At 39.7% G+C, this 243,793-nt stretch overlaps 1 protein-coding gene and 1 pseudogene across 4 annotated transcripts; both read left to right on the forward strand.

Annotated features, from left to right (window-relative positions):
* Positions 1 to 49,039: 49,039 nt before the first annotated feature.
* On the forward strand, positions 49,040 to 238,665 carry ARHGAP28 (Rho GTPase activating protein 28). 4 transcript variants are annotated; one of them, XM_003924830.4, is made up of 18 exons: positions 49,041 to 49,302; positions 147,641 to 147,843; positions 157,583 to 157,800; positions 171,438 to 171,530; positions 180,805 to 180,894; positions 188,419 to 188,503; positions 191,095 to 191,237; positions 193,567 to 193,732; positions 193,841 to 193,932; positions 196,555 to 196,632; positions 202,059 to 202,221; positions 207,061 to 207,143; positions 209,873 to 210,070; positions 210,417 to 210,530; positions 217,115 to 217,171; positions 219,038 to 219,162; positions 232,316 to 232,380; positions 234,962 to 238,665. In XM_003924830.4, the coding sequence occupies exons 1-18, from the start codon at positions 49,127 to 49,129 to the stop codon at positions 235,054 to 235,056; spliced, it is 2,244 nt and encodes a 747-aa protein (XP_003924879.2). In that variant the 5' UTR covers positions 49,041 to 49,126; the 3' UTR covers positions 235,057 to 238,665. The 4 variants fall into 4 exon arrangements, with proteins under 4 accessions (XP_010333863.2, XP_003924879.2, XP_010333864.2 ...); XM_010335562.3 differs by lacking the exon at positions 49,041 to 49,302 and adding an exon at positions 87,672 to 94,495; XM_074383755.1 differs by lacking the exon at positions 49,041 to 49,302 and adding an exon at positions 94,511 to 105,866.
* On the forward strand, positions 210,537 to 217,106 carry LOC141580825 (alpha-aminoadipic semialdehyde dehydrogenase pseudogene; annotated as a pseudogene).
* Positions 238,666 to 243,793: the final 5,128 nt, after the last annotated feature.

The following is a 243,793-nucleotide window of genomic DNA, read 5'->3' on the forward strand; positions in this document are numbered from 1 at the left end:
TGGCTGCCCAGAGCCCAGGTGCTGCCCAAGACCACATCCCTGACTCTTCCAGGTACGTCCAGAAGACCTTGCTACAGGTGGTGGAGTTGTGGCTCATGTGGAACTCATAACTGTGTGTCAGTATCCAAGTTGAAATTTGCTTTAAATCAAACTAATCTTTGGAAAATCACTTCTATTTAAATCTACTGTTAAGTTAGTATAGTACCATTAATCAGTCAGTCCAGCATTTGAACAGATTGTTGTTTCTTAGTTGAACAGCAAGTAAATTATTTGGCTTCTGTTTATCGGCTATGCTATATTAAAACAGTAACAATAATGACACAGCTGTCTTTAAACTCTAGGATGACATTCAGCATGGTGAGGATCTTGCACTAAAGATAGTCTACAAATTCATACCTCTGATCTAGTACTCACCCTGTAGCATATGCTCAGTAATGGTAGTCTGATTTAATTCTTTCCATTTCAGTTAAAATAACCCAAATAAGTGTATAGTATAGTGTGCTGTATCTGTGGAAAAGGGATGAGAAGAAAATACATTGGGTGTTTTGTTGTTGTTGCTGCTGTTTTTTAATGGCTGCTACTTCTGGAGGATGATATAATGGGTAATTTTACCTTTTTTTTTTATTACACTTTGTTCTAGTTTATTTTGTATTGCAGTAATGGAATACTCGAGGCTGGGTAATTTTAAAGAAAATAGGTTTATTTGGCTTACTATTCTGCTGGCTGCCAGGTTCAAGATTGAGCATCTGGTGAGGGCCTCAGGCTGCTTCCACTCATGGCAGAAGGCCATGGAGAGCTGAGTGTGCAGAGATCACATGGTAGAGAGGAAGCAAGAGAAAGAAAGGGGAGATACCAGGTTCCTTCTAACAACCAGCTCTTGTGGGAACTAATAGAGTCACAACTCACTCCCGCAAAGGGCATTAATCTATTCATGAAGGAAGTGCCCCCATGACCTAACCACTGCCCACTGGGCACTTCCTCAAACATTAGGATCGAATTTCAACATGAAGTTCAATGTGGAGGACAAACATCCAAATGTTTTAAAACTTTTTTCTTAGTAATAAAAGCAACATATGACCATTGTAGATAAATTGGGAAAAGGAAATAAGTTTATGAAAGAAGATAAAGATTATCCTAGCATCCCTATCGCCTAGAGAAAGAAACTGTTAACATTTTGTTATATTTCCTTTCCATTTTTTCCATATACCCAGATATGAACATATATGTGTTAGACCTGAGTTGATACTGGGTGCTAAGTCATGTATTTTCATTCTGTATTTTTTTTTTTTTTTGAGATGGGGTTTCGCTCTTGATACCCAGGCTGGAATGCAATGGCGCGATCTCGGCTCACCACAACCTCCGCCTCCTGGGCTCAGGCAATTCTCCTGCCTCAGCCTCCTGAGTAGCTGGGATTACAGGCACGCGCCACCATGCCCAGCTAGTTTTTTGTATTTTTAGTAGAGACGGGGTTTCACCATGTTGACCAGGATGGTCTCGATCTCTCGACCTCGTGATCCACCTGCCTCGGCCTCCCAAAGTGCTGGGATTACAGGCTTGAGCCACCACTCCCGGCCTATTTCACTTAACATTGTATGGGGAGTTTTTTGCTCATCTGTGACTTGCAAAACATCACTTTTAACAAAGGCTAAATATTACAGTGCACTACCCTATGGCTAGACATGAATATTATATCCAGTTTCTTGATATAAATAATGATGCAATGAATAAAGTTATAAATATTCAACCACATATCAAATTCTTTCCCTGGGGTAGATGGAAACAGGTAGGATATGGATTGCTTTCATAATTAGAAAAAATATGTAAGTTGCATTGAAAAGTATCAAGCATGATATGGATAAACAGACCTTGGGCTGCAAAGTCTTGGGCTAGTAGCAGCAGGTTTGGTGGAAATAAGCCACCTTTCTCTCATGCCAGGTGGTACGCGCCGGAAACAAGTCTGCCTGTGTTCTATTAAGGAAACCAATGTTTGATACAGGTGGGTGGTCTAAGCCATCTTCCTTTTCCTAGGAGCAGGAAGACTAAGAAGATATTTCTTGGTAGCATGGAAGAGAAATATATGCAATCGTTATTTCTAACATGAGATCTGAGGCAATACTGCTTCTGCCCTTCTGCTGAAGGATGTACTCCACTCTCCTTAGAGGGATATGATGGCACAGCAGATAAAGCATCCCTGAAAAGAGGTTATTTCATAGATGTGGCCTCAAAACAAAGCAGCAGCAAGAAGGATGAGTGTGGCTGGGCTGTCCCAGTCACTGGCTGAGCCTAGAGAGAAGAACCCCTGAGCACCCACAGAGGGAGTTCACCATCCCACCCTCATCACAGGATATACTATGCATGAGAAGAAATCTCTTTCAGACTACGATCCATGCTGAGCTTTGCATCATTCATGCCAGTTTTCTAATCATATGCAGAGAAAATGATTGGTTCAAGTCGACAGAGAGCATTGCAGGGAGAAACAAGAGCCTAACTTCTCCCTGGAAGTAGCTTGATATTCATCTCAACTTCATTTCATCCCCCATATCTCGATGTGCTTCTCGTTTGAGAAAACAGTTCAAACCACATACAAACAAATCTGAGAAAGAAATAGTGGAGTTTCCTTATTTGAAATGTTTTAAAATCTAAACAATTCTAAGAAATGATTTGGAAAGATTTTGAGATAAACTTTGAACTTTTTGTCTGCAGTAAGACTGAAAGCTACATGAAAGTATATTCACTAACAAAGGGGGAAATAACATAAGTATGTTTCAAAACCCTTAAAATCAAACAGTATTTAATCTCTACGGAGTACAACATCCAATAAATGACATGAATGTATGTGTGTAATTCTATTTTAATACATAGTTGCAAATATACACATATATACATATATATAATATATGCTTTCTATTCTAGGCAAACTTCTCTCCCTGTAAAAACAGGGACAGTAAACCTTAGTAGGCTACATAATAAATTATAATAATGGACATGATAGCTCTTGTGAATAATAGCTTTTCTCTGAAGACAGTGACAGACAACCAAGTCATTGCAATCTCTCTCTGCACAACTAAATTAAGAGACTCCATCATTGATCATGTTGAGTTTGTTAAAATGCTTTTTATGTCAGTTTGGTATAGCACTAGCCTATTATAGTTACTGTCATGCTCCTCATTTTGTTAAAAAAAAACAGATGTTCTTAGAAAAAAGCAAAGTTGTGTTTGATGTGAAAGAAATGAATTTGTCAGGCTGATGGTGAGAAAGAAATTACAATGAAAGATATAAGAGTCGTTAGAGGGTAAAACTTAAAATATCTCCAGGGGGAGGAAAATGAATGCCAAATAAGGAACAACAAAAAAAGAACAATTATTCACATTAATATACTATTAATATAAATTACCAGCATCTGCATTTTTAGAGAGCATCATAAACTGTTCAATCATTTATATTTTATTTTCTTTTTTTTTTTGAGACGGAGTTTCGCTCTTGTTACTCAGGCTGGAGTGCAATGGCGCAATCTCGGCTCACCGCAACCTCCGCCTCCTGGGTTCAGGCAATTCTCCTGCCTCAGCCTCCTGAGTAGCTGGGATTACAGGCATGCCCCACCATGCCCAGCTAATTTTTTGTATTTTTAGTAGAGAGGGGGTTTCACCATGTTGACCAGGATGGTCTCAATCTCTTGACCTCATGATCCACCTGCCTCGGCCTCCCAAAGCGCTGGGATTATAGGCATGAGCCACTGCACTCGGCCTTATATTTGATTTTCAAAATAACACCATGAGTTAAGAATTTATTACCTGTGTTCCTCAGCTGACAAAACTAAGAAGGAAAAGAGTTAACTAACTTGTTTAAAGTCTCCAAGCTAGGCTGGGCACTGTGGCTCATGCCTGTAATCCCAGTACTTTGGGAAGCTGAGGAAGGCTGATCACTTGAGGTCAGGAGTTCAAGACCGCCTGGCCAACAGGGTGAAACCCGTCTCTACTAAAAATACAAAAATTAGCCAGGCAGGGTGACAGGCACCTGTAATCCCAGCTACTCAGGAGGCTTAGGAAAGAGAATCACTTGAACCTGGGAGGCAGAAGTTGCAGTGAGCCGAGATTGCGCCACCACACTCAGGCCTGATCAACAGAGAGAAATTCCAGCTCAAAAAAATAAAATAATAAAATAAAGTAAAATGAAGTCACCAAGCTAGTCAGTGTCAGCACTGGAACCCAGGCATCTGTATAGCTTCTCAATCTAGTTCTGGTTGAATAAATAGATCTCCACCTTCTTCTCATATTTAAGTTTATGTGTATCTATAAATTGATATCAACAATAAGTTCAATTGAAAGAATATTTATTGACATCTTGATAAACTTTACAATTATGGTTTTGATTCTATATCTCCTAAACTCATTTGCCCCAGAATACTTTAATATCATTATTTCTGCATTCTTGGCAAAAAGTATTAAACAAGTGGTCAAAATTCTATTATCTTCATTTTTTGGCTGAAGAAGTGGAAGGGTTAAATGACATTCCTAAAATCAAATGAGCTAAAAGATGGCACAGAGCTGTGGAGAGTTTAGATTTCTTGACACCATCCTAGGTTCTAAACAATTTGTCACAAGTTTGTGGGTAAGGCTGAGAAAATCATATTATCACCAACATATTTTTCCTCATGGAGTCCAAATAATATATGACAATCTGTCACTTGGTCTTATGCTAAAGTCTGTGTTTTAGTGAATCCACCATTAGTTTCTGATGCTCATCTCTTTGTGATCATGTCACTTCTACTTCCATTATAACAGCAGTCTGGCCCATTGTGTAACTGACATGAGCACAGTTTAATGCTTGCACATGGGCTAAGTCTAGAACTTCCCTCCTGGTGGCATTGTCCTGCCACTCCATGCTAACTACCTTTTATGCATGTACTGAGTGCCAGGCACTATGCTAACTGCATTATATGCATCTCTGTATTTAATCCTCGTGATACTATCATTATGATCCTACCAAATAGGTTGACATTCATTTGCCCAATTATAAGTCGGGAAGTGAGAAGACCAGGATCCAGACCCAGGCAGTTTGTCTTCCAAATCCTGATACTTAACCATCATGCCACTTGCCTTAAGTCCCTTCCTTGGAGCCATGTCAATCTCCAAGTCCTAAGAATACTGCTTTCTGTTCTGGTGCACTTTTCTCACCTTTCTCACTCCTTCTCAATTCAGTTTTCTCCCTCTGCATCAATCATTACTTAATAATGTTTAATCTAAGAGGCAGAACCCAATGACAGTTGTCATTTTCTAAAAAACCTCATGGACTTAGTAGAATATTTCTCTTGTGTAAACCGGTATTTGATCTCAAGCTTTTCAAAGCTCGTCGTTAGTCCCAGATGCTGTGCTGACTCTGCAAAGCCGGGTGTGATAAATTGCCTGCTCCCTCAACTTCTGTGCTTTAAGAACACAGTCATCTGTCTACATTTGACAATTTCTGTGTCATTGTCAATGATGTCTGAAACATTTGTAAGATGATAAGGTAAAAGAGTTCCCCAGATTTCAAAATATGTATTGTGACACAGCTTTCTAAATTCCTTACTGCATTCTCATACACAATTGCACAGAAAAAGTTGAACAGGACTGAATGTAACACGTAGTCAGACATCACTCAATTCTCGGTGGGCATGGAGTATTGGTAAACTTTTGAGAGTCTCCAAACATGCTGAAAAGTTGCCAAAAGCTTTTTATGAGATTCTGGAATGCACTTTAGAGATTCTCCTGCTATTCCCTTCACATTTCCTGTTCCTTAAAACTAGGTACATTGTACTGTGCCTTGATATTAAACACAAACATATGCTTTTGATTAGCTGACCCCGGAATTTCTAACTAGGATTTGCTTTTTCGATGTGAAGGTTATTGTTTGATATAGTTAATATTTTGTTTAATGTGAGATACTTCGCACTGATTAGCACTACAAATGGCCATGAGTACATAAAAAGGTGAATTTCAACAAATGTAAATGTCAGTCTGGGGAATAAGTAGTTGCACATATTTAAATAGACAGATGATCCCCGACTTAACGATGGGTCAACTTACAATTTTTCAACTTTACAACGGTGCAAAAGCAATACACATTCAGTACACTTCTCTACTTAGGATGCAGCAACGTCTGCAGTTTTCAACTTACGATATTTCTCATTTGTGATGAGTTTATCTGGCTGTAACTCCATCGTAAGTTGCAGGACACTTGTATATACATCTTTCAAATAGCCCTGTTTACCCAAAATCATCAGACTTAACAATAGAAGGATCAAAACTATAATTTGTTAATTTCCTAATCACTCGGAAATAGTGTGGTTTCCTGAGGCCCTACTTTGCCATCACAAGTTATATAAAAAAATCTTAACAGGCAATCTAGGTTGGACATTGGAAAGCCAAGTTGCAAGACAGGCTTATTTTTAAATTAGATGGTACGGAGATATATAGATAACATTAGAAAACATCTACCTCCTCGTGGAGGTGGAAATGTTGACATCGCCGAGTTATCTGGAATTTGTGACACAGTACTTTTGTTCTGAGAGTTATTAAAGGTTTCCATCGCCTTTTCAAGTCAAGTTCCCAGAGCCTACTGGCCAGCTCCACCCTGACTAGCTCCTTTGAATTTAAAGGCCTTTCCTTGGCCTGTCATCAAATCCTCGTGGGCTGGATCCTCTGGGATCAGGCCCCTTTCCCTGTAATGAAGGGAGGTTTGCCAGTGTTCTAACTTGGGCCTGGGATAGAAATGATGTATAAATCTTGAGCTGGGCCCTTTAATTCCCTCCCATGTCCAGGTTGTAGGAGCTTTCTGTTTCACATCACCACTGTGACTAGAGTGTCCAGGGAGCTGTGCAAAGGGCACTGTCCTATCCACACTGAGAAAAGTCCCTAAGTGCAAACAGGACTCTTTCCTGCGGGGCCACAGACTGCTGCGTCTGAGATGCTGACAAACAGTGGGCACTGGCTGGCTTCAAGCTATTCCCAGAGCTTCTTGGAAGAAGCTGAACTCAGTACAGTGTTAACGTTCGGCTCCTCCGCACGTGATTCTTATCTAACCCAGCAAAGACTCGCAGGTCTCCCTCATCCCAATCCCAGCCCCACAGGTGGGAAGTTGGGCTCAATTCTCTTTCATACTACGGTTTATAGATGGTTGTATAAACATGCTCTGTTCCTTAGAGTATTTGCTTCTCATCTTAAAACACATTTTCACCCTCTAAAAGCAGAAACAAAACAAAAGCGTCCTCCCAGTTGTTATCAATCCATTCTTATCAGTACTAAACAGAACCTGACTTCTGGAATCCACTCCAGTCAAGGTTGCCCCTCCCCTGCCTGAAGATGCCCCACCCCTGCCAGAAGATGCCCCGCCCCTGCCGGAAGATGCCTCGCCCCTGCCGGAAGATGCCCCGCCCCTGGCTTCTGCGCAGCTGCACTTGCTGCCACCCAGGGCAGGCGGTGGAAGGTGGGGCCACGCTGCCTCTACTGCGCAGACGCAGAGGCCGCCATTGACCACCCACTCAGCTTGACTAGAAGTTAAAGCCTCTGCCTGACCGTGAGTCCCTGCCTCACCACGTTGACCCAGACAGTGTGGCTCTGAAGAACCTTCCGACGTAGTTACCCGTCCAGTCAGATGAGGAGAGGTAACAGTCTGAGAGAACCACAAAATTGCCAAACCCAGTGGGTCGGAATATTCCTTCAAGATGTCAAGAAAGCCGACCCTTGAGGACGGCCACGGGGCCAACTGCAGTATGGACGAGTCGTTCCTGTGCTTGCACAGATGGCCATGGACAAAAACAGCCCTGCTCGAGTGACTCCTGAGCCCTGAGACCTGAATGCCCGTGATCAACCGGCGCTGGGCCTGGATCCCGCGGTGGGTGTGTCCTGAGTAGCCCGGGGAGACGGAGGTGAGCCCCGGGGTGACGGAGGCGAGCCCCGGGGTGATGGAGGTGAGCCCCAGGCTGACGGTCACTCCAGGGCACCAGGGCGGCACCGGGCCTCCTTGCCCCTGCCAGCCGTACCAGACGTCCACTGCATTTTCTCCCCAGTTTGTACCATTTTTTCCAAGAGAGTTAACAGAGTCCCAAGTCCCTCTTGTAAAAACGACTGGGAATCGTGTCAAGAGATGTAGGCTGGACGGAGGCTGGAGACCCTGGGTATAAGTGAGGCTGAGGATAAGATGCAGACCGGGCACGAGGCCACCGAGGTTTTCCAGCAAGATCAGCGTCAGTGCAGCTGTCTCCGTTTGGAGATTGGGGAGACAATCCCAAAGTTTTAGTACAAAGGGAGCTTCCTGTCCATAAGGTGGAATGGCTAGATACTAGGGAAGAAGAATCGAATCCGCTGTTTATTGTCCCAGTTTTCAGAACCCTGGTTATGACCCTTTAGGGCAGTGCAATGCAAACTTTGGTTTCCTGACTTCTTTATATCCTTAAAAATGACAGGGACCCCAAAGAACTTCTGTTCATATGGGTTCTATATATCAGCTTTTACTGTATTAGAAATTAAAACAGAGAAACCTGGAACTATCAATTTCTTTTTTTTTTTTTTTTTTTTTGAGATGGAGTTTCGCTCTTGTTACCCAGGCTGGAGTGCAATGGCGCGATCTCAGCTCACCGCAACCTCCGCCTCCTGGGTTCAGGCAATTCTCCTGCCTCAGCCTCCTGAATAGCTGGGATTACAGGCACACGCCACCATGCCCAGCTAATTTTTTGTAGTTTTAGTAGAGACGGGGTTTCACCAAGTTGGCCAGGATGGTCTCGATCTCTTGACCTTGTGATCCACCCGCCTCGGCCTCCCAAAGTGCTGGGATTACAGGCTTGAGCCACCGCGCCCGGCCAATTTCTTTAAATCAGTAATGAACTCCTTAAACGTTAACCTATTTTATGAAAAATAACTTTTCCAGAACAGAAGAGTAGCATTATATTACATTTTTGCAAATTTCTTCAATATAGTCTCTTATCTCGACATTCAATCCATTCAGTCTATAGCCTCTGGAAAACTTCACCATCCACCCCAGAGTGAATGAGAGTGAAAAAGCTAATGACATCTTGGCATTATTACGTAAATAGTTTTGGTTTGGCAGACTGCCTGACAGGTTCCCAACTCTAAGAACCTCTGGATTAGGAGGTTCAGAGGAGTGAGCCAACCACCACAACAAAGCAAGTCAAGGTACTTGAATTTGGCTCCTGCCTTGCAGCACATACTCGAGGAGACGGTTTTCTGAGAAAGCATTCTTTTGAAAATATTTGTGTAGGAAAACTTGAGGCAGTTTCATCAAGAATTATGTTTCCTTGATATACATGCTCCCTAAATCTTCTCCCAGTGTAAGAATTTAGGATGAGAGAGGCTAGTATTCAGTCTTTGGCTTCATAATGTTCTGATAAGGAAGGAGTCATTTATCCCACAAAAGTCACTGTTTCTTTTTCTATTTTGGGGGGCATTACAAACTGGATGAAGTGAAATTCTCCTCAACCTCCTTGACTGTTCTTTTTCAGTCTTCTTTTAAGTTGCTCAGACTATAATTCTGGAAGTAATTCTTGAGATCACTCCATCTTGACCTCTTATACTCTAGTCTGTAATCTAGTTCTGTTGATTTTAATTTCAAGTTATATCTCTAGTACATTAGCTTTTTTCATTACTTTTTCATTACCTCAGTCCAACTTTACCATCATCTTGTGCCTGGACTACCACCATCATCCTTCCTAAGTATTCTCCTTACATCCACATATACCATTTCCCCCCTCCAATCTGCCTTCAACAAATTTTTTGAAAGAAAAAATACAAGTACATCACTCTCCTTTCTATAGTTTTTCCATGGCCTATCAATGTTCTTAGGATAAAGTTCAAAGTTCTTCGCATAGATAAAAGATACTAGTCCCTGTCTACTGCTCCAGCCTCTTCTTACACCTCTCTCCCCATCACTCTCTGTGCTCCACCCACAGGGGTTTCATTCATTCAGTGGCCAACATTTATGTATTGAACATGCACATTGTGCCAGGCACTGAGGATACATACAGGGGTGAACAAGGCCCAAGATGCTATTCTCATGAAAATTATATTCTAGAGTAGGGACAAGCAACGATAGGTGACCAGCAACGATATCCATAAATGTCCAAGATAATTTCATATGGTTAAAGTGATATGAAGAAAATAAAACAATGTGATAGAGAGCAGTGGTAGGCTATTTTAAATTGAGTGGTCAGAGAAGATCACACTATGAAGCTGAGGTCAGAATGACAGGAAGGAGCCAGGTCAGCCACGTTAATGGGAACACAGCATTCCAAGGTAGTGGTGACAACGAAGGCTGATACTGATTCATGAAATAGACCATTGGGGCTTGTCTTAGTATTAGTTTTCTATTACTGTTGTAATAAATTACCATAACATTTGTGACTTAAAACAACACAGATTTACTGTCTTCCTTTCTGGGTCAGAAGTCTGAAATGGTCTCACTGGGCTAAAACCAAGGTTTTCCTTTCTGAGACTTCAGGAGAGAATCTGTTTCCTTGCCCTTTCTGGCTTCTAGAGGCTGCTCCCACTCATTGGCTCATGGCCCTATATCTCCATGTTCAAAGCAAGCCAGGTGGGTTGATGATCACCCCACATCGCTTTGATGGCCTTGCTTCTCTGACCCCGACTCTTCTGCCTCCCTCTTCAATGTTCTTTTTCTTTTTTTTCTTTTCTTTTCTTTTTTTCTTTTTTTCTTTTTTTTTTTTTTTTTTGTGAGATGGAGTCTCGCTCTTTCACCAGACTGGAGTGCAGTGGGGCAATTGCGGCTCACCGCAACTTCTGCCTCCCAGGTTCATGAGGTCCTCCTGCCTCAGCCTCCTGAATAGCTGGGACTACAGGCACATGCCACCACGCCCAGCTAATTTTATGTACTTTTAGTAGAGACAGGGATTCACCATGTTGGCCAGATGGTCTCGATCTCTTGACCTTGTGATCTGCCTGCCTCAGCCTCCCAAAGTGCTGGGATTATGGGCATGAGCCACAGTGCCCAGCCAATTTTAAGAACCCTTTTGATTACATTGGACTGCCCAGATAGTCCAGAATAATCCCCCCATTTTAAGGTCAGTGATTACTAACCTTGATTTCATCTGCAACCTCAATTCTTCTTAGCCATGTAAGATAACGTATTCACAGTTTCCAGGGATTAGGATGTGTATATTTTGGTGGGGGAGGAGGAAAAGAGGCATTATTCTGCCTACAACAGGTAGAAAGGTATGAAAGGAGATGATGTCAAAGAGGTGAGCTTGGACCAAGGTATGAAAGGCTTGTAGACCAAATTAAGGAGTTTGAATTTTATTTCATCTAAAAGAAAAAGCCATTGAAGGGTTTTAAGCAGGGCAGTTAAGTGATCTGAATGGCATTTTAAAGGGAACATTCTGTTTTCCACATGAAATTGGATTTAAGAGGGAAAAAGTGGCAACAGGGAGACTAGGAAATGTGTGAACTTGTCTGGGCTTGATTAGTTGGTTTAGGGTGGTAGCAATAGAGGTGGAGAGAAGGGAATGATTATAGGATATAGTTTGGAGATAGACACTTGCTAATATCTTCATATGGATGTATGATAAAGGGAAGGTAAAAGTGAGGGATGAGTCCTTCATTTGTTGAAATGGAGAACCTGGAAGATGACCAAATTTGAAGTGATAGAAATCAAATTTTTTCTCACATTAACTGTGAAAGGCACTTTTGGTATCCAAATGCAGATGTCAAGATGGCAATTATATGCATGAGTCTGAATCTCAGAATTGGTTTGGTCTTGCTATTTTATTTTTTCTGTAGTTCATTGTTTACATATGATACTTGGCAACCATTCATGAAATAATACAAAGTTCTATCAGGAGCAGCTTGAACAGCTATTAAACATTTTGTCGTGAAAAATTATTCAGAATGATGCTAGAACAACTGGACATCCACATGCAAGAAGATGAATATAGACCTTACACCCAACACAAAAGTTAACTGAAAACTGATCACAGACCTAAATGTAAGACACAAAACTGCAAAACATAGGAGAAATTCTAGGTGACCTCATATTCTGCATTGACTTTTTACATCCAACACCAAAGTCCCAATTCCTGAAAGAAAGAATTAGTCAGCTGTACTTCATTAAAATTAAAAATTCTGGGCTGGTTTCAGTGGCTCATACCTGTAATCCCAGCACTTTGGGAGGCCAAGGAGGGTGGATCATTTGAGGTCAGGGGTTCAAGACCAGCCTGGACAACATTGTGAAATCCCATCTCTACTAAAAATGCAAAAATTAGCCAGATGTGATGGTGCGCACCTGTAGTCCCAGCTACTCAGGATGACAAAGCAGGACAATCGCTTTAACCCAGGAGGCAGAGGTTACAGTGAGCCAAGGTTGATTGCATCACGGCACTCCAGCCTGGGTGACAGTGTGAGACTCTGTCTCAGGATGGGATGGGATGGGATGGGATAGAAATTCTGCTTTGTGAAAGACACTGTCAGAATAAAGACAAGCCACAGACAGACAAGGAAGAAATATTTGCAAAAGACATAGCTGATAAAGAACTGTTACCAAAATCCAAAACAGGTGAACAAGTTTTAAAATTCAGTAATGAGAAAACGACCAGATTTAAAAATGGGCCAAAGACCTTAACAGACACCTAGTCAAAAAAGATATACAGATGGCAAATAAACATATGAAAAGAACTTCCACATACTCTATCAGGGAAACACAAATTAAAACAACGGGATGCCCTACGTACCTATTAGAATGGGAAAAATTCACAGCACCAAATGCTGATGAGCATGTGGAGTCACAGGAGCGCTCATTCATTGTTGATGGCAATGCAAAATGGTATAGCCGCTGTGGAAGACACTTTGGCAGTTTCTTACAAAAGTGAACATATTGTAACTCTATGATGCAGCATCCAGGCTCCTTGGTATTTATCCAGAGGAGGTGAAAACTTATGTCTCTGGAAAACCCCACACATGGATGTTTATAGCAGCTTTATTAATAATTGCCAAAACTTGGAAGCAACTGAGATGTCCTTAAGTAATGAAATGTATACACTATGGTACATCCAGACGATAGAATATTATTTAGTGATAAAAAGAACTGTCAAGCCATGAAAAGATATGTAGGAAACTTAAATGTATATTACTGAGTGAAAGAAGTCAATCTGAAAAGGCTACATACTATAGAATTCCAACTATAGGACATTCTCAGGCAAAACTATGAAAACAGTTAAAAAAAAAAAAATCAGTATTTGCCAGGGGATACGGAGGAAAGGGATGAATAAGCAGGGCACAGAGGACTTTTAGGGCAGCAAAACTACTCTGAATGATACTGTAATGATGGACACATGTTATCAAACATTTGTTCAGACCCATTGAGTGTACAATAAGAAGAATGGACCCTAAATGTAAACTGTGACCTCTGGGTGATAGTGATGTATCAATGTAAATTTATCAGTTGTAACAAATGTACTCCTGTGGCAGGGGATGCTAGTAATTAGGAAGGCTATTGCAGGCATAAGGGCAGAAAATATATAGGATATTTCTGTATCTTCCTCTAAATTTTGCTATGAACCTAAAACTGCTCTTAAAAATGAAGTCTTCAAAAAAACAAAACAATTCACAACAAAATTCCCAATGGAATATTTTTGCAACAAATTTTCAGGTTAAAAGTTTCCTAAGTCAGTTCAGTTTTGACACTGCAATGCTACATGGTGTTTTCAAAAGCTAGCATTCCCAAAGGTGAATAAAAAGCTGTGCTGAAGATGCAGACTACAGTATTTGTGTTTCTTGTTATTTATTAGTTGGATGATGTTGGGAGACAACTTAACCTCTGTGGGCCTCAGTGTCCTTATTGAAAACTGGGGGTCATTACACATACTTTGCCCAACAAACAGGATTGTTATAGTCAAATGAAATAAAATATGTGAGAGCACTTAAAAAATTCCAAAGCACTGTGAAAATCAAAACTATTATTGTCATTATGATTCCTTCTTAGTACAACTCCCATTACCTTGATGGAAACATGAAAGTACCCTCATTTGCTTTCATCTTTTTTAAACTTGGTATCCTCTTAAGGGTACTTACAGTAAGAGTAGATGCCATTAAATCTTATCACTTGTTTAGGAGCCAACCTCTCTAATGTTTTTATCTGGATTCTATTTGCACCAAAATGTATTATCTGTTCCCATTGTTCCTTTACCTCTCATGGGAAGAAAACAAGTTGTTTGTGGACTTGGAATCCCTAGATATAAAATGTGCCCTTCTTTTGATTCAGAAATAGAGAATCTAAGAAACATAAAACTTGAGGTGTTTCTTTAAGATGCTGTGGGATTTGAGGTGAAGAATTTGAGTATAACCAATATTTTACCTAACAAAAAGCTGTAAATGTAAAAGTGCCTTTGTGCTACATTTATCTACGTAATATACAGTAAATAAGCCGGGCACAGTGGCTCATGCCTGTAATCCCAGCACTTTGGGAGGCTGAGGGGGGCAGATCACGAGGTCAGGGGTTTGAGACCAGCCTGACTAACATGGTGAAACCCTGTCTCTACTTAAAAATACAATAATTAGCCAGGCATGGTGGCACGCACCTGTAATCCCAGCTACTTGGGAGGATGAGGCAGGATAAATGATTGAACCCAGGAGGCAGAGGTTGTGGTGAGCTAAGAGTTCACCATTGCACCCCAGCCTGGGTGACAGAGTGAGACTCTGTCTCAAAACAAACAAAGAAACAAACAGTAAATATAGAAAGATTTTCATAAAGCTACAGAGAAGAATCCATTTCATTACAGCTATCCATTTGTAACTGCACAGGTACATTAATGCCATACTTAGTGTAGTTATTAGAGTACATGGTACTCTAATGGAATAATCTTGGTACACCTTGCCATCTGCAACTATATAATGAATGTGCAAGTTCTGGACCTAACTTTCTTATAGAATGTTGTGAGAAGAAAATACGATGAAAAAAATAACCTGCAGTAAATGGTCAGTAAAGACTATTATCATTATGTCTATATTATATATTTTCTTTATGATTATTATTTAGTACTAATATAACTATATTGGTCATGTGATTTAATCGATTGCCATATCAGTATGTTATAATTTAGTGTTAATTATTATGCTTACATATTATTATATATTTTTAGTACATTTCTGCTATGGGCTGACTTATGTACCCCCTGCCCACTACCACCACCAAATGTATAGGTTGAAGTCCTAAGGCTCAGTACCTCAGAATTTGATCTTATTTGGAGAAATGGACCTTATAGAGGTCATCATGTGACAACTAGGTCATTAGGACAGGCCTGGGCTGGGCGCGGTGGCTCACACCTGTAATCCCAGCACTTTGGGAGGCCGAGGCGGGTGGATCACGAGGTCAAGAGATTGAGAGCATCCTGGTCAACATGGTGAAACCCCATCTCTATCAAAAATACAAAAAATTAGCTGGGCATGGTGGTGCATGCCTGTAATCCCAGCTACTCAGGAGGCTGAGGCAGGAGAATTGCCTGAACCCAGGAGGCGGAGGTTGCGGTGAGCCGAGATCACGCCATTGCACTCCAGCCTGGGTAACGAGCGAAACTCCGTCTCAAAAAAAAAAAAAAAAGAAAGAAAGAAAGGACAGGCCTAATCCACTAGCACTGGTATGTTTATGAAAGAGAAAAAATTGGAAAATGACATGCACACAGGGAGAATGCCATGTGAAGATCAAGACGGTGATTAGGACAATGCTTCCACAAGCCAAGGTATAGCAAAGATTGTCAGCAAACTACCAGGAGTTAGGTGAGAGGCATGAACTGACTCCCTTATAGCCTGCAAAAGCTCCCAACCCTGCTAACACCTTGATCTCAGGCTTCTATCCTCCAAATTAGACAATAAGTTTCTGTCATCACAGCTGCTCAGTTTGTGGTACTTTGTTATGGAAAGTACCACATGTCCTAGAAAATTAATGTACTTCCCCACTGGAAAATAGACAACAGTGGCCAGATAGATTTTGGGTTTTTTTTTGAGACGGAGTCTTGCACTGTCACCCCAGCTGGAGTGCAGTGGTGCAATCTCAGCTCACTGCAACCTCTGCCTCCTGGGTTCAAGTGATTCTTCTGCCCCAGCCTCCTGAATAGCTGCGGTAACAGGCATGTGCCACCGTGCCCAGTTAATTTTTTGTATTTTCAGTAGAGACAGGGTTTCACCATGTTGGCTAGGCTGGTCTCAAACTCCTGACCTCATGATCCACCTGCCTCAGCCTCCCAAAGTGCTGGGATTACAGGGGTCAGTCACCACGCCTGACCTGGCCAGATAAATTTTGTGGCACAGCAACATAGGCAAGGATGACAAGAGTATTCTCTGGTACTCCTTTTTATTTTCCACTACTGAAATCCTACTTGTGCCACCAGGTCTGGTCCAAAATCCATTTCCACAACAAAACTTTCCCAGTCTTCTGGTCAGAAGCACTTGCTTCCTCTTTTGTGCTCACCACGTACAGAGACAAGCTATTTTCCTAGCTCATTCTTTCCCCCTGCAATCCATTTTTTTTATTGAAGCCAGATTAATCTTGCTTCAAAATTGCCCTTATATCTGAGATAATTTTTCACCCCGTTCCCCACCCATTCAATTCTAAGCATCTTGAGAGCAAGAAACTTCTTGTTTATTTGTGGTATGTCTATTCCATCCCCCCACCAGCAAGTACAGTGTAGTTCTTGCATGGAACATATAGTAGATGCTCATGAATGTTAGACAAATTAATCTGATTTTCATAACAGTATTTTCTCATCTTCATTGTACTGAAAGAAAACCTTTCAGAGAACGAGGAACTAAAATTAGTTGGATGACCAGAGGTTAAGTACCAAAGAAATGATTTTTGATTGAGTTTTGTAAAAGGAGAACTTGTGGGCCAAAAAGCTGGAGATACTAGGGAGTCCAGGGCACAGAGCCAAGCACACTAACTATATCCAGTGGAGGTAGAATGGAATTGGATTTACAGTCTTGAGAGCAATTCAAAGCCAGATTGAGAATCTTGGCTACCATAGAGGGAAGGAAGGTAAGGTTACAATGCCAGAACAGATTCGGGCTGGAGGCTGGTTGAGTGTAGGGGAGGAGAAGAGGGGAATGATAAATGTGGGAAGCAAAGGTTTGCTTTTGTCTAGCTAATGATCAGGCAGGAGGAACTGGGACTACAGCAGGAGTGAGCTTGAGGTCAGGGTAGAAGTATGTTAGTTCACAGCAAGTTTCCCAGCTAGGAGTTAGAACATGTGGATAAATGCAAATGAATGTATCTGAACAACAGTAGAGACTGTTCAAGAAAATGTACCATATGTGATTGCTATCATTGTAGAAATTATCATTGGGGTAGGCCTGAGGTAATGGTCTTTTCTTTCTCCTAATTTCTATCATCTTTTCCCCTTGTCTAGCTTAAATATTGAACTGAAATACCTTTTTAATAAGGTTTTTTCTTAAGAGCAGGTGAATTGATTTTATATTTCATGTTCTTAAAAAGTCAAATCATTGATTTTCTGTAGCCTTCAATGGATTTTTTTCACACTTAAAGTTTCCACCTTTGCTCTAAGGCTCTCCCCATAAGACCAATTAAATTTCCTTTTATTAAGATAAAGAGAATTTCTACTTTGCTTGAGAACACCCTATATCTGTCTTAATGGCCTAAGGAATCTTACTCACTTCTTCTATTGCTCTTATAATGTTTAAATGAACAGGACTCTTGAAGACTGTTTTTTTTTTTTTCCATTGAATACTTCCATCTAGCACAAGAATAGCCCTATGGCTAATCCCTGAAATTCAAATAAACTTTAAAATATTTTTATTTTTAGGCATCACTAGTCTTTAGGGGTAGGAAAGTAATTGATAATAGAAAAAGTGTGGGTCAGCTACAAAGAAGTACAAGGTACTGTCCCTGTCATTGAGCCATTTTTCTCAAACTGATTGTAATGCAGGTTAACAATAAATGTGAATTACATAGCAATATAACTTTGTCTTTAACATAATCTGTCTTCAAGTGTACAAACTATGGTCATGTTACACTTGATAAAATTTCTGCTGTGGCATATTCACTGGCTTTCACATGTGTTTCTTATGGGCGTGAACTGGAAGTGTGGCCTGTGTTTCCTATATGTGCTTCTAAAAGTCAGTCTGGGAGTAGTATTCCTTTGGTCTTCCAGGAACCAGTTCGCATGTTGTATTGAGTATAGGTAAGCTTTTGGCAAATACAATGAAACACGATCACCTTAATGAAAGAAAAAACCCAATAAACCTATAACTTATTATTTTAGCTGATAAGTTTTTGCCATGTAATAAGTAGCAGATGGAAAAAAACTTCTGCTTTTCCCCCTTGTGTGTGTGTGTGTTTTTTTTTAAGTAAATAAACAGTGAGGGACCCAACTGTTCACCATTGGAAAAGAGCTGTATATTTAATTTAATCAAGTTATTATTATTAACTTTCCATTAACCCTTGCTCTGAAGAATGTCTTTTACATGGATTTTAAGAACATGTTCAAAGATATTTTTAAAACTGGCATATTCTTAGGTCGATAGGTATTTTTGAAATACAGCATTTGACTCTGGAGAGAAAGGGAGCCTGTGTTGTGCAGTGTAGTACAGTAGAAGTCCCAGAGGAATTTCATGGAGAGGCATCAGAGTACAGCAGTTTATTATATAAACTTTGGTCAAACCCAAACCTGAGTTCAAATTCTTCTCTGCCACTTACTAGCTATGTGACTTTGGACAAAGTATTTAATCTATTTGTGCCTCAATTTCTTCTTCAGAGAAATTGTTGCAATGGTAGCTACCTGACAGATTTATGAGATTAAGTTAATTAATGTTTGTAAAGTACTGGGAACAATGCCTACCTCACAGTAGGTACAAAATAAGTGTTAAGTAAAAGTCTTCCCACAATTAGCAACAAAAATACCATTGATGAAATTTCAGTTTTGTATTTCTTTGGGTGAATATTAAATGACTAAATTAACATTTGGGTCTTTATTACAGAAACTCTAAATCTTGTTTGGAGGCCTGATTGATTGGCGATTATGAAAATAACTAAACCCGTTAGTCTCAAAATCCCTTAACATCTACCGTGCCAGGCCCTTGTTGCCTGAGATGTTTCTGAGTAAAACTGGGAAAACTGAATGAAGGACAGGAGGATGAGAGCATTTCATTTCTGTTTCTGTGACTCGAGGCACACATTGAACTTCCCTCAAAGTCATGTGCTGTTGTTGGCATGTGGGCATTTGTGGTATGGGAGTGGGTACAAGAAAAACAACTATTTCTGAAAAATAGACAATAGAATATAGTTCTACATGTTCAGTTACAAGGAAATCAATCAACAGGTTTGGGAAGCAAACTATTAATGCTAGTTTTGATGTTAAATTGTTGGTTCTAATCTGGTATAATTTTAGCAAAATCCCCCTATTCTGCTCAATTTAATGGAGCAGAGGAGCTGAATGTTTGGAATATAAAGAACCAGAAACCACGATAACTACAAAGGCTGAAGATTGCACCCGTTACCCACATCAGTCAAATATCACTGATTCCATAGGTGGGGTTTCAGCTACCTACGTAAATTCACTTCAGGTTACTATCCTTAGCAAAGCTCAACTTAATGTACTCACTGTAGAACATATTCTTTGTTCTTCAATGGTGAGTCTCAGCTTTAATGTTTTGCCTCACTTACACTGCAACCTGATAAGTGCTTTCTTCTCTACCGCATTGTAAGAAAATAAGTATTATTTTGGGACTACCCAGATTAGTAACTGGCTTTATAAAAAGCTATTTGGTACCTGTCTGGGTTCTTGATATTTCTATTTCCAAATTAAAAACATAATTTCATTTTGTGTGCCATCTTAGCTTCACAGACAATTCTGATTCTGTAATTTAAAACGTACTCTAAAAATATCTGAATCTGAGAGAATAATTTGCTAGGTGGTGGCACAACTGAAAAGATTCATTCGATAAATCCCAAGTATGAGATGGCTTCCAGAAAGCATTTGAAAATTATTCTCAGTTACACTTCTTTAGGTTAAATCAGTGTCGTATAATTTTATGACAGCAAATGTCTTTTAGCTTTTATCATTATTTAAAATCTCAAAGGCCAGGCACAATGGCTCAAACCTGTAATTCCAGCACTTCAGGAGGCCAAGGCAGGTGGACTGCTTGAGGTCAGGAGTTCGAGACCAGCTGGGCCAACATGGTGAAACCCTGTCTCTACTAAAAATACAAAAATTAGCCAGGCGTAGTGGTGGGGGCCTGTAATCTCTGCTACTTGAGAGGCTGAGACAGGAAAATTGCTTGAACCCAGGAGGCAGAGGTTGCAGTAAACCAAGATCACCCCACTGTACTCCAGCCTGGGCAACAGAGTGAGACTCAGTTTCAAAGTAAACAAATTAAATTAAATTAAAATCTCAAGTATATACTGAGTAGAGGAAATAGTACAATGAAGAATTTCATTTACCTGTCAACAATGATCAACTCATAGCTATTTTTGTTTTCTCAGCTATATCCCCTTCACCTCCATATTATTTTAGTGCAAATCCAAGATACTATATCATTTGATCTATAAATATTTCTATATGTATTGCTAAGCTAGACACTACTCGTTTTAAGTGTTATTCCAATACCATCATTAGACTCTTTCAATTCAATAGTCATTCCTTATATAGTAGTCTCCCCTTATCCTCAGGGGGATATGTTCCATGACTCCCCAGTGGATGCTTGAAACTTAGGATAGAACCAAACTCTATACATACTATGTTTTTTCTTATACATAACATAGCTATGATAAAATTTAATTTAAAAATTATGTTCAGTAAGAGATTAACAATAGTATCTAATAAAATAGAACAATTATGATAATATTCTATAATAAAAGTTAGATAATTGTAGTTTCTCTCTCTCTTTTCTCAAAAAAATGCTGGCCCAGGCACTTTGGGAAGCCAAGGTGGGTGGATCACTTGAGGTCAGGAGTTTGAGACAAGCATGGCCAACATGGTGAAACCTTGTCTCTACTAAAAATACAAATATTAGCTGGGTGTAGTGGCGTGTGCCTGTAGTCCCAGCTACTAGGGAGGCTGAGGCAGGAGAATTGCTTGAACCTGTGAGGCAGAGGTTGCAGTAAGCTCAGATCATGCCACTGTACCCCAGCCTAGGTGACAGAGTGATACTCCATCTCAAACAAATAACAACAACAAAAAAAACCCAGCAGGTCTTTGTTCTAAAGCATTTTCCTTTGTCTGGGTACCACTGATTGCATCCCCATTGTGTCATTTATCATGTTCTTCTGTCCATTGCATTGGGAGTGAAATCTAGATTGAACTGATTTAGGTTAGGAATTATATTTCCCATAGTTCCCATGTGTCATGGGAGGGACCAAGTGGGAGATAATTAAATCATGGGGGATGGTCACCCCGTGTTGCTGTTCTCGTGATAGTGAATGAGTTCTCATGAGATTTGATAGGTATTCCCTCTTTGCTCAGCACTTCTCCTCCTGCTGCCATGTGAAGGAAGTGTTTGCTTCCCCTTCCACCATGATTGTAAGTTTCCTGGGGTCTCCCCAGCCATGTGGAACTGTGAGTCCCTTAAACATTTTTCGTTTATAAATTACTCAGTCTCAGGCAGTTCTTTATAGCGGCATGAGACCAGACTAATGCAGATAGTATTATTTACCTTTAACAGGAAATACCTAATGTCTAGTTTCTCTCTTTTGGGGTGTTAGCAGCCACGGATGATTATTGTCTTAGATTCATTGTTTCATTAGAAGTCATAAAGAGGTAAAAATTTAATTCTGTTAATTTTTTTTCTTTGACTAGTTGGAATACTTCTATAAGAAAAGATTGCCTCATCAATTCTTTTATTATCCTGAAGTACAATTTGTATGATATAGGCAGAATAAATATTAAATTATTTTCCTTCATTTACTACTCTTCACAATAAAGAATTGTTTTTTAAATAATTCATTGATTTAAAGATACTTGATGTGTTTCAGTGTATTGAAGTTACTATCTTTATAGATATAATATTGTTTCATCTTTGATAAGTGGGGGATTATTCAGATTTTCTCCTGAGTATATTTTTGATAAAATTTAGTAGTTATTGTGAGCTGCTAGTGTAATAACATGGACATCAACAACATGATTACTAAAATGGGCTTGGAGTGGTGGCTCATGCCTGTAATCCCATCACTTTGGGAGGCCACAGTGGGCAGTTCACCTGAGGTCGGGAGTTCAAGATCAGCCTGGCCAACATGGTGAAACCCCATCTCTACTAAAAATACAAAAATTAGCCAAGCCTTATGGCACATGCCTGTAGTCCCAGCTACTAGGGAGGCTGAGGCAAGGAGAATTACTTGAACTAGGGATGTGAAGGTTGCAGTGAGCTGAGATCATGCTACTACACTCCAGCCTGGGTGCAATAGAGTGAGACTCCATCTCAAAAAAAAAATTACTAAAATTAATTTTTTTGTTTTATTAGTATGCCCCACTAGGAATGTATAATAAAATCAACCCAGTGTGATGTGGAGTATAAAATAGTTCCCTAAGGAGAGTTATGTCTTCAGGCAAATACAGACTTAGGTTAAGTTGTGTTATTGTACATCACATTTCTAGGAACTATTTTTAAATTTTTTTTATAATTATGTAAAAATATGTACATACACCAAATAAGGTATATTCAGATATCTCAAACTTCTATTTCTGTTCCTTCCATTTATTTTCTCTCATATATATAACTAAATAGTAAAATTATTTTCTTCCATTAAAAAATCAGCTTTGGTGATATAAAATGTACAAACAATATAACTAACCAGTTTTATAGGTATGACTTGATGAGTTTTGAAAAATGTGATATCACTACATGTTACACCATATGTAAACAGCATTGTGCCCATGACAGAATATTTTCCTCACCCTAAAAAGTTACTTTGTGTCTTTTCATGGCCATTCTTCTAATCCTGGTCCATGACAACTACTGTTGTGGTTTCTTATAGTTTGCCTTTATAGGATTTTATATAAATATAATCATACAGTATGTAGTATTTTATGTCTGACTTCTTTCACTTAGCACAATCACGTAGTGTAAGTCCTTCAACCTCTTTCTTTTTCAAAAAATTTTGGCTAGTCTAGGTCCTTAGCATTTCTATATAAATTGTAAAATCAGCATGTCTATTTCTACCAAAAAAAAAAGCTTACTTGAATTTTGATCAGAATTGCATTAATTCTATAAAGCAATTCTAGAAGAATTGACATTTTACATGATTCTTTGAATCCATGAACATAATATGTTTCTCCATTTATATAGGTATTCTTTCATTTCTTTTGTCAGTATTTTATAATTTTCAGTTTACATGACATATATTTTAAAAAATTTATCACTAAGTATTTCATAATTTTGATGCTATTGTAAAAGATAATGCTTTTTAAAATTTATATTCCAAATTTTACTAGTGTGTGTGTATATATGTATATACACACAATAGATTTTAATATATTAATGTTGTATTTTATGACCTTGCTATATGCACTTATTAATTCTAATAGCTTTTTTTCTCTATATTCATTAGAATTTTTATTTTTATTATTGATACATAATAGAAGTACATATACTAGGGGTACATATGAAAATTTGACACATTCACATAAATCAGGGTAATTGGGATATCTATCACTTTAAATATTTATCTTTTCTTTCTTCTAGGAACATTTGAATTATTCTTTTCTAGCGACTTTGAAATGTACCATAGATTAATGATAGCTACAGTCCCCTTACTGATTTAACAAACACCAAGTGTTGACAATCATCTATGAATAAAGATACTTTGATATCTTTCTTTTCAGTCTCTGCTTTTTATCTCTTTTTTTTCTCTCATATGCCACTGACTAGGACCTCCAGCACAATGTTGAATAGAAGTGATGAGAGCAGGAGTCCCTGTCTTATTCCTGATCTTAGGTGTAAAGCAATCAGTCTTTCACTATTAACGATGGTGGTGCCTGTAGGTGTTTCATAATTGCCCTTTAATGAGGTTGAGGGGTTCTCCCTCTATTCTTATTTTACCGAAAGTCTTTGTCATGAATGGGATTGAATATCGGATGTGGCCAGGTGTGGTGGCTCACACCTGTAATCCCAGCACTTTGGGAGGCTAAGTCGAGCAGATCACTTGAGGTCAGGAATTCAAGACCAGCCTGGGCAACATGGTGAAACCCTATCTCTACTAAAAATACAAAATTTAGCTGGGCATGGTGACACACACCTATAGTCTCCACTACTTGGGAGGCTGGGGCACGGGAATTGCTTGAACCCAAGAGGTGGAGGCTACAGTGAGCTTTTGCACCACTGCACTCCAGCTTGGGCAACAGAGTGAGACCATGTCTCAAAAAAAAAAAAATAAATAAAAGAAAAGGAAAAAAACTATTGCATATGAAATTCAATATGAATCCAATTATTAAATTGAATTGTAAAATTTAACTGTCAGATTTTGTCAAATACTTTAAATGAACCTACTAAGATGCTCATATGGCTTCCCTTTTTAACATTTTAATATGATGAGTTAAACTAATTTTTTAATGTTAAATTAACCTTAAATCCCCTGGGATGAAATCCATGTGGTAGTGATGTATTATTCCTTTTATATATTACTGGACTTGATAAAATTTTGTTAAAGATTTTTGTGTCTGTGTTCATAGGAGAATCATCATATAATTTCCTTTTCTTGTATGTTTTTTTCTGGTTTTGCTTTCTGGTAAAGAAGATATCACAAAAAATATTGAAAAGTTTTACATATCCTGTTTTCTGGTGTTTGTTTTGAGTTGGCAATATTTTTTAATGTTTGATAGAATTCACTTATGAAACTATCTGGACCTAGTGGTTTCTATGTTGGAAGGATTTTACCTATCAACATAATGTCTTTAATAAATATAGGGCTAATTAGGTTAGTGATTGCTTCCTTAGTGAGCTAGTTTTTGTCTGACAAGGAATTCAATTTCATCTAAGCTATCAAACCTGTTACGTGAAATTATTCCTGATATTCTTTTTTTTTTTTTAATTGAGATGGAGTTTTCTCTTGTCACTGAGGCCTGGAGTGCAATGGCGTGATCCTGGCTCATTGCACCTTCGCCTTCTATGTCCAAGTGATTATCCTGCCTCATCCTCCTAAGTAGCTGGGATTACAGGCACCCGCCACCAGGCCCAGCTAATGTTTGTATTTTTAGTAGAGACAGGGTTTCACCATGTTGGCCAAGGTGGTCTTGAACTCCTGACCTCAGGGGACCTGCCCACCTCAGCCTCCCACAGTCTTGGGATTATAGGCATGAACTGCCACACCTGGCCTATTCCTGATATATTTTTATTATGACTTAAATGTTTGTATGATCTGTAGTGATATCCTATTTCCTCTTTCATTCCTTATATTGGTATTTATATCTTCTCTCTTTTATTCTTATGATCTGCAAAATGGTCAGTTTTATTGATTTTCACAAAATAACTAAAGTTTGGTTTTATTTATTTGTCACTCTTTGTTTGTTATTATAGAGGCAGAGTCACATTATGTTGCCCAGGCTGGTCCTGAACTGGCCTCAGGTGAGCCGCCCAGGCTGGTCCTGAACTGGCCTCAGGTGAGCCTCCCATCCTGTCCTCCCAAAGTGTTGGATTACAGAAATGAGCCAACATTGCCTGGCCCAGTCTTGCTTTTCTAGTTTTAATTTATTTCTGTTCATTGTTATTTTCATTCTTCTGCTTATTTTTTATTTAATTTCTCTTCTTTTTCTAGTTTTGTAAAGTGAAAGTTTAGATCATTGATTTGAGACTTTTCTTTTTATCAATTATAAGCATTTAATGCTCTAAATTTTCTTATAAGTGCATCTGTATACCACAAATTGATAAGTTGTATTTTCCATTTCATTTGGTTAACTATTTTTAACTTTCCATTGATATTTCTTCTTAGAAGAAACACTTCTTAGAAGTGTTTTGTTCAATTTACAAATATGTGGTAGTTTGCCAAGTTGTGTTTTGTTATTGATTTGTAATTTAATTCAGCTGTAGTTAGAGAACATGTTTTGTATGATTTCAAACCTTTTAAATACATTGCTTGCTTGCTTTTTGTTGTATTTTGTTTTGTTTTTTTTTTGACGGGGTTTCACCATGTTAGCCAGGATGATCTTGATCTCCTGACCTCATGATCTGCCTGCCTTGGCCTCCCAAAGTGCTGGGATTACAGGCATGAGCCACCACGCCCAGCGTGTTTGCTTGTTTTATAGCTCAGAATATGTTCTATCTTGGTGACTGCTCCATGCACGCTTTCCAAAAATGTGTGTCCTGCTGTTTTTGAAAGCAGTATTCTCCAAAGTCAGTTAGGTCAGATCGGTTAATTTTGTTGTTTAAGTGTTTTATATCCTTACTAATTTTGGTCTTGTTCAGTAAATTACTGAAAGACAAGTGTTTAAATCTACAACTATAATTGTGGACTTACATATTTCTCCTTTAAGTTCTATGCATTTTGGTTTTGTGTATTTTGAAGCTTGATTATTTGATGCATATACATTTAGGATAATGTTCTCTTAACTGATTTTTTATATATATAATTATATATATAAAACTATATTATATATTATTATATATTAAATATAATCAGTTTATATATTAAAAACTAAAAACTGATTATATTATATATAATTATATATATTTATTATATATTATGTATAATATATAATTATATTATATTACATTATATATTTATATATTATATACAATAGCATATAAACATATTTATATATTGTATATTATGTATATCATATATAATTATATATCTAATTATAATTATGTCTATTTAGTCAATATATGATATAATATAATTAGATATAATTATATAATATGCATAATATAAAATATATATTAGTTATACAATTTAATATAGCTTATAATTAATTAATTAATTATAGAGTAATTTATTAAAGATGATGCAAAAGAGTAGTATTCATGAGACAGTCAAAGACTCTCAAGTGAGAGTCTATAGCTGGATTTTAAAGGATGAGTAGGAACAAAGTGCAAGTGAAGAAGGAAGGTAATTCTAGCAAAGGGCAGCATTTGCATGGCATGAAAGTACTTGTCATGTTCTTGAAAAAGTGGAAGAATTCCTTTGTCTGGATCATCCGCCCCAGGTGTGTTTCAGGGAGGAAAGGATGGGAAGACTCAGAGATACGCCTAGAACAAGGATCAGGAAACTTGCAGACCATATAATTTCAGTCACAATGATGCAGTTTTGCTATTGTACCATGAAAGCAGTCACAGATAATATGTAAACAAATGATTGTGGCTGTGTTCCAATAAAACTTTATTTACAAAAGCAGGTGGCAGTCTGAATTTGGCCCATGTGCCATGGCTTACCAATGCCTGGTTTAAAGGATTGGGGTGGGAGAGCAAGCGGGGATATAAGGTGTCTTCTAGAAGCACAACAAAATCTACAAAGTAAAGGCAAAAGTCAGAGTAACACTTTTGTCTCTATTTTAGCACCCTCAAAGAGCTAAGACTATTAGTATGGCTGTTACCATTTATATAATTTTATAGAAATAACATGTAAATTTTGACCTTTTTCATTGAAAAACATAAGTTGTGGGAATCAGAGAAAAATGATCTGATTTTTGCCTCGGCCAAGTGGGAGCAGTAAATGCTAAACCTTCCAGAAATCTGGATAATCTGTATCCAGTTATAGTTAAGTCCTACCCTGTGCCAGAACTTTCTCAAAGTGGGGAATTTTGACTTTGAAAATCATCCTCTTAGGCAGGTTAGTCAGTAGTGTCACATTGTTGGTTAAACTTACAGGAAGTGTAAGGGCTATGCAAGCATTAGATGAAAGTCGGGTATATTAGATCTGAGAACAAAAGGGAAAAATCTCTTGATGAATTGATTGAAATGGCTAAATTGAGTCTGAAGGCAGATTAGATAGGTTATTTTCTCTTTTTCTGAAATGGAGTTTCACCCCTATTGCCCAGGCTGGAGTGCAATGGCACCATCTCTGCTCACTGCAACCTCTGCCTCCTGGGTTCAAGTGATTCTTTTGCCTCAGTCTCCCAAGTAGCTGGGCTTACAGGCACCTGCCATCACACCCGGCTAATTTTTTTTTTTTTTTTTTTTTTTGTATTTAATAGAGACGGGATTTCACCATGTTGGTCAGGCTGGTCTCGAATTCCTGACCTCAGGTGATCCACCTCCCTTGGCCTCCCAAAGTGCTGGGATTACAGGTGCGAGCCACTGCTCCCAGCCTGATGGGTTCTAAATATTCTTCAGACTTCCAGATTGCATAAATATTGATGGCTTATTAAACAATATATCAGAATGTTTGTTTTTGACTGTCACAGAATGGAGAAATTCAGTTTTGTAAATGAATCTTAATTTTGGTAATAGTACAAATAATTATTAATGATCTGTTTCAAATGATCCATCCGACTGAGTACAAATCTTAGGTCATAAGGATGACAATTGTTAAAAAATTTCTTTTAATCATAAAGATAAAAAATTTCAACTCTTCACCCCTGAAGGAAAACAGGAATTATTCAAGTGAACGTGGCAATTTTCATCAAAGAGCCAATGATGTTTTCATAATTACTGGTTTTTAAATAAATGTTTAAGTCAGTCAATATATAATTACACTTAAATTTCTAGAATTCACTAACGAGAGTAAAGTTAGTTTTTGAGCAGGATAGTTATTGAAAATATTAGCCAGGCCGGGCGCGGTGGCTCAAGCCTGTAATCCCAGCACTTTGGGAGGCCGAGGCGGGTGGATCACGAGGTCAAGAGATCGAGACCATCCTGGTCAACATGGTGAAACCCCGTCTCTACTAAAAATACAAAAAATTAGCTGGGCATGGTGGCACGTGCCTGTAATCCCAGCTACTCAGGAGGCTGAGGCAGGAGAATTGCCTGAACCCAGGAGGCGGAGGTTGCGGTGAGCCGAGATGGCGCCATTGCACTCCAGCCTGGGTAACAAGAGTGAAACTCCATCTCAAAAAAAAAAAAAAAAAAAAGAAAATATTAGCCAGAAAAAAAATTACCTTTCAACGAGATGAAATTTTCATGTCAATAACTGAAATCCTCCAATATGTCCCCTAACATTGTGATACATAATTTTTGAAATATAGAGATAAATAATGGCCATCACATGGTTTCTTCTTTCTTATTTGTTTAATTTGTCAGGAAGGCAGACATAAAGTGTTTTTCCTTTTTTCCTAATTATTGTTCACTTTACCTCCTTGGCTGTTTTCTGTCTGCATTATTCTCAACAAATAAGGTTTTTCCATGCAATAACATTTATTTAAGCTCCACAGTAATCAGCAGTCTGTGATCTGGATAAAGGCTTTGCAAGTGATCTCTTGCTTAAACTATCCATTATTTTTTAAAGTTTCACCGCCCAGGCTGCCACCTAAAGATCTTTGATGATGGAGATGGGGTTAGTGAAAGTGAGGTGTGAGCCAAAAGCTAGAAAGTGATGTTAAAATAGTTAATTGTCAGGCCATTTCACTGAGGCGGCTCCACTGCTCTAGGGTATTGTCTAAACAAAGTGAAACCCAACACACTGTACACTGAAAAAGGAAACTTAGGCTTACCCATTAGTCAGAAACCACCAACCAACCTCTAACAGGAAATTTCCAATGGAATGATCCAAGGAAGACTACTGCTTTACTTTAACCAATTAAGTATTTTATTAGCCTTTGCTTCTGAGTTCACCCTATCAAAAAAAGCCTTCCCTATGGAGTCCTGAACTACTTGTGGTTTGGAGTCATCTATGTCACGCATTGCTATTTGCTCAAACTCTTTAATATTTTAATGTGCTGCAGTTTATTTTTAACAGTAATTATGAATTAAATGTATACTATATCCCAGGCACTATGTTAAACTCTTTTTATATATGATTTCATTTACTGGTCATAGCAACTTGATAACTTAGATATAATTTTCCTGTTCTATAGGTCTAGGAGGCCATGGTTCTGAGGATATTAGAGGAGCTATAGTAAGATGTGTCTGATATAAGCATAATAAATCATGTCTACCTTTGTTTTAATGCATTGGCCAGGACATCCAGTTAGATGTTGAATCTGTGTTTAATTCAAAAAAATTAAGGCTGGGCATGGTGGCTCACACATGTAATCCCAACACTTTGGGAGGCCAAGGTGAGTGGATCACAAGGTCAGGAATTCAAGACCAGCCTGGCCAACATGGTGAAACCCTGACTCTACTAAAGCTACAAAAATTAGCCGGGGGTGGGTGCCTGTAATCCCAGCTACTTGGGAAGCTGAGGCAGGAGAATCACTTGAACCTGGGAGGCAAAGCCTGCAGTGAGCCAAGAATGAGCCAGTGCACTCTAGCCAGGATGACAGAGTGAGAGTCTGTCTAAAAAAAAACAAACAAACCCAAATTGCTAATGAGTTAGCACATATACTAAGTGATCATTTCATGCCATTGTTCGGATCTTCCTCTTCATTCTGTTATTCGCCAACCCCCATTGCAGCCCAGCACCCAATAAAATATGCAAACTTAAGAATTTCTTAAGGGCAGGGCGCTGTGGCTCACGCCTGTAATCCCAGCACTTTGGGAGGCCGAGGCGGGTGGATCACAAGGTCGAGAGATCGAGACCATCCTGGTCAACATGGTGAAACCCCGTCTCTACTAAAAATACAAAAAATTAGCTGGGCATGGTGGCACGTGCCTGTAATCCCAGCTACTCAGGAGGCTGACGCAGGAGAATTGCCTGAACGCAGGAGGCGGAGGTTGCGGTGAGCCGAGATTGTGCCATTGCACTCCAGCCTGGGTAACAAGAGCGAAACTCCGTCTCAAAAAATAAAAAGAATTTCTTTATATCACTTCAAGAGACAGTGTATAAAAGGAGATGAGAGGGAGCTGATAAGTAATCACTGTCCAAGCTGGGGAGCCGGGAGGCTGGTGTGTTATACTAGTGAACTTGGTAATAGGGACCAATGGAAGGGCTTTTCCTGGTGGAGTGGCATGATCTGACTTGTGTTTTAGATATATTACTCTAGCAGAAATGTAGGGCTAGGATTTGGGGGAGCCAGTACTGGTACCTAAGAAGACTGGTGTGAAGACTTTTGTCCTATCTGCATCTGAACGATGAGGCCTGCACTGGTAGAAGAGATGGAGACAGACAGATTTGAAAATGAGTCAACTATTATTGAGTGGGGAATACAGGAAGAGGAAAAGTCAGTAACACCTTTCAGGTTTTTGGCTTGGAAGACTAGGTGGATGATTGTGCCCCTAACTGAGGCAAAGAACACCTCTGGACTCATTAAATGGACCGATGTTTTCAGCTTTCAAAGTTGGACATGAAGGTTTGTCTTGTATAAAGCAGCTCTGTCCAATAGAAATATAATGCAATCCACATATATAATTTTAAGTTTTCTAGAAACATTAAAATAAGTAAAAAGAAAGTGGTGAAATTAACTTTAATATTTTATTCAACTCAATATATCTAAAATGTTATAATTTAAACTTTTAACCAATGGAAAATTATTAATGGGGCATTTTATGTTTTATTTTCAAATGCAATCTTTCACATCTGGCATGTGTTTTGACACTTACAGCATATCTCAATATGCACTAGTTACACGTCAAATGCTCAATAAACACGTGGCTGTGCCTGCCATGTTGTATGTTGGACAATATACCTGTAGTAGGAGAAAATATTCTTTCTTCTTCTTTTTTTTGTTCTTTCTTAGAGAGAGAGACAAGGACTCTGTCACCCAGGCTGGAGTGTACTGGCACGATCATAGCTCACTGTGGCCTCAAACTCCTGGGCTCAAGCCATCCTCTTGCCTTGGCCTCCCAAGTAGCTGCAACTACAGGTATGTACCACCAGGCCTGGCTGACTGTTTTACAGACAGGGTCTCATTATGTTACCCAGGCTGGTCTTGAACTGGCCTCAAGCAATCCTCCTGCCTTGGCTTCCCACAGCACTGCGATTACAGGCCACTGTGCTCTTGTGAAAAGTGCTTTCTTTTATAAAAAAGCATTCTTTTTTCATAAAGAACCATATAGCTTCTGGAAATTGATTGACTAATTAACTAAGATATGTATTCAAGTATAATTCAAGGTCAGAAAGAAACCATTTAACTTAACAATAGAATATATCACAGGAAATGTAACGTCTGCTTTGAATTTTAACAGGGAAGTTGTGTGATCTCTGGTAAGTTAATTTTTTCTGCAACAGAGTGAATGACTCTGAGGTGAGGATTCTTTTCGCAGTTTACTTTTACTAACTCTAGGTCAATGAATTCACTACTGTATGCAGGTGCAGCAGCAGCAGCAATTGTAGTGGTGGCGGCAGTGGTGGTAGTATAGAAGTCATGAAAATGGCAAACCTTACACAGCACTCACCATGTGCCAAGCACTGTTTTAAATGCTTTACATATATTAACCAGTCTAATTATCACAACAACTCAATGCGATAGATTCAGTTATGATGCCGATTTCACAGATGAGGAAACTAAGTGCAGCAAGGTTATCTAAACAACTAACAGAGCTGGTAGGTTGCAGTTTGCAGTTTTAAATGCATGTACTCTGATTCTCCCATCTGTGCCCTTAACCACTGAGCTATGTTGTTCTCTTAAAAAGTAAAAAAAAAAAAAAAAAAAAAAAAAAGGTATTATTGTAAACATCACAAACTTAAATCCTTTTGAAATGTGTGAAAATAATTTTAAACTTACCGGTAGTAAGTTTTGGATCAGCACACTGATTTTCTTGATTAGCACAGATAATGCAATATGTGCATATTCAGCCTTAAAAACACTTTCAATTGTAAAAAACTAAAGTGATTATTACTGCTTTCTCTTTCCCGTAGCAGTCTTTAAGCTAAGTTCTCTTTAAACTATGAAAAGCAACAAAGGGCCGATAGGCAGAGTCATGAAAGTACATATTTCTTCAACAAAGAGATAAATGTCCTCTTTAAGAGTGAAAACAAACAGCCCAGCTTCAGCACAGCACTGGCATAACTATGGGGAGCTTCTCACAGGAGCAGTACGTGGAGGAAGCCACATACCCCAGCCTAGATACATAGGAGATTCAGGACCACCATGAGATCGCACACTTGGAAAAATTATAGGGAACGGGAGCGTTAGAGGCATAAATATAGCCCATTTAGTGTACTCATCAAAAAGAGAAGAATCCTGCAAGTGCTTCCTTACCAGACACTTGATTTTAACAACCAGTTAGAATACATGCAGAGAGGGATATTTAACTTGGATTTTTATGGAAGCATCAAAAGCATTTATTGAGAATGACTAAACTCACACTCTATAATAAGCTCTCCATATGATTTAGTACATGGAAAATTAACTATAAAGGAGGCAGAGAATGTTTTATGCAGGTGTCTGTTTCTTCTTCACTGAGGATCTCATGACAATGCTTTATCCAATGTGATTTATTGCTGCCTCCAGCCACTTTTTTCGCTGCATGTCCCACATTGCTGCCATAACTCAGAATCTGCTCTGTCCTGAGATGTCCACTTCTTGGTTCAAAGTCCCTGGTACAAAGTTAATCCATTTCTTGAACATTCACCCAAAGCCTCCTCTGAGTCCTGAGCCTCGTTCTGTCCAAGTTTGTGCCAGTTTGTAGCTCTTTGAGTCTTTTCTATGAAAGCTCCACGTGGACAGTTTCCCAATACTGTGGTTTCACTGGGGAATGAATATTCTTCTACCACTGCATCCGGGTTCTCTCAGTATCTTGTTTTAAAATGTTTTGAAGGAAAACCTCATCTTGACTGATGTCTGTTCTGAAAACAGATGCCCTATTGCTGGGACATTTCTTAGGTAACACCAGTAAACAAAAACCCTGCCCACCCCCTAGCACGTACAATACATACAGATACCTGGAATTGTGCCACTTCTGAAATCATGTGGGGCTTATTGGGTCAAAAAAAAAAAAAAGTTGGCACAATGAATCAAACCTCTGAGTCATCCAACTCACTTTTTAATTTTTTTAAAGTGAGATTGAATAATGGCTGATGACTCTTTTAATATATATTTTAACTGATAGAGTTCAATCTGTAGCCTGTTAAAATTTGCGTTTCTCAATTGATTTATCGTCTTAATATTTCTTTTCATAAAGCCTCATTCTCCACTTAATTAGATTGCCCTTTATTGGGCTTTCATCCAACTCTATTCTGTTTTTCTCAATTGGCATCACATTTCTGAAGTAGGACATTAGCACCTCTGGCCCTAGGCTTCATCTATTTTCATTTCAGCCCCATAAGCTCAATTTACAAGCAGAAAATGTATTTATTCATTAAAATGTCAATAGCAATCATATGCAAAATTGTAATATAGAAAACTGGCTTCCATGGCCCCCCTTGTAACACACTGCTACATCTTATCCTTTTTAAAAATCTGTCTCTTATTTTATGTATCTTATTCATCTTCACCCAACAGGTTTTACCTTTCTAATAGAGTCACAAATCAGATGTATAAAAAATATAGCTTTATTCATGTATCCTCGAACTCAGCTTAGCTCTATGACTATCACTTCAAGGATGCTCAGTCTCTCCCGATTTAAAGCAGGCTTTTTCAGGAAGTCATTCAGTGCACATTTAAGCTCATTAAACTTCCAAGTTCCTATCATAGTTGTTCTCCCCTGTGATGGGTTCTTGTCTTCTACTCTATCTCATGAGATTGTACCTCAGCACAGGGGACATTACGTGACATTGTAAAGACGATGATGCTGTCCTCCAAACTTTGCACATCTCCTTTAGCTTTTGGTGGGGTAGGGGGCTCTGTACACTGCCCCCAGTGCTGGTGGACCTCCTGTTCCCTCTATTAGTGTACACAATGCTCCTTAGGAACTCCAACATTTCCCACTGCTCATTAGTCCCCACTAGGGATCTCCCGTTGGCCTGGCTAGAACTACTCTTTGACTCCTGGCTTGGGCAATGAAACCCTGAGACCCTTGGCTACAAGGTCATTTCATCTTGGACAATGGTGATTCCTCAAAGAGTTTGTCAGTCAGTTCTTGCTGGCAATCATGGGAAATTCTGTATCCTGTCTGAATGTTTATAAAGCATTCCAGGAGGTTTAGGCCATCTTAAGGTCTCTGCAGGGTTGCCTCATCCCAGAGTTTCACGTGGGGATGACACATAAGCTTCTCTTAGCCTCAGGCCCTCAAATCTATTGCTCATATTACCCTGTAACCCAGGAAGGGGCAGATGCCACAGCTCCTCTTCCTCTAAGACAGACACCCACAGTATCCTTTACTCTTCTCTTTGCCACCTCTCCCAGACTTCCTCTGTGTGGAGGCAACGCTGTCCTTCTCTTTACATCACGTCCGTTTTGGTTTTTGTTTGTTTTTTGTTTTTGTTTTTAAGATGGAATCTCATTCTGTCACCCAGTCTAGAGTGCAATGATGTGATCTTGACATCACTGTCTGAAGCCTTTCTCATGGTGGATAAAAAGCTTCCACATTCAGTCTTCTGAACTTTGGCTCTAGATGTTAACGGGAAGATTTTTTTGTTTCGTTTTGTTTTCTTTTTGCTTTTTTTTTTTTTTGAGATGGGGTCTGCATATGTTACCCAGGTTGGCCTCAAACTACGGGGCTCAAAAGATCCTCCCACCTAGCTTCCTGAGTAGCTGTGACTACAAGTGCCTGCCATGGTGCCTGGCTTAATGGGAAGTTTTTAGAATTTAGAAAATCTCAAGTGCTGAGCTCTGGTCAATGAAAGCCTGATTTTCTTGACTAATGTTTCTGGAATGTTCTTCAAGAACTAATCTCAGAAGTCAAAATCTGAACATCAAAGGTTTAGTCATTTCTCCATTCTACCTGTGACAGCTCTATCAATTTCTATACCTGTAAATGTAAAATGTAACTACAGTCCTGTAGTTACTAGAAAATGAAACTACAGGACTGATACCTTACTATGGCTTTCTCAAAAAGTGTGAGGACTCAAAAGTCTTAGGAGAGCAGTGCCAGTGGGCTTCAAAACTAGAGAATGTGATGCTGTGTAAATTGTGCCCATGGATTTGTATAGCGCAGCCTGGTGAGAATGACTTTGAAGTCACGAGTGTAAGGCTAAAGTGGCCTGTGGCTGTAGTAATACAACTTCTGTTGGAAGAAAAGGACAATTCCGATTTGTGCTCTGTTACCTGATAGCCATGAGACCACATATATGTTTGGTCTTTATTTGATCTCTCCTTTTGAGGCATCACCCTGAGAGCCTTTATACAAGCACTGTCCTCAGGCCATGTGGTTTGGATTGGGCAAACCCAACCCTTCTGTCTCAGAACTTATCACATGACCCAGACCTGGCCTGACTTATAGCCTAGGTTTAGGAATGGGTAAGAGACCAAAGCTGGGCCACTTACTTGGGACCTCTGCCATATCTTCATAACAAGAATTTTTTTTTCTCTGTAAATACAATGCATTCCTGGGGCTGCAGTTGGCCACCTTGTGACCACACAGCCTATCTGATATATCTGGAAGCCAAGGGGAAATAAGGCTGGGGAGGTTCCTAAGAACATCATTGGAATCTCTGTTGTAAAGCATGTCTGAAGCAAATACTGCTGCCACCTCTTCTTTTGCTGTTTAAACTAGTGTGAGTTGCATTCTCATTACTTGTAACCACAAGAATAATACCAATAGCTAGCACTGATGTGGCATTTTTAGGTGCCACTGTATTGTTCTAAGCATTTGACTGACCCAGTCCTCACAATAGCCTTATAAGTATGTCCCATTATTACTGTCTTCTTACCATCCTCTCCACTTTGCACAGGGGAAATGGAAGCCCAGAGATGTTAGATTACCCAAGGTCACAGTCCCAGAAAGAGCTAGAGTGGGATTCAGCCCAGGTCGTCTGGCAGCAGAATCTAGGGACTTAACTACTCCAGGCTGCCTCTTAATCCTCTCGACTAATACTGTGAACCTGGACATGTAACTTAACATCTCTGAGCCTCCAATGTAAGGAATAAATGATATAATACTTATCATAGTGGATTCTCGGTAAATAGTTGTGATTGCAATATTTGTAATTATTACACAAATTCATCCCATCAGAATTCCTTCTGAGTGTTGCTTGGTAGGTGGGAATAAATGAGTTTATGTTCACAAACAGCTCTGAGGATTTGGAATGAAAGTTAGATACTAAGAATCATGATAGTTTGTTCCCTAAAAACAAGTAACACTTTGTTTCTTCACACAAAGAAATAATGAATCATTGTTTGGATCTGATGACTTGATTGTGTCTCTCTCATTCTCAATCATATATAGGATTAAATGGTCATTTCAGGCTTGGCTGTTTCTAAAAAATTCTCTCAAAGTGACTGAAAAGAGGCTTAAGATGATGAGATACTTGAGAAAGAATTATTATACCCTTTACCACAGTACTTCGAATAACATAAAACCTCTTTGTTCTGAATTTATTTCAATAGCCAATGGTAGAAAGGGTACATTTCCTAAATTATATGAATACCTGTTATCTACAGATCACAAATCTGATCCAAATGAAATATAAGTCAAAAAGTAATTTGATTGGTAGCAATTTACCTAGGGAACTTCAGACATTTAGAGTCTACTTCTTTCATGATTTTTTATTTCTGCACCTGCCCCATTCTTTTGACTCTATTATCCTCTACAGACATGGGACAAACAAGTCAATTCCCCCTCCTTTTCTGGTTTTCACCTCCAGGTCCCCTGGCAAAAAGGACCGTGCTAAGTGCTGGGGCCTTCCTGAGAAGAGTCATTTGGTTGCAGCCATTGAATGGAAAACTCACCCTAATTACTTCCCTAACTATGAAGCTACAGTATTCGGGGTGGGGAGGATACTATATGCAGCTCTTTACTCACTGATTGGTTGATACATATTAAACATAAGTTTATACATGATACATTTCTTGAGAGCACATATATCAGACACTATTACGGGTTCTTGGGATACAAATACAGTGAAATAACATTACCAAGTTTACTCATGTGCTTTCCTTTTTGTATTTCTCAATATTATATTATTCCTACTCACTCAGAGGTTAAATTGCTTTAGTGTGGATTCCCCAAAGGAAGGGATTACGAACAGACAAAAGTAGTATATGATCTCTCAGCTAGCAGGTGCCATAGCAGTGATCAGACTTGTCCTCTCCCTTCAACAGAAGTTTTATTACTACACCAACTGTCTAATTTCGCCTTACACTCCTGTCTTCAAAGCCATTCCAACTGGCTGCATTGCACAACTCCAGGGGGCACAATTTACACATCATCACATTCTCTAGTGTTGAGACCCATTGGCAGGCTCTCCTATGATTTTTGAGTTCTCATACATTTTGAGAAAGCCACAGTAAGGTATCAGCCCTGTACTTCCATTTTCTAGTATCAGTCCTGTAGTTTCATTTTCTAGTACCTACAGTACTGTAGCTGCGTTTTACATTTACAGAGGTAGAAATCGAGGATGGAGTCAGAGAGGGCTCCTTCATTCATGAAGTGGTTATTTAAGCCTACTGTGTACCATATGCTATACTGAGTGTGCCTGTAGCCTGCTCAGATCCCACCCAGAAATGCCTCATCTGGAATGCCAGTGTGGTGAGAGGAGACGTCCTCTTCAGGGCTGTGCCAATGTCCTAGTGACATCGAGACATTCAGGCTTTCCAGGACTTTTTTGAGTCGAATGGTAATCAGTAATAACTAGGTACATCACTGAATAATGTTTCAACTGACAAACAAACATCCTTTTCTGATACCTGATTCTGCTCAGTTTCAAAATAATGACTTATGTTAACACAGTCATGACCTTTTCCATAGAACTATTTATAGTCTTTGGAGTGTACTAAAAAATATTTACTGGCTGACCAATGGTGGCTAGAATTTCTTGAACTCTGGACTCTTTCCCAATAGGTATTGCTAACAAAGTAGAAGATAAAATAATAATTTCTTGAATGCATAGCATAATAAAAAGAACTTATGCTTGTTTAGCATTATATACACAGCAGTTTTACAACTTAGCCTTTTCAAATCGTGGCCAACAACTCTGTGTGATAGGTATTACCATCTCATTTTACAGATGAGAAAAATCAGGTCCCAGAGAGATTAAATAACCGCTCACAGTCACACGACACAACTCCTACATCTGTCTTGCTCCAAACCCTGCCTTTCACCATTTTAACCACCCCTTGTATAAGCTTACTTTAAAATTATACTTACGACATCTTCAGATCCAGGTGACTCAGTTCAGGTCACGTAAGTCTTATTGAAAGATGCAGTCTGAGCCATATTTGAGGCTGGAGTTAGCTGATGTGGATTTGAACCTTCCTGTTTTCATCATGAAATCCCAGGTCTGTTTGATTTATCAACTTTGTCAGGCAGTTACCCTGCCTTATTCAGGGTCATGTGGAGGCAAAACTGCAAATTAGGCACATGTATTATCTCCTTGTGCATCACTTCATCGCATCTTCTAAGTACGGCTTCCCTTTCCAGATCTTGGAAATCTTTACCATCTATGTCCTGATTATGCCTTTTTTCAGTGCTTCAAGGTGAGCCCTGCTTCCCTGAGGCTTCACCAAATCCTGCTCTAATAAATACTGTTAATTTGCTGTCATCCATTCCTACTATCTGAAATCTCCAAGGTGTCAACTTAGGGACTTTATCCCTCATAGTATGTGATCCTGGGGCCCGTCTTATCGTTACAGCGGGCAAGACAGTCCCTGAAGACCACATCTCTTAAAGATTCAGTGACTGCCAAGTGGAGGCCTAACCATAGCCAATCTGATGCAATTCTGAAACCCTGTTTCCTCAGAAGAGGGAAGCAAGGATAGAAGAAAAAGTTAAAATTTGTTAATTTTTTAGGAAGCACCCTGGCAAGACTGTGTTCTCATTCCTGCTCCAAGAGTGGTCTTTCAGCTTTCATCTTTAATCCTGTGCTATTCCTCAGGTCTTTCTAAAACATTCTTCTTTGTTTTGGTTAATCAGAAATGTTTCTTTGGTTTACAACCCAAGAATTACCATTAATAAACCTTCCCTCTGTGTTGGTAGACCTGCATACTGCATGTCCCCAAGCCTCTCACTGTCCTCTTCTTCCTTCACTGTCTCCTACTGTGTTCACCCCATCACTTGCCAGGTCAGGTGGTCTGTCCCTCCCCGGGTGATCCACAACAAAACAGGCAGCTGCTATGAGATAGTGAGCTAGTGATACAGAGAGGGGGTTGCCAGGGTCCTTTCCCCAGCTTCCCCTCTGAGAGACTTGTGTGATTCTTTAAGCTTCATGTATTTTCAACAACTATTTAAATTTTATTTATCCCATCTTGGACTTTGACTTAGGGTTCAATTTGGGACTTAGCATGTGGCCATTCATAGTCAGTTTTCTTCTGTCTCAGATTCTAGTGTATGCTCTTCTCCCAAAAAGGTTAGGAAGCCTAGGAGATGTAGGTCAGAAATGCTGAGTGAAGATCAGGTGGTGCAGAGCCAGAAGGATACCTAAAAGCGTTAAGTCGATTCTAGCGCTACCTTGTTTGACACCTTCAGTGCGTTCCCCATCTGAACTCTCGACAAAGTTTAAACTTCTTCAAGGCATTCAGATACACCAAGGCCTGGCCTCTGCCTGTCTCCAGCTTTGTCTCCAGAGTTTTCTCCCTTACACTTTACTCTTCAGCAAAGCTACACTGAAAAGGCTTCCCTGTACCTGCTTCATTTCCTTTCCTTCTCTGTGCCTTTTTTTGGTCTGTTACCTGCCTCTGGAATGCCCTTTCTCACATAGCCTCAACCACCCAGACCTACTTAGGAGCTAGCCAACTGTCATTCATCTTTTAAGAGCATCTCTAACATAACCTCCTAGGGAAGTGTGTTCTTTGGTGACCTTCTACACCAACCCCTTCCCCGCTTGCAGAGACCCAGTTAGTCTGTGCTTTCATATTCCTATTCATCTTCATATTCCTGATACTCAGCACTGTGGATACGAGTAACAATTATAAATTATTGGGGTAGGTGGGTGTGTGGATGGATGGATGGATACATGGAAGAGTGAATGAATGAAGCCCTTATATAATTGCAAAACATCACATTGCAGGAAATATTCCACAATGTAAGTTTTATTTTTTAGAATAAAACTTTATGCTATGGCTGGTCTGTTCCTTTCCTCTACCCTGCTTGAGTCTATTAGTAGTGATTCATTTCCAATCAATAATGATTCAATTTATTTGGATAAGTCACTTAAGTAACTCAGTTATGTCTACCACATAAATAACACAAGTCTTGACCTGGCTGGCTGGCTCTCGTGGTGACATAATCTACTTAACACAATTACCAAATTGAACAAAGATCTGAAAACAGTTAATGAAGAAAAATAAGCACTAATTTCTCTTTAAAAATAGATGCTAAGAAAGCAAGAGGAAAATCAAAGTAGTCTAGAAATTCTGTGTCATCATCAGAGCACCCAGAAAATAAATTTGTTTAACTCAAGTAGTGTCAATACATTGAAAAATATTTCAGGATAGCAGATCAAGATTTACCAACTGACCTGAAGATGAAAGATTTACACACTACCTTCTAAAATGTTTGTCTCATTAAAGTATTTTCTCTTTATATCAAATAAATGCAACTTTATATTCATTCCCTCTAATTCAAACCAGTCTTTCCATTTGAGGGCACTGACAATGTATGTAAGATGGAGGGTTTTTGTTTGTTTTGTTTGTTTGTTTTTTCTTTGAGACAGGATCTTGCTCTCTCTCAAAAAGTGAGAGCTGGAGTGCAGTGTGCGATCATGGCTCACTGCAGCCTCAACCTCCTGGGTTCAAGCTGTCTCCCCACTTCAGCCCCCTGTGTGGCTAGGACTCAGGGTACACACCACCATGCCCAGCTAATTTTTGCATTTTTTTGTAGAGATGGGGGTCTCCATACGTTGCCCAGGCTGGTCTTGAACTCCTGGGCTCAAGCGATCCTCCTGCCACTGCCTCCCAAAGTGCTGGGATTACAGACGTGAGTCACCCCACCCCGGCAGGTGGAGTTCTAAAAGCAGAATTACCGTGTTCTCTTTGGTGGGTAAGAATTGTGCCTTCATTTCCTGCAAGATAGGGCCAGTGACTATGTTCCCTCAACTCCTTTTGCTAAGAGAATATCAGTCAGCGGCTGCAAGGACTCATGAGGCTGCAGCTGTTTTCCTGTTCTGGTATGAAATGATTATCCTAGCAGCAATTTTGCCAGATAAGCAGCCAAGGCCACAAGAGGCACTTTTCTTTTGTCCATATTAAAGTTTTGCATAAATGTTTTGTTTTCTTGCCTTTCCTGATGGGGTTAAATATGTTGGGATATCTCCAGATTTCGTAACCCATACAGCTGGTGGCACTTGGGGGCCAGTGTTTGTGAGGCCTCCCCAGGTAGGTTTCCTCATGTAAATTGAGTCTGACTCATCTCTCAGCAAAGGTTGTGAAATACCTTTGCAATTCCTGGGTCCAAATTCTTTACTCTTGAGGGTTGAACTCAAATCATACTTTCAGAAGGGCTGAGACAGAGGATAGGTGACAGGGAAGACAGAGAGAAGGGAACCAACATCTACTGAGCATCTAGGGTACGCTTCGTTCTGGGATAGGTGTCTTCAAGACGTCATTTCATTTTAACTTCCCATCAACTCTTTGAGAGATATTATTGGTCTCTATTTTTCAAATTACGAAGTGGAAACAGAGAAATCAAGGTGATACAGCCAGTAAATGGTAAATCATAATCAAGCTCAAACTCAACCTTGCCTTACTCTCTTTTGGCTACCACTCTGCTTCCTGTCCATTTAGAAAGTGCAGTCTTTGTGCACTTGTGGTTACATATTTCACTACTCTCTAACGCTTTATTTATGTGTATCCACGGGCACATTTACAAGGCAGAATGAAAAACTGAATTATCCTTCAACACATTCTAAGAGTAGTTAATGACAATAATTATACACACATATATAAAGAAATAATAATTTTGGAACTGCCTTAGTAATTTTGAACTACCTTAGTATTGCGCCTTGAAAATACATGTGACTCCCTTCCCTATTATTGTCACCATCGTCATTACATGCTAGTGATAGTTACCCTCCAATATGCCAAACAGGTTTATGAAAAGCTACCATCAAGAAACATAAATCAAATCCTGCCCATTTCATTACATTTTACAAGGGGGAATATATTTTGAACCTCATCTAACCTTTCATAAAAGACAAATATAATTCTTAAGGCCCTAAATTCAGGAGCTAGATTCCCTGGTTTGAAGCCCAGCTTTGTCACATCCTAGCCTGGGTAACCTTGGGAAGTGACTACAGCCAGTTTCTTCAACTATAGCTTGGAGCTGCCAGCAGTGATACTTGTCTCACACCAAACGCTGCTGCGAGCCTCTCATGAGTTGTTGTTCTGATGTCTTAAACAGGACTAGGCACATGATCGGTATTCAATGCATGTAGGCTCTTTTATTTCTTATACATGTGAAAAAAACAGGTCTACAGTTCGGCTACTTTCTTGGGGTGTCATGTTGGTGGCAGGGTTGGTACTGTCATCCAAGTCTCTTGAGTCTCAGTCCAGTGCTGGGCACTGTATGGCATCCAAAGGTGGGCAGCACCGTAAGTTTCCCTCTACCTTTGCCCTTACTCCAAACAAACTGAAAATGCTATTTCTGTGCCCTGCATGTCCACTGTCCAGTGTTGGGAAGCTTAGCTTCCCCAGGGCCACCACTGACTCCACTGCCTGGCCAGCTGTCACAGCCCTGTGCTGTCATCCCCTAACACAGTGGATCCCAGCATTGTTTGGAATGCTAAGAATGTTAACAGACTCTATTAAGTCTGAATGTTGAAATTCAGAAACTCTCAAATTTGATTCCTTTTTTTCATAACTCATTTGACTACAAATTCTGTTCAGACCTGAACTTTTTCTGTGACAAAACATCTGAACTGACATGAGGCTATTTATGGTTTGCATTTGACCCTCATAGTGTGAGGGACACTGCCCTACATCCTGGGGCAGCAGGGTGCCTATCCGTCAGGGTCTTGGCAGAAAGAGATGGGGCATTCAGCCCAGGTGAATAAAGAGAGTTTATTAAAGGGACTGTTCATAAAGGCATGGCTGGAGTGAAGGAATCCTTCATAAGGGATGCTGGAGGACAGCAGAAGGAATGAGTACTACATGCACCAGGAGCTGTTACCACCCCTAGGTCAGGAGGGCCAGGTAGAGGCAGGAGTTACCTTAATTTGGAGAAAGCAGCATAGCAGAGGGTTGCAGTCAGGAGTAGCGGGTAGAAGGATCTCACCTGCAGCAAAATAGGAAAGAAACCTGGGAAGTCAGAACCTAACCTTACTTCCCCCTCCGTCTAGTGCCTCTCATCTGCTGGTGCCTCTCTTTAGCGAACCCTCACTGAAGCCAGAGGCAAGGGAGTTCACAGATGTAGACCACACGGTGAGCCACCCAGGGTACAAGCAGCATAGTGATGTTGGCCAGTAGATCTGGAGGGCTAATGGAAATAGCTTGCACAGCATATTCTATAACATCCAATATGTGAACTCTACCGTCTTTCTAAAAGCCAAAACTCAAGAATGCTTAAAAGAGTTGCATTTTATTAAGTCAACAGCATAAAGATTCATTGGAAAAACATTAATATATACATGTCAACTTTCTTTTGGTTTGCAGTCTTAGTGCCATAGAGACTTATGAGTCATTTATAATAATGCTTTGATATTAGAGCTCAGAAAACAGTAGCCCAAAATGAGGGTCTTAGGAGTAGTCTTAGAAGTGAAAGGTTTTTTTCTGACCTTTTTAGCTCCCAGTCTCTCAGTCTCATCTTCTAGCCATAGAAACTAGAATCTCTCTTTTGAAGGTGGGTTGTAGAAACCAGAACCTCTTTTCCCTAAAGACAGCCATAAACTGTGAAAACATTACCCCACATTTTCCTCCAATGTTCTGTGTAAAAACTGGCCATAAAGAAGTTATCTGGCCAGGCGCGGTGGCTCAAGCCTGTAATCCCAGCACTTTGGGAGGCCAAGGCGGGTGGATCACGAGGTTAAGAGTTCGAGACCATCCTGGTCAACATGGTGAAACCCCGTCTCTACTAAAAATACAAAAAATTAGCTGGGCATGGTGGTGTGTGCCTGTAATCCCAGCTACTCAGGAGGCTGAGGCAGGAGAATTGCCTGAACCCAGGAGGCGGAGGTTGCGGTGAGCCGGGATCGCGCCATTGCACTCCAGCCTGGGTAACAAGAGTGAAACTCTGTCTCAAAAAAATAATTTAAAAAAAAAAAAGAAGAAGAAGAAGTTATCTGACATACTTGGTTTGACTGTAGACGCCCCCCCCCCCCATTCCAGAGAGATTCCTGTCCCATACCCTAAAGGAAAAAATGCATGCTCAGAGAGGCCAAGAATCAAGACAGACAGGCTTTGCTGGGTTTCTCCACTTAGTCTTTGGCATTAGATAATACTCTTTTTGTCCAATCACACTTCTGCATGGCTGTCCATATTGTGTTCAAACTAAGCATAGTTTCAGCAATTTCCCCTATACTTTTGGGTCCTCATTCTGAAGGCTCCTGAGTTTACACACTAAATACATTTTTATGCCTTTTCTCCAATTACTCTGCCTTTCATGAGTTAATTTTTCAGTGAAACTTCAGAGGGCAAAGAGGTTTCCCTTTGACCCCTACACTTGGCTACTCTGCGAGGTTGAAACTACCACACTAAAGAGTATTGTCTCATTCATTGATTCACTCATTCATTCATATGTTCATTCTTTCAAAAAATAATCCTTATTGAATGTCTGTTCTGCAAAACACTACAGGCTCTGGGCTATAAACATAAAAACATGACACTAGCCTTCCACTAGCTTACAATTTAGTAAAAGACACTAATTTGTTGGAAAATAGTAATACAATCTTGGGTTAGCAGGTAGTTTCATCTCAAAGCTATCTTGCTCGTTTGGGCTTCTATTTTGAGGTGGGTTTCGTGGCCATATCTGGGTTCAGTGGAAAAAAGTATTAAGATCTGTTAGCAATATCTGACATGGGTACAGTCAGGGAAAATGCACACAGCACAGTGTTTGGCTGATTGTGCTTTAATTACATGGCAGAAATTATTAAACGAAATTGTTTATTATAATGAAAGTAAGAGCAATTTCCACAGAAGGGCAGAAGGAGGGATTACTTTGAATTAGGAACACCTGAGAGGCTTTATAGCGGCATATAGAGGGCTTTTCAGCATTTCCAGACAAGAAATAATAGGTAGGGGCAAAGACAAAGTAAGATCACAGGACAGGCTGGTGTAAGTGGGCCACAAGGCCTTGGGAGTGATGAAATATTAGGTGATCAAAATAGATTAAGGAGAGGCCATACTAAGGAGTTTGGACTTCAATTTGTAGCAAGTGGGTTACAGTCGAGGGCTTTTGAGAAGAGGATGTTCTGCATTTTAGGAAAACCACCCTACTAGAATTTTGAAAGAGGGAGGGGCTTAAGAGGAAGCTAATGGAAAGTAATCTTTGTGAAGGAAGGATTGCAGTCACCTAGAAAGGAGATGGTGACGAGAGGACAAAGACATTAGCAGTAGGAATTCACAGAATGGTGGGCAGACATTTTGAGGAAGAAATGACAGATTTGATCATCGAGTGGAGGGAGGAGTCCCAAGTGAAGCCAGGGATGTCCACAAGGTGAATTCACAAGAGGAGGAGGACTCTAACTGGCAGGACGGGGCACTACTGCAATGCGGGGCATCTAGAGTCCCTGTTCTGGTCAAAATGTTTACAAGCAAAGATCCTGCAGGTATTTCATATTGTGAGTCTGTAGTTCAGAAAAATAAAAGAAGAATGTTCCACGCCCAGAAAAAGTTCCGCTACTATAATTCCTTATGGTAATTCTAAAATTCTATAAGATAAAAATTAACAAGGTTTTATGAAGTTTGGTGCCCAAACTTTTTAGGTGATAAACTTGACCTGAACAAATGTGAAGCTATCTATAGACTTTATCCTACTCAAGGTCAATATTCATTTATCTTTGCTGCAGAAATAATACATTTAAATATACAATACCATCCCAAATTTACTGGGCTGAGGTTTTTTTTATTAAATGGGGCATGCATCAAATTATCATTTAAAAATAAAAAGCAGATATAATTTTTGAAATGTATCTGTTCCCAAGGTTTTAGATGAAGAAGTGTGGATATATATATCAATATCTACAGTGATTTTTAAATTTCACATTTTAAGAAGGTATTATCTTAGTTTTATGCATTGGCATAAAGCACAGTAAGTAAACAGATACCTCTTTTTATCTGAAAATTTTGGAGAATAAAGCATTCTTTGTATGTGTCTTTTCCCTACGCTCATGCTTGGTAAGTTTCTTTATCCATAAAATTGGGATGATAATACTACCTACCTCATAGAGTTGTTTAAAGAGCTAATGTACACCATCTAACACGTAGTATGTTAGCAAATTTAGTCATTATTATCTCACCCCTTTAATCAGCAAAACATTTTTTAAAAAGCATTTGGGATGAAAAACTTATGTTTTCCCAACCTCTCAAAGTGCAATGAAAATAAACATGTCCCCTCTTGAATGTAAAGAGCAAAGAGTACCCCCACTCCTTGAGAACCTAACATATACTTGGTCCTTTCGTCCCAGGAGATGAATGTTATTTTCCCCGTTTCACAGATGCAGAAACAGATTCTGAGATGTTAAGCAGCATGATCAAGTCGCCCTCCAGTAAGGGATTAGATTCACTCGTCTTTCCACCCACCCCACCTAGTTCCCAGAGATGTATATGGAAGAGACAGTAGATAAAACACATTGTCGGTGTGAGTAAAACATTCATGCGGGCCTCTTCCTAGGCATACTCCTGGTTACTTTTTAATCAGCTGTAAGAACGTTGTTTTTCCATTTGTGTTATTAGTCCTATGTGGATAAGGACATACTTCAGACTCAAGATTGCTAAGCATGCCCCTTTTTATCTACTTTGCACCAGTACCTACATCCTCCCCTACCAGAAATAACTTCTGGAAATAACAGCCATTTGGCCTATAATAATAAAGTCTAATTTTCAGACAAGCTGCAGACGGTATCTGTTAATTTGATCATGATTGAGAGGAGGAAAGGGATGTGAGAGTGAGGTAAGAGTCTGGTAGTGGCGTATTGAGGGTGTGGGAGGGAAGTGTTCCTTTGCTGTAAGAGGGAATTACCTGATCCGAAAGGAAATCAAGTTTACTGGAACTTGACTAAGTAAACAGCAATGTAATCCAGTTCTTCAATTTTTAATGTAGATGCTTTAAATGGGAAAGTGCCACATTTTCTTCTTTTCTTCCCCAGAGCACACATTTCAAACTCGGCTTCTCTCCTCAGCCTGAGGCATGGTTTCTCAGTTTCACTCCTTGCAGCCAGGCAGGAAATGTTCCCAGCCACAGGATAAGCCTCCTGTTGGAAGCGGGCTGGGAGGGGGAGTGAGAAAAGGAAAAAAAGTAACAAAGAAAAACAAACTTTACTAGGCCACTAGCAGGAGCCCCGAAGGATCCCGGCCGGTTTCCAGCTTCTTAGAAACAGGGATCCTGCCTCCCCACCGCACTCCCGACACTGGCACGCACACGCACACACAGGAGCACATACACAGGCGCTCACACGGACACAAGCACACACATACACAGGCACCCAGGCACCCACAAGCACACCCAGATACAGGCACACACGCACAGACGCGCGCGCGCGCACACACACAGGAACTCACACACAGGCACACACGCGCACACACACACAGGAACTCACACAGGCACACACGCGCACACACAGGCACACACGCGCACACACTCACAGGAACACACACAGGCACACGCGTACACACACAGGAACTCACACACTGGCACACACGCGCACACAGAGGCACACACGCATACAGACGCGCGCGCACACAAGCACTCACCTACACGCACACCCAGATACAGGCACACGCACAGGCGCGCGCGCGCGTACACACACACGCAGGAACTCACACGCACACACGCGCACTTACACACGCACACAACTCCGCCCCGACTCCAGCCGGTGGGCGTGGTTCCCTGCGTCTGCGAATTCGCTGGCCCGGGGCGGGGCGGGGCGGGGCGGGGCTGCCTGCCCTGGGGCCCTGACAGCCGCGGGAGAGAGCGGCTGGGCGCACCTCGGGCCCCGCAGCTCCGCTGCTGACAGCCTCCCGGCGCGCCGGTCCATGCTGGTCCCGGTCTTTGTTCTGGGGCCGGCGCCGAGACATGCGTGGCTGACGATGGAGGTGGAGGACTCGGGCGGCGTGGTGCTGACCGCCTACCACTCATACGCCCGCGCCCAGCCCCCCAGCGCCGAGTCGCGCTGCGCGCCCCGGGCCGCCGCCAGCCACCCGCTCAGCAGGTACCCCGAGCCGCTCCTGCGAGGGCGGCGCAGTCGCGCTGGGCTTGGGGGGGTTAGCCGTGCAGCTGCGCCTTCTGCCGGGGCGCACGACCGCCGTCACTTGATTGTTGCAAGTTTTGGTGGACTAGATGAGTGAGCCTGGGGTTCTTTGCATTGTCTTTGACTGGAGGTGGAAAACGCTCGAAGGCTCCCCCAGCCGGAGCTGAAGTCGTTGGCTAGCAGAGATTAGCAGCGGGATTGCATTCTTGATATGACTTGAGGATAGACATATATATGGCCCTCATTTCGGCCAAAGTTGCCTATAAAATATCTGGAAATTAAAAAATATTCCAAATGAAACACAAGCAGCACATTAAAAGAAAACATTGAAATACACAACCCTAAATCCTCAGAATACTCGTTTTGAGAGCCTGTTCAGTAACTGCATGCCTGAGTTAAAGTGTAGTTTGAGAAATTCTCTAAAAAGTACACTTCAGTAGACTTTTAAAGACACTTATTTCTACATGTTAATCAATTGTATAGATGCATTGGTGTCATTTGATTACTGCTAATGTCAACTCCATGCTGTCAATGCAAATATATTCCTTTTTGTCAAAAGAAGTCTATAAGCATCTCATCTTGTACATTTCAGATTTACTCAGGGATCTGTGTTAAATTACTCTATCTGATCATCCATTTGATGCAAGATCAAGGCCAAGGAAACTTTCATTAACTAAAAAATGTTTTCGTGCGTAGACAAAAGTATTATAAAAGTGTTATAATATCAAATATTATTAAAATATTTGGTACATATTTGGGGAAGTTTCATTTGTGTAAATGTGACTGATCCATCGATGAGTGCTTTTCTTTACAAGTGGGCAGTTTGAGTGGTGTATTTTCATCACGTTTATTTTTAATCATTTCTTTTTTTCATACTTTTAACTTTAGTTGTGTGATAATGATTTCTTCTGTTTTCTAATTAATTGATTTGTGAGGCTTTCAACAGACTGTGACTTTATTTCAGGGAATATCTTTTTGGCTAGTATCCATGAGAAGAACAAACTACATTGGCAAGAGATCTATGTTGGGCTTGGCTAACAAAGAAAATATTGTTTCTTTCAAAAATAGCAGGTTGAATGAAATCTCATTTTTATATAAAGACAATGAGAAAACAACATTGTTTCCAGCTTTAGGAGTTGTGCATATTATTTTAAAGGCTTCTTGAAGATATAAACTGGCATTTATCTTTGGGGTTATTTTCTGAACATAATTATTGGCTGTAAGTACTCAGATTATGACTAACTAAATATATACGTGTGTGTGTTTTGATCAAAAGCATGGGCCAAGTTTGTTCATTTTTTAAACGGTTCTAGTGTAGCTGTCCTGTCTATAATTTCCAGCAGCTGTCTCAGAGCGCCAGCCAGATTGTGCCATTTGGGCAATTTGAAACTACATCCGTTTCCAAAGCAAACTAGAAGCAGAAGTTCTATTAACTCAGCATGTGGTCTTGTGGAATGATAATACATAAGAGCAAGCGTTACATGTCAGAGCTAGTATTTTACCTTACAGTTGCCAATTAGATTCCTGTTCCAAGTTTGCATTTTTGGTAACTGCCCTGCACTCTTGTCTATGGGAGCCTTGGTACCATTTTCCCTCTGTTGCAGGACCCCCAGCCCCTTGCAACCCAGTCACAAGAGAATAGCTTAATCCCTTGGTTCCCAGTAAAAAGCAATCAAAAAGAGGTTCCTGTATTTACAAAGAGCCAGAGGACACCATTAATCATGAGTCTGGTAACAGAAATAATCAGGCCCAAGTTATTAACCTTTGACTCACTAATGATCAATACTTCCTTTCAAGCCAAGAAGCAAGATGGTGTTGTTCTACTTCTCAAGAAAGCACTCTCTCTTTCAAGAATACCCTTTCCTTTAAATTGCTTACACGTTTGTAACATATTTGTGGAGCAGTGACCAGTATGGCACTAGAAAACATGGACTTTTGTATCTAACTATCATATTTTTTAGCTCTTGGAGGCATTGGTTCAATTCAAAGCAATCTATTCTTTTTTATTTTCCAGACCTCTACACCTGAGTTTATATGTTTTTAAGGGTTTTTGTTTTCTTCTGGCGTTTTCCCAGTAAAAAGGAATATAATTTTTCCGTATTTTGTTCATTTTTTCCACAATTGTATCCCTTGAGCAGTAACTGTTACATCGTAGTAGCCCAATAAATATTTGTTGAATAAATTAATGAATTCCTGCCAGGATTACAAAATAGCCAAGATTAAATGGTGGAATTTTTAACTGCCAACCTCAACCTGTTTGTACCTACTATGTGCCAGCACCATGCTGGGCATTTGGGTTACAAAGGTAAATGAGACACAGTCCCTGCCCCGAGAATGTGGCCCTTCACCTTTCAAACCATCAAGACTGCAAAAAAAGATGAAATAAGTGACAATAATTGTACATCAAGAGGCTTCAGATGTAAATCTGGACTTTTAGCCAACCATTAAAAAGAAACTGTGAAGGCCCCAGCAGCTCAGGCCTGCCCTGCTGCCTGCCATCCCACTGAGCCAAGGCTGCTCCATCATGGGGACCACTATGCTACTGTGCCACACTCTCCCTGTTTCCCTTCAACACGGAAGCAATTTCTTATAGGGCCTGCTCATTTTATTTTACTAAATTTATTTTGCTTTTCCAAATTAAGTAGCCAGTGAAATGTACTTGTCAGTTTCTCAGGTTTGAGGTCAGACTGGCAGACCTGACTCTACACCAATTACTACAATGTAGCCTTGGGCAATTTACTTCCACTGCTTGGGATACTGACTAACACAAAGGAAGCACTAGATCCATAGGCTGTATTCATACTGTTACCACTTTTAATCAGCTGCTTTTGATGTACAGGGGAGAGTCAAACATTTTTGGTACTTGGATCACTATCAGAAGTAGACAAAACAAGGTCAAGAAAGCCTTGTTTTTCAAGAAAAAAAAGGGGGAACCATTTACAACTCCAGTATCTGAGTGTTACAGCGCTGATATTGCAATTCAGAAGAATTAAAGTGATCACTCATTCTTACCTCATTTTATAAATTAGTTAAAACTACGTATGGAACATAATAAATGAAACCACCTGAAGTCATATGATGCACTGGCCTTTTTTTTTTTTTTTTTTTTTTTTTTTGGAGACGGAGTTTCGCTCTTGTTACCCAGCCTGGAGTGCAATGGCGCGATCTCGGCTTACCGCAACCTCCGCCTCCTGGGTTCAAGCAATTCTCCTGCCTCAGCCTCCTGAGTAGCTGGGATTCCAGGCACACACCACCATGCCCAGCTAATTTTTTGTATTTTTAGTAGAGACGGGGTTTCACCTTGTTGACCAGGATGGTCTCGATCTCTCGACCTTGTGATCCACCCGCCTCAGCCTCCCAAAGTGCTGGGATTACAGGCTTGAGCCACTGCGCCCGGCCCTGCACTGGCCTTTAGAGAGAGTTACATGTACCTAAAAGATTCTAGGCTGGGATATATTGACAGTAAGTCATCCTCAGATTTAAGTTCTCTTTTTAAAATCGATATTCAGAATATATAAATTAGTATGTTGATCTTTAATATACATATTATCCTTTGTCCATCTTGTCCTGTTCTGTTTTTGCTCTTTGAATTTGCATGGGGAAATCTGCTGTGGCATTTAAAATACTGTTAGACATATTTCCTTTAGAGCCTTTGGGATTCCTTTCCACACCCCCTGTGTCTTTAAGAATTATTTCTTATTTTTCATACAGTTTTTATCACCATATTCCTTGACTCTAATAGATTATGGGGATGGATAATCTTGGTTGTTAATTCTCATAGTTAATTCTGTTTTCTCAGGTTACTTTTGTCTCTTAAAGTTTTCTTAGGAATTAATTTCAAGGACTCCACAAAGTCTTTGGCTATGACTTTTCTGTAGCATGACATACTTGTAACATGAATTTCAATTTGTTTCTTTGAAGCTAAAAGGCTAGAAAATCATCAAGGTACAACATGCTCATGTCTCCAGTAGGCACACAAACTTTTCAGTAGTTTAAAGCAAGAGCATAATTCCCTCAGAGGAAGTTTTAGTAAATGTATTTCAGTCTCACTTATTTTCCATTTCGGTCAGCTGATTTGATATTACAACAAAAAGACATTCTCAGTTTGCATTTCTGGACAGTTTCGGCTTATTCCTGAAGAGGAACACCTGTTACCTTCTGTGCTGACCACTTGTATATGCTCAACAGTGGCAGGGAGTCCTAGTTGGTGTCTACAGTGCGTTTTGAGATCGTGGGGAATTCAAACCACTGCAGAATTTATTCACGCAGCAAAGAGACTCACAAGTCATAAGTATTTGTTGGGAGGAAGAGATGTAATTATTTATTTCACAAAATTGTATATCCACATCCTATTGTAAAGGAAAAAAGAATAAAATAACTATAAATTATCAGGCCTGTTAAATGGTTGAAATTATCTTTAGAATCATGATTTTTACAGAGGCTAAGCTTCTATTCAAAATCCAGAGTGAGATTATTGACAAACATACAAAATAATGTCACTGATAAAATGAAAGATACTGAGGATAAAGCTAGATATTTTGTTTTTCAAGGATATTCTAAGTATATACAAATAATGAAGTAAAATTTTTTTAGTGAAGGTATAGTATAAAATGGTCATGATAATTTCTGATATTTATCTAATTAGTCCATAAACTTCCTAAGAGAGGACAAAAACAGAGGAGGGAAACAGCCAATTCTTCCTCAATAACAAACGCAAAAGCTAACCAAGGCTATTCTAGCAATTCTAATTCAACTAATGTTTAAACTTTTGTGAGGGGGCTATTGTTTCTTAACTATTCTTTATAACAAGAATAATTTGATTAAAATGGAATTGATGATTAGAAAGAAAGTATTTTATATTGAGGAAAAACCACATTTAGGAACTTTTAGTGATGGACTTATTGGTACCTTTCTGGACTGAAATTAATTCATTAGGAAGACATTTCTTTCCAGATGCTAACTCACAGTAAGCATTTACGTAGGTCTGTATGAGCTTATGTACAGATGCACAGGGACACCAAATTCTGGGGGATACTAGGTATACCTTCTTGAAAGGATTCAAAAATAGTAATGGAAATAAGACTCTTAGCAGGCAGTATGTATTTATAGGCCATTCTTTATGTTATGGTTGAAAGCAGAGTTGGTGTCTCTGGTTTCCTTTTACAGTGGGATCCCTGCTGAGCGTAGGTGCCTCCATATGCAGAGCTGTTGGAAAACATCTGGTACATTTCCTTTGATGGTGTCATGTGGCTAAACATTTGGCCAGTTGCTCTATCCATTTTTAAGCTGCTCACTTCTCCTGATCATTAATCTCTAATGTATGCGCAAAAAATTAGTGAATTTAGGGTATTATAGAATCACCTTCATGTGATGACTAAAAAGTCATAACTTTTCACTTTTTATTTTGATGTAATTTTGGGCTTAAGAAACTTGCGAAAGTAGTCCAGAAAGTTTCTGTGTAAACTTTATGCAGATTCCCCAAATGTTAACATCTTGCAAAACCAGAATACTATTGTGAAAACTAAAAAAAGTAATACTGGTACAATACTGTAAACGAAACTGCAATCTGTGTTCTGATTTCACCAGTTTTTCCACGAGAATTGGAATTTTCCTGCTGTAGAATTGAACGTAGGAGTCCACACTGAATTTAGTTGTGTCTCCTGAGTCTCCTCCAATCGGACAGTCTGCCCTTGTCTTTCATGACACTTTTTGAGAACTAGTTGGTGATTTATAGGAAGTCCTTCAAATTGGGTTGATGTTTTCTAATGATTATATTAAGCTTATGTATGGTATGGTGTTTTCGTTTGTTTGAGTCAAGGTCTTACACTGTCACCCAGGCTGGAGTGTAGTAGTCTGATTATGTCTTACCGTAACCTCGACCTTCTGGACCTAAGCAATCCTCCCATCTCAGCCTCCTGAGTCGCTGAGGCTACAGGCACATGCTACCATGCCTGGCTAATTTTTGTATTTTTTGTAGAGATGGAGTTTTGCCATGTTGCCCAAGCTGGTCTCGAACTTCTGGGCTCAAATGATCTAGCCACCTCGACCTCCCAAAGTGCTGGGATTACCGATGTGAGCCTTCACGCCTGATCAAGGTTATACATTTTTGGTGAGAAATCTGTGGAAGTAATGTTGGGTCCCTCTGAGGGTATCATACCGTGGGTATGCGATGTTGACGTCTTACTAATGTTGGTGTTAGTTTTGATCACCTAGATAAGGTAGTGTCTGCCAGATTTCTGTACAATGAATTATTTTCCTGTTTATAATTAATAGCTACATTTGGAGAGATACTTTGAGACTATGCAAATATCCTGTTTCTCTTTAAACTTTCCTTTTGGCATTAACTGTGGATCTTGCCAGTAAAATTCACTACTGCAGTATTCTAAAGGTGACTTTTCTATTTCTCTCATTTCTTCTACATTTAACTTATTTTACGTAGTATGAAATAGACATTTAGTATTCTTGTGATTTTGTTTTTACCTCATTCCCTTTTAAAAAGTCAACCAAGTACAAATATGCATCAACAGTCATTTAATCTACCGGTTTTACTTTTTATCATTGTGACACAAAGTATAAAAAATGGTTTAATTTTACCTGGTCTGAGTTTATGAAATCTCTTAAGATATATTTTCTACTTTTTAAATTTCCATAATTTTTTGGGAAACAAATGTTTATTATAGGCTTAAAGGGAAAAAAAATTGGCCAGGCGCCGTGGCTCACGCCTGTAATTTCAGCATCCTGGGAGGCTGAGGCAGACAGATCACCTGAGGTCGAGAGTTCGAGACCAGCCCAACCAACATGGTGAAACCCCCGTCTCTTCTTAAAAATAAAATACAAAATTAGTTGGGTGTTGTGGCAGACGCCTATAATCCCAGCTACTCAGGAGGCTGAGGCAGGAGAATCATTTGAACCCAGGAGGCGGAGTTTGTGGTGAGCAGAGATTGAGCCATTGCACTCCAGCCTTGGCAACAAGAGGGAAACTCCTCAAAAAAAAAGAAAAAAAAAAAAAAAAAGAAAAGAAAAAAAAAATCAGAAAGTTGCTAAATCAAATGCTGTGTTAAGAGAGTGTAGTTGTTCTTAAATCCCACTTTGCCTAGAGAGTATTACTGAGACTATCTTTTATTCTTTTAGAATTATCTTTGTACCTGATAGGAAACATTTTCCTCTTACCAGCATTCCAGAGATGTTATGTGAACATCTGCAAATGTATTTTAACTAAAGTAAACATTCTAATTTGCATGTAATCAGAATTTTTCTCATTCTGTCCTCAAACTAAACAATTTCATTTCCAAGGTAATTACCATATTCCTATTTCTCAACCATATGGTCTCTAGATAACAGTTCTAGCCAAGCATAAAAGTAGGATATTATATAGCAAAGTAAAAGAGGTAAATGCTGTGTTATTCAGGAGAAAATTTTGGAAATAAATTCCATCTATTTAAGCAATACACTTTGCTTTGTTTTTAAGCTTCTTTGGATGAAAATAAAAAGTCAGGCATACCCTTAAATAGTGTTAGCAATTAACCTTTTCTTAATGACTGTTGTCATTAAGACAGCATAATTGAATGTGTTTGCTAAAGAAAAGGTACTTACTGAGATGTGTAAGTTTGCTTGCTTTAATAATAAATAGTCTTTATTGGTATATTGTTTTATTTACTATAAATTGAAATTATTACTTACTATTTCTTTAGACAGCTCTGAAAGTCTCCAGCGGTACTTTTATTTCTAATATTGTTACTTTTAACATGCTTTGTAATTACTTTTGATTAGATAATCAAGATAAGCAGCTTGTTACAACTATGTAAAGGAAAGGCTGTGCAAAAGACTAAAGTGTATACCCTTTCATTAAAGAATTTGATAGCATTTATTTTGGTTTCTTCGAAAGATTTTTTTTTTTTTAGCTTGTTTGCTTTTTGTTTCTTGCTGTGCTTTGGTTGAGTTAGTGAGTTTTTCATAACGTATCATTCTTTATCATGTGAAATTTCAGACATCATTTCTTTGTGATTACTGTAGGCTGTACATCAAAAAAAAAAAGTGTACAAAAATTTCAAGTTGCTTTAGTCTCTAAAGTGGGAAGTAAAGAAAGGAGATCGTTTTGCTATATATCCATCTTCTCAAATGTAGATCGTTTTGCTATATATCCATCTTCTCAAATATCTGGGGTTTATGACACATTCTTTGAGTTAACTATGTGTTATGTCACTCTTCAATAAACGAATAACATAGACAAACTGTCCATCTGACAGTTAGTACATGTAATTCCAAGGGTGGGAGAACATATACAAAGTATCTCTCAGAGAACCAGCTTCCTGTCTCATGTTACTCTTAAAAACGAATTAAATCTATTCATTCCTTTTCTGATCCCTCAGATGAATAGATGATGACTGCATACAAACACACAATACAAAGGACAGGAAAGAGAAACTGGAAACCAAGGACAAAAGTAGTGGGTAGTATTTCTAAAACTGTCAAACACTTGAGATTTATTTGTGCTATTTTAGCAATGGTAGGTTTGGGTACTGATTATCTCTTATGTACCAGAGATAAATCTTTGTATCTTTGTTAAACTTTGTGGTTAGCCACAACATTTACTTATATACATTTATAATGCACAGGGAAAAGAGTCCCTTTGAAATTTGCTATTGAGTATTCTTTTATGAAAATCAATTTAGAAAATACTGATTATGCATTTGCCTTTAAAAAACCATTTATTGGCCAGGCACAATGGCTCACGCCTGTAATCCTGACACTTTGGGAGGCTGAGGTGGGTGGATCACCTGAGGTCAGGAGTTCAAGACCAGCCTGGCCATCATGGTGAAACCCCATCTTGAAGAAAAAAAAAAGAAAGAAAAGAAAAAACCATTTATTAGTGTATTTATTTTTATATAAAGGTCCATTTTATGCTTTTGAAGATCAGTGGAGAAATCTGACAGTGGCTAGAAAAAAATTTCAACTTCCTAAAATGGCATTACAACTCATACTATATTTGATTTTTTCCTTTTCTCTACACTTTTCCTCTCACTCTCACTACAACACAAAAATTTAGTAGTAGCCAAAGTTATATGTAAGTGGTTGGGATGAAATCTATATTTAAGCGGCGAGAGATAAAAAGCAGAAAAGAGAGAGAGAAAATAAATAAACACAGTCAAAGAAGTGAGGACTAAAGTTCTCTGAAGGTTTCCTTGACAACTGTAGCCAGAAGAGTTCTGATCTACCATAACAAGCTGCCATCTACCACCGTAATACTCACTTGGTAATCAATCATGCACTAATCCTCCACTATGGTTCTGCGATGTTGATTCTTATTAAAAATAAGTCCTAGCTTTAATCAGAGCTTACAAATGAGGCAAGCACTATGCTAAAAGCTTGACATGTATCATCCAGCTATTCTTCACAGCTGTTCTATGACACAGGAAGAAACAGAAGCATAGAGAAGTAACCCAAAATCACACAGCAAGGAGAGCCAGGATTCCAACCCAGTCTCTTCTAGAACTGGTACTTTTAACCTGTTATTTCAATCTTGTAACATTATTAATATATTACGGATTTATTGTTTCTCTGCCTTAATACGATTATTGAGAGCAGGGACAGCACTGGTATAGCCCTCTTAGCAACCTACAAGAGCAACTTCCAAATAGTAGAGGTTGTAAATATTAAGTTTTGATTTAGTCTTTCATTTTGCAAACATTTCTGTTCTGTTTTCATGGAATAAGCATAGAAGTGGGTATGAATGGATATATTAAATTGATTTAAATATAATGTATTTGAGAACTCTTGTTATCACTTGAAGGAAGTTCAATAATAGGATTTTTTTTTCATGTATAATCTTACCCTTCACCTAGTTTTATTTAAGACTGTATATAACAGTATTTGCAACTAGACAAAATGTTCTAGAGAAGACATTCAAATTGACTAAGAAGATAAGATCTAGGCAATCAGTAACAGGAAATCTTCCTATGGGTCTTTTCTTTCTGTCTTGCTCTCATTTTTTTTCTTTCTTTTTGAGGAAGGAAGGAGGGCAGGTTTTAATCCTTTAATCTTTAGGTTTATGTTCTTAGAAACTAGATCTTAAAATTTTTCACTTTAGTTTTATTAATTCCTTTTTAACTACTAAAATAGATTTCTATGGTTCAAAATATTTTTTGCTTAATTCCTGGCAGTATGATTTATATCATAAAAGTTCTTAATGAACATGGAGAAACAACACTCCATGATAATAAATAGGTTCTTCCTCTATTCGCTCCCAATTTCCAGTCAAGTTTTCACCTTGTCTTGAGTTGAAGGCAACCAAGGGACTAAGTCAGGTCCTAGACTGTGACATTGTAGAGCTCAGTTCTGTTCTAAGTCTTGCTCAAAAAATTTAGGATCAGGTAAGATAGACTGTGGAAATTCAGACCCCTAAGCCATCCCAAGTCTCCTGTAAGCCTGAACAGCCCTTGTCCATCAGTGATCTTGGAGCCATGGATGATGCCAATCTCAGATGGGCCTCAGATATTTCCATTTAGAAAGTGAATGCTAGGCCCATCTGAGTCTGGACCTGAATCCGCCACAGAGGTCAGAATCAGAATGGCCCTCAGGCTCTATGCCCTTGTGTTTATTTTTCAAGCTATTCATTTTAATAAACTTTTGTTCTTAGGACACCAGAACTACAGAGATAGAACAATCATTTTCATTATACACAAACAGTAGTCTGGGCTTTTCTGCTAACTGCCATGCCTTTAAGAGTGTCTTCTCATTATTTTTAACCAGCTAGGGAGTTCAGAGTCTGTTGCTAATGAGAACTGTTTCACGAGGCCAGTCATGAGTAAGAACAGCCAGGAACAATGTCTGTGTTACAGCTGGAAAGCAAAATAAGGAAACACATCTTCCCTAGAGCCTCAGAGGGAATTACCAACCTGTTGAGCCAGGTTAGATCACCTGCTTCCCATCACCACAACATTCGCTCAGGCCCACAACGTGGTCTCCTGGGTTCAAGGAAGCAGGCAGGCCAACAGCAAGGAAAACACGGAGGAGGGGAGAACGTGCTCCCTGACTGGGTACGGAGCTAGAGACAAGGTGGTGTTGATTATAAGAATGGCATTTCCTTAGCTTCCTTTCAAACTCTATTGCAACCACCCGTGCACATTGTCTTAGTGAGTGTAACTTGGAGAGTTTTGAAAACATGTTGCTGTGACTTTTCATTTGCATCTTAAAAAAGAAAAATTTACTGGTCTCAATAGAGTAAGCAATTAATGAGGAAAAGAGCTGACTATAAGTTTCCACAGATTCTGCTTTGAAAAACAGAGGATGCTTGGCCCTGTGATTTTTAACATACCACAACTTGACTCCTCTCCCTCCTCATTTATAAGGCTCCGTGATTACAAGGTCAACTTGGCAACTGTTTTCATAAAATCTGAATTGTGCTTAGTTGCAGAAAGCTGCGGGCTAGAGGACTCCCACCTCTTCCAGCTGCTGGAGGCATGGAATTGGAAAAAGCAGGCCACGCTCTGCGTGTTTAAAGCTGTGTCATCCTTCATGAGGCAATGATCCCACACCAGCTAAAACAACATGAGTCATTGCTTATGAGAAGCCCAAGTGAAGCTGATGTCGATTATACCAACCCTAAACAAACATGATGCTCCTCTTATCCAGATGATAAAAAAAGTTCTTATTGTGGGAGCTAAGAAAAAATTAGCACCAATTCTCTTTAGAGTTCACGGAAGTGCTTTGCCATTTAGCGGGCTTTTAAAGTGTCTCTTAAATGGGAATTCTTCATTTAGCCAAATCTTACTCTAGGTTATTCTTGCTTTTGTGTCTTTCACTCCCCTGTCCCCAACCCCACCCACATCCAGTTGGCTCATTAGTATTTTAATCTGGTTTGAAAGCTACTGGATCAAAATTCATAAAATCAAAACTGTAGTCTTGTAGCTCTTTACTTTTACTCTTTTCTAAGATCCCCCAATCGCTTTTTTCCTCTAGACTCTGAAAGATGATTTTAAAGTAGATACGAAGAGCTGTAGAAAGTGTTTCAAAGGGTAACGAACTGGCTCAAGTGAAGCTGATGAAGGCCTAGGCTGGAGCTGTGGGAATGTGGATGAAAGGGACTGAAGGATTCCATGGGGAAAACACAGAAGTTGGTATGATTTGGAGATGAAATGCATGCTGAGAACTAGGAACACATGACTTGGTTTTCTTTCTTTCAGATGGCGTTTTGCTCTGGTTTCCCAGGCTGGAGTGCAGTGGCATGATCTTGGCTCACTGCAACCTCTACTTCCTGGTTTCAAATGATTCTTCTGCCGCAGCCTCCTGAGTAACTGGGATTACAGGCACCCACTACCATGCCTAGCTAATTTTTTTTTGTTTTTTGTACTTTTACATAAAATGCATCATGTTGGCCAGGCTGGTCTCGAACTCTTGTCCTTAGATGATCTACCTGCTTCGGCCTCCCAAAGTGCAGGGATTACAAGCATGAGCCACTGCATCCAACCACAACTTGGTTTTCTGTCTAGGAGTGTTAGGAACTGAAGTTGGGAATTGTGGTGGAGGAGCAGATTGTGGGTGGGGAGACAGTGAGTTTCACATGTGAAATTTCAACCTTTAGGTTCTTGTGGGATAAGTATATACACTCAGCAGACAGGTGGCTATATAAGCCAGAAGCCTAGGAGGGAGATCAAGGTGGAAAGTTCTGAGCTATTTATTCATGGGAGTCTTCAGCATTTCAGGGATAGTTAAAACTGAGCTTGGATGAGATCTGGCAGGAGAGAGTAAAGTCTCTACAGAGACAGCAGTGGAAGAAGGATGGAAACTTGAGTAATGCCAACTAGGGAAGGGCATTCCAGAAACAGAGATATCAGGCTCAGAATGATCAGACAGCCACATCAAGAGTAGCTAAATGACCAATAAAGTAAAGAAAATCATCCACCAGATTAAGTAGTCTGGGTATCAGTGATGATCTTTGCTATTGTGGGTTTAACAGAGATGTAGAGGTGGAAGCCAGTTTGCTGCAGTTTGAAGAGCAATTATGAGATAAGGAAATACAAGCAGAACGTAGATATGATTCCTTTTAGAAGCGTAGCTTATAAGAGGGAAGGGAGAGAGAGAAGAGGGAGACTGAAGAGGGGAGCTTTAAAAAAATTTATCCAAAAGAACTAAAATTCTGATAAAAGTCAAGAAGAAAACTAGCATTTCTAAAATTCAGGACTTAAAAACACATTTCTTGTCTTACTTAAAATCCTTTGATAACACATTTTTCTTATAGGATAAAACTTTAGTCTTAGCCTCAAAATAATATGGAAGCATTTCTAGAGCAAGAGGGTCGTCTATTTTCTTCATTACTGGATCCTTAACTACCTTCTCCTCTCCCTCATCAGAGGGCCTGACACTTAGTAGAGACTTAACAAATGGTTAACAGTGGAGGCTGAAATGTGGCAATGTGACTTCTCCTTTGTTGGAAGCTACCAGGGAGATCTTCCAAAATCTGAGCATCTCTTCCTTTACAAAATCTTCCCTGAGAGAGAAAATACACCAAATTAACTTTATTCATAGGATGATACATGCTATTGATAATATGCTATAGAAATAACAATAATGAATAAAAACCAAACTGGCAACAATTGTAAATAATCATAGCTTCATACATAAAACTGAGTGCGGCATAGTTAGATAATTCATAGAAAGTAAATATATCCCCCATTGTTTTAGAAGATTAAATTTTACTTGAGTCATTTCACTCATTAAAACAAGAAGAATTTAAGCTCTGATTTTTACAATATAAAGTGAAATTGAACAACTATTTTTTGAATCTCTCTATGCCATATGTGATATTGAATGCTGGGGCTACAAAAATGGTTAATAGCCAGTCCTTAAGTGAGAAATGTGTTAATGATCAGTTTCAGCTTTAACCAAAGTTCCACTGCTTGAGGACAGAAACTGTCTCTTATCTCTATATCCTTAGCATTTTAGCCTACTGGCCAGAATTGACACTCAATATGTGAATGGTTCAATGAATGAATGACTGAAAAAAAAATGCATAAGATACGCTGGGAGAGCAGAGAAGACGTAACTCTTAGGGCTCACTTGTATTGGTGAGAGCGGGGTTCAGGAAGACTTCTTGGAGGAGTTGATAACTCAGTGAAGTCTAAAGAATGAGCATGAGTTAGTAGGGGGAATTTTAAGAGTTGGAAGAGTGTTTTTGGCCAAAGAACCAGTGTAAGGAAGAGGCATTGCAGCATGTAACCACAGATGCTGGTATTGCTGAGACCATGAAATATGAGATAAGGGAGGGAGAGTAGAGACCATTTAATGTACACTTTGAATGAAATGATTAGGGTCAGACTGTACTCAGTGACATACTCAGTTTCTTCATTTGGATTATGAAGGGATTCCATTAGTTGACCTCGAGGGTCTATTTTTCTCTGTTATTAAGTTGGAAGTGAGGGTAATTGGATAATCCTAGATTTTTAACTAAAACGTGCTAATTTTATAACACCTTTCTCTCCTCTTGTTGAACTTTATTTAATTGATCTCTCAGGTACTTTTGCTGTCTATACAGTCACATGAATTGTTACCTAATTTTAGTACATTCAATTACTCAAAGTAGAGCTTGGTTTATTTCAACTAAGCCACCTTAGCCCAGATAATATATTAGTAAGATGCTTGTGTTTAAGATTTTCTTTGAAAAATATAGCTTATCCAATAAGCAGAACAGATTTTTGTTTTTCAGATGGTTGTAAATTGACAACTCAATTACTATGAATGCTAGGTACTGTTTAAGAATGCTATGGCACTTTATTTTATTTATTTTTTGTTCAAAGTTAAGAGTATTCACTAATAACTTCTTTTTTGAAGGATATATTTTATTAATATTTTATGTGCTACATTTAATACTTTGATTTATACTTTTTAATTTAATTTAACTATGTTTGTATTTCATTTAATTAAAATATTTTAGTTTATACTTTTTTTGGTAAAAAATTAGAAACATTTAATGGAATTTAAATTAAAATAGAGACTTCGAGAAACATGGGAGCATATTGTTGAATATTTTCCCTGTGTTTTTAATAATTCAATAAAACACACGCACATACAATTTTAGAGGAAAAATCTATTTTTTCCTCCACTTCCACCCAACCCCCGGTTTAAAAGGAAAAAAACCCAAAAAACTTTTTTCCTCATTTTCCACTTTTGAGTGTCCTCTTCCGTGCTAGGTCCTAAAACTGATATCTGATGACATATTGCAAGAATGTACCTGGGAAGGAAATGGGCTTAGAGGCATGACAGGAATTTCCCTTCACTAAGGAACCCTTCTTCACCTTTCTGTCTTCACTTCATCTTCTTGTCCATTACCATAGAGGGAAAATTATATAACGGTCATGAATCTGAAGACCTCCAGGATTCCTGACACCATACCCACAAACAAATAAAAATAAATCCTTTACTTAGTGAAAATAGTCAGTTTAAAAATCGAGGTATACTTTCTCTACAGTTAAGTGCACTCTTTTCATGATTTTCAGTTTCATGATTTTTGACCCATGTAACTACCATCCAAAACGAGATATATAAATCTCCCTCACGCCAGACATTTTCTTTAAGCACTTTTTTTCCTTCAGTTACTCCTTGCTGCCAGGCAACCTGTTTCTGACTTCTGTCACCACAGGTTAGCATTGTCTGTTCGTGGAAGCCATCTATACAGAGCATCACAGAATTATGCTTTGTGTCTGGCTCCTCCGCTCATTGCAATGGTTTCTGAGGTTCAGACACATCATTTCATTGGTACCTGAAAGTGCTAGTAATATATACAGACCACTTAGTGGTTTTATTCTGTTATTGTACCCACTGTCATTGAGCTGTCTGGCAGCTATGGGCTGTTGGGTTAAGAGGGCCTGAGTAAGGAAGCAGGTATAGAGTAATACTCATCATCACACTGTGAGAACACAGAACTCAAGACTCTGTTCTCAGGACACTGCATCTGGAGACTCATTCTTCCTTTATAGACCCAGCCAACATTGGGATATAAGCACGTTATTTTTGTGCCCAATCAATTTACTTTGGCTTCCTGGAGCCCTTCTATTTTCCCTGTAGTGCTCTGTGAGGGGATCATTTTGTTTGTACTAAGGAACAGGCTTCTTAGCATTTAAGGTGTTTTATCTTCCCAAAGCTTATATACATTTTCCAGACCTCTGGTAGTGAGACTCCACATGTCATTCAGGGAACGGAATGTTCTTTAGGCAGGAAGTCATACACCTCAATGCCATAATTTAGACTAGGGGTTGGCATAGTTTTTCTGCAAAGGGTCAATATTTTAGACTTTGCTCATTTTGTTTTCTCTCTGGGAACTCTACTGTTGTTTATCATGAAAGGAACCATAAACATTACATGAACCAATAGATTCGATTGTGTTCTAATAAAACTTTATTTAGAGAAACAGATAGTAGCCTGGATTTGGCCTTGGGCCATAGTTTCCGACTCCTGGATTAGACAGCTTTCTGCTCTGCCTACTCTTGAGGCTTAAATAGCAAGCCTGTCCTAGCATAATGCAGAGAATTAGTTTTCCAGAATACAGAAAGCTGAAAGGAACCTGAGGTTGCACCTGTTACAATCTCACATTTTTAAGTGAGGACGCTGAATCTCAAAGTAGTAACTTTTCAAGGTCACAAGGAGTCAGTGAAGAGTCCAGACAATTCAGTCTCCTAAGTTTTTAACTGTTTGTGATGGCTATATGAGTCACATTACTTCAAATATAATATCATGTTGATGTTTGGAGAAACTTTCTTAAAATGTAGTTTAAAGGAATAAAAGAGAGAGAAGATAATATAGGAATTCAGGTGGTAGGGTTCTGAAAACTTAGCCAGGGGTCAGCCAAGAAAGGATAAGAGTTATACATTTAGCAAGCAGATTGATTAATGAAACAAAAAACAGCACTGTATATTGAGCACTTTGTCCAAACCAGTCTTAAAATTATATCTGTATGATGAATGACTAGTAAATACCTTTAATTGAGAAAATAGAGACCTCTAGATTCACTGATATTCAGTTCATTCATCAATTTATTCTTTCTTTGGATTTTTTTTTTTTTTTTTTTTTTTTTTGAGACAGAGTCTCGTTCTGTTGCCCAGGCGGGGGTGCAGTGGCATGATCTCGGCTCACTGCAACCTCCACCTCCCAGGTTCAACTGATTCTCCTGCCTCAGCCTCCCGAGTAACTGGGACTACAAGTGTGTCTCACCATGCCCGGCTAATTTTTTGTATTTTTAGTAGACATGGGTTTCACCGTGTTAGCCAGGATGGTCTCGATCTCTTGACCTCGTGACCCACCCACCTCTGCCTCCCAGAGTGCTGGGGTTATAGGCATGAGCCACTGCCCCTGGCCTCTTGGGATTTTTTTTTAGCAAACACTCACCAAATATCTTCTCTTGAAGGCACCATGAAAGAGCAAAGCTAATCAAGATGGAGTTCCTGTGCTTGAGGAGCTTATACTGGAGCCCAGGAGAATTGGGAACCATTTCTTGTTTAGTACTGTAGCCTCTAAAGAGGAAACAGGGTTTGCTTCATGGAGGACATGATATTTGAGTTGGGCATGTGGATATGGTGTGATGTGTGTATATTGGTGTATAGATGAAGGTAGAGGGTAGGGAGAGGGAGTCAATAATTCAGTTTGGATGTGTTTAGGGATTGGCAAGGGAAGTAGTGATAGTTTTTGTAGATATGTTTGGCAGGGTTTAATTTGTGGGGTGGGGTTGGCTCAACCGACCAGTCGTCAAAGAGATGTCAGTTGTTTCAGCCAAAGCAATTAAAATAAGTTAATAAAATTGCCTCACTTTGGGAGGATGTCTTCAACTCTGTGGATGCCGTATAGTCTGTTGAAGTAATTAAAACATTGAATTTAATATTAAAACATTAAATTTGAAAGAATCAGACTCAAGCAGAAAATTCTTCTAGAGCTCTTGAAGAGTTCATGCTTCCCCACACAAAAAATTACCCAAATGACTGGTAGAAACTACACATTGGAAGTAGTAATAGCTGCTAATCATAAACATATGCTGGAATCGTAGTGGTTCAGCCAGAGTGCCAGTATTCAGACTTCACATTTGGTGGAGACATACATAGCTCTTACCCCCAGTGACTCACGCTTTCTGTGTTTACCTTGGCTGTGGCTGAATGACCCAGCTGAGTATCCAGTGTTGCGCACCAAAGGCACATGGGGCAAGCAGAGGGGGAAGGCTTTAACTCAACACTGATGAAACGCCGGCCTGCCTTAGGCAGTTTGGTAATTATGTGAATACAAAAATATTACTAATAACAGAGCATATTTTGGAGGCCATCTGAAACCCGGTCCGCTGCAGTTAAGCCCGTGGCCACTGGTGCTGTGGAATGCACCCCCATTTGCTTTGAAAGTGGTGAAGGAGATCCAGTTAGAGATTTTCTGCCTTCCTGGAATGACACCACCCCTGGAATAGAATCTCCACATTCCCTAACAAGATTCAACCTAAATCAGCAAATACTCAATTCAGTGAACCAGTTACTGCATCAATACCTATTTTGGGAAATTTTTACATCCAGGATATCTTTACATTTATAGATACCATGACTGTTATATACCTGGAGAGAGCTTTCACAGTATTAAGAGTGTTTCTCTAGTACCGGGAGATTAGCTTTGAACAAGTGTAGGGCAAGATCAATATAAAAACAGCACATGGCTAAAATAGGGCCCGCTCTAGTGACTGCTGTGTTGGAAGCTGCCATCTGTGTTGTCTCCTTTAATCAGGACACTTCTGGGCAGCATTGCCGTGATGGGCAACTTCTGTGACTTGGATGTTCCTGGCTGAGGTGAGAAAGCTGATCGAGCAGAAGCTGGGAGGACTCTGGGCATAGCAGAAAATACCATATGAATAGGGTGTTTTTGTTTTCAGAACTGGAAAATGTTGGCAATCAACATTTAACAAGGTCAAGGCCCAAGAAGGTAATGTGTTCTAGTAATTTCTCAAGGAAGGTATAGAGGAAACAGAAGCCTTTCAGTATTTCCCACATGTTTACTGGAAATTATACAAATTGTTACCTAATAAGAAACAAGGGACATTAATCCTTTTTTTTTTTTTTTTGACCTTCAAAACCAGAGTTTGTGGCCCATTTCCTAATTGGGAATTTGCTCTGTGTTTCTAGTGCTGTTCCTGCATTCCCATGTGGGTGAGTGATCTGTACAGGAGACCATCAGTTCCTAGTCTTGTGAGCCAAGACAGAGGCAAAACATATTTGTTTATGTAAATATTTATGCATGCAATTTGTTTATCCTCATTCTGAGGTTGGGGATAAAGCTTCTAGCGCATCGCTGACAATATAATCATAACAACATTAGACAAAAAAGTTTGAGCTAAAAGTCAAAATCGTAGCATTACACAAAAATATTTGAGCTAAAAGTCAATCAGTGCAAACAAGTAATATCTGTTTGTATATTATCCATTCAGTAGGCCATAGTATACTAAAATAGAAATTCAAGAAAGGCCAGCTAAAGTTATAGGTGGCAAAGTAGTAGCATATATTTAAAGGAAAGTTAGAAATGTAAAAGGCAGATATTACTCTCTCTCCTACAAATATCCTTGGTAGTATTGTCTGACAAAATGCTGAACTGGAGAGATGTTTTTCTTTACCTAGGATTTTATAGTCTGCTTTGATTGCATATAGCCTGTCTAGCAATCAGTTAGTCTATAGGACATGGGAGTCCCAAGGATCCTTAGAAAACATCTAACCTTATTTTTCAAATCAAGAAGCTGAGATGTTAATCCGCTTAAGTCTCCAATGTTCTAACGTTTCTGTACCATTTTTTTTAGATGGAAGAACTCATCATCATACTTTTTCATATTGTCTTCCTGTCATTCCTTCCTATATAATATGTGGCATCAGAGTATAGCATTACTCTGTCCACAGAGTGAAAGACAGCTTATCTATAACCAAAAACAGATTTTGGGACTGTACTCTTTCTTAGGCGTTGGTATAGATGACATATTTAGAGTGCTAATATAATCAGTCTGCCCTTTGAAAAGGAGTTTTTAAATGAAAATGAGTGTTTTATTTTAAAATTAAAAATTAAGACATAATTAACTTTCACTGACAGGTTTTTCTCAAGCAATAAAGTATAGGTAGCTTCAAAAATATACCCTCAGTGCACACTGAAAGTTCAGTGAAGATTCCAGGAAGGAAAAACAGCTATCTTCAAAATGGCATTTGTGATTTTCTCCAACTCAATTTGCTTTTCTGCTTTCCTTCCTTCTGTCCGTTGGACTTTTCCTTTTGGAGAAGGTAACTTAAACTCCCATGCCTTACTGGTGCCTGGTCTCACATGTCTCTGGGTCTGTGTGCATGGTATTAGTTGCTAACATCTACTGAGTGCTTCCTAAAAAGCAAGCACTATTCCAAATGCTTTACAGGTATTAAGGCCCCTAAGGTTTACTCCTATGAGGTGGGTATTTTTTTGCTTCTTATTTTACAGATTTAGAAACGGAGATAACAGGGTAACTAATTGGCCCAAGTATGGTAATGTCAGCCTAAAACCCATGCTGCTGCTGTTTTTAAAAGTTGTAGTAAAATATACGTTCCACAATACAGCTCATGCCTCTTAGCCATCACACTCTGTTCCCTTTTCATACATTCTACTTCCTTTGCCTGAAGATTCTTTTCCCTAGTCTTCATATGATAAGCACTATAGTCCTTGGAGATTGGATCATATGTTACTGTCTTAGTTTTCTGTTTCTATAAATTAATATCAAAGACTGGATACTGTATAAAGAAAATAAGTTTGCTCAGCTCATGGTTCTAGAGGCTGGGAAATCCAAGAACTTGGTGCCACATATGGCCAGGGCCTTTGTGCTGTGTCACAGCATTGTAGAGGACATCACAGGGTGAGAGGGAAAGAGTGTGCCAGCACAGGTCTGTTTCCTTCTTATAAAGCCACCAGTCCCATCGTGGAGGCCCTACCCTGATTACCTTACCTAATCCTAGTTACCTTTCAAAGGCTCTATCTCCAAATATCCTCAACATATGAACTTGGAGATTAACTTTTCAACATATAAAATTTGAGGGACATATTTAAAGCATAGTACTTACATTATCTAGAAAGCCTTCCTTAATACCTTTTCCTATTTTCTTCCAACTCGGGTATAGATTATTTCCTTTATGATTCCAGTGAACCCCAGGCCAACTGCAGCCATAAATTTATTATTTCCAAAGATAATTATGATGTTACTTCTCTGTAGCTGACCCTTACTCCTGCACTGGACTACAGCCTTCCTGAGAGCAGAAGTCAGGATTTATCTTTCTGATCTCAGTATCTAGCAACATGTCCTAGAAATATTTATGGATTGGAGCGAGGGAGGCAATGTATGATTTTTTTTTAATTGAAAAAATAATTGAGTGGTTAAAATTTGGCAGAGAAGACAATTTTTTTAAAATTTTGCAATGAGAAATAGAAAATGATAGACCAAAGAAACACACAGAAATGTTCATCTAGGTCAGGTTCCACATAGCCAGCTGCTTATATTTTCACTTTGTCAGATTTTATCTCATGCAAAGAAAAAAAAAAAAAAATCCCAGGAGGTGAAAGAGAAAGGAAATGCTTTTGTTTTTCAATTGTGAAACTGGAGTTTCCATGACCTCATTGTGAGGCCATCACTCTTCTTGGAGGTATTAATAATTTGTCTCTTGTTAAAGTGCAGCATTCTAATTTAGGGCTCAGTGACTTAGGGTGATTCAGAATGGATCAGAAAACAATTTTAAAGACTGGAAAATGATGGCCGTGAGGAATATACATGAAATTTGAGATTGTTGGGGCTGGAGTATAGAAAGGCAAAAATTTCCATGCCAACTGTGTCAACAAGAAGAAAATGTTGTCCCACTGGTGGGCACACGCAAACTGGTTCTCTACTGGGGTGTCTACCCATAGAGAGAACTGGCAGCCCCAGCAACAGCAGTTATGGCCCCTCGCAGCATCATAGATTACAAAGTAAAAAAGTGCTGTCTCTTTGTAATTGTGTAAGCCATACCATTTGCTATGTAATTTTCTTTTCTGATTTTAGCTTGATTTTCTGTCCTTGAAATTTCCTAGGGTTATACACATAATTGGCAATTGCCAAGACAAAAAGCCAATTTTTCTATTGTAAGAAAAAGCAAAGTACCTTCCGTTTTTGAAGGCTTGCTTACAAACTTACAAACAAAATTCCAGGCATCTGGGAAATTCAACATCATAAAATAAGGTTTAATTAGAAAGAAAAGGAAGCCACATTTGTAGAACAGAGTAATTTGATTTTATCTTAACTTTTGAATAGATTAAGTTTCAAGGTGGTCATTCTTTATTCTATGAACTTAATTGACATTAGATTACGTTAAGAATTTAATTTTAGCTCTCTTTACAAATTGGCTAATGCCCAAGCACCCTTGGTAGACTAATAAGGTTTCTACTGAGCCCTGGGGTTTTTTGTTTGTTTGTTTGTTTTGTTTTGTTTTGTTAATCATCATTACTACTCTCAGAGAAAAGACACCAGTAAAACCAAATGGAATTCTTTCCCCTATTGAATTCAATAAACACAGTTTCTGGAGCTGTTTAAACAGAATGTGAGCACTATCATAAATTATTGGGAACTCAGACCCAAATCAAAACAATGAAGCAAAACAGACCTGCCTGCCTGTTCGGATTGCATCATTGGCGTCACAAGTCAATAAATGTCTAGTGCTCGACTTTAAAATTTCTTATGAGCACTTTCTTGGTCCTCTTTCTCTAACTTGGTCTCTCACAATCTTTTCGTGTCTACAGTGTAAACCTCATGCGGAATAACAAAGATTCCAGGCTCAGCAAAACCACCAAGTGCTAAATCCACCCCAGCCTCTGTGTGAGAAAGACCATGTCTAGGGACTGCTGTGAAATGGGCTCTGGAAGCTTCTCGTGGGCTCAAAATCAGTTCTTAGCCTGGGAGGGCTGTGTGGTGACACAGCAGGTTTTTCCTTCTCTCAGCTTAAGAGCATGGACTGGTGACAGTGAGGCCCTTTGTTCCTCTCAGCACTCCCTGACCGTCCCTGGTCACAGTTCAGGAATGCAGAATTTGGACTTCTAAGAAATGAAGCTAGTATCATTGCACCAAGTCATTGGTTTATGTTTTTGCTTTCTATGTTCATAAGCATTATATTTGCTTTAGTTTTTGACCCACTAATTGGCAATACTTTTTTTCTTCTGTTGTTGCTATAAATACTATGTAGGGGTTTTAATGAAGTATTAATAGACCCACAAGCTTTTCCTCATAAATCACTAGCTTTTGTGTCTTACAGAAATGTTGCTTAGTTGAGTGATTCTGGGTTTAGACTGTATGTAATTTGGGAGGAGAGCGAGAATAAAGAAAGGGATTTGTAATACTTAGGGGCCCAGTTTGAAATGGTACCAATAGATTTGTTCTTTTTTTTTTTTGAGATGGAGTTTTGCTCTTGTTACCCAGGCTGGAGTGCAATGGCGCGATCTCGGCTCACCGCAACCTCCGCCTCCTGGGTTCAGGCAATTCTCCTGCCTCAGCCTCCTGAGTAGCTGGGATTATAGGCACGCACCACCATGCCCAGCTAATTTTTTGTATTTTTAGTAGAGACGGGGTTTCAACATGTTGACCAGGTTGGTCTCGATCTCTTGACCTTGTGATCCACCCGCCTCGGCCTCCCAAAGTGCTGGGATTACAGGCTTGAGCCACCGCGCCCAGCCTGTCTTTAAAGTTTGAGTTCTGATGGTCTTCCAGAGGCAGAGCTATGGCATGTTTGGATTCTCTAGTAGCGTTTCATCTTCAAACATTTTACCCCTAGCATACCAATTTTTGTCTTAGTAAATATTGTCTCTACCCATAAGAGATGGAAGAAGTTGCTGAAATTCTTAAGGAATCTAATTGTAAAGCTGACATAGAGCCATGCTCACTTTTTGTGACTAGGATTTGGTCAAATTCTGGTCTACACTAGCACATCTGTTCTTCAGTATTACATCAGTAGCTCTAAAATATACAGTTGATCTCTGCAATGATTTCATTTGTTCTGGATATCTGCTTATCTCAAATACAACTATTTGCATGAAAGAACAGGGTAGCAGGTAATTAGGGAGAATGACCGTTGAAAACATTATCATAGAGTAGAATATATAATATATTGTTGGCCATGTGACTCTGACACTGTAATTACTTTCCTTAAATCTTTAATGATATTTACTTCTTTCTATTAAGTGTGATCTTTAGTCCTTATTGCAGTTTCTTCCAAAAGATACAACATATCCAACAACTTTTATAGCAAACCCACTAATGATATATCATTATCATCATGAGAGTAAACGATATTTGGGTAAGTAGGGCCATTTAATGTTGGTAAATCACACTAGGAGAAGGGAAGTGAGTACAGTTCTGTACTGTGTGTCATAAGCAGGATAAATTTAATTACTAAGATTTTAAGACTGCTTGCTGGCTAAGAAAGGGAGAGCATTGTCAAAATCCTCAAAGCACTGAGTGGGGTTAGAGTTGGCAGTTGGCTCCCTGATACTAATTCACCGATGGCATGGAACAGCTTTCCAGGACTAGTGATCAACTGTGCCCTCCAACATCTGTAATTTGGAGGACTGTGATAAGGATAAAGGAATGAGACTTAAATGTTTCAGGGCATATGTAAACTCTTCTTCTGCAGAGGTAGAACAGGAATTTTTCTCTCTTCTTTCTGCAGGTCAGTTTCCCAAAGATCTTTATAAGTAATATTGTGAAATGAAGCCCTGGAGCTGGGAACCTTAATTTGCCAGCTAAGTTTCCCAGGCAGACTGCATGTCTGAATGAATACATGAATTTGATTCAAGGGTAAGGAGGTCAGGGGGTTTGTGTAAGGGGACTAAAAGAAAGTAAATTGGCTGTGCATAGTGGCTCACACCTGTAATCCCAGCACTTTGGGAGGCCAAGGTGGGTGGATCACCTGAGGTCAGAAGTTCAAGACCAGCCTGGCCAACATGGTGAAATCTGGTCTCTACCAAAAAGACAAGAAAATTAGCCAAGCATGGTGGTGCACGTCTGTAATCCCAGCTACTTGGGAAACTGAGCCACTAGAATCACTTGAACCCAGGAGGCAGAGGCTGCCATGAGCCAAGATTGCACCACTGCACTCCAGCCTGGGTGACAGAGTGAGACTCCATCTCAAAGGAATACAAGAAAATAAATTTTTGGAAGAATTTTTAGAGATATGGCTAAAACCTAGATCTCTTAAGGCAAGTGATGAGTCAAAGACAATATGGGAAACATAATGTGAGAGAGTGAAGTTGAGTAGTGGCGCTTTTCCAAAAAGTGATAATGGAATCCTTAAGGATAAAAATGCCATTAGGGGGTTATAATAGACTAGAAGGCACCGAAGTAGGAGAGGCAGTGATTTGGCAAAAGAACTAGAGGGAAATGAAGTGTTTAAAGGCAGGAAGAGGCAGAAAAAAGAGAAACGAGGAAAAGCATTGTCGAGCTTGCAATGGTAAGAGCAATTGATTTTAGGATGATGAAATGAAAGCATCAGAATTATTAAAAGCAAATGCAGCACTTGTCAGCTTTTATGCAGGTATTGATTCTAAGAGGATGAATAAAGATCATTTAAAATTCGTGTGGTGATGTACCAAATCCTGTAAAATGCTTGAAAAGAAAAGGTCAGTAGATACTCCCTTTTTGTGAGCATATCTGATTGTAAACTGACATTTGTGGAGGTAAGTTTATATAGGCTTGGGTGCACTGAAAGTTTTTCATTATTTACTTTTTAGGGTGGGGAGGGTAGGTGTTTGTTTTATTTTGATTTTTGCCTTTTAGAAGTATTAGAGCTAATTAGTAGTCATAAGGAATTTTATAGATGGAAAAAACAAAGTAAAAGGAAGGAAGTAGGAAGACTGGAGATGGGACCACCAAGAAAAATGCATGTGAATATAAGAATAAATGCTGAATAGACATTGATGGTTGTTGGCATAGACCAATGAATGGCTTCTGGAATGGCTATGAAAAATGACCTGAAAAAGAGATTGGATCTCAAATCTTAGGCAATTTGACTTGTGCCAGTGGCACAGACAGGTTGTGCCTAATTAAGATAACTATATATTTTATTATTCAAAATGAGACAGTTTTGAGAGTGAACTTAACAATTACGTCTGGACAGCAGGTATAACCCGGGGTTTTCTGAGCAAACCAGAACATGTGGTTATCTTATGCCTGAGTCCAAATACCATAAAATGTAGTATTCCATGTTTCCTAATGAGTATTGTTGCTGACCAGCACTTGAGCGATTTCTCTTATACCAATCCACACCAAAAATACAAGTTAAATCTATATGTAGGTGTTAAATATTTTGGTTCATATATAGAATCACGAAATAATCAGGGCATTTTGGTTATAAGTCAGTGTTAATTTCACTTTCAGTCTCATCGATATTGAAATAATCAACTCTGTTAGCTTTGGAAGAAGCAAATCTATGGGGAGGGGTAGGAATCCTTAGAGCCAGACTGTTCGATTGGGATCCTGGTTCTTCTACTGACTGTGGGAACTTGGGTAGGTTTTTAGCCTCAGTAGTTCAGTTTCCTCCCTGTGGATAGTAGTAGTATTAATCTCACAGATTTATCGTGAGAATTAAAAACATTAAGTAAAGACCTTAGAACGATGAGTGCAACGTAGATCTATGGAAGAACTAATTATTCTTTTATTATATTCTCAGGGTGTAGTGTTCTTTTTTTGCCACAGTCCTTTGAATAATCATTTCCTTTCCTTGTTCTCTTCCCTCTCCTTCCTGCTCTGTCTCCATTACTTTAAGGTGTTAAAAATCCAAATTGAATAAGTAAAATAACTCTCACAGAAATAATGTATCAGAAAATATCCTTTCTACTTCAGCTCGTTAGAAGGATAAGAACCACATAGAAGGAGATCTTCCAAACCTAATAAATGTGGAGGTTGATTTCTTAATATACACATTATTGATCATGATGATTTAATCAAAACCGAAGGATAAATTTAAACTGAAAAATGTTCCTTACTTGGTGTATTAGTCAGGGTTGTCTAGAAGGACAGAACTAATAGGATATATGTATATGTGAAAGGGAGTTTATTAAGGAGAATTGACTCACACAATCACAAGGTGAAGTACCATGAGGATTAAGGAAGCCAGCAGTGGCTCAGTCTGAGCCCAAAATCTCAAAAGTAGGAAAGCCCACAGTGCAGCCTTCAGTCTGTGACCAAAGGCTGGGAGCCACTGGTATAAGTCCAAGAGTTCAAAAGCCAAAGAACATGGAGTCTAACATTTGAGGGTAGCATCCAGCATGGGAGAAAGACGAAGACCACAAGACTCTGCGAGTCCACTGTTCCCACCTTCTGCCCACTTTATTCTAGCTGAGCTGGCAGTTGATTGGATGGCACCCACCCACGTTGAGGGTGGGTCTGCCTCTCCCAGTCCACTGACTCAAATGTTAATTTTCTTTGGCAACACCCTCACAGACACACCAGGAAAAATACTTTGCATCCTTCAATCCAATCAAGTTGACATTTAATATTAACCATCACACTGGGTCTTGACAATAAAAAGCATTACTTAAAAAATCAAGAAAATATCCTTTCTAACCCTTCACAACAAATATGACCTGCTTAATGGTTACCACAATGGCAAATGGCAGTATTTTTTAGAAACATGGAAACTGATTAGTGGAATAAGCCATTCTTTCACATGGTGAAGTTCAGAAAACAGGAGAAACCCCAATTACACATTCGTAGACATCTGTAGGAAAATGGGGGGCAGGGCAGTGTTTTAAAAGAAGGGAAATAAATGAAATAAAGCAAAAGAAGCAAAATGTCTCTAGAAAGATGGGTCAAAGGCAGAAACAAATGAGAACAGAAGCTTGATCAACTTTACATATTGGGAGGGCTGTATAGGAAGTAGGAATTATAGGAACATGCTGATGATTAATACAAAGCCAGGATTTTATGGTCATTATGATGTTACTTTCTTAGGGAAATAAAATCCATACAGATTTGGTAAAAGGAGCATTTGAAGTCGTGGTCAATGTTCTGTTTTACCTATCCTACTGAATTAAGAATTAAGCAATGACAAGTGTATATATGTTTCCAAAATTTTGTGATCTCCTTCTCCCTATGTCCTCCTCTTCGTCATTGCAAAGTTAATGAGACCTGTGACATCAAAGACACAGAAACAGACCAAATGCCCAATGTTCTCAGCAACTTTGGTAAATTCTTTAAGAATTGGTGAAGCCAAGGGTCTTTCCAGCATCCGGTAGAATAAAGCATTGAACACAGAATTGGTTGTTCAAGCCACACAAGAAGGAGTATGGATCAAGCTCAAGCTCACAGAGCACTGCCCCAGAAAATAAATGAGCTCTGCCCTTAGATTATCCGCCAAGTCGCAAGACTTATTATGGGTTCCTTGGGACCTGACCTCAGCATTCCTAAGTCAAGGTATAAATTTTTGACTCTGAGAGGCATTTTCCAAGTACCACTAAGTCCTTTTTTTGTGCTGTATGAAATAGCTGTTTCCCAAGTTTATTGGGGAAGGGTCTGGGAAACAAACTGATGCCTGAGGAATTCTTCTTTTGATCTATGTCTCTGCATGGAGTTGTAGGTTTGCTAGCAACATTATTTAGGATAATCAGAGTGAGAAATTCCTGTGGTGGACATACTATACTAAAACCATCAAATGAGCAATGGTTGAGGGGCTGGAGAACTTATTAAGAGCCATAAAGCATAACTAAAGATTGTCCTTTTTTGCTTTGGTTTAGGGCATAGATTCTGCTTTGGAGTCTGGTGCTTGCTTTTTTTTTTTTTTTTTTTTGAGTCAAAGTTTTACTTTGTTGTCCAGGCTGGAGTGCAGTGGCACATGGCTCACTGCAACCTCCGCCTCCTGAATTCAAGTGATTCTCCTCTCTCAGCCTCGCAAGTAGCTGGGATTACAGGCATACACCACCACACTCGGCTAATTTTTGTATTTTGAGTAGAGATGGGGTTTCACCATGTTGGCCAGGCTGCTCTCAAACTCCTGACCTCAGGTGACCCACCCACCTTGGCCTCCCAAAGTACTGGGATTACAGATGTGAGCCATCAAGTTCAGCTGATTGCTTGTCTTTTAACATTGCACCAGAAAGCCGGAAGGGAAAGGATGAGCAACACAAATTGCCCAGTTTTACTTCTAGCTGGTTGGTCTAGTTAAACATTTGTAGGTAAACAGTCCTGAAAGTAAGCTTTTATGGTATTTATTATTTTTTTCCTCTCTATTCACTTATTATCTCAGATAAATAAGAATTATGGTCTTCAATTAGGGAAGATCAAAGGGAAATCAGGAAATAGCGATTTATTTATTGTAAGAGTCAGGAGAGGGGTGGGGGTGGGGAAAAAAAGTAAGAGTCAGGTAAGGACCTAGTACTGCTTTAGATGTGTTCTGAGACAATATGGAACTCTAGTAAATAAATTTTTATGAATGAGCTTTAGAAGTCATACTTAATTCACATACGATACAGTAAAATTAAGTTTGAATAGAATAGTTGGTTGAAATCATATTTAATATATGTATGGAGTGGGCTTTTCCTTTTAGATGCTTACTGTTTTTGCTTGTAGTCATCATTTCACCGATGATACCTTACATATAATTTGAAAGGAGGCAAATTCAGATATACTGGCAGATGGGGATTTAGTTCTTAATTTCAAATCATTTTAGACACAGTTACTCAAATTTCAGAATGTTTTATTGAAGAGTTGGTAGGAAATTTTTGGAAAAAAAATGGTGCTTTTCAAAAAGTAAAGTTTAAAAGTAAAGTCTCCTTTTCAGGTAGAACATTCTATTAATGATCAATAAAAGCCTATGTTTAAATATAGTTTGTATTATTTTATATCTTTTCTGTAGTATACAAAGTTACAGGGACTTGCCTTAATTTCGGTGATTCTCTAATTTGTTTTTAAATGCTACTAATTTCTTCAGAATTATGCTGCATAAAATATAGTTGGGTTGTTTTCAGATGTATATTTAGAGCTTGAGCCCTGCACCTAATAGGTTTAAAAATTTAAAATATGCTGGATATACTTATGGAACATCAGTATTAAATGAGTGAAGAAATTGAAATCTACTGCACATCTATATGGAAATTACAATAGCAAAAACAAAAAGTAAATAGTAGCTAAAATTGGAACACGTTCAGATTCTTATCTTATCTTGAAAAAATATGAAAGAATAACAGAGAAACTAGTATCCTGTACCCAGCTGCAGCGTTCCCCTGCTAAAGAACAACCTGACTTTAAATTTTACCCACAAGTTGCCACTTCCCACTGTGTTTAGAAACTGTGGTCACAGGTGGTTGATTCCTTTTTCAGAAAGCAATTCATTTAGATTGGTATCAGAATCTTGTTTGGTTCAACCAGAAGGCTATGCTAATTGTTGGCTATTTTCTTGGAGAGGGACATCAAACCGTCATCAGGAATGGCAGGAGTTTAAGAGAAACGTGTGATCAAAACATTTCCAGTAGGAGTTCAAAGGAAGAATTCAATGTGCTAAAATAATGAAGTGAATCTTCTCTCTCATGGAAGGTTCTCTCTAACTATGCCTGCCTATGTAAGTTCAAACACACACACACACACAAACTACCTGCACATGTTTTGGAGAATTGCAGTGAACAGATTTTCTTTTTCCTTTTAGAAACATTGGGCCACTGTAAAAGTTTGGTGACAGTAAATTTGCAAATATGATTATTTTCATTTTCCAAGTAAAAAAAGAAAGTAAGTTTTTAATGCTGTGATTTAAAGCAAAGTAAGTGTAATTTGTAAGAGAACTCTCAAAGTCAAGATCCTGTTAGCCTAAAAATAAGACCACAATCCCCATCATACCAAGAATTCTTAGGTCCAGGTAAGAAACAAACTCAGAATTCAGCAAGTACACTGTGAAATTATACAGTATAGTATAATGAACATACAGTAAAATAATGAAATTTAAATGCATGACTTCTGTGAAATTATTTTAAAAGAATTTTTAAACTAGTAGAAAAGTTTATTTTTTGCTGACAGTTCTGTTTTTGTACAACACATTCACAACACTTTCTACCGAAGCTTTTAGTTCCTTAGCAGTGTAAAAGATTTCTCACTAAGAAAATGGATTGCTTTGATAAAGTAAAAATTAGCATCGATATCAAATTTATTATTATCCAAAGCTTATCTCAATTTAGCTATTGCAATAGAGCTTCCCCTTTAAAACCTGCATCACCGTTACTATTATTTTACATTCTGATCTTTAATTCATATGAAAGGATTTGTTACAGTTAGTCTGGGTCAGTGACTCAATCTCTCCAAGAGGACACAACACAGAAATGGGCCTTGTACTTTCTTGGATTCATTTCATGTTACTGATTTTACCTGGGTGTAATTCAGAATACAAATGTAGAAGTTGTATATATCCATATCAGGGGTCCTTCAAATATGGGAAGATGAGATAGTGGGCTTATACTTAGGTCTCTGTATACAACAACCTTTTTTATTTTCCCAAGTTAAATTAAAATACACATAAACATACACAAAACAGCATATATGTAGTATGATTTCATTTATATAGTGTACATAATAAGCAACACTAATTGGTGGTATCAGAAGTAAGGTTAGTAATGTCCTAGAGATGGGGGTGGGGTAAAGGCAGGGACAGGTAGTAAGTGCAAGGGACATGGGGCGAGCTTCTGAGTTACTACTCTTTTCTTGATTTCAATGACGTTTCATAGGCGTATTCTGTCTGTGAAAACTCATCAGGCGATCTCCTTATGGTTTGTTCTGTTTCCTGCATGTATATTACATTAAAATGTTTCTAAAGGCATGCACATTAGTAAACACGGAATTTTGGTTCCCCAGCTTGGGTCTTGGTTATTACCCAAATACAAGTTGGAGAGGCTGCTTATGTGCACATGTTTCTCACAGATCTTGGAGTCTAACCCACAGTATAAAATGAAACAGTATTGATGGAGACAGGTATTACCATTGCTTAACCCACAGCATGAATCTGAGCTCCTAGGCCCTACACTTGAACCATCAGCCACCCAGCCATATTATAATCTGTTAACATATGTGGATGAGGACCAAGGATCAGAATCAGGAAGGGCCAGTGGTCAGTGAGGGAACTGGGAAGTAAAGCCAGCAAGCTAAGCATTCTTTATGATCGACTGACCTCTAAATATGTACCTCCACCCAGCCTCCTTCCTGAATAGTGGTTTTCAGCTTGGGCTCTGCAATTAGGAAGAGTCAATTCCTCTTTTAGCTTTGCCATTCTGTAGCTGTGAGCCTTTGGCCAAGTTATGTTATCTCATTAAGGCTGAGCTTCCTCATTTGTAAGAAGACGTATGATAATACAGAGTTGTTGGCACTCTGTGGTATATAGGAAAGGTTTAAGAAGGGTAGTTACCATCAATAACCAGTGGTCTATGGGCAGTTCCACAGGTTTCTCAATTTCAAGGCATCCAATTTTTACTTTGTCATCTCTGCTCACCGTTACCTGCCCATTTGTGGGTAGCCTAGGAATCATTCTCCTTTTCTCCTGCCCTCTACCAGTCACCCCATTGATTAGCTTTCCAGGGCATCAGTTTCTTTCAACTCCATGGCATGACTCAAGCTGTCAGCCTTTCTAGCTTGTCTTACTTCAAATGCCTTCCAGGTGCACATCCCACTCCAAAAGTTTCTTATAATGCAGACAGTGATTTTTCTAAAATGCAGGTTCAGCCATGCCACACACACACACCCTGCTTAAAATTCTATAATGGTTTTCATTTCCCTCAGGGTAACCTGAACTGCTTAATATTTTATACCACCTTATAAGGCCTTACATGGCCTGATTTGCTGCCACTTTCCTCTCTACCTTCAAATCTTATTTCTCTTTTTCAGTCTATACTGCAAAAGGATGTAATTTCATTCAGTTTCTCCTCTTTCAATTTATTTCAATTCCTTCGATTAGAATAGCCTGCTGTGCCTCCCCCATTGTTATGAAATGAACTGTGTGCCCCCAGAATCCATATGTTGAAGTCGAATCCACAGTACCTCAGAATGTGACCATATTTAGAGATAGGGCCTTTACAGAGCTAATTAAGTGAAAATAGGGCCTAATCTAGAATCCCATACTGGTGTCCTTATATGAAGAGGACATTGAGACAGAGGGAAGACTGGGTGAGAATGTGGGGAGAAGACAGCCATCTGTGCAACGAGAGAGGCCTCAGGAGAAACCAGTGCCATCAAGACCTTGATCTTAGACTTTTTATTTCCAGAAATGTGAGGGAAACAAATCTGCTTAAGCTATCCAGTCTGTGACATTTTGGTATGGCAGCTCGAGCAGGGTTAATATACCCACAATGAATTCACTTCCCTGCTTCAGGATTGAGTGTAGAAGTAATGTTTTCTAGGGTACTCTCTGGGTTAGGCCAGGTACCCTCTGATTGGCATATCAACACCAAAACCATATTGACCATGCACCATGCCTTGTGTCATCCCCTTTAATTTTCACAATAACTTTATGAGAGAGATGGTTGTTTGTATGTTTTGAGGCAGAGTCTTGCTCTGTCTCCCAGGCTGGAGTGCAGTGGTGTGATCTCGGCTCACTGCAACCTCTGCCTCAAGCGATTCTCCTGCTTCAGCCACCCAAGTAGCTGGGACTTTCAGGCATATGCCACCACACCCACCTAATGTTTGTATTTTTAGCAAAGATGAGGTTTCACCACATTGGACAGGCTGGTCTCGAACTCCTGATCTCAAGTGATCAGCCTGCCTTGGCCTCCCAAAGTCCTGGGATTACAGCCATGAGCCACCTCTCCTCGCCAAGAGAGATGATTTTATCATCCTAAATTTACCCATTAGAAAACGGGAAAAGAGGAGTTGCCAGACACGCACAGGTGACCCAATCTCTTTCTGTAGTTCTTATTTGTCAGGGAAGACTTCCTGCACACATTTTAGAGTTTGACTCCAGACTAGCCTTATTACTGTGTCATAGCAGTCATCCTACTTTACTGCAAACACTTGTTTAATTTTCCTCTCTGCTAGTCTTGAAGCTCCAGGAGCACAAAGCCTACGTCTGGACTTTTTTTTCGCTGACCTGTCAGCCAGTGTCCAGTGCAGTGTGTCTCACAAATACGTGCTGGGTGCTTCCACCTCCAGTGCTGAGACACGCGAGCCGCCAGGAGCAGTCTCGTCTGGCCCTTGGCTGGGGAAAGAGACACAGTGTTCTGAACTTCTCCCTCTTCTCTCTCCATTGTTTTTGCAGTTCTTTTTATTTGGGGTTAGAAAAAGAAAGTATTAAAGTGGAGAAATAATGATCAAGAATATGCTGTATTCAATCTTTATTCGTACAATCTAGTTGGCTGTTTTCTTCTTTCAAACTAAAGACAAACAGCTTTCTTTAGAAATTTGGAATATGGATGATAAAATCTAATTCCACACACTTTAAGTTGTACATGGAAGGAGTCCTCATAGACATGAAAGAATAACATAGTAATTTCAGTGAAATGAAGGGCAAATAGTTCAATTATTGAATTGCTTGATATTCGAAAAAGGAACATGAATTGGTACTTTTCTAGAATTTCACAGGCACTTCCTGCAATCCAGGGTTCATGGATACTGGTGTACAAGCCCACATCCAAAAAGATCAAAGGAAATATTAGCATATCAGCACTGTTTATACTACCTGCCCATGAGTCACTTTAGTAGCTCCCTTGATGATCAGATTGAAAAACCGTAGTGTATTTAGGGTTTGGCATTATCGAGGTTTCAGGCATCCCCTAGGGGTCTTGGAATGTGTCCCCTGAGGAAAAGGAGGGATCACCCTCTGTCATAAGGGAGGCTTAAAGTGTGAGAGTTCAGAGGAAGATGGCTCCTCCCTAGAATCAGGGAAGGCATCAGCCAGAGACTAAGTTGACCCTGACATTATTATAGTAACTCCTCTTCAGGAGCTGCAAACCTGCGAGCCTCCTCCCTGCGGCAGCCGTCAGTTCTCTGATTGGACCTGACCATGTTAGGCCAGTGAACTAGCTAAGACAGATTCCAGTTTTAAGCCTGCCTTAGAATTCAAATCAATCAAAACTCTTGTAAGGTTATTTTGCGTCTTATCCCTATGATTAATCAATTCAAGCCTGAAAACAATGACTGGACTTTCTGCATGTTATACTCTGACCTTGGTGCTAAAAATGCTAATGTTAGAAATTGTGGGCAGTTGCTGTGGACCAGCCATTTTATTGCATTACTTTACAATGTGCTTAACCAAAAAGGCCGATACAAAATGACCGATACAATTTAAGTGTTTATCTCTAACAGAGGACTTAGAGTAGAAAAAAAAAAAAAAGACTCAACAGTAATTATTGCTACAGACTTTATAGCAGTTGGACACAAAATGTTACCAGCTAGTACTAGATTTGATTTGCTAAGGTTTTGCTGAGGATTTCCGTGTCTATGTTTGTAAACGATGTTGGTCTGTGGGTTTTTGTTCTGGCAATGTCTTTGTACGATGGTTTTGGTATCATAATCCTGACTTCTTACAATGGATTGAGAAGAGTTCCTTTTACCTCTGTTTTCTGTGCAAGTCTGGTATTTCTTCCTTAATGTTTAATAGCATGTCAGTGAAGCCACCTGGGCTTGGAGTTTTCTTTGTGAGAAGGTTTTAAATTATGAATTCAATTTCTTTAATAAATATGGATAGATCACATTTCTTCTTCTGTCAGTTCTAATAAATTATCTTTCAAGGCATCTGTCCATTTCATATAAGCTGTTGAATTTCTTGGCATAGGATTCTTCATAATAGTCCCTTATTTTCTGTTTGCGATCTGTAGGATTTTTGGGCACAATATTCTTTTTTTCCTTTCCAGCACTGCTGAGTTTTGACTTTTCCCCTCTAGCTATATATTTATTAATATAAATTTATTCATTTTACTTATCTTTTCCAAACCTTGCTTTTTTAAACATTTATTTTATTCTATTGTTTGCCTGCTTACTATTTGCTTGATTTTTGCTCTTGTCTTAATTATTTCTTTGCTTCTGTTTATTTTTGACTTAATTTAATCCTCTTCTTTTAACAGCTTCCCTAAGGTGGAAGCTTAGATAATTGATTTTTTATCGTTCTTCTATTTTAATGTAACCATTTGTTGCTATAAAATTCCCTCTGAGGATTGCTTTAGCTGCGTCCCACATATATTGGTTTGTTGTGGTTTTCTTACTATTCAGTTCAAAATATTTTCTAATTTCTCTTGGGATTTCTTCTTTGACTTTTCAGGTTATTTAAAAGTGTGCTGAAGGCCAGGCGCGGTGGCTCAAGCCTGTAATCCCAGCACTTTGGGAGGCCGAGGCAGGTGGATCACGAGGTCAAGAGATCGAGACCATCCTGGTCAACGTGGTGAAACCCCGTCTCTACTAAAAATGCAAAAAATTAGCTGGGCATGGTGGCGTGTGCCTGTAATCCCAGCTACTCAGGAGGCTGAGGCAGGAGAATTGCTTGAACCCAGGAGGGGAAGGTTGCGGTGAGCTGAGATCGCGCCATTGCACTCCAGCCTGGGTAACAAGAGCGAAACTCCATCTCAAAAAAAAAAAGTGTGCTGATTGACCGGGCGCGGTGGCTCAAGCCTGTAATCCCAGCACTTTGGGAGGCTGAGGTGGGTGGATCACGAGGTCAAGAGATCGAGACCATCCTGGTCAACAAGGTGAAACCCCGTCTCTACTAAAAATACAAAAAATTAGCTGGGCATGGTGGCACGTGCCTGTAATCCCAGCTACTCAGGAGGCTGAGGCAGGAGAATTGCCTGAACCCAGGAGGTGGAGGTTGCGGTGAGCCGAGATCGTGTCATTGCACTCCAGCCTGGGTAACGAGAGTAAAAAAAAAAAAAACTCCGTCTCAAAAAAAAAAAAAAAAAAAAAAGTGTGCTGATTAATTTCCAATCTTTGGGGATTTTCTAGGTATTAAAAAATCAATTTCTAATTTAATTCCATTGTGGTCAAAGAACATACTGTGCATATGAAGTAGGTCCTTTAACATTTCTTGGGACTTGTTTTATGGTTTGGCATATGCTTTACCCTGGGAATGTTCCCTGTGAATCTAAAAAGAATGTGTAGTCCACTCTTCAGGATGAAAGTTGTCTATAAAGCTCCATTACGTTAATTTGGCTGATACTATTGGTTCTTTTCTTTATTTTTCCTGATTTTCTGTCTACTTCTTCTATCTCTTCCTGAGAGGAGAGTGTTGAAATCTCTAACTATAATTGTGCATGTGTCTCTCTTTTCAGTTCTGAAAGGTTTTTACCTCAAATATTTTGAAGCTCTGTGTTTCAGGGCATACCCATTTAGGGTTGTTAGGTTTTCTTTACGAATGCAGTCATTTATCATCAATAAATATCCCTCCTTGTCCTTAATCCGAGTTCTTGTTCTGAAGTTGTACCAGCCTTTGAGTTGTGCTGCTGGATCTCGTTTCCGAAGAGTGGAATACTTAGCCCACAGCCTCAGTTTTCACACTTCAGGACCTGCCAGTCTTCCTGTTGTGGCTCTGCTCTCCCCAAGATGCCACTGGCCCATGACGGAGCACAGCATGGTACTAGACTGGGCTGATTCAGCCCAATGCCAACTCCTCTGTTGGCAGTTTCTGCTGCGGGATCTCTGTAGGCCTGACTGAGACTTTTGGGGACCTACACCTCAGTCCCAGACTCTTCCTACTCAAGTCTTTTTCCCCTTCTCTGATCAAGGGTTTCAGATCTTCATTCATGTTTGAAGGCTTTTCTGTGCTCAGTCTGGCTCTCATTTACCTTAATCTTTCATGGCTGTTTCTCCCAGTAAATCTCCTGAGCCTCTGACTCAGTATTGACATCTGCTTTGTGAAGGACCCACGCTGCCGTACAAGTCTACCTGTCTAAGTGACGTGGCCATCCCAGCTTTCTTATGATTAGCATTTGCATGGCATAGCTTGGTCCGCCCCATGCTTTTCCTACGCCTCTGTCTTTATGAAGTGTGTAGACAGCATACATGCTCAGGTTCTGCTCTGTGTTTACTATTCATTCCATCCGCTTTCTTCCCTTCTTCTCACTCATTTCTGCCCCTCGTTTAGATTACTTGAGTTTTGCTTTTTTTTTAAAGAATTTTATCTCTACTCTTTTAGCTCTTTGTTCATTATTTTTAGTGATTGCTGCAGAGTTTATAACGACACTTTATCTTATCACATTCTACCTCTGAGTAATGTTATCATTTCATGTATAAGAGTCTTAAGATTTTTGCTTTCTTTTTTTCTCCTTTTTGCTGGTATTATTGTATATTTTATTACATATTTCATAAACCTTAAAATACATTATTAGTCTTGTTTTACACAATTTTATCTTAAGGAAATCAAAATAAGAAAATCGTTTCTTTTACATGTATCCACATATTTACAGTTTCCCACACTTTTATTCTTTTGTAGAGGTCCAAGTTTCCATCTGGTATTATTTTCTTTCTGCTTGAAAAACTTGTTCTAGTATTTTTTTCTAGTGCAGATTGGCTTGCTCTGTGCTTTTGTTTGTCTAAAAAAGTATTTATCTAATCTTCCTTTATGAAGGATAACGTCACTGGATATGGAATTCTAGGTTGATCATGATCTTCTTTTTATGCTTTAAAGATGTTGCTCTACTGCTTTTAGCTTGTTTTGTTTCTGACAAGAAGTTTGCAGTTATTCTTATCTTTGTTCTTCTGTATGTAATATGTCTGGTTTTTTCTACTCTGCTGCTGTCAATATTTTCTTTATCTCTGTTTTTCAGCAATTACATCATTGTGTGCCTGTTTGTGGTTTTGTGTTACCTTTCTTGGAGTTCATTGAGTTTCTTGAATCTGTGATCTATAGTTTTCAACAACCTTGGAAAATTTTCAGCCACTATTTCTTTAAATCAGTTCCTCCTCCCAGTCCCCATCCTAGCACTCCAGTAGCACATATGTTGGGCTACTCAGTATCATCACACAGGTCACTCAGGCTCTATTCAATTTTTCCAGACTTTTGTTCCTTGTGTGTTTCAGTTTAAGTATTTTCCATATTTCCTCTCCAAATTTATTGGTCTCTTACTCTGCAGTTGATTAATGTGCTGATAATTCTATCTGGTATGTTTTTCATTTCAGATATTTTGTTCATTTCCAGAAAGTTTTATTTTCTTATCTTCCATGTCTCCCCTCTTATTTTTCTTTTTAATTCCTAAAATTATTGAGCATAGTCATGATTTCTCTTTGATGTCCTTGTGTGCTAATTCCTCCACTCTCAACTCTGTAATTTCTGAGTCTGTTTTTGCGTCTCATTTTCTGCTTCTTTGCAGATACGTAGTTTTGTAGTGAATGCCGGACTTCTATTTTGTTGTTATTCGGTGCAAGGTTTTATTGTCTTTCTTTATAAGTTTCATTAAGGTAGGTCTAGAGTGGCCTTTACTTGGGCTGATTTAGTTTCACTGAAGTGAGAAACTTCTGGGGTTTTGACTAAAACCCCAGGTTCTCAACAAAGACTTTCTGTTCTGATTGGTCCAGAGTCAAATGCCTCCCAGCCCTTTGGGAGCTCTGGGAATTACTTAACTTATTGAAGATATTTTTTTTGGAGGATGGGGGGCTGCTCTATGAAGTTGACCCTGCACATGAATGACTAAATATTTAGCAAAAAACTCAAGGAGACCCCATATGGATTAATTGAGCTCTTTGTCTCTATCACTTCTTTCTGTCAGATACTTTTTCTACCAAATTCCATTTGCCGTAGCCTCCTTGAGCTCTGTTCTATGTCCTTGTAAGTCGGTGAGGCCCCCGTGTTCCTGGCTTACCCTTGCTGTACTGCTGTTCTGCGCGGTTCATCCAGGCGGAAAGCTGGGACGCCCGTGGGACCCACTCATTGTTCCTTTTCTCTCAGGCATCACATGTTCTTTTATGCTTCCCCTTATCTGATGTCTTACAAACAGTTTTTTATGTAGTTTATGCACTATCCTAGTTGTTGATGGTGGCAAGGCTAATCTAATATCACTTAATCCTTTGTGGCCAGAAACCATTTCAGCTTTTATAAATATTCTGTGTGTTTCCTCTTAGACATTAAGGTAGCCTTTTAGAGCCTCCTTAGAGTTGAGAAAGAAGCAACTTTTTGGTAGGAGGAGAAGAGACCCCAGGGCCATTGATTGTGCCCTGGACTGGCACAAGCTGATATTAGACACAGGACCATAGTTGGGCATCCCAGAAAGAAAGGGAGTGTGACAACTGGGAGACGAGGGGGTGCTGTGGCTCCGGCTCTTCCCAGGCACGGTTTCCCAGTCACCTTTCACACATAAGAAATGTAGGTAAGGGACAGCCTGTACATCTAAACTATTCCAAGAAAGTGATTTCTTCACTGGGGCTTCATATCTATCGTTTATGGATGTGAATTTTCCTTCTTCTTTGAATGTCCATGGCAATTTAAATATTTCTTTAATCGTTTTCTTCTGCATCAGTGCTATTTATTGAGGACTTCCAAAAGCCAGGAACTCTGTTGAGGGATTTGCATTCATAAACTCACTTAATTTTTCACTGTGACCCAATGAGGTAGGTACTGGTATGGTCTCTATTTTATTCAAGAGGAAAGCGAGACTTGGAAAGATTAAGAAATTTGCTGAAGCTCATGCACCTGCAATGTGTCAAAGCCAGGATTTGCGCCCATGTCCATTTCATTTCATGCTCTGCATTCGTGATGTTAGGCTATCTTTCTCTCTATACTGCACACTACCTTTCTACTATAGTGGTTTCTGTGTCTGTCTTTGTAGTTTATAAATTGATTGAGAATAGGAACCCTGTACTTACATGTCTTGTGTTCTCATAGTATCTAGCAGGGCCCTTCCCCACAGCAGTTGGAAGAGAGAAAAGGAGAAAGGAACATTTCCTTTATTATTTACTTGGAAAGCAAATAGTTCTAAACTCTTAGAATTAACTTGCCTTCAAAATATTTCCTTATCAAGAATATTTTCCTCTCAAGGTAACTTTGTCTTATTTATTTTATTCCTAACAAATCATAGTTACTGGAGTCAGCTGATAGGAAATTAGCTATCCTTCTATAAACAACAAATGGCAACAAGGAAAGACGCATTTTTATTCTGTTGCAAAGTGTACTAAGCAGTAATTGCAGGCTTTGGGATAATGTGTTCTATGATATTTGTTCCTTTTAGTTGGGGACGTAAATGATCTCTTACAAGATTGTTTTTTGTGTTTTCTGTAGCATTAGATAAATATTTATTAAAATGTGGGCTCAAATAAGGATAGAAATAGTACAATCAGTAATTTGAAGTTATCTTTTTATTTGTGAACCAAATATGTAGTGCTGTCTTGATTAAATCTGTCAGTAATCTGGGCAATAAAGCTATTCTACAGGAAAAAGCTGGCCCGAGCATTGACATCTCCAGGGTAGGATTTCAGACCTTCTGGGTGCTTCCAAAGTGTTGATGCGTTTGATGAAGAAAAAAGACTTGAATATTGGATGGCAGTTTCCACATTTCACCCCACCTTCCCCTGGGGTCAAACATGCTTGTCACAGGCAGCATTTAAGCCACAAGTGATAACCTTCTATAGTTGAACTCTCTTGTTCCACGTAGACTGGTATTTGTCAGGCCAGAGGCTACTCGTAATTGAGAAAGCCTGGCTGCTAGAAGCTGTTAAAAAATCAATACCAAACTTCTTTAGAATCTTTCGTTATTCAATTAAAAGATGCCTCTAGCCCTTGAGTGAGTGAGGGGTGAGAGAGGCGGAGGGAAGTGGGGAGCCACATTGCCCTAGTACCTGAAACCTTAAATTCAGAAAACCATAAAGAGAGTGGAGACTTGTGAAAGGCAGTCAATTTTGTTTTTATTTGACCACACTCTGTTCTTAGAGATTCTTTTTCATTGGCCCAAACCTATAACTTTTAGATTCAATAATCATGAAATTCTTCTGTATATTTTGGAACTACAATGACTTCATTCAGAGTGAGCAACTTTAAATTTTTTTTTTTTTTTTTGGTGAGACAGGGTTTTGCTCTGTTGCCCAGGCTAGAGTGCAGTGGTGCGATCATGGCTCACTACAGCCTTTTTCTCCTGGGCTCAAGGAATCCTTCTGTCCCAGCCTGCTGGATAGCTGGGACTATGGGTGTGCACCACCATCACATCTGGTGAATTTTTAGATTTTTTGTAGAGATGAGGTGGATATCTCACTACATTGTCCAGACTGGTCTCAAACTCCTGAGTTCAAGCTATCTCCCTGCCTCAGCCTCCTAAAGTGCTGGGAATACAGGTATAAGCCACTGTGCCCAGCCTAAGTCTTTATTTTCAATTACTAATGCTCACGAAAAGATCTGTAGTAAGATAGTTCTTGTCCTCTCTAAAGAGTGGGAGCCAAGAGACAGTAGAGAGGAAAAGAAGAGAGATGGGGAGGTTTGTATTTCACAAGCAAAGCAAGAGAGCTCCTTAGAAGTGAGAGGGAATTATGTTTCACATGATCTTGAGATTCAGGATCTTTCATCTCTTGGTAATTTTATAAAATAGACAGCCACTAAAGTCACTTTCTTCCTTAGACATAATCGATTCATGAACATTCATCAAGGAATTGATTTGTGGTCCCTGGTGAACTGAACCAGATTCAAGCAAGAATGTGAAGGCCCATCACTAAATGCCATATGTTGTTTCCGATCCTTGAGACTCTCCAGTTGCCCAGTACGATGTTATGTTAAACATTAGTAGTTGGATCATAAGAACCACAAGGGAACACACGTCATTTTCCTTGTCTGGATCAGGTTCTTTATGTAGTTAGATAAAAGATTAGGACTGTGAGGTAACAGCATGTTAGGATGACTAGCTGGAAGAGAGGAAACATAGACATGATCAAATTCAAAGTAGTAGATACCTCAGATGCCCTGACCTGATCATTACACATTCTATGCATGTAACCACATGTACCCCATAAATATGTAAAATATTATATATCAATACAAAATCCTCTCAAATCCGAAAAACCGCACAGTACAATTAAATGAATCCCACTGCAACCAAGCTAGGACTTAAAGGGTGTTGGGGAGTTTTCATTTTTAAGAGAAACAAGCCCAAGAAAGGACTTTAAGTATACTCTCAACTAAGCTAAAATTTTTTCAGTGAATTAATTCATATTAAATATTGTAGCTAATAGTCACACTCCATGAAGTTCATTTGTACATTAACCATCTTAATAGTATGTTTCAACTGGGTGCTCTAACAGGATATAAGGTCAGATTTATTACACTTGTTTTCAGGAGTTACAAGTTTACTACATTGCATTTTCCTTGCTATGTTTCTCTATAGAAAAACGGTACAGACGGTCCCTGGCTTAGGGTGGTTCAACTTAAAACGATATTTTGACTCACAATAGTGCAAAAGTGTATGTGTTCAGTAGATCGTACTCTGAGGACCCATTCAAGCATTCTGTTTTTCACTTTCAGTACAGTATCCAATACAGTTTCAGTACAGTATCTGTACATTACATGAGATATTCAACATGTCTTATAAAATAAGTTTGTGTTAGAGGATTTTACCCAACTGTATGCTAATGTAAGTGTTCTGAGCACATTTATGGTAGACTAGGCTGAGCTGTGATGGTTGGTAGGTTGGGTGTATTAATTGCATTTTTGACTTATTTGACTTATTTCAGCAGTATTTTCAAATTGTGATGGTTTTTTGTTTGTTTGTTTGTTCTGTTTTTTTTAGACAGAGTCTTGCTCTGTTGCCCAAGCTGGAGTGCAATGGCATGATCTTGGCTGACCGCAAACTCTGCCTCCCAGGGCCAAGTGATTCTCTTGCCTCAGCCTCCTGAGTAGCTAGGATTATAGGTGTGTGCCACCACACTCGGCTAAATTTTGTATTATTAGTAGAGATGGGGTTTCATCATGCTGGCGAGGCTGATCTCAAACTCCTGTCGTCAGGTGATCCAACCACCTTGGCCTCCCAAAGTGCTGGGATTGTGATGGTTTTATCTGGACATAGCTCCATCATAAGTCGAGAAGCATCTGTATTCATTGACTAATTAAATACATATTTGTTTGAGGTTTACTGTGTGTAGAATGCTGTACTTGACTTTGTCTGAAATTATGCATTTATCCGTTTATTCATTTAGCAAATATTTATTGTATGTTAATATATTCCAGGAACAGCTCTAGGCACTGGAAATGTTAAATCAGAATAGCAAATGAAGTTTCTGTTCCACCTGCGACCTAGGGGCCAATGAGGAAGTCGGACAGTACACAGGCAACAGATGCCTACATAATGTAATTTTGGAAAGAAGAGAAGAATTATATTAGCTCCTTTTCGTAATGTCTGATATTGTGTGACAGCAGCTGGGAAATCAAATACTGCGATATAATGATAGCATGCTCTGACTTTTATAGAGAGCCAAGGATAGGGTCTTTCACAGATATTTTATGTAGCTCTCATAATAGCTTTGTAAAGTACATATTATTAATGCCATTTATTCAGATGGAAAAACTGAAGCTCAAAGAGAATCTGTGAATTTCTGAAGGGCTCAAAGCTAGTAAATGGCAAAGTTTTTTTAATCGGACCCTTGCCTTCGGACCGTAAATTGCGTGATTTTTCTCTGTATTGCTGCTTGATATATATTGAATTAATCATCCGTGAATTCTTTCCTTTCTACATTTCAGCTTAAAAAAAATCTTTCAGGAGTAGGAAAACTTTTTGCGATCATAGCAGTTATGGTTTTTGCTTTTGACTTTTGCATAAAGCTCCATGTTTGTTAAGTAGAGGAAAGAAGGAAGGAAAAACTGTAAAAATTGTCTTCACACACTGTGTGGGTTTCTGTTAATCTCAGCCTTCTCGAGGCTGATTACACTTCACAGTCTTCCTTAGGAAATGGATGGAAGTCTGAGCTGAGACACAAACAGGAAGGCTCCAGGCAGCATTTGTCCCACAGGCACCACCTCCTTAAATAGCTACTGTGTGATGGAAATAGTTCTCCACTTAGAGAAGAAACTCCATTGCCCTTTGTTTCTGGCCCTGCGGGGCTGGAGGTGGTCAGCACTGTCCTGCCCTTGTTGAAGCAACTTTAATGGGTGTGAAGTGCTGAATGTGGACTGGGGATGGCTTCCCTGCCTTTGGGCCATGGAGAGACATCCTTGCAGAGGAGTTTTGTGGGTTTTCCGTAAGAAGATCATCGTCGAGACTTTTAACCTGCTGAAAGGTAAGGTTTTAAGCACTTCTTAATAACTTTGGCCACAGACTTCTTTCTGCAGACTGGTTCTTTCTTTGATTTAAAAGAGAAAGGAAGGCACAGATAGTTGTGATAGCCTTTTTAAAAAAAATCTATTTTTAGGGGCTTATAGTTTGATTAGTAATTTATAAGTGCGTCAAATTGATAGTAAATTGCCATTTTTTAGCCTTTCAAAGCAGATTTTTGTTGTGGTATGGATATGTGTTTTTAAAACTCAAATATAGAAGGGAAGTCCTATTGCTAATTTGAGAGGACTAGTTAAAATGTGTTCTTTATAGATGTGTAAAAACGAATGGCTTAGAAGTCTTTTCATTCCTATTTCTGTTTGTGTGCTGGAGACTTCAAACTATCTAACCCAGTCTTTCCAGTTAATTACTTAATTTTAGAAAAATCTACTGAGGTAGATAGAGTTCGTTAGCCAAGCAAGCTAGTCTGTTCTTTAATGGAATTAATACATGTCTGTGGTCAGGCTTATCAAGCCTTTCCTCTTGCTCTCAGCACTGGGACAGAGGGCACCCACCAGAAGTGGCTGTGTGTTGCGGTGGTCCTACAGGAGAGAGGTGGGTGGGGAAAGAGTTCTACAGCAAAGAGGTTTGCTGATGGATTTTTGTGACCTGCATCTGTCCATTTCTTCTGATCTTTCTGTGGCCTCTGTCTACTCCTCCCTTAAGCACCTTCTTAGAGATTAATTCCTACCTGTGTTAGTGCAGTCTCAAAGCCAAGGACCTAATTAGTCTGATCAATAGCACGCAGAGGCTCTCCTTCCAGAAACACAAATGCGTGCTCTTCCCAGAAAGGCTTCCGTGATATCGATTAACCTCTTTTCATGTTTAATTTGTAAAACATTGTCATGCATCCAACTGCCTTGTCAAAGACGCCTTGTTTGTCTTTTATTTTGTTTTTGTTCTTGTTCTCCTTTGTTTTGGGTTTGGTTGGGGAGGAGGAGCATTAAGAGAGGTGGTCTTGCTGTTTATTTGAGTTTCCTTTTATTTAAAATTAGATTCCAGTCATCTGCATCAGAGCATTATGGATTCGTTTTACTTGAGCAGTGTCATCTTTACATTTGGAAAGCTGTGTTTATAGTTTCCTTATTGTTCTTAAGTGTTTTTACCAGAGCATTTTGTAATGAAAAAGTCAAGTCTTCTTTGACCCTATTGAGCTTGAGTTTTAGATTGGTTTAGAGTGTGTTAAGGAAAACTTCGATGAAATATTGTTTGTTTTTATAGTGTGCGGAGGAAGGAGTACGAGTTTTTTGTTTGTTTGTTTTACCTTCGATTATAGGTAGTGTAAGCAAAACCAAGGACAATGATACTAAATAGGAAGACTTTCCTTAACTTTAAATCTAAGTAATAATGAATTTGCATTATATTTAAAAATGGTTTCTGTTTCACATTCTGTGGTTTCTTTCTAAGAGCCCCTGTGTATGATTACCGTTCTCCTCCCCTGCCCACTTTGTACATGTGCCTGTCTTTTATCAGCAAATTTTGTGAGGCCCCTGTTAAACTCTGAAGGGATTAATTGTATATCAGTGGCACTAATTAAAGACAAGTTTAAGAAGATAGGACTTATGTTTAGATTTGAAAATCTCAACAAAAGATTTCATTTTTATGATCTTAAAGCCGAAGTAGAGAAAACAGTGGGAAAATCAACAACACTTAGCTACCCAAGCTAGTAGAATCCTTTTGCAGATAAGGAATCCTGAAAACAATGGGCACAGTAATAAAAGGTTCTAAGGACAAGTTTCTGGCTGAAATTTTAGGAAAAAAATAAGAATATAGCCCCTGAGATGAGCTAAAAGGAAATCTGTGCCCTTCTACGATAAGTAGAATGACCAAGTAAAAAGATTTACTGGAAGGCCTCCTCCTGACTCCAGATGAGCTGAGTGCAGGAATGTGTTTTAATAATGCCCTTTTCAAACCCCAGCAGTGGTGTTTTGCCTCAGTGTTGCTGATGTAAACACAGACCGAATGTGGAAATTTCCCAAAAGTAGAGAGTGGAAACAGTGCAGCCACGTTGTACAGTATTAATACGGTAAAGGCTTGGAGCAGCAGCTGGCCACCGCCTTGAGTATCACAGCCATTCAACTCTCTCTGAAGGTTCAGTGCTGCTGGCATTAAGACCATTCTTAGATAGAAGATTGCACCGAGATGATTGCAGCAATCACCCCAGGCACTCACCTAAACAGATGAAAGAAGAGACTGAGAATAAGGGAATTGTTTCTTAGTGATGTAGAAGCCTGTGGATTAAGAGAAGAAAAAGGGGCTGGGTGCAATGGCTCGTGCCTGTAATCCCAGCACTTTGTGAGGCTGAGATGGGTGGATCACCTGAGGTCAGGAGTTCGAGACCAGCCTGGCCAACATGGTGAAACCCCATCTCTGCTAAAACTACAAAAATTAGCTGGGGGTAGTGGTGCACACCTGCAATCCCAGCTACTCAGGAGGCTGAGGCAGGAGAATAGCTTGAACCCAGGAGGTAGAGTTTGCAGTGAGCTGAGATCATGCCACTGTACTCTAGCCTGGGTGACAGAATGAGGCTCCATCCCAAAAAACAAAAAAAGAAGAAAAAGGGTATTGAGGGGGGTGTTTGGGCAAGGTAAATGCTGATTAGATGGGCATTCATTGTTGGGAGACTTTAGTGACAAACAAATGATAGGGTTACAAAGCTCATTTACCAAACAAACTCAGGGAAGTAAGCAGAGATAACATAGGTGTCTCCGTTATCTATGAAGATTAGCTTAAGCCATTCTCTACTTATCAGATCTATTTAAAAAGATGAACATAAAGGTGTAAACGTTTTTTCTTTTTTTTTAAATGACAATACATGGTAAAATTGAGGCCAGACATCGAAAGGATATTTCTTGCCCAGCTACAAATCATGCTAGCTTAGGCCTCCCGAGAGTCCAGCTGAGCGCTGCACAAAAATCACCATTGGGATATGAACAGTCTTTTTTTTTTCCCCCTGCTTAAAAAGATGTCTAGAGGGCATACTATTTCAGTTATGTATACACTAAAGTGGTATTTAGCTATCTGAAACTTCCAGAGTAAGAAGGTGGTGATCAAGGTTTTTTTGCCTTGTTTTTCTTGCTGCTCCACAGTTTGCAGAGCTCATTACAAATAGTGCATCCATAAACTTGGAAAGGAATGCTGAAGATGAGGAGGCAGTAACCATATGGCAGTTTGCAGGAGAGCCCAAGAGCTGACCAGTGTCTGCAGCGCTTAGTAGAACATCTGCAGTAACTTAGAAATATTCAAGGCAGGTGCTATAGAGCAAATGTCCCTAAAATAGAGGCCCATAAATGTGTTCATGTCAAACAACTCTTTTAAAATATTAGCAAATTATACATTGTCTTCCAGTTCATGCTTTGCCAGTTATTCAAAAGGTATGAATCTTCTAGTATCTTTTTGTTAAAAAAATACTACAAGATTTATCATTTGTTCCGTCTCTCATAGCTGCTGTTAGCTTTTTTTTTTTTTAACAAAGCACCATAAAGCCTATCTCGTTTTTAATTGGATGAGTCCGTGGATATCGCTTACCATTAAGAAGTTTCAGTCGCTTCACGCTGCTTTGTAATCTATAATACAGAAGTAAGCAGAAATCAATATTATACAAAGGCGGCCAGGAGTGGTGGCTAATGCCTCTAATCCCAGCACTCTGGGAGGCTGAAGTGGGTGGATGGTGTGAGCCCAGGAGTTCAAAACCAGCCTGACAACATGGTGAAACCCCATCTCTACAAAAAAATACAAAAATTGGCAATGCATGACTGTGTGCCACTGTGGTCCCAGCTACTCAGGAGGCTGAGGGGGGAAGATTACTTGAGCCTGGGAGGTCGAGGATGCAGTGAGCCATTATCACACCACTGCACTCCACCCTGGGTGACAGCGTAAGACCCTGTCTCAAAAAGAGAGAGAGAGAGAGAGAGAGAGAGAGAGAGAGAGAGAGAGAAAAGAACAGCCACGATACAATTTTTAAAAATAGTATACAAACCCATCTTAACACTTTTCAAGAAGTGATGTAATTTTCAAAGCATCAGAGGTGCCTGAGGTTTCAAGGCATCGATGACTGGAAAGCTATAGGTTTTTGTGGCAATGGTAGAAGTGGAATTATAGAATGCTGGAGGTAAGACAGGACCTTCAGGATAAAACGCTTGGGATGGGAGTTTTCTCACTTGGCTCAGGGAAGCACAGGAGGTGGGGATGAGGGTTCTGGGGTAGAATGTGGAGGAGAATCCAAGTAGCCTCTGGATCTCCATCCATGATTCAACCAGAGCTGCTCTGCATTTATCCCTCTGAAATCCTGGTCTTCTATCCACATTTTTCTTTGAACAAATATCATAATTCAACCAAGTTTGAAACTGCTGAACAAATCCATTTGCTTGTACCTTGCTGGCTGTGCCTGAGACCTGAAATCTTGGTCCCCTCCAATGAAAGGAGGCCAGGCGCAGTGACTCACACCTGTAATCCCAGCACTTTGGGAGGCCAAGGCGGGTGGATCACTGGAGGTCAGGAGTTCGAGACCAGCTGACCAATGCTTGATGACATTCATTTAGAGTCAGCTCCTGCCTTACTCACAAGGCAGGACATGCATTTTGGGGCCCATTTCCAAAGAAAGCATTCCTCTAGATATGCACCCTAAGTGCTACTATTTATTCAACACCCTTCAGCGTGCAGGCATTTTACAAATATATCTTCATTCATCTTCAAAAAACTCCATGCGGAAGTGATTATCCGTAACATACAGATATGGAAACCGACTCACAGTGAGGTTAAGTGTTTCGCCCAAGTTTATACAGCTAAACCTCAGGGCAAGAATGAGAACTAGAGTTTGTTTGACTCCAGGACCTGGGCACTTTCCCAGACAGTACGAAATGAATGACAAAATGTGTTGCCTGTTTTTCAGTCAAGAGGTAGTAGAAAAACTCGGAGGTTTTGGTAGAAGTAGCTGCAGAACTTGGCACAGTCTAGGGAGGCTGTTTCTCCTCACTGATGGGGCTCTTGCGTGCTCTATTCTCAAAGGATATTTACCTCTTTTCAGACTTCTCTCTCGAAGGCTAAGATGGTACTTATTCTTCTCTTCTACTAATATGTAAATATTGTGGGGGGGATGTGTGTATGTGTGTGTGTGTGTGGTGCTGGATGTGTGCTGGGTGTACTGTAGTGATTAAAGAAAGGAAAGAAGACCAGGTATGGTGGCTCACATCTGAAATCCCAGCACTTTGGGAGGCCAAGGCGGGTGGATCATCTGAGGTCAGGAGTTTGAGACCAGCCTGACCAATATGATGAAACACTGTCTCTACTAAAATTACAAAAATTAGCCAGGCATGGTGGCATGCACCTGTAATCCCAGCTACTCAGGAGGATGAGACAGGAGAATAGCTTGAACCTGGGAGGGAGAGGTTGCAGTGAGCCGAGATCAAGCCATTGCACTCTAGTCTGGGGAACAAGAGCAAAACTCCCATCTCAAAAAGAAAAAGGAAAAAAAAAAACAAAAAAACAAGGAAAGGAATCACACACATTACTTCTTATGAACTGCAAAAATTTGAGAAAGAATGTATTATAGAGAATTATTGTATGTTCTTAAGCCCTAAGTGGATTCCCAGTAATCTTTGCTTTGGCTTTTTGGCTGTTACATGACCACTTTGGATTTGTAAACTGATACATCTGTCAAGGTCCAGCTCAATTTCCACACCCCACTCCTTCCCTTAAAGCACCCTCACCGCCCCTCACCCTGAAGACTACGTTAGCAATATGCTTCCTTTAGTATTTGCACACTCCCATACGCAGCAAGGTGAGGATTTTTTTTAGATGCATTCTTCTGTCTCCTTGGCTAGCCTGTAGGCCCTATTCAATAGCATACCTCTAATAGAGAGCTGGCCTTTAGTATTAGTTGATTCATTCATTATGTTATCCTCTCATTGGTTCTATTTCTGAATCTTGAGCCTATACATATTTTTCTTCCCCAAGATAGTTCTTGAAATATTTGAAGATAGTGATCATGCATCCCTGGAGCCTTCTAAATTTCTCCAGTGCTTTCAACATTTTCCCACATAACACGGCTTCTTGACAGTCTGACTTTGACCATGCGCTCTGAAGTCATTCCTATTAACATTCTCCTTTACATGTAGTGCCTAGAGCTGAATTCCGGTTTTGCTGGATTTAGGACAATCGTCTCCCCTTTTTGTGTCATATACTTGTATACTTCTATGCCACTTAAGATCCAATTAGTTTTATTGGCATTTACGTAATGCTATTGACTTGCACTGACCTAGTTGGCCCTAATCTCTATTTTTTTTCAAATGACCTGTACTCAGGCCAGGAAAAAAATCATCCTCAACATATACTGAAGTTTCTGCACTTCATACTTCTTCCTATTAAATTTCATCCAGCTAGTTTTAGTCCATTAGTTCTCCCAATTGAGAATTTCTTGATTTTTAGATTTGTATTCATAGTAGTCTATTTGAATAGTAAGGAAAATGATCAGAGAAAAAAAAATGTCTAAGGTTGTAGAAAAAAATTATCATTTCCAAAGAATGTACTCATAGTATCGTGTTGAGAAACTTCAGGGGCATTTTACAACTTAGTGGTTAAGGTCCAAAAGCATTTCCCATGGCATCTGCAGAATCTATAACTATGTCTTCTCCTGCATCACTGGTTACATGAAACTCCTCATCTATTTCACCCCATTCCCTGACCTTCCCTGGCTGTGTAGCTTTGCTCGCCAAGAGCTTCTTCCTAGAATGCATGTCGTGCCTGTACCATCTCTGCCATTCAGAGTCCTGCCCACTGTTCTCCTTGAGATCTTTCCTGAACCTTTAATAGAAAAATACTCTCTCCTTCCTTTGCTTTCTCAAAGCATTGTCTAAAACTCTTAGCATGAACTGTATCCATAAGTGCTAAGCCTGTATAGTATCATGGTTGAGAGCCGAGATTCTGGAAATGGACAGCATCTGTGAAATTCTAGCTGTATCCCTTCATTATGGTACAATTGGGAGCAAGTGAATTTTTCTCTCCAAACCTCAGTTGTCATGTTGTAAAATGGAATAGTAGCATCTACCTTATGGGCTCACTGTAAGGATTAAAAGAGTTAGTATGTATAAGTGCTTAGAATTGTGGATGGCATGAGTAACTGCTAATGGTTGTTAGCTATATTTACAGGCACTCAGTAAATGTTTGTGAATTTTACTGGAGAAGCTGAGTAACTTTGGGCCATAATTTCTTAAATCCTCAAAGCTTGGCTTTCAGAGGAAACACTTTCAAATTTATAGATACAGGATATTGGATGGAAACAATATTTTCCCAAAGAGGCATTGTGAGACGTTCTCCAACTAGAGGTTATACTCACAGACTTTTTCACTTGCAGTCAGCTGGGAAGGTAAATATTAGTCACATTTTTATAAGCACGGTGCATATCCATTGGTATTGAGTAATGCAGGTAGTTTGGAGAAATAAGGCCTCCATGTTGTGAACTGTGATTATTAACATTATAATTTAAATGCTTAATTGTTCTAAGCCCAATTTTAACTTGTGTGACCATGGTCTCATACTAATTTGCCTTTTGTTTTGTGTAGCATGAGAAAAGAAATTGTAAAATAATTTTCCTTTTATAAAGTATAATCCTTATTCTTTAAAAAAAAAAAAAGCATCACAATTAAAGAGCATCACAAACGCATCCCTCTATCATTTGGCATTTATCTTGGGGATTAGCTGTCTTTAGGCTATTGACTGACTCTGACCTCAATATTTATTGAAGATCTACCAAGAATCTTATGTTGGGCTAGGTAATATAGAGATGTTAAGAAGGATAAGGTTAAATTTCTATACTCAAAAGCTTATTTGGAGATACAACACGTAACTAAAATAATAAAAGATATGTTATAAGAAAGTTCTGTAGTCCATTAATTACTAAGTCACCGGTATGTAATTGGGTACCATGAAAGCCTAGAAAACACATTTCTTAATCGCTATATACCTATTTCAATTGTATTCCTAAACTGTCATTTCAAGAAGTCCAGAGAGTAATGGATACAAGATTTGAGGATATTACCAAAACTAACAGTAACAGATTTCTGTAAAACGTTTCTTTGTTGTTTTTTTTTTTTTTTTTTCAGACAGGGTGTGGCTCTGTATCCCAGGATGGAGTGCAGCAATGTGATCTCAACCCACTGCAACCTCTGCCTCCTGGGCCCAAGCCATCCTCCCACCTCTGCCTCCTCAGTAGCTAGGACTACCGGCACACATCACCAGGCCCAGTTAATTTTTTTTTTTTGTATTTTTTGTAGAGATGGGGTTTCACCATGTTGCCTAGGCTGATCTCGAGCTCAAGTTATCTGCCTGCCTCTGCCTTGGCCTCCCAAAGTGCTGGGATTGTAGGGGTGAACCACCATGCCTGGCCCAAAAGTGTTTTTTTGACAATTTGCTCTATATTAAGTAGTGAATATAAGTACACCTGATGAGGAGGATAATTATAATAGCTAACACATTTTATTTAGTTGATGGTGACCTTTTGGAGACAAGGAGAAATTGGGTTTCAGAAAGGTACATAGGTGACTCCATCAGTAAGTAGTAGATCGGGGATTCAGTTCACATTGGTTTGACTGCAAAGCCTTCTTTCTTAACCGCTGTAGTATCTTGTTCCCATTGACTCCTATTCAGCAGCCCCACTTAAAAGTTCCATGATTAGATCATTATGGATGAATTTTAGCATATATGATTGGAGCGGGGGATTGTGGTGAGTTTGAAAAGGTAAGCTAAGGCAGGTTATGAAGAAATTTTTATACAACCTAACAAGTTTGGAACATCCTCTCAACAATTGGTGACTATTCATCCAATGATTGTTAATAAGAGAATGACATATACAATTTTTGTTTTATCAACATGACTCTTGCAAGGATATTTAAAGAGTATTAAAATGAAAGGTGTTGGGATACCAGTGAGGTGGTGCAATAGCCTAGACATTATAAACTTGAATACTGGATGTACAACAGAAGAGAAAAAGATGTATTTGAGAGAGAATGTTCAAGGGAGACTCACCTGGATTTGTGAATCTATCCAGTAGGGAGGGCAAAGAAGAGGGAGTAGTAAAAAATGACAAGTATGGCCAGGTGCGGTGGCTCACACCTGTAATCCCAGCACTTTGGGAGGCTGAGACTGGCGGATCACGAGGTCAAGAGATCCAGACGATCCTGGCCAACATAGTGAAACCCCGTCTCTACTAAAAATACAAAAAAATTACCTGGGTGTGGTGGCGCACGCCTGTAGTTCCAGCTACTCGGGAGGCCGAGGCAGGTGAATTGCTTGAACACAGGAGGTGGAGGTTGCAGTGAGCCAAGACTGCGCCACTGCACTCCAGCCTGGTGCCTGTCGGCAGAGCAAGACTCTATCTCCAAAAAAAAAAAAAAAAAAGGACAAGTATGTAATGATGCCATTACTAAGATTGGGAAAAGGGATTACAGTTAGGAGTGGGGTGAGCTTTGGACAAGATGGATTTCAAGTGAAGGAGAACATGCAAAACACAATTTGACATCCTGAGGAGTCAGAGCTCAAGAGCAATTAGCCCAAAGATTTGCAAGGCTGGGCACAGTGGCTCATGCCTGTAATCCCATCACTTTGGGAGACTGAGGTGGGAGGATCACTTGAGATCAGGAGTTCAAGATTAGCCTGGGTAAACACAGTGAGGCTGCATGTCAACAAAATTTTTTAAAAATTAGCAGGTCTTTGTAGCGTTCACCTGTAGTTACAGTTGCTTAGAAAGCTGAGATGGGAGAATCACTTGAGCCCAGGAGGTCAGGGCTACAGTGAACTATGATTGCACAACTGCATTCCATCCTGGGCAACAGAGCAAGACCCTGTCTAAAGAAATAAAAGCCCTCAGCCTGTAAGTGAAGAGAATGGACAAGGTTGTGGCAACAGAGCCAAGATCCTATCTAAATACATAAATAAATAAATAAGTTGTGAACCTTTAGCCCGTAAGTAAAGAGAAGAAGAAAATGGATAAGGTTGTGGCAACAGAGCCAAGACCCTGTCTAAAGAAAGAAAGAAAGAAAGAAAGAAAGAAAGAAAGAAAGAAGTTGTGAACCCTTAGCCTGTAAGTAAAGAGAAGAAGAGAATGGACAAGGTTGTGGGGAGAAGCTAGGGCTGCTGCAAGTAGAAAGATATTGACAGAATATGAAGGACAGTACCCAAGAAAGCCATCGGTTTTGAATCTCTGACCCTCCTTAGCATTTTTCCAATCTGGTGGCTACACTAGGGACTCTTATTGGGCATAGGTATTTCCCAAGCCTTTGTCAATATGATTACCAGCCATTCTTTAGGGTGGTTCCCTTAGCTAAACCATTAGCTCTCAGTTTTTTCAAATATTCTCAGAAGATTAACTCCAAACTTGGGAAAGTTTTGCCTTTTAGAAATCGGCTAAGGATTGGTATAGTCTGGAAATGTGTATAATTCATTCATAATCATTTGTTTGATTAGATGTATCAACCTTTCTCTAGGATTTTTTTCCATGAAGTTGGCATGTTACATTTCTCGTTTTGAAATAAATTAGTACAGTGATGAGTCCACACGAAATGACTGACAATTTCTTAATGAGCTGCAAGTTTCATGTAAAATCCCCTGGAAACTTTACTGGCAGCCTCCTATGTACTAAAAAATGTATGAGTTTCTTCATTCTCTTGTGGTGCCCTCTTTCAGTAATGAAGAGAAGAAATTGGTCATGTCTATTCATAAGCAGCTTTTTAGCAGTGGTCACTGCATCGGAAATAATACTGCATCAGAAACAACACTGCAAGTAGCTTATGGGAAAATGCCCAAGGCACAGGGCAGAGTCCTGGCTCTGAGATCTGACTGCCTGAGTCAGAATCCCAGCTCTTCCTCTTAATCAGCAATCTGTCTTCAGACCAGTGGCAAATGCTCTTAAAGCCTTTGTTTCCTTATCTATAAATAATACCTATAGGATTTTTCATGGAATTGCTGAGGATTTCCAACAGGTATTTTACTTAATATTGGCCGCTAGGGAGTGTTACATGTAACTAATGAGCACTAGTGCATCTTGATTAGAGGTGATTTTCCTCTTTTATTGTTCTTTAAATACCTTTAGGAGTGACTGTCTGGAAATGTTTTTATCTGACTTTCCTGAATACCTAGGTGGTACTGTGAATAATAGATTATCTGATATTAGCAATTATTGGACTACCACAGCAGTTCATTCTATTGGATTTGGAAGACTATACTTTTTCAGGGTATTCCTCCCTTCCTCTTACAGGATCACCACTTCACATCTGTAAGCAGAGCACTGGCTAACTCTGTGGCTTAAGCAGGGGTCAGAACATAAGTGATCTGCAGATATTCTGGTATGTTCATATTCTTTGTTCTCCAGACCAGGTCACAAGAATGCTTGCCTGAGTGAGAATTGTAGAAGTGTTTCCTTTAATGTCCGTTACGTAGACTTATGCAGAGCCTAGGCCTTTTTGTAGACCATTATACATATCAAAAGTAGTTTGGATCCAGATATCATTGAAGGGTGCACTGTGTACTGCATATGAAAATAATCCTGGATCATGTTATCTGGAAAATTACCCCAAATTGCAGTACTAAGATAGATACTGAAGCTCTGCAAAGTAAGCAGTGAAATCTTACATCTGCTGATTAGGGTTGTGGAATTTACCTGGTAGAGAAAGGAATAATAAGCGGGGCAAAATAGACATTATCGGGAACTGCATATATTTATCACATTTCCTTGGGTGCGACAAAATTGCAGGAGGCTTTATCATTGCGCCTACTTGGTTTTCACAAACAGAATGTGCGAACACTGTTTATATTATAGGCTTTCCATTTTGTTTTCATCAGAATTCTACAAAGTTTCAATATATAGCTTCCAAGGTACAGGTATACCATGATCTCCTAAACAGCCATTGTATGACCACTGTCTGCCCGAGTTCTAGGGTGGAGGTCACATTCAAGTGCTTGTCCATCCTTATAGACAGTAGAAACATCTGCCTGTTTTTGTATAGCATTTTAAACATCTTACTCATTATCAGAGAAGCCATATTAGGTAATGGTGCAAATTCATTTGTCAAGACTCATGCAGTCATCTGACTATTCCTTACTGCTTTAAAATTACTCTGACCTGCGTGCATCATTCTCACAAGCTGCTGGCAGAAATTCAACCATCTTGCCACAAAAGTAAATCAACGACAATGCAAAACGTCACTAACGTTGAACCTGAGAGTCCCTAGCTTATATAAGACTGATCCCTATGAACTAGAACAGTTAGGAGAACTTCATGGGAAATATGAGGCTTGCAGCAGGACGTTGGAAAGGAGAGGAGAGCAGAAGAGATCCAGGTGCTTCCAGGCAGGGCTGCCGCTTGTTGAGCATGAGCTGGACCTACAAGGCCACCCCAGCTCGGTGACTAAGCCATATGGCTGCCCAGAATCAGCTGGTCGTATGCAGAAGCCAGACTGCTGAGCTGCTGCTTCTGGATAGAATAGGATCTTAACCAAGCATTCCCATAAAGTCAGCCCTTGGTATCTGCAGGTTCTGCATGGGCAGATTCAACCAACCTTGGATCAGAAATATTTGGGATAAAAAAATACAATAATATGACAAAAATACAAATTAAAAAACCAATACAGTCTAACAACTCTTTACATAGTATTTATGTTGTGTTAGGTATTACAAGTGATCTAGAGATGACTTAAGGTGTTGGGAGGATGTGCTTAAGTTCTATGCAAACACTACACCATTTTATATAACGAACTTGAGCACTGGTGGAATTTGGTGTTAGTTGGGAGACGGGGGTATAGAACCAATCCCTCTCAGACGCTGAGGGATGCTGTGTAACATTTAAGCAATGGAAGCTGAGAAAAAGAAATCAGTCAGTCTTGTAATGCCCATGAATTTCACAGTCACCGAATGTACTTTTCTTTATCTCTGGTAATAAAATTTATATTCTAACTCTGAGCCCCTACTTCTGACAGCAGAAAAACTCCATCTAGTCATAGCCACAGCCAGTCGACTTGATCCAATTTAGCACTTTTGAAGTTGCTTCTGGTTAAAATTCAGGAATATTCAGAGTATTTCCCCCTTGAACCCCTCCTTTCCTTGCATTGCTGCTGGAAGCCATTGCATCTGGAGAGGCAGTCAGGACAGTCAGGGGCACCTGTGTTCTTGACTCAGCCTTCCTCTGCTGTGTGAGCTTTGACCCCACAGGACTGGACACAGTGCTGCTGGGATGGAAACGTGCGTCTGTGTGGCGCTCCTACTTGTCTCTCTGATATGAGCTGAGCCTTCAGCCTGTTTCAGTTTCTGGAAGGAAGTGTTCACTCCGCAGCCCCTGCCATGGGGACCCTTATTTCCAGCCAGGCATGTCTGTCAGACTCTGAGAGTCAATCCATCTCTGTCTGCTTCTTTTTCTCTCTCAGATAAAGTGGGCACCCCTGAGGCTGTGCAGGGAACTCCTGACCCCATCACTCCCGACCCCATCACTCCCTAGCAGGAGCGGGAGCTGCTGTCTCTGCCCATTCTTCTTGCCCTAGTGACATGGGATGTGTCTCTGAGGCTGCTTCCTTAATCATAAAAGAAGGGAAGCCAGAAGCAAGTGTCTTTCTAGATCCTCCAAGACTTGGTGAGGAAACCTGTGAGGGCCCCATTTCCACAGCTGACACACTGTGGCCTTGTTCTGGGGGCGGGCCACAGAACACATGGCCTCTGATTGCTCATAATGACTTTTTCCTTTCCAAATCCTTTCCTTCTCTCTAGTTTGGATGGAGTGGTGAAAAAAAGTTGTTTTGCCAGTTGATATCTCGTTTCAAAACTGTTTTTGTTTCTCATTTGAACTAGAGCCAAGATTCTGGAATCTGTTTGCTGTTTTTATTTTTCTTACTGACAATTCTCCCTGGGGCTAGTGGTAAACTGGCCAGCCCGTATCTCTTGGAATATGGCTTTAGGGATGGGGGCAGGGCGCATATCAATCAACAAGCTATCGTTTTATCCTGGCAGAGAGCACCCAGATCTGACTCATCAGTCAAGGCGCAAGCCAAGTTCTCACTTCCTGGAGATTCCAGCTGTTTTTTTTTAGCTGCCTCCCCAGCCTTGGGAAGGTCTGTTGTGCTTAGCCACTGCAGCTGATGAGGAGAGGAGCATGTCCTTGGTTGTGAGGGTGGGGGTCGTGGGGGTGAGATAACCTTGTTTTTTAGGGCAAATGGGTAAAAGAGTGTTCACTGTTTTTAGCACATTGAAAATCCAAATAGGAGGATATTACTCTGTTAATGTTATTCCTAACAGTCTCGGTTAGAGTATTAATGAGGAATCCCTTGAAATATACATATATATCACTATCTGAGATTATATATCATATTGTATATACAATTATACGTTTGTATATAATGTGTGCCCATATAAATTGCTCAAACTTCTGATTTGATCTTTATTAGAGTTGGCTATTTGGTCTTGGTGCTTACTGTTTCTTATTTTCTTTGGGTCTACCTTTTTTCCCACATCTTGGAAATCCACCAGTAACATTGTATCTAAATTCTAAAAAGGAGCAGTAGGGTTTCAGGCTAGGTGCTCCTGAGACCAGTGTGAAAGCTGGTCTTCCCACAACTGCTGCAGCCAGCCCCAACCCGCCAGTCCTGTTTCTTCAAGAGAACCTGTTGAGGCCGCCCTATTCCTCACTCCTGAGCTGGGCTTTGGATGGCTTCCCAGCACTTTGCCTCAGGCATTCAGCTTTTTTATTTTTAAATCTTTAATGCTGCCCCTACTTACCTCCTTGGGGTTCTTTTCTTACTAAAGATTATCTATAGAAATAAACAGGGACCCTCTGCAGTTTTGTTCATGTCGTCCTCCTCAAGAAGTCCTTAAAGGGCATTTACTTTTAACCACAGGACATAATACATTGCTGAATTCATCGCAAGTTCACTGTGACTCTCCTCTACCTCTGTGCTCTGAGAGGCTCTGGGGGAGCTTATCCACGAGTGCTCTTGCCCACTAGTTCCCAGCTGGGTTTGGCCAATGGGAGGCGTTAAGAGGCAGTGAGAGACTGGGAAGAGAGTGAGACTGGGGTGCTTATTCTCCTTTCCCAGCCCTAGGGAAGGCCTGCGTTCCTCTATTCTGTATCCAAGACCATAGCTCTTTTCGTGACCCTGGCCTGCTGCTCCTGTTCCAGCTTTAAAGCTCTTAGGTTCTGGCAACCACTCCCTCCCTTTGGGCTTCCATTCTAGGGCTGGTGATGCCTCATCCTCCTGGTTACTGACTGTTAAGTTCTTTAATCTTTTTTTCCCCTCATGCTGCCCAATTTTGCAAATAGCCAAGCAGACTCTTATTAAAGCCTCCCGAGTTAGTTACCTCTTTGAGTTTACTATTTCCTCCCGGGACCCCAGTCAAATCCATGCAGTTGAAGATCCCTGGAGCATAGGTCCCTGGGGTGGCTTGCTCCTGGAGGTGTGTCAAAACTGTAGCCCAGCGGTATTTGTAACTGGGAGCTTTATTGGAAATGCAGAATGTTAGATTCTGCCCCAGGCTTCTTGAGTCGGAGTCTGCATTGTAAACAGACTGCCAGGTGATTTATATGCCCCTAGATTAAGAAGAACTGCTTTAAGGAGCAAGTAGCCAGGAGCCTGGTTGAGTTTATGTGTTCTGAATGTTATCTCTTTCATTTCTGGGGAAAGCCCTCAACTATTCTTGCTTCTCCGGCCCTGCCTCCCAACTGCTTTCCTACCTTCTCACACACACACGGAGCAAAGCTCATGCTCCTCTTAACCTCTTTTCTTATTTATTCCACAAAGTGTTATTGAATCCACTCAAAACTCCAGGCAAGGTGGTAGATGTTAGGGATACAAAGAATAAGAAAACACGTTCCTGCCCTCAATTTGATTTAGTGACGGAAAGAAGACATGATCGTAGTCAGTTTCAGCTCAGTAGGAAGTACATAACAGAGATGGGAACAAAATGATGTGGAAACAAAGGTCAACGTTATCTAAAGTTACTTTGCCTGATGAATGTTAAGTCCCTCTGTAAAATCCTTTGGAATGTGTTTTCTAATTTTAGTTACATGTGAAAATATTGAGTAAAGATATCTGGTTATAATCTCCTGTCCTCAAGCTTTATTCAAATGTCACATTGGACAAATAGCAGTGTCTCTCCCAGGAACAGCTAGTAGTAGTCCATGGAGTCAGAGCTGTTTGTACCGAGGCAGCTGCTGAGCAGCAAATGTCTGTGGGCAGCCAGAGCCTGAAAAAATTAAGGAGCTGATGTTTTTTATCCAAAAGGAAATCTGTGGAGAAAACACCAAATGATTCCCTCATAAGCTGTCTTTGGAATTAATTTCATTTCTGGTTAAAACACCTAAATCCCTCTTTCAGAAGGGTTCTCCCGTGACTTCTTAATTGGATCCTCTTCTTTTATCGCCTATAAGGAACATTCCCCATTCAAGGCCCTGCATAGTTCACATAAGTGAAATAACACAGATTCCAGATTACCTAAGCAAGAGTGGTGGAACGCTTTTTCATATCATTATAACTTTTAAAAAAGAAATATTGGCTTAGGGCTTTGAATACTGATTTAACCCATTCATTCATTCATTGAAGGGGACCAGGTGTGTCACCCAAAACTTAACTCTTTCCTCACCGCTTCCTGGCCCTATAACTCAGTGGTAAAGATAGGTCCATCACTGTGGGTTCCTGAGCCATCTTTCTACCTCCAGTGCTTCCTTCTTTGGCCCAGCGATCTCTTAGACCAGCATAGTTGCTTCCTACTCTTTGCTGCCTTAATTTGTAAGCACCTGAAACGTGGATTGGCATCTGTGCATACTTGCAGGAATTGATGCCCTGACTGTGGTCCTGCGCCCCTGGTATGTTGTAACTCTTATTGTATGATAAATGACTAAACCAACCAGCAGGTTTTGAGAATTCCAAGGAAGTGGGTACAGTTGAGAAACTGAGAAAGGGATTACTGTGCCTGTGATGTGTAAAGGAGCTTCCATGTAGATGTGAGTATTAGACTGAGATGGACCTTTTGAGGCTTGGTTTTCCAGTGACAAATACCACCCAGTAATAGTGCATGAAATCAGTTTAATTTGTCAGTATCTCCATTTGAAAAAATAAAAGAGAAAAGGAAATAGGTCAGAGTATGTCACACATAGTGAGACTCTTTCATGAAATTTTAGTTACATATAGGAGGTACGTGTATGTACTGGATAGAGATCTAAATTGTGTTTTTTTAATATGGATTGACGTTAAACATTTTTTGAAAAACACTCCCTGAGGAGATGTCTGTTTGAAATTAGGAGAAGTTTCACTGGGAGGAGTAAATGGGAGGGATCTTTACGTCTTTAAATGGGAGAAGAAATGTCATTTGAACAAAACAGTATTTTGACACAGAGTGGCTAAGGTCGTGATTCCCAGAGTTATTAATTTGTGTAAACTAAACTGCAACTAGACATTAGTCCTATTGGGTCATAAGCTTATATGTTACACTTTTTCATTTTTTTGCTATTTTATTCCCCCACCCCTTTTTTTCAGTTTTTAGTAAAGAATTTTTTGACCCTGTCATATCTACCTTAAAAAAATTTTAAGAGAATTTTCCTAACTATGCCGGTCTAAAAGGGATATAGGTGTATACCCAGATCAAGACAAGTTGGTGTCAATGAGGATTAAAATGTGATAATCCGATGGAGAAGAGCAGTTCTCAGGAAGGAAAAGTTGGTGCCCACTTTCTCTCACCACTAACTTCTCCCACCACTGGGGGTCCCCACCATTGTCCCATTGTAACCTTCCAACCACACACCACCCAGCATGCATTTTTGGGGTATACTGACCACTTCATTCTTTGAAACTATTATTCCAATGTCCTTGTTATTTTGATAGGTGAATCCCTGAAAAAATGATATAAGATTGTACCATTTAAAATTTGATTAAAAGGATCAAAACAAATATCCTCTCAACAAGAACTGCCATTCAAAGCGTTTAAAGCTATTTGCTATAGCTATTGATATATAAATATTAAAAACTATAGAAGCTATTTGCTGTGGGTAAAACATCCCTAAAATAGCAAGTTTTCTTTTCAAAGCTCAGCTTCTTACCATCAAAGTTTTTTATTCTCTAGGCTTTTTCCTATGACCTAAAAATACTGAAATGTTCTCATGTGGTCATTTATTAAGAATTGAAGTTGGGGTTGTGCGTGGTGGCTCGTGCTTGTAATCCCAGCACTTTGGGAGGCCAACACGGGCGGATCACCTGAGGTCAGGAGTTGGATACCAGCTTGGCCAACATGATGAAACCTGTCCCTCGTAAAAACACAAAAATTTGCTGGGCATGGTGGTGGATGCCTGTAATTTCAGCTACTGGGAAGGCTGAGGCAGGAGAATCGCTTGAACCCGGGAGGCAGAGGTTGCAGTGAACCGAGATCACACCACTGCACCCCAGCCTGGGTGACGAGCAAAATTTCATATCAAAAAGGAAAAAAAAGAATTGAAGTTGACCTTGTAAATCTATTTTGAGGATGGGAAAAAAAAAACAACTAAAATAAGAATCAGCATCTCTTGAGTGAAGAAAGTTCTTTAAGCTACGTTGTTATTATTTACTTTTCCTTTATACTAATAATATATCATATGCTTTCATGTTTCAGGTAGAGATCATTAGTGAGAATGGTTAAAGATATTCATTTTTTTTTTAAGGGATGTAGTCTATAACTGGGGAAAACTTCTTTCATGTAGTTTGGTGGTTTCAACAATGGAAGGAACTTTAAAAAGTTACTTCTACCTGGGCCCCACCCCTTGAGGATTCTGATTCTTTTTATCTAAGACAATATAGCGTAATGTCTGTGCACAGAGAGTAAGACTTTATAGAGTTGTGAAGTGCAGGCAAAGTAATGGCACTTTGAATTTTAATCTAATGGGTTAGCTTTCCATAGGTGTCCCCGTGGGTGTTTTTTTCACTGTTCAAAAACACAGTTTTAACCAATGTTATCATTCCTTATTAAAAGTGTTAGACACAAATCTCAAAGACAACTGTATTTTAAATATACAAGCACAAGAGATTTCTTGATGTAAAAGCATAATTCCAACTTTTTAAATAATCTAACTGCTCTCTGTAATGGTTGGACTGACAGTTGATTACTCCGTTATTTCCTGTTTAACTAATTTGAGTAGTTCTGCTTTGTTCTGCATATTCTAGTTCATTGTGCCTTTTGTCTAGTCAGAAGCTACAGCTTGGCTTCAGTTTCTCCTGGTGTTGAGGCATCTGCGTGTCCATAGTTGATAAGGTCTGGATCTGTGTCCCTGCCCAGTTCTCATGTTGAATCGTAACGCAGTGCTGGTGGTGGGACCTGGTGGGAGGTGATTGGATCTCGGAGGTAGAGGGCTCTTGAGTAGTTTAGCACCACCCTCCATGGTACTGTATACTGAGTGAGCTCTCGAGAGATCTGGTTGTTCAGATGTGGGCAGCACCTCCCTCAGCCCCTTCCTCCTGGTCCGGGCAGGTGAAGTGCTAGCTCCCCCTTTGCCTTCTGCCATGATTGTTAAGTTTCCTGAGGCTTCCCCAGAAGCCAAGCAGATGGTGGCATCGTGCTTCCTGTACAGCCTGTGCCACTGTGAGCAATTAAACCGCTTTATGTAATAAATTACCCAGTCTCAGGCATTTCTTCAGAGCAGTGCCAGAATGGTGTGGCAAACGATCAGAGACAAGCGATGCAAAGATGACCAAGATACAGTAGTTGCCCAGGAAGAATTCCTGTGGCCACCTCTGTCTTATATCAAGAGATAAGTGTGAAACACAGTATCCACAACAGTGTTTGGGAAGACATTGTGAGTGGTTCCCAGCTCTACCAGCAAAAGCTTCAAAGGAGTAATGACATTGGAATTGAGTCTTAAAGGATAAATGTATTGCGTGGCCTGACAACACGGGGGAAAGGGCATTCTTGTCAAAGAAATCACCTTGTAAAAATGCCACGGTTCATGACTTGCACCAGCAAAGGTAGCAAGGTCTGTGTGTGGGTGAGGAATTTGAAGGGGTTGAGGCTGAAGAAACAGACTTGGGAGAGATGGCGTGAGACCTTTTTACGACATGCATAGAGTTGGTACCTCAGCCTTTGCATGGTAGGGAGCCAGCCGAAGGCTACCTCCATGAACAGATCTGTGCTTTGAAAAGATGGGCCAGGTGCAGTGGCTCTCTCCTGTAATCCCAGCACTTTGGGAGGCTGAGGAGGGCAGATCACTTGAGGTCAGGAGTTCGAGACCAGCCTGGCCAACACAGCGAAACTGCGTCTCTACCAAAAACCAAAAAAAATTAGCCAGGCATGGTGGCACATAACTGTAATCCCAGCTACTCGGGAGGCTGAGGCAGGAAAATTGCTTGAACCCGGGAGGTGGAGGTTGCAGTGAGCTGAGATTACACCACTGCACTCCAGTCTGGGTCAGAGAGCAAGACTTTATCTCAAAATAAAAAGGAAGATACAACTGCTGTATAGTCCTCTCACCAGACATCACCGCCCGTAACAATTCATTGCCGTCATTTTTCCCTGCATGTTTTATATATGTAGGAAAATTTTACATCCTGATTTTTAATTTAACACTATGAAAAGTATTTCTTATTATAATAAAAACACGCTATTAGTATACTTTTGATGACTTCAAAATTACTTTCGCATAGATGCAAAATTAATATATCAAATGGTTTTTTTTTTTTTTTTTTATTTGAGAGGAAGTCTCATGCTGTCGCCCAGGCTAAAGTGCAGTAGCACGATCTTGGCTCACTGCAACCTCTTCCTCCCTGGTTAGAGTGATTCTTGTGCCTCAGCCTCCCAAATAGCTGGGACTATAGGTGCGTGCCACCACACCTGGCTAATTTTTTTGTATTTTTAGTAGAGATGGGGTTTCACCATGTTGGCCAGGCTGGTCTTGAACTCCTGACTTCATCCCTCCTCGACCTCCTAAAGTGCTGGGATTACAGGTGTGAGCCACCATTCCTGCTCTCAGATTGTTTAATGGTTGCTTCCAAATTTTCATAAATAACTTTTTATGTAACATTTTTGGGCATAAAGTTGTCTAAAATTATTATTTTTTTAGGCTAGATACCTTAAGTAGACTTAATGAGTTAAATCATACTTAACATTAAGACTTTAATGTTGGCCGGGCGCGGTGGCTCAAGCCTGTAATCCCAGCACTTTGGGAGGCCGAGGCGGGTGGATCACGAGGTCGACAAATCGAGACCATCCTGGTCAACATGGTGAAACCCCGTCTCTACTAAAAATACAAAAATTAGCTGGGCCTGGTGGCGCGTGCCTGTAATCCCAGCTACTCAGGAGGCTGAGGCAGGAGAATTGCCTGAACCCAGGAGGCGGAGGTTGCAGTGAGCCGAGATCGCGCCATTGCACTCCAGCCTGGGTAACAAGAGCGAAACTCCGTCTCAAAAAAAAAAAAAAAAAAAAAGACTTTAATGTTACAAAACTTGTGCTTTAGAGTTTAGAAATATTCTGGATATAGGATAGTCCTGTTGGATTTGGTGAAAACTTGCCTCAGGAGAATAAAAAATGATGAGTTGGTCCAAACATTCCAGTTTTCTAATTGAAACTGCAGACTTGGTAAATGGTATCATCACCAACCAAGAAAAACAAGATACAGGGAGAGCAGATTTTTGCAGAGAAGATAAGGAGTTCTATTTGTGACTTGCTGCCTTTGATATACTGCACTGGGAGAAAATCCAAGTAGAACAGAGTGGACAAGTGAAAATGTGCTATGGAATCAACCAAAGGGGTAGAGAGTCTACCTACCTAGACTTGAGAGCAATTTGGCAAATGTTAGTAAATGTCATAGAAATTCATGGGAGAGAGAAGTTGATAAGAACAGAGGAGTAGAGGATACAACAGAGGAACACTGCCGCTTCTCAGCGTTGGGTACAAGAGGAGCCAGGAAAACAGACTAAGAAAGAGTGATCAGGGAAACCGGGAGATAGTGTTATCTCAGAAGCCTGGAGTGTGAGATTTTCCAGAAAAGAAAGAATGAACGGTCTGTACATCCATTACTCAACACTATCAGACACTGTTCCCTTTTGCCATCCCATAATGAAATTTATAGATAATATAATCTGCTTGTGCACACAATTTTAGAAATGAATATAATGCCCCAACTATAATATAGAGTGAATTGGGGTTCTCTAGAGGGACAGAACTAATAGGAGATATATAGAGAGATATATCTATCTGTATATCTATCTATATCTATCTAGCTAGCTAGCTATCTGGGAGTTTATTAAGTATTAACTAACAGGATTACATGGTCCCACAATAGGCTGCCTGCAAGCTGAGGAGCAAGGAAAGCCATCTGAGTCTCAACACTGAAGAACTTGGAGTCTGATGTTCGAGGGCAGGAAAAATCCAGCACAGGAGAAAGATGTAGGCTGAGAGGCTAGGCCAGTCTCTCCTTTTCACATTTTTCTTCCTGCTTTATATTCCCTGGCAGCTGATTAGATTGTGCCCAACTGATGACGGGTGGATCTGCCTTCCCCAGCCCACTGACTCAAATATTAATCTCTTTTGGCAACACCCTCACAGACACACCCAGGATCAATACTTTGTATCCCCAGTCCAATCCAGTTGACCCTCAATATTAACCATCACATAAAGGAAAAAGTAAGAGAAAAATATATTTTATATGATAAGTATTTAAATATGTAAACATTGGGACATGACTAAAACTGACTGAACACATTGAAAAAGTCAAGTGATTGGTTGACCTGGTGTGTAGAATTACCGTTCGTACTACAAATGGAGAGGGGTCTGTATGAGCTGTATTGCTGTGATGCTGCAGATGACTTGAATTTCCAAAATGGGGAGTGCGCAAACGAAACAAAGTATAGTTTTCCCTCAAATTACACTATGGTTGTACTGCTGGAAAACTCTGTGTATAAAAACATATTTTATGAGTACTTACTGTATGATTCCATTTATTTGGAATTCTATAAAGCGCAAGGGTTTTTTTTTTTTTCTTCTTTGAGATGGAAGTCTCACTCTGTCCCCCAGGCTGAATTCTCCTGCCTCAGTCTCTGGAGTAGCTGGGATTACAGGCATCCACCACCACACCCAGCTAACTTTTGTATTTTTAGTAGAGACGAGATTTCGCCATGTTGGCCAGACTGGTCTTGAACTCCTGACCTCAGATGATCTGCCCGCCTCTGCCTCCCAAAGTACTGGGATTATAGGTGTGAGCCACTTCACCTGGCCTAAAGTATAAGTTAATTTGTAGTTTCAGAAAACAAATTATGGTTACCTGGAGATGGACGTAGAGGAAGGGATGGAATTACAAGTGGGCGTGAGAAGACTTGGGGCTGATAGAAGTGTATTTGTCCTCGACTGTCATGATGGTTTCTTGAGTGCATACAAACATCAAAACTCATCAGATTGTACATTTAATACATGTGCAGTTTATTGTTCATCAGCTATGTTCAATAATTTTTTTCAATAATGTTTAATAAAACTGAGCAAAAAAAAAAAAGAAAACATCATATATCTGTCTAAAACTGAAATAAGCTCTGATGGTTGTAAACAGGTTTTTCTCCTATTGTGAATGTCCAGCAGGGACTTGAAAGTCCTATGTGACACAGGACTTTCTTATGCAGGACTGTCCATGCATTTTAGGACTCCTAGCATTCCTGGCCTTGCCAGTTAAATGCTACTCATTGCAACAATCAGAAAGCTCTCCCACAGCATTCCAGAACACTCCCTATGGAGTGATACAGTCCAAGGGGGGAAGCAAGGGTTCACAGCATCAAGTGCCCCTCCTTCACTCTTAGAGTTCTGGTTAAGCAAGAAATTGGGGAAAATAACATAATGGTGTGGTAATCATAACCTCTGTAGAACTCTGCAGTTCTCCCTGCTGTCGGCTGATACAGTTGTTCCACTGTGTCTACATAAATTGCTCATCCAGCTGGTTTTCAACCCACTTACAAATGAAATCTGTTTCCTAAAGCTACTTCCAGCCTGAGTCTCACATTTACCTGGTTCAAACTGTGTTTGAAACATTAAGCAAAACAGTGAAATCCTTGAAAGAAACACTTTTATTGCTCTGCATGATTTGTTGTGGTTTTTATACCAAAATTACATTGAGTCCAAAAGTTTTCTACATTTCTTCCCAAAAGACTATTTTATTTTAAGTCAGGACTTGGGCAAGTGATTTGACATCTACAGCTTCTATTTCTATTATGAAATTAACACACTTATGAGACACGATAAATACAGAACCCTAAAATGCCGTACAAGTATAAGGTCCATCATTGCAATGGGGCTTAATTGACTACAAGAGGCCTTGGTATGTAACAGGAAGTAAAGTTTTTTTATGCTCGAAATAAGGACAGATGAGAAACATTACTCCTCTAATAATGCTCTGACCTGTTGGTTAAGGATTCAGGCCATGGATGCTCCTCTTATATGTACCTCATACCTCTATTTTGTTTCATGTTTATTCTTTCTTCTGCATTCTGTCTTCCCACAGCCAAAGGGAGTGGACAGCTTTGAGGTGGACAGAGAAAGGGTGGAAGAAGAGAGTTAAATTTAGGGCTCTAAAGTTCTAAGTGGAAGAGAACTAAATAATTACAATTGATTTTCAGGAAACTGTTTGAATGTCTTTCCCTATTCACCCTATTCCCTCCACCTTTATACATAGGTAAAGACATAATGCGAATTAAAAAGTGTTTCTTGATAGTGACATTTAAAAGATTGTTGGTTACTCTCTGCGTTCATCAGTAATAGATGCATATTGGCTTCCAATATGCTGAGGACTTGATTTAGATTTGTTATTCATTCAGAGCTACCCGGGAAGGCTAAGGGTAGTCAAAAGGGATACTAGATGATTTGCAATGTAAATGGAAAATATTCTACTCAAACTCATTTATCAGTATGGGAGTATACTAGATTACTTGCTAAAGGCTCTGTTAGATCATTCATGCAATAGATATGAAGAGGAGAGAGAGGTTATACTTTGTAAATTCTATATGTTAATCAAATGAGTGCTTTATTCATTTTCAGTCAGAAAAAAATTAAAATGTTAGATAACAAACACCGTTAAACATTTTTCCAGTTTAAAACAAATATTTCTCATGAAGAAAAAGTGTATGATGTGCAGTTCTAGACTTAAGGTGTTGCAAAATAGATGCACAGAAAATAGCTTGTGCTTAAAATAACTGCCAGATTTGTTCTGTTTTCTACCACGTATCTCTCTAAACATGATAAATACTTCTTTCCCAACCCCTTCCGATCCTCCCCACAAGTTAAGTTTCATATTTTTTTACCTTCATAAAACAGTAAGTAAATTGCAGTGGCTTTGATTTGTGTTTTTGCCTGACTTCAAAAAGAGAAACTGTCAGTTCTAAAAATTGGGCTTACGGATCTTGAGCATGTAACAGGAAAATGGGGCGACAGTCCTGTAAATGGCAGAGGAACTTTGGGAACTGCCCGTCCTCACCAGGAGGAACTGGGTCTCCGCTGGCAGGTAACCATGCACATTGCTGCTCTGCCCCTCGCAGAACACTGCATTGTCTCCCTCGATTTGCGCTTTTAAAAACTCCCAGTGGTTTTCAGTTTTTCTTATAAATTCTTTTAGATTTGCTTTTAGGGTCTAAACCATTTATTTCTGGTCTTGCCTTTTGTTTGCTCAACAGAACTTGAGCTTCTGAATTCTAAACTCACATGATCACTTTAATTTTTTTATATGTTTGAGACAGGGTCTTGCTTGTTGTCCAGGCTGCAGTGCAGTGGCACAGATCATAGCTCACTGCAACCTCAAGTTCCTGGGCTCAAGCAATCCTCCCACCTCAGCCTCCAAAATAGCTGGAATGACAGGCGCAAGCCACTAATCCTGGCTAATTTTTAAATTTTTTGTAGAGCCGGGCGCGGTGGCTCACGCCTGTAATCCCAGCGCTTTGGGAGGCCGAGGTGGGTGGATCACGAGGTCAAGAGATCGAGACCATCCTGGTGAACATGGTGAAACCCCGTCTCTACTAAAAAATACAAAAATAAATAAATAAATAAATAAATTTTTTGTAGAGACAGAGTTTCACGGTGTTGCTCGTCTCAAACCCTGGGCTCAAGTGATACTCGTGCCTTGGCCTCCCAAAGTATTGAGATTACAGTTGTAAGCCACCATGCCTAGCCCAAATTTTCAATTGCAATTTTTCTTAGATGCATGAAGAAAAATTAAACAGATTTAAACAGAGTTTCTGGAGCACTGAAATCAACTGAAGCACTGAAGTGTTATTTTCACAGATTATCATTAGAGTATTTTCCTGGGTATTCATTTTATTCAACAGTAAATTTCTAAATCCAGGAGTGGATCTTAGAGCACTTTCTCTCTGAGGGAGTGGATCTTTACACAAAGATTCAGAATCAGAGTATGAAAACCCACGTTTTCATTGATTCTCCTATTCTGCCTGAGATCCAGCAAGGAAGAGAATGGAAGGGCTCCCCACGAGAAAGAAGAGTGCTCCAGGAGGGCACAGCCTGTGTTGGTGGTGACAAGATGGGAGGGTGTTCTCATAGTCACCTGTCCTGGGGGAATAGAGTATTCTATTCCCTAGGCTGGGGGAGGGAGAGGATTTCTCTGTGTGTCCCAGGCAGGCACACAGTTGCAGCTTGAGTCCCACACACCTTCTTTTGCTCTAAGCCAGGGATTGGCAAACTTTCTGTAAAAGGCCAGATGTAGCTATTTTCTGTTTTGCAGGCCATATCATCTCTGTTGTAACTACTAACTCTACACCAGCAGCAGGCATGCAGCCATGGACTATACATAAGCAAGTAGGAGGAGCTCTCTGTCGAGAGCCCACAGCACTCCACATTTATCTATGAGTTGTAGTTCACTGATCCCTGCTCTGACTTATGCTTGACATTGTCACTGGGCTAGCTGGGTATAGCCCCTATGTAAATGGCCAAGTTCCCATTCACAGAAAGAGTCACCAGATATTTAGAGGCTGGCCTTCCGTAAGTGCCTCTGTTATCTAGGATATGGCCTGGGACGTCCCAATTAAGTTTTAAAACATACAGCCAGGTAGGAGGTAGATCCTTGCATTTCATATGTAGCCTTGGAGCCTAAATTCAAACTACAGCATAAGACAAAAGCCAGACCATCATATCTAAAGCCTACAAGGCTGCTTCTGCATTTAAGGCGAGTCTGGCCAATGGATGAACGAACGTGCTTAACAAAATGTATAGCAACGTACAGGGGTAATATTCCAAACATTTAATAACTCTTAAGAAGGCCCAGGTACCTACTAAGAGAAACAGGCCTTAGCAGTAGACAACCAGCATGATTTCTGTACTGGTGAGCGCTCGCTGAAAAGAGGTTTTCAATAAATGGTAGCAGAGCACGTGCACACACACATTCGTGTATTTATAAAAATATATACACATACATATAAATTCATTTTTTTCAGAGCATATTGAGACCACTTGAGCTCCTCAACATGCATTTCTGCATTACAGATCTTCAACTTCTCTCCCCTGCCTCCCCCAGCAGCCTTGCTAGACTCCCCCTCCTTTCCACACATCAACTTCTCCATTTCTACAAGCTTCCTTACCCCTGGCTTCAAAGATGCCCAGATCTTCTTTATTCTATATCAATAGCCATTTTATTGAATACACTATTTTCTATTTGATGTGTAGGTCATTTTCTTTAGAAAAGATGGATTGTCATGCAGGCTATCAGATTCGGTAACCAATAAACTGCAGTCATTCTAAAGTTAATCTCGCTCTCTTCTTTTTCCTCTGAATTGTAAGTTCAGCTTTGTTGTTACTTTCCAAAAATGCATTATTGCAACGTCCTATAAGTCTTATAACTAATGAGATTGGCAAGTGAACCTATCTGGCAAATTCCCATAGAACCTTTGGTGATTTAAAAGAGCAAGATTTCCTATTAGTCTAAAATGACCTACTTGTTTTTCTCTCTCCTCTTTTGTGTGTATGCACACACACACACGCATGCACTTATGTGGTTTTATATTTTATTCAAAAATAATTGAAAAATTTTAAATGATTCTTAAATTAAGAAATAACAAGTGGAAAATTAGAAGCAGACATTAGCCATGTGTCTGGTAGGAGGAGGGGTCTGTAGACTGGGGATGGCAATGAAATTAGGATACTATAGACAAGCTTCGGAACTCACTAGAGGGAGAAATTTATATGTATATGAGAAATAAATATTTATTGAAAGTCAATAGACTTTGGGGCCCTATTTGTTTCCTACCTGTTCTTGTCATCAGTTGTTATATAAGGTTAACTTTCTGGGGTCAGGTATATCCACTTACAAAACCTGCCCTGGCTTGTGGAAGAGTGGTGTGTGTGTGTGTGTGTGTGTGTGTGTGTGTGTGTGTGTGTGTGTGGTATCAGTAACTCCCCACCTGAAGTAAGACTTCAGAAATGAAAAAACCCTGGATCACTTTGTTGCTTTTGGAGTTTTTTCCTCTGTCACTTGGAGACTGAAAAAGACTAGATGGCTGCCAACTCAAGGGTTTCTGCCTTCGGGAGGCCACGTAACCGGACATCTGTCTTGGCTTCAGAACATTGTCTGAGACTAGAATTGTCCTGGCAGTTGTCTCTTGGACAATACTTACAACTTAAGGACTCTAGATTTTCATGAAACTCTATATGATGTTTCTCTTCCACCTCCATCTGCCCAGTCTTATGTTTCCTTTTCTCTTCTGTAATAGCAGAGCTTTGTTATCTTCTTAAGAATTGGCAGAGCCTGGAACAGGTTTCTACAATTTGGAAGCCTATGAGAAGGGAAACTAGAGAACAGTGATTAACTTTAGTTGAAGGTTTTAGAAACATATTTTTTAAAACATTAAGTTTAAAGGAAAAGCATACATTAAAAAGATTTATTTTAGTAAAATTCAATTTTTTAGAATGCTAATGATAAAAATAGGAAATAAAAAGGAAAATATTCTTTTCATTAAATAGTGTGGAACAATTGGAGATTCATATGCACACACAAGAAAGCCATCCATCCACATGTAATCAGAAAAGGAAACAAATTATAAAAGACAGAGAGAGAGTGAGAGAGAGAGAGAGAGAGAGAGAGAGTGTGTGTGTGTGTGTGTGTGTGTGTGTGTTTGACATGGAATTTTGTTCTTATTGCTCATGCCATAGTGCAATGTCGCAGTCTCGGCTCACTGCAACCTCTGCCTCCCAGGTTCAAGTGATTCTCCCTGCCTCAGCCTCCCGAGTAGCTCGGATTATAAGTACCTGCCATCATGCCTGGCTAATTTTTGTATCTGTAGTAGAGATGGGGTTTCTCCATGTTGGCCAGGCTGGTCTCGAACTCCTGACCTCAGGCGATCCACCCACCTGGGCCTCCCAAAGTGCTGGAATTACAGGTTTGAGCCACCGCACCTGGCTTATAAATTATTAAACTTATAAAATAACTTTCTGAAATATGTTTCTTCAATACAGCATTCACTTTAAAGAGCTCATTATTCTAAGTGAAGTAACTTAGGAATGGAAAACCAAATACTGTACTTTCTCACTGGGAGCTAAGCAATGAGGACGCAAAGACAGACAGAGTAATATAATAGACTTTGGGGATTCCGAGGGAGGGTAAGGAATAAAAGACTAGATATTGGGTACAGTGCTCACTGCTTAGTTGACCAGTACACTGAAATCTCAGAATTCACCACTATGGAATTCAGCCATGTAACCAAAACCACTCGTACCCCCAAAACAATTGAAATAAAAATAAAAAATAAAAAACATTTCCATATATACCTACACTTCTTCTTCAGTGTTTGTGCATTTAATATTTATTCATGTGAAGCATGCATCATGCTGGATCCTGTGACAGACTGAGGGATGTCAGAGTTAATCTAATGTCATTTCTAATTCCAAGTATTTTAAAACTGAATAGTTGCGATGAGTCATGTCCAGTGAACTACAAGGTGACAAGTGGTATGTGTTGGCAGATTCTTTTTATCTGGTAGGTTCAGGGACGATATCCTAGAGAAAGTACTACTGACTTCAGTTCTTGATTTATAGCAGTGCTTCATTTTTCTCTTAACAATGTATTTACTTCTTTGGTGACTTGTCTGTTCAAATCGTTAACCCATTTAAAAATAGTGATTTTATTATTACAGAGTTTTGAAAGTTCTTTATGTATTCTGGATACAAGTACTTTATCAGATATATGATTTGCCAATATTTTCTTGAAGTGTGTGGCTTATCTTTTCATTCTTTTATCGATATCTTTCTAAGAGCAGAAGAATTGCAAGTCATGGATGGTGCTTTTCATGTCCTATCTTTGAAATATGCCTAAGCCAAGGTCACAAAGGTTTTTAGTTTCTTTTATGTTTTTTTTCTAGAAGTTTTAAGAAGTTTTAGATTTTACATTTAGGCCCATGATCCATTTTGTGTTAATTTTTGTATATGTTGTAGTATGAGGTATGGATGGAAGGCCTTTACATTTTTTTTTTGCGTGTGAATCTCTAGTTGTTCCAGTACTATTTATTGAAAAGATGATCTTTTTCCCAGTGAGCTGCCCTTGCACCTTTGTTGAAAATTAATTAACCAGGAGGCTGAGGCAGGAGAATTGCCTGAACCCGGGAGGCGGAGGTTGCGGTGAGCCGAGATCGCGCCATTGCACTCCAGCCTGGGTAACAAGAGTGAAACTCCGTCTCAAAAAAAAAAAAAAAGAAAGAAAATTAATTAACAACGTATGTGTTAGTGTATTTTTGGACTTTATTCTGTTCCAATCTGAGTCTATTTGATGGTAACACTACATTGCTTTTTTACTGTAGTTTTATAGTAAGTCTTGATGCAGATAGTGTAAGTGTGCTGACTTTCTTCTTTTTCACGGTAGTTTTGGCTATTTCAGGTTCTTTGCATTTCCATATGAGCTTTAGAAAGCTCATCAACTTCTGTGAAGAAACCCTGCTGGGATTTTGGTTGGGATTGCATTTGAATCATTGAATATATTAATCAATTTGGGGAAAATTGACTTTTTTTTTAATGTGAGTTTTTTAAAAGTGCAACGTAATAGCTGTACATATTTTAGGAGTACATAAAATAATTTAATACATTCATGTAATTTGTAAAGATCAAATCAGTGTAATTGAGATATCCATAACCTTAAATATTTTTTTCTTTATTCCAGAAACATTCAAATTATTCCCTTCTTAGTTATATTGAAATGTATGATAAATTATTATAAATAGACCACTGGTCACCTTACTGATCTATCAATAAACACGAGGTCTTATTTCCTCTAACTGTAAATTTGTACCCATTAATTAACCTCTGTCCATCCTCTACCTTTTCTAGCCTCTGGTAACTACCGAATCTACCCTTTATCATAATGAAATTCATGGTTTTAGTTCCCACATCTAAGTGAAAACATGAGACATTTATCTTTCTGTGCGTGGCTTATTTTATTTAATATGACCTCCAGTTCCATCCATGTTGCTGCAAATGACCAGCTTTCATTCTTTTTTTATGGCTGAGTAATATTCCGTTGCATAGGTATGCCACATTTTTTTATCCATTGATGGGCATTTAGGTTGATTTCCGTATTTTGGCTATTGTGCTACAATTAACATGAGAGAATTACAATAAACATGAGAGTGCAGATATCTCTTTGATATATTGATTTTGTCATCTTATGTGCAGTAGCGGAATTGCTGGATCATATGGCAGTTCTTTTTTTTTTTTTTTTGAGACAGAGTCTCGCTCTGTCACCAAGGCTGGAGTCCAGCAGCGTGATCTCAGCTCACTGCAACCTCTCCCTCCTGGATTCAAGCAATTCTCCTGTCTCGGCCTCCTGAGTAGCTGGGATTACAAGCGCCTGCCGCTCTGTCTAGCTAATTTTTGTATTTTTATTAGAGATGGGATTTCACCATGTTGGCCAAGCTGCTTTCAAACTCCTGACCTCAAGTGATCCACCCATCTTGGCCTCCCAAAGTGCTAGAATTACAGGCTATGGCAACTGCACCTGGCCTATTTTTTGTTTTTTTTGAGGAACTTCATGTATTTTTTCATAGTTGCTGTACTAATTTATATCACATTTTAAAATACTAAATCTTCTAATCTATGAACAAGTTATATCTCTTCAATAATTTAGATCTTTCTTAATTTCTTAGCAAAGATTGCAGTGTTCAATGTACAGATCTTGCACATCTTTTGTTAAGAATATTTTATGCTATTATAAATGGAATTGTTTGTAAAGTTTTCTAATTGCTCACTGCTAATATACAGAAATACAGTTGTTCTTTGTATATTACTAATGTATCATAACTTTGCTAAATTCGCTTATTAATTTCAGTTGCTTTTAATGTATTCTGTAAGATTTTCTAAATATGAATTTTTCATGATATCTACATATAAAGACAGTTTCTTTCTTTCTTTCTTTCCAATCTGGATACCTTTTCTATCATTTTCTTGCCTGATTGCATTGGTTAGAACTTTCAGTACAATGTCGAATAGAAGTGGTGAGAGCAATTATGCAGGTGTTATTTTTGACCCTAGGAAGAAAACATTTAGTCTTTCATCATTAAATATTACTATTTTTTCTAGAATTCTTTTACAGGTTGAGGTAGTGCCCTTTTATTCCTAATTTGCTAAGAATTTTTTTACAGGAATGGATGCTAGATTTTATCAAGTACTTTTTTCCCATATATTGCAATGGATCGTGTGGCTTTTACTTTTTCATCTGTTGATATGATGAATTCCATTGATTATTTTTCAAATGTTAAATCATCCTGTAGTCTCAGGATGAACTTCATTTGGTTATGATTTATTATCATTTTTTATATATCGTTAGATTCTTTTGCTAAAATTTTGTTAATAATATTTGTGTCTATGTACATAGGGGACATTGGCTGATGGCTTCCTTTTCATGTTACGTCTGTCTTGTTTGGTATTTGGATGATGCTGGCCTCATAGAATGAGTTAGTGAGTGTTCCCTCCTTTTCAATTATCTGAAAGAGTTTGTAAAGAACTTATTTTTTTAGAAGAAAAGTAATAAATTATTTTTTTCTTAAATGTTTGTTGGAATTTTCTGATGAAGCCATCTGGACTGGGAGTTTTCTTGGTAGAAAAGTTTTAAATTACAAATTCAATTTATTTATAGATAAAGGGGTATTGAGGTTATCTGTTTCTTCTCAAGTGAGCTTTGATAGATTGTGTTTTACAAGGAATTTATCTTTTACACTAAGTTGGTGAGCTTACTGGCATAAAGTTATTTGTAATATTCCAATATTTTACATTTAATATCAGTAAAATTTGTAGTGATGTCACCTCTCTCATTCCTGAGTTTGCTAATTTGTGTCTTCTCTTTTTCCTGATCCATCTGGATAAAGGTTTATTAATTTTATTGATATTTTCTAAAAACAAGCATTTGGTCTCATTGATTTATTCTTTTTTTTTTTTTCTGTTTTCTGCTTCATTGTTTTTGGTCTGGTATTTGTTATTTCCTATTTTTTCTGCTTATTTGGGGTTTAATTTGCTGTTTTTCTCTTTAAAATCAAAACTGAAGTCATTGCTTGGACATTATAGTTGTTCAATGTTACAAATTTCCCTCCAACTTTAGCTGTGTACCACAAATTTTGTTATACTACATTTTTAATACTTTTATGCTTTCTGGTATTTTTATTTCTCTTTTGACCCATTGGGTAATTAGAATTATGTTATTTAGTTTCAAAATATTCCAGGATTTTCCAGATCTTTCTATTATAGATTTGTAATTTAATCTGATTGTAGTTAAAGAACTTTTTTTTTTTGAGACAGAGTTTCACTCTTGTTGCCCAAGCTGGAGTGCAGTGGCACAATCTTGGCTCACCACAACCTCCACCTCCCAGGTTCACGCAATTCTCCTGTCTCAGCCTCCTGAGAAACTGGGATTACAGGCATGTGCCACCATGCCCGGCTAATTTTGTATTTTTAGCGTAGATGGGGTTTCTCCATGTTGGTGAGGCTGGTCTCAAACTCCCAACCTCAGGTGGCCCACCTGGCTTGGCCTCCCAAAGTGCTGGGATTACAGGCATAAGCCACCATGCCTGACCCAAAGTACATATTTCTATGCTATGGATCCTTTTAAATTTATTGACACTTTTTATATAGACTAAATAGTATCTATATTGGTAAATGTTCTATGTATACTTGAAAATAATGTGTATTCTGCTATTAATGGGTGAAATGTTTTATAATATCAAATAAGTTGTCTTTTATGTACTTATTGATTTAGTATCTACTTGTTCTATACATTATTGAAAGAGGGTTTTTTAGAAAAAGTTATTTATGTATTTATTTATTTAGAGACATGGTCTTGCTATGTTGCCCAGGCTGGCCTCGAACCTCTGGGCTAACACGGTCTTCCTGTCTCAGACTCCTGAATAGCCAGAACTACATGCCAACATGCCCAGCTGAAAGAGGGATTTGGAAATCTTTTACAGTAAAAGATTTTTGTGGTTTTTATCTATTTTTCCTTGCTGTTCTTGGAGTTATTTGCCATATTTGTCTTGCAGCTCTCGTTAGTTGGTATGTAAACTTTGAAGATTGTTATTTCTTCTTCTTTGATCATATTGATTATTATAAAATGATTGGCTTAATCTACCTTAATCCTTTTGCTCTGTAACAAAATTTGTCTTCTATGAATATAGCCACTACAACTTTCATATGATTTGTTTTAGCGTGGTATCTTCTTAACCTTTAATTTTAGGCTATTTGTGTCTTTACATTTAAAGTGGGTTTCTTGTCAGCAGCACATAGTTGTGTCTTGCTTTTTTATCTTTTCTTATAACTATTACCTTTTTTGTTTGTTTGTTTTGAGATGGAGTTTTACTCTTGTTGTCCAGGCTGGAGTGCAATGGCACGATCTTGGCTCACTGCAACCTCCGCCTCCGGGGTTCAAGTGATTCTTCTTCCTGAGCCTCCTCAGTATCTGAGACTACAGGTGCCCACCACCATGTTTGGCTAATTTTTTATTTTTAGTAGAGATAGGGTATCCCCATGTGGGCCAGGCTGGTCTTGAACTCCTGACCTTAGGTGATCCATCCACCTTGGCCTCGCAAAGTGCTAGGCTTACAGGCATGAGCCACCACACCTGGCCACCTTTTCTTTTTAATTGAGAAATGTAAACCATTTATACTTTAATGTGATTACTGATATGGTTATGTTTAGATATTATTTGTGTTTGCTTTATATTTTTCCTTTTTTCATTCTTTGTTTTCTTTTTTTGGCTTCTTTTGGTTTAATTGAGTATTATTTGCTTAACATCTCTTTGTTGTGAGAACACAAACTATTCCCAGCCCTCAGTGATTACTGGGATCCTGTTATCTGATTCTTCCAGTGACTTTTCCCTGACTGTGTGTGGTTTCTATATATGAATTTGCTGATTTTACTCAGCTGAAGACTAGAAAGGGCCCCTCTGAGGAGCTCCGGAGTTCTCTATCTTTGGAGATCTCTCTTCACCAATATATCCTGTTCTGTGAGCTCCAGGGCTTCCTTGATTCCCAGCTCCATTTCCTAAACTCAGACCATGAGGCTCAGCTGGGTTCCCTGCTTCTGCACCATGGCCTGGAAGCTCTCCCTAAGCAATAAACTGGGGTTATTGTAGGGCTCAACTTGTTTATTCCCTCTCCTTCCAGGATCACTGTTATTAGCTTCCTGACATTCAATATCTTGAGAATCATATATTTTGTGTATGTATGTGTGTGGTTTTTTTTTTTCTTTTTCAAGTAGGAAGTAAGTCTGGTTCCTGTTACTCAATCTTGGCTGGAAGCTGACACATTTATGAGGCCATCTGACATCCTCTTATTGGTCACAGAGGCTCTGTTTATTTATTTTTTCACTCTTTTTTTTTCTCTGTGTCTTTCTGTTTATGTTACTTCGAATGCTTTTTCACCAGTTATCTAATCTATTGTTAATTCCATTCATTGGAGGTTTTACTTCACATACTGTATTTTTAATGTTTAGAAATTTCATCATTTATGTATTCTTTTACCCTATTATATTCGTGTTGTATTTTAAAGCTTTAAATGTTTTGCATATTTTTATTACAGCTGTTCTAACATTTTTTCTGCTAACTCCATCATCTCTGTGTCTATTAACTGGTTCTTCTTCTCATTATTTGTTGCTTTTCCTTTCTTCTTCATTTATTAAGTAATTTTCATTGAATTTTGGAAGTTGTCAATTTCAAGTGGTTGAGTATTGGATTTTGTTCTATTTCCTTAAAGAGTGTACAGGTGTATTTTGGCAGCTAGCTCAGTTTCTTGTGGATATTTTTTTCAGGATTTACATTCTAGAGCAACCTCTAGCTAGGACAAATTTAGCCTTCTTGGTAAGGCATGAAACTTCTAAGGTTTCCCCTGTATATCTTGTGTATTTGACCATGTCTCTTTACTCTGGCAGGTGTGAAGTCAGGTGTGAAGTCTGTTACTCTGTCATGGTTGAAAACAAAAGTCCACTTCTTATATATATATTTTTTAGTATACACACCAATGTACTTACATTTTCCAACTCTGTGTGAGCACTGGGAACTTTGTGTAGAAGTTAATTTTTGCCTATCTTGAGAAGGTTCAACTAATGCAGCACAGATGGGCATTCATCCAGAGTCAAGGGGTCCCCCACACCAGTTCCTGAAGCAATGTCTTTTCATTGATTGTACTTTTCTGGTGCTCCAACCAGCAGATTCTAGCTGACTCAGCCTTCCTGAGCTTCCATCTCTGCTCCTTCACCCTAGTGAGACTGCTGGGCTCTACGCAGGAACTCCTTCCCTGTGCTCTATTTTGGAAATCCCTCCAAGTGGAAAACCATGTTGATTGGAAGGCTCACTTAATTTGTTTCCTTTCTCCCTGGCATCATAGTCTTGTCTTGCCTCTTGTCAAATATTAAAACAGTTGCATCCTCTATTCGTCCAGTTTCTTAGTTGTTTACAGTGGGAGAGTAATTTCGATCCCCATTGCTCTGTCATGGTTAGAAATGGATGTTCACTTGATATATTTTTAACCTACTACCTGCACAAATGACCATGTAAAGTATTTGTTTTGGCTCTCTTTGCCTTTACTAGAATGAAAGCTTAATGAGGGTGTATTAGTCTGTTCTCTCATTGCTATAAAGACATATCTGAGACTGAGTAATTTATAAAGGAAAAAAGTTTAACCACCCCATGCTTCTGTGGGCTGTACAGGCTTCTGCTTCTGGGGAGGCCCCATGAAACCACAATCATGGCAGAAGGTGATTGGGAAACAGGCACATATTTACGTGGCCAGCAGGAGAGAGAGAAAGAGAAAACAAGCAAGCAAAAGTGGGAGGTGCTACATACTTTTAACCAGCAGATCTTATGAGAACTCTTATCATGAAACAGCACTAGGGGGACAATGCTGAGCCAATAAAAACAACCCCATGATCCAATCACCTTCCACCAGGCCCCACCTCCAGTATTGGGGATTACAATTCAACATGAGATTTGAGTGGGGACACAGAGCCAAACCATGTAAGAGGGCTAGGCCTTTTTCTTCATTGCTAGATTTGCAGTACCTAGAACAGTGTCTGGCATCTTGTACCTAATATTTTTAGATAGTAAGTATTTGTTAAACTAATCACTGTCATTATTATATTATAGTCAGTAAATTTCTTCAGAAATAAATTTTTAGTCTTCACACGTGTTTCCTAACTCACCTTCACCTCCAAATTAGTGGATACTTTGCAGAACTCTAATTTTTTCTTTTTTGCTACCAAGCCAAAATTTTAGCTGATTCTTGAGAAAATTTGATCAAGGTTTCTGCATTTATCTCTATATGAATTCCAGAGCATCTACATACATATTGTTTTTTTTTTTTTTCATGAGATACCAGTAATGGTATTAATAGAAAGTATGTTTAGAATTTCATCAGCCCATGTATAAAGGAATGCAGGATGGATTTGAGAAGTTCTTTCCTTCAGGAGAGGGCACCTAAAATGAAACTGAAATTAAGTCAGATAGCAGTGGGAGGAAAGATTCCAAGCCCAGGGAAAACATGAACAAAGACACGCAGTCATCAGTCTGTAGGATGTGTGGTTGAGTAACTACATGCCATTGTCTTCAGCCGTCTCATTGCTACATCAGATAAAGATGTCCAGGGGGCTTTTTTTTTTTTTTCTTTTTGTAGAGACAGGGTTTCACCGTGTTGCACAGGTTGGTCTCCAACTCTGGTACTCAAGAAATCAGCCCACCTTGACCTCCCAAAATATTGGGATTACAGGCATGGGCCCAGAGCAGTGGGTTGTTAGGTGTGCGTCTGAGGGAGTAGTTAAGAATGGGTGGGGTTAAAGACTGGAAAGGTATCAGCGTGTAGGTTAAAGCTAAACTCTAAGGTAGGAAAAGCTTTGGGGAGAGGGTTTTATACAGAGTATGAAGAGCTGTGTTCCAGAGGTAGAACTTTATGAGGCACCAATAGATAAAGATTGGTAGATAAAGAGCTTTTGGAAAGTAGACAGTGAGGCTGGGCACTGTGGCTCATGCGTGTAATCCCAGCACTTTGAGAGGCCAAGGTGGGTGGATCACCTGAGGTTGGGAGTTCGAGACCAGCCTGACCAACATGGAGAAACCTCATCTCTACTAAAAATACAAAAAATTAGCCAGGTGTGGTGGCACATGCTTTTGTAATCCCAGCTACTTAAGAGGCTGAGGCAGAAGAATTGCTTGAACCTGGGAGGTGGCAGTTGCAATGAGCCAAGAATGTGCCATTGCACTCCAGGCGGGGCAATAAGAGAAAAACTCCATCTCAAAAACATAAAGAAAGAAAGTAGAAAGAGGAGCACTATTCAGAGAGTTTTAGAGAATCGGGAGAGAGTGTTCTCCTGCTAGGAGACAGGTTTGTGCATCTCAAAGTCTGACTCACAGATAAGTGGCCCTAGCATTTACATAGTGGTCGTGGGGGTAGAGTGCTAATAAAAATACATTGATTTTGGCCTCTGCCCACATCTTCTGAATTGAAATTTCTGTGTGATTAGGGCCCAAAGATCTGTGTTTTACAAAGTTCTATGAGAAAATTTTAGCAAAATAAATACTCTGCACCACCGTACCAGAGTTTAAAGAAGGAAGGCCTATCAGCTGAGTCAAATATAGAATAGAGTTCTAATCCAATTGACTGTAAAAGCATCTACAGTATCTGGCCATTCGGAGGATATTCCTGGATTCTTAATCTTGCTGCTGCAACTGGGGTCACCATTGCCAAGTTTATACAAACTTATTGATATGTTAATATAATAAATGTTCATTGACTAAAATTATTGATGTGAACATTATTAATAACTAATTTGGTAGAGTAGACAGAAGAAAAGGCTGAAGAAGGACAAGAATTGTCATTGAACCAGCACTGAATTTGCTGATCGTCATGCATTCACTTTTCAAAGTTGGAAATGGACCTAGCCACTCTTCCTTTTCAAAGTCTCTTCACTTCTTTCAGTAAACAGTTTGAGGGTTTGCTATGTATAAGTTACCTATTATGCGTCTATTAAGTACATTCAAACATACTTCCAAATACAATGGCCCTTACCTAGTTGTGTTCACTATGTACAGAAGTGCAGAGGGCTGAGGGAGGGCTCTAGAACTTTTGCTTACCTTCTTCCTGGGGTTTTTAACAGTGCACATCTATTTTTTTTTAATATTACAATGTATTTATTTTTGTGCCTCCTTTAGAGAAATACATAGTGCTGCTTTTTCTTTTCTTTTATTCTTCTTGGGATAATAAAACAAAAAATTGTTTGTAAAAGAACATATTTCTCAAAAGGTGACTCAAATAGCCATAACTAATATTCACAATCTTTCCCATTAATTATTAATTTTCATCAGTGAATTAATATCAATCCACATTTATTATTCATTTAATAAAACTTTTTTTCTGAACCATATGATTCTAAAAGTTTGGCTAGAGACAGATATTTTTCCAGAAGAATTCTATAATGGAAATAAATGGGAAACTGTGAGTCACTGAGCAGAATTCAGGGCGAATGAATTGTTTCCCAGATTGTTTTCTGACTGAGAATGCAGCCTTGCTCCAATAGCCAGACCATATTTTCCCACAGAGTCCAGTCTTTATTTGATTCATACAGAGAAGCTGTTAAGACTAGCAGGAGCCTTGGTAGAATTTTATTTTACAACTCTACTGAAATATGGATATTCTATTAAGCAGCATATGGGTAGTTTTTGTTTTGAAGAAGGAGCTTTAGAATGGCACATGGAAGCAAAAAGGGAAACCCTTTTCAAACATCACTTGGCTATCCATCAAAACCAAAATATTACAAGGCAGCTTCTTGCTTTAAATAATTGGAAGTAAATAGAGTGAAATGCAAGACCTTACTTATCTATGTCATTAATGTTTTTTAAAAATTAGATGGGCCAGGCCCGGTGGCTCATGCCTGTAATCCCAGTACTTTGGGAGGCCAAGGCCGGTGGATCACCTGAGGTCCAGAGAAACCCCGTATCTACTAAAAATACAAAATTAGCTGAGCATGGTGGCCCATGCCTGTAATCCCAGCTACATAGGAAGTTGAAGCAGGAGAATCACTTGAACCCCGGAGGCGAAGGTTGTGCTGAGTGAGGTCACGCCACTGCACTCCAGCCTGGGCAACAAGAGCAAAACTCCATCTCAAAGAAAAAGAAAGAGCTTCACCTGACTAAGATGACAGAAAATAAATTACTCTCCATTCCCGTGGCATCAACTATTGATCCAGGGATTTACAGTTTTCTGTCTGCTGTCAGGGATTAGATACTGAGCTCCTTAAGACTATGGAAGAGCTTCAGAGATATTGATGACAGAACCCCCACCGCGCTAAGTGTCAGCCAGCATACAATTATTTGTTTGATTCTCTTTTGATGGAAATTACAGCTCTTGCCTTTGTAATGTTCATGTTGACCATGGGCATTCAGGTGACTGATCTGCGCCTTCTTTGTCATGCAGTGAGAGGGATTTTGAGGGCCCCAATTCTGACTGCTGTTTTCATGGCATTTCTAGAGAGCATGAGGTGCTCTGACTGCTGGCTTTGCGGTTTTCTCAAGGAATTTATATGATGATGAACAGTGTTTTGAGTAAACTAGAGAGGGGGAGGTAGAGAACTCATGTCAGATGCTTTCAGTTGGATGACAATGATTATTATCAATGATATCAATAATCAGAATGTGGATTTAGAATTTATTATATTTTAACCTGGTATGTGACTTTGGCAATATCTCTACCTACCACAGGGAAAGCCGAGTAAAATGGAAGTCTTAGCTTCTTCTTTCTTGCATGATTTTAAAATAGAAGACATGAATTATTGACACTGTTTCAAGAATCTTCCATGCATTCTCATAGGTCAACCAATGGGTAAATTTAAAATGGTATTAATGTTTAATAGTGAATAGTGCCGATACATTCCTTGTAGAGCATATATACAGCAGTTGCTTTTAACGTGTACTATTTCTCTGTATACAACTTACATATCCGGTGTATTTGGTCTGCTACACCTGCCAATTTTATTGGTTCACTTTCAGATTTTTAGAGAGCTTTACATATTTTTTTAAATAGCTGTATCTTTTATGATACTTTGCCTATAGCTCTCTTTGATCTTTAGTAAAACTTTTGACTGGTGATATATTTCTTAACATATTTTTTGGTAAAAAAAATACTCAATTTGATAACTTATTTTGTCATATGCTTTTCAGAAATACATTAAGGGAACAGAGAGGGTAATCTCTAATATAAAAGTGTGAAGCCTCAAGTTTTTTAAGTGCGTGAAGGATATAAAACATAAATAGGCAGGAGATGGGTGATGGGGGAAGAGCATGGAATTAGGCACCAGGAGACCAAATCTGTAGTTCCATTTCTCAATAATTAGTTGAGAACCACCCCTCTGTGCTTCATTTTTCATATCTATAAAATGTGGTGGTTTATTCAGACATTTCTGAAATTCCCTCTCAATCAGAGAATCTCCCTCTCGAACAGAGCTAGGATCCTCTGTTTCTTCGGAAGCCCTCCTTATGGCTTTCCCATTCAGAGCTGTCTACGGGGAACTTAGGAAGCAGCCTTCTCAAAGTCAGCCAGTGACAACTGATGGAGCACAGATGGTTATCCTCAAGGGGACTCTACAGAGTTAAAACCAGCATGGAGTAAGTCTGTGTGTGTGAAAAAAGCATATTGTGAAAGAGGAAAAATAAGGAAATTTGATATACCTTTATTCAAATTGTCAACTCACCCCTCATAGAATTTAATAAGTTATATTTGTGTTTCACCGTGGACTTTGTACAGAATAGTTGGAAGCTGAGCTGAAGTGAGTGCCCATCAGGAGGAAAGCCAGTCCCACTCAGGGAAAGCCTCGAGAAGGTGGACCAAGCTCTGTAAAACCCATCCACCCAAGAATACCCACATGGGACCCCAAGCAGGTAGAGAGGTTGCCGGATAATACCCTTGACCTTGTGATTCTGTTCTGCTATTATTCAACTTTGGAGCTGAAGAAAGAAAGCAGATAAAAGAGACTGAAAAGCAATAGAAGGATACAATCAAGCAGAGTTCACACATTTTCTGACAGAACGTTAATGACTAGGTAACAGTGGCACTAAATGGAAACCAGAGATTTAGAAGAAACAGAGATTAAATGGCTGCATTCTAGCAAATGTATACAGCGTCAGAGAGGCAGAGGGGGAGCTAGAAAGTCAAGGTAAATTCTTAGATGACGCTGTAACAGGGGACTCATCTTTTAATTGTTCTGAAAGCCATACATAGTAGTGCTAGCTGCAGCAGCCCCTTAAAACTACATAATCAAAATACATACTGCAATTTGGCATTATCAATAGAGAGAATATGTAACTTCCTTTTGAAATTAAAAGACAATTTTTAAAAAGATGTTTATCCAGATTTCTTGGTGATGTATAATGTCAGAAGCACAAAACATATAATTCACCAAGACTCTTACAGTGACATGTCACTGAATGGACCACAGGTGGAATGTTAGTAAAGAGCCACAGAAAGCTTCTTTGTGCTCATACTCTGTTTTATGGATTCTTTCCTGAGCAGCCCCTAATTGGATTAAAAATACGAGCCTCTGAGCAATGATTAGATGGCACCAAACTAGTTCTGTACTCATAACCTCAATTTATCTTTGAGGATAATGTGTTAAGAGTCACTCGTGGGATTGACTGAGCGTTACCAAAATCAATATATATGTCAAGCTTATAAATTGCATATTACTTTTAACACAGAAATAAAACATTCACATTTAGTGATTTACTTTGCCTGCAAAGCAGACATTTCAGCCTGTCTGTATGTAGATGATTATTAACTCAGCCATTTCCTACCTGTGACTGTTATCCTTTGCTAAAGGCAACTTGTAAGTAACCTTTCACAGAAGTGTCTTTAAATCTTTCTCAACCCATGTCCTTTTTTGAATATTTTGATTCTTTTTGCCTTTTCTTAAAAATATTTGAAATCTCAAAGCACTTTTAATGATCAAAATGAAAAAAATTAAAGCAGGGGTAATTCTCATACATTTTAAAATTGAGATACTCATGTTTTATAACATAAAATCTGCCCATTTAAAGTGTACAATTCAGTGGTTTTTAGTATATTCCCAAAGTTGGGATATTACCACTGACTAATATTAGAACATAGTTATCACCCTTCTAGCTATTAGCAGTCATTCTCCATCTCTCCCTCCCTCCCTGGGGAAATGTAAGAAACAGATTATATTTCATTTTTTCATATCACACACACACACACACACACACACACACACACACACACACACAATTTGTGTACAGGCATACCTCAATGTATTGGGTTTGGTTTCAGACCTCTGCAATAAAGCTACTGTCACAATAAAGTATATCATGTGAATTTTTGATTTGAAGTTGTTCATTCTTCATTGCCACCATTCCCATTCCTAATGTAGTGCTGTAGCCAGAGGTGATACATGAATGCCTAACAACTTAATTACTGGTGTGTATGTCATTGGTTTAAAAAAAAATCCAACCCTTCATATTCCCTGCTGTGTAAGTAAAGATTTGTTTGCTGTTTTAAGCCTTCCCAATCTACAAACACATTTTTCTGTATCCTTTGCTGTCGACAGACAGGTTCAGGCAGACCCGTTTACCAGCTGATCAATAGCTTTGTTGGCTTTCTCCTTTTTCTCCTAAGAGGAATGAGGCCAGCCAGGCAAGTAACAGACAGACAAAACTGATGGGATGGTAGAATGATAGAAAAAGAGCGTTGGGGAGCCTGAGAAAGAAGGCAGAAACCTCCTCTGTGTTCTTGGTCCTGTTAGTCTGAAACTGTGGCTTCTTTTGATCATCATTGCCTTTCAAATGCTTTTGCGCAGGACATCCAAGTTAAGTTGTTTATAAACATGTTAGAATCCAAAGATTACTGAGAAGCCAGAACATAAGAAACAAGGGATTTGGCCTCTTACTCTATCTGAATGGCCTCCTGAGGGCAGACAGCTATGGAACTGGACTATGCCAGGGTCTATTCCAGAGAGTCAGTGGTTTCTTTTGCAAGAGCCCTGTTGCCAAGGCTCACTGCAGTCAGTATCCACGGGGATTTCTCTAGATGTCCACACTGTGCTGCCACCAGCATTCTTCAACAGCAGTGACAAATAATGGAGAACTCAGTCCTCCTCTACTAGGGATGAGGCAGAATCTTAGGTTTTAGTATATTCTTCCTGAACTCTTGGAATCTGTTCAGTTTGAGAGCAATGTAAGATATTCCCTGTACATGTGGGTGGGGGTATTTTCAGCAGGAAGTTTAACTCCACCATGTAGTGATCAAAGCCAAACCAAGACATGGGGTTAGGCTAATAATTTGATAGCTCTTACAATTGACAATCGTTGTGTGAAGGCCAGGTGTGGTGGCTCACACCTGTAATCCCAACACTTTGGGAGGGCAAGGCAGGAGAATTGCTTGAGCTTGGAAGTTCAAGATTAGTCTGGGTAACATAACAAGACCTCATCTGTACTAAAAACAAAAAAAAATAGCCAGGTGTGGTAGTGCACATCTGTAGTCCCAGCTACTTGGGAGGCCAAGGTGGGAAGATCTCTTGAGTCTGGAAGATTGAGGCTGCAGGGAGCTATGATTATATCACTGTACTCCAGCCTGGGCAGCAGAGACCCTGCCTCCAGGAAAAAACAAGCAAACAAACAAACAAACAAACAAACAAACAGAAACAAAACAAGAGAGAGAACTGTTGTTAGATGCCACCCACCTTCCTTAGGAAGCAGGTTGTGTTGGCTGTAAATTGTAACTTGAATATTCCCCTTAGTGGGGTACAGAGAGTGCCTCACCTCACCCCACCCAAATGACTTGTTAGAGGATTCCTTCTAATTATCCGTTTAAAGTTATTTTGGCTGCAAATAGCAAACACAACAAAGTCAAGAGTCATTTTTAAAAATAGGCATTTCTATTTCTCACATTTCTGGAAGTCCAGAGATAGGCAGCATCTGGTGTTATTTCCAAAACTCAGAAGTATCAAGGCCAACTGCTACCATTTCTTGGCTTTTCTCTCATAATGGGCAAGGTGGCTGCTGCAGCTCTAGTCATCTTGTCCACATTCCAAGGAGGGAGAAAGAGAAAGGGGTGGAACCTATATCAGGAAAACAAAGGATTTCACTGAAACCCTGGATAAGACTTTTACTTATGTGACTTTGGCCAGAATTGTGCCAGATGCCACTTCTGGACCAAGGGAGTTGAGACAACAGGGTTGGAATGGAATTGGGACAGAGAGCAATTCTGATAAATATAGGTTTATTTGTCTCATAATATTCCTAGGGATATTTTTGTGTAACTGTTGTATTTTAGCGCCCATCATAGCCAGACCCTAAATCTAGCTCTAAACACGGTATCAAATTAATTGAATTGCAGCAGTCACTAACACATGGGTTGACTATGTGCCAGGGATTTTACATATATTAACTCACTCCTCATAACAGCCCCTTGAAGTCCATATGATTAATACCCCCCTTTTGTGATTAGGAAACAGAGGCACAGAGGTTCAGTAGTTTGTTGAAGATTATAGAGCTGTAGCCTCCATTCGAACCTGTGCTAGCTGGCTTGAGCATTTTTGTCTAAATCACCACACTCTATCACTTCTCTGCTATAAAAATATTTACAGCTATAAGCAGTTACACAAATACCTGAGAGGGCTTTTGAAATTAAGAACAATTACAGGAGGGAGAGCATTTGGACAGGATGGGGAAAGGTTGAATTTCTGTCCTGGCTCCACTGATGCTCGTCATTCATTCGGCAAACATTTCTATGTTATTTCCCTTTGCCACACACTGTGTTAATAAGACAAACATGGTTCCTCTATACTGTAGTGAAGAACATAACCCCCACCCCCAAAACAGAGTGAGCCAATGAATACATGAAGTGTTGATTATTGATGAATAAGAAACAGAGAACACCAAGCGCTGAGAACGTGAATAATAACTGGAGGAACGCTACATTAGAGTGTCCTGGAAAGGGATCCCCCAAGAGGTGGCATTTATGTCGAGAGCTGAATTATGAGAAGCATCTTTTTTTTTTTTTTTTTGGAGACGGCCTTTCGATCCTACCCAGGCTGGAGTGCAATGGCGCGATCTCGGCTCACTGCAAACTCCGCCTCCTGTGTTCAGGCAATTCTCCTGTCTCAGCCTCCCGAGTAGCTGGGATTACAGGCACGCACAATCATGCCCAGCTAATTTTTTGTATTTTTAGTAGAGACGGGGTTTCACCTTGTTGACCAGGATGGTCTCGATCTCTTGACCTCGTGATCCACCCGCCTCGGCCTCCCAAAGTGCTGGGATTACAGGCTTGAGCCACCGCACGCGGCTGAGAAGCATCTTGCTGCAGAAGTCGCTTCGGGTGGAAGAAGGTTCCAGGAAGAAAGAGCAGAAAGGAAATTTCCTAAGGGAAGAAAGAATTTGGCTTTTTAGAGAAACTGAGGAAAGATGAGCATGCCCAGTGCTTATGCCATGGGAGAGTGATGTAAGGTGAGACTAGCAACAAAGTCTGAGGACGGACGGTACTGAGCCTTGAAGTCATAGAACAGAATTTAACTTTACTTATAACTGCAAAAGGAAGCTATGTGTTCCCACTTCACTCTCAGTAACTCTTTCCATTGCTGTGCAATGAGACATACAATAGGGGCTCCAGCTACTTCGTGGGGTACATATAAAGATCAAATGATGTAATGTGTGTGATAGTAACTCATTAGGTATAAACCTCTCCATAAAATAACAGATAATAAAGGCCCATAGAGGATTTCATAGTAAGAAGTATGTCTTTTGAAAATATTCTTTTTGAAATATGCTCAGCAACGAAACTTGTGGTTACACAAAGCAAGTTGTGCATAAACAAATGCCACTTCTAAAAATGTCTGTTAATGTTTACAGTGTTTTGTGGGAGTTCCACTACTAGTTAGGGTGTGAACTAGTTTGTGACAGACTATCATTCCCACTGTAGCTAAAGAAAAAAATATATATATATATATAAATCTATATTTTAAAAACTATATTGAAGAGCTGTGGATACAAAGAAGTCTAAAGGAGCCAGGTTCCAGGGAAGAAGAACTTTTGTGACATGAGCAGAGCCCAGTGGTCATTACTGCCCTGGGCATGTCTGCTCCCTGAAATTTTGCACTTCTGGGCCGAAGGTCACACCTGTCTAGGTGGAGGGACTCTGCTGGGGTGAGGACAACTATGGAACTGTTAATGGCTGCCTGCACTAGCACAAGAAATTGGAATTTGTGGAAGCTCCAAATGCGGAGCTAGTTCTCTCGCCACTCAGCAACTCTCCCCCTTGGCATTTTTGCTGGGAGCCCTGGCAATACAGGATCCCAGCAACACGGGGGCCAGGCTGTAAAGCAGAGAGAGATCTCTGTAGTCCCATGGTGTTTCTCCCAAAACCCTTTTAGCAGGAAGAACCCATAGTACACACAGGACAGATTTCCCCCTTAAAGCATTTGAAACCAGAGGTAAATGAAAACTAATATAAGTTGCAACCAAGCCCAGACCCAGCTCACCTCCTGATTGGATTGACGTGATCTGCCCCTCACTCCATCTACTAGATAGAGGAAAAGCCTTGCCCTTTCTGGGGAAACCTTTACTTACTTCAGTTTTCTAGAGTTCTTTTAAAAACAACAGCTGCTATATAATAAAAAGTTATGAAATATGTGAAGAAAAAGGAAAATGTGACCTATAAGCAATTGGTTGTTTTAAAATCAGTTAACACATTATGTTAATTGATTAAGGTATTAAGTGATTGATTGATTGATTGATTAATGTGTTAAACACATTAATAGCACAGATACTGGCCTTAAGAGATCTTTCAAATAACAATTATAATATGTTATAGAAATTAGAGGACAAATGGATAAAAATGGATAAAAACATGGATAATGTCAACAGAGAAATTGAATCTCTAAAAAGAATACTTGGATATTTTGATATAAAAAAATACAGTATTGGAATTGAAGCATTCATTGGAAGACTTAGCACACCGAACACAGTAGAAGTAAAGAAAAATGAAGACAGGGCAGTAGAAATTTTTTAAGTGAAGCACAGAGAGAGTTGGGGAGGGATGCAAAGCAGATTGTGAAGGACATTTGGGGCAACATCAAACAGCCTGACAGTATGTTATTGGAGTTCCAGGAGAGGAGAGAGGAAATGTAACAGAAGAAATATTGGAAGAGAAAATGGATACGGATATTCCAAAATTGATGAAAGACATTAGCCCACAGATTGAAGCTCAGTAAACCTCAATCAGAATTGAGAACTACACTCAAATCGCTAAAAGCAAAAGATAAGCATATAATCTATTATGAGCAGATAGAGAAAACAGATACTATATTTAAAAGAACATCAATAAGAATTGTAACTGACTCTCATCAGAATCAGTAGACTCAATAAGACAATGGAATGACCTCTTTGAAAGAATTTAAACAAAAACTGCCATCCTAGAGTTCTACGCCCAGTAAAAAATATTTGTCAAAAATGAAAATAAATTAAAAACATTCAGAAATAAAGCCGAGGAAAGTTTTTGTTAGCAGATCCACAGTACAAGAAATCTAAGGAACGAGAGAGAAGTGCTCAAGGAAGTGCTCAAAACTGAAGAGAAGGGACCTGTTGTGGAAACACAGATTTGTAGGGAGGAATGAAAAACTCTAGAAAAGATAAATCTAAAAGACCATGTATTTAGTTTTTTTAAAATCTTACTATTTTAAAGCAACAACAATAACTTTTGGGGGATGTGAACATGTGAGGAAGCAGCATAGATGACAACAGAAACATAAAGGGTAGAGGGAGAATTATATTCTGTAAGATATGTACACTGTTGTGAAGTTGTAAAATACTAATTTCATCTCAGTAGTAATAAAGATCTCTCGTATCTACTAAAACACAGTATAAGTTATGGCTAAGAAGACAATAGAAGAAAGAATGATAAAATCTTTTCTTATTGCCACTTTGAATTTATGGTAATTATCATACACTTAAAATTTAATTTTAAACCTAGTGGTGCTTCGACAACAAAAGTTTCTATGTGACACAATTGCATTCAATTTGTCATGTAGTATTTTCCTGGTATTGTTTGGGAATAAAAAAACACAAACAGCTGATGAAGCCTAAACTCCATTTTCTCCTAATATGGTGAGGTATGAAGCTGCCCATTAAGGCTCATCAAACTGTTGGATGGGCCTGAGGATCAAGAATTACATAATGTTTTAAGAGTGGAAGTTCATGGTTTCTACTCCACCCTGGGGTGAAGGAGAAATATTTGTATATCTACCAAAAATGTGAGAGCTCTTCCAAGTGCTCTTATCCCCAAAAATGCTGTCTAACTTCTTTGCCAAAAAAAAGTTGATCATTGCGATTAAAGGATTCTTGGGTGAATTGTTTCAGAGGGAACCAGTGTGTTACTCAGCTGCTCATGACCAATAATATTTCACATCTGTTCTCCCTGCCCCCAGCAGAGTTTTATGAATGTCTCTTCCCTGAGATTCCATTAGTATATCCTTTGCATGAATAAGAAACTATGTCCCATAATTGAAATATTATTAGCCCTAAATATATCTTCCCCTTGTCTTCTGTGACTTACCTATTATTTCCCAAATTTCTTACTTCTTCATATATTTTCAGTGTTTGGGCATATCTGTTCGTTTGCTTAATTTCTAAGAACAGTTATAATATACAGGTGCAGCCATCGAGGTGGTATTACCATATTGGCATGAAAAAAAAGTCTATGCATGTTTTTGAGTCAGGAAAACAAAGCAGTTTATAGAACAATATTGGTATGATTCAGATGGGAGGAAAAGACTTTCCATTTTTGCTTTATGCAATTTTATATTAAACATATACATTTATACTGCATTATAATTTTTTAAAATATGGTCCATATCTACTGTTAAGACTGTCATATTTTTACAAGTCAAGCATATTTATTTTTTAAAGGAATTAATGTAAAAAATCTAGAACTCAAAAAAGTCTTAGATAGCCATACACTCTGAGTCCTGTACATGGAGGGCAGGAGGCTGTGTGAGCAGTGGTAACTGATTTCAGTTTTAAAAGAAGTAGGTGTTGGCTGGACGCAGTGGCTCACACTTGTAATCTCAGCACTTTGTGAAGCTGAGGCAGGTAGATCACCTGAGGTCAGGAGCTCAAGACCAGCCTGGCCAACCTGGCAAAATCCCGCTTCTGCTATAAATTAGCCGGATGTGGTGGCTCATGCCTAGTAATCCCAGCTACTCTGGCAGCTGAGACAGGAGAATTGCTGAGATTGCACAATTACACTTAAGCCTGGGCAACAAGAGAGAAACTCCATCCCAAAAACAAAAAGTAGGTGTTTATATACTAGTACTCTAAGAATTTGTTCGTGGTTTTCAATATTAGTCTTATTGCAAAAGAAAAAAAAAGCCTTAAAAGCCTAAAAATAATAAAATTAGTAATAACTGTCTTAATATCTTGTCAATTTCATAGGCATTTCAACTGATAGAATGTGTCTGACTTGTTGAACTATAAAGAATCCAGTGAGAATTATCACCCGGTTATCAAACAAAACTGCCTAAAATTCTTATCACACAACACATACAAATAAAGTAGATACTTCATATTTTCCTGAAATGTTTTTGGTTTAAAAAAATAAATTGGCTATCTTGCTGTCAGTTAATGTTCAAAACTAGAACTACATACAGTCAGATACTATGAAAAGATCAAATTCCAGAAATCTCTGCTAAAATTAGATGCGATTTAGAAATCCAGGACGATTCCTAGGTGAGCAAATGGAAATTTTTTGATCTTGTTGTGGGACCATTATTTTGCCTCTCTTTACGTATTCTCATGAATATAATGTGCTTTACACTAGCCATGGCAACAATCTGCTGCTGCTCTACATGTTAAGATGAAATTGTCCCAAGTCGTTATAAAACCCATAGTGGACATTACTGTGCCGTTGGTCCGGTTACGTTTTTCCACCTGGGAGCTCTTGTTTGAGCGAAACAGCTCAGGCCATACATGCTGAAGAGTTAGTCTCAGTCTTTTTGTCCAGTTCCACCTGAACCAAAGGAGAGGAAGGCAAGCTTAGAGGACGTTCTTCGAAGGGAGTTCAAACCCATACCAACACGAACTCCTCATTCCTCCCCACTCCATCCCACTCCTATCCCTTGGAAATAGCCATTCCACTTTGTCTATGAATTTGACTACTCAGCACCACAAATAAATGGAATCATATAGTATTTGTCATTTTGTGAGTGGCTTTTTCACTTAGCACAATGTCCTCAAGTTTCGTCCATATTGATTCTTGTGTCAGAATTTCCTTCCTTTCTAAGGATGGATACTATTTCATTGCGTAAAGATAGCACATTTTGCTTGTCCATTCATCCTTTGATAGCACTTAAGTTGCTTCTAACTTTTGGCTCCTGTAAATAGCCAGTAGCCAACAGCTATTGCATGGATGCTGTTAGCATGGATGTACAAACATTACTTTGAGTCCCTGCTCTCAGTTCTTTTTTTTTCTTGAGACAGAGTTTCGCTCTTGTTACCCAGGCTGGAGTGCAATGGCGCCATCTCCGCTCACCGCAACCTCCACCTCCTGGGTTCAAGCAATTCTCCTGCCTCAGCCTCCCGAGTAGCTGGGATTACAGGCACGCGCCACCATGCCCAGCTGATTTTTTGTATTTTTAGTAGAGACGGGGTTTCACCTTGTTGACCAGGATGGTCTCGATCTCTTGACCTCGTGATCCACCCGCCTCGGCCTCCCAAAGTGCTGGGATCAAAGGCTTGAGCCACCGCGCCCGGCCTGCTCTCAATTCTTTTGAGTATATACTCAGAAGTGGAATTGCTGGGTCTTATGGTGGTTCTATTTTTTAATTTTTTGAGGAACTGCCATACTGTTTTCCATAGAACTGTCCCATTTTGCATTTCTGCCAGCAGTGCACAAGGGTTGCAGTTTCTCTACATGCTCACCAACACTTGTTATTTTTTTTTATTCGTTTGCTTAATAGTAACCACCCTAATGGGTGTGAGCAGCAACTCTTATGCCCTTCTCTGCTGTCACCATAGATAGTTTACAGAAACAGACTTTTGCTATGCATATTTTGACTACTATAAGAAACTGCATTTTATAACTTTGTGAAAATTATTAATAACATTTTCATGTGAATTCCTGTGTGTCCACAGAATCATTAAGTACAGGTAATTTTTTAGCCAGGCATGGTGGCTCACACCTGTAATCCCAGCACTTTGGGAAGCTGAAGAGGGTGGATCACAAGGTCAGGAGTTCAAGACCAGTCTGGCCAACATGGTGAAATCTCGTCTCTACTAAAAATTTAAAAATTAGCTGGGCGTGCTGGTGGGCACCTGTAATCCCAGCTACTCAGGATGTGGAGGCAGGAGACTCTCTTGAACCAGGAGTTCGAGGTTGCAGTGAGTGGAGATAGCACAACCGCACTCCAGCCTGGGCAACAGAGCAAGACTCTGTCTCAAAAAAATAAATTAAAAAATAAATAAAGTACAGATAATTTTTTTAAAAGGGCCACCACTGAGTGGGGATTATTCCCTCAAACCCATCTCTGCCATGATAACTTGACTTCTCCATTTGATTTAAACTTAATTAAATTCAATTTTGTGACTTTATAACATAAAAACATAACCAGTGTTTATTCATAGATACTATTCTTTTCTCAGAAAATCCATTCCTCACTGCCGAAGAATTAACAGGATGCTCTCCAATGAATCCCTCCACCCTCCTGCCTTCAGCCGCTCCAATTCAGAAGCCTCCATAGACAGCGCCTCCATGGAGGATTTCTGGCGGGAAATAGAAAGTATTAAAGAAAGCAGCATGGGAGGGCAAGAAGAGCCACTGCCACCTGAGGTCACACCTGTGGATGGTAAGATGCTGGATTTGTCTTGTGTGCTAACTGGCTTTCTTTCTCTGCCCCCTCTTATTCTGTTCATAGGCAGAAATCATCCCACCACTAGTGAATCAGTAGAATCTGACATATTGATGACCTACTCCCACTGATTGATTTATATCTACTGGCTCAGGGTGGCTTTTATCCAAGGTGACATGACCTGCGGAGGGCTGGACCTCAACAAAAATCCAAATTGATGCCTTATATACTGCTACTTAGGATGCTGTGCCTATCTATTGGTTTGATTCATTATCATCAAGCAGATTGAGTATTGTAATTCTGATAGCTTTTATATTTGTCTACTTATTTATTATTAATTAGAGTAATTAATACTTAACTATTCCTTACTACGAGAGAGAAATTTTAGCAGTGTAGTTGTGATGAAGAAAAATTTGAATTTAAAGCATTTACTGGTATTACTATATTACATTCTCTTGTATTCCACCAAATAAAAGCCGTGTTGCTGTTGTTTTTTCCGACTTTTATTTTAGATGTACAAGGGGTCATGTGCAGGTTTCTTTTTTTTTTTTTTTTTTTTTTTTTTTCTTTGAGACGGAGTTTCACTCTTGTTACCCAGGCTGGAGTGCAATGGCACGATCTCGGCTCACCGCAACCTCCGCCTCCTGGGTTCAGGCCATTCTCCTGCCTCAGCCTCCTGAGTAGCTGGGATTACAGGCGTGCCCCACCATGCCTAGCTAATTTTTTGTATTTTTAGTAGAGACAGGGTTTCACCATGTTGACCAGGATGGTCTCGATCTCTTAACCTCACGATCTATCCGCCTCGGCCTCCCAAAGTGCTAGGGTTACAGGCGTGAGCCACCGTGCCTGGCCCATGTGCAGCTTTCTTACATGGGTCTAGTGCACTCGGGTAGTGAGCTCAGTACCTTGTAGGTAGTTTTTGACCCATTCCCCTCTCCATACTTCCCCGCTCTGGTAGTCCGCAGTGTGTGTTGTTCCCATGTTTGTGTTCGTGGATGCTTAGTGTTTAGCTCCCACTTGTAAGTGAGAACACGCAGTATTTGATTTTCTCTTCCTGTGTTAATTTGTTTAGAATTATGGCCTCTAGCTGCATTCTCATGGCTGCAAAGGACCTCATTTTATTCTTTTTTATGGCTGCATAGTATCCCATCTTATATATGTACCCCGTTTTCTTTATCTAGTCCTCCAATGATGGGCAGCTAGGTTGATTCCATGTCTTTGCAGTTGTGAATAGCATGGCAATAAACATACAAGTGCATGTGTCTTTTTAGTATAGTGACTTATTTTGCTTTGGGTTTATACCCAGTAATGGGATTGCTGGGTTAAACGGTAGCTCTGCTTTAAGTTCTTTGAGACACCTCCAAACTGCTTTCCACAGTGGCTGAACTAATTTACACTCCCACCAACAAAAGTACCTAAGCATTCTCTTTTCTCTGCGGCATTTCTAGTGTCTAGTTGTTTGTTGTTGTTGTTGTTTTGTTTTGCTTTTTGACTTTTTGATAGTAGTCATTCTGACTGGTGTGAGACGATATCTCATTATGGTTTTGATTTGCATTTCTCTGATAATTAGTGATGATGAACATTTTTCATACATTTGTTGTCTGTTTGTATGTCTTTTTGTTGAAAAGTATATGTACATAATCCTTTGCCCATTTTTTAATGGAGTTATTTGCTTTTTGCTTGTTGATTTGTTTAAATTTCTTATAGATTCTGAATATTAGACCTTTGTTAGATGCATAGTTTCTGAGTATTTTCTCCCATTTCTAGGTTGTCTATTTACTCTGTTAATGGTTTCTTTTGCTGTGTAGAAGCTCTTTAGTTTAATTAGGTCCCACTTATCAATTTTTGTTTTTGTTTTCATAGAAATGGCTTTTGGGCACGTGACCAAAAAATGTGCCAAGACTTATGTCAGGAAGGATATTTTCTAGGTTTTCTTCTAGGGTTTTTATAGTTTGAGGTCTTACATTTAAATTTTTAATCCATCCTGAGTTAACTTTTGTATATGGTGAAAGGTGAGGGTCCTGTTTCATTCTTCTGCATATGGTTAGTCAGTCATCCCAGCACCATTTATTGAATAGGGAGTCCTTTACCCATTGCTTGTGAAACTAAACAGAAAAAGATGGAATAGTGGGGGAAAAGCACCAATCAAAAGTATAATTGTCCTTAGTTCTCAAAAAGAGCAAAACTACTCACAGTGAATTAAAAGCATAGGTCAGTCATCTCGTCCAGGCCCTAACTGTCTGTCAGCAAGCAAATACGCAAGACATCCAAGAAAGACTAAAGGTAGTTTAGTAAAGTATACAGCTAGAGTGTGTTCATTAGCCAGTGATTAACCTCAAGACAACTGCCAGGATGAACTGAAATTTTGGAAAGTATTTTCATTCTTCATTCCCATTTCTATGAGTCTGTTTCTCAGAACTGATAAATCATTAAGATGTACCACCACTAACATACATCTGATATTACTTGAAATAAAAAGCCCTGCCACACATTTAATGAGAATTCATTCGAGGGAACCATCCTCCACAGTGAAATGTATTCTTACTCTTATTACTCGCTTGCTTAGATTTTGCCTTTTCAGATCCAGAAAAACAGGAAGACACATAAAGGAAAAATGCCTATTATCCCCTACCCCTTTTTCTTTGTATCTACCCAGCTAGTTAGCTATTCATGTTAAACACCAAGTTCACAGTGGTAACCTCGTTTCAATCCAGCACCACGAGGCTTGTTGCTATCTTCTCTTTTTCTGTATTTTTAACTCTCTTCTCCAGTAATAAACCTGGCTCCCACTCTGTATTATATATTTACTCATTTGCTCAAACCTAGAATACAGGAAATATTTTCAGGTTTGCTAACCTAACTGCTACAAAAGCAGACCTACTAACTACAGTTTGTTATTTATTTGCAGATTTTCTTCCTTGAAGCATTTGCACAGATCTTAAATGTACAATTCAGTGAGCTTTGACAAAGGCATGTACTCGTAATCTCATGCCGATCAAGACATAACATTTCAATCAACCCAGAAAATTTCCTCATGCTTTTTCCCAGTCAGTCTCATGCCTCCCAATGACTTGCCATCCCTGGCCAGAGGCAACCATGGTTCCGATGTTTTTGCATCATAGATGCCTTTGGGGTTTGGCTTCTTTCACTGAACAACTTTTTGAGATTCATCTAGGATATCAATAGTTTTTCTTTTTACTAGGGCTGCTGTAATAAAGTACCACGAAACTCGCGGCTTAAAACAGCAGGACTAGCAGCCAAGGTGTCAAGCTGGCTCATGCTCTCTTGGAAAGTTCTAGGAGAGAATGTGTTCCATGTCTTTCTCTTAGCTTCTGGTGTTGCTGGCAATCCTGGCTGTTCCTTGGCTGTTGATACCACCTTGTGCCACTCTCTGTCTCCGCAGTCCATAGCATACTCCCTATTTTTGTCTGTTTCTTCTCCTCTTCTTACAAAGCTACCAGTTACGTTGGATTAAGGGCCTACCCTACTCTAGTGTGATGTCATCTCAATTTACATCTTAATCCCATCTGCAAAAGCTTTGTTTCCACATAAGGTTATATTTATAGATACCAGCATTTAAGACTTCAACATATCTTTTTGGGAGATATAATTCAATCCATAACAGTAATATTCCATTGTATAAATGTGCCACAATTTGTTTATCCATCTACTTTTAAATTTGAGCATTGTTTACAATTTTGCTTATGATGAATAATGCTGTTATGGGCAATCTTGTGAAAGACTTTTGGGTAGATATGTTTTTATTTCTCCTGGATATATGCAGTTTTCAGAGAATGTTCAACCACGTAAGAAACTGCCAGCATTTTTCCAGAGTAGCTGTACTATTTTACGCCCCTTCCAGCAATATGTGACAGACAGTTCAATTTCACATCATTGCAACACGTGATGCTTTCAGTCTCCGTTGTATGAGTGATTCTAGTGGATGTGTGGAGTATCTCATTATGGTTGTAATTACGTTTCGCTGGTGACTAACAATGTTGAACATTTTCTCCTGTGCTTGTTGTCTTTTCATATATCTTGTTTTGTGAAAACCTTTGACTGATTTTTAAAACCTTTTATTACTTTTTATTAAAACCTTTTATTACTATATATTCTTGATACAAGTCCCTTGTTAAATATATGTATTATAAATATTTTCTCACTGCCTGTGACTTGTCTATTCATATTCTTAATGGGGTCTTTTAATTGGGTTTGTAAAATCGGTCTTTTCAGTTGTTTGTTGCCGGCATATAGAAATACAGTTGATTTTTGTATCTTGATGCTATATATCATTACCTTCCTAAATTCATTTTCTACTAGTTGTCTACTAGATTTCTTAGGATTATGTATGGAAGCAAAGAGGTCATCTATGAGTAGTGACAATTTTCCTTTCTGATTTTTGTACTTTTATTTTTGAGCTTGCCTTATCATACTGGCTAGGGCCTCTGGTACCACACATACGTATCCTTGTTATGTTCCCAGTCTTCCATTCTGACTTTCTTAGGTTTATAAGGTTATTCTTTGCAAGATATATCTTTTTTCATCCTCTTATTCTCTACCTGTCTGTTGTTTTGTTTTGTTTTTTTCGCTGTTTCTTCATATTTTCTATGCTTGCATTTCAGCTATATCACTTTAATTGGTTTAGTTGCTGTTCAGGCATTTTAGTCTTCATCCCTAACTTATCATAGTCTACTTAGATAAGTACCATGCTTCACTCTATCAAATAGAAGAACCTTGCAGCGCTTTAATTCCATACTTCTTCCTGCCCGGTGCTTTGTGCCGTTGTCTTACGTATAGCATCTGCATACATTGTACGTACATCAATGCAGTATCGTCATTTTTGCTTTAAGTTGTCACATGCACCCATATATTTTTTATTTTGAAATAATTCCAAACATATAGAGAAGCCACAAGTGCAATTTTAAAGACCGTTTGTTTTTCAGGGACCATTTGAGAGCAATTGCCAACCTCATGTTCTATCACTCCCAAGTACTTTAGGTGTTGTATGTATTTGTACATAGACATCTATAGAGAGAGAAAGCCATTCCCTGTATAATCACAGCATACTAGGGAAATGAACACGTTATTTTTAATATATTACTATCATCTAGTCCTCAGACTGCTATCATTTCTATATTACCTTTTATGGCAAAAGAAAAAGACTCCAGTTTAGAATCACTTATGTTTAATTGAAAAATGTGTTTCTCTTTCTTCTCTCTTTCTCTCCCCACGCCCCCCCTTTTTTTTTTTACAGTCTTGAAGAGTTTCTTAGCCTTTCTCTGATTTTTATGACCTTGACACTTGAAAATTATAGGTAATTTTTATGGAATGTTTCTCTACATCAGGCAATTTGGGATTGTCTGATGTTTCCCAATGACTTAGATTCAGGTTATACATCGTGCGCAAATTGTGATGTTGTCTTCTTCTCATGGCCTCCTGTCAGGTGGCTCACAATTTTAATTTGTTTCTGTCACTGATGATGTCCACTTCAATCATTTACTTAAGGGGGTAAATGCAAGGTTTCTCCACTCTGAAGTTAGTCATTTCATTTTTCTAATTACTGTTCTTGGGAGGTACCGTCAAACTATATAAACATCCCACAGTACACCAAATTATTTATTTATATCAGAATAGACTCCTGGTTTATTTAGTGGGTTTATCTTTTACTATCATTTATTTTGATGCTCAGATTGCCCCACATTTCATTTGGCAGTCAGTTAAGGAATATATATATGGCGACCCCAAGCATCCTATTTGAAAACGACCACTCAAGGCTATTTTTAACCAACCAAGATTACAGATGTTGCATAGAGTGGGGCAAACAGTGGAGGGTATGAGTCCAGTCAAGGTAGTGACTGCGGGAACTAAAATGAACTCCCTTAAGAGCAGGATAAGGAATACAGTGTCTCTAATAGAATGCTCTAGCAGGTGTTGGTGTTAGTTATTAAAAAAAAAAAAAAAAAAAAAAAAGCAGAAATGTTTCTTTCTCTTCCACTAGAGTTGATAATTTAGTGGAAGAGAAGGTAATTAATGAAATCATATAAATAGATACATTTGGAGGAGAGAATTATTTGAAGGAAGAAGAAACAGCAGGGTTAGGATTCATAGCAGTAGGACAAGACCTTATGTGATGGGTTCAGGGAAAAAGAGACTTTCCTAAGAAAGGGATGTAGAAACTGAGACCTGAAAGATGGGTGGTCAGTAATTATGAGGTCATGCAGAAGGACTGGCATGTCCAAAGACCTTGTGACAAAATAGAATGTTGGGTTTTTGAGGAATCCAAAGTAGGCCAGTATTGCCCGAAAACAGGAGAGGAGGAGAGCATGGTATAAGTGTGTCCAGAAATGTAAGCAGTTGCTGACTTACATTTAACATCTGGTTGGCTATGGTAAGGGTTTTCTTAATCATAAGAGCAAAGACAAACTGTAGAATTATTTTTGTTTTCATTTGAAAGGGCTTATTTAGTTATAATATGGATAATAGGTAAGAAGGGGATCAAGAATGGCCTAGGAAGAACTGTCGGGAGTCTATCACAGCAGTCCACGTGAGAGGATGTAGCTGGGACCAGGGTCATGGCAGGAGACATAAAGGAAAGTGGACATTTTGAGCAATAATAAGGAGGTAACATGGAAAGGCCTTGGGGAAGTGTCGGAGTTGATGTGTGAAAGAGAGGGAGAGGTCAAGAATGCCTCCTGGGTTACTCTCTTGCCTAATTACATGGGAGGGTGTCTTTCATTTGTTGAAATATGGAATCCTGAAAGAGGCCTAGAGTTGGGAGTGAGAAATAATGAGTTTAGGTTTGAACGCAGTGAATATGACATAAGAATGACAGAACCAAGTAGATACTGAATAGGCAGTCAGATATATGGAACTGAAATTCAAAGGAGTGCTCTGTTGAAGTTACACATTTGGCAGCTGGAGTGAACAGCCAATAGGAAGAGTAACCCTGATATCTGCCCCGGACATTTCTTACCCATGGAAAACGTATATCCTACTTACGCTGCAGGTTAAGGACTTAGATCGTCCTCACCCTTGATTTATGTCAACTCCAGTCCTACCAAGTACTCTTTCCTCCACTCTTTAATTATTCCCTACATAGGCGGAGGGGGAAAATTCAACTTTTAAAATTTAAAAAAGTTATTTATGTATTTATTTTGAGATGGAGTCTCACTCTGTCACCAGGCTAGAATGCAGAGGCGAGATCTCGGCTTACAGCAACCTCTGCTTCCAGGGTTCAAGCGATTCTCCTGCCTCAGCCTCCCAAGTAGCTGGAACTACAGACATGTGCCACGATGCTCAGCTAATTTTTGTAGTTTTAGGAGAGACAGGGTTTCACCATGTTGGCCAGGATGGTCTTGATCCGCCCAACTCGGCCTCCCAAAGTGCTGGGATTATAAATGTGAGCTACCATGCCCGGCCTAAAATTTTAATATTAAAATATTACATTGTAAATTGTAAATTTTGTCTTCAGAAATTAAAATCTTATCCATAACTTAAGGAAGAGTTCCACATCGTAACTCACTAACTTAAAAGGCTTATTATTTAGGTTAAGCCTGCCAATCATAAATTCGCCTTTCATTGTTTGTTAAAGGGACAGTTTACAAAGCACATAAACAATTAAAATAAGATAACAAATTAAATATTCACTTAGCTAAGAAACTAGGCCTGTAACAAGACACATCAAAGGCTTTGTTTGTACACCAGTGACGCAATAATGTAAGCAGAATCCAGGACTCCAAGACTAATGCTTTGACATGCTAATCTGCGATTTAAACAATGCTCATTTGGGTAATGCCTCTTTAGCATAGTTCCCAGAAACATACGTTTAATAGATTTTCTGTTACAGGACACTGTTATTCTGATTTCCTTATATTTCTATATACTGAGGAATTACAGGTTTTTGAATTTGCTTCTGAGAAAAGAGGTTAGTGTTCAGAATAAGGAGAAAGGTAGGAGAATAAACATCAATTGAATACTGACTTTGTTCCAGATTGTTTGCTACCTGTCACAAATACATTGATTTAAAAAAAAAAAAATCCTCACAGGCATCTAATCCTTTGTGGTTACTTCTCTCCCTGTTATATTTTTCTCTAATTTGGTCTTGAGGTCTCTCTCGGGTGAGTGGCTATAAACCGACCCCGCTCTGATGGAGCTACAGGGGATTCGGTCACTGAGGTTTGCCTTGCACAGGATACCTCCTTATCCTGGTGGGTGGCCTAATACCTTCTCGTTCAACCCATGACCTGGTGTCCCTCTCACAGGAAACTCATTTGTACTGGCAGAGAGCGTAGAAGAGCCCTGACTGGAAATAAACTAGATTCAGGTGTGTGGGCCAGGTGAGACACAGAGCAGGCAACTCGGCAAAACAGAAGACATGAGAGAACGGACAGATCCCAGGGAGAAGACAGCAGCTCCTCTCCCAGGGCCCGTGGGAAGAGGCAGCCATCTGGGACACTTACAATCAACAGGCAGGCAGGGAACAGGAAAGAGAGAGTGACTGAGGGACCTGGGGACCACAGCCTCCATTAGGATCCAAGCATTGCCCAACAGATTTCTTACCCTGAGTCCTAAGAGCAGGCGGACATGAGTTCCAGAGAGTCACATTGTGACTGGGAGGTGGTCACTGCACTGTATCTGCACAGTTCATGTAGGGGGTGTGGGTTGGTGGGATGAGTATGGCAGGTTGTATCCAGCTGTCTCGTCGGAAGTCATCACCAAGAGGTGATTGTATAAGGCAGATATCAGGATCCATCACATTGAGGAATTGGGAGGAGGCAGACGCCCAGAAACCGCATGAAGAGTGACTAAGCCCTGCCTCTGGTGTGAGAAAGTTAAACCCATATTCAAAAGGGATGCCGAGACAACATAAAATTATTCTTATAATAATCCGTAATCCCAGCCCATTCTTATAATTCTTTCCCGTAATTACTGTAGAAAAAAATACATGTACTCATTTCACCATACTCATTTTGCCAAGAGGACACTGAGGCCTCGAAGTATCTTAAGACTTAGGAATCGGGCAGCTGGTGAATGGTGGCCCTGGCATTTGAACCTCCACGTGACTGCTTGAAAAACCGATTTGTATTTCATTAAATCATGGCTTTTTCTGTTATAGTTTTAATTTAAATAGTCATATTTTATCACTTTCTGAAATCAGTAGGCCAGATATGGCTCATATCTAACTCTTTATCAGGCAAATTTACTTTTAAGTCTGCCAATTACCTTACTTTATTAGAAAATACTTTAAATTTTGACTTATTTTAAAAATACAATGCAGACTTTCATTCATTCTTATAGTTTTTTTTTTTTTTTTTGAGAGCGAGTCTTGCTCTGTCACCCGTCTTGAGAGCAGTAGCATGATCTCAGCTCACTATAACCTCTGCCTCCCAGGTTCAAGCGATTCTCCTGCCTCACTCTCCCTAGTAGCTAGGACTGCAGGCGTGTACCACTACGCTCAGCTAATTTTTGTATTTTTAGTAGAAACGGGGTTTCACCATGTTGGCCAGGATGGTCTCAATCTCTTGACCTCATGATCTGCCCACCTCAGCCTCCCAAAGTGCTATGATTACGGGCGAGAGCCACCACACCCAGCCCATTCTTATAATTCTTTCCCATAATTGCTGTAGAAAAAAATACAAATATTATAGTATTTACTGATACTTCCTCTCTGATAGTCACATGGCATCCAATCACCCAGAAAAAGTTCTAACCTTCTCTTGGTAATGTTCTTTTACAGAAGGAGAACTTGAAGCAGAATGGCTGCAAGATGTGGGTTTATCGACTCTGATCTCAGGTGATGAAGAGGAAGATGGTAAAGCCTTGCTCTCTACATTGACTCGAACCCAAGCAGCTGCAGTGAAAAAAAGATATAATACCTACACCCAAACCATGAGGAAAAAGAATAAGCAGTCTGTCAGGGATGTCAGAGACATTTTTGGAGTCAGTGAATCTCCTGTAAGTAATAGCTCAAACATGGCTCAAAAGGTGCTTGGTTTGATTGGGGATGGGGGTAGGGTGGGGCTGGGGTAGAAAAAATAGCAGAAATGTTGGTTGAATGGTTCCTTTATAACTTCTTGAGAAAACTAAAGCAGACAACACAGTGCAAATTTTTACAGGTTTGAACTTAAGTGATCGTTTCTCGTCTCCTGTACTGCAATCTCCCTCAATAGTAAATTTATTCCCTTCTTTGTTGAAATCAGAAAGTGACTTCTTCAGCAGTGGAGCTAGTCTTTGTGGGTAGGATACACAGGCCCTTTACTTAAATTTAAGCACTGATTAGAAACTCTGTGGTCGGGCAAAGGAGTCCCAGGGAAGTGGCCTTCAGTGTTTGTAAGCAAGACTAGGTGGTTTGGTTTCAATAGGGGTTGGTGATGAGAGATTCAGTAGGGTGCCCTTTATGTTCTAATAAATTAAAATGGTCAAAAAATAAAAGATACTAGCGTTAAGTGGGTGAGAAAATGCTTCAGAAAACCATAAGGGAAGCACCACATGTTTTATGAGAAATGGCTGATTGAAGTTCTAGCTCACCCTTAGCAATTTTATGTCCACAATTTTACATCTAAGGCTGTTACTCATGTTCTCCTATGTATACATGTGTTTTACAGCCAGCTCTGTCTTATAGCTTACTTGTTAATTGATTCACTGCACAAGCACGATGTTACATTGCAATAATTGCATCACAGATGTGACAAATGCTTATTGAATACATTATCTGTGCAAGATTCTAGGTTAGCTTTTATGCAGATGGGATTCTTGAAACATTTAGGATAATTAGTATATAGAAAAAAGGAAATTTGATACTCAGCTGCAGTTAGAAACAAGTTGCCTGGGCAAGTTAATCACTCTGATTTAGGTTTCTTCTCCAATTAATTACAGTATCAATAATGGCATACATTAAAACTTCAGGGGTATTGAGTAGAAATCATGGTTTAAGACAGTCTCCAACTTGAATTACTTAAGGTTGTCTGTAAGTCATATCTTCTCTTAAAGTAATCACGTTGAATAGTTGCCAAGACAGCTCATACAGGCCCAGTTAACCTTTGTATCTGTGTTAACAGTGTCCTAGAATAGCACTATCCTTTAGAAGTTTCTGTAGTGATGGAAATGGTCTACTTCTGTCCAGTATGGTAGCTCTAGTTATATGACTGCCAACACTTTAAAAGTGGCTAGTGTGAATAAGAAATTCAATTTTTAATTTTTTTAATTTTAATTGATTTAAATATGAACAGTCACATGTAGCTTGTAGCTTATGTATTGAATAACATAGTTCTAGAATCTCCTGCCATATATAATGATATAACTTATGGTAAGTGCATTTTGAGTTCTGAGCTATTTGGATTTTCAACCTAGTGTAAACCTGTGTCATTCTGGATGGCAGGATTTTCTACAGCTGTGACTGAGTAAAGGTGAATTCCACCATGTGAGGCAAGGACATTAGCTATAGGTGCCCTGACCAAGATGCCTACTGCAGTAAAGGTTTGCCTTGCTGGCTTTAATTCCTTGGGCTTGACATTTTGGTATTTTTTATCTGACTATACATATCAGATGTCTGTCTTCAGACATCACCCAACAGCATCTTGGTTTATGATCAGAAACTGTGAACCTTAATGTCTAGTGGCACTTAGAGTCCTTTATGCTATGATACTGCAGCAGTACCAGGGGACTATTTATTTTTATTTATTTTTATTTTTGAACAATAGAGATGGGGTGTCACCATGTTGGCCAGGCTGGTGTTGAACTCCTGACCTCAGGTGATCCACCCATCTCAGCCTCCCAAAGTGCTGGGATTACAGGCGTGAGCCACTGCTCCCGGCCTTTTTAAAAAAATTTAATTTAATTTAATTGTTTTTAGAGATGGGGTTTCACCATGTTGCCCAGCTGGTCTTGAACTCTTGACCTCAGGTGATCCACCCACCTCAGCCTCCCAAAATACTAGGTGAGCCACCATGCCAAGCCTCCAAGTGATGATTTTGTGGGAAATTGGGATAGACTCCATAACAACAACCTAATAAATAAAGGACAAGTAACCTGTCTTGTGGGATTTGAAAAGGTTATTATACTTCTTAACAATCTTTTTTTTCCAAGGACTTTCTACTTGAGAAGCAGTATTCGAATGCTTTGTTTTAGTTAGTTCATATTAACCAACATAATTTTTTTAGATTAAGAGTTATTGTAAGTTTCTAAGTCAGTCTCACCCATAACTTGCAATCTATTTGGTGTTTGAAGAAAGGAAAGAGGAAAGCAATTGTGAATTGTACTATTTGTACTAAATCTTCGGGATTTATTGGCAAATTTATTTCAGGTAGTGTATTAGAAAAAGGAAAACTTTGTTTCCTAGGCTAAAGGTCTAATTGATTAATACATTTGATTTATGATGGCTGTTCATGTTTATTTGACTTACGATGTTACATTGGACTTACGACCATTCATGTTCATTTGAAATTCAAATTCTTTCAAATGAATTTTCTTTTAAAATAAATGAAGAGCAGCTCTCCTTCTTTCCTCTTTTGAGCATTGAGGTATGGTAATCTCAGATGTTCTGCTGGGTTCCAGCTGGAGCAGGGGGATGCCCTTCGGTTCTGGTGGTTTCTTTCTTCCTTTCTTGTATCCACCAAAGTAGATCCCAAAGAAATACAGTACCTAGTTGATTCCAGCTGACAAGAGACTAGGAGAGTTGCAGTTGGGTGATTTGCTATTACTGTAAATAAAAAGAGGGCCTGAGCCTGGGAATTCTTCTTAAAAAAAAAAAATTTCCTGGGCCATTTTTCAGTTGTCTCCAGGATCATCTTGAGAGGGTCTTAAAATCTTTGCATCCATGCTGCCTTTCTCACTTCTATTTCCAGATACTCCAGGCTTTGAATTTTGCTTTTCCCTAGGAAACTGCGAAATTAAAAAGGCTTTCTAGGCTTTTCGAAGATCCTCCATTTACTCAAATATCTAGAGTATGCATAACTATTCTCTTCGGATTTCCATAACTATTCTTTTCAGATTTCCTAAGACTAGAGAATGCATAACTATTCTCTTCAGATTTCCATAACTATTCTCTTCAGATTTCCTAAGACTTTGGACTTCTAGTAATGTAAAAACAGCAAGATAAAGGGTATTTTTTGTGTTTGCTTCTTTTTTCTTTAGACCCGGAAAGGAAAGATAAAGTGCTCACTTCCCCAAAATAAAATGTCTTTTTTTTTTCACTGAGACAGGCAAATGGTCTCAGTGAGTAATAAACTGGTGTCTAACTCCTGGAAAGACCAAAAAAGGGCCTATGAGGGTCGCATTTGCGGTGGGGAGCGAGGAATGGCCCAGAGCTCTTCCTTCTGTCTGCCTTCCTTTTTCTCTCCTGCCAGTCCTGCTGCGGAAGCCTCAGTTCTAGAGAGAATTGAGAATGGGAACTAAGGAAGGGGGTGGGCACAGGAGAAATAAGACCATATATTCTAGGGAGTCAAAAGGTCTTGTGCTATCTTGGGAAATAGGCCAGTCAATGAAATGAAATCAGTATAAGCTTGGCATTGTATGAGCTATTTAAAAAATTCAGATCGTTCCTTGTCAGAGATATAAAAAGCTGTATAAACCTAGCCTTTTAAAAAAATATTCATAATATATATGGCCTAAGAAATATCGTGACAGATCTTTTTCTTCTAAAAAATTCAGCATCTGTTTCTGCAAGAAATTTGGAAGCTTCTAGAAAATGTACCTGAACTTTTTCAGTTTTCTATTTGAATGTGACAACATAAACACCAATTCCTCTGTTCCTTCTTCTCCTGTTGTATGTCTGTGGGGTTCTCTTTCTCTCTCTCTCTCTCTCTCTCTCTCTCTCTCCCTCTCTCTCCCTCCTCCCCTTTTCCCCTCCACCCTGTCTCTCCCCTCCCCCCCGCTGTCTGTCTCCCTCCCTGTCACTTACTCTCTCTTTGGCATCATTTACCTACATTAATTGAATAATTAACTAAGATTCTTTATTTTACTTTCTTAGTGAAGTCTTATAATCAGTTTCATAAGGAGATTTTGCATTCATCTTAAATGTATAAATTTGACCCAGTATGCTTATCTAGTAAGGATATAAGTAAAATAGATAAGTATAAGATAAATACTTTTATCTTTATATTGTACAAAATACTTGATATAAGTATTTATCTTATACTTATCTATAAATTCAATAATTTAGAAAATAAATATATAGGTTATACTGGTTCTTCTCTAATTTTTTTTTTTTTTTTTTTTTTTTTGGCTCATAGAATTCCATGCTCATAATTACTCGACTTCAGAGTTTGGAAGATATGTGTCCATTATCTTTTCTCATATTCTGTTCCTATGGGGAAGTACAATGTCTGCGTCAATCCCATTCCTTTACATAACAGATGGGGAAGCTTTTGAAATTTATTTTTATTGCTGGAAACTTGAAATTTCACCAGTTTTATCTTTTTAAAAAATTCATCCTGGTCAGTACTAAGTGAGCCCTTACAATCTGAGAACTAGTTCATTCTTCAGGTTCTACATATTTTCATCTAACATTTCAAAGAAGTCTTTGTTCATTTTATTTTCTCAATTATCTCCTTCTGAAACTCCAGTTAGATGATTGTGGCACTGTGTGGATTGAACCTCTGTGTCTCTTAAATGTTCTTATTTTTTCCAAGCTTATTTTGGCCATGGTGGTTTTAACACTTATGCCTTTCATTATACTTTTTCAAAATTTGGTTTAAAATTTAAACCAGGCATGGTGGCTGACACCTGTAATTCCAGCACTTTGGGAGGCCAAGGCAAGAGGATGCCTTGAGCCCAGAAGTTTGAGACCAGCCTGTGCAGCATACCGAGACCATGTCTCTACAAAAAAAAAAATTTTTTTTAATTAGCCAGTTGTGATGGCACACACCTGCTGTCCCATGCCTGTTGTTTCAGCTACTCAGCAGGCTGAGGTGGGAGAATCACTTGAGCCTGGGGGTCAAGGCTGCAGTGAGCCATGATTGGGCCACTTAACTCCAGCCTGGAAGACAGAGTGATAGATCCTGTCTCAAAAAGAAAAAAAAAATTTAATGGTCATATTGCTAATTTACTGAAGCCCCTCCCCTTGCCCTGAGTTCTCTTTCATTATAGCATCTGTTCTTGTTTCTTGACTGCAGTAGCCTCTCAGCACTCTGCAAGTAATAATCGAATTAAACCTTAAATTTCAGAATTCTCTTCTTCTCCTTGAATTTTCTGCTTCCTTCAGAGTCATGTGCTTATTTTAGCATCGTTGTTTTTCTCTTCCATTGTTGTTGCTCAGTTGGCTTTGATCCTTGGGTGTTGATTTGTGTTTACTAAGAAAAGACTAGATTGATGGCTTAATTCGTATAGGTAATGGGAGCTGTATGGTCCTCTTTTTCTCCCAGAACTCTCCTGTGAATAGGAATCTGGGCCTTTGTGAATGGTGACGTGTGTTGATTGTCATCCTTCATTTAAGACACATACATATGGGATTATTATACCTCGTATGTCTGAATCAAAATATCCTATATACCCCATAAATACATATACCTATGTACCCCCAAAAATTAGAAGTTAAAAAATAACAATACATAACATTTGACATGTGCTCATTTTACATTTATATGAATCGTATTTTTAAGTTTAAAAATTCTATGGTGACAATATAAAAATTTTAAATATGTAAAATATTTTTTTAAAAGACACATACATAATGGCATCAGTGCCAAAGTCATGAGAGTCCTAAAGAACTGTAATTTATTTCCTTTTCAGGAAACTGAACTTCTCTTTTTATACTCCTGTTCATATTCTTTTCAAAGGCTCCAAGTGAAATGCAATTCAGCCTTGTGTCTGTAATCACCACACCCTCACTGGGACTGCCACTGAGGCAGGTGCCACTTGTCACTGAGAGTTAGCTACTGCCTGCTCTTCAGTGTCTGGGAGGGAAGGGTCTGCCTGGCCTCTTTGTTCAGAAAACTAATTTGCAGTGACTTTGGTCCTTCTGAGTTGGGGGTGCTTCCCTGATCTTTTAATTTTGGTTCTGGAAATGAGCTTTTTCTGAATCAGCCTTTACCTTCTACGCATTTCTCTCTTGTGCCCTTTTACAGGCTGAGGTTTTTCCTCTACCCCTATCAAACCCTATCAAACCATTCCTGTCTGATTTTTATCTGCCAGGAACTTCCAACAATTTCTGTTCTGATAATGGAAATGTTCAGTAGTTTTTAGAACTACAGGTTTAAAAAGACTATCTTTGACACTTGGAGTAATTTGCAGGGACAGGAGAAAGTAGCTTGTGCGTTTTACTATCTTGATTGAATTTTCTTGTGCTGATTTTTCGGTAGTATTTATTCCTTTCAAAAAATAATTTTTTTTTCTTACTATGAAAGTAATACATAATTGTTATGGGAAACTTAGAAAATATGAACAGGCAAGGTGAAGAATTACAATTTCTATGAGTCCAAAGAAATTTCATTATTTCACCAATTATCTATCAAATTTAGTTTTTCAATGGAGTTTTTATAATAAAGGAATAGACATTTAACCCTTGTTTTAGTAAAGCCATTGTATAGTAAATCAAAATGTTAAATCAGTCTCCAGATACATCATGCATTGTTTACAGTCCTGTTCATCATGAGCAGAATTCCAGTACCTAAATACATTTTCCAACATTCAGAAGATCTGAATTAAATATTCCTTTCAGTAACACATTTAAATGGGCAAAGTAGTCAATCTAATTTATCTCCAACTTTATAATTGATAAGCAACTAGCTAAAAAGTGGAATTGATTTACAATTGACTATGTAAATATACAGTATACTGTAACAAATGATTATATAACTTATGTATGTATATTTGGCTGCATGTAACAGAAAACGCAAGAAATCATGTGTTATACAAATATGAGTTTGTTTTTCTCTGAAGAAAACAGCGTAGGTGATGTTTTTCCCTACCATGAATCCATTTTCTTTCTGACTTTCTTTTTCGTGTTTCATGAAAACAATCAGGAAACTTAAGGAAGACAGCAGACTGGATTTGGGGTGTATAGTTGATGGAGTCTTCCACAGAGAATAGTGTCTATTAATGTGCCTGGCATTGAGTGGGCACTTAGTATGGGTTGATAAATTGCTAAATGCAGTGACTGTTGCATAGGTAATCATAGATATGGTTATCACCACAAATTTGTGTGAAGCTACACATATTATACATAACAAGTGATTTATTACACAATTAAATTTGGGAAACTATAAATAAAATGCACTTTAATTTTTCTCAATAGAGGATTTTTTGTATCCCAACTCCTCTTTTGTATGTGACTCTGGTTAAAGAAGAGGTATTATCAATTCCATGTAGAAATAGTCAACTGGTAAGATAAAGCAAGGGAAACTGAATGTAAGAAGGTTAGAAAAAATAATTATTTCAAGACAGAAAAACTCATGGGAAAAAATGCCCACTTACATTGAAACCATGAAGAAAGAAAGGAGACTCTTGAAAATAAACTCAGGAATAAATAATTAAATAGCTAAATTCACAAATAACTGTATACCCTACCTATAATAATGAAAATACCAACACCCGCAGCAATTGCTGCAGCCAGAAGTCAAAATGTGGGGGAAGTTGTCAGATCAGCTTGTGCTGTTTTGGATGAGCTCATAATGGAAAATCTTGATCTACCTCCATGTATCCTCTAGTATTAATTTAATTCCCACCATAAGAAATATTTTGACATTTCACTTATTTTCTTTTCAAGACAGAGTCCTGCTGCAGTGCAGTTGCACAGTGATAGCTCACTGTAACCTGGAACTCACTGGCTCAAGCAATCTTCCCACCTCAACCACCCTGGTAGCTGGGACCACAGCTGCACATCACCATGCCCAGCTAATTTTTAAATTTTTTATAGAGATGAGATCTCATTATGTTGCCCAGGCTGGTCTCAGACTCCTAGCCTCTTCCCTACCAAAGAGCTGGGATTACAGACATGAGCCACTGTGCCCAGGTCAGTTATTTTATAAAGGTAAATATCTTTTTTTGTTGGAATTAGAATTGCATTTTTTTCTTCAACTTTTAAGTTCTGGGGTACATGTGCAGGAGGTGCAGGTTTGTTACATAGGTAAACATGTGCCATGGTACTTTGCTGCACAGATCAACCCATCATGTTGGTATTAAACTCCGCATCCATTAGCTATTCTTACTGATGCTCTTCCTCCCCCGACCCTGGACAGGCCCCAGTGTGTGCTGTTCCCCACGTGCGTCCACAATGTGTTCTCATCATTCAGCTCCCACTTACAAGTGAGAACTTTGTGTTCGGTTTTCTGTTCCTGTGTTGGTTTGCTGAGGATAATGGCTTCCAGCTCCATCCATGTTCCTGCAAAGGACATGATCTCATTCCTTTTTATGGCTGCATAGTATTCCACGGTATATATGTACCACTCCAAATGTAAATATCTTATGGAAAGCAGCACTATATCATCTTAAATGTGTAGCAGTAAGTGGAAAAAGTACACTGTCTAGCACAGGAAGTGAACACATTTCATCAGAGCTCATCTTGTCCATTTTAGTAAAAGATTTCAAAGAATGCTAATCTGAGTTCATGACTGCGAATGAATCTGTCTCAGTAGAAGGCTTTATTTCTACGAGATGAACCCCATGCATGATCTATACCACGTGTCATGAATCTTGGGTTCCCCTTTTGAAATGGTGCACCATGCATAGGAGTCATAGAAGGACACGGGTTTGCTGACATGTGCCTCAACCTGATTCATGGTGGCAGACCATTTACAGTGAAAGACTTTCCTCTGCTATACTTCAGTATGTTTTCTTCTCTTTAGTTTTAGGTTTTTTTTTTTTTTTTTTCCTTCCTGTTAGAGGAAGGATTCTTTGCTGTTCCAAGAATAATTTCTTTTCCCACCCTTGACCTAATGAAGGTGATGATGATGATGATGATGATGATGTATTGTTTCTGTGCAGTTTATTTTTCTCTCACATAGATTTCATGTGGGGCACTCTATCTGGAAGCAAGTTCTTGGTCTCTCCTAAGATTCTGCTGAGTGGTTTGGATGTGGCCAGTTTGTGTTCGGGCCGCTCTTCTGTTGCGTGAGGGTGGACTGAGGTCTGGACATGGAGTGCAGTCAGCGGGTGCTGTGAGCAATCCCGTTTTGAAGACTTTTGTATCTATTTTTTTATAATTTAATCTCTTTTCTAATTTTATTATATTTTTCTGAAGTGTGCATTTCATGCCTTCCAGCCATCCCTTTCTTCCCACCAGGATGCTTAGCCCCAGGTTCCATCCTCTCTGCTGTCCCCATTCCCCTTGCAGCTACCACTGTCTCACCCCTCAGCCAGAGGAGGGCAAGTCAGAGCAGACAAGGAATCCTTTCCAAAAATGGGTTTCTGTGAGCCTGTGCCCCCTGCACCGGCTCTACCTTCTGTTTTGGTTGTCTTCTCTTTACCCCGTTGGCAAGGGAAAGATCTCCATCCTTGGATTACGAGAGTGGCTGAAGATACAGCACCCAACACTGGACAGGTGAAATCGACAGCATTTATTAGTCACGTGTCCTCACAGTCCGGAGAGAAAGACACTGCATGCCACACAGGGCCACATGTAGGCTGCTCTTGGGAACAGGGTAAGCAAGCAGGGTCTGCAGGCTTTGTAGTATTAAGAGGGTGAGCTGTCCCCCAACTCCCACAGGAGTAGGTGATTGGGGTTTTGAATAATTCCATGGGCTGGCAGGGAACTGAAATACTACTCAGAGATACACAAGAACTGTCCTCTGGATGAGGAGGGTTGTTTGGCCTCTGCAGGAGCGTGGCGGGGAGAACTGGCTGTTAGGCCATCTGATTTCACCGGATTTCCAGGCAGCTTATCATATTGAGCCCTAATTTCCATCTCATACCACATAAACACCGCCCCCCAACTAGGAATTCTCATTATTCTGGACTTATTTTATTTATTTTATTTATTTTCTCTTGTATGTTTTTTATCCTTATGTTCCATCGTTTACCTTCTCCCAAACTAGAGGAAAAATATGGTGAGTTTTCACAGACCTTCTTCTCTCTCAGTATATTACAGAGGGACTTCTATTTTGGAAAGGTTTGCTGCGTCCTCTATGAGTAGATTTTTAAATTGGACTGCAGACATTGCATCAGGCAAGCAGAGGCCGATAAGGTTTGAAAAATATATTTCATACCTTTTCCAAATCTAACCATGTGAAGCAGAGGATAGCAGTGTAGATAACCATGAAAGGATGAGTGTGTGTGTGTGTGTGTGTGTGTGTGTGTGTGTGTGTGTAGGTTACACAAGTGCTAGTCTTCAAACACCTATATATGGCATTGTGAAATATATTGGCTTAAATATCAAAATATATATTCTGGTTTGTTCCTGGGTGAGGGATTCCCAAGACCATGCCCAGGGTCAGTGATTTAGAAGGACTCACAGGATGCAGCAAATAGTCCTTCCCATGGCTGGAATTGTTACTGCAAAGGAGTAGAGAGCAAAATCTCCAAAGGGAAAGGTACATGAAGCGAAGTCCAGGGAATCTATGCAAGCTTCCAAGAGTCCTGTCTTAGGGGAGTGACATAGGACAAGATTAATTCCTCCCCCAACAAACTGTTGTCTGCCAGGAAAGTTCATTTACACCAACGAGCCCCAGTTTTTTACTGGAAGTTGATCACATAAGCACCCTCTACCTAGTATACAGCAGAATTCGAGACTCCCAGAAGGAAAGCAGGTATTCAGTATAAGCCATATTGTTCGCACAAAGAGTTTAGGATCCATGAGCCAGTCCTAACATTTAGGAAACAGTGGGAACCTCCTGAAACGTAGGTTCTCAATTGCCAGCCAAGGGGCCTGCCTTGCAAAACAGGCCTTTCTAGTGTGTCAGGCCTGCTATGGTGACTCTTTTCTCAAGAGCTCTCAATATAATATATTTCTAGGTGTATGGGGAGTAAAACTTGTTTCATTTCCCTTTATCATCTCTTCTTCCCTTAAAAAGTGATCATCAGAGTGAGGTTTATAGGGTAATCACAATGAAGCAATAGTAGGTACCTAGAGAACACTCACTAAGTGCCTACCACTCCAGACAACAGAAGTAAGATAAGGAGACATGGTCCCTGCACACAGGATTTTTATATGTTAGCCTAAAAATGAATGTAGAGTACAAACAAAAGCAGTGGTGAGGGTTAGAAATGAGACACGGTAATTCACAGTTACCAGGTAGGATAGCAGTTGGCCTTTGGATGGAATCTTTATGAAATGATTTACATCGGCCAGAGGGGAACATGAACCCATCCTGCGTTTGTCTCTCCTTGGCTGCCACCTCCCCAACCCAACCAAGCTATGCCAACCCCACTGGCTGTCACTTTGGGGTAAATGAAACAGTTCTGTCTTGAGCTCCATGTGAAAGAGTGAATAATCAAAAGTGCCAAAAGGAGCTCAGGCTTCCTTGGGATGTACAGACAGAAGCAGAATTACAGCGGCCTCCTCTGTCCCTCTCCTTCCCAGTCTCCCCACGGCCAAAACAGCCTCTCACCTGGCTTTCTCTATGCCTTTCGTTTCAAATCATTGAAGGTCTTAGCACCTTTGAAAGGTTAATCAGGGCCAGGTATGGTGGCTTACACCTGTAATCCTAGCATTTAGGGAGGCCAAGGCAGGAAGATCTCTTGATCCCAGGAGTTTGAGACCAGCCTGGACAACAAAGCCAGACCCTGTCTCTACAAAAATAAAATAAAATAAAAAATTAGCCAGATCCAATGGCATGTTCCTATAGTCCCAGCTATTGAGGAGGATCCCTTGAGCCCAGATGTTCAAGGTTGCAGTGAGCTATGATCTCACTAATACATTCCAGACTGGATGACAGAGCAAGACCCTGTGTCAAAAAAAAAGAAAGAAAAGTTAACCAGGGTAAGCATGGTGCCAAACACATGAAGAAACTTCTCACTGAGATGGAAGAGAAGGTTGAAGTTATTCTAGCCATACCCATGAGCTGCTGGGCAGTTTACGGAATGAGGTGGCAGGCATTGTCCCCGTCCTGCAGGGGGATGATGGGGGAGAGCATAATGAAATGACTACGTAGAACAGTAAAAATACCAACTTACATAATCACATATATTACAGAACGTTACATCTTCTTAGCAGATTGTGCCTTTTACTCTTTGAGCAAATCTGGCAAGAAATGCCTCTGGATACTAAATTTTTATAATCCAAAAAACTTAAATCCTAAATTGGTGAGTATCAAGATGCTAGGCCCTAAATCGGTTTCCTGCCGTAATGTATCGCTATTGGCCCATCTGCTTTTTCATACTGTGTTATTGTTGAGAAGTCTGATGCCTCTCTAAAACTTATTCCTTTATTTATATCCTGCTTTCATTTGTATATTTCTGGAAACTTTGTAGGTGTGTTTTTATTGTTGGAGAACTGAATATCGTTGGGATATGGACTCTTTTTTTTTTCATCATCAGCACTGAGCTTTTTGCTTCTCATAACTCTTCCTGTCCTTTGAATTCTAAACATTCTCTTCCCAGTATTTCTGTAGTTATTTCTTTCTCATCACTTTTTCTCTTCTTCCTTTCACTGCTTGAATTAAACTCACATACATTAAATTGTCACTTATTTTCCATATCTTTTATCTATTTACTCTGTATGCTGGTATTTTTTGTCTGCATTATTCTTGTAGAGACTTAATTTTAATTTTTGCCATGAGTAATTGAAACTTGGCCCCTGTTGAACTTATAATTCAACAAATATACTGTTAATTTATAGCAATCTCTTTTTACTTATTTCCTCTTTATTGTTATACTTAGCTTCTGACTTATTGTTGCAACTACCTCTCAAATCTAAAATTATTAAATAATTATAAATGTTCTTCGCTTATCTGCTTTTTGTAAAATGTCTATCACTGTATTTCTTTTTTCTGTTGTTGATTTTCTCTTGGTATTGGTTTACAAACCATTGCCAAATACAATCACAAAGTCTGGCTTTAAAATAGCATGGTTTTATTAGTAAGTATCAGACTTAGATAATTAAGAGGTTTACTTTTCTTACAACAAGAAGCTTAAGGAGGAAGGCCAAGGCTGGTATGGCTACCCTGGCATGGATCTATGCATTTTTTCATCTTTCCATTCTGCTTCCCTTAGTGTGGGGGCCAATCGTTAATACTTACAGGATGTCCGGACATCACAGGCACCATGTCCTTGCTTCTGAAAGAAGCACTGGTCGGCTGACTTCATCCACTTTCACAAGAAAACTTTAGCTTTCCTGGACACTCCACCAAGTAGAATTACATTTATATCTTACTGGATGTAACCATCACATGATCACAGTCTTTTTAGTTAGACACACAGCATCTTGAAGCAAAATCATGATATTTATAAGTTAGGAAAGAAAAGAAAGTGGGTTTTGGCAGGAAGCTATCAGAGTCTGCTTCTGAGACCAATTCTGTTACAGTGCATGGCATTTATGAGGATCAATATAATTATGAATGAATTGGTAAGTGCTGCCATCAATGCCCCATTAGTCACTAATTGTATAAGTCTCCAGGCAGTGGTATATGTCTGTAAAAACTCTAGTGTAATGCATATGTGAATACGCAATGATATCTGGAAAGATATGCCTAGATAAACATGGCTTTCATTTCTTTTATTAGCCACGTGAGACCTGTGACAACCACACTAATCAGCTGGATGGCACCCAGGAAGAAAGAGAGCTTCCAAGAGTTACCAAGACAAGTGGTTCCATGGTAAGCTATAGTTGTGGGGGGATGGTGGTAGGCATGAAACAAGCTGTTTCTTCAAGATGGTTGAGCAAAACTTGAAAAAAGTGCAGTATAATTAAGACAGTTGGACAACCACAGATTTCAACATACTTACCTACCTTTAAATAATTTTTAAGAAAAATATTCAGCAGTAAATGAGCTCAAGTTGAATAGGTAAGGTCATTAAAAGGTGCTCAATATTGTTAATGAATATGGAAATGCAAAGAAAGCCACGATAAGATATTTCTAGATACCCTGTAGATGGCTAAAAGTAAAACGACTGACCATACTAACCAGTGCCAAAGATTCACAGCAATTAGAACTTTCACATGTTGTTGTTAGGAGTGTAAAATATTTTATCCACTTAGCGGCATCTTAAAATATTAAAGATACACCTACTATAAGACCCAGCCACTCTACTCATTAGTAATATATATACACACAAACACTTATCCACAATGTTTATAGCAGCTTTATTTGTAATAGCCATAAACTGAAAATATCCAGATTTTCAGGTAGACAGGTAAAAAAAATTGTGGCATACCCACAAAGTGGAATATCACTCAGCAATAAAAAGCAATAAGCTGTTCATACACATAACACAGTTCGATCTCAAAATAATTATACTGTGTGAAAGAAGCCAGACTTAAAAATACGTGATTCATACAAAATGATAGAAAATGTAAACTAACCTATAGTGGGGGAGAGATGATCAGTGATTTCCTTCTGGGGACAAGAGGGAGGGCAAGGAAGGGAGGAGGAAAGGAGAGATTCAAAAGAGGCATGAGGCCATTTTGGGGGGTTGCTTGTTTTGTTCATTATCTTGACTGTGGTGATGGTTTCAAAGTCTATACAGTTGTCAAAACTCATCAAATTGTATGTTGTGTATACTTTATTTACAGTTAATTACATCTATGCTGTATCTCAATAAACCTGTTTTTAAACATCCATTGAATGTTTTATAATCGAATTAATAGCCAACATACTTATTTTTCAGTAAGCTACTTACAATAAACAGTCTATTCATGTATTACATATGAATGACCCTTGACTCTACACATGCCACTAAACCCAAGTGCTTACAAAATGTTTGCAATCCAATCTACAATAATCGGAAACCTACCTTACAAATCAATTCCTATATAAAAAGACATTTTCCTTATGTGCAGTTAACATAAATGAAACAATCTGTCAAGATTATTGTTAGTTTATTGAAAACGTAAAGTAATCCTTCTAATTTATTTCTAGTATCTTAAATGATAACCAAATAGCTATACTTGCTATTGATTCATAATTTACTGTAAAATACAATCATACCATTTGTTAAAAATCATGAGTTATGTCTGTTTTCTTCATGTAAAAGAAAATGAAAGGAACTTAAATTTAAGCAAGTAGAAGGGTTGTTTTTTTGAGATGGAGTCTTGCTCTGTCACCCAGGCTGGCGTGCAGTGGCGCCGTCTCGGCTCACTGCAACCTCCACCTCCTGGGTTCAAGGGATTCCCCTACCTCAGCCTCTGGAGTAGCTGGGAATACAGGCACACGCCACAATGTCTGGCTAGTTTTTCGTATTTTAGTAGAGACGGGGTTTCACCATGTTGGCCAGGATGGTCTCGATCTCCTGACCTCGGGTTTTTTAAATCACAAAACTAAGAAATTAATAGGGAGTTAACCAAGGCTGGAACAACTACAAAACAATGTAGTAGTAACCTTAGCATGGACTAACAACTTTTTCCTTTCGTGTTGCTGCCTTAGCACATGCAGTTAATCCTCATACTTACAGGACGCTTAGGAGGCTCTGATAACCTTGTTGATACCCATTAGTGTCATCAAACCAAACTGGGTCAGTTTGCCCATGCAAAACGAAAAGTCAAACACTGAAGCACCAAGTTTTGTAGTAGAAAGGTTTATTTCAATCTGAATGGCAAGGAGACAGGAGGAAATGCTCAAATCTGTCTCCCTGAGTTGGGAGTTGGAGCAAGTTTTGTAGTCAGAGGGTAATGAGGCGTGATCTGATTGGATCTTGTAATAGGTGATGCCAGGAGGCCTGCTCTGACTGCATCCTGCCAGGAGGTGATGCCAGGGCTCAATCTGATTGGATGCTAGATCCTGCCATATGATGTCTGCTTCTTACTTCAGTCCCTGTTCCTCAGTCTGAGCACTTAGGTTCCACCTGGGGTTGCATGCTTGGTTCATCAGGTCATGCTCAGGTTGTGTGACCTTCAACCTGAGGTCAAGGGTCCATGGTGTAAACCAAAAATAAAACTCTAAGGTCTCCAGCTATCTGAATGAACCCCTTCTTTTGGCCACGGGTATTCCAGAGTAATCTGAAAATCTAGTTGAGTCCATGATGGAAGAGGGAGTTGGGCATGCCTCATTTTACCTGATAACATTAACAACAACACAGACCTGAAATCTGATAAACATTTACATTCTATTAAAGCCTGCTACTCAGAGGCTTCGTCTGCTTGACCCAAACTAGGTCTCCACAACCTCATTTTAACTCGGACATTTCTTTCTACCAATAAATCAACCAATTGCCAATCAAAAAAAATTTTTTTGGTGGGGGGGATGAACTTTCACTCTTGTTACCCAGGCTGGAGTGCAATGGCACGATCTCGGCTCACTGCACCCTCTGCCTCCCAGGTTTAAGCGATTCTCCTGAATCAGCTTCCCAAGCAGCTACCATTACAGGCATGTGCCACCATTCCTGGCTAATTTTTTTTGTATTTTTAGTAGAGACAGGCTTTCACTATGTTGGTCAGGCTGGTCTCAAACTACTGACCTCAGGTGATCTGCCCACCTCAGCCTCCCAAAACACCAGAATTATAAGCATGAGCCGCCGCGCCCACCCCAATCAGAAAATTTTTAAATCTACCCATGACCTGAAAGCCCCTGCTTCAAGTTGTTCCACATTTCTGGATCGAACCAATGTAAACTTTACATGTATTGATTGATGTGTTATGTCTCTCTAAAATGTATAAAAGCAGGCTATATCCTGACCACCTTGGGCACATGTTGCCAGGTCCCCCTGAGGCTGTATCATGGGCAGGTCCTTACCCTTGGCAAAATAAGCTTTCTAAACTGACTGAGACCTGTCTCAGATACTTTGCGTTCACAGTGACAACTAAAAAACAATTCACCACTTGGTTAACAGGAAAGCTGAGCCAGATTGGTCTGGGTGTGGGGGGGTTACATTAGAAACACATTACAACTGACTATTTTTAACAGCAAACTTTCACTCTCCTGGAAAATCTGTACAGTAGAATCTCTCTCTCTCTCTCTCTCTCTCTCTCTCTCTCTCTCTCTCTCTCTTTTATTTACTTATTTGACAAACTGTTAAACCCTTAGTGTCACAGTATTTTTTATTTTTTCTTCTTTTAGTTTCATGGACCCTCATTCCTTTATAAATAAACTTCTCTAGGTTTTTGTGTTTGTTCTCTCTTCAACTTTTTAAATTTAAAAAATTTTGAATTTATTTTGAACTTATTGCTGGAATTCTGAACTTTCACAAAGATCTTCTTTCTATTTTATTGATCCTGGTCAGCACTTAGTGACTCTTTTCTAAGAACAGTTTTCTTTCTTCAGTTGCTGGACATTTTCTTCTGTTATGCCTTAAATTCTTTTTCTCCCCATTCCCACCTTCCAAGAGCACATATTAGATGCTTTGCTTCAATTGAATTTGCATAGCTCCTAAATTTTGTTTAAGGCAGTGGTGACTCCTCTGGAGCTGCTGCTGTAAAGATGCCAGCTGCAGCAAGGGAGGTGCAGCCAGGGTTGTGCCATCCGCGGGGCCAGCAGGAGCCAGGAGCAGGCAGGAACCTTGCCCTCTACTGACTTGGGAGGGCTGGAACCCTATGCTCCCATGCACAGCTGCAGTCACCCACTCACAGCTCAGCACCCAGGCATCCCTGCACTCTCAGGGGCCTGAGAAAACCCTCCTCCCACAGACTTGGAAGTGCCTGCCCATGCTTCCTGGCCTCTCTTCACTCCTGGTGCCTGCTCAGTGTGGAGCAAAGTTGTGGCCCAGCCCGGGCACTGTTGAAACTCCACCAGGTGTTCAGGTGCTCAGGGCAGTGCTTACACTCCAGCGCCTCTGCCGCCTTGGCCCCCTCTGTACTTTAGGCACCCACAAGCATGGGAGGGAGGCCAAGATGCCGAGGGCAGCTCGGCACAGGCCTGCAGGTGTCCCTCAGCAGCAACAGCCTGGGCACTGTGGATGGCATGTTGCTGGTGGGAGGCAGTCAGGTGATTGAGCAGAAAGGGGCAGGTACCCAGTAAAGCCCCTCCTTCAAACCAGGAACAGCCTGAAGCCTGGGGACTGGGCTGTCATTTCTGGGTGAAGTCTGCTGACTGGAGTGGGGACTTGATTGAAGACCATTTGGCCAATTGGATGGTGCTTTTTCCAGGCCCATTCATGGCCACCCATGGACAAATCAGCATGCACTTCCTCCCTTCTGGGCCCATAAAAGCCCCTGGACTCAGCCAGACACACAGAAATCAGGGGGTACCAACTGGAGGAAAGAGCTACCCATTTCATTTCAGGTCTCTTCAGGATGACCTGCCTGCAAAAGGAGCTACCCACACTGCAGGTCTCCTGAGAGCTGTCCGTCACTCAGTGAAGGACCACTCTGCCTTGCTCATCCTCCAGTTGTCCATGTACCTCATTCTTCCTGGACGTGGGACTAGAACTTGGGACCCACTGAATGGTGGGACTGAAAGAGCTGTAACACAAACGGGGCTGAAACACACTTCCCACTTGCCACATTGTGGGGGATGAGAAGGGGAGAAGAGCTGTGGCCCTTTGCAGAGCTCAGACCTGGGGGATCTCTGAGCCATGACTGTGACACCCACTTTTGGGCTCTGCAGTTCCTGGCATCGCCAAGCTTCTAGGCACCACCACATTCACTGGTGTCCACAGTGGAAGCCCATGGAAGCCACCTTTCGTACACCTGGTCCAGCCATAGCCTCACACGGTGCTAGTGCCTGTACTGGCACCTGGAGCTGCCTGTCCCACTGCAGCTGGCATGCCTGGCCGTGTGCAGTGGCTGGACCCTGTGCTGGCTCACACACCCCTTGCCATTCCACACCTGGCTTACCCTTGGCAGGGGTGGGACCTGGGCCAGTAGCATGAGTGGAATGCAGCCTGCTGGGTCAAGTGGGTGGAATGAACCCAGTGGGCCCGAGCAAAGCTCAGACAAAGGCACCACCAGGCACACACGTTTCCAGCTAGAAAAGGAACACCCTAATGCTTCTGTGGAATTATCTCATATTACTTTGTTTGCTCTGTTTTCTAGGTTTCTTCAACTTTATGCTCCAGATTTGAAAATTTTTTCTTGGTCATTTTTGTGTTTTTATTTAGCTTGTCTGACTCTTTTTATAAATTTTGGGAAACACGTTCTTATTTCCCAAAGCAATTTTTTAATCTCTAATATGCCCATTATTACAGCAATATAATCTCAATTCAAAGCAGCAGTGGCCCTTTTAAGTTTCTCAGAAGGTAAGAATCACATTATTTTTAGGGAATCAAATAATTTTTATGTTTTCTTAAATTGAGGCATAACTTACAAACTATAATTGCTTTCATTTTAGGTGTATAATTCAATAGTTTGGGTTGTGTGTTTGGTCTTGGATTTCTAGAGACAGGGTCTCAGTCTGTTGCCCAGCCTGGAGAGCACTGGCACAATCCTAGCTGACTGCAGCCTTGAACTCCTGGGCTCCAGTGATCCTCCCTCCTCAGCCTCTCAAGTAGCTGGGACTACAGGTGTGTACCACCAGGCCCAGCTTCAGTTATTTCTAACAAATGTTATCACCCATGTAAGCACAGCTAACCAAAATGTAGAACATCTCCATCACCCAGAAGTTTGTCCTGTGCCCTTTCAATCAGCAGTCCCTCCTCCTAGAGAAGCAAGACTAGCTGTGATTTCTCACACCTTAGCTTGGTTTCCTACTTCACAGAGGTCTAATTATAGTATGCTCTTTTATGTCTGGCTTCTTTAATTTATAACAAATTTTGAGATTCATTCATTTGTTGCATGTTTTAGGAATCTGATCCATTACTAGATAATATTCCATTGTGTAAATATAGCACTACTGATATTCACCTAATGATGGACATTTGGATTATGTACAGTTTGGAGTTATGAATAATGCTGCCCAGAACATTTATGAGTACAAATGTAGAATAAAGGATATGGATTCTCATTTCCCTTAGGTAAAGATGCTACATAATTCAGACTGTCAGCAAACACAGCCACACGTCCCCGTCACCCATAGCTCTTAAACTTAGTAAGGAATAATTTAATAGGTAAATCTAAAATAACTAAATTCTATCATTAAAAAAGACCTACAGGCAGAAACAGCAATAAAAAATCATATTCTATTACATATTCTGTGTGGAGGATGTTGTCAACGAAAGCTAGGACTTCATGGGTGAACTCACACAGAAAAAATAACAGACTGCTGTATAAATATTTTTTTCAATATCAACATAGATATAAACGCTTAGTTTTTTCCAGTTATTTTGGAAATGTAAACATCGCGTGTAGAGAACGCGTTAGCTTTGGGACTATGTGGCCATCCGTGACGCGCAGTGAAGTGTCTCCCCTGAGTGCGAGTACCATCTGGTCAGGGAACTGCACGCCTCCCGCTGGACAGCAGCCAGTGTTTTCAGGTTTTAGGTTGTGCCTCCAGTGGAGGGAGAGCTTTCCACCATGGCTATCAATCCAAGGTGTTTTTTCCTGTCCTCCTCACCAGCCACTCCCCCAGCCCTGTCTATCAGAATCGATTACAACAGGAGGACGATAGGATACACTCTATGCCTTCACCTAAGGACACATAGTGTGAAAGGTGTTCTGCAAGGCAGAAGCTATCGGCACATTGCAGACAGAAGGAACTACAGCTCTCTGGGCCTCTAAAGTGTTCCGCAGAGGCATAGAGCTGGACGTTATTGATTTTCCAATTGATTTGTTTAGGAAATTGGTGTATATTTCCTTTGCAGTTGAGTAGATCTATCTTCCAGAAAGGCCAAAGTTGTTGACTGTGTGTTCGTGTGAGTATGGCATGCTTAACTTTAACGTGTGTAAAGGGGATAGGTTGGTTAGTATGCGTGCTCCCCAAATGCAAAACCAAACCAATGAAGGAGATAAAGAACTTTATTATTTCCAGACAAAGCTGATTTCATTTCTTGTTCTCCCCTCCATGTCTTCTGTTGTGGCATCTGAAGTTCCTTCTCCCTTAGACTTCTATATTTAGACTAGAAACTCATCCCCAAGGCAATAAGTTCATTTAGTTTAGGTTGCATTTTTTGGTGTTTTTTGTGGGGTTATATTTAGAAACCGTCTACTTATGTAAAAGAGGTCTACTTGGCTCCTATTTTTCTAAACATGTCTTAATTATTTGTCTGCAATTTTCTTACTCTTTGTTCATTCCACATTATTTGTTTTTCTCTTCCCTTCCTAGAAACTTTATTTTATGTTGCTTTTAGGAAGAGATTTTTATCTTACCAAACCAGTCCCACTGGCTTTACACCTACAAATTTCTCATTTGGCCTGTTGTGGAATTCTTTGCTGGTTTCCAGTGCTATTCAAAATCTGTTCCTTTAAAAAATATGTTTCTCTGCCATTTGTAGTTATTTGGGTGGCAAGGGAAGTAGATGATTAGTTCACCATCTTGCCTTCAATTTCCTTTTTCTTTCTTTTTTTTTTTTTTTTGAGACACCCTTTAGCTCTTGTCACCCAGTCTGGTGTGCAATGGCACGATCTCGGCTCACTGCAACCTCCAATTCTCCTGCCTCAGCTTCCGGAGTAGCTAGGATTATAGGCGCACAGCACCATGCCCGACTAACTTTTGTATTTTTAGTAGAGATGGAGTTTTGCCATGTTGGCCAAGTTGATCTTGTATTTCTGATCTCAGGTGATCCTCCGCTTCAGCCTCCCAAAGTGCTGGGATTACAGGCGTGAGCCACCATGCCTGGCCAACTTAAATTTCTTGTACTGGTTCTTGTTTTTTATTTGCTTCTTTTTAAAAAAAAAAAAATCTTGGCCGGGCACGGTGGCTCACGCCTGTAATCCCAGTACTTTGGGAGGCCGAGGTGGGTGGATCAGGAGGTCAAGAGATCAAGACCATCCTGGTCAACATGGTGAAACCCCGTCTCTACTAAAAATACAAAAAATTAGCTGGGCATGGTGGCACATGCCTGTAATCAGAGCTACTCAAGTGGCTGGGGCAGGAGAATTGCCTGAACCCAGGAGGTGGAGATTGTGGTGAGCCGAGATTGCGCCATTGCACTCCAGCCTGGGTAACAAGAGCGAAACTCTGTCTCAAAAAAAAAAAAAAAAAAAAATCTTTGCTCATTTTGTAAAGCAATGTATACTGTCTCTAGAAAATTGAGAAAATAAGTCAAGCAAAATAAAGAATGGCATTTCATCAAATGCATTAAATTTTGCAATAAGTTTCCTTTGCCAAAGAAAATAATCACATCTTAATTTCAGTGGCATCGTGTTACACTACAGCAAAAATCTCTTAGTTTCATCTTTATGAATAAAAAATAAAAACTTCATACTGTTGCTACTAAATTCTATTCACTACAAAAAACAGTCATTGGATCTGCTAAAAAACAATTATGAGATTAGTTCAGTTGAGTTTGTGTTTGGATGCATGTAATCAAAAAGTTGGAGTTGTTTGCTTCACATGGAGACCCTTCAGATGGAGGGCCCAAGTCTGATAGGGCAGCTGCATGGACACAGCCAGCCTCGCTCTTCTGTCCCTGACTTCTTCCTGGTGCCCATTGTCCTCATTTGTACTAGACACCTGGCAGCTCCACGCTGTCATCTACGGCCCTGTCATGAGCATGTATCGGCTGAACCTATTCTTTTTCTTAGTAAATACACTTGTTAAAGTTTCACGAACACCTTGTTGGCCACACTTGTCACATGACCTGTCTACCTTACAAATGAGCCTGCAAATCAGGTTTTTTGATTTACTCTAATTCCCTGCAAGAAAACCAACATGCTGTTAAGGCAAATGGAGTTTGTAGCAGTCACATCAGTGTCTGCCACAGAGGCCTGTGTCCTGAGAGGGCTGGGCACTTAAGTGGCTCTTAGTAATGCTGCACCACCAGTTGGATGCAATTGTCCATGCACAGGAAGTCATAATTGCATAGATTGCCACACATATCTCAGTATGAACACAGAGCAGAATACACAAGCCCACTGGAAGGTGCTTCCCCGAATAAGAATGGTACTTTTATTTCTCCATTTAGCCAGATGATGCTTCTCCCAACAGTACTACCCTGTCTGACGCATCCCAGGATAAAGAAGGGAGTTTTGCAGTTCCCAGGAGTGACTCTGTGGTAAGTCATCACATGTCAGCACAGTTACATGTCAAGGTACAGTTGCAAGTCAAAGCAACTAATATAGGAAAGTAAGAAGAAGCAATTCTTTAAACGTTAAAAAAAAAATACTTGAACTAAGATTGCAAGGAAGCCACTGCTGGTAGAAGTAGCTGCTGGTGGAACTACTAACTTTGTAAAAATGAGGAAGTAAGAGGCTCAAAATAAAAGAGGACTCCATGAATTCATATCACTGCAGCCGGAAATCAAAGGATGTTTTTTATGTCTATCAATTTGGAGGCATTTCTTAACTTTGGTCTTCTGAGCTGAGTTCACTCAGACAAATCGTGGCTTAATTGTCATCTTAACCCAGAAGTTCCTTTTACCCACAGGATAAATTTGAAACCTGCATCTTGATATTGAAGGCTCTCTAATGTACCTACATTTCCAGACTGAATTCTCAGGACTTACTCATGCAAACTCGGCCTTCAGATGAATTTATCACTTGGTCTTAAGTAACAGAACTTGTACTTTTGTTTTGTCAAAAATTTTGGTCATTCCCCCTCTTGTCACCCCAACTGCGACTCCCCACTCGGTGTCTGAGCAGGTGCTCCGCAGGGAGTGATATGATGGACCCTCCAAGAAGACAGAGACCCCATTAGATGAGGCAGTGGTTTTCCAGTGGCAGGTTGATGGGAGGCAGCAGTTAGCACAACAGCCTCTCAGATGGAGCTGGCACGTTCAAAGATTGTGCTGGGCGGTTGTTTCTCAGTCTCCGTCCATTTCCAGAAGCAAGTTAGCTGGTGACATCTGCATGCATGACACATTCCTAGAAATCCCTACTGTTTAGGAAGACAATGCTGTTAGCCCCGTATAAATTAGCTTTGCTGTTGTGTTTTTAGATTTTTGTTTATAGTATCATTTTGTTTTGTTGCTCAGTGATCATGTAAGAGGAATAAAATAATGTGAATGACTTTTCTCATCGATTAACTTACTGACAGCTCTGTAGGTTATGGCATAAATAGGCCGAGGGATATCCACAATATCTGACCCACTGACTGTAAATCAGCTGTTACTTTCCTATTCAAGACCAGGCACTGGAGTGCGAATGAGTGAGAGGGTCTCTGTTTTAGACATCATCTCAAATTCACTCCACTTCATAATGAAAACAAAGTCTGGTCACTGTTGGAATAAGGAGTGACCTGCAGTAGATCTTACACAGTTGTGCTGTTCCCTTGTGACTGGGGACTCCTGCTCTGAGGACTTGCCCAGGATCCTTTATCTTCCATCGCAGTTTGTGGCACCCATGTCCCCTAGAGTCGCGCCTGCGTGGCACTCTCAACTCTAACTTCTCCCCTCTTCATGCCCATCTCTGAGACCTGTGAATTTCATCATGTAAATGCTTGTAAAATCCTTCTGCTCTTCTGTCTTAGTACAGAAACTCATCGTCATCTTCTGTACTGCCGAAGTAGCCTCCTAAGTGATCTCCAGACTTCAGCTTTATTCCCTTCAAATCCATCCCTCCCACAAGTCATTGACTTAAAATACAAGTTGCTTAAACCCTGCGGTGGTTCTCCCAACACTTTCTAGTTAACACGGAAGCTCCTGACACGATCAGATCCCAAGTCAGCCTCTCTAGCCGGCTTTAACAGCCCCCGCATTTTGTACAAGCAGCGACACAGGACTGCGTGTGGTTCCACGCACATACCAGCAGAACGAGAAGGAGGATGATTGTGTGATTGAGTTGCCAAGAAAGAGGATGGCAGGCATGCCTTCCTTTCTAGGTGTTCCCATGGCAGTTCCATGGCCACAGTTCTATTTCTGATAAGACTGCTGGTCATGTTTTTCTATTTCTTTATTCTTCGCTGCTAACTTCTTCACATCATTGGTTCATTCAGTCATTTACTCAGCAAATTCTTATTGAGCACATGTTGTCTACAAATAGGCTTCTTGCAAGTTTGAGGGCATAAGAGAAAGAAAATGTTCCCGTGTGGCAGTTATAGAGCTGTCCAGGGTAAGTTAATCACTCAGATTTTGTTTTCATTTTCATTTTGTTTTTTTCTGAAGGCAAATTGAATGCCAGTAAATGACATAAATAAGAGTTTCAGCAGTATTGGGTCTAAAAAATATCTCACTGGTACTGGCCTTCAACTTATGTTGGATTGTTTGTTACTCAGAGTATCTTTATTTAAAAAATTTAAACAACATGGTTGTTTGCTAGAGTGACTCACAGATCCGGAGCGAGTGCTTTGGTAACTACATTTTGAGACCTGTGCTTTTTGGTTATAAGGAAACACAGGCAATCAGTTTGGTTTCCCAGTCTCTTCTAGGTGGAGGGATATCCACCAATCAAGTGAAGCAGGGGCCAGGGACTCAGGGGTCCTGTCTGTGATACCTGTGAAAATAAACCTATCCAGCCAGGCTAACTTCCCAGAGGGCAATTTACTGTCATCCCCAAGACTTCGGGGGACCCAACAACTTGGCCTACTGGAATGTATGTTGTAAAATGGTATAAAGAAGGCAACCTAAATGTATCTTTTCCAAAAGATAGCCATGACCAAGCTGTACCTTTCCCCAGTCTTCCATCTTTTCTGCATGTTTGAAATGCCAACTTTGTGATAAGTAAAACTGCCAGGCTTGCAGATGCTTGTCTCTATGCTTTGTTTTTGAAATCTGATAGGGTAAGTTCCCTCTCATCAAAGTTTGCATTAAAATTTCCTTTTGCCCTTCTTAGAAATTTTTTCTTCCAGGTGAACATACAGAAAGGCTATGACTACCCCACCAAAAACCTTGTTATGGCTTTATTAAGAATTTCATTAAATTTAAAGATTAATGGAGAGAGAATTCACATCTTAAAACATTGAGTCTTTCCATTGAGGAATAATAATTGTGTCTTTCCATTTTTTTATCCTTCAGTGAGGTTTTATAATTTATTCCTTTAAGTCTCACATGCATTTTCACACATGCTAGTTTGCACTGGTATTTTAAATTGTGTAATTTTTGATGATATTTTCTAACTTGTTTTGCAGCTATATCAGGAAAGGTTTTTGTTTCTTACAACAGTATCTCCCTTAACTTCCTTCCTGAAGCTTTTTTACTTCTAAAAATTTTTCATTTAATGTTATAATTTTCCTCAGAAATCATCTGCATATGCTGAACATTTTATTGACTCAATATGTAAAATAATTATTCGTCTCATTTTTTTCCCCGTGTTAGAGGACTGACCACCATCACTTCTAACACTGATTAATAATTATGGGAATCCTTTGATAAGCTCTTGATTTTTCTTATGAATTCTTCTAATGTTTCATCATTAAGGAGAATATTTATTCTAGGGTTCTGAGCTTCATAATTGCTTTAATCAGGAATGGAGTTTGAATTACATCAAATGATTGTCCAACATCTCTTAAGATTAATGTATTGTTTTCCTTCTTTAATCAATTACTTTAAGAAATTACACTGATAGGTTTTTCTTATATTGAACTATAATTATATTTCATTTCTTGTATGAACCCAAGTTACCATATTGTTATTCTTTATTAAACTGTAGAATTTGATTCACTACTATTTTAGCATTTTCACCTCTATTCTCGTAAATGGGATTAGTCCACATACATAATTTATTAAAATTTGTTTACCAGGGTTATGCTAATCTTTGTACAAATATGTTGAAAACTCTGGATATTTTTTAGTGTCTTGGAGCCACTTATTGAACTATGATGTAAGCATATAATATATAAATCTACACATATTTATAATTTATATATATTTTTGATATATTTAATAATTTGTTTATGAAGCCTCCAAAGCCTGGCATCATTATAGGTGTGAAGCTTTGTTTAATTTTTTAATGGATATAATTTAAGGGTTAGATTATTTTCTATCCCAATTTGTATGAATTTTGTCTTAGCAAGGTATACAATTTATTTTGAATTTCAAGATACGTTGTTATAAATTTATTTTGTGTGTGTGTGTATATATATATATGTACACACACTGACATTTATTAACATTATAATTTTAAAATTATCTGTGATGGTAAATACTATTCACTTTTTGTTTCTAAAATTTGTGTCTTATATCTTAATCAGACTGTAAATAGTTGCCCATATCAGCAATATATTTTAAATTCATAAACTTTATTATTGATTTATTTATTCATGGATTTACTTATTTTTGAGAGAACGTCTTGCTCTGTCACCCAGGCTAGAGTGCAATGGCGTGATCATGGCTCACTGCAGCCTTGAACAAGTGGGCTCAAGCTGTCTGCCTACTTCAGCCTCCAGAGTAACTCCGGGATTACAGGTGTTGCACCACCATGCCCAGCTATTTTTTTTCTTTTTTTTGCTAGAGATGAGGTCTTTCTGTGTTGCCCAGGCTGAGCTTTGTTTTTAAGAGCAGTTTTAGGTTCACAGCAAAATTGAGTGGAAAAGTACAGCGATTTCCTACATACCCCCATTCCCATGCAGGCCTAATCTTTCCAGCAACAATATTTTTAAAGAAACAACTAACTTTATTTAATTGTGCCTGTTTTTTCGTATTGCAGTAATTTATTCAAACCTTATTTTTTTTACATTCTTTCTTAGCTCTACTTCAATAATTTTTTTCTCGTCTCTTAGAGTATGAAGATATTTCACTTAACTTTAGTCATTTGCATTAAAGTTAAGAATCTCTGAATAATACTCTGGCTATTCTCATGGATATTTGGTATTTAATATTCTCATTGTCTTGATATTTAGGTTATAATTTCAGATGTGAATTATATTTTAATTCAAGATATCATCAGAATACCTTTCAATTCATGTTGAATAGATTTTGCCAGCGTTATATCTTCTACTTTAAAATGGTAGTGCATATTTGTCAGTGAATGAGGCTTCATTAAGTAGGTCTCTGGAGAATTTGACACAGTGTTTTCAAGTACATTTGTCCGTTCTGGCCTTGGTTGCAGAACAGAAGTCGAGGAGCCTTACTGTCTTTATTTAATCAAGCTCAGGTGGCTTTAGTACATGGAGTCATATAGCACAGAAACTCCAACCATGGGCAGGAATCAAACAGCCTGTCAGAGAGATCAGAAACATCTTCTGAGTCAATGAATTTTAAGTAGTGAACAGAGCATTGAGAATGTTTTATATGGTGTTTATTGAATATGGAGGACATACCAGATAATGTTAGTCAAAGCCTAGTTTTCAGATAAAACTATAGCAGATAGCACCAGGCTCCTACAATTTAAAATGTAACAACATAACCCCTCATACTCTACTTTCTAATCTTAGATTGTTGTAACTAGGGCAGCAGAGCAACCTTCAGCAGAGGGAAAGCACCTGTCATGATTGTGACCCGTTGTGATTCTGTCACTTCCCTTTGCAGTAAAAGCCCTGATGAGAAACACGTGTGCTGGGCACATTAGGGAAATGGTGTGCTCAGTTATGAACAAGCCAGGGAAGGTTGCTTTAAATGGGTGTTGCCTTTGTATTTAAAATACGTTAAAATCACTAGACAAATAAAAAATGATGCTAGTCATAATATGATCCTTAATGAGGAATCGATGTTTTAAAATGATATATGTCAAGCATCTCATCTTCCTGCTAAACCTACATCCCAACTCAGGTACCATATATTGGCTGCCACTGTTCCCTCATCTCCCCCATGAATCATTCTCTTGCTGTAACACAAAGATGAGCATTTGTTTGTCTTGCTCTGTTCTGTTTCTAACCCCATAGAATTCTAAGTCTCAACTCCTTGACCTGGCTTTCAAAATCTTCCATAATTTGTACTGATTCTCCTGATGAATTTATTTCTTATGATTCTGTAATACCATGACATGACTCTTCATGGTCCCTGGTGCTGAAATGCCTCAGATACTTCCATGCCTGAAATTTCTGCTTCCATCTCTGTCTGGCCTGAATGCTTCGCCTCTGCCTTTGGAAGTCCTGTTCGTTATTCCTTAAGTTCCAGCTCAAGCCCAACCACCTCATCAGTGAGAACCTTCTGGATGGCACCTCTTCCCTCTAGATTGCTCTCCAATAACACTTGCAGTTAGTGTTACAGAAATTAGCTCTTGACAGTGGCTTGTCTTTTCATAATGCTTCATAAGTGCTATTCTTTTCTCTTCATTGTAAGTAGCTCAAGAGCAGGAATTATGACTCAAATTTCTGCTTCCCCTAAGAAAGTCCCACAATTATTTACATTACAAAGAGCAGGCACTCTTTCAGTAAAATTAACAGGCTCCAGGCCAGTTTAACCGGCAGAGAAAATTAAGAAAATGACATTCAGTAAGTTTAAGTATCCTAAACCATCAGTTTCAAGCCCTAAATAAATCAAAAAGTGTTATCAGTTTTCAAGAGTCTTCTCTCCCATGGGTAAGTTATTTTAAAGTCTGAGAAAACATTTCTTTGTTGGAAGACTTAAGGAAAGGGAAAGTTGTCCATATCTCTTTAAGGATTTGAGTGTGTGGGTAATCTTTATTCTATAGTGTTACTTGGGGAGCCACCAAAGATCTGCTGGACAATGAACCTACATGAACCTAGACATTTTTTCATTTGTCATTCTTCCACCAATTACAGTAATTGGGCATCTATGTTTAATAATTGGACATCTATTCATATGCCATTTACACAATTATAATTGTATCAACTTTTTTGAAATAAATGGGAATAAAGGGAGATCATGAGGCTCAAAATTCCAGACTCCTTTGTGCAACTTGTAGTACATGATAAAAGTTCTTTCATGAAGCAAGTGTTCAGTTATTGCTAAATAAATACAAGAATTAAAAAAAACATAAGGCTCTGGGGGAAAACATTTTATGTGTGAATAGCATATAAAAGATTCTTGATGGCGTAGCAGATTTCACTATCACACATATTCACAGATAACTCTCATATTAAAATTTGTAGGATCTGCTTGTAAATGTTTTTGATAGGATTTGTGTGTCAATTTTTACTGATACTCATCCAGACCTAGGCAGTAGCTTGCTTCACAGGCCTTTATAAGAATAGATTCCAACTTCTGATAGTACTGCAGGGGAGTTCAGTGCTCTGGCAGGATTTCAATTTTAAAAGTACCAAATTAATTAAGAAGGGAAATTGAATTAGAAAAGATACTTAATATTTTGTTAGTTACTATCACTGTGTATTTTGCTGTGAGGGGAATTGATATGTTAATGTTATATTAACATAATATAATTAATATAAATAAGGCCAAAATGCATGAAGATTAATTAACAAATGATATTATAATTATCAAATTACGTGACATCAGGCATCATAATTTCTACCTCTTAGCAAAGGTAGAAGCAGCAAATATTTGAGAGCTAAGAAAGCAGTTATGTGGCCCTTACATTGTACACTTTTGTGAAACCAGTGTAAGCTGCACACATCCGAACAGAATGCAGAAACAGGCGATCAGATGCAGGGCCTTTGCCAAATCAAGAATGGCTTTTTTTGTGAAAATAACTCTTGTATACTGCAGAACATAAGTTAGACTGAAATGTGGGGTGGACTGTATTTATAGTAAAATGTTTTGTGTTCATCTTCCTTGGCTTGGCAGGCTCTACTCGAGACCATTCCGGACCTACCAGTTCATTCCAATGGATCACCGGAGCCTGGACAGCCAGTTCAGAATTCGATGAATGGTGAGCGGCATGCCTCCCATTGAACTTCAGCTGTGTCTTCTCGCTTTTGTTCTGGCACTCAGTACAGTTAGCAGTGAATTTCTAAGAGCAAAATAGAAGTGCGCTTTTCTCCCCATTGTGATTCTGTCACTTCCAACACTCACTCCTCCCACCCACCTCCAAACACTCCATTCTGTCATACGAGACAAAATTAATTGAGCCAGATTGGAAGCAGAATCTTTTCCTCCTTCACGACCACCTCATCCTTTAGAAACTCCTCACGTGGGTAGTGTCTTTGCTTTAAAGGCTGTTTCGCAAGTGATGTGGTCTGCTCCACCGTTTCAGGTAGGCCAGGAAGTAGGCACTTCTGAGGATCCCTAATTACTGCTCAGGCCTAGGCAGCTCCAGAGCGGGTTGCCGGGGAGGCCTTTACCTGGACCTCTTCCATCTGAGACGTGAGCTCCCTTGAGGGGCGCAGTATGGAATCTTGGTTCCTCCTGGTAGGAAATAGGCCCCCGTTTGGACATACTTCTGTGATTTCCCAGTTTTTCCCAAAATATGTGCATTCTTTTTGTAAATAATGGAGCCTGTGCTTTTTTCAGCATTGGCTTCAAAAATCAAAGATGTTGAGGTGACGAAAATGTTCTAAAATTGATCATTACGATGGTTGTACCACTCTGAACGTGCTAAAAACCATTGGCAGGTATACTTTAAATGGGTGAATCGAATGACGTGTGAAGTGTATCTCAATAAAGCTGATAAGAAAAAAATAAAAATAAAAATGAAGGGACTTGCTATTGGTTGCCATACTGTGACTTAGTTGAAGTCACGCCACTAAATGCTAGCCATCGATGAGGAGTGGTCCTGTGGTTTGGAGCATTGGCCTGTTTAATCGCTGCTCTCCAAAGATTCTCTTCATAGATCCTTAGGAAGTTATATTTGCGTCTTCCTATTTTGAATGCAAGCCCCTGTGTAACAATTGAGCATCATAGCTCTCCCTTTGCCATTTTCTTTTTTGAGTCAGTTTCACTCTCATCACTCAGGCTGGAGTGCAGTGGTGCGATCTCAGCTCACTGCAACCTCTGCCTCCCAGGTTCAAGTGATTCTCCTGCCTGAGCCTCTCAAGTAGCTGGAATTACAGGTGCCTGCTCCCATGCCAGGCTAATTTTTGTATTTTTAGTAGAGATAGGGTTTCTGCATGTTGGCCAGGCTGGTCTCGAACTCCCGACCTCAGGTGACCTACCTTCCTCAGCCTCCTAAAGTGCCGGGATTCCAGGCGTGAGCCCCAGCACCTGGCGTCCCTTTGCCATTTTCTAAGTTCTTGCTGCACTCATTTATTACTGTGTTTTCAATTAGCATCACTACTCGGAATTTTTATATCTATTGACTTATAAATTTCCCCACCTAATTTTAATGTAAAATTAACTAAGTTTTCTTTATTCTGCCTTTTGTTCCTTTTGTTCCACTTGGTAGTCCTCTAGTCAGTGCCTACCACAGAGGGCAAAAGAGAATGAGTTCATTTCATAATAAAATAATTATTCACCTTGCATATGAACAGTTTTGCCAGGCAGTGAAAGCAGATGACAAGCTGAAATCTTAATCAGAAATCAGGTTAGGATTGCTAAAGTGATTTATGGATTCACTTGTTTTTGCTCAATAAATCTTTTGTCTTAAGTTTCAAATTAGCTTGAGAAAAGCATTTTTTTTTTTTTTTTGAGATGGAGTTTCGCTCTTGTTACCCAGGCTGGAGTACAATGGCGCGATCTCAGCTCACCGCAACCTCTGCCTCCTGGGTTCAGGCAATTCTCCTGCCTCAGCTTCCTGAGTAGCTGGGATTACAGGCACGTGCCACCATGCCCAGCTAATTTTTTTGTATTTTTAGTAGAGACGGGGTTTCACCATGTTGACCAGGATGGTCTCGATCTCTCGACCTCGTGATCCACCCGCCTCGGCCTCCCAAAGTGCTGGGATTACAGGCTTGAGCCACCGCGCCCGGCCTGAGAAAAGCATTTTTAAGGGGTACTACTTATAACGCATTCAGCCTTTTTCTTAATGTATGTCACACAAAGTCGGGTATCCAATAATAAATAACAGAAATTCTAATTAATTTGCCTAAACACATTTAGCTGTGAAAGACAAACTGAATTTGAACAAACCTCAATAGATATTCCACAGGTGAGGGGAGAAACAAGGAGTAAACGTAGAGAAGAATTCCAGCACATTCCACCCTTTCTTCCTCTCCTTCAAGCTTCTGGTTACCTGTAATAGTGACATTAGTTCTAGATGAGCTTAATTTTAATATCATAAGAATATGTATAAATACTCTATTTTGGACTTCTTAAAATAATCCTCAGCAACTTTCATGAGATGTACAAATCAACTCAGGTTAAATTGTTTGTTTGGACAATGTTGATAGACATATGACCATATGGAGGTCTGTGATGCTACATCATTATTTCACTGAACTCCTCGGGGTGAGTCTGCTGCTTTTTCTTGCATATAAACACTCTAACATGCTTATGGGTTTACTTGTAAATATTTTGAATGTATTTCATAGCAAATAGTATTGATTGATTAAATGGCACATTAAATAGTCTCCATTTTATCTTCAGATGATGATTATCTGGTAAAGAACATTCCACCAGAGGCTGAAGAGCTGTCATTTGAAGTGTCTTATTCAGAAATGGTTACGGAGGCTCTAAAAAGAAATAAACTCAAGAAATCAGAGATTAAGAAAGAAGACTATGTTTTAACTGTAAGCAAAACCTCTCATGATTATTCCAGGAATTTTCTGTGACTTCTTCATGGAACAAAACTAAGATTTCTCTTTTTAAATATCTCTCTATGTGCACAGGGGGTTTCGGGAGGCCAGGCATCAGTGTTCACACCGCCATTTGGGGTGTCATTTGGGCACCGTTTGTTGGGCAGTGCACAGCCTGCTTGGCTGTCCCTGGCGCTCCTGTGTTGAGGAAAAGTTGTGAGGCTGTGTGCTGGAATACTGCTTTACAAATGAAATAGGGTTCTACCTGTGAGTTTTCTTGCACTTGATATTCTTTGTTTACTTATGCATCAATCCAGACCTTAACTTTACACACTTCTGCCTCTATAAGCCACATATCAGAAAAGGGTACTGCAAAAAGTCACAGTCATAAGAAGTGAAAACTCATGGGACAGACAACAAAAACATATCAAAACCAATTCAAGACTTCTATTATTACACGACGGGCAAAGATGGCTGCATACTTTGTTACCCTCAAAGTCTCTTTATTTACATCCAGAATGTTATGTCTAGGAAGCCTGATAGAGAACTATATTACGTTGGCCTATTTGCCATTCAACTACTGCATGTGGAAAAGTTTATCATGTGGAGTCCTGAATACTCTGTGCTGATCAGGGTCAGAGGCACGATGAGCAGGGCCCAGGCAGTTTTCAGAGCTGGGGGAATGAGTCATCTAGAAACAGACTTTTTGTACCAGGTGACTTGGAACATTCCCAAACAGCCATCCCATGACAGAGGAGAGGAAGAGGAAGGGAAGAACCCTAGGACTCACTGAGTGCCTTCTACGGGCCTGACACTGTACTAGGTATTTTATTAATAATGTAAGGTAGACCCTTGTGATTTTACAGCTGAGGAAAGAGACCCAGGGAAGCTAAGTAACATATCCAAAGCCCACAGCTAGTGGGAAGCAGAAATAGGATTTGAAAGTAAATGTGTCCAACTTCACAACCTTTCCTGGTCTCCAAGCAGTCTCCAGGTTAGAGAGCAATTGTAGTGATCTAGGGAAAAGAGAAGCCTACAGGACTCTGCTTTCACAGGGAACCTTTCCTTATATTAAAGAGAGGCCGCCAAGAGAGGATTCTGGCTCAGCATCTCCTCATCGAGGCCAGCTCCTTCTGAGGTTTGGCCCTTCCCATGACGAACTTTGCATAGGATTTAGCACATAGTAGTTGCTCAATACGTAATTGCAACTTTTGTTTATATTGTTGTTATGTGTTACTGTTACATGAGGACTTAGCCTCAGAAAGAAGGTAAACTAGCTAAGCATTTAATAGCACAAGGCATTCCTCAAACCACATCCTACATTTTATTTTTAAATATTTGGGGTTCCAAGGAGCAATTATTGAATGAATAATGAATAAAGAGTAGATTGTTTGAATACCCCAAAGAAGCTTCAATTTAGGCAATTCTTACGGAAAATGTGAACATAAAGCTTTATGATTTAAATTTAAGTGTTTGTAATTGAACCTATGGGATTTTTAAATTTACTTTGGCACTTTTTCAATACTACTCTTTCTGAGGGCAAAGTGAACCTGTGTATATTATATAAGAACTATCTTTTGCTTCTAAAAGGTCTTGCCGCCTACATTCTTCACGGTATTTCCAGATTGTTAAGTATTTGCTGCTGTTGTTGTTTTAGTGTCGTTTGTTTCTTAGTGTGAAAATAGAGAATGTGTCATTATCTCTGTTCAAAATGATAGAAGAATTATTTGTACATTCTCTGGATTTTGCTTTAAGAATTTGGAATCATTTAAATTTGATTTTTATGGTAGAATAACTGTTGTCTCAGCAAGCAGGTGTAATCATTTAAACTGGGAGATTACTAAGAGTCTCTTAATTGTGCAGTATGGGATAGATAAACCCCGATTTAAAGACTGACTTTCCAAGAAGAGAAAAAAAACACATATGTTTAGAGCTCTCCTGGGATATACCTAAGTGTATTGCCTGGTATGTGTGTGTCACATGTAATTCCAATTAAGAGCCATGGTGTATGCATTCCTGTTGCCTGACATGTATGTTGCTTGACACTGTCAGGTGTTCCTTATAAAGAAGGCAGTTTCCACAGTTGCAATAGCAATGTTATCATATGCTTTAGACTGCTGTTTTGCTTCTAATTAGCACAGTAGTGATCTGCAAATGTTCTGAATCACATATTCATATTTCCAGGATGCAGCATGCTCCTTAGAGATGTTTTGCAAATAGCATGTTCTGCTGCATAGATTTAGAGTGTCTGGGTGGCATTTGAGTGAATGTATAATAATTTTCCTTTGCCATAAAAAATAAATATCTTCACCGTGTGTTTTAGAAATTCATTGTTCAGAAAACCAGATTTGGCTTAACTGAAGCAGGAGATCTGTCTGCTGAAGACATGAAGAAAATCCGCCATCTCTCTCTAATTGAATTGACAGCCTTTTTTGATGCCTTTGGAATTCAACTGAAAAGAAACAAAACAGAGAAAGTAAAAGGACGAGGTAACTAACAAGACTGATTGCTTCTGGCCTTAACACTTTGACACAGTGGAATAAGATAGTGCTTTGCTGATTCTTTTTTATTTCCCCCTTTACTGTCTCACCATGAAGACAATGGGATTTTTGGAGTTCCGCTTGCAGTCCTCCTGGACAGTGACCGAAAGAAAGACCCCGGAGTGAAAGTTCCCCTGGTGTTACAAAAAGTGAGTAGCAGGCAAATGAAAGGAGGATTCACAGAGCTCGTGCTTATGGTTTGGTACTTTTTAAATACACAGATAAATTTTCTTTTAGATTTAAAGACACTAATGCCTTATTAGGACTCAGGCCGCTGGTGATTTCAGCTTTATTCCATATACCGCACAATGGCCCACGGTGCCCAGACTGTGGTGATGGACACAGATACTCTGACCCAGAGCACAAACGGTTACATTTTTTCCAATATATTTTCAAATGCTATTTGTGCATATGAATGTATTTGTGTGTGTATTTATTTGATTATTCTGTCTAGATAAAGTTGAACATTAATTATTAATGATGCATATATAAATATAAAAGTATTTTCTGAAATATAGGCTGGGTTTTTTTTTTTAATAGGCTAGGTTTTAAACATATGTATATGTGTAATCATTTTATCAATTTTCCAAACAGAGTTTAATAAAGTATAAAAACCAGCATGTTCTGGTCACTTTCCATTGTGACTGGGCAGATAGGATACATTTAGACAAAAAGCATTAATTTTGTGGAAGGGGTTTTGGAAATGATATTATCTGAACTATAAAATGCTGATATCTCTGTGACTATTGTTGCTGAATACCTGATTTGTTTTTTTTTTTTTTTTGAGACGGAGTTTCGCTCTTGTTACCCAGGCTGGAGTGCAATGGCGCGATCTCGGCCCACCGCAACCTCCACCTCCTGGGTTCAGGCAATTCTCCTGCCTCAGCCTCCTGAGTGGCTGGGATTACAGGCACGTGCCACCATGCCCAGCTCATTTTTTGTATTTTTAGTAGAGACGGGGTTTCACCATGTTGACCAGGTTGGTCTCGATCTCTCGACCTCGTGATCCACCCGCCTCGGCCTCCCAAAGTGCTGGGATTACAGGCTTGAGCCACCGCACCTGGCCTTGATTTGCTTTTAAGTAGTGTTGTTTCATAGCCAACAATTTATACCAGTTTTTACCTGAGTGTGCGTTTATTCAACAATGACATCCAGTGGCACAATTAAAATTCCTAGTCCCTAACACAAATCTTGTTGAATTTTAACTCAAGTTTTTAAATGGTATTTTAAAGGAAACACATACCTACCTGACACTGACATTTGTACGTCATTTGTTGAGCTTCCTATATTTTACTATCAGTGTCTCAAATTGAGATACTTCTCCAGTCAGGTGACTGGCTGGGAGGATGGCACCCAGATGGCCAGAGGACACAGGCAGCACCTTTGTCCACAGGAGCCCTCTGTGGGCGACTTCCCTCGGCAGGGCTGTGCCGATGCTGTTCACGACATATCACGTCCAGTCAGCACGGAGCAGCCCAAGGAGGCTGGTGTTACCATTGCCCTTTTACTGATGAGGCAGCTGATGAATAGGAGAGTGAGATAACTTACCCAAGACACACAGTGAGTGAGAGGTGGGATGGGAAAAGGAGCTCAGCAAATAGCAAAGTCCAGAGTCTATGGTGACTCTGAGATGTTCTTTCCTTCATTGAGTTAAAACCAGAATTTTCTTTGCCCTGTATATAAAAGATAGAGTTTGAAATATTCATCAAAATCAAAGACAGACATTTCGGCACAGAAGTTTATAATACTGTGTAAGTACAAAAATTTAGCATAGAACTTAGCACGTAGAAAGTACTCAATAAATGCTAGTTAAACTAGATCTGGATTTCTATCATGTTAGCAGCATGTTAGCTGTAGTAGTGCTGGATGTTTAAGTGTTCCTCGTTATGACACCTCAAGATACTGTTTTCCCACTCCTGCAAGAGAGGCTTTTCTTACAGACATGTTTCTTCTTCCTAAATCTATTTATCTTCATACCTAAGAGAATTACCTTAGTTCCAGGCACCATCCACCATCATTTCTTGAAAGGAAAATAGCAGAGATGCTGGATCCCCTTCTTACTGGGCAAACTTGGCCAAGTTATTTTCCTTGCCAGAGATACACTATGAGCTGTGTTCTTACAGTGAACTGAACTGTTTCAGTTAGTCTCCTCAGCAGTAGAACAGGGGTAATGATCCTACCTACTTCATAGGGTTATTGTGATGATTAAATGAGTTAATGTAGGTAAAGAACTGAGAATAAGATTTTACACATAATAAATGCACAATAAATGGTAGTGTTTATTACTTTTTTTAACACCCATCCCCATCGCAAGAACTCATAAAATCGTTACCTCATCTAAACTCTTTGGTCAGACATCTAGAATTCCTGCAGTTTCTTAGTCAGAGTGATTACAACCAATGACAATAGATTTAGAATCTTTTATTACTGATCAATCTGCAGAAAGAGTTGGAGGAATCAGATCTTAAAAATGGGTAAGAGGCATATATCATTTTAGAGCAGTTAACAGCATGAACTTGGGTTGTTGCCATTACTTAAACGAGGCTGATCTTAGGAGAGCTGTGTAACTACTATAAATCTGTATTTTCTCATTTGCATATTGGAGAATAACGTGACATCATAGGATGGCTGTGAACATTTAACAAAGCATTCAAGTGCCAGGCACATATGTATGCTTGGTAACTTATCGATTCATGTCATCGCTGTTATTATTTTAGATGTTTGTAATCACATAGAGGTACTTACTCTTGTACTGTATCATTGCTTTCTAGTTTTTTGAGAAAGTCGAGGAATCGGGTCTGGAATCTGAAGGAATTTTTCGACTTTCGGGATGTACTGCTAAAGTCAAGGTATTGAACATGTGGCCTCTTCCTAGGTAGTGTTCTAAGCTGGCTAGATCCAGTTCACACAAGCACTGGGTATACAGCGCTTTGTGGTTTATTCAGTATTATCGCCTGGTTCTTCCTAGTATTCCTTGGTACCTGTGGTAAAATGTTTGTTCCAGAGTTTTTTCATGATCCAGAAATTTAAAAATCCAAACAGCAACATTAAAAAAACAAAAACAGCAGTGAAGCTGCACATCAATTCACCTTCAGAAACTGCCGCTTGTCTTTAGTTTGGAAAAGTTGAACCGTCTCCTCACTGTTTTGGAGGCTAAACACCTTAGTGTCTTGTGTCCTCTCCGTCCTGGAATTCACTAAGCCAATGTTATCTGAGCCTTTATTTCCATCATTCGTTGCCTTAAACATTGTTTGGCTGTCCCTTCGGTGAAAGTTGTTACAGTAATTTGTAGCAATGGCTGTCACCACTAGATGACTCACTCAGCAGTTCCAAAACCCAGTTCCACTTACGGTAATGTGAACATCCACATCTAAAACCAGCTGTTCAGTGTGAATCTTGATCCTCTGCTTTCTTAATTCCATGAGGTGGCAAACTCTACAGTACAATAAAGTAAAGGATTAGTAGAGAAGAAAAGCTTTTGTCATAAAAATGCACCGAAACATCACACTGTGTCTGCGGGTAGGCGTACACCATGGGGTTCATTCCTGCAGCTGGCTCGCTCCCTGGCTTGCAGACCTGAAAAACTGAGCAGTTTGAAAAGATGGATCCCTGAGCAAACAGTCCCAGGGGTAGGGGAAAACAAATGTGGTAATGTTTATCAAAAGGAAATTTTTAGAGGCAAAACAGCATCTCTTCATTAATTCATTTTGGTACGTGTTTTGGGAAATTCTATTTGTATCAGTCTCAGAGTTTTTATATAGGAGTGTGATGAGAGGTTTTTCTAACAGGAAACTGAGAATAGATATGCTGTGTCTATTGGACTCTCCAGAAAGCCGATGCTGAGATGGGTGAGGAGCAGAGTAGCGTCATGGTGGTAGTGCTCCTGAAGGATGAAAGGGGCAGGAATCAGGATTGACCAGGGTGAGGCCCCGACAACAGTGCAGGTCTGACAGTTCCTCACCACGGAGGAGGCACGTGCTGCGAAGAATCGGCCAGGCCCTAGTACCCTTGCCTCACCCTATCCTGGGCTGGGGCATCCCGTGGAAAATATGGCTGAGCCACATCCAGAAGGGGCCAGCAGCTGCGAGAGTCTGCTACCTGGGCTTTTGCAGAAGAGGGCAAGTTTTCCCATGAAGGGAGTCAGAGCAGGGCACCAGGGCATCAGGGCTCTGGGCATGCTGAGGAGTTACGACTTCCCTGAGAGTGGAGTTGGCTGAATGCTGGCACAAGCTCTTGTGGAAGGCAGGGAAATGCCCAACGGTTCCTTCAGGCTTATGCTTTCTAAATTCAGTCTGCCTTTTGTCTCCATTTCTCATGCGTTTGGTTCTTACATACACTTCTGAACAAATGTATACTGCATCTAAGGATGAAAACCATTACTTATTTCAGTTCAATCTTTGGTTGTATCTACAGAGTCAGAGAACCAAAATGAAAGAAACAGAGTCCATCTCTTGAAACCTCCCTCCATGATTGGGAAACTGTATTTGCACATATTCTTACTGGTTCCTCTGTGTGTGTGTGTGTGTGCACGTGTGTGCGTGTGCGTGCGCACACGCGTGCGCAGGCGCACACACGAGCATGGGTATATAAAGTGCATAATGGATATGATTTAAATGTCCTATTTTTAAACCATCCAAAGGAGAACACATTACAGGACATTTCCTGCGTGCACAGAGTTAGCATTATAGGAGCGGTTGCTTTTCTTTGGCTAATACGCTACTGAAAAATGCTCCTGGAAGGCAAATCATTCCTTCAGAATGTTCTTATAGGCACCTGGATTTCTAAACCACATATAGGTCAAAGTCTTTTCTCCCCCACCCAGTTTTATGTAGTTTCAGCCTATTTATTCCATCATCTATTAGTGGAAAATGTAATCCAGATGTTTTCACGGTTTGGGCCCCAGGAAAGCCAATGCAAAAGACATCTGGGCACGTGAACAGAAACTGGGCAACACTGCCATTAGAAAGGCATTGAAATGTGATGCATTAAAGTGATTTTTATTCCTCTCCTTTATTCAGACTTTTAATTTAAACTACCTCCTTTTTTGTAATTCATCCACTGAACTACTAAAAACTCCATTATCATTATCCTCGAATTGGGCCAAGTTGATACCAGCCCTGTGGTCCGCTAGTGTATCATTACTGTGAACAGTCTGGCCTGGCTTTGTGCTTTAAACACTTGGGGAGGCTGATGGGGGAAGCAGCCTGGGAGGAAGCTGCTGGTTTCAGCCAAACCGGGAACACGCAGCTGCAGAGCCAAGTTCCAGACTTGAGGCCTCGGCTCATTTGGAACCAATTTAATGCTTTGGTTGGTGTTTGCAATGATTTTCTTTTCAAAAATGACAGAAATTTGAGCCAAACACCGGGGAATATATTTTATGGAAAGAGGCAGACTGTTTGACCTGCGAGATTTTCTTTTTTGACTAGTTTGAATCATTCCAAGGCTGTTCTAAATGTTTTATAATTACCTCACCTGGCTTATTTAGGCTGGTTATTTGCATTTGTATAAAACTACCTCAGACATAGAAGCAGGTTGCATTTTTGCTGAAGAGAGATTTAATGACAAGACTTCTTATCCATTCGTAGTGCTCTCAGTAACAGGGGTCAGAAAAACCTGACTTCTGAACCTCTTAAGTGCTCCCTGTCTTTCGCAAGGTAAAGTCACACCTGGTTGACTTGGCTTCACATTGGGACCACCACTGAAATGCCAGCTCTGTTCAGAACCAAAAAAAGACATTCTTTCTCTCAGTGTTGCTTTATACCAGCCATCCAGACAAGATGACACGGTATTATTCCCCAGACAGTCACACTGCATTCGCATGGGGTTCCCATAGCAATGACGATGCAGGTTAGAATAGACCTGAGAGCGGGGGAGGGGCAAGCAGCCCATGCGGTGTTTACTGAGTGCTGTCAGCATGGCAGGCCCTGTCCTGTGAGCTCTACATGATATTATTTGTTTTGATCTTGGGAATGTCATTTTAATACACCATTGTACAGTGAGAAGCTTGAGGCACAGACCATATATCCTAGTCAGTTGCAGAGTTGTGATAAAAGCCTAAAGGATCTGGTTGTGGCACCTCCTCTTGACCCTGGTGCCCTGTTGCCCCTTAGGTGACTGGGAACCACTCACATGTTAGGATGGCCACATTCCTGATTCAGATAGATCCCTTTGGCAGAGGTATGGGGAAACCAAATTTGAATTCGTCTCCTCTCGCTGGGGTTTCCTGTGCATTTGGAAAACAGTGTCTCCTTTGCTTTACTGCAGTGGTACCAGGCAATTGATGGGAAATGCTTACTCCTCCTCCTGTATTTTTCCTATTAACAGCACTGCCATCTGCCCATTACAAATCAGTGGAAATCATCTTGGAAAATCATCTTGGATGATTATTTCTCTCTCTGAGTCTCATGTTCAATCCATCACTGATTCTTGAGAATTTTCCCTCCTGGGCATTTCTTAAATGCCTCCTCTCCTTTCTATCCTGCAACTGTTTATCCAGATTAGTCCCTAGTTATCCGTCCCTGGAAATGGTGCCACGGCCTGATAACTGGATTCTTTGCCTGCCTCTTGCTTCCACCCACCCGACCTGTGCCAAGCTCCACACTCCCCCAAGTCATTTTTCCATCTAGATGTCAGAAAAGATCATTCTACCCTTGCCATCCCCTTGCTTAGAGATGTTCCAGGCTCCCTCATTGCCTACAGAGTGAAGGCTGGTCCCCATAGCACTGGTGGTGGCTGCTCTCCAGTCTCATTCCTTGCTCTAGATGTGCCAGCAACGCTGAATGAACTGGAGTCCCCCAGACACACTGGGTCTGCTGGCATTTGTATCACTGCTTGAGCAGGATTCCCTTCTATTTCCTCTTCCCTGTAACCCTCAAGACTTGGCCCTAGCAGAGTTTGACTTCTCTCTTTCCTGGCTGCATAGCACCAGTACCTGACTTTTTTTATTGCATGAACACTCTGAATTAGTAGTACCAGCTCATGAAATAGTCCCACTCACTAGACTACAGGACACCTGAAGGCAAAGAATGGATCTCATGCATCCTCCTCTTTCCAGAGCCCCCTCTATCTCTTTCATTGTAGGAGGAACTTTATGCTTAAGATTTTGTGAAGTGTGTTTATCACCAAAGGGTTTCTTGATTAGCTGAAGTATTCCTATAAGATTGAAAGCTTCTCCAGGAAAAGAAGAAAATCTCCTTTTGATGTTATCAGTAGGGGTGAGAGGGTACATCAGAATCACGTATGTCTCTGCAAGAAACTTGTGCTGCCAGGGTCCTCCAGTTTGCAGACTCTGGGAGCCGAGAGAGTGATTATCTGGCTGGTTAATGAGCTGATCCTTGTTAGGAAAAGGTCAGATGTGCACACTGACTCTGGCTGTGTATGCTCAAGGCCAGAAGAATTAGGCTTCTCATGAGAATAAAGCAGAGGCCTTAAAGAAACAGAGCTTTTAGAGTTCCCTTTCTACGTATCCTTTCCGGAGTAGTTAGTGTCAGCCGGGAGACTGACTATAACTGGCTGGCATTATAGGTAAACCTTGTAGTTCAAAGGAACCGTAAAAAATGAGTTTGCCTTTGAAAAGAAACATGAAGCCTGAGTGGCATTGATAATCAGATGAGTTAATAATGTAGGATTTGTGAGCCAAGTAGAACTTATGGAGGCTTAGAGATTTTTTTAAAGGTATTTGTACAGTGCTCCAAACCTTACGAAGGACTGGGTAAGCATGCAAACATGTGGAAGACATGTGTCTGTCTTGGAATAAAGCTTTGCTGTCACTGCTCCAGGAAGATGTCATAGGTTTGCATGTTGCAGCAAGGTCAGAGTTACTTTATTGGGTTATTTTTCATTCTGTATGTGAAGCGGCTGAGAGGCAAACCTTCTTGATCTAATTTAGAGATGGAAGAGAGGGTGGCAGACGGGATTATGAAAAGAGGGGGAACGGAGACTTTGTCAGAATCTAGCAATGCATTTATCATGGGGGAATAGAAGTATTCTGCCAAAACCACAGAAATGAAACTGTGATTAGAGTGGAGAACTTCTGCATTTGTGTAGAATTAGAAAATTATTTCAAGATTAACAGTATTTTAGAAATATTTTAGAAAATGTTTTTAAAAATTCATCCTCAACTAGCTATTTCCCTTAATCATGTTGAAAAAAATTACCCTTAGTAGACATTACCTTACCAGTCTGTTTACAAAAATATGAGAACAGTTTTTGAAGGGGAAAATGGGGTCGGGTGGTAAAAACCCATTGAATACTGACTGTTTTCCTTGATTTACAGCAATACCGTGAAGAACTTGATGCCAAGTTTAATGCTGATAAATTTAAATGGGACAAAATGTGCCATAGAGAAGCTGCAGTAATGTTGAAAGCATTTTTCAGAGAACTACCCACCTCTCTCTTCCCTGTGGAATATATACCTGCCTTCATCAGTCTAATGGAAAGTAGGTAGAAGATTTTAAGTGTGAATGCACTAAGATATAAGGTCAATAAAGTGAGAGCAGAAGAGAGATGCTGAATCAAATGTGCTCATGCATAGATTTGCTGTGCCCTGACAGTGCTTGGTGAAATATTAAGTTTGATGGTAAACAGTCATCTACTTACATACTTATATACTGAAGCCTGGTTTAGAGGGTTTTATCATCATTAAAAGGCAGAGGGGTTTGCAGAAAGACCAGGCTCTTGAGATTTAAATTCCTGTGCAACCATCTGTTAGCCATGCAGTCAAACCTTCTGAGGCTCAGTTACTACATCTGTAAATTGCAGATAATAATTACTTGTCGGGGCTGCTGTGGGTATTGAATGAAGTCATTTAGAATAGAGTCTGGTGTGTGATAATCCATTAAAAATACGAGATCACTTCTTTTCTTAAATCTGAGGTCCTGGGACTGATAATGCAGCATGCAATAAATACAACACAGAAGATAATCTGTCTCTGAAAATTACAATGTCACATCATGTTTCTGAAAATTATAAAGTCATATAGATTAGGTCTTTAAGTGAAGTATATAGGTAAAAGCACAAAAACTCTAAAGTGCATTTTGTAATTGACAGGGAATTATTTGGCATGGTTTGAGCACAAAGGTTGAATATCATGTAGGATGTAACAAGAGAAAAGTTTGGAAAAGTAGAATGGGGGTACATAGTGGGGGCTTTAACTATTAACCTGGGGAGTTCAGGGCTCACAAGTCTAAATATGTATGAACCTGCTAAGTAAACGTTGATTCTACGTGGACCAAAAAGGGCTGTGTCCAAACCGAGAGGACATACCCCGTCTAGAGACATTGGCCACTGCTTGGTTCTCGAGAATGATTGCTGTGCCAGATTGAGAGCAAAATCCAGGCTTTAACGGGGAAACTCTTAATGTGAGAATGTCAACCACTGTTTTGTTGCTGCTGCTGTTGTTTTGAGACAGGGTCTTGCACTGTTGCCCAGGTGGGAGTGCAGTGGTGCGATCTTGGCTGACTGCAACCTCTGCCCCCAGGGTTCAAGCTATTCTCCTGCCTCAGCCTCAAGTAGCTGGAATCACAGGCACCTACCACCACGCCTGGCTGATTTTTGTATTTTTAGTAGAGATGGGGTTTCACCATGTTGGCCAGGCTGGTCTCAAACTCTTACCCTCAAGTTATCTGCCCACCTCAGCCTCCCAAAGTGCTATGACTACAGGTGTGAGCCACCACGATTGGTCCAGCCACTAATTTAAATTTTAAAATGTTGTGTGAACTTAACAAGTTATGTCTGTATCTGCCAATTTACAACCTTCTGCAGGTTGGCCAGAACTACAAAATCATTAACATTACAAGGAAAGAAAATAATGGATCCTAACTTGTAAGACAAAATTTTTTCTAAAAATTATGTAGGTTATAAATCTTTGAATTTTCGAACTAAACCAGATTCATAAAATAATCTTTCATGTCTTAAAAGAAGAGAATATGGCAGGCAAGGCAGTGGTTTCCTAAGCTTTAATTCACATGCTGTCCACTACCAGTATCTCTTTTCTTCGTAAGATTACTGTTTTTATTTTATGAGAAAAATTTGCTGAGAAAGAGAGAAGAGCTACCAATTTCCTTCATCCTTTTTTATTTTAGATATTGTATTTTTTTCAGTTCTAGAATTTTCAGTTGGTGCTTTTAAAATACTTTCTGTTTTTCTGTTGCAGTGACCTATCTTTTCATTCATTATATTTTCCTTCACATCATTGAATACAGTTACAACAGCTGCTTCAAAATCCTTGCTGGCTAGTTCTAACACCTGGGTTATCTCAGGGTTGGGCTCTGTCTTCTTTGAGAATGGGTTACACTTTCCTGTTACTTTGTATGTCAAGTAAGTTTAAAGCCTATTCTGAACATTATGAATATAGTGTTTGGAGACTGTGGATTCTGAAGCATTTCTCCAAAAAATGTTGTTTCGTTTCTTTTCCTATTGTTGCTCTTTTAAACAGGCAGTTTGCTTGACTGGACTCGAATTGCCAGTGGCCTTTTGGGCAGGAGATCAAATTTCTGTTCAGTTGTTCAGTCCTTCGCTGTGTTATCCCCTGCACGCATGGGGGAGTTTGTGGGTCACCCAGAGATTTGGGTGTTTATACCGGAATTAGGGTCTTTTATCTTTGGATCACTCATTTGGTTTTTTGTTTTGTTTGGTTTGGTATTCTGAATTATGCAAGGACGATTCAAACCTCTAATTCCAGATCTATTCAGAGAATTATATTTAAGAAAGATATATAAATATATTAGTTTTCATCCTCTGAAATAATTAATCCTTATGTTCAAACCATGCCAAATGATTCCCTGTCAGTTACAAAATACACTTTATGGGTTTTTGTGCTTTTTTTTTTTTTTTTTTTTTTTTTTTCTGAGACTGAGTTTCGCTCTCGTTGTTACCCAGGCTGGAGTGCAATGGCGCGATCTCAGCTCACCGCAACCTCCGCTTCCTGGGTTCAGGCAATTCTCCTGCCTCAGCCTCCTGAGTAGCTGGGATTACAGGCATGCGCCACCATGCCCAGCTAATTTTTTGTATTTTTAGTAGAGACGGGGTTTCACCATGTTGACCAGGATGGTCTCGATCACTTGACCTTGTGATCCACCCGTCTCGGCCTCCCAAAGTGCTGGGATTACAGGCTTGAGCCACCGCGCCCGGCAGGTTTTTGTGCTTTTACCCAAAGACTTCACTTAAGACCTAATCTGTATGACTTTGTAATTTTCAAAAGCACTGTGTGACGTAATTTTCCAAGACAGATTATCTTCTGCGCAGCATTTACTGAACACAGTATCATCATTGCTGCCTATCTGACTGCAGTCAGTACATTTCACTGAAGGGAGGGGTTCTGAGAAATAACCTGAAAGAGTTCACAAAGGAGTCCACATTTCTTCATATGACTTTGAAAGTGTAAAATACTATGTTGCAGGTGGTTGATTTGATACCAGCGAACCCTGCAGGAAGCCCAAAGTTCTGGCCTGCTACCAGCAGTCAATAATGGCCTTTTTTGCCACCTAAGTAAGCTCTAGTTGTAACAAGATTTTCTGAAGGAGAGGACTGTGAACATGTGCGTGCGTGCGTGTGTGTGTGTGTGTGTGTGTATGTGTGTGTGTGTGTTTTTAAGCTGTCCCTCTCAATACCCTCAAATGGAGCTCAGAACACAGAGCCTTTTCCACTAGTATTATTACTTTCTCTTTTCAAACTTGGCCCCAAACTTGCCCATAAAATTAAAGGACTAGTAGTTCATCAATCAAGCCTCAGATGCTTTCATTACATGCTTAATAACTTTCTGGGGGAAGTAATGACCTGAGGAGAGAGAATACTCTTGACTGGCATGTATTAAATGAATTAATACAAAACTATTAACCACGAAGCAGTGTTGGGCCAGGCTTCCTAAGCAAAATGAAAATGGATTATTTGCCAAATTAAACTTCATCTTAAAGGAGCTTCATAGTTTCTCTGAAGTTAATGGAAACAGTAGTCTTAATCCTACATTTGCATCTCTTGGTCTTTTTCCCCAGATGGTTTTTGTTTTTTTAAATTGCATTGGAAAATTACAGACAGTCCTCAGCCTGCAGTTTATGCACTAACATAATGTCTTACCTGCCCCTAAACACTTTGCACTGAGACTTGCTCTTAAAGTTTCTATTATTCAGGCAAACCCACATCAATGTATATTTGCCGTTTTCAGTAACATTCTGGACCTGTGTTATTATAAATTTGATAAAAGTATCTACAAATCCACACGTGGCTTTTGCTTCAACAATATGATCCTCTCTCTCCCCCTATATGACTTGGTTGTATACACTTGTCATTGGTAACCTAGTAGCTCATCACAAGTGTTTCCACTGCTGAACAGTTCAGTTAACTTCACCGGCAGCTGACTGCCTTCCAACCAACCGTTGAATAGACATAGATAGATTTTCCTTCAACTTGAGAACTCCCCAGGGATTCCGGAACATAATGCTTTCCTCCAGGAACTCCCCACCAAGACACCATTTTCAAGAGAATACAGAGAGCCAAAGGAGAGCCTAGATTCCCTGGTGTACTCTAAATTTTCAGCACAGCTGGTCGTGGATTATCCGGCTGTGGATGGAATCCCTGAGTCTAAATGCCAACCCTCTGGCGCCATCTTGTGTCACCATTGAGGAGTAAAATCACCTTCCCTAAGTGTCCATGGAAGATCTAGCTTAAGTGTCACAGATCATAAAAACAAGAGCAAACATGTAGAAAGATAACTATGTACAGGTACTGATTTAAACACTCTACATATATTAACTCACTTAAAATCATAACAGCCTGTGAGATGACTATTCCCATTCTACAGTTAATAAAGTAAATGCGGCAGGGATTAAATAACCTGCCCAAGGTCACATGGCAACTAAATAGTAGACGAGGATTGGAACCTTGTTCTAAATCTGTGTCCCTGATACTTACACTCTTCTACCTTATGATATGGAAGCAAGGTTTATTTTCTCTTGTATGGAGCTTAACTTCTATTTGTAGTATTAAAGGAAGGGAAGGTCTGCTAAAGTACTTTGAAAAGGAAGTGCTATAAAAATCCAGAATTATTCTGAGGATCTCCTGGGCCACCTGCCTCAACGATGGCATCATGGGATGGGAAAAGAGAGTTGATGGACGGAGGCCACTGTCCAAATGAACAAATTTACATTGCTGGGCACAAAACCTGAATCTCTACCAACAAAAGCTGTCAGGAGCCCTCCTGTGCCGCCAGATGCTAGCAAGAAATGCTGTCAGGATGCATCAGTGTTATTGAAGATGTATGACTATTTCTGTTTTCTTGTTAGGAGGGCCTCATGTCAAAGTACAGTTTCAAGCCTTACACCTCATGGTCATGGCGCTGCCTGATGCCAACAGGGATACAGCTCAGGTATGTCCCGTCCGTCTCCCGATCTGTTATGAGGCTCTTATTGCTCAGAGGACATGGATCATATAGGAAAATGAAAATGGAGGTGACAGCTCACTGAGCCACCGGGGTGTGCTGCAAACACACGGCCTTTCTGTGTCCCCACTGCCTTTCTCCTGAGGAAGACAAGAAAGAGTGGGGATCTTGGTATCTTCTTTTTTTTCTTTTTTTTTTTTTTTAGAGACAGAGTTTTGCTTTGTCACCCAGGCTAGAGTGCAGTGGCATGATCACAGCTCACTGCAGCATTGACTTCCCAGGGCCAGGTGATTCTCCCATCTCAGCCTTCCAGGTAGCTGGAACTACGGGCATGTGCCACCACACTCAGCTGTTTTTTTGTAGAGACAGGGTTTCATCGTGTTGCTCAGGCTGGTCTCAAAACTCCAGGGCTCAAGTGATCCTCCTGCCTCAGCGTCCCAAAGTGCTGGGATTACAAGTGTTAGCCACCATGCCTGGGTGGTATATTCTTAAACATTTAAGTTTCATTCACTCTTCATCCCAGAGATGTTGACTGACTGTCTTGTGTCAGGCACTGGGCAAGGTGTTAGGAGTAGGAGAAGAGGCGAAGATGAAGGCTTGGGTGGAACAGTGTCAAAAGTCAGTCAGACCATGATGTAACTCGTAAAACAGACTCTATAATTGCTGGTCCTCAGCTACTCATGTTAGTCTGGTGTACTGAAGTGGAAAGAAAACTCTGATGAGTGTCCTGGGGGAGGAATTTGAAATCACTGGTTTAAATTATATTTTCAACATGTTCACATTTTTAAATTTGTGAAAGTAATTGAATTTAAATAGTTCTACAATTTCAGAATTTTAGAGATCACCTGAAAGAATTTGGTCATTTTACGTATTAGAAAAATGAAACTCAGAAAAGTGATTTCTCCACGAATATATAATGGAACATTTGATAGAATCATATTCTATAATTCCTCATCCCCATTTTTTCTTTCTGTATTTCACATTCATCCTTTGCTGTATTTTGGTAAAAATCAAAGTTTCTCTTGCTCTCTGGACAATCATTCTATATACAACAGGAAATTTGTTTTAAGCACAATAGGTATTTGGAATCTTTGAAATGAAATTGAGATAATGATGAGTTGAAAAGAGACTGCAATTTTGAGGCCAGTAAACATAATTCTGAAAACAAAGATGGTTCTTAGCGCTGCCTCTTATCAGGCATTTCAGTGTGATGAGAACCTTCCTCCTACACAGTGAAAATATCTATGTCAATTACAATATATGTCAGTCATATTATATTCTCAAGGCAAAGAGGGGGATCAGCTATGACATAAAAATGTCCTTTTCTAATGTAATTTGGTAATTTTTCAAAAGCTGAAAATTTATTATCTGGTTTTTGGCTTTGTCTACACAGTGTTCTTTTATTAGAAAAAATCCACCTGGTATCAAATATCTGAGTCAAAATGTCCTCTACCCTTTCATAAAACTGAGGATACAGCAATTATCAAATAATTCAATACATTTCTAACAAAAGTTTCCCCCAGAACATCACAGGACCTGAGGATATTGTACACATGTGTCCTCTCTCTCTCTCTCTCACACACACACTCTCTCTCACCCTCCTCCTCCTCTTCCTCCTCCTCCTCCTACTCCTCCTCTTCTCTCATTTTTTATTCTAAATTGTGACTGGAGCTAAGATTGTAGCAGGTGCGGGTTAGAGGTCAAAAACTCGAGCTGAAGAATTGGTTCCCTTGGTTCAGATCCTGGCTCTGCTACTTAATTAACTGATGCTGGGCAAAGCTGCTCAGCCCCTCTCCACCTCCATCCCTTCATCTGTAAAATAATAATAGTATCTACCTCACAGGATTTGGAATGATGACAAGTGAATATATATAAAGTGCTAAGTCTAACACCTGGCTCACAGAAAACCCTCAAATGAAGGTTAACTATTACTACTATTCAGTGCTGTTTTTCTCATTGCAAATACTGTATAGTGGAATTCAAACTTAGAAAACCGAAGAGCACTTCTTTTGGGGATTTCAGTTGTCTTGGTGAATTTCAGAAGGTTCTGATAAGTATTTCTACTTTGGTAGCTCAGCAAATTAAATTTTATCAATTATTTTTTTCATGCTTAAAAGAACTGCACACAAACATTTACTTTTGGACAGCTGAATATTTCAAAGTTGAAAAGCATAGAAAAATAGCACCCAAAAAGTAAATGTTTTTTTGTTGTTGTTTTTCACTTGAGTTTACATTTGGGCTGAGGAATGAGATACTCATGTTGTTTAAATGGGTTTTCCTTTCCCTAGGAAATGGTAAATAGTTTTCAACAGTTATGCTTTAAGTTAAGGATATTTTTCAGAATTACTTTTCTTCCTTCACAACAAAACTACCTTTTGTGTGAACTGCAGCATTTTCTCTTCCTGGTTTATACTGAATTTTAACATTTTTCAAACTCATTTAGGATAAAAGAAAAGAAAATGCAAACCTTAGTTACAGAAACTGCAATATAAATCCATTAAAATGGAGCTATTTTTATGAAGCAGACAGTTGAATATACTGGTCACATTAATTCTCAGTACTTTTAACCAGTTACAAAGGAGACATGGTACATTTAACCATTCTATGCTTCTAACAATTCTCTGGCAGCCGAGTGAATGGGAATAGAGTGAATGATAGCAATCAGGGGCACCTTTTCACAGTTGACAGTTGTATGACACAATGCTGTTTCTTCTTAGGCCCTCATGACATTCTTCAATAAAGTGATCGCCAATGAATCAAAAAACCGAATGAGTATGTGGAATATTTCTACAGTGATGGCACCAAACCTTTTCTTTAGTAGAAGCAAACACTCTGATTATGAAGAATTACTGTTAGCAAATACCGCGGCCCACATCATCCGCCTAATGCTTAAATACCAGAAAATTCTGTGGAAGGTGAGTGACATTGTGATGGCAGGTCCCCCTCGGAAGTCCATGGCCCCAGGAAACATAAAGGCTTTATGATTGGGAGACTCCCTTGGTCACAGGGAAGAAATATGGGAAGATAAACCCAGGTTGCTGTGACATCCTTACACTTTCTGGAAAGGCTGCTCTTTAACATGGTTTCCCTTTGAAACAAGGATCCACATAACTTTTTCTAAACTTTATAAGGACAGTGCCACCGTTACTGGCTCTAGGATACCAAGTGACTGGGAGGAGTTGCCATACCTGAAGACAGAATCTGCCAGGGAGGTTGAATTCAAGTGTTTTTCTTCCAGTCCAAGCTATTTTTCTTCTCCAGGTCCCATCTTTCTTAATCACTCAAGTAAGAAGAATGAATGAAGCCACGATGCTGTTAAAGAAGCAGCTCCCGAGTGTCAGGAAGCTGCTCAGGAGGAAGACCCTGGAGCGGGAGGTAAGACCAGGAACGAGGCTCTGCGGTTGTCTGCTGCCTAGGTGTGTACTCCTCTAAGGGAGGCACAAAGTAGCTTGTCATTTAGAACCAAGTGTTTTGTATTTTCTGAGACCAGGGAGTGTGGTAACTATAAATGTCGCGGAAAGTGGGTCTGTAACAGAGTACCGTGGTCTTTGCATCGTGTTGAGTTATGTGCTTTTTGGTTAAAGTTCTTTAAATATCTCGGTCAGGAAGATTGTTTGATATCCCACCAGAAGGGCTAGAACGGTTCTTGCAAAAGCCGAAAGTCAGCATTTTAGTCCCTGTCAACTTGATTTAAGGCAATCCAGTGTTCAAATGTCTAATACTTGGGAAAAGAGATTTCTTCATTGATTGGATAGTTAATGAATAGCTAATCTTTAAATTATTTTGTGTAAATTCATTGCATTCCAACGAATTTGGAGTTTTAACACAGTTATTTGTTTGGAGGCATGTAATGGAAACAAGTTTTAGAATTATTTTTATTGCTTTTATTTAACTTGAGGGTGATCACGAGTAGCAGAGATTGCATTCAACCTTGAGGAGGATGTGAAGATACTTGAAATTTACTTTGCCCTCAGAACTTATACCCAATGTGGGAAACAAATGTATACGAGAGCCCCAAGGGCCCAGCTGTACCAGGGCCGTGCAGAGGACAAGGAAATGTGCTCTAGTGTGGGAGACTGGATGGTGTCACAGAGGATGCAGCATTGGAGCTACATTTCTTTTTCTTTCTTTTCTTTTCGGAGCTAGGGTCTCGCTCTGTCACCCAGGCTGGAGTGCAGTGATATGATCTCAGCTCATTGCAACTGCAACCTCTGCCTCCCGAATTCAAGTGATTCTCCCGCCTCAGCCTCCTGAATAGCTAGGATTACAGGCATGCGCCACCATACCCAGCTAATTTTTGTGTTTTTAGTAAGAGTAGGGGTTTCACCATGTTGGCCAGGCTGATCTCACACTCCTGACCTCAGGTGATCCACCTGCCTTAGCCTCCCAAACTGCTAAGATTACAGGCATGAGCCCCTGTGTCCAGCCTGGAGCTACACTTCTTTTTATAGAGTTGGAGTCTTGCTTTGTCATCCAGGCTGGAGTGCAAGGGCACCATCATTGCTCACCGCAACCTCGAACTCCTGGGCTCAAGTGATCCTCCTGCCTCAGCCTCTGCAGTAGCTAGGACTACAGGTGCATACCACCACACCTGGCTAATTAAAAAAAAAAAAAAATGTGCCCGAGTTCTGGGCTCAGTATGTGGCGCCTCCCCCATACACATACACATACAGTGTGCACGCTGTAAGGACCAGCAAGCTCCCTGGACTTTGGAGCAGGCCTGCTGCCTTCATGTCCACTCTCCTGATCAATCAGCCCCAGTATGCATGGCTGAAAGAGCTGGGCCTCCGAGAGGAAAACGAGGGCATGTATAATGGAAGCTGGGGAGGCCAGGGAGCGGTTATTACAACTTACTGTCCTGCTAACCAGCCTATAGCAAGAGTCTGTCTAGCCAGTGTGGCAGACTGTGAAGACTCTGTAAAGGAAGCAAGAGAAGCATGGAAAATCTGGGCAGATATTCCTGCTCCAAAACGAGGAGAAATAGTAAGACAGATTGGCGATGCCTTGCGGGAGAAGATCCAGGTACTAGGAAGCTTGGTGTCTTTGGAGATGGGGAAAATCTTAGTGGAAGGTGTGGGAGAAGTTCAGGAGTATGTGGATATCTGTGACTATGCTGTTGGTTTATCACGGATGATTGGAGGACGTATCTTGCCTTCTGAAAGACCTGGCCATGCACTGATCGAGCAGTAGAATCCTGTAGACCTGGCTGGAATCATCACTGCATTCAGTTTCCCTGTGGCAGTGTATGGCTGGAACAATGCCATCGCCTTGATCTGTGGAAATGTCTGCCTCTGGAAAGGAGCTCCAACAACTTCCCTGATTAGTGTGGCTGTCACAAAGTTAATAGCCAAGGTTTTGGAGGACGACAAGCTGCCTGGTGCAATTTGTTCCTTGACTTGTGGTGGAGCAGACACTGGCACAGCAGTGGCCAAAGATGAACGAATGAACCTGCTGGCCTTCACTGGGAGCACTCAGTTGGGACAACAGGTGGCCCTGATGGTGCAGGAGAGGTTTGGGAGAAGTTTGCTGGAACTTGGAGGAAATAATGCCGTTATTGCCTTTGAAGATGCAGACCTCAACTTAGTTGTTCCATCAGCTCTCTTTGCTGCTGTGGGAACAGCTGGCCAGAGATGTACCACTGTGAGGCGACTGTTTGTGCATGAAAGCATCCATGATGAGGTTGTAAACAGACTTAAAAAGGCCTATGCACAGATCCGAGTTGGGAACCCATGGGACTCTAATGTTCTCTATGGGCCACTCCACACTAAATAGGCAGTGAGCATGTTTCTTGGAGCAGTGGAAGAAGCAAAGAAAGAAGGTGGCACAGTGGTCTATGGGGGCAAGGTTATGGATCGCCCTGAAAATTACGTAGAACCGACGATTGTGACAGGTCTTGGCCATGATGCATCCATTGCACACACAGAGACTTTCCCTCCAATTCTCTATGTCTTTAAATTCAAGAATGAAGCAGAGGTCTTTGCATGGAATAATGAAGCAAAACAGGGACTTTCAAGTAGCATCTTTACCAAAGATCTGGGCAGAATCTTCTGCTGGCTCGGACCTAAAGAATCAGACTGTGGCATTGTAAATGTCAACATTCCAACAAGTAGGGCTGAGATAGGAGGTGCCTTTGGAGGAGAAAAGCACACTGGTGGTGGCAGGGAGTCTGGCAGTGATGCCTGGAAACGGTACATGAGAAGGCCTACTTGTACTATCAACTACAGTAAGGACCTTCCTTTGGACCAAGAATCAAGTTTCAGTAAAGATGTTTTAGATGAACATTGCTTAATTTGAGATGTTCTGGCAGCTGTTTTTGAAGAAGACAAAGAAAATTAAAATTTTCCCTAAGTAAGTGCATCATTATGACGGTGACATTGACTAATCCCCCATGACCCCAAAGCCCTGATTAAATCAAGAGATTCAATTTTAAAAAACCAAAATAAAATTGTTACAACGTAGCCATATTTACTAAAAAAAAAAAAAAAAAATTGTAGAGACGGGGGTCTTGCTACATTGCCTAGGCTGGTCTTGAACTCTCTGCCTCAAAACGACCCTCCCACATAGGCCTCCCAAATTTCTAGGATTACAGATGTGAGCCACTGTGCCCGGCTGGAGTTGAATCTTGAAGGATGGATATCACTGTGAACAGAGAAAGGAGAGAAGCTTAATCCAGGGAAAAGGACAGGAAATGCCAAGGCAGTGGGGTAGGAGGCAGTGTTAATTGGTTTATCATAATCGCGATGAAAAACTGTATTCACTGACTGATGACAGGCAAAGTGACTTCATATCAAGTAGAACCAGTACTTTTATTTAGAAATGAAATTTTTTTTTTTTAAAGAGACATAGGGTTTTATTTGGGGGAACTTACATAGAGGGACAGTTCAGTGGCTGTGGGCTGAGGAGAACTACAACTGCTTACAAAAAGCATGCAGCCTGGCCAGGCATGGTGGCTCATGCCTGTAATCCCAGCACTTTGGGAGGCCAAGGCAGGTGGATCACTTGAGGTCAGGAGTTCAAGACCAGCCTGGCCAACATGGTGAAACCCCATCTCTACTAAAAATACAAAAATTAGCCGGGCGTGGTGGCATGTGCCTGTAGTTCCAGCTACCCAGGAGGCAGAGGTGAGAGAATCACTTAAATCTAGGAGGCAAGGTTACAGTGAGCTGAGATCGCATCATTGCAGTCCAGCCTGGGTGACAGAGCAAGACTCTGCCTCAAATTAAAAAAAAAAAAAAAGCATGCAGCTTATATAGTACCTTCACTTAGCACCCTCCCCACAGAAACCTCCTCGTGGCAACCCTCATATCTCAAGCCACACCGTCGCTGTCAGGTACATTTGCCATTCGGGGTCATTTTCAGGGTATGCTTAAGTTATTGTTATCAGGTGCATCTACCATTTAAAAAACTTGTTTTGAGTAAATAATCACATAATTAAAATTCATGATTCTAAGCATTTTAAATTGTGCCAATTCAATGTGTTTGAGTATATTCATAATATCCTGCAACCATCACAGTAGACATGGTTTACATTCGCTCTTTGAACATATTTAAAATAGCTTATTTGAAGCCTTTCTCTTCTTTCTGGTTTTGAGATGGAGTTGCATTCTTGTTGCCCAGGCTGGAGTACAATGGCATGATCTCGGCTCACTGCAACCTCCACTTCCCGGGTTCAAGCAATTCTCCTGCCTCAGCCTCCTGAGTAGGTGGGATTGCAGGTGCACACCACCATGCCCAGCTAATTTTTTTAATTTTTTGTAGAGACAGGGTTTGATAATGTTGGCCAGCCCAGTTTCAACCTCCTGATCCTCAAGTGATCTGCCTGCCTTGGCCTCCCAAAGCGTTAGGATTATAGGCGTGAGCCACCACACCCAGCCTGAAGACTTTTTCTAGTTAGTCCAATGTCTGGACTTTCTTAGACAGTTTCTTTAGAAACTATTGCTTTTTCTCCTTGTGTATGAGCAATATTTCCCTGACTTTTTTGCCTAACAGCTGTTTGTTTAAGACTGGACATTTTGAATACTGTAATGTGTCAGGTTTAGAAATCAGATTCTTCTCCCTCCTCAGGGTTTGTTGCTTCTGCACTTTTACCTATTGTTTGTTTTCTTCATGACTTTTCTCCTGAACTGATTTTGTAAAGTCTGTATTCGTTGTCTGGTGTGGTTATGGAAGTCTATGTTCCACTAGGTCAATGATAACTAATGATTAGACAGAGATTCTTTTAAATGCCTGGAACTAAAAAACTTCCTAGTCTTTGCAGATGAGCAGTGTGTGTGCTGGGGCATGCCTTTAGCACTCAGCCAAGCAGTTTCTTCTGACTCTGCCTGAGCTCTCGTTTCCTGCTTGCACAGAGCCTGAGGATCGGCCAGAAGTTTATGTTTTCAGCTCTTGCTCAATCATATGGCCTTCTATATTCTCAGGATTACGTTAAAACTTTTTACAGCCTTTATTTTCTAAAGCTTCTCAGCCTCCAGCCTTGCCTCCCAAGCTTGTTTATTATCTCTTGTTTTCTGCAACTCCGATTCACTGCATCAGGCAGCTGTGACAAAAACATTTGCCTGTAAACGTTTTTGACATTACGCCGCTTTAGCGCCCATCAAGTTCCAAGTTAGTCAAGGTAAAGGCAAGCCTTTTGAGCCAGTCCTCAAGGGAGCCACCAGACAGATGAGAACAAGTCATTAGAATTCTTGAGTGAGGTCCCTTCTGCTCCCTGCAGTACCTGGGCCAGAAGTGCAGGCTGTCATTTTCAAGGCTATCCCTGAACTGGAGAGCAGGGATGGAAAAGCGTCAGTTAAAACGACATACAGCTTTCTCTTACTTAAGCGGTCCCCTAGATGATGCCTTTGAATTTGTATCCGGAGTTCTACAAGAGTCAATACTGACAGTTTTTGCCAGTTCGTCCATTACTTTTATGGAGGGGCAGACTTTCTGAGTTTGTTACTCTGCCATTTTCACTCTGGAAAACCATAACAGTGTAATGAAATGTGTGGAACAGAGGTCAGGTCAGACCTTTCCAGTTACTACCCATATGAGCCTGAACGAACTACATTCTTTCTTTGAGCCTCAATGTTCTTGTCCTGTAAATTGGGAGGAAGGGCCAAAATGATCTATCTGTTTCACAGACCCGTCATTAGGATGGACTCGCATGATGTGTATGTGTGTGTATAAACTGTCCATTGCTATACAAATGTCACTTTAATATTTTATTGTAAATAGAACCAAGATAGAATGTCAAGATTATAAATACCATAGAAGCAAACACTTAAAGACATAGTCTTTCTTTCATATTATTGTACTATATTGTGTTTTTAATTCTTAATTTTGATTGGAGTGGACAGTTTATTAACAAGTTGTAAATTTAGAAGTCAGGAAATACCATAGAATAAAAATTAGTCACTTCTGATGTCCCCTCCCGGAGAAAAATAGTATCACCAATGGCAGGGTGTGTGCGCAGGAAAAGGCAGGTATATAAACCTTCTGAGATGCTGTATCCGCTTACCAGCAAATGTGAATGTATGTTTTCCCCTTTAACAGGAATGTGGCTTACAGGAAACACTGTCCTGCATCCTGCTTTACTGACTTAACAAATCATGGGGGATTATTTTATATCAGTCCACAAAGCACGCACCTTTGCCTCTCTGCTTCTTTTGCATGCTATTCCGCAGATACACAATAAGTTATTTCAGTAATCTCATATTGGTAAACGGTCTGTGTCTACTCTTTTGCTGCTACAATCTGTGCGTCAGAGAACAAACGTCTATATACGTCATTGTTGACAAATGAGGTATATTTGTAGGATGAATGTATAGCTGTGGAATTGTTGGATTAAAGTGCATGTACATTTTTTAATTTTACAAATATTGCCAAAATGTTTTCCATAAAGATTGTGCCAGTTTACACTTCCAAAAGCAGCATATGCTTGTTTTCTCAACATTACTCATAAAGACTGTGCTTCCTCTTAGACTACAAGCCCCAAGACTTCAAAGGTACTGCAAAAATTGCCCTCAGCAAGAAGAATGGTAAGAAAAATAATTTCCCTTCTCTTCCATTAAATCCCTATACAGTCTTCTGTAGCTGCATGCACCACATTTATGTCTAATTTTGGTCATGATTTATCCTTCAAACTTGACATTCTCAATGTGCCACATAAAGGAATCAGACGGACCTGACTAGCCGATGATTCAGAATGCATGCCTGGGTCTCCTATAGACAGCTACAGTGCTGTGGAAAGTTACAGGAGGAATGAGATTATTGTGATCCTTGGTCAATAATGTCAGAGTGTGCAGTGTATTGTCTGGGGAGCTGGATGAAATAGGACATAGAAGATCACGGTGTACTTTAGGAGTACAGTCTTGGCTGCGGTGAGCCCTGGACTTTGCCCCCACCCAGATCCAAAGCCCTCAGTACCTCTTCCTGAACTGCTGCTTTCTTGGTCCTTGCTGATAATATTAGGAGAATTCTGTAAGGACTGACTCTGTTCTAAAATATTTTGTGTGAGTTCCCTAGGGCTGCCAAGGTCCCACAAACGAGGTGGCATAAAACAGTAGACATGTATGATTCTCTCACAGTTCTTGAGGCTGAAAGTCCAAAGTCAAGGTGTCAGCAAGCTTGGCGCCTTCTGAGGCTGTAAGAGAAGCACCTGCTTATTGCCCCTCTTCTTGCTTTTGGCGATGCCAGTCTCTTCCGGTCTCAGCCTCCATCTTCACATGGCATTCTTTCTTGCATCTCGATGTCTCCTCTCTGACTCTTATAAGGATGCAAGTCACTTGGATTAAGGGCACATCCTACTGCAGTTTAGACTTCATATGTAATGGCCTCATCTTAACTAATTACATCTGCAATGACCTATTTCCAAATAAGGTCATGTTTTGAGGTACCGGGGGGGTTAGGGCTTCCATTTTTCTTTTGGGGAGACACAATTCAACCCATAACATATTTCTTTTCTTTTTTTTTTTTTTTTTTGAGACGGAGTTTCGCTCTCGTTACCCAGGCTGGAGTGCAATGGCGCGATCTCGGCTCACCGCAACCTCCGCCTCCTGGGCTCAGGCAATTCTCCTGCCTCAGCTTCCTAAGTAGCTGGATTACAAGCACGCACCACCATGCCCAGCTAGTTTTTTGTATTTTTAGTAGAGACGGGGTTTCACTATGTTGACCAGGATGGTCTCGATCTCTCGACCTCGTGATCCACCCGCCTCGGCCTCCCAAAGTGCTGGGATTACAGGCTGAACCACCATGCCCGGCCAACATATTTCTTCTAGGGTATCAATAGAATATTGATAGAAAATGACTCTAGGGAGTCCATTTATATAAACCTTCTATATCAATAGCACCATCCTTTGAGAAGGTACAGATTTAAGAGACTCCACCTTTCCCACCGCCATCTACACTGCTCTGCACAGTGTTTTCAGCACACTTTGAGGGGTCCCATTTCAAGTGCCCACAGGGAATTGAATTTGGGCCAGCCATTCATGGCTTCTAACTAAAGAAAGGGTATTGGAGAAGCCATATTTTTTAAATGACTCTTACATTTTTCAGAAGGTTGATATTCTTAAAATATATTGAAGTACAGAATTCTGCTTAAGGCAGGGTCAGTTAGGACTTTGTTCAAGAAATGCATTGATAGAAATGTTTGATATTTGTCATAACCCAGTTTTTCACCGTCATGATTTGAAGGCGTTATAGCAAGATCTGACCATGTGTAGTAAAAATAAAATACTAGTTTAGTCATGAGTGAGTCTCCAGGTGAGAAAGAAAGCAAGTGTTCCCTTCTGGTTATGTGTTTTCCTAATTCAGAGTAGCACTGATTTTCGTATATCTTAAGTTCATCATTGACCTGATATTCATCCCAGTTTGACTGAATGTCCTGAATGTCTCCTCCTTGGCAGTCTGACGTGCCGGAAGGAGTCATACGAGTCCATGCTCCACTTCTCTCCAAGGTGTCCATGGCCATTCAACTCAACAATCAAACCAAAGCCAAAGACATACTGGCAAAATTTCAATATGAAAACAGGTGAGTCAACGTGAACGAAAGTCTCTGCACGAGAAGGAAAATCTTTATCAGATAAATAACTTTCTAGGCATTTACAAATTTGACCTTTCATAAAATATAGAATCTGTTGTTTTAGGGAGTTTACCAGTGGATTACTAGAATAAAAAGCAGAGAATGAAGTTAGTAGACATAGGATTGCTAACAACAAAAGTTGTTTTTCTTTTTTTTTCCTTTTTTTTTTTTTTTTGAGACAGAGTCTCACTCTGTCACCCAGGCTGGAGTGCAATGGCACAATCTCGGCTCCCTTCAACCTCCACTTCCTGTGTTCAAGCGATTTTCCTGCCTCAGCCTCCCAACTAGCTGGGACTACAGGCATACACCACCATGCCCAGCTGATTTTTGTATTTTTAGTAGAGACGGGGTTTCACCATGTTGCCCAGGATGGTCTCAATCTCTTGACCTTAGGATCCACCCGCTTTGGCCTCCCAAAGTGCTGGGATTACAGGCATGAGCCACTGTGCCCAGCAAAAGTTGTTTTTCAAAAGAATTTCTACAAATGGAATTCTTAATAGATATTGTCTATCTCGGTAGCTTCATTTATTCAGTGAGTTTTACCTTTTATTTATTTATTTATTTATTTATTTATTTATTTATTACACAGAGTTTTGCTCTTTTTGCCCAGGCTGGAATGCAATCGCGCGATCTTGGCTCACTGCAGCTCTGCCTCCTGGGTTCAACACAGGAGGCTGCATGCCTCCCAAGTAGCTGGAATTACAGGCGTGCGCCACCACAACCAGCTAATTGTTTTTTTTGTTTGTTTTTTTTTTTTTTTTTGCGTTTTTATTAGAGACAAGGTTTTACCATGTTGGCCAGGCTGGTCTTGAACTCCTGACCTCGGGTGATCACCCACCCCGGCCTTCCAAAGTGCTGGAATTACAGTTGTGAGCCGCTGTGCCTGTCAGAGTTTTACCTTTTATTAGAATGAAAATATAGCAAGTTAGTTTCATAGATAACTTGTTAGTCCTTCAGGATTAACGTTTTCCTAGGCCTGCATCGACTTTAACATGCCTATATCAGATAGAGTTTATGTGGTTAAGTGGATACCGTGGCTATTACTTTCCTTAAAACATACTACTAATAATTCTTAGAATCAGAATAATACTTAAAAAATTCCTTTTGCAAATCTGCCATAGTCACCTTAAAGGGGCACACAGATCATGATAATTTTTGTCTGGACATGCTTACTCAAGAATAAACATTTGTCTTCTGGTTTTTAAAGGATGAGAAACACTTGTTTATCCATTGTGGAGCACATATGATTTGCTACCTCTAGTAAGACTCTGATGGATGGCCTTAAAATGAAGCATTCCAATCATGTTGAAACGCAGTGGCCTTGTTGAGCAAAAAAGCCAATTGTAAAAGTTAACATACCGCATGATTCCATTTATTTAACATTTTTGAGATTAAATTTTACTGATGGAGGATAGATTAGTTTTCAGCGGTTGGGAGGAATGATTTGGAAGGGAGACAGTTTTGGTTATTAAAGGCCAACATGAAGGACCCTTGGTGTTGGAACTTGTGGTGTTGGGATCTTGACTGTGGTGAGGGATAACTGACCCTCTATAACATTCAATTGAAATTAATACACACACACACACACACACACACACGCACACACACACACACACATACAAATGAGTACAAGTAAAACTGGGAAATCTAAATAAGGTAGATTGTGTCAATATCAGTATCTTGATTGTGGCATTATGCTGTAGTTCTGTGAATTGTTACCATTGGGAAAAATTACAGAATACAAAGAATCACTCTGTATTATGTCGCCCACATGTGAATCTACAGTTATCTCAATAAAAATTTAAATTAAAAGAAAAACAAGTAGCTAGTAAAAGTCATCTATGGTGTGAGGTCAGGATGGTAGTTTTTCTACCATCTGGGGTAACGGAAGGCAGGGGCTGGTGGAAGGCATAGTGACTGGTAAGCCATGCTGATGGCCTCCAGAAATTTTTTTTTCTTTTGGAACTGGTGCAGACTATATGATGTTAATTTTGTGAACAGTCATCAAGTTGTACACTTATGACTTGTATATTTTATGTATAATATATACACACACACATTAACCTCTTTCCCACTTGCCCCAAGAGTACTGCACCGGCAGTTAGCTGTACTTTATTTCCTAAACAGAAAATGGGTTGAAAAAGAAAAGTAGACAGAGGCCAACAGGAGCCCCAAACATGTACTCCTCGTTGCTATTGGACTGGACACCTCCATGTAGGCAATCATATAGAGACTTGAAATATCATTCAATGGATTTGGACATCCAATAGACTTCCAGTTACATATATTACAAAACTGACTTTGTACTCTCAAGTAGACCTTTTGTAGAGAGAAAATGTTTCTAATAACTCAAATCTTTTGTAACAACTTCTTCAAAAAATCTTGGTAACTCAGGAATGGGAAACCAAACATCATATGCTCTCACTCATAGCTCATAGCTAAGCTATGAGGATGCAAAGGCATAAGAATGGCACAGTGGAATTTGGGGGCATGGGGGAAACAGGGGAGGGGTGAAGGATAAAAGACTACAAATTGGGTTCAGTGTATACTGCTCAGGAGATGGGCTTACCAAAATCTCAGAAATTACCACAAAAGGATTACCACTAAAGAAATTTACCACTAAAGAATTTACTCATGTAACCAAATACCTGTTCCCAAAAAACCTATGGCAATAAAAAAACTTTTAAAACAATAATAATTTTTTTAAAATCTCACCCTATCCGTTCTCTTTGCTTGTTAGAACTATGGCCTGCTTCAGTTTAAGTGGAGTAAACTGGCCCTGATTTTGCATCTTTCACTAGAGGCTCATTTCTGACTGCCTACTCACAGCCCTGTGTGTTTAAGTTAAAAAAGGAGGGAGAAGCCCCATTCCTTCCAGGTATTCTCCCTTACAGCTGAAACACCTTGGATAGTAACACAACCAAAAGCAGAGAAAGACTCTGAAAGGTGGAGAGAAGAGGCCTTGAGAAATGACATGGTGAGTTCTGGGAGTTTCCTTGTCACCTGTCACATATCCAGACAGGGCACTGCGGAAACTTCCAACCAGGAACTGACAACAGACACAGGCGAAAAAGAGCACTAAGAAAAGCTAGCCAAAGGACTACCAGAAGGGGTGGCCTAACCACAGAAAACCTTTCTCGCAGTATCTGCCCTACTCCAACCAAACACCAATGGGAAAAACGGCACCGCCCCCATGGTTTCAGTGGATGCAAGCAGGGCATGGATCTGCCATCCACCACCTGCCACCTAATACAGCCTGGTGGGTGGTCTGATTCCAAACCAGGGTCATGTCTTCAGAGCCCTGCAGTGAGCTAAGCTTCCACCTTCACCCAGCAGCAATGAAACTTAGCAGCAGCAAAGCAATGCAAGGCAGACCATTCAGCACAAGTGTCAGCAAGGCCCCAAGGCCCTGTGGGAGCTGAGCCTCTTCCCCAACCACATGAACAAAGCGAACAAGGCAGGCCAAAGCAGAGCTTCCCTTGTGCCCTTGCTAGTATCGTCAGGCCCAGTGGGGAAATGAGCCTCCATCTGATACCTGGTGGAAAAGGGTAAAATGTGGGAACAGTTGACACTCTGCTTCCTCCCCTCCTCTTTTCTGGGGTCAGTGGGGCCCAGTGAGGAGCTGAGCTTCACCCTCAGCCTGCAGCAACAAGGCAGAGTTAGCTTCTGTTTCCCCACCCTGGTGGTAGCAGTGCCCAGGAGGAAGCTGATCTTATAATCCCAATTGGAGGCAATGGGGCAGAGCCAGTTGGTGTCCCGCTTTCAATGGGGCCCAACAAGAAGCTGAACATACATGCCCTCCCTGGCCTTGTGCTAAACCTTAGCAGGAAGGCTACATGCCAAAAAGGGAAGTTTAAGTAAGCCCTAGGGTCTCATAATACCATATCCAAAATGTTCACAATACAACCCACAGTCACTCATTAAAGCAAAATCACAGGAATGAGAAAAAACAAACCATGTTAACAACACTAAACTCCATCAAATTTTTGAGTTTTCTGACAAGAATTTTATAACAACTGTCACAAAAAATACTTCCACAGGCAATTATGAATTCTCCTGAAACAAATGAAAAAAGTAGAAAATATCAGCAAAGAAATACAACAAATGGAAATTCCAGAACTGGAAAATGCAAAAACTGAGGTAAAAAACTTGCTGAGTGGGCTCAGTAGTAGGGTGGAGATAACAGGGTAGAATTAGCAAACTTGAGGACATATCAATAGAGTTTATCGATTATGAACAACAGAGAGGAAATAAGCCGGAAAAAAAAATGAACATGGAAGTCTAACAAGTGAGCCAAGTGTCATACAGTCAAAGTCCCAAAATAAGAGGAAACACAGAATGAGACTGAATCTTTGAATAAATAATGACAAAATACATCTCCAATTAGGAAAAGACATAAAAACCACCTCTTCGAGAAACTGAGTGAACCCAAATGGGATAAACCAAATAAATCTAAACCAAAATAGTATGATTATACTTGTAAAAATCAAAGACAAAGACAAATTCTTGAAAGCATCCAGCGAGAAATGATGTTTTTAATATGAGGACACCAATTCAAATTACAGGAGATGTTTCATCTGAAGCCATGAAGGCTGGAAGGAAGTGACGTAACATTTGACAAGTACAAAGGAAAGAACTGTCAACTATGAATTTTGTATTCACCAAAAATGTCCTTCTGGAAATGAGAGAGAAATAAAGACACTCTCAGATGAAGGAAAACTAAAAGATTTGTTGCTAACAAGCTGACTGATAAAAGATGGCTGAAGGAAATTCTTTAAACAGAGAGGAAATTATAACAAGGCTTAGAACATCAGAAAGGCCAGGAGAACATCGAATGGGTAAAAACAGGGCTGTAAACTATGCTACTTCTCATGCATTTTTAAAATCACATTTGGTGATAGAAGCAAAAATTATATCACCTGATACATTGCTCAGTGTATGTAGAGGACACACTTAAGACAATTGCATTTTAAAATGGTGGCACACCCTCTCTCCCTAAATGTAGCCTGTGCAGGATGACTTCCTTCCAAAAAAATACAGTGTGTAAAAAGGGAAAGGGCAACTTTACAGTCAAGAAATCTGACCTCAGTTAGGTGATCAGGTTAATATTAACGGTGATGAGTCATGTTGATAGTATGTTGATAGCATCAAGGTACATCGCTGATAAGATACGATAAAAACAGCCCTTTATCTCTGTGGTCTTTCTCCCAAGAACACATAATTCCAATCTGAACATGAGAAAAACATCAGAAAAATCCTAATTGAGGAACATTCTACAAAATACCTGAGCAGTGCTCCTTGAAACTGTTCAGGGCATCAAAACTAAGGCAACTATGAGAAACTATTAGAGCAGTTGAAGGAGACATGACTACTATATTAGTTTCCCAGTGCTGCCATAACAAATCACCACAAATCGGTAGCTTAAAAGGTGGAAATATATTCTCTCACAGTTCAGGAGTCCAGAAGTCTGAAATAAAGACGTCAGCAGGGTTAATTCCTTCTAAAAGCTCAGGGGAGAAACTTGTGACTTTTGGTGGTTGCCAGCAATTTTGGAATTCCATGGCTTGAGATACAGCATTTCCATCTCTTCTCCCATCGTCACATCATCTTTACTCATTTTAGGTGCCCCTAAATCCAGGACGATTTAATCTCACAATCTTTAACTAATTACATCTGCAAATACCCTATTTCCAAATAAGGTCAAATTATGAACTTGAGGGTGGGCATGAATTTTGGGGGACACTGTTCAACCCCCCCATAGTTACTAAATGTAATGCGAAATTGTGGATAGGATCCTTGAACAGAAAATGAACATTAGGTTAAAATGAAGGTAATCTGACTAAAGTATGGACTTTTATTAATAATAATGTATAAATATTGGTTCATTAATTGTAACAAATGTACCGTATTAATATTAGATGTATATAACAGGGCCGTAACATCTTCATAGTTTTTCTGCAAATCTAAAAGAGTTCTAAAATTAAATATTTGTTTTAAAATTGTTTCCAGGATTCTACTAGTTTTTAAAAACTACCACTTTGCAATGGTAAAGTCATTTCAGAGTAAAATAGGTAAAATTTAGTTATGCGAGAATATCAGGATTATCTTTCTATTTTAAAAATGAAATCTGTGCATGCTTCAGTGGGCCTCCTTTAACTTAGGTGATTTTGAATTCAAATAACTGACAATAAATAGAATTATCACAGTCATTTGAATGGCTACTATCTTAAAAAAATAATAATAATTGCTGGTAAGGATGGGAATAAATCGGAAATCTTGTGCACCACTGGTGAGAATATAAAGTGGTACAGCCACTGTAGAAAACACTATGGTGACTGCTCAAAAAATTACAGATAGAGTTACCATATGATCCAGCAATTCCACCTCTGAGTTCACGGCCAACAAATTGAAAGCAGGAGCTCATGGAGACATTTGACTCTCATGTTCACAGCATTATTCACAATAGTTAAAGACATGGAAGCAACCCAAGTTGCTATCCAACAGATGAATGAATAAGCAAAATATGGTATATACATATAATGAAATATGTTTCAGCCATAAAAAGGAAATAAATTTTTACATATGCTTCAAAATAAATGAACCTCAAGAATATTATGCTGATGAAATAAGCCAATCACAAAAGGATAAACACTGTGATTCCACTTAAGTTATGGTCAGAATCATAGAGACAGAATAGAATGGTGGTTGCTAGGGGCTAAGAGGAAGAGGAAAATGGGAAATTACTGTTTAATAGGCATATAGTTTCAGTTTTACAGATGAAAAGTTCTGAAAACAGATGCTGGTTACAGTGGTACAACATTACAAATATATTTAATACCACTGAACTATACACCTAAAAATTGCTAATATGAAACATTTTATGTTGTATGTATTTTGCCGTGATAGAAATATAAAAACTTTTAAAGGAATAAATCTAATTAATGTTTTAAGTGTAGGATTAAGGGAACTAATGAAAGTACACATCATTTATTTGTAAAACATCAATACCAGTAAACTGCGATAAGTTACACATGTATTGTAATATTCAGAGAAACCACAAGCAAAAGGCATACCAAGCAATATAGCAAAAAATTGTATGAGTAAAACAAAATAGAATCCAGAAAGATGGACCAAATCGTGAGCCATAAAACAAGTCTCAATACATTTAAAATAACTGAAATCATACAAAGCGTCTTCTCTGACTGTAAAGGTATCATAAACTAGATAACAGTAACAGGAAGAGAACATGAAAACCTCTAATCACTTTAAAACTAAAGCAGACACTTCTAAACAATCTGCAGGTCAAAGAGGAAGTCTTAAGTGAAATTTTAAAAAAATACCTAGAATGAAAGTAAAACTGGTAACATGTAAAATCAAGTGGTGGCCAGGCACGGTGGCTCACACCTGTAATTCTGTGCTTTGGGAGACCAAGGAGAGCAGATCACCTGAGGTCAGGGGTTCAAGACCAGCCTGATCAATATGGCGAAACCCCATCTCTACTAAAAATACAAAAATTAGCCAAGCTAGGTGGCGTGCACCTGTAATCTCAGCTTCTCAGGAGGCTGAGGCAGGAGAATCGCTTGAACCCGGGAGGCGGACATTGCAGTGAGTTGAAACCACACCATTGCACTCTAGCCTGAGTGACAGTGTGAGACTCCATTTCAAAAGTTAATTAATTAATTAATTAAATTTTAAAAAATAAAATTATGTGGGATACAGCTAAAGCAGTGCTGAGAGAAAAAGTTTTAGCAATAAATGCTTATGATAGAAATGAAAGACCTCAAATCAACTCTTCAAGTTCCTACCTCTAAAAACTACAAAAATAAGAGCAAAATAATCCTAAAGCAAGCAGAAGGACAAATTAATAAAGATAGGCAGAAATAAATGAGATTTAACACAGGAAAATGATAAAGAAGATCAGTGAAACAAAAAATTGGTTCTTTTAAAAAGCAATAAAATGTATAAACTCCTAGGAAGACTAACAAAGATCAAAAGAGAGATGTCACAAATCAAGAATGTCAAAAATAAAATGAGATATCACTAGTATAGTACTTCCATTAAAGGGATCAAAAGGATTACTGTAACAACTTAATAGCTCATAAATTCAAAAACTTAGAATGGACCAATTCCTCAAAAACCGCTAATTACCAAAATGAAATTAACCAGCTAGATAGTGCTATAGCCATTAAAGAAATTGAATCTATAATTTTAAAGATTTTAAAAGCTCTCCAAGCCCAGATGGTTTCGCTGGAGAATTCTAGCAAACATTTAAAGAATTAACACTAATCTAGAACAATCTTTACCAGAAATAGAATAGGGAAAAACACTCCTTAACTCATTTATGAAGCTTGTATTAATACCCTGATACCAAGAAAAAAACCCTCAAAGGTATTATTTAAAAAAAAAAAAAAAAAAAAAAAAGGCCCTACAGACCAATATCTCTCATAAATGCAAAATTTAAAAATTATCATCAAAATAGCAAATCTAACAGCATTTATTCAAAGAATTATACACCATAAACCAACTGGGATTTTTTTCGGGCATGCAAGGGTGACATTAAAAAATCAATCAGTGTAATTAGCCATATCAACAGGAGAAAAATCATACAGTCATCTCAATTGATACAGAAAAAAGGCTTTGGCAAAATCCAACACCAAGTCATGATAAAAACTCTCAGAAAACTAGGAAAAGAGGAGAACTTACTCAACTTGATAAAAATTATCTACAAAACCTACAGCTAACATCATGCTTAGCAATGAAGGATTGAATGCTTTCCCTCTAAGAGCAAGACTAAAGATGTCCACTTTCATCAGTCTCATTCAACATACTACTGGAAGATTAAGTCACTGTAGTAAGGCAAAGAGAAGAAATTAGAGGCATACAGATTATAAAGGAAGAAAGAAAACTGTCTCTATTTGCAGATAACCTAATTGTCTGCATACAAAATTTCTTTCTTTCTTTTTTTTTTTTTTTTTTTTTTGCGACAGAGTCTCACTCTGTTGCCAGGTGCTAGGCTGGAGTGCAGTGGCACAATCTCGGCTCACTGCAACCTCCGCCTCCCAGGTTCAAGCAATTCTCTTGCCTCAGCCTCCCGAGTAGCTGGAATTACAGACATGTGCCACCACACCCAGCTAATTTTTATATTTTTAGTAGAGACGGGGTTTCACCATGTTGGCCAGGATGGTCTCCATCTCTTAACCTCGTGATCCGCCCGCCTCGGCCTCCCAAAGTGCTGGGATTACAGGCTTGAGCCACTACGCCCGGCCAAAATTTCTTAAAATAAAAATTTTTTAAAGACCTAGAACTAACAAGTTAGTTCAGTAAGATCACAGAATACAAGATTCACACACAAAAATCAATCACCTAGGAACATGCAGAAACCAAATTTAAAACCAGAAGTAAAAACACAATACCCTTTACAGTCACTCCAAAATAAATACTTAAGTATAAACCTAAGTAAACCTTTACAGGATCTGTGTGCTGAAAATTACAAAATGCTGGTGAAAGAAAGTAAAGAAGACCTAAAGAAATGGAGAGACTTGTCATTTTCATGGATTGGAAGACAACACAGTAAAGACATCAATTCTTCACAAATTGATCTATGGGTTTAATGCAATTCCTGTCAAAATCCCAGCAAGATACTTTATAAACATGGACAAGCTTACTCTAAAAATATATCTGAAAAAGCACAGGCCCTAGGATAACTAACATCGTCTTGAAAAAGAAGAATAAAGTAGGAGGAATCACTTTACTAGATATCAAGGCCGACTATACAAAAGCTAGCATGATCAAGATAGTATGGTATTGGTAGAGGGATTAGATACTTGGATCAATGGAATAGAGAACCCAGAAACTGACCCACACAAATATGTCCATCTGATTTTTAAAAGATTTTTATTATAAACTATACATAACATAAAAATATGTTTTAGAACAAGCACGGTGGCTCACACCTGTAATCCTAGCACTTTGGGAGGCCGAGGTGGGTCGATTGCCTGAGCTCAGGAGTTCGAGACCAGCCTGGACAACATGGTGAAACCCTGTCTCTATTAAAATACAAAAGAGTATCCAGGTGTGTTGGCGTACACCTCTCGTCCCAGCTATCCCAGAGGCTGAGGCAGGAGAATTGCTTGAACCCAGGAGGCGGAGGTTGCAGGGAGCTGAGATCGTGCCATTGCACTGCAGCCTGAGCAACAGAGCGAGATTCCATCTCAAGAAAAAAAAAAAAAAGTATGTTTTAACCATTTCCAGGGGACAGTTCAGTGGCACTAAGTACCTTCACATTGTTGTATAACCATCACCATCATTCATACCAAGAATGTTTTTCTCATCCCACACTGAAACTCTATACCTATTCTCCCTGTCTTCAGCCACTGGTAACCATTCTACTCCTTTCTGTCTCTATGAATTTGACTATTCTAGCAACTGATTTAGAGAAAAGTACAAAAGCAATTCGATGCAGAAAGCATTTTCAGTAAATGATGTTGTAGCAACGGACGTCCATAGTGTCCATAGGCAAAAATAAATAAACCTCAATCTAAACATCACACCTGTTCAAAGATTAACTCAAACTAGATCACAGACTTAGATGTGTAGTGTAAAACTACAAACTCCTTAGAAAATAATGTAGGAGAAAATCTTTGTGATCTAAAATGAAAGAGTTCTTAGAACTTGACATCAAAAGTGTGACCTATAAGAAATAAAATTGATAAATCAGACCTCATCAGAATGGAAAACTTAAAAGACCCTGTGAATAGGATGAAAAGAGAAACTATGGACTGGGCTAAAATATTTGCAAAGGACCAGTATCTAGAATATATAAAGAAAGCACTCAAAAAAAAAAATCCAATTTGAAACAATCCAATTTGAAAGTGGGCAAAAGACATGAACAGACATTTTACCAAAGAGATAGAGATTACATTTCATCAGAGAGATAAACAATTGCAGATATGCCCATGGAAAGACATTCGACATTGACCTTTATGGAAATGCTAATTAAAACCACAGTTACGTATTACTTCACACCTGTGAGAATGGCTAAACTAAAAAATACTGCCACAGATACAGAGAAACAGGATCGCTCATGCATTTCTCATGGGAATGTCGATAGTGCAGTCACTCCATAAAATGGTTTGGCAGTTTCTTAAAAAACTAAATCTCCAACTGCTATGTGACCCAGCATTCACACTCCTGGGCATTTATCCCAAAGAAATGAAGACTATGTTCACACAAAAACCTGTACACAAATTCTTATAGCGCTTTATTTATATAGTTAAAAACTGGAAGGAAAAAAAAAACCTGGTGTCCTTGAACAGGTGAATGACTAAAGAAACTGGTTAATCTATACCATGGAATACTACTCAGCATTAAAAGTGCAGCAACAGGTCGGGCATGGTAGCTCACACCTGTAATTCCAGCACTTTGGGAGGCCAAGGTGGGCAGATCACCTGAGGTCAGGATATCGAGACCATCCTGGCCAACATGGTGAAACCCCATCTCTACTAAAAATAAAAAAATTAGCTGGGCATGGTGGTGCGTGCCTTAATCCCAGTACTCAGGAGGCTGAGACAGAAGAGTTACTTGAACCAGGGAGTCAGAGGTTGCAGTAAGCCAAGATTGTATCACTGCACTCCAGCCTGGCAGCAGAGCAAGACTCTGTCTCAAAAAGAAAAAAAAGAAAGTTCGGCAACCTGGGTGGATCTCTAGGGATTTATGCCAAGTGGGAGAAAAAGCCAATCCAAAACTGTTTCATACTGTATGTTTCCATTTGTTTAACCTTTATGAAATGACAAATTTATAGAAACATAGAATAGGGTAGTGCTGCTGGGGTAAGGGATATGGCTAGGGTTGGATAGGGAGAAGGAGTGAATGTGAATAAAGGGACAACAGGAGGTTCCTTGTGGGGCTGGAAATGTTCTGCATCTTCCCTAGATTGGTGTCAACATTCTGGTCATGATACTGCACTAGAGTTTTGTGAGATGTTACTATTGAGAGAAACCCGTATAGGGTGCACAGGATCCACATGTATTATTTCTTACAACTACATGTGAATCTACAGCCTCTCAAATGAAAGTTCAGTTAAACAAACAAAAAAAGAGGACACACATGCATCTTCCTCACAGTGGAGAGGCCAAGACAATCATTTGAACTAACCAAGCTGAAGGTCACTCCTAGATTGGGATGGAGGTCAGTGATGGTCATTCAGACTCTTCTAACCCAGCATTCTAGTCTGGGGTGGAAAAATTAAATTGGGCGACAGTTTCTTGTGACTTGCTTATATTTTATTTCATTTCATTTTATTTTCAAGACAGAGTTTTACTCTGTCGTCCAGGAGTGCAGTGGTGCAATCTCTGCCCTCTGCAACTTCCGCCTCCCAGGTTCAAGCAATTCTCCTGCCTCAGCCTCTCAGATAGCTGGAACTACAGGCATGAGCCACCACACCCGGCTAATTTTTTGTGTTTTTAGTAGAGATGAGATGTCGCCGTGTTAGCTAGGCTGGTCTCAAACTCCCGACCTCAGATAATCCACCCATCTCAGCCTCCCAAAGTGCTGGGATTACAGGCGTGAGCCACCTCACCCCAGCCATTACTTGCTTTTATTAAGGGGCAGAGACTTGCCATATAGTCAGTCTTAGACACCTTGCAAAGCATGAGTCAAACTGAGAAATGTGACTTGGGCTGAGAATTCCATTTAATTTTTTGGCAAATGCAGAAATGAAACCTGACTTCTTTTGGATTGAGAGTAATGTGGGCAACGACAAGGTAGTATTAAACATGCAGCTGCTCCGTGGACAGCTTTGATGTGTCAGTAACAGTAACTGCCCTAAAATGGAGCTAAAACGGAGCTGGCAGCTGTGGCCTAAATGGGCTGTATGTGGTGTAGCGTGGTGGCTTCCTAACCTGGTGGGGAGCAGTCCTGTCCTTTCTGGGCCTCAGCTTCTTGTCTGTATCAGACAGAAAAACAGGTGTTCTTATCATAACTTCTGTCATAATAGTTTTGTGGGCTATATTTCATTAAGGCAGAATGAATTGTTTGTTGCCTAGTTGTTTAAGATGCATTCTTAGATCAGGAAAGAGTTAATTACTTTCTCATTTTTTTTCAGTCGTGGTTCATCAGAATGTATTAAGATTCAGAATCAAAGGTTATATGAAATTGGTGGAAATATAGGTAAGCGTTCTTTAATAATTTCTACTGCTAAGTTCTCTGATTACTCTAAAAGAAATATGTTGCTATTATCATAAAGGTATATTTTATAAATTTCTCCGATAAAAACTAAAAATCATTAGGTTTCCGATATTTTTATCTCATGTAAGGAAAGTTACACAACTTTTCTAAAATATTTTCAAATTTTAAATGAGAATATTTTAGTGTTGATATGGAGTAGACTTGGGTCTTTTTTTTTTTTTTTTTGAGACAGAATCTCGCTCTGTCACCCAGGCTGCAGTGCAGTAGTGAGATCTCGGCTACTACAACCTCCACCTCCCAGGTTCAAGCAATTCTCCTGCCTCAGCCTCCTTACTAGCTGGGATTATAGATGCCTGCCACCATACCCGGCCAATTTTTTTATTTTTAGTAGAGACAACGTTTCACCTTGTTGGCCAGGGTGGTCTCAGACTGTGACTTCAAGTAATCCGCTTGCCTCGGCCTCCCAAAGGCTGGGATTACAGGCGTGAGCCATCACGTCTAGGTGGCTTGGATCTTTTCAGTGTGACTTAAAGTTGAAAAGTCTCTCTGGAGATTCAGTGCAAAACAAAGCAGACAATACTGTAAGAACTTTCAGAAGCATGGCACCGTTCTGATTAACTTCCATATTTTCACTCTCCTCCCAAATTCATTCTGTTTCCCTGGGGGAACAGGGGAGGAATCAACAAAACTTCCCCCCTTGGTCTGTGAATAACTCACAGCCCCATGTGCGCTCCGTGCTCCTGCTGAGGGCAGCGCCGCACCCCGCCAGCACCCTCCACTCTCACACACCATCAGCCTTTCCCTCCCAACTGCAGCATTTTCCATCTGCATTTAAAAAATCAGCAGTTGCTCTCATCTTTACAAAATCCTTTCTTGACTCCCTTTAAGTCCACTCCCATTTCTCTGTTCCACTTTACAGCAAAAACTTCTTGATTCGGTGTCTACACTCCAATTTCTTCCTCCTTGTTTTCTCTTGAAGCCACTCCAGGCACCCTCTGCCCCTCGGCACTTCACCAGAATCACCCTCTTGTCATGGCCACCAGACAGCTCGTCCGTCTTTAGAACTGCCCGAGTTGATCTTTCCCTCCTTTGAAGAACACTTTCTTCACCTGACTTCAATGACACACTAAGTTTCTGACTTTCTTCCCACTTTTCCTGGCTGCTCTGCTGGAGTCCCCGTGTCCCTTACTTCCTGTCCCCTCAGCCTCTCAGAGTTGGAGAGCCGTAGGGTTCAGTCCTCGGAACTCTGCTTTATTTGCACTTACCCTCCTTGGCGAGCTCAATCCATATCACCGCGTTAAAAATACATCTGTGTATGGTTACCCCTGAAGTTTCTATCCCAGGTGTCCCTTTAAACACTAAACCTGTCCATCCAATCACCCGGCAGGTTTGGACCTGGGACCTCTGGGACCTTTGCTCTGACTTTTCTCCAGATGCTCTCCCTCCAGACAACCTCATTTCTCACTCCCTCACCTCCGCCAGGCCTTTGCCAATAAATCACCTTCTGGGCGAGACCCTCCTTCCCTGCACCCTCCCGAACATGCCTTCCATGCTTGGTCTTTCTCTCATGTTCTTACCACCAGTGGACTTACTTGATGGCATATTTGTTTGTTTGCTGCCTTGTGCTGCTGTTAGAATGTTTTTCACTGCTACATGGCTATAACCCCAGTCCCTGGAATAGTGCCTGGCACATAATAACTTAAATATTTGATAAGTAAATGCATCAAGCAACCACTCACGCAGGCAGCTCTTGGTACTTTTGTTTGAGACTTCAGCACACATTTGAAGCGCACTGCACATAAAGGCTTTCAAATATATTGGCCCCAGGGAATGATCTTTTAGTTGTTACCATTTTTGGATTTCCTGCCTATGGGATTTGCATCCACAGTAAAGAAACAAAATGACCATTCTTAAAATGAACTTGACTTGAATCATCCCTAGCTCTGGTCAAGTACCTACTAAAACCATTAGAGGACATGTATTAGCATGTAAATGATGAGTTTATACTTGAAACAAGTTCTTGTTATATTTTTATTTTCTTTGCTTTTTTTTTTTTTTTTTTTTTTTTTTTTTTCTGAGACAGGGTCTCACTCTGTCACCCAGGCTGGAGTACAGTGACATGATCTTGGCTCACTGCAACCTTGTTTCCCAGGATCAAGTGATTCTCCTGCCTCAGCCTCCCAAGTAGCTGGGATTACACGTGCCTGCCACCATGCCCGGCTAATTGTTGTATTTTTAGTAGACACAGGGTTTCACCATGTTGGCCACACTGGTCTCCCTCAAGTGATCCGCCCGCCTCAGCTTCCCAAACTGCTGGGATTACAAGCCTGAGCCACCACACCCAGCCCTTGCCATATTTTTCTAATTGATGCCATGAAGCAAAGGAACAATTTGCCTGTGGTGGTATGTCTGCTTTCTTCCACGATTTCACATGAGATTTGTTTGAAGTACCCATACTTCATAGCCTTAAAGAAAGAAAAAAAAAATGAAGGGAGAGAGGGAGAAGACATACACATATGTACATACACGTACACTAATTCTTTGATCTTTCTCTTTCTTTTAGGAGAGCATTGCTTGGATCCAGATGCTTATATATTGGATGTGTATCATATAAATCCTCAAGCAGAATGGGTGATTAAACCCCAACAGAGTTCTTAAAATAGCCTCAAGATAGCTGCTATCATGCATTATATGCCAAAAAGATCCTACATTTTGGTAGGGAAAAACAACACTCTTTGACACGTTTGTTCCTACGGCCTTCTCAGTAGTTCTGGCCCTCGGCAGTGAGCATTGTCTATGCATGAACTACGGAAGAGGCGCTGGTTCACCAATTCAACTGAAGCTTTCTCGTGACTTTCTTTTTTTATAAAAGTAAAGAAAAGATGATGCGGTCCTTCCAGAAGAAAGACCAATTTAGAATATGGAACTCTAATTACTTCTAGTATTTCAACTTCCTAGCGGAAATGAACTTGGCCCTAGACCTGGGGATAAGCAACAGTTCGTTATGTTGCCAATGCTGCCAAACAGAAGAGGGGAAAGAGACCCTTTTTTATACTTAATGTACATATATTGACTTTTTGAGCAAGAATGCCGGAAATAACCTTCATTTCTACCCTGCAAAATCACCCTGATCTGCTTTCCAAACAGAATCAGTTTCTGAAGTGAAACATGCAATATTTATGCTCTGACTCACTCCTGAATTGGAGGAGGAAGAACTTCATCTAAAGAACACTATTGTTATGTACATCAGACTGTGTATTGTGACTATCAGCATTCTGGTGCAAATGAACTTTTCTCTATCATCAACTGTGGAAAACTGATACTTTTAAAGCATATTCTTCTGTGAGCACAGGTCCTCCTAGTGAAGCTTAGTTTGACAAAGGGTGTCTTATGCTTTCCTAACCATATTTGTAGTTAACATTCACAGAGCCTCTATTTTCTGATTATGGTTGTGGTGCTCAGTATCTTTCCAAGTAACAGGCACAGGCTTCCTTTTCTCATCAAACATACCATTTGTTGTATTTCACAACTATACACAGTCACTTTTGCAGTCCCAATTTAAAAATGCAGAACTGCTTTATCCAAGAATGCTGAAACATACTGTTATGTCCCGGGTTTTTAAACTATAAAAGCAGATTGTGCTTTTGTTTGTTACTCACAGGCATGGCCAGGCACTGTGGATTAGCCTGAGGCTTAAAATCAGGTGCATGTCTGGTAAGATGAACACTCTCGCTATCAAGAGCCTGCAGAGCCATTTTCCAGACCTGCAATTGGCCAGAACACATAGTCTCCACATTTCTAACTCGGAGCAAATCTAAAATGTGCTGAGGGATTGGACAACTCTGCCTTTCTGCTTGAGACTGTGGATATAGCCCTTCTTGGGTTAGCTGGAAAGGGAGCAGAGTTCTCATGTATCCCAGACATATACTTCAGCTTGGACTCTACAGATTGAGATTTTGATGAATTATATTGGATTTAATGTGGTCCAAATGACTCTCTCTTACAATTCAAGCAGTAGACAAAGTTGCTCACAAATGCAGGAAACATCTTTTCGTCTACTTAGCAAAACGTGATGGCATTTTAAACCTATTTGTAGAAGAAATCTCAAAACATGATAATATTTTAAGCCCATTTGTAGAAGAAATCTTTTATATGATATACCTTGATGTCTGTGCAAAACATTGCTTATATTAAACATGTAGATAAGGTTTCTGGCATTTGGGATTCTGTTATATTTTTACAGAAAACACAAGATCCATTCATTTGATTTGTTCATTTGAGAATTTTCATTTCCTTTGCCTGAAAACCCACTAAAAGGAAATATGCCTTCTATATAATTTTATATTTATTCCTACATTTTATTCATTTTTAATATATGTGTAATTCATGGCATGTGACTTTACATAATGAATTTCTAGAGTCTGAAGAAAATGCTTCATCATTTTTGCAATTCAGACAACAAGGATAAACATTTTGCTTTATGTAATTGCTGAATCCCAGGACATAAAATGGCAGTAATTTATGACCATTTATGGAAGAAATTCTTCAAATAGCTACGTTAGGTTTCTGCGTTATATGTGAAAACTGAGCAATATTTCTCAGTGTATTTCCTCACTCAAGTAGTTCAATTCTGTTGTTTTTATACAGAAAATTCACAAGTCTGTTCATTTAATTTTTTATTTGAGAATTTTTATTTCTTTTGACTGAAGCACATTAGAACCTATGGGTAAATTCTGCAGATTTTAAGATTTACTTCAGCTCTGTCACCAGTTTCAAATAAATGCCTAATAAATAACAAGTAAAATACAACATCTTACTCACTTTCGTGTGGTTTTAAATGGCAGAGACTTAGCTGAGTCAATAACTGTAATCACTCTAGTTTATTCAAGGATATTCAACTTCCATATATATATATATATATATATATATGGAAGGCCATGTCAATACTAGTATCATTGAATATAACTTTTATTCTTAATCAGAGGGCTAATTGATTAGAGAAGAATTTTTAATAGATAGACAGACCCAATATTTGTGTGGTTAAAGAGGGTTTTTTTGACCAATTTTATTCTTAAGAATAAACAAACCCCTACAGTTAAAATGCAAAGAAGACTGTCATCTAAGTATGGAAAGAATTCTTCCCTTATCGAGATTGGTTTTTAAAAAGTTTAATGAATTCATATAAACAAATCATATCCTTGCAAACAAAAGAAGAGCAGATACTGGGCTTCTATGTGCTATCCCTAAGAGCTTCTGATCTCCACCCATTCCTAGTGCTCTTGGTGTATGCTTGGGAAAATAATGGCCGCCAAGAAAGCACTAGAGGGAACTAACATTTTAGGACCGCTTATTCAGAAAAACACCCTAGAGTCCATTCATTTCTTCCCTCCGTCCTGCAAAAGAAGATCCCTTTGTTAAGCAGCTCACTTGGGAATATGATTCTTGGAGTCAATGATCTTTAACTGGATTATCAATTATTTACAACGTCTGTACAGTATAAACTACCTCACTTGCCTTTCACAGGGAAAAAAAAATGAGTGGACTTTAACCATTGTTGTGACAAACTGTGCCTGAATCTTGTTATTTAAATCACTTCAGTTAGCTTTCAGTATGTGTTTTAATAATATACATTTAATGATGCAAAATGTTTTCAGCAAAGCTTTAAAACCAGAAATACTCTGTAACTGTGATCTATGTGGGTATATGCTGAGAGAATTCCTGTGCCCTGGTCAGGGTCTTGTGTTTCTAACCATATGCAGATACAAGTGTTCAGGAGTAGGAGTTAATGTCCGTCTTTTCTTTCAGGCATTTTCATCTGTTGTCCACATATTTCACTTGACGGAAAGGTCGCATGAGTTAAAATGTGCCGTCTTCGTAGAGAGCATATTTTAACTGTTCTTCATAAACATTTATTTGCCTTAAAAGACTTTATGTTAAGGGATTAAGTAGTTTCTCTGACAGGTAGTTTTTAACTGTTTTCCATAAATAAAAATAATATGACATGGAATTAAAATGTTTGTTTTCAAGCATTTGTTAACAGTTTTACACGCTTACATACACCTTAAATTTTTTTTCTGTCAGGCATTTATCAACTATTTTCTAAAACGAATTTGACTGACAAATCGTGACACTAGAAAACGCCAATGTTTTATGTCTTTGCCCATCTCAAATGTTAATGTTGATTCTTCTGTTCCACAGCTTTCATTGTTAAGTAGAATATGTATGTTGCATTTTATCCATAAGAAATAAAGAGAAAAAAACTAAAAACATTGTATGAGAATTCTTCTACTTGACTTGTCCAAGGGCACAGTGATTCTAGGAACGATTTTGCCTTAAGGAAATATTTGACAGTACCTGAAAACAGATGTTGTTTCCAAATGATCTTGTTTTTGAAGAGTAACTTAGCAGTTTTTCACCACTGAGGGGTGAGAGGATGCTGCCAGCCTCTGGTGGGTGAGAAGCCAGGGATGTTACTGGCCCTGCTCCAGTGCATGGGACTGCCCTGCAGCATAGAATTATCCAGCCTAGGCCAGGCACAGTGGCTCATGCGGGTGGATCACAAGGTCAGGAGATCAAGACCATCCGAGCCAACATGGTGAAACCCCATCTCTTCTAAAAATACAAAACAATGAGCTGGGCATGGTGGTGCATACCCGTAGTCCCACCTACTCAGGAGGCTGAGGCAGGAGAATTGCTTAAGCCCAGGAGGCAGAGATTGCAGTGAGCCGAGATTGTGCCACTGCACTCCAGCCTGGGCAACAGTGGGAGACTCTCTAAATAAATAAATAAATAAATAAATAAAAGACAGTGCTGTGATTCCTGGGTGTGATGATTAGGTGTCAACTTGACTGGTTTGAGGAATGCCTAGATGCCTGGTGAAATACTGTCTCTGGGTGTTTGTTAGGCTGTTTCTAGAGGAGACTGGCCTGTGAGGCAGTGGACTGAGAGAAGCCCCTCAATATGGGTGGGCACCATTCAGTGGACTGGGGGATTGGCTGGGACTAACAGGCAGAAGGAAGGGGAATTGCCTGCTCTGTTCTGTCTCCCTTCTGGAGACAGATGCCTTTTTTCTTTCTGCACTTAGACATCAGATTCCAGGTTCTTTGGCTTTGGACTCTGGGAGTCTCACATCACAAGACTCCTGAGGGGCTCTCAGACTTTAGGTTTCAGACTGGAGGCTGCTTCCAGAGTGAGCCAGGCTATGGGTTTCTTTGGTCTTCAGCTTGCAGTCCCCCCTATGGTGGGAATTTTCCACCTCTCCTTGATTTTGTGAGCTAATTCCCCCTAATAAATCGCTTAGCATGTTTCTGATTGGTTCTCTCTGGAGAACTCTAATGCACTGAGACACCCCTTTGGGACAAAAATGTGATGAACCTTGACTTCTATTTCACAAAAATACAAAATATGCAAGTTAGATGACAGATGTTAATGTGCAAGCTAAAAGTACCGTCTTCCAGAAGACTTTGGCGAGGTTATCTTTATGACTTTGGGGTAAGTAATATTCCTCAGACAATGTTGCAAGACACCGTCTCAATTCCAACGTTCTCTTCAAAATATTATCTCTTTGACAAAAACACTTACAGTCATGGAAGAGAATCAGGAGTTGTGGCAATGCAGGGCTCCCGTGAATGTTTCTTTTATCTCCTCCATCCTAAATCACACTTTCTCTCAATGCCTTCAGACGGGGTAAGGAGGGAGGAGAATTGGTGGGGCTAAGATTTTACCGTATGTGTATTCTTACAATGTTTTTATGAACTTGTACATACAATAATTCATTCTGAGCTTTGCTCTGCAATCTCATAACATATTTATCACTGTGCAGTTGCAAGCCTATGCTAGAGTGCAGACTCCACCGCCCCAGGGCACCAATCCAATCACGTAACAATTCATGTGTAAGTACCAAAATCAGTACTACCATACCCATCAGTAATAGTCCATCAGTTCACCAGTTTAAAACTCTATTGCCCAACAGGGCTGTGGAAGCTATTTTCTACTTCTGTAAGTCTTTCAATGCTGCAAATTTTTGTTTTCGAACAGTAACAGTTCGGTTTCAACAACAGCCATTTTGCAAATGGTTACCAATGTGATCCAGTTCTAACAAGGAGTCTGAAGTTATTCTATTCTCAATTACATTATCAGTTACAGTATTTCTAAACCTGCAACTCTTGACTCAGTAATGAAATCGTTCAAGAAGTATGATTTAGTGAGGCAGATGATCAGCACATTTTGTTATGCTGAACATAAGCAGTTAGCATCCTTCTACATTCATTTGGCAAGTTAACATCACCCCTGCCATTTTGCCAACAGTTGTAACCTAAAGGATTCACAAATGATAATGAATCCCAGGATGCTATTCTTAGCCACCTCTATTTGAAGAAGTGTATGAATTTGCAAGTCTGGAGAGTTTCCTTGGTCACAACACCAAATAGCGGTCACTTGTTTATCTTTTGAACACAGTCTAATGTCATGCAGAGATTTCAAAATGCACATCCAGGGGTAAGGCAGGGCCAGGCACAGCTGTCGTCCTCAGGAGTTCTCAGAGGGATGAGTGTGAGAAGTTAATCTCGGTGGTCTTTCTGTGCCCACTAGAGCTAGAACTTCATGTCAATACATTGTGATACCCATCCAGTTGAAGGAAAGTCTTTTCTGTTTCAGGACAGAAAGGTTACGGAAACCATAGTTTGAAAAGATACATCCTAAGATCAACCATTCTTTTCCTAAAAGCAATACTCCCAAGCAAACGTTTCATGTCACCAGGTTCCCAGGGGAAGGGAGGTAGACGGCCTACAGTCAGATTTTCACAGAGACAGAGAAAAGATTAAGTTAATCCTTTATTCAGTCCTTTCATCGTGTGATGTAGTTTCAATCCACTTAACATACAAATATGCAAAGCGATACACATAAAGAACCAGGATTTGACTTTTTCTATGGGACAGTAATCTACCTTTCGCCTCTTGACCAATCCAATTACCTAATGTCCAAGTAATCTTAATAGGACTCCAATATTTTTATCCTAGGGATTACGAGCATATTTACACCAAGTAACAGAGCATGACAATGTTTAACACATCAAATATAGCACAGCATAATTTTTTTGGTTTTCAAGTCATGCTTCATTTTTATTTATTTGTCTCTTTTTGAGACAGAGTCTTGCTCTGTCACCCAGGCTGGAGTGTAGTGGCACAATCTCAGCTCGCTGCAACCTCCACCTCCCAGGTTCCAGCTATTCTCCTGCCTCAGCCTCCAGAGTAGCTGGGATTATAGACACGTGCTACCACAGCTAATTTTTGTATTTTTAGTAGAGATGGGATTTCATCATGTTAGTCAGGCTGGTCTCAAATTCCTGACCTCCTCCTGATCTGCCCGCCTTGGCCTCCTGAAGTGCTGGAATTACAGGCATGAGCCACCGTGCCCAGCCCATTTAAATTTTTTTAAAATAAATTTAACCGTGTATATTTAACGTGTTCAACATGATATTATAAGATGTATCTAGGGAAATGGTTACTATAGTGGAACAAATTAACATATCCATCATCTCACAGTTACCCCTTTTTCTGCCTGTGGCAAGAGCAGCTATAATCTACTGATTTAGCAAAAATCCTTAACACAACACACTATAGAAACTGATGTTGTTCGTTAGATCTTTTTACTTATTCTTCCTAAATATTTGCTACTTTGTATCCTTTGACTTAAAAGGGGACGCTTCCTAAGCTGGATACAGCATAATTATTGTTCAGTTTAGCAAGTATCCCCTTTTAAATATTCCAAACTTAGCATGTTTCAAACTGGATTTTTAAATCTTTATGCCCAAATCCGTTCCATCCACATTAAAAAACAAAACAAAAACAAATAAAAAACAATCTCAATTAACAGCGGCTTTATCTTTTCAGTTTCTCAAGTCAAAAATCTTGGGAGTCCCCTTGACGACTTTCTTCTTGTCACATCCCATAGCAGCCCCTTAGCAAGTGTGGAGTGACTCAGTTCAAGGCACAGTCACGAACACAGGATGCCCAGGTTCTTCTGGTTTGCGCTCTTTAGACTATCACTTTTTGCCTCTTAAACAGCTTGTCTTATTATATTCTGCTTTCCTGGTATTTGTCGCTAGACGGCAGCAGAGGATTTTGATTGGGTTCCAAATTGGTTGGTTAAAGCAGCCTGAGCTGCTCAGAGGGAGGCTGTGGTTGTGATGGTGTGCGGTTGTGGTTGTGTGTGGTTGTGTCGTCCTTGCTGTTGCGTTAGTTGACTTGGAACTCGCCAGCGGGCAGAGGGGACAGAGGTTCTCCAGACAGTCCTTATACCTGGGGACTGGTGGGTGGCTATGGGGGCCCACCCCGGAGCCGCGCTGGAGGTCGGGTGCCCGCAAACCCGCGCCAGGCTGGCCTTGGCTTCCCCGCGCTCGGCCCCTGCAGCTCGCTGCCTTTGCTTTGCCTCCCTGTGTGGCTGGGAACCAGCTGGGCGGGCCGCATCGTCCTCGCCCCCTACCCTAGGTCCTGTGTGCTTCTGGGTCACCTCCGCCTTGGAAGCGCAAAGGGCCCAGCGGTCAGTCAAGGTGAGCCAGTCAGGCCGTCTCTTTTTGAGTCTCTTCCTCTCTCGCACCTGTAAACAAAGGTGAACCCGAAAGAGCCACTCCAAGAGGCATCCGGATGGCCAGCTGGGCCTGCATATTGAATGGAGCGATGCGGTCACTTGCAGCTGACTAGGGTCACCCTGGGTCCCCAGACCGACCGCACTGCTGCTCTGCTTTGCCACGTGCTGCACTCACCCGAACCAGCCAAGAAGAGCTCAGCTGTATCGACCAATCAGCCAGAGCTCAGCTGTATTGACCACTCAGAAGTAAGCAAGTTCGAATAAAGAGTCACACTTGTTTAGTACCAGAGCCCTCTCTTTATACTCCGGAATGTACCTTCCTTTAAGTCTGCAACTCTCTGAAAACCGTTCACTGGAATAAAGCCTCTTTCCTCCAAATTCCTTTACGGACAACTTTTGTTCACCAGCTCCACACAAACATAGCTTTATCCCATAGGGTTAATTTACTTCCCTGGATATAGCTCCTGACTTCTGGCAGAGAATGGCCCTGAACAATAGCTAAACCCCTGCACGTCTCTGTCCGTTCTCGTTCTTGGTAGATCCAAATGCTAGGTTTGGAAGAGTAATGAAAGTGGTCAGCCTACGGTAGTATTTCCTGCCCTGATACTGGTATTTTTTCTGTTCCATAGCTAAGAAAAGTGTCATTGGTAGTTAATTGATTACTTCAAGGGCGTATTTAGGAGTTTATCTATTCCTATGTTCTTGGCTACGAAACGCCTGCTGTCCCCTTCTGACCATCCTGGAAGGTTCTGACCCTGAGCTGGGTTGCAATCTCTTCCACTAGATCAACTTGGAGCCCTACTTCCTG

Source organism: Saimiri boliviensis, chromosome 13 (genome assembly GCF_048565385.1).
Source record: "Saimiri boliviensis isolate mSaiBol1 chromosome 13, mSaiBol1.pri, whole genome shotgun sequence".
Taxonomy (NCBI): domain Eukaryota; kingdom Metazoa; phylum Chordata; class Mammalia; order Primates; family Cebidae; genus Saimiri; species Saimiri boliviensis.

Coding starts and splice junctions, on each gene's coding strand:
- ARHGAP28 (XM_003924830.4), top strand. CDS start 49,127: ATGCTGGTCCCGGTCTTTGTTCTGGGGCCGGCGCCGAGACATGCGTGG. Junction 49,303..147,640: donor GCCAGCCACCCGCTCAGCAG/GTACCCCGAGCC, acceptor TTCTTTTCTCAG/AAAATCCATTCCTCACTGCC. Junction 219,163..232,315: donor AAATTTCAATATGAAAACAG/GTGAGTCAACGT, acceptor ATTTTTTTTCAG/TCGTGGTTCATCAGAATGTA.